This window comes from Scleropages formosus, chromosome 9, assembly GCF_900964775.1.
Source record: "Scleropages formosus chromosome 9, fSclFor1.1, whole genome shotgun sequence".
Taxonomy (NCBI): domain Eukaryota; kingdom Metazoa; phylum Chordata; class Actinopteri; order Osteoglossiformes; family Osteoglossidae; genus Scleropages; species Scleropages formosus.
The window spans coordinates 2,115,939-2,343,131 of NC_041814.1; the positions used below are offsets into that span (position 1 = coordinate 2,115,939).

General features: G+C 47.7%; 3 protein-coding genes across 11 annotated transcripts; all 3 read right to left on the bottom strand.

The window, feature by feature from the left end:
- Positions 1 to 6,678: 6,678 nt before the first annotated feature.
- Positions 6,679 to 173,496, bottom strand: celf5a (cugbp, Elav-like family member 5a). Of its 8 annotated transcripts, none has more exons than XM_029255135.1 (12): positions 172,969 to 173,496; positions 157,756 to 157,838; positions 80,755 to 80,806; positions 33,242 to 33,370; positions 31,165 to 31,244; positions 24,552 to 24,698; positions 16,875 to 17,040; positions 11,700 to 11,912; positions 11,078 to 11,164; positions 10,240 to 10,383; positions 7,564 to 7,736; positions 6,679 to 6,748 (listed from the first exon to the last, which is right to left on the bottom strand). In XM_029255135.1, exons 1-11 carry the CDS (start codon positions 173,411 to 173,413, stop codon positions 7,609 to 7,611), a joined length of 1,674 nt encoding a protein of 557 aa, XP_029110968.1. In that variant the 5' UTR covers positions 173,414 to 173,496; the 3' UTR covers positions 6,679 to 6,748; positions 7,564 to 7,608. The 8 variants fall into 8 exon arrangements, 7 of the variants coding, with proteins under 7 accessions (XP_029110968.1, XP_029110973.1, XP_029110970.1 ...); XR_003797927.1 differs by lacking the exon at positions 6,679 to 6,748 and adding an exon at positions 6,765 to 7,206 and having other exon boundaries at positions 7,302 to 7,736; XM_029255140.1 differs by lacking the exon at positions 6,679 to 6,748 and having other exon boundaries at positions 6,765 to 7,736; positions 16,896 to 17,040; positions 33,242 to 33,367; positions 80,758 to 80,806.
- A 24,600-nt stretch (positions 173,497 to 198,096) lies between these two features.
- On the bottom strand, positions 198,097 to 199,269 carry rxfp3.2b (relaxin family peptide receptor 3.2b). The gene has a single exon (XM_018728084.2). It carries the CDS (start codon positions 199,267 to 199,269, stop codon positions 198,097 to 198,099), a length of 1,173 nt encoding a protein of 390 aa, XP_018583600.1.
- Positions 199,270 to 204,610: 5,341 nt separating this feature from the next.
- creb3l3a (cAMP responsive element binding protein 3-like 3a) lies at positions 204,611 to 218,622 on the bottom strand. 2 transcript variants are annotated; one of them, XM_018728066.2, is made up of 11 exons: positions 218,506 to 218,622; positions 218,018 to 218,394; positions 217,181 to 217,294; positions 216,700 to 216,952; positions 216,416 to 216,549; positions 215,937 to 216,047; positions 214,982 to 215,088; positions 214,430 to 214,498; positions 214,204 to 214,288; positions 213,861 to 213,957; positions 204,611 to 204,902 (listed from the first exon to the last, which is right to left on the bottom strand). In XM_018728066.2, exons 2-11 carry the CDS (start codon positions 218,036 to 218,038, stop codon positions 204,619 to 204,621), a joined length of 1,275 nt encoding a protein of 424 aa, XP_018583582.2. In that variant the 5' UTR covers positions 218,039 to 218,394; positions 218,506 to 218,622; the 3' UTR covers positions 204,611 to 204,618. The 2 variants fall into 2 exon arrangements, with proteins under 2 accessions (XP_018583582.2, XP_018583583.2); XM_018728067.2 differs by lacking the exon at positions 218,018 to 218,394.
- Positions 218,623 to 227,193: the final 8,571 nt, after the last annotated feature.

Consider the following 227,193-nt stretch of genomic DNA (forward strand, 5'->3'; position numbering starts at 1 on the left):
TACGATCTGTGGGGATGAGCTGTGCGGAACACGGCCTCTTCGCCTAAACGGAGCTGGTTGGAGGAATGATCCACATGGCCGCCTGCTGGAGAACCCTTGAGAACAGTACTTTACCTGCATCCAGCAGTGTAAGTGGGGCTAAATTGTAAGTTCTTCTGAGCGAAACTGTTGGCTAAGCATGGAATTATACCGAAAGGTCATCATTACCTCAGATTATTTTATCTGAGCTGTTTGCAGAAGATTTTACCCAGAGTACCTGCTCCTGGAGCTCCGATTGGTCGGGAGCGCAGGACGGCCCACCGCGGTACCTCCCGCGCTCGTACCGTAGCGCAAGCACGGTGTGCCAGCGCCCGGCGCGCCCAGACGGCTCGGTATATTTCCGCTTTATGAGCGCGTGTCACCAAACTTTTAACAAACGACGCCTCAGCCCCCCGAAGCTGGGGAAAAATTCTGCTCGGAAATTAAGCATCTGCATCATAAATCTTGGAAAGTTACAATAATTTGCAATTCACTCCCTCATTAAAGGAAATATTACCCTAATTTATTATATCCCCGCACAGGGGGTGCACAGAGGCCGTGGAGATAAGAGTTTATCAGGAGGGGGATTGATTTTCATTAACTGATTGTAATAAAGATGAACTGCCGGGCCCGCTCTCCAACCAAGAGCCACACTTTATTGTAATTGGGCCAATTTATTTCATGAGCCAGTGGTTCTACTTTTTTTGGTCATTCTCTTTTCTCGGCTCTTCTAAGTGGTTTTTCTAACTTCTGCGCTCGGTTGCCGCGAAAGTTACGGCGGCGCTGTCTCATTACCGCCATCTCCGTCCGACGATCATTTGTCAGCGTAATGCGCAGCGCGCCATAAATTATGGCATTTTATAAATGTGTTTATTGACCATTAACCAGCGAGTGTGTTAAGCGTTTTGATGTCGAGGCAAGGATGCCGTTCGGGTTTTATCATAAAGGCTCCCTCCGACTGGATGCCTCCCCGCCGGCCACTGCGACATTTCTCCGGCTCGACCACGCACGCGTGCCTGCGAAAGCTCCAGAAAATAAAGTCCGCAGCCATGGGTGCGAGTTTCGGTCGGGGACGACGGCGATGACTGTAAAGGGCCCTTAGAATCACGACGCCGACCAGGTAATATCCGCAGACTCGCGCTGACACGGTTGTGCCACCTAACCCTAAATCTACACCGAGGTTTTCCGGATGCGACGCGAAGGCCTCGGCTCCTCTTTCCCTCGCTGAAATAATGAAGAAAGAGCATTATTCAAAAAAATGCACGGCTGTATAATTTTGCCTCCTTGGGTACACTCGACGATCCCGTCTCTCCTTCCAGCTCCACGAAGGTATCGGCCCCGACGACGTCGGGTTCTCCTAAATACCAGGCAGAAGGATTATTTTCACCGGGAATAGCATGTAATAACCCAGAGGTACAGAAACTTCTCAATGCTTTTTTTCTTTTTTTTTTTTCACCACGTTCCCGCTTCGTCACTCTCGGGATCAGCGGCTCGCATGTAAAAAAAAAAGCGCTGTATTTAACTACATAAACTGCAAGAGCACAAAGGCAAGTTAGAGCATCACAGCGCTTGCTGCAGGTGCGGCGGCGCGAACGGAGGACGTCTCTCCGGAGTGCAGTCATCGGCACCGCTGCCGTTGTTTGCGTTTCGTACAGACATGCCTGAGAAGCAAACCTTCAGTTTGAAATTTTATTGTAAAATTGAAAAAAAGGAGAGAAAGAGAAAAGCCCCGATAAGCATCTTTTTTTTTTTTTTCAATACATACTTTTTTTTTTATAATGGAAATAAAAATAAAACAATACACAGATAAATTGAAATATAAATAAATAGATACATAGTTAAATAAACAAATAAATAATAAATAAATAAAGCAAACCTTTTGAATAAATTAACCCAATATATAACTATAAAATCAAGAAACATCCCAATATCCATATGAAATCATCTAAGCAGCAAGTATTAGAGAAATTTAAACGGGAAAAATGTTTGGTTTCTCAGACTGTTGCTGAACACATCTTTCCTTTTTTTTTTTTTTTTTTTTTAAAAAAAAAAAAAAGAAAAGAAACAACCCCTTTCTGCTTGTCTGTCACGCTGTAATAAATCAGTCAATCTAGGCCAATCTATCGCATTAAAAAAAAAAATAAAAAAAAAAAAAAAACATCAGCATCAAGCCCTGGTGAAGGTTTTTATAATTTACTTAAATGTCACCCATACTTTTCCATAATATTTGACAGACACAGTCAATACTTTCGTTACATGTCATATGCCTTATGCTGAGAAACCATAAGATTAACATGATCTTAAAGATTTGACCCTCCCCGTGCCCACCCCTCCCCCACCCGCCCGTTCATAATTACCCAGAAAGCTCCTGTGCTGACAAGTTTTCGTAATATACAGATCTCATATTTATAGTAAGTTATTTCTTCTTAGCATTCAAACCATAGTTAAATAATCATATTATTATTATAACCGTTATAATAACCTTTTGCTTCGCCCGCCCGCCCCTCCCCTCCCCTCCCCTCCCCCCATCCCACTGAGCATGCTCAGAGATTGACTGACTAACATGGATCGAGAAGGTAACTGTAAGGATGAGCATGGCTTCGTTCAGGTAGTAAAAGAGTGGAAACGTAAGCAAACACGTTTGCCGGCTCCGGCGGGCAAGTAGTCTTTCAGTGCAATGAGAACCGCCGCCGCAAGTTGGAACTCAAATACGATTTTTACGTTCCTCGCCGCCCGGCCGCCGACATGCGGCCCATCGTAACTGGCTGTCGAGTCTCGCCACGCCCTGCGACACGCCGGTCCCACGATCCTCGCGACTTCGCAGCTCTCGGCCTCGTGTGAAAACACCTGCAGCATCAGCTGTCCTCAACCCGAATCGCCCGGGCTCTTACGTTAAGGCCAAATTTAATTTGATTTTAATAATTAAAAAAGTGACCTCGTGAAATAAAGACGGCTCTTGGAGGGCTTCGTGGGAAAAAAAAGCCGTCGGCAGCGTGAGGCGGCCGCTCGCGCCCTCGGGACGCGGGCCGGTCCGGTCCGGTCCGACCGCGGCTTTCCCAGCTGTCGCGATAAACGTAAAAATGGAAGGAGCGTCGCTCGCGAGAAACATTTGCTAACCTTTGGCAAATACCCCTGAAATTTCCCGTGACAAACTTCATCTCACACAATCTTGACTGATGCTGGATATGCACTGACGCTCGGTTTATGTACCGCTTCCAAAGGCATCGCACTCGGGTGACAAGGCCACCCACCCACACCCACACCCACACGCACGCACAAGAAATGCTCCAACGTCGGATTGCTTCGCCCATGTCGTGTGCTCTGTTTCGCAAGGCTGTCTTTAAAGACGCGTGTAAAATGATCTCATTCCTCTTTAGCGTCGGGACTAAAAGGTGGGGGAGGGGAAGGGCGCTGCCCGCCGCGTGCTGACGGCCCACGTTTCGAAGCGGAATCGTTTTTGCGTGTTGAGGTAGGAAAACAACTGTATTCGGATACGCGTGCAGGCTGAACGTGTGAACATGCACCTACGTTTTTGGCAAAGCGTGACGAGAAGGCGTTAACGAGCGTGTCCGATGAGCGCGTCCCGACGGCGTCTTTAAATTTAGCCTCATTTTCCGGTCGACGCGGAAGCGGCGGCCGTACACTTTTCTACGGGAGAGAAAGCACTTTTAGTGTGTGTGTTGCTGGTGGCGATGCTAGCTCTCCTGCGGACCCGCTCCCGGGAACGCCTGGCCGACCGCAGGCAGGGCCGGAGCGAGGCGGGCGTGAAACGCCACGGGGTTGCGCGAGGCGAGGGCGCACGGCCTCGTTCGGGGAAGAACGACGCGGCTCCGGCCCGTGCGCTTTTGGGGCCTCGCAGCCTGCCGTCGCCCCGCAAGCGTACGCGATGGCGCGTGGAATCCGAAGAGAGCTCGCTGAAAGATGCGTTAAAAGCTTCCTAGAGGAAAGCGAAGCCTTCTTCGGGAAAACGCGGCGACCTCGTAGCGCGAGAGCTAAACGCATCGATTAGCTTCCTTCTCGAGCTCAGCCCCGTTTCCGCCTGTTTCTCGCCGCTCTGATGGAACTCGGGGTACCTTTAAACAGACAGTTCAATTGACTCTTGGGCTCGCCACTAGCTCTAGGTAACGCTAGCTTTCCCTGGAGGCCTTTTTTTTTTTCTTTGCTCGTGTGGCTGATTTTGAATTTTTCTTTTTTTATTCCCCGCACAGCGGTTGCAGCATCTGCGCTCTGGCGCGTGCTTGACGTCAGGCCCCGATCCGGTGGATCCGCACCTCGCGGCGCACCGCATCGGCCCTCGGTCTACTCTTCCTCTCCCCGGTGAGCCGAACGAGCCCGGTAGAGAGAAGCGGACCTCCGGTAAAGGCGAACACCGGTCCTTTCTTGCCCTTGCGGGTGGTTTCCTCCCATTCGCAACGTTGTCAGTCTAGGGGAGTGTCACTCCACCATCTGTTACTCCATCAGGGTCCCGGAGCAATCCCACCCATCGCGTTGGAAATGGAATCTGTCACGAGTCAATTAATCGGAAACCGCGGCGCGTCACTGTATTCGACTGCCCTGGCGGTGCCGATCACCGATCGATACTCCAGTTATCCTAATTATGCTGCATTCCGGAGGCTGGTAAATCCCTTTGCCCGAAGCAGCAAGACAAGGGGCCGGAAGACAACAGGAGCCGCCAGGACCGGATGGCGCTCTTACATCCGCCATCGGGGTCGTTTGCGCATTTTGTCAACCGGCGGAAGCTCTCAGACTTTTGCACTGCCGCCCGTGGGAAAGGGCGGCGCTTTTACCACGGTGCTTTACGTTCGCATCGTGCGTGCCGCCAGTCGTTTAACTGCGGGATCTTTCCTCTCCTCGTGCGGGAACCCTTCCGCCGCAGCAGGGAAGCGCGCCGTGGAGCGCGTTCGTTTTTAGCGCGTTTCACAAAGAGAGGTGGGAGGGGGCAATAAAATGACTCCGGTTAAATTAGCGTTATTTCTGCACGAATTTAAAATACTTCCATACCTCCCCTCCAAAAAAAAACAAAAAACTTTGCTTTGCTGAAGAAGTTTCTAAAGTGGTACATATCCATGATGGCCAAATATCTGTCTCAGGCTCTGCCAGCTTGCCCCAGGATACATTAGTAATGTTCGGGGGAATGGGATTACTCTGTTTACTATGCTTTTTGGCACAGCGTGCGTGTGTGGGCAGAGGACCTCGGGGGCTTGTTCCAGTGCGCGCGCTAATCGCGTGAGCCTCGACAAAGGCGCGACGACGATTAGCGTAGCGATAGCGCAATATGCTGACATGCTCCGGAGCATTCTGACAGGAGAGGCGTTTTGTAAAGGGAACCACATGTGGCGCGAGGTTAATACACTGAGCGAAACGCGTTGTAGCGCGGCGGCGCCCTCCATGCAAGCGAAGGCCTCGCAAACGTGCCTTCCGCCAAGGACGGCTGGAGCGTGAGGGGACGGCGCGGACCCCGAATGCAGAAGCGCGATCGCGCTTTCGGAACGCGGAAGATTTCCCCCCAAAAGTCACCCGTTTCCCGCTCTCGCGAACCCGCCTCCGCGGGAGGCCGAGCGCGTCGAGGCCAGGACGCATCCAGCTAACGTTTAACGCGTCCCTTCTCATCGCATTTCCATAAAATTAAATCGTCGTCCGAACCGTTGGGATGGCAGTGGCCTACGTGTCCTACGTAAAGTGTCTGGACGTGAAACGTCGTTTCCTGGAACGAACAAAAGTTTGACTGCTAAATGCAGAAGTGAACATGCCCGCAACAAGCCCTACTCCACATACTCTACACCACTAAAACAGCTTTAAAATACTCTCCTATTATAGTTTTTAAAATACTTTTTTCTTTTTTTTTCCCCCACGTTGCTTATACATTCTGAAACCCCGTAGCTATAAAGGTAAAAGAAAAAGAAACCAACACTCCTTTCCTCATCTGCCCTGAAGCTAGTTTGTCGTTTTACTTGTAATAGTAGTAGTAGTAGCTTGTAGTATTAGTAGAATTAATATTCATATTTTACATTACAGTTGAGAACAATAAAAATGTTTGGTCCTTTGGTCCCTAAGGGGCGAGAGATTTTCAGTTGTTCTGTTGCTATGGAAACCTCAGTGACCTCAGAAAGTCATAGTTCTGCGCTTGCTGAGAGATACGGTGAGAAGGAGTAAGAGAAAGAGGGAAAGAGGACGAGAGAAACTGCGAGTCCGTCAGCGGGACAGAAGTTTCTTTTTCCCACTGTCGTTCCTTGATCTTCAAGTTTAACCCTCATTTGTCCAGTACAGTAAAACCACAAGCGCCTTTCTTGCTTCCTTTGTGTGTGTGTATATATATATATATATATAGATATATATATATATGTATTTATATATATATATATAAATGTATATGTGTTTATATAACATGTATATAGAAATCTATTTGTAGTTGCTGCTTTTATGTTTGTTTGTTGCTTAATTAACGGTTCAAGTCTCGTTGCGAAAAGCTCGGTTGTTCAGAGTTTCCCGTCGTGCCACTTTGCTTTGACATCTTTGTGTCCGTCCTCCTCTTCCTTCCGCGGCTGTTGGTGCCGTTTCTCAGTACGGTGCCAAGTCTCCCGCACCTCTCCTCGCTCGCGTTATGTCATCGTAAGTAAAAGATGATATGTCTTCAAAAATCCTTCATCGGGTTTGTTATTGTTTTTTTTTTTTCTTAATTTTATTTAAAGAAATAGCTCCTTCAAGGTATCCGTAACTTCTCTTCAAAAACCTGAAAGAAATCGAATATGTGAAACCATACAAGCCTCTGAAAGCATGCCGAGAAAATAAAAGCGATGATTAAACGTCGGGAGAGCGACGCACGGGCCGTATTGGTTTCTGTCACGATTTGATAAAAGGCAGTCCAAATCCGACTTGTCACATCCATAACCTACGGTGTCAAAACAGTTTAGACTTTTCGCCACTTGAGGAGGTCTACTCTGACTCAGCACAATTTGCCAACATTTGTCTTTGGGGGAGGTTAAACGCTCTTTTCTTTACAAACAAATGAAAAATTGTCTCTTGTGCCTTGACTATAATTGACTTAATGGGTGAGACGGGGACACCTGGTAGCGTAGTGGTCCGAGCCGCTGCTTTCGATTCCAAAGGTCGCGGGTTCGATCTCCGGCTGTAGTACCCTCGAGCGAGGCACTCGCTCGAAATTACTCCGCCGTACGAACAGGTGAATAACTGCTTTGGAGAAAATCGCCAGCTAAATGACAAAATCTAATGTAACGGCCTCATTATTTTCGTTATATGAAGGTATAACTGTTACCTGTACTCACCAAGTACATTTCAAGTGTTGCACGCTCCGTTGGCAGTTACAGAAATTCTGTATTTGGGAGGACTGCTAACACCGAAGATGCGGAATTACGGTCTTCGCCGAATCGCCACTTAACCTGCACATAAATCCTTCATTTCGATGTCAATTCACGAGAGTCTCGATGAGCGGGATTATTAGAGGTTTATGTTGAAAAGCATCGTGGTCGCGTCTCGGTGATGTTTGAGCGGATTAAATACGTGCTGCCCGCGTTGCCGCCTGCTCACCTGTGCTGTTGCAGTTGAACACTCAAGGGATGAGTCGGGGACCTGTCAGTATGGGCGGCTGGCATCTTTCGGTCTTTTCAACTGGACTTTCAACCTCTTCATCCCGATCTGGAACCCGTTCATGGCCTGTATGGCAGCTTGCGCGCTCGCCGGGTTGTCGAAGCTCACGAAACCTGCAGCGGGAGGGGAAACGGACAAACGCCCCAGGGTTGAGGATACGGTCGACCCCTGCGGTCCTCAGACAAAGAGGGGGTCTTGGATGACCACGAAGGAAGGAGAGCGACCCGCAGCTCAAGACTTTGTGAAACGATTGAAAAGCCCTCCCTCGAGTAACGGTGACGGTGAGAGTAGTTCAGCAGAAGATCCTGCAACCACACACCGGAGCGCAAGTTCTGAGAGGCTTCGTTGTGCATATCTGCCAGCCTTTCGGTCCCACGTTTACAATTTTTACCAGTATTTTCCATGTTCACACAATACCTTCAGCACATATTAAAGGACATCAAACATTATAAACAGTGCAACATTTATTCTAAGGCTTTTTCAGATCACCTTCGTTATATGTAATATGTGAGCTAATACATAATGCGTCTTCCTTTATGCATATTTTATTTCATTTCACTGTATTATTGGATTATATCAATTATATTTATCGTGGAACCGGTTCCGTGAAATCGCAACTAAAGTAAATTTCTGTTCAGCGGCGAAAAACACGCATGGTTTTGCCAGCGCTCCACAAGTTTCCGAATGCAGACCCTATTATTTGTTGTTTTACAGAGAATTACCTAAAGAAGCCCACTGTTAATACTAATGAGCATCATTTTCACAGACAGTGGTGTCGCCGAGCAGATGTGTACATTCTCAACTTAGGGTTTAATAGGGTTTCTCCAGCATACATTGGATTACAGAAATAATGAGGTCATTTACAAGAAGCTGTCATGAACAGTTATTAAGTATATTCATGCGCTTGCAATTTTTATTGGGTTTAATTTTCATTGCTTAATTTACTCTTACATACTCTCGGAATTAACTCCATCTAAATTACTATCTTTTCTTCATTAATACTGCCGTGTTCCTTTGCTGACACAAAATCCTACGGAGTGCTCCATAAAGCTGCAGGAATTAAAAATGGTACGAATAGCAACTGATACAAATTGGACGGTTTGGGAAGCGGGAGTTGAGACGCGCGCGCCGTCACAGGTGCGCACAGACGACCGCGTCGGCCCCGCGTGCTTGTGCGCCGTCCCATCGGGTGAAGGAAGGAAGCCTGGAGATGTGCCGACCTCCCGCTGCGTCTCCCCCATCGCCGGAGCATCATGAGGAGCAGCCAATGACCCGTGAGGAACAGCAGGAGCCTCATCAGGTCCCCAGGCAAAGTGGCAAGGGGCGGGTTGGGGGGGAGGCGGCGGAGGTGGTGCGAATGGCCTTTTGCAGAAGGGCCACTTGGCACAGGGGGGTAAAGACGGCAGAGGGGGAAGGAAGGGACAGCGGACGATGAGGGGGTACGTCGATAACGCTGGACCACGCGGACGTAAACCCGCTTGACCGGGGCGGGCGGGGGTTGGGGGGGGGGGGTTACCGTGTTTGGCCTCCATCAGTGTGGATTTATCCCTCCGCACGCTCTCTAGATTAATTATCCCAACGAGCGCCAATTCTCCCGGCCCGACGCTGCGTTGTAAATGCATAGAGTATCAGTCGATACCGCGAGCAGCCCGTCTTCCGTGAATTTATACGTTATTAACTCCCCTTGGGAGACCAAGCCGCAATCAATTTAGCACAGGGATACGCCGCTCCCCGAAGTGAAAACAAACGCTGATCTATAATTGTCTCCTGCCCCTGCCTGCCTGTTGTCACCAGCCCCCATCCCTGTCCCCTTCTGAGGGGGTGGGGGGGGGGGGGTTCCAGGAGGGGCTACAGCCGACCGGCAGCTCTGGGGTATAGATACAGGAGGGAATGCGGTTAAGGAGTGGCACTCGGTGCCCTGACGTGGCACCGTTCTCACGTGATTAGATCTCAAATTCAAGCCAAAACGGAAAAAAAGAAATTGGCAGGGATTTTTTGCAAATTCACCGAATTCCCCCGAAACAAGCTCTTTAGGGATGAGGCGGAAACCCAGTAAGCCGAGAGCAAATCCAGCACGGCGGAAATGGAGGGATGCGCACGAGGCGTGCCCCTCTCGTGAGCGCCAGGGAAAACGTGCTCCCTCCGTTTGCCTCCGGCGGCGTGTCGGTGCTGCACACGAACAGAAGCTCTTTGGTCGAGTTTGTACGTTTAATAAAATGTCACCAAAAAAAAAAATATATATATATATGTGTGTGTGTGTGTATTTGGCAATAAAGCCTTATTTCAGACACTTACCGAAGATGAATAAAGCTTTAATAAAAGCTGTGAAGGTAAGCCTGGGGGTGGGGTCACAATTTTATGTGTCAGCTGTAATGTATTTCCTTGTTTTTGTTTGTTTGTGGCTCCTGCTGAATATTCGTAGCGCAACAGCGACGCAGCGTACGTTTCCGGCGCTACCCAGCGCTGCGAGGCCGAGACATGCGGACGCCGAGAGTAATAAGGCTGCGTTTTCAATCGCCACGGCGACGGCTGTTGTGTGACGGGAAACGCCAGTGCCAAGACGGCCTGCCAGTCAGCACTTCACTGTCGTGCCCCCCCAACCCCTTCCCAACTTACCGAAGCATTTGCTCTGGTTGGTGGCTCGGTCCATGAAGACCTTGGAGGAGATGACAGTTCCAAAGGGTAGGAACATCTGCATGAGCTCATTATCCCCAAACTCCTGCGGCAGGTGGTAGATGAACAGGTTACAGCCCTCGGGTCCTGGAACACAGCGAAGTCGCCGTCAGGCTGCCGTCCCCTTAACCGTTTCAGGGATCCCTTTCGGCCCCGCCGTTCCTATCCGGTTAAAGTACAAATGCTCGTTCCCACGCAGATCTCCAAAAACGCGTTCTGGCGTGGCTGTTTTGCGTGCACGTCTTGCAAAGCCGCTTTCGCTGTAACGGCAACGACTGCTGATGGCCATGTTTTCTTAACCAACAAGCAACATTAATTTTATTTTGCTGCGTCGCTGATGCTTCTATCCAAAGCAACGTATCCGTTTACACAGCTGGGTGGTTTACTGGAGCAATTTAGGTTAAGTACCTTACTCAAGGGTTTTACTGCAGAGCATCTCGTGGGGCTCGATCCAGCAACCTACAGACCACCCTAACCGCTGCGGTACCTGCTGGACTCGTACAGTTGCGCTTCTCCGCACCTGTGCACGGTGCCGTCTGTTATTTTCGCTTTCGCCGGAGGAAGAACAAACGACGCAACGCCGTCCCGGGCGAAGAAAGAGCCCAGATTGATGCGGGCGTGCGGAGCGTTTTCAGATAAATCGTACGTTCCAGGTCACTGTGCTCATCAGGGTATTCTCACAGTGCGCTCTGCAGCGTACAGATATGAGCTGCTGGCACGCGCGTCTTCCTAAATCCCCCCTCACGGCCGAGATACAGAAAAGGAGTTTTCTCACCCTCACCTTCCCTCTGCTGCTGTTGCTGGATGACTTGGGGGGGTTGTGGCAGTGTCTGTCCAATAGGGGTCAGCGTGGTCGCCGGGTAGATCGCTGCGGGAGAACGGGGCACAGGTGAGCGCGGCGCGGAGCGGTGATTCAGCCCTTTCCGAAAGGAGCCCGCTGCGTTCGCCGCACCCGTAGCGGGACAAAAATAGCCGGAGCTCCGCAAAATCGTCGTTGAGGAGACAGACCGTCAGCGGATATTAACATCGACGGGCACACATGCACACACACACACGCATTTTCTGAACCGCTTGTCCCAGATGGGGTCGCGGGGAACCGGAGCGTACCCGGCAACGCAGGGCGTAAGGCCGGAAGGGGAGGGGACGCACCTGGGACGGGACGCCAGTCCATCGCAAGGCACCCCAAGCGGGACTCGAACCCCAGACCCACCGGAGAGCAGGACCCAGTCCAACCCACCGCGCCCCCCTCATCGACGGGCAGATATGCATCATTCAAAGCAGCCTATCGTAACATTACCCCCGCTTTATAACCGAAAGCGTCCCGTGACACAAACAAAGGCTGAACGCTCCGTGTGGACGGGGAGTCGGTGCCCCCTGTCTGCATCCGGGTGCGGGTATCGTACCTGTGTACTGCTGCACACCGGTGAAGGCTTGCTGGAGGGTGTCGGCAGCCGTGGGGCTCTGGGCGGAGTAGGGCGGCAGGCCGTTGGTGTAGACAGCCTCGACGGCGGGGTGCCCGTTGGGCTGGTGGGGGATGCCGGTGAAGCCGTTGACGATGGGCGTGACGATGCTGGGCACGGCGGATGTGGCGATGTTGGCGGGTGGCGAGCTGAGGCCTGCGGAGGGGGACAGGGGGACAGCGCGGGGTGTGACAGGAGGCCGGGGGGGAGGGGGCGGGGGGGAGGAGCGGCGCGCCAAAGCACCTGTGGGTTGTGAGCCTGCGTGCAGAGCCCTGGCGAGAGCCTGCGGCAGCTCGGCGCCAGGATGATGAAACCACCCTGCAATCGCAGCAGCACGACAGAAGCAGGGCGGCGAAATCCTGGTACATTCGCTGCTCCGAGACCTTGTCGCTCCCGCAGTGCGCCTGAGTCTTACATGTCTCATCGTGTGCTTATTTTTACATGTCTGCCTCGTGATGGAGCAGGACAGCAGGACGCGAGCAGTAGATACGCTGTAGTTCACCATTAACAATAGTAAGGATGATAATAATAATAATATTAATAATAGTAATAATAACAGTATGGCACAGAGTGCATCATCACCATAAATAGCAACCGCTCGCATACAGCGTGGTTATTATTATGAGTTCTTACTGTGACACTCTTTACACAGCGGAGGAGGGAAGGGTTGTGTTTCAGACCCCGGCTGGCACGCATCTCCCGGGCGATCGATCTTTACGCAAGACGGGTTTGGACGGAAGACGCGGTTGTCACGGAAACCCTCAGGCACGTCGCCCTTGCCCTGCGGTGTCCACGAGGCCCCGGATCTCCAAGCGCGGACGCGCGCGGCGTGGGCGCGCGCCCTCACGTGCCTACGGAGCAGAAGCGCGTGCGCTCTTGCGACGCGCAGGGGATCCGGCAGGACCGAATGTACCCAGGCAAGCTCGCGCTCGGGAGGCGAGGCGTTCGAGGCCCTGGCTGCGCGCACCGATCAAACGGCACGTCCGGGGAGAACGGTGCCCTTGCATGCCCCCTTGCGCTGTTTTCCTCTTCCAGAGCTCGCTGCGCAGCCGGCCTCCTACAGCCCTGTGATGGATTAGGCTTCGGGCTGGCCAGCCTCCACAGGGTATCAAGGACCACTCCCTGCTCCCCGGGGCTCAGACAGCGAGCGCAGCCGACCGCACGCGCTCTGCCGCGTGATAATGCGGCCCCTCCGTCATCTGGCTGGCAGAGAGAGAGGGAGGGAGGGAGGGAGGGAGAAAGGAAGGACGCAGCAGGGTTGAGATAAAACTGGAAATGGGAGATTAGGAAGGTTGCTGGTTGGGAGAGCGTGGCAGCTGGGGGTGGGGGGGCTGACTGACAGACCCCATAGCCAGAGGGCCGAGGTGCTGTGCCAGCCAGGAGCAACTCGCGGTGTGCCAGGAAGAGCTGCTCGTCACTCGACGTCCGTTTTAAATGTCGCCAAATATGACGATCGAATCATTCCGTAATACTTCGAAGACCAAACGTCGACCTTTCGCGTGTTTACACACTTTTATGCGATAAAGCACGAAACGTGTGCAAGGTGTGTAGTAGAGCTCTAATGTCAGCTCAGGTCATCGCTGAACAGCAGGCTGAGCAAACACGCACTACGGCTAATTGCCCGGTAAGACATTTGAACAATGCGGTTATTTAAAACCGCTCGCCAGCCCATGAGAGGTTGAAGAGCACTCCTTGCGTGACAAGGACTGTGCGTTAAGGCGCCAACACCTCTGTTCCATTCGAAATGACATTACTAGAAGGGACAATTGGAAAGTGAACTTTATTTCTGCGCATTCAGAGTAAAACCTGAACGGTGGCTCCCATGAAACATTTCCAAGTGGCTGCAAGAGTCACGATCCTGAACATCGATATTTATTCATCTAGCGGGTGCTTTTCTCCAACGCGACTTCCAGCGTTAAGCTACTTACAGTTATTTACCCACTTGTACAGCTGGGTAATTTTACTGGAGTCATTTAGGGTAAGTACCTTGCTCAAGGGTGCTACAGCCAGAGGTGGGGATTGAACGTGCAATCATTGGATCCAAACCAGTACGTTACCAGCTGCGCCCTGCCGAAGCGCCCGGAACGGCGTGATGTCCGGCAAAGCGCTACCGTGGCTTGGCATCCCGGGTCGGTCCGGGTCAGCGTGTTATCCCATCCACGAAAACAACATACGGAAGAGCACGTTCCGTCTATTCTTGCCTAAAAACTGCTACCAATCTTAATCGTAATATTTACTACCATTCACGACTATCTGAATGGTGCTGCTGACCGAAAATGAATAAAAACATCGTTTTATGAAATCGTAAATAAGATCATCATTCTTGCGTTAATTATCATTCTCTTGCAGACGTATAAATCCGTTGCCTCGTTCGGAAAGACAAGATGCCTTTCCGGGCGTTTCAACCGTTAATCCTATCGATAAGTGGCACTCTAACGTTTTGTACGGATGGCACCGCGGATTGCGAAGGGCATCTGGGCGGAGACTTGCGGCTCAACCGCCCGCCGGAGCCTTTCCTGGGTCTCGGCCTCACCGTCTCTGTTCCGGGCTGCGCCACGGCAAACCGCGCCAATCAAAGCGAACCCACAAACTTTTAAAGTGTTCCCGGAGCCGGCGGCGCCGTAATGGAGCGCGTCTTTGGCAGGTTCCGCTCATCTGGTTCGCCTTCTTTCCTCCCCACCTCGGGAGGTGCACCTGGCCAACGGTGCCTTCATAACGCATCATCATACATCACGTCCAGGGTGCGGGCGCTAATCGAGCGAGCCACCTGGCGCACCGCGTACGCGTCGTCAGGCTTAAGGCTCTTCCACCTGCTGATCGGACGCACGTTTCATTGTTGCCGCGAAATGACCTTTGGAAATCGGACCCTGCCTTCGTGCCGCTGGACGCAGAGTTGTCCGCGTTGGCGTTCAGTGGCTGATGCTGTAAAAGGAAGCGTGACCGCACGGTCCTGACTCTGTGATTGGTGCACTATGGGGAAAAACTTGATTTATTAAACCATTATACAGTCAAGTCTTGTAATGAGGATACGTGGCAGTACGTCATCTGTTTTATATTAATCTTCTTTTTTTTTTTTCTTTTTTTTACTATCGCATGCTTTTACAAGGAAGCGCTCCACAGCTGCATAAAAAAAAGTCACCGTTTTCGGAAAGACATAAACCGCTCGCAAGGCAGTAGAGGAGCATATTTATTTATTTGGCTCATACTTTTCTCCAAAGCAACTTACTATGTTGTAGTTACTTACCCCTTTATATACCTGGGTAATTTCGCTAGAATAATTGAGGGTAAGCACCCTGCTCATAGATATGGATTGAACCTGTAGCCTTTGGATCCAAAGGCAGCAGCTATAACCACTACGCTACCGGCTGCCCTCAGGAATACTTAGGAAATGTTTAGGAAATGTTTACAGTAATGTTAGGCATGAAAAAGGAACCGATTCAGACTCATTTACATTTTTCCAGGACCGAATCCATACAATCAGTTTACAGTTGTCGTTTGCAGAGTCGGAAGGGAAAGTCTTATTTGGCCACAGTCTGAAAACTAACCCCCCAGGAGCCACTGGGGCTTGATTAACTCCGTTGCTTTTCTTGCTGTTTTTTTTTTTTTAATATGAACATCTTATTTTAAGAGACAAGGTAATGATTACCTAGTACTTCAACACAAAACAGAGCCAAGGGACGGTGTTCTTTCGAAATGTAACGGTGATTCCAGCTCTGGACATTTGTTCCGGGCGGATGAATTATTAGTCTGAGGATTTTGTCAGTTTTTTCCTCTTCCAGGTATTACAGACATGTTAAACAGACAGTCTTGCCAAACTCCGTTGTGTGCTTCTTCAATGAAGTGAAGAACTTAAATAATTCAGCGCCGCGATGAAGAAAGGAGCTGAATAATAATAAAAGCAGACCGCCGGCAGAATACAAACGAACGACAAAGGGTTTCTTATTTATTGCGGACCTTGAGGATCCGAGGATGCTGCCCTCTCTTGCAGGGATTGATAATGCGACGGACTCGATAATACGAGGTAATCAGCCGAGAGCGGGTGGTGCGAACCGATGACCGGCTCTGCACCCAGCGGAGCGCGGCCAGTCCGGTAGAAGGACAGAATTCCCGAGCACGTGCCGGAGCGAGGCGAGGCCGCGTCACGAGGGCGTCGCACTCGATCGAATAAATCAAGCTCGCGTCGCCTCCGGAAGCGTCCACGGGAATGGCGGCGCATCGGTGATCAAACGGCAAAGAATGTCAGGGTTTACCTAAGCTGCGTGTGCGCGGGCAGGGGAAGCGCCCCGCACCGGTGGGTTACGCGTTTCCGAATGTCGCCTTTGATCGATGATATTTGCACGTAGATGCTTATTTCGGCCCCGGCGAGTCTCGGCAAATTATTTGACGAATGGCCGTCTCCGAGCGCGAGCCAACCCGTGGGCGCCGGCCCATCAGGTGCGCGCCGTCAGGCCTGATTAAAATTTCGGCCCGACGCGTTTTACCCAGAAACGCCGGCGAAGAGAAATTGATAATCAGGCGCGGAAAACAAGAGTGCATCATTTTTCCACCCTGTCAATTGGCTGATTCCTCAACATTTTACTCAGTGGAAGGCAGTTACCGAACCTGATTACAGCAATCGCTACGAACGCAGCGGGAAAAATAAAGGGCAGGATGCTGTTTCATACATTGTGCCCCGCGTGAGGATATTGATAATTTTCCATTTCCATGAATATGAAATATTGCAGCGCAAGCAAATGTAATACAGCAAATGTCAGAATCATTCACATTCCCTTTAATGTGTATGTAAAGGGTGATGAAATGTTTCTGTAATGTGAAACAGGAAGCGCTGCATGCAAATCCCGCGTAAAGCGCAAGGTCAGAAATTCAGGGGACGTGCCGCACCTTTACGTTTGAATAATACAAGCAGCGCCGTTGCCTAATTTTTTATCGAAACTGTTACGGCGGCGCCTACGCAAGATAAATAAATAAAAATTGAAATCCAATGAAAGCGATGACAGAACAATTTGTTTCGGGAGAATCGCGAATTAATCCGCCGGCGTCGCGTCCCCTCTTTTTGGCCTTGCGCCGCGTTTCTTAATTCCCCGCCCCGACCCGAAGGGATGGAAACATGGTGCTCACCCAGCGTCTGATGAAACTCACCCGACACCGGGGTCATGGGGGTGGGTGGCAGGCCGTTGATGTTGAGCGCCCCCATCTGGTGGATCTGCGCCGCGGGGAAGGCCACGCTGGGGGTCAAGTAGCCGCCGTGCGTGGCCGCCATGATGGCGGCCTGCTGCTGCATCAGCTGAGGCGGAGGCAGAGAAAAGGAACACGTCAGAGCTTTCCTTGAGGACGGAAGCTGTCTTCGGGGTCGAGCGGCTGCCTCCGCGGGCCGGGAAATCTCTCGGCGTCAGAGCTGAGAATAAGCGGACGGCACGGTATTACAAAGAGCGGATCGCGGTAGCTTTCGGGTCACCTACGGGTTGCCTCGGCAGAGGATTGCGTCCTTCTCAGGTGGAAACGCCTCCTCTGGAAAGGGCGTTCCGTAAAGCCTTTCGCCTGCTCCTCCGGGGCGGGAATCAACGAATGCTATCCCGGGCTGCTTCCGGCCTTTTCCTTCCATCCAAACTCTTCATTAATCATCTCGGATCGAGCTGCTGATTTAATCGGTCGCACGGCGCAAATCATAAAAAATGAACCTGTAATTCGAGGACCCGCCATAATTGCTCGATCAAAGCGAATGCGCGCAATACCTGCCCCTACCGTAGCGCCGAGAAGTGTTTCGAAAAAGTTTGATTTTTTTTCCACCCGTAAAAGAATAATGCGGCCCATTATTGCGATTAATCAAAGATTATTTAGTCGTTCTCAGCTCTTGAACAATTAACTAAGTACAGGATTGATCAATCTAAAGCGAGAGCAGCGGCAATTTGTTTTAATTTGTTTACGTACGAGAAAGGATCAAATAAAGGGGAACGTAAAGGGGGTTTATTTGGACGCGTGTGTCCGTAGCACTTTTGCAGCATTTCCTCCTTCGAGGGTGTTTCTTTGGCCAACTCCGTCGAGCGCGACCGAAAGGTCACGGCGAAGTTCGCGGCAGTTGGGAATGATCAGAACGGCGCGATTCGCTCCGTCGAGGCGAAGGAATGGCGCTAAAACCAGGAGGCCTTACTTCGTTCCTGGAGCGCAGTCGCCCACCCCCATCCTAGTGGAGCTCACAGCGCAACAGGTGAATTTTGCAGTCGCTCCTCACCTGCTCTAGTCATCGGACCTGTTCCTGCGCTTGGAATCCTGTGCTGTTCTGTGAGGACCCATCTGCGATGTAGGCCCTGACAATGAGTAGATGTGCATTCACTGTGGAAGAGAGCTCTCAAGGGGAGTCCGTGGAGGGTCCCTGTATTGAATTTTATTCCAAATGTCCAACTGATTAATCTGCTCTAGTTGATCCAGTCTGTCCATGTATATATATATATATATATATATATATATGGTGGTCCCCCCTTATCCGCAGTATCGCTTTCTGCGGTCATCCGCGATTCCAAAATATTAAACGAAAAATTCCAGAAATAAAAATATTCATGATTTTTAAATTGCGCGCTGCTTTGATTATCGTGATGAAATCTCACGCCGTCCTGTGGGACGTGAATCATCCCATTGTCCAACGTATCCACGCTGTATACGCTACTCACCCGTTAGTCACTTAGTAGCGTCTCGTGTTCCAAATCGACCGTCTCGGTATTGCGGCGGTTGTGTGTTTTTTTAAATGAAAAACTTTATTTAAAAATCAATACGTATGTGAATCTGGGCATTGGTCCTTAGTTTTCTTTCTTCTTCTTCTGTATAGGAAAAAACATTGTATATATAGGGTAGGGTACTACAGTGTTTGCGGTTTCAGGCATCCGCTGGGGGTCTTGGAACATATCCCCTCCGGATAAGGAGTGACTACTGTATACATATATATATATATAAGCAGTGTACTCCCTTATTTTTCTTGTAGCAAGAAAAGATTGGATATTCAGAGAAAGTCTTATTAGCATGTTCTAATTAAGTCCATTGTCAACAGCTGCCGGTCCCCACCGGGGTCATGGCAAGCCAGAGCCTACCAGACAACAGAGGGCGCAAGGCTGAAGGGGTAGGGGACAGACCCTAGATGGGACACCAAGCAGGGCTTGAACCCTAGACCCACCGCACAGCAGGTACGGGTTGAACCCAATGCACCACCGCACCACCACACCCCCTGTTTCTACTTGAGTGCTCAGATTACAGCAGGAGCCAACAACTTTGTCCTCTACAGAGTGATCCAGGGATCTCTTTTCGGAATCTTCGTGACTACCCTTTGACAGCCTGGAGACCGCCCTGTCCCAGCCGATTTGAGAACCCCGCAGAGAACACGCGCCCTCGTGCGGCACCGCTGCGCACGATGAGTGTGAGTTAGCGTGTCGGGCGCGCGCGCCGCGTCCAGGCTACTCGAGGAGGGCGTAAGCCTGGGAAATACCGCTCGGCACTTGTGTGTTCTGCTAGGTTTAACCAGGGAATCAGCTTCCTTTTTCAGGGCTTGACACTGAAGATCAAGAATGCAGTTATGCGTGGGGCGGGAGGGGAAGAAAAAAACGTGGATTAAACTGAACGGCTGAATTGTGATATATTTTCTCCCTTATTGTGTTATAGAATTTCCATACTGTGTGGCTTCGTAATACAATTGAAGGGATTGACTGTGCCAAAAGTGGCGCGGCTAAGCAAAAATGTAATGCCTCTCATCCCGACTCTAATGCTAATGACGATAGCGTGCGGCACGTGAGCCCCCCCCCCCCCCCACCGCCCCTTGCTGTATTTGCATGGAGTCCCTGGGTAGGAAAAGCCAATTATTTTCCCTCAATGCCCCTGTCAGGTAACCTGAAAGCGGCTGTCCCGCCACAAGAACGGGTGCCGCTGGCACCTCATCCATTAGCCACATGCCTTGCCACCGCTATCTATTAACTCCTTTTGTCATTTGCATAATTTTATCAACGTGACAAATGGGGATCATCCATTTTGCAGCGAATAAGACAAATTGAGCTTTTACAAAAGGGGCGAAGAAAGCAACACGGGAGAAACAAAAGGGTCCGACAAACGTAAACAAGCGAGACGAAAAGTGAGCGTGAGGAGCAAAGGGATTCCCTCGAAAGAGCACCTCTCGAAATGCTCATTAGGGTGAGGCCGAGGTTAGCGGGGCACCGAGGCCTGGCAAGCACCCCCACCACGCGTCACAGCGGTTGCTGGTTATTGCCCTCCCCTCCCTCACTGTGGGTAGATGTACTGCGGTGCAGGGCGGGGGCGGGGGAGGGGGCTTCTCTCCTCCGGTTTCCACACATCGTGCGGAAACCGAGGGGAGCGCAAATCCGACAGGAGACTTTCACACGCCGCTCACCGCAAGCGCACCACGCAGACGCCGCAGACCCCTGTAGATAGCAGCGGTGCCTTTAGCTGCACTTCCTCTCAACGTGTCATTCCGTGGCAGCACCACGGAGTTGGCAAAAAAAAAAAAAAAGCTTGGTCTCCTGTCTTCAACCGCCGTGGTCCTCCTCTCTGCTTTTATGACTCCAAACCGAAAAAGCTTTAATTTATTCATCCTTGAGTAGATTGCAAAGCTCCGAGACGGGCGGGAAATTGCCCACAGTTCAGGTTTCATCATAACCTTTTCTCTTTGCTGATAAAGGGAGGTGGGCGGAGGAGGGGTGTGGAAAGGTAGCCCGTGCTACAGCATCCATTTAGTGTCTGGCATCTGCTTTTTTATTGCAACCTGATGGCATTATTCCCCCCAGGTGCCAGCAGGCAATCACCTCTTTATCACATGGCAATTATCTGTGTAGCACTGCTCGGCGACACCGCCACTCCCAGAGCTGTGCTACCACAGGCGACCCTTTCTGCTGGTCCGGAGCTGGCACTCACACCGGCGGCGGAGCAGGGAGGACAGAAGGGAGGACGGTGCGAGAGAGAGAGAGAGAGAGAGAGAGAGAGAGAAGGGAGAGGGAGATGGGCCACGAGACAGCGAAGGACCCCAGTTATTGAGGTCCTGAACCCACTGATTGCCTGAAACCGCAGTCGTGGTGTGCATTCTACCAGGGACAAACCCAAAGAAAATTGACTTTGTTCACACTGTCCGAGCTTAAGGGCTTAATTTATCAAATTAATGCTGTGGTTGGTTTTCCTGTTTTATATTTTCTAACTTTTTTTTTTCTTTTTTTTTTCCTTTTTTTGCTGCTTCTGGTGGTGGCAGATGAGGGAGATGCTCCACATGTAATTATGATCCCGCTGCGGAACCGTCTTATTATAAAGCACGTTATCCATTCCTATTTAGAGAATAAGCGCAGGAGTATGGTTGTACATCATTACTGATATCCTCTCGCAGTGCATGCTTACTAATTCTATAGAGATTTTCAGTTTGCCTGAGGAATGAAAAACACCTACAGAACTAATTATATAATAATCAAACATTAACGATTAGATTAGAAACATTTAAATTAACCTCTCAAAAGCAAAACATAAATGCACAGCTGATGCAGACAATAATGAGGAGGTGATTTAGCAGGTGTTGATATTAAAACACGGTCATTATTCCATGTTTGGTTTCCTCTGAAAATTTTGTTTTAATATCCACAAGTGTGAGGTTTGCCTGCAGGGTGTGTTTTAAGCCCGTGTTCCGTGTTTGCTCAACAGAGGGCAATATCAGTTAGTGACTGCAACCTTCGGCTTCAGCGACGCCACCGATCCTCACCTGCGGCACTTCTTGCCATTCATTAGCGCCAAATTACAGACACACCGCCACACTGTCGGCGCACGTTTCCATTTTATTTTAGATTAAACCTTTTTTTCGGATGCGCTGTCCCTCCAGCATGAGATGTTGTCTACTGCTCCATCCACAGAAGAAGTGATAGGTACAACGCTGGTCGTTATCCTGCGAAACCACTACAGCTGTTTCACTAAACTTGTCACTTAGGAAGTCATGTATTTTTTGCAAAAATTATTTTCCGTACTATAACTGGTTCCGAACATCCTAACCAGAGGTTTCTAAGCACAGGGCAACGCAAAATAAAGTTAAATTAAAATTGTAAATACCATACCTGAAGCTAATGTAAGAGTATATCCCTTAACATACATACGTCAGAAATATCAGTAACAGTAGGAGTAATTGGACTAGCTATATAACATGCATTTATGCATTATGATTTAGCAGAAACAGAAAAAAATCAGAAATGTGTTGAATGGTAACCAGAAGCACAGTGATATGATTGATAGACAATGGCACAGCGAAACTGGTATGGATCAGCACTTGTCCCCAGCTCTTAATGAAATGTCACTGTAGCAGGTCTGCAGTTAAAGTATGTTTTCTTGAGGCAAAATCTCATTAGGTAACGCAATGTGCGGGGTAATATTTTATACTAATTGAATCATGTATTAGTAAAAGCAGCTGAACGGTGGTTTTGCGTCACCCTTACAGCGGTGTGTTGTGACTGTAGAGCCTCCGTTAGTTATTTTTTCATTTATTTCTACTGTATCAGTTTGTGGTGCGCACCATGCTTAAGAGTACTGAAGCATGAGGTGAGATTGAAACACATGGTACCTGCTGGACTGCGCTTTTCTTTAGGATCACCCGGCTGAATTCAGTTGAGCGACATGGGGAAGGAAGGTCAGGATTAGGGTTTGTGTTTGGGTTAGGGTTTGGGTTTGGGCTTGGGTTTGGGTTAGAGTTAGGGTTAGGGTTTGGGTTAGGGTTTGGGTTAGAGTTAGAATTAGAGGTAGGGTTAGGGTTAGGGTTTGGGCTTGGGTTTGGGTTAGAGTTAGGGTTAGGGTTAGGGTTTGGGTTAGAGTTAGGGTTAGGATTAGGGTTTGGGTTAGGGTTTGGGTTAGGGTTAGGGTTAGGGTTTGGGCTTGGGTTTGGGTTAGAGTTAGGGTTAGGGTTTGGGTTAGGGTTTGGGTTAGAGTTAAGGTTAGGATTAGGGTTTGGGTTAGAGTTAGAATTAGAGTTAGGGTTAGGGTTAGGGTTTGGGCTTGGGTTTGGGTTAGAGTTAGGGTTAGGGTTTGGGTTTGGGTTAGAGTTAGGGTTAGGATTAGGGTTTGGGTTAGGGTTTGGGTTTGGGTTAGAGTTAGGGTTAGAGTTAGGGTTAGGGTTAGGGAACCCTCTAAGCCTGACGTTGTTGTTCTTACACAATGTGGGTTACAAATCACTGTTTGCTTTCTTCCTATGTGCAAAACAGTCACCTCCTTTCTGTGATCACTAAACAAGGGATCACCATAGTGGAGGTGCCTGTCCATAAACACAGCAATACAGTCAGCCTTTGCTTTTTCATATTCTGTGGGGAGAAGTAGAACTGAAACCATAGGTTGCCTGAAACCAACTGTCTTTTTATGACTTCCTTTAAAAGCGCAGTTTTGACCATTAAATGCTTGCTCACATTTAAGTTTTAATACTACAGTATATACAGCAAGAACATAACCATGTGGCTTTCCCAAAATACCCAAAAACAACTCTAAATATGTATTTTAACAACACATAGAGCAGTGAAGGATTTAAAACAGATAATGTAAACAAACCACTGACATTTCTAGAGTACTTACTTGTATCACTTCTTACTATTGAAACTACATGTAAAGATGACTTGGAGTGAAGCTAATGCTGGTGTTTCATACCATGATCAGCGCACGCTTGAGCCACTCATATCCCTTTCTACGCCCTCTCCTTTTTCATTGGTAAATGCGAAACATTTTCTTTCCTTTTCAGGCAATATATTCAGTTCATTTCAGTTTATTTATATTCAATCTACTTTACAGTGGAAAAAAATATAAATATGTATATACAGTGCTGCCTGAACCCTATAGGGATAGTCATTACTCATACAAAATATTAAAATAAACTTATAAAACCTCAGTCTTAAATCTTAAAATAAACACATACAATTAATAAATGATTATGATGTACACATCTGATTCTACTTACCTACTTAGTTTAGCCAGTGCAACGTGGGGTTCACTTATTATTGCACCTGCCCTAAACCGTGTTTCTACTACACACGTGACATGGCAAGGGGTTCACATATTAACAAGCTGCATTTTGTGTGTGTGAGTGTGTGTGTGTATATACACACACACACACACACACACACACACACACACACACACACACATCTTCAGACTGATCCAGAATTTTCATTATTGGAAACTATTTGAACTGTAAAAGTATATAATGATCGTGGCCCTACGACCACATGAACACCTAGCATTCTGGAAGTAAACCTCCGGTCCTGGTGCCGTGAAACGTTGCACATTTGTATGAGCAATGATTAAATTGTGACAAAATGTTCCCCAAAAATAACAGCAGAAGGCTGACAGCACAAAGAAGCTAGCATACGTGGGGATGGATGAGCCTTCGAGATTCCAGCACTTTAAAAGGAAGAAATTTGCCTTTTTGTATCAATGTATGAATGATGTGTACTCGTGTGCGATCTATGTGTATGAAGTGTGTTGTGACAGGTGCTGGGGTCTGATGGAAACGCCCTCTGACATTGCTTTCGGCTCGGGTAACACAATATGCACTTTCTTCTCCAGGCCATCACAAAACACTCTGACGTGGACTCTGTGGTGGACGGTACGGAATAGGCTACGATCGACACTACAGTCCGTGGCACGGAACTCGTTGGCAAATTAATATCTGGAAATTTATGCTTCTTCTACAAAATTTTAACTTTTTTTAAAGATGAGAATGATTTTCACCCTTCCTCCTTAGGGACCACTTGCAGAGCCAAAGTCATGACAGCACCCATCCCTCCAACCCCGGGTACTCACCGCATGTGCGTAGGTGCTATAGGTGCTGAAGGGCAGGGCGATGGCGGGGTTGAAGATGCCGAACTGGCCCACCATCTGCTGCATGCGGCGGATGGTGCGCTCCTTGTCCGTGTCGGCAAACTTCACCACCAGGCTGGAGGAAGCACCCTGCAGGGGGCAGAGGGTGGGAGCCACTCTGAGACTCGAACCTTTCTCCTCCCCAGGCACCATGTGCCTGGTATCACCGTGCCAGTGCCACGCAACTGACGCCGACAACAAACGTTCGCCTTAATGCGGTTGGCAATTAATCTGCAGGAATATAATCATCGCTACCTACCTCGAAGTGAATATGTGTACAAATTACCAGTGAACTACAACAAACAAACACTTTTTCACCGTCCGCAAAAAGGTACTGGATTCTGTGGGGAGTGAGATTTCATTTTCATAATTCGTTGTTCAACTACAGTCATCGTTAAGATCAACCGTAAGCAGAATATGTGAGGCGCTTGCAGGTTTGGTTGTGCGGCGGCAATGTTGCATTTGTCTTGTTCGTGAAATTGAGTATGCCATGACCTTGAGGTTTCCATTAAATCAACCTACATCATGAATAGCCCACAGCCATGACAAGATGATATTTCCATCAGTGTCAGTTAGAATCTTTAGCTGCAGCCTGACACGAGCACAACACATCACTGTCAGCGAAACATTTCGAATGCTTTATAGCAAGAACACGGGGAAGTGTCTTCTTCATCACTGCCACAATTAAAGTCATAACAGCAGAAAAAAAAAAAAAAACACAGCCATATGCATCACATTAGATTTTTTTCTTTTTTTTGAGAATTTTTTTGATAACTTGGATTTATTACTCAAAGACTGGCCATCTTGCACAATAAATATTAAATTTCAATTATTTGTTTGAAATTCATTGGTCTGCCAACAAGTTGATGAATTGACTTCGATAAATTAAACTGCAAAAATTTGACCAGTGCTGTCGGTGAACGGAACGTCAAAGGTTATGTACAGCATCTCGTTTATATTTTAGATACGTATTGCTGCTTAGACAATACGGTGAATGGGAAGTGGTTTTCATTCTTTTTAAATTCCTATCAAAGCACTTTCGCAACACTTCTTTTCCGAATACCAGTTAAGGCTTCAAGAAGGCAAGGGAGCGCATGAACAGACTTTGAGGGCAGGTCTACTCAGCTTTGGCCATGGATATTTAGATCCGGCAAGTTCTCCAGGTCCCCTTACACTGCCGAGAGCTCGGAACAGGAGTTAAAGAGGTTTAATCTGGACAATGAGTCGAACCCAGTGGTTCTCTGAACGGCTGGAACGGAAACGTCTCGAACCAAGCCCTCCAAGACTACAGTTGAGCAGCCCCGATGTAGGGTGATTTCTAGGTTGCGTCAGCAAGGATTTTGACATCCACCGGCAGTAAGCGTGTCACGACCCAGATCAAGGCGCTCATCAGAAAGAAGAGGAATCCTCTCCAAACTGGTACACCCCCTTCTAACCGTTCTCATCTCACCTTCTCATCTCTCCTTCCCCAGCGCTATAATAAAACCCAGAGGTGCGTGTGCCACACATACCGTTCATTAAGAACCTTTAAATGATTTAGCGCAACGCTTGACCTTTCAGGTGGTTCGCCACGTCTCCCCTGCCCCCCAAAAGCCCCTGATCGATCCAGATAAAAGGCCGAAATATTGCTCTGATCTGACAGCAGGGAAAGGTTGTGCGTCAGAAGAGATAAGAGGCTCCTGAAATTGATGTGAGATTGTCAATAAACACAGCAAAAAAGCAGCCAAGACCGTGCACCGTGGCCAGTGTGGGAAGAGCCAGGGATTGTGGGTAACTAGAGTGGGCGTGGGCTTAGCATCTGGCTGGGGCAAGGAAGTCTTCTTTTTCTTGTTTTCTTTTTTATTATGCACATTTTAAACTGTGTCCCAGTAGGGGTTGCGAACCCGTCAATCGCATTTCGGTTCCATGGATGGAGGACCCAGCTCCCGAGCTCCGGGCCGCCTCAGCAGGCCGCGTTCGCAGGTTGCCGAACGCGTTAAAAGAGAGACACGGGAGTTGAAGAATAATGCAATTTTCCCGCTCTCTCTCCATTTTTTCCTGCTCCATCTCGTTCGGCGCGGCCGCCTCCTGACCAGGCATCGGAGTGCAGAGTCGCAGGGCGGCTTCGCCCCCCGGCCATGCTCCTGCTTGTTAACCGCACTATAAACAATACCGCACGCTAGCAGGAAGGGATGGGGGTGGGGTGGAGGAAGGGGGCACACCGAGACCTGCCAGCTTGCCTCCCGTTCACGTTTCCTTGAAGTCCACGCCAGCGAGTCAGGCAAGGTCATGTGGTCCTGCAGCAGGTCCATCTTTTATTACTGCCACTTTTAAAGTTACCGCCGGATGCAACTTTAAGGGAGCATGGGTTGGGAGTGCAGGGCTGGCAATATAGAAAACCATGCTGTATGCACAGTATGCATAAGTGAGGCATGCATAACATGCATAAGTAAACATAGCATGCATAAGTAAACGACCGGGCCCTGCAGGACTTAAAAGAAGCTATCAAAGATCTAGATGATTCGGTAATGAGCCTCCTCGTACGTCTTCCTGCTCCGGCACCCAGGGTCCTCGGTGAGTGTCAGAATGCATAATCCGAGCGTATTAAGCCGTCTGTGAACTCGAGGGCTCTGCAACCTACTTCCAGCCATGCAATCTGGAAGCTGCCCGTAGACGTAAATGCTATTAATCGCAGATGGCCGAGCGAGGTCGGTGCCAGAGCGGGCCACGCTGGTGTGTCTCGTGAGCCGGACCGCAGAGACGTCCCCCCAACCCGGAAATGCTCCAGCCTCCCGTTCTCGAGTAAAATTAATTTAAATCCACCATACGGGCGCCAATAGGAAAATATTCCCTCTTGCTTTCGCACTATACTTTCAGAATGAATAATGTCATAGAAATAAAGAATAAACAGTATTAACCTTTATTTAACCGACACTTTTGTCCAAGGCAACTTACAGCGGACGCTCATTTATTCGGAATCATTTGCAAAGTTATTGAACTGAACAATTTTTATCGGAGAAATTCGGGGTAAGGACCTTGCCCGAGGCTACAAAAGCAGTAGGGGGGATTCAAACCTGACTTTTTCAATTGCAAGACAAAAGCTCTACCCGCTGTACCACCTGCTGCCTCTTCAGCCACGGAAACTTTATTTAACTGCTTCATAACCTTCATTACTTTCAGCGTTTTTACTACTAATTCCTGCTAAATTTGTACGTGGGCCGCCAGTATCTTTCGACTCCATAGCGCAGACGTCTTGCTTTTGTCTATCGGATGGAGTCCGTTGCGACGGACAGGTCTGTAGAATCGACTTTTTTCAGTATCGCTATATCTTTTTTCAGGCTAATTTCAAAACGGGGACTCTTCCCCACAGCGGACTTGCGGTACGTTTCCACCTGAGCGCTCGCAAAATCGGAGAAAACGTAAAACCGCCGCTCTTGTTTTGGGGTTAGTTATCATCCCTCGCTCTGGGTGCCAACAATTTGTTTGCATCTGCTGCTGTTTATTCATTTATTTTTCGTATCAATTTATTTTAGTCAGTGAGCTGGATGAAACTGTTAAGTAAAACCCTTTCATAAAATGTTAAGCTGCCGGGTGTGTCGAGAAATCCCTCAGGCTTGGAGCTTCTAGAGCGGATTCAAGAAATGCGGGGGGGATGGGGTGGTGGGTGGGTGCGTGCGTGCGTGCGGGAATAAAATGCGCAGCTGTTCTACAAAGGAAAACGGAGGGAAAAAAAAGGACTGTGAATCAAAATAAAGACTCTCCTTACAAGAGAACTCCCATCGCAGGTTTCTCTGGTACGTCTCCAAATGGCAGGCCCTCGCGCGAAGGCCACTGATGAAGCCCAAAGCTAATCTGTGCGCTCACTATTACTTTAACTCTGCACATCTGTCTTCGCACATTACTTTAGAGTAAGGTAATAAGCCTGAATTATCCGGCGCTCCGTGTCGTCTTATATAAGAGCCAACTAGGAAAACGTGTAACGGATAAAAGCACTATCCTCCGTGGTGCTCCAGCCTCTTTAGTTAGATTACTTGGACAGCTCGGCGTCGCAAAACGGCTGCGCTGCATTTTTAAAGACTTATTTATTTATATTGCTTTGCATGACATTGTTAGTGCTTCGCCAAATAATGATTTACATTACCTTCAGGCCGAATTAGTTAACGGCTGAAAATATCTTAATAAGCGGCGATGGCTGCGCTTGCCGCGTGCAATAATAGATTTGTTTATTTGGGGAACCTTGTTTATAATGTAAATTGTTTGGGATCTGAAGCTCTGGGCCAGAAAGTTCTCAAAGAATAGCGGCGGCACGTGTAACAGAAGCAATAAGCGGAGCCTGGAATCAAATTTGAATTAGATCCTTGCTAGCGTGAGACGTTAAGATCGCACCACCCTCGCAGAAGCTTATTCTTCGTCTTATAAATGTTGCTGGATTAGATAAGAATGTATTATGGGAATAAAGAGTCGAGAGGCAACACGGTTACTGCTGTCACAGGGAGAGCGCGCAGTAACGTCAAACGGACTGCGGAGTTCATTATGACGCTGCTATTCAATAAGGATGAGCTGGAGAAAAGCCCCGGTGGCCCTGACCTACTCCCGCCCCTCTTGCGGCAGACTCCCTCGACTACCCACTCGCGGCACCATTCTAGATCCCGACCCCGTGCGTCAGAGCTCAAGTGGCCACGTTGTTAAATGCGACATGGCGCAACGTCCGGGCCGGAAGCATGTGGATCGATGGGGTTTCGTCAGGGTCCTGCGGCTGAGCTCCCCCCCACACCTCGTTCCACACAACCCCCAAGGTAACACGCCAGCACGCCGAAGCACTCCAAGGCGGAAAACACGATGCTCCGGCGAGCCGGTGACCTGTGCACGGTGGTCTCGGGGTTTGCGACGGGAAGTCCGGTCCAGGGGCACAAATCCATACGCTGCATGCAATGCTCGGAGGCATCGTGCTGAGGCCGAGCTGAACGCCCGGGAAAAGCGCTCCAACGACCGGAGCATCTTCTCGGCTCAGTGCGCTCCAGCGGCCCAGCTGTGCCCTCCGCTTACTATCCGTACCGGGGAGTTTTTTTCTTCGCGGTCCACATTGCCCATATTGACTCGTGCGTGTCCTGTGTGTATGCGCTATGGGCAATGTCATTTTGCACTTTTCATATATTCCATATATTCAGCAGAGCCGCTCAGATGCACAGCATGATGAAGAACAGCACCCAGATACTGTTGGAGGAAAAAGAATTTATCATCTGTCACCGAAAGGACTTCCACTACGATGGAACGCTATTCACAAGTCGTAATGTGAAGCAATCGGCCAATTTCATTGAAGTGCAGATTGCGGTCTGACCCTCGGATGATGCCAATGCCGAGCCGATACAGCCCCCGTAATCGATGCACGAGGCAAGTGCGAAATTCATCCTCCGTCGCTTTGTTTTCAATGTTTCGCTATCTCTTCCCTTCCCCTCTCTGCCTCCTCTCCCTTGCTCATACGCAAATGAATAATTCACCAGCCAACGTGGCGAAAGGTGAAGCAAACAAGTCCATTGCCTAATGTCCCGGGAGGCATGAAGCAAGAGAGTGGGAGAGAGAGAGAGAGAGAGAGAGAGAGAGAGAGAGAGAGAGAGAGAGAGAGAGAAGGCCAAGGTCCTGGCACCATAGCGTCGCCCACCAGCCGATCCCTAGGAGTGTGCGCACTCATTTGCACTTATATTGACCTCAGGCATGCGCCAAAACTAATGACACAGCCAGCCACTCTGCCGCTCTCTTTATGCATGCACCGCCGGCTAGAGATCATAAAATCACACGGTGCGGCCACGGCGCTGGGTGGAGAGCCCGGCCGTCTCCGCCGGCAGGACCTCTTCTTGCCCGGTTCGCAAGAGGAGAGCCATGTTTTGGCTCGGCCGTAATGAGATGTATTGGCTCTGAAGGTTCAGCTCAGGTGGGCTGAGTGCCGTTCATCTGCTAAGGGGTCTCACTGAAGGCTCCTCTCCCTGCTTCCGAATCCATTGTAACACAATATTCTGACAAGTCCTTTCTTCTCCCGCTTCCTTAAAGCTGGCCTCTATTCTTTGTACATTTAATTACTTGTCTTGGCCTGTGCAGACTGCGCCCACTCTGTCACGTGCCAACAAAGGTAGTTAAAGATGTATGAGCTGAAGTTCATAAAAGACAAGGAGAAAGGGCTCAGGATTGCTTATTCCATTATTGCCCATCAAAGAAAGACCACTCCCTTCTTTTCCTGCCCTTGTGTTCAGCACGTAGTATAATGGTTAAGGGCTCAGAAGTGCAACCTGAAGGATACTGGTTCCAGGAACATGAGATATCTGACTGCTGTACCTTTGATCAGGATGAGTAACAATTAGCTGCTGTAGTAGAAACTTCCAATATTATAATTGTTAATTTTGATGAATGCGTCGAGGAATCAAACCGTAATAAATTTGTTGCACAGTCTATTAGAGAGCTATATGAAGAGAATTGAGTCTTTGGCCTTGACCATTTTGTCCCTTTGAACTGGTGCACTGGTACATGCTTGCGGATGCGTGTGTTTGGAGGTGGTCTTGAGAACTTGGTGGGAGGCCATACTCACTGGCATAGTCTGGCTGCCGTGCAGGGCGCTGATCGCCGACTGGGCCTCAGTGTGCGTGGAGAATTTCACAAAGGCACAGCCTGGAAGACGTGGACACACACATACACACACACACACACACACACACAGCAGGATTATTAAACACTTTGAAGACACTCTCTCTAGAACATTCCAGAAGTGTAGGGAAGAGCCTGATGGTGCTGCTTGCCACCCCAATCCTGACTCGCCATGCTGCATGTACAAATCACAGTAACAAGCTAGGTGGTATAAAGAAGTCTAATCTATATCATTCTCACCAATTTGTCTTCACAAACAGGACCACTGAGTATGAATTTGTCAGCAATCTGTAGCCTGACGACAGCGTCGCTATTGGCTGCTGTTAATATTTTCCGTTTGCTATGCAAATTAAAGGAAATATGTTCAGTTTGCATTGTATTGGTGGAATGGCAACATCCATCTTATTTCTTAATACATTTGATTCAAAAATCTCTTTAGGAGGACAAATGAATTTGAAAGAGCTCAAAAAGAAATGCGGATTTATAGAAAAACAAAAACAAAAAAACAATGAGATACACAATCCATTTTGACTGCGCCGCTTCCCCCTCTTTGTTCATGGCTCTCGAATTGTTTTGACATCCATCGTTTCCTCTTGACCTGCATGTGACCACCTAGTCAGAATGCCATTATTTCCAGCTCCAAAATAATTGCTCAGTGATTTTCATAAGAGCTGTGCAAGGGACCACATCCTGTGAGACAGGGGAGGGCTTTGAACAGAATCATGTCAATCGGGACCGGATATGGGACTGTATCATGGGAGATGGTGGAGGACGTGGGCCTCGTTATGAGAGACACTTGTGGACATGAGATTGTATCACGTGTGATGGACCTGATGTCGAACATTTGGGTGGGGGTGCTGATCTCTTCCTGCTGCACTGCTGGTGCCAACTGCCTCGAGGGCAAACCCTGAAAAACTTCTTCATCTTGCTATGAAACTAAATAAACACTTTAAACAATTAAGGTTGCAGGCGGAAAACAGTTCTGAAAGTAGGTGCTCAAATGTAATCACAGACACACACACACAAATCAGACAGGCAGCAGAGCGGTTAGGGATGAGGATTTATAATCTGAACAGTTGCGTTTCTTTGGTTTAAAGTTCTGCTTGAAATAATGATAACATATTACGGGCAGTCCCCGGGTTATGAACGTCTGACTTACGAACAACCCGTAGTTACAAACCACCCACCAGTAAAGCCTATTATATTAAAAATTTGAGTTACATACAATGGTTCGTAGTAACAAACAGGCGCTACCTTGCGATGCACATCAAAACATCGCGCGTCTACAGCAGTTCGTCAGCTCGTGGGCGCGTGAGCCTGAGGAAGAACTAAGACTTCCTTCTCCTCAGTCTGACCACATTGCTGTTGTGTCTCATGTGTTACCGTATTTGGCTTTAATTTTTTGTTGTTTTTACCCTCCTAACCATGGCACCAAAGCGTAAATGTGATGCATCAAAAAAAGTAAAACAATCAGAATTGAAACTAAAGTGGAAATAATAAAGCCATCAGAAAAAGGCGAAACGCCAACGAACACTGGAAAAACTACTATTAAAGTTTCTTTAATGTTTTTTTATACCTACATACACACACACGCACACACACATTTCCTCTCTCTTGCTATTATAAATACTGTAATTACATTTATTATTATTATCATTACATTGTATTATTATTATCACTGTATTGTTATAATAAAGATGTTTTAGTGTATCCAGAAGTGTTTCTTTAACGTTTTCTATGCATAGAAAGGTACACGATATACTATATACTAAGACAAACATTTGACAAACTGATGTTCAATATCCACCATACCTAACAGTTCCGATTTACGTGAAAATCCATCTTACAGACAGACTTTACGGAACTCGTTCATAATCCGGGGACTGCCTGTACCACTTACTTGCTCGCCTGGAAAAAGCATTGCGTAAGCACCTAAGGAAGAATGCAAGATGCGTCGTAGGAAATGGTGGTGTTGATACGGGTGTCAGAGGAGGGGCTGCTGCAGATGACCTCCCACTAACCTTTGCTGTTGCCATCAGGCCCCCGTAGCACCGTGCACTCCTCGATGACTCCGTAGGGCTCGAAGAGGCGGTATACGTCCTCCTCGGTCTGTTGTTTGTTCAGCATTCCCACAAACAGCTTCCTGTCTTCTGGAACAAAAAGCAAAGAGAAAGGGTTAAATTGGACTTTTTGGCTACATCTCCACACACACCCTCGCCGACACACTCAAAGACTCACTCTTAATGCCCCCCCCATGGTCGTCTTAGTAGTTACTAGATAAGATGGTGCCAGTATCTGACTACCCCTTTTAGCTCTTGAAGTCACATGTCACAGGGGCTTGTTGCTCTGCCAAGGCAGCTGTTTGTAATTTCCGAGATAATTGAGTTTCTTTGAGTTGTGGGCAGGCTTGGGGTCCCGTAGACAAACCGCTGCGCTCAAACCCACGGGACGCAGCTGGAAGTAGGCCGAGGTCTCCGATCCAGCAGGGACGCTACCGGAGGTAGACTAAGGCCTCAGATACAGCAGAGACATAGCAAGGATCAGGCCAGGGCCTCAGATACAGGCAAAGACATGGCCTTGAGGTAGACACAGCACCTAGGACATAGCAGGACACATCTGGAGACAGGACAAGGCCTTGGATACTGCAGTGACAATGCTGGAATCAGGCCAAGGTCCCAGATACTGCGGGGACACGGCTTCGCCGTTAATGCTCTGTGACACTATTAGTAAATGTCATTATTTTTTCCAAAACTGTTCCTTACAGACTAGGTTTAATACTTTTAAATGTTAGCAAACAAATGTTTGGACTGCTCGGCGCAACAAAGACACGGTTCTGCAATCTCAAGCTTTTTGGCAACACTCACTGTCATTGGTTTGCAAAAGAAAGCTTATTGCATAAAAGAAATGTTTTCCACAAACATTAAGCACATGGACTTATCTTGTCCTTTGACTTTTTTGACGAAAGACATGCGTTCCTTTACGACAGGGACATGTTCTGAGAAATGCATCATTGGGCGATTTTTGTTGTTGTGCGAACATCATAGATTGTACTAATACACACCTAGATGGTATAGCCTCGATCATAAAGTGTCCTTATACAAACCTAGATGGTATAGCCTCGATCATTAGCATATCCTTAGACAAACCTACATGGTATAGCCTCGATCATAGTGTGTCCTTATACAAACCTACATGGTATAGCCTCGATTATAGAGTGTCCTTATGCAAACCTAGATGATATAGCCTCGATCATTAGAGTGTCCTTATACAGACCTAGATGGTATAGCCTCGATCATAGAGTGTCCTTATACAAACCTACATGGTATAGCCTCGATCATTAGAGTGTCCTTATACAAACCTACATGGTATAGCCTCAATCATAGAGTGTACTTATACAGACCTAGATGATATAGCCTCGATCATAGAGTGTCCTTATATAAACCAAGATGGTATAGTCTCGATCATTAGAGTGTCTTTATACAAACCTAGATGGTATAGCCTCGATTATAGTGTGTCCTTATACAAACCTACATGGTATAGCCTCAATCATAGAGTGTCCTTATACAAACCTAGATGGTATTGCCTCGATCGTAGAGTGTACTTATACAAACCTACATGGTATAGCCTCAATCATAGAGTGGACTTATACAGACCTAGATGGTATAGCCTCGATCATAAAGTGTCCTTATACAAACCTAGATGGTATAGCCTCAATCATAGAGTGTCCTTATACAAACCTACATGGTATAGCCTCGATCGTAGAGTGTACTTATACAAACCTACATGGTATAGCCTCAATCATAGAGTGTCCTTATACAAACCTAGATGGTATAGCCTCGATCGTAGAGTGTACTTATACAAACCTACATGGTATAGCCTCGATCATAGAGTGTCCTTATACAAACCTACATGGTATAGCCTCGATCATTAGAGTGTCCTTATACAAACCTACATGGTATAGCCTCAATCATAGAGTGTACTTATACAGACCTAGATGATATAGCCTCAATCATATTTATACAAACCTAGAAGGTATAGGCTCGATGCAGTGAAGAGAAACGGTACACACGAGATTTATGACGCTGCTGCCGGCAGCGCACAGCATACTGTTTTACAGTAAACGCTTTTTTATAAGTAGAAAGAGTACACTGTAAAATAACGGTAAAAAGTACAGTAAATACAAAAACCAGTAACATAGGTGTTTATCATCATTATCAAGTATTATGTACTGTATATAACTGTATGTGTTGTACTTTTATACAACTGGCAGTGCAGTAGGTTTGTTTACAGCAGCACCACCACGAACACGAGTAACACGTTGCGCTACGACATTCTGACGGCTACAACATCGCTAGCTGATAAGAATTTTTCACCCCCATTATAATCTTATGGGACCACTGCTGTCCATGCGGTCAGTCGTTAAGCGAAACGTCATTAAGCACCTCATGACTGTATTTCATCTTCCGGTTGCAGGTACACATTTCTAATGTCATTGTGTCTGTACATCCCCTGTCATAAAATTCATGTTTCTGATTTCAGGCCTCCTTGGTGATCTCAGCGTTAGTTAGAATCTTTCCCCAGCCTGTGGCCGCCATGTGTGGTGTTGAGCCATGCTGCGGCAGGTCACATCCTTATTACTGCCAGGAACCCCCCGAGTCAAGGGTTCGGGGCGGCCCCCGCGCCCCATGATGCACCGCATGAGGGTATTCTGTTGGGTGGCGGGGGGGTGGGGGTGGGAACTCATGAGCATGCTTTATTGTTAGTGGCAGGATCAGAGGGTATGTATCAAAATAGAGGCGATTCAATGTGACATCTGTCACGGTGCATTGGAGAGCATTTATCTGCAAACAGAGAGCACCGAACTGGAAAATAAAAGGGCCGAGATGGCCGCTCCATTTCCTTGGGGAGGATTTGGAATTTGAGGGTGGGGTGCGGGTGTCTTCCAGGAAGCCACCCAGTCCCATACCGACCCGCACACACACACACACGCACGCACGCACGCACATGTTGCTTTCCGCTCTCCTTTATGTTACACCTAAAGTGTGCTTTATAGCAGCCTCCAAGTCACAAAGATGAACGTTCGCAGTCGCTCCGTATAAAATTAATACGCGGTGGACAGTGATTCTAATACTGCGATATCATAAACCGTCTACAGCACGATGTTGAAACCGTCTTGCAAATGATTATTCCCTGAGAAATCACGCCGAGGTGAAGTGGATAACCCACTACTGATGCTCTAGCACACCGCAGATCAATTTTAATTGAACTAGATTTAAACTGTATTGCTTTTTGAGGCAAAAGTAGTTTACGGTGGAACACGTGGGTCTGGATGAACGGCGAGCCGTCCTCTGTCTCTACTGTTGTACTTGTGAACTTGGGCGACAACATATTTAATTAGCAGTCATTGGAAAGACAAAGCTAGCACCAAGCTCAGAATTTCAAATTGCGGACGTTATTTTAGGACAAATGGGGGTGCGTTGCGCACTCTTGTGCGTCTATGTCGTATGAGGGAGGACAGGCAGCCCCGGACTCCTGGAAGTGGGCGCAGTTCCCGGACTCGCAAGGATTCTCATGCACCATTTCAGTGAATACAGTGAATCATCGCATAAAGTCTCATGAACCAAATCCTTTGAGAAACAGTTCCTGTGAGAGAATCAAACCCTGGTGCTTTACTGCAGTATCCTCTACTTATAATTCACCCTTCTTTGCATTGCAGTTTTTTCGCTCCTGGATGGCCAACCTCCACTAACTATCTCCACCTCGGCACCCGCTCCAAGCCTTTGGCTGTGGTCAACTTATCCCTCACGCTGGAGCTTTGGCACTTTGGAATATCTGGTGATGTTCCACCAACCCCCAGGTTCAGGTTCAGAAACAGAAGAAGCAAAGCTGAATTAAAACATTGCACAAAAAAGTGATGTAAAGTCTCCGGGATTCCACATGGGACTTGGCTGGGCTCCTTCACTAAAGCAGGTCTTTGGGACACAAAGTACAATCCGGCTCAGAGACATCCTCTGTCCATAGACATCCCCCTTTGAGAGAGAACCAGAATTCATCGCTAACTTCCGCCTTACATTTAGACTTAGATTAATTTATTTAGCAGATGCTTTTCTCCAAAGCGACTTCCAATGAACTCTATGTAGTGTTACCAGCCCATATACCTTATTCACCAAGATGATTTACACTGCTAGATGCACTACTTACACTGGGTCACTCATCCATACATCAGTGGAACACACACACACTACGAGGGAACCTGAACAGCATGTCTTTGGACTGTGGGAGGAAACCAGAGCACCCCGCAGAAACCCATGAGACAGAACAAAACATACAAACTCTGCGCAGACTGAGCAGGGATCGAACCCGCGTCCTCTCGCACCACCCAGGTGTCGAAGAGAGTCCCCGATAAATACATGAACGGGAATACCTGAAGGGAAAGCCCCGCATGTGATGAGCTCTAACTAAAACCACATTAATTCATTTATTACGAGGGGGAGGGCAGGCCTTGCTATTTAAAACCATCGCAGTGCTAAGAAATGTATCCCGCTGCTCAACACTTGGCTTTTATTTATAAAATGTATTGACAGGCTTGGAAACATGTTGTTTGCGAATTTTACAACGGTCGCCCTGCGGGATGCCCTGAATACACAACTGTATGTTGCAACAAGCCTGAAAAAAAACCCCTTGTTGTTGCGGGGCAATAAATAAGACGTCCGTGTGATCGCGTTTGTTGCACTGATAGGGCTCGTATGCATTCCACCGAAAAGGCGAGCAGGGCTGCTTCTCCCTACTCTTCGAATACTGATTCTTCCACCGTTGTCTCCAAACACCTCGACTGGTACAGACCGAGAGTTACGGTGCTTAAATGTAAATCAGGACCATCGAGCGCTAAATCAAGACCCGTGACTGAACGGAGCGGGATACAGATGGCGAGAAAACAGCACAAACAGTTGCGGTGCAGGCGGCCTGGATCCATGCGTCATCCTCGAAACCATCATCCGACGGGCCGAGATTTGTTCACGGCGAGGACACGGTAAATAAATGAGATGCACTATTGGGAAGGCCACCGCGAGGTGAGATTCCCTGAAGGTTACGCAGAGTTACGGTGCGCATTCCGGTTTATTCAAATAAAGAGCAATTCTCGCTTGACTGACTATGCATCACGTCGCCCTTTTTCTAATCTATTTTGCACAACTGCACGTTTCATATTGATTACTTATCCAAGGCCGTTTTCCACTGAGTTATTGCATATGTGAGTAAGGGCACCGAATGACAAAATACGTAGGACTCTAGTTAACGATACCGCCTTTGATATTGACGTAACGTTACTCCAACGGTGATATCGTTTCATCATGGGATATATTTTCCTTTTTCGCGATTTCAAAGGCTGAGAATGAGCGGTCTGTTCTCGTTCACCGCAAATCATCTGTTTTCAATGAAATAAAGCATGTAGCAAAAGGTATTAATGTGTGTTCCTTTGTCAAACGACGGGGGGTTTACAAAGGGGATAAGGTTTTTCTCCAGCTACCTCTGAATAGCAATTGAGGATTCAGAGGCTGTCGGCTGCTGTGGAAATGTTTAAAGATAGAAATGCTAAAAAAACTTAGCCTGTGCCTTGGCTTACACAGGATCCTGCCCCCTTCGATAAGCCACGATGGATGAAAGCGGCGCGCCATTGTAGTCTGTAAATCATTGTCTCTCTCCTTGGCAACTGGGCGCGAGGGAGGGAGACGGTTAGGGAATGAGCGGAGGCCCGCGAAGCTCCTCGAAATTTTCGACTGCGTTTTGTGCGGGAGAGAGAGCGGGGGGGGGGGGGGGGCGAACGAAGCAGCGGCTCGCGTCTCAGGGACGGGTTGCTATGACTACTTATCCAGCAGGCTATCGGTTATGTTTCATTGGAGTTTCGAAAAGGCGTGTAGAGTGACGGGGGTGGAGTGGAGGTGGGGTTGTTTGGCAGCGGAGGGGGGGGTCATTCTCTCTGCTCGCTGAGTTACACCGTATATTCTGCTGTGAGCCACGGAGATAAGAACAAATTATTAACAATATTAGAGGTTCCGATAAAAGAATAATAAGGAACAAATAAATATATAAAATTAGCAAGGTATCGTGAGGCAAGGGGGCCACAATAAACCATGGTGTTCGTCTCACGGAGGAGAGATAAGCGACTGGAAGACCGAGGGCTGACCATTGTCCGTTTTTATCACCCACGTCCGTCAAGGCAAATTACATTTTTGTCCGTCATGCCAAACATCACTTTCCGCGTTTACTGTGCCTCCGAGAGAATAGGCGTTGCTCTCCGAGCTGTGGCTTGGCGAAAGCGAGGAGCGAACGAGCGGAGACCAAAACTGTAGGCAAGCAAAAAAATTCTCGCACGGCCAAATGACCGTAAATCCGCTTTGGACCGATTTTTACAACAATATTTGAAACGAGTAAGTCACCAGGCTCTTGCTTCAGCGCTTTCCCGTGGATTTGTCCCTGTGGTGCCGAGCGAGGAGCCCCCCGTGGGTTCGCGGGCAAGAGCCGGGCCGGGTGGCGGCGCCGGCCGGGAGAAGAAACGGCTGAATAATGACCCGTTCGCGTGTCCCGCGTTCACCGCTGAGTGAGCGATGGGCGTGCTTTAGCCTCCCTGTGCCAGAGCAGCACGCAACACCTCAGACCGCGACTTTGTGTGGCAGAGGAGAACTTGATAACAGGGCGGTGCTAAAATTTATGACTGCTGGCTGAATACATCAGCGTTTATGGCCACCAAAGTCTGAAAACACCTTCTTCTTCTTCCTACCCAAATACTCGGTATGCATACGCGGGCCGAGGTAGAGACTGTCATAATGTGACGCGCAGAAAAATATATAAAATATAATAGGATGTCCTTCGTGAGCTATATTGGCACGAACTGACAGAGAAATGTTGCTACGCGCAAAATGTTGCAACACGCCGTATGATGCTGCAATCCATCGAAAATAGATCCAGATTAATACCTGGTGCTGCCCTTGGTTGCAATATGAGCAAGTAATTTCGACGTCCTTCAGAATGGAGAGTGACAGTGACTGGGCCCACTCCAGGTGCGGCTCCATCATCTCGGTGTCAAGGCTATCCATGGTCCCCAGCGGCAGGAACCCCTTCAAGCTATCAGCACGCCGGCCACACGACGGTGTTTGCGGGGGCCATTGATGGTGGAGCGTCTGTGAAGCCCTCTCCAAATGCTCCCCGGGGGAACGTGTTAGGAATCTGCACTCCAACACTCTGGAATGAAATGCACCTCTCTGCGACCCCTTTAATGCCAGGCCATTTATACACCAACTCACACACACAAGCATGTAAAGGGCCAGCAGAAAGAGAGCTACGTTAACAATAGACTTGTGACCTGAACTTTGCTGGTACGATTCCCAGAATGGCCCAGCTGGAGGACCATTGACCATACCGGTCGTGGTGCAGCGGGGAGTGCTGGGGTCTAAAAGTGCCCGGGCTGCGTGATGCCTGTGGATTTGATCACCGCTCGGTTTGTGTGGACTTCGCATTTTTACCCCATGTTCACGTTGGTTTCAGCAAGACTGGTGGCACTAAATTTTGCACAATGTGAGTGTGTGTGTTTGTTGCATTGCTCTGCTGTATCAATGGATGAATGACTGCATGGAGTTCAGCATAGCACAGTCATGCGCCGCTTAACGACGTTTTGCTTAACGACTGACCACATGTAGGGTGGTGGCCCCATAAGATTATAACGGAGCTGAAAAATTCTTATCGACAAGTGACGTCGTAGCGCAACGTGTTTGTGGTGGTGCTGCTGTAAACAAACCTACTGCGCTGCCAGTTGTATAAAAGTTACAACACATACAGTTATATACAGTACATAATACTTGATAATGACAATAAAGACCCATGTTATTGCTTTATGTATTTACTATACTGTGCTTTTTATAGTTATTTTACAGTGTACTCTTTCTACTTTTAAAAAAGAGTTTATTGTAACACAGAATGCGGTGCTATGCCGGCAGCAGCATCATAAATCTTGTGTTTACCACGTCTCTTGACAGCATCGAGGCTATACCTTCTAGGTTTCTATAAGTACACTCTCCAATCAAGGCTATACCAGCTAGGTGTGCATAAGTCCACTTTACGATTGAGGCTATACCATCCAGGTGTGTATAAGTACACTCTCCGATCAAGGCTATACTATCTAGGGTTGCATAAGACCACTCTATGATTGAGGCTATACCATCTAGGTGTGCATAAGTACACTCTATGATTGTGGCTATACCATCTAGGTGTGCATCAGTACACTCTATGATTGAGGCTATACCATCTAGGTGTGTATAAGTACACTCTATGATCAAGGCTATACTATCTAGGGTTGCATAAGACCACTCTATGATTGAGGCTATACCATCTAGGTGTGTATAAGTACACTCTATGATCAAGGCTATACTATCTAGGATTGCATAAGACCACTCTATGATTGAGGCTATACCATCTAGGTGTGCATAAGTCCACTCTATGATTGTGGCTATACCATTTAGGTGTGCATAAGTACACTCTATGATCGAGGCTATACCATCTTGGTGTGTATAAGTACACTCTCTGATCGAGGCTATACCATCTAGGTGTGTATAAGTACACTCTATGATCAAGGCTATACTATCTAGGATTGCATAAGACCACTCTATGATTGAGGCTATACCATCTAGGTGTGCATAAGTCCACTTTATGATTGAGGCTATAGCATCTATGTTTGCATAAGACCACTCTATGACTGAGGCTATAGCATCTAAGTGTGTATAAGTCCACTCTATGATCGAGGCTATATCATCTAGGTTTGTATTAGTACACCGTATGATGTTTGCACAACAATGAAATTGCCTAACGACGCATTTCTCAGAACGTATCCCCGTCGTTAAGCGACCCATGTCTGTATACAGTACTTGCTATATGATATAGTTTATATGTAACAGTGTAAAATCCACATAGTAATCACTGCATGTCGCTTTGGAGAAAAGCTAAATAAATGTAAGTATACCTAACTCATGCCACTCCAGTGAAACGTCCTGTTGTATAAATGGATGGAACACTGTAAATAGCTTTGGATAAACATATTAGCGGTAAGCTGATAATAATAAAAATGCGAGGCAACTCGGATAAAAGCCGCGCAATAGTACCGGATACACATTTGCCGAGCGGGAAGGCCACACAAACGTTCAGATCACAAAGCAAAGACGCACAGCTATAGGAGAAAATATCCGGAAGAGCACCTAAATCACACAGTTGCTATGGGCCGGCTCAACCTTACCAAATATTGCAGGCGGATTACAAATATTGGAATCAGATATTCTTCCCTGGCCTCTTTGATGATAAGACCTGATATATAACACGGTCTCTTCAGCCAGTGTTATTTATGAACTGCAGGGCCCGGTTTTAATGCGCGGCTTATGGATCTCAGCACCAGAGACCCCGCTGGAAGCCATGAACACACAATTATTAGACAGAGACAGGTTATAAGTTGTGCGGACCGTCTCTGGGGCAGCGCCGTAGCGGGCCGGCTGGCAGCGCCCGCACTCGCTGAAAACTGCAGCAAGGGAGGGATAAAACCAGAAATAGCTTAAATATTTTATCGGCACCATATACGTCCCTGAAAAAATTTACGCTCAATATGATAACAAACGTGAAATATTACTCAGCGCCTTGTATTGGTTTCAACATATTACCCTGCTCCTCATAAATCCTAAAAGTGCTGCTCAACACCTACACAAACTGTATATAAACATTCACAGGGTTGCAGTGCTATTTATATTGTCTCCCTTCGCAATGTCATTTTCCCGGCTTTTCAGCATCAGTTATGATCGAGCCCCCCCCCCCCGCAGCGCACCGCTGCCGCCACGCACACCCATTTTGTTCACCCGTGTGACTATTACGTCCCGGCTGCACCCTCACCTGGCTCCGTATCTCGCGTCACCTACTGCCAGGGAGTCGACGCTGCCCTGGCCCGCTCCTTAATTATTTTCTCATCCGCCAAGTGACACTGATGCATGAGGGAGGCGGCGGTCCCTCCCTCCGCCCCGTACCCTTTTCCTTCGGAGCCTCCGTCTCCTCCCCTCGCTCCCCTCCTTTTACCTTGCCGTGATCTTGAAGGGCCTAATGAGTTACCTTCATGCAGCGGTTGCTCTCAAGTAATTAACTTTTTTTTTTTCTCTTCCTCATGTGAGGGACAAAATTGGCTACAGCGAGAAACAAACTTCATTAGACATCCAGCCCAAACAGGATGCATGCTTAATGCGCTTTCACCGCTCTCCTTAAAGGAAAAGCCGGGACGCCACTTCAACCTTTTGCTTTTAAAAGGCAGGCTTTCAGAGCGGAGGTTCGAGGGGGGGAAGGGATGGAGGGGGGGGGGGTCAAAATAGAGATGTTAAAGAAAAGATGCACAGAGAGGCACGAGAGATTGAGGGCGGGGAATGTGGAAGCTGCGGCGAGGGCGATGGGGGGGGTCGCCGAGTTGGAGAGGTTGGACCTGCGTGGCCCAGCCAGGCCCCGCGTGGCCATGAGATGGGCAGGGGGGTGTTCAGCGTTGCCGTGACCTTGCGCCCCCCCCCCCCGGGACAGGACCTGGGGGAAGGTCTCTGTGTTGCACCAGTTCTGCCCCTCCTAGCTCTTTAATGCATATTCATCCTGTAACCTCGGGGTGTGTTGGAATGCCGCACCTTTAACTCTCAAAAATTGCTGTGCTGAAATTTATTAGTATAAAAAAAATGCCATATAAGCTAAAGCTCCAAATACATTAAAAAAAAAAAAAAAAATACAGGAGCCTTAAGGTAGGTCCAGGATTGTTTTTTAATTTTATGCAAGCTCAAGTTGATTTTCTTTTTGTTATTAATGTTTAAATCATAAGCTTCAGCAACGTGGTAAGAGAGACGCAGAAATCCAAGAGGCTACAGCCGCCGCGTTTCAAAGCCCAAATGCTTATTAGTACATTTTTTTTCCCCCCTTTTTTTGAGCGCTCTTGCGTTGAGGGTATTGGCCGTCGTTGTCAGTCCCTGCTCTTGCGCCGTGGGTCTGTGGTCGTCACTCGGACTAGTCTTCCGCGGCACTTCCCCAAGAGAGCAACCGCTTTCGTCGCCGAGCAACATCCGCGCAACGTCCGCGCAACCGACTCAAAGTCGATGTTCTGGTACGGCTCATCGGAGATGCGGAACACACAGGCGCGGGCTGAGCGCGCTCGGCACAGTCCGGCGGGGGGCTCGGCTGTGTGCTTCCAGCTTGGCCGCGAAGCGACCGGCGCGGCCACCGTCAGGATCTCCGTGCCGCCGTTAGGTAGCCTTTGGCACAGCTGCGCACCCACTGTGCCCGGGTCTGCCCAAGGAGGGGCTCGACGGTACGACGGGGGCAGGGGGTCTAACTGTTGCCTTCATCCTGGGGATTTTAACAAGCCAGAGGGGAGTCCTTGGTGCCCCGTCGCTGCAGACCTGCCTTCACCCCGAAAGCTTATTAAAAATGGATTAGAGGGAGAAGGAGCAAGATGGCCAGCCCTCAAGCACCCCCCGCCCCCCTCCTTCTCCAGGGTGTGTTGACAGCCCCATTTGTTTTCATTTTCAGGATGTTTCGCTCGATATCTAATGAAATAACTATCTACGTATTGAGCAAAACATGAAGAGTGAGGGGCGGAATTGTTTGACTGTCACTTACAGATCTGCCACTCTGCCTCTATTTGGATTTGATTACAATTTTGTCATCATGGTATTTCGCATTCTGTCACGGGCTGTAATCATTTTGATCCCCGTGTTTTTTTTTTTTTGTTTTTCTTTTACAAATGCACCACTGTATTTTTCTCAGGAAGGTTCTAACGTGGTATGCAGTTCCTTTGCGGGCTTTACACCGTGGCGAATAACCAAAACATACGTTAAAGGAAATAAGCCAGTAACCTCTCTACTGCATGCGGAGCCAGCATTCAATTTTATCCTTAAAATGTAGGACCTAAAGAAGGCAAGAATAATTTAAAATGCTTCTATGTAAATGTGGATGGTAAACGGGCATGTAGAAGTACGTCCTTGTTTGTGACGTTAACTACTTGTGGCATGTCAGCCGACAGCCCGCTGCACCCCCCTCACCGATACTGCACCTGTCAGAGGCTCTTTAGGAACACACGGTCTGGCGATCTGAGGATACCGAGAGCACGAGAGCACCTCTGCACCAAGACAATAGGAGAGTAGCCCAAGGAACGGCATGTTTTTGGAGTGTGGGAGGAAACCAGAGCACCCAAAGATTTGCACTGCTAGATACACTACCTTACACTGGGTCACTCATCCATGCATCAGTGGAACACACCCTCTCTGTCACTCATACGTTATGAACAGCATGTCTTTGGAAACCAGAGCACCCAGAGGAAACATAGGAACTCCACACGGACTGAGCGGGGATCGAACCCACATCCTCTCGTACCACCTTGCTCGTGTTGTTTCTGGTGTGGTTGGGCCACCTCGGATTCACGTTCCCCAATTCCACCTCTCAATCCCTCAGCACCCAGAGGCGGCTTCGTAGCACAGTTCCGCAGGAGCTTCCGCCGTTTCCCAGCTCCGCTCGGTTTCGTAAACGCTTTCCGTAACTTTAAAGGCTCGATGGAGGGAAAGCAAAGACGGATGCGAGACTGCTGAGAAACACCCATCGAACGCCGCAAAGGAAGTCCAAACTCTTCAGCCATAATCTGTGGCCGCAAGCGCACCAAGCAACTTAACTCTTGACCTTTGACCTGCAAAGCGAAAGTCTTTAATAATATTTTATCCATAATTCTGCATCATGTAACCCTATGTGCGAAAAAATACGGCAGGTTGGGTTCGTGCTCTTGCGCATGCGGTGCCTACGATCGACCGCTCGATGGAATAAAATGTTAAAGTGAAAAGCAATCAGTTTTTATTGCTGTTTCACGTTGAAAGCACCATCAACCCAGCACACAAGTACCGTGTCGATTCGAACTCAACAGAACCTTTCGCTGGAACGGCATCGTCTCCACACTACCACCAGCATAGCACAGCCGCCGTGAATATACAAGCTCTCTTCCGTAACAGAAGTCAGAGCAGGACTTCTCCCCGCTACAGGTTGTTCTGTGTGCTCCAGGCATAGGCCCAGGGGTCACCCCAAGTCATCCAGACCCTGCAGAGGAAGGAGTACTTGGCATGCCTGAGATCCCTCGCGCACATGGAGTTCGCTGGAGTTGTGATGGGCTTTATGACCAGAGAGAAGGACCTTGTCAGCAATCACCCGAGGAACATTTTTCTAGCGGGAGTTGTGAGGAGTTGGGGCGACTGATGGGGCGAATAAGCCACGTGATGAAAAATATACGCAGGAAGAGGCAACCAGAGCCGTATATGCATCGCGCCTCTCCCGGAGACCCCCTGCAGACCACCACCTCTGCTGTATCTCACCTGCTGGCCAATGCATTTCTGGCTCTGTCCTTCTCCTTTAGGCACCTTCCCAACACACCGAAACACGTTAAAGCCCGCCGGGCATTTACTGGGCGAACGATTTTGCACGAGACAAACGTAGGAAGGAAAAGGATATTTAAATAAACGGCAAGTCGAGGAAAACGAAAATCAGATGGCGCTCAGGTGGTCCATTTGTTACTCAATCAGAAACCCTGCGTTCTTGTCCTTCATCTCGAAAAATGCTATAAGCACCTTAATTATACGACAATCATCCAATCAAGCCTCAGGGAACCAGTTGTGGCAACATCCTGCCATGTAATGATTAGGAAATGCTGGTAATTACACAGCGCTGTATCCTGCGAGCCCAGCACTCATTTTTTTGCCATTTCTATACAGATGTTCAAATGTCTGCTGCTCTAATGTGTGTCTTCCATTCGCTTTTCCCTGGTGGCCGCCTTCATCTTCAGCTCCCGGCCGCCCTCTTTGGGAGATTCTAAGCCGACGGATTTGGGTCCTCGCGCCGCTGGTTTCGAGCAAATGCGTCCCTCTCGAATTAGATGCCCGCCCCCCGCAATTTGGCAATACCCAAAAGGGAAACGGACAGGGAGCATTGGAAAGGTCTCCGGCAGTACACCCCTGAGTGAAAAAAGCTCTGACTTAAAGGTTACAAATCAAGAGTAAAACAAGGATTTGAAATTGTACAGTTCCTTTCCGTAATGCGAACTTTTTCCAATAAATCCGTCAGCGGCGGAGCTAAACTGCGCGCGTTATATTTTAATCTTCATACAGCTCTGTCAGCGGTTTATTAACAATGGCGCTTTTTTTTTTTTTTTTCTTTCCATAAGGTTTGGCCATACCGAAATGAGTGGCAGACTGCGGAACAAGGGGCGGCTGCATTTCAAATATCAATTGGCGGTGTCAGCGGCGCCCAGTAATGTGAAGGATTATCTGAAATTAGTTTAGTCAATTCATCATTTGAAAGGGCAGTCGGTCTGGTGCTGATTAGTTATTGTACACACTTGTCAATTAAGGCTCCTCGGGGAGCTGGCATTGTGAAGGTTTGGGCCTGCTATAAAATACAGGGTGAGCGGCGGGAGAGTGAGAAACAGGGTATAGGAGAGGCTCTGCTATGTTCCACATAGAGCGCCAACTAACTTACTTACACTTTCCTTTACTGCACCCTTTGTAGAGCAGAGTAAATTCACAGCATCAGTGGGTGGGCACCTTGCTTAAGGGTACTGCAGCAGGAGGTAAGACTTCAAGCGGGTTCCTCCTAGTCCAAAGGCAGCAGCTCTGACCGCCGTACTACCTGCTGCCCTTGCTGCGAGCGCAGCTCAGAGCGTGTCGGCGCGCGTCCAGTTTGCCTCCACATCTCCGGTTTCTCGGCGTGCTGTGAACCAAATAAACGTGCGGCATCGGGTCTCACGCTGTTGGTAGAGTAGTGGTTAGAGCTGCTACCTCTGGCTCTAAAGGTTGTAGGTTTACTCCCCACCTCTGGCTGTAGTGCCCTTGAGTAAGGTACTTACCCTAAAGTGCGGTAAAATGACCCAAGTGTCTAAGTGATGAAATTAATAATTGTAACCTTAACATTGTAAGTTGCTTTGGAGAAGAGTTCTGAATAAATGTAAATGATGCTCCTGTCCTTGGACGGTGACTATTGGGGGGACAACGTAAGTCATGAGATCTCCCGACTGTCGCGAAGAGGGTGTCAAACCATGTCTTTCCGTTGCAAGGAACTTGGCAGAAGCTGAAGAGCTAACAGGTGTGTGAGAACAGGAGGATACCCCATAGGGTGCCTGCAGAACGCGCGCCAATTTTATTTTGCTTTGCCGTGTTTTCTCGAACTCGGACCCGGGCCAAGCAGGACCGCGCAGGGGCTTTTCGGAGGTTGCCGGTTTAAAAAGCACCGGAAGCGCTCGCTTTGAGCTGCCCGAAAAGGGCACTTCATCCGCAGAGACACTAAAGTGCACGTGGCCAAGCCCTGGTCCTGCACACTGCCTGTCTCCAGCAAAAAGAACTCATTTACTTCCCATGTAGCTTGGAAGTCAAACACTAAAGTGAACTGTCAAGTTGAAATAAGCTGCACATTCTACCTAGAGGGCAGCTCGGTTTGGGAAGACACCAAGAGCGGCGAGACGAGAGCTCTTTCTGGTGCCCGGCGATGCACGGCCGAGGAAGCGCTGGGAGTGCTGGGAAGAGGAACGCGGCACGGAGGACCTTCTCGTGACAGGACAAGTTAATTTCCCTCCTGCCTCCGAGTACGAATGTCACTGTGTATTTAACTGGATCCCTTCCGTGGGGTCCTGTTGCGAGTGAGACACAGGTCCAGGTAAAATGTTTGCATTTTTCCTTTTGCTCCCATTTCTCAGTAGAAGGAAGATAAAGTGCTCTATCTCCTTTCTCTGCACAATACATCAGTTAAGTACTGTATAAAGGCAAACTGCAACTCATACCTATCAACTAGAGCATGTAGGCTTAACGGAACTATTTTTTATCTGTATTTTATCTATCAATCATGTGGTTTTTTTTTTTTTTCCGACTATGTAACTGGCTCGGCTGAAAGGCAGTATTTTAAAGCAGGATTTTTGGGCTAAAATATATGTTTAGCTGAAGTATAACTGAAGAAATGTCCGCATTTTCATCAAAAAGCCAAATACAGTGATTGGTAACTATAGACAGTCCCCGAGTTACGAACGTCCGACTTACGAACAACCCGTAGTTACGAACTACCGCTCGTAAAGACTATTATATTAAAAATTTGAATTACGTACAGTGGTTCGTAAGAACAAACGGGCGCTACTTGCAACGCGCATCGTGATATTATTATGTTGAAGATGTTTTAGTGTATCTGGAAGTGTTTAATGTTTTTATGCATAGGAAGGTACACTATATAGTATACACTGAGACAAACATTTGGCTAACTGACATTAGACACGAACTGTACCTAACTGTTCCGACTTACGTACAAATCCGATTGCAACACACCGAGGAACGGAACTCATTCGCAATCCAGGGACTGCCTGTGTTATATACAGTATTGGTAACACTACACTGACCCCCTGTAAGAATTCACCCATGTATACAACAGAGCAAAGTAATGCACACACATATACACACTTAGGGCGGTTTAAAGTCATCAATCCATGTGAAACACCTGTTTAGACTGTGTGAAGAAACTCACTGAAACACAAAGAGAACGAATTATCCATACCCAACGAACCAGATTCGAACCCGCATCCCAACCAGCGCACTGTCCGAAACCGCTTGTCCCGAGTACGATCGAGGGGAGCCAGAGCCACGCCTGGCAACACAGGGCACAAGGCTGGAGGGGGGAGGGGAAACACCCAAGACGGGACGCCAGTCCATCACAAGGCACCCCAAGTAGGACTCGAACCCCAGACCCGCCAAACAACAGGACCCAGCATCAGCACTACCCACTGGCTAAATCTTTCAGGACTAATTGTGGCAATGTAAAGTAGCATTCCTTCAATTATGTATAAATAATGTGCACCATCCCTTATAAGCGATGCCTGTAGGAAAGGAAGGAGCTTTTCATGATGTTCTCCGTGTATATTATTATTATTATTATTATTATTATTTACTTTTCTGATTAACAGCACTTTTTCATCAGCAAGTCTAAATATGCCGCAGTCTGAAATCCGCGACAGACGTGACAATAAAAGAGTTCCTTAACCGCTACAGAACTAGAGTGAGGCACATCAAAATTCTGCACTTCACCCAATGGCAGATTAAGGGCAAGACTCAGATTGATTGTTTGTGTACTGTACAACCATAAACATCCGCCCACGCCAACCATTTTGACGTGCACACCGCAAAACAGTCAGGTCACCCCCCCCCCCCAACCCCTCCCATCTAGCGTTACAATAAACACCTCATTGTGTTCACAAAAACATGACAAAATCTCCAGCGTTTCACACACCTCTCTCAGATTCGCCCGCCTCGCTCTCAAATTCTTGCAGCGAATAATATTACTCCCATGAGTGTCAGAAAAAAAGGGGCTTTCATAAATACATAATGATGCACTTTAAAACCACAGGGCTGAATGTAACCTTTCACACAGGAAGGCAAAGTTATTAAAACAGGCAAAGTCAGTGCAGTCATTTACGTGTGCGCTGACACTAACTGCTATTCCCATCAGCTGCTCTGCCTCGCTCTGTCTTTTTTTGGAGGGGGGAAAAAAAAAAAACCAAATGTCAGTAGAAGTAATACATTTCAGTTTTGGAGATTTCTGATTCAATTTTTCTGCACTGACCTATAGTTACCAGTGTAATCGATGTAAGCAGAGAGAAGATGCTGGGAATACCTGGATGGCAGCCCTCCCTTCAAGGAACTCCATCCATCACGTGCGGTGCCAACAAAATAACGTAACGTCTGATGCGGATACACAAGCCCCGTTCGGCACGAACGAAGCCTTTGATCCATGGCAACGATTGTGGTTGACACGCTACCGCGTTCACGGGCCACTCTTTCTTATGGTGCCAGGGACCCAGGTCACAAGCACACGTTGGCTGCAGCCAACACAGCGATCATGTCCTTTGCTCATTCAGCAAGGGAGCTCCTTCCTCTCCAACTTTGCCAGATCACCCCGTAACATCACAAACCTCAAGAAATTCCCAGGGTGATGCTGTAAGCTGCATGCATTTCCCTGGATATTAATACAGTATCTGGATTCCTTGTATATTGTGAAGAAAATAGCGTGTTTTTCCTGGGCTGAAGGAGAAGGTAGTTTACAAGCTCAATATACATCTACTCTCCTAATAACTGAGTCCATGAGACAGTGACAGCCCTCTTTATTGGAAAGCGCTGATATTTAGCTTGGGAAAATCTCCCTGAGGGATAATTTTGTGTTTTTATAAGGGGCAGCGGCAGGTTTCGCCGAACAATGGAACAATAGCACTGTGTCCCTATTTATGATTTAGGTTTAGTTCACTTCTGACAAATCGACTCAAGGGCTTGTTTGTCCCTCACCGCATTTTAATGAAGACTGGCATGATATTTCTTTGAAAGAGACTGGGGGGGTGTATCTGCCTTAGAGCACAGTTTCGCCAAACCAAATGGCCGCAGAAGACATGTGTGTATCTCACTCCGAGTAGAGCGTCTAAGATCAGACCTCTGATGGAAATCTCCATCGGTGAGGTGACATGTGTTTCCGAGCCCACCGCCTTTCCTACCTGCAACAGGGGTGATCGTGGCTACAAAAATCCTGCCTCTCTAAGCACATGGATAACAGATCACATATCTATTCTGGGACATGGTGGTGAGCAGTAGTAGGACAGGGGGAGATCATAGCTGGAGAAGGACGAATGCTTGTAGAGGAAACTAGTCTGCAGCACCTCATACCTTTGTTTACCTTTCACAAAAAAAAGTCTGTGCATCCAGTTGGCCGACAGTGAATTTGTGCAGGCATCAGGTCCACATTTTAAGACTGAGTGCAAATAATAACATGTTTATAGCCATTTATTTAATCACGTGTTCTGTCTTGCATGGATGAATGATCGGTTAGAACAAGGACGGCAAAACAACCTAATTTTGAATACAAAATCTTTTGACACTGAATTTGACCTCTAATCCTTTCGATTATTATGTGATGTTCTAATGTAACGCAAATTGTGTCTTTTGTCTTAACGTTTTTAGAAATTCACGAGTAAATTCGTTTGTTTCATTTCATAAAGCGTAACAACGGTAGCTTGCCACTGGCTCATCTCTCCCAAATGTCAAATAAAAAGAAATAACTTCTTAGCTAAAAAAAAAAAAAACCCACTTTTTCTCACTCGGTGTATGAACTGCTTTTAATTGTGACCTGTTATTTTTTTAATACAAGTAGGACATCTGTATCCGATTGTGTTGATTTATGTATACATTTAATTTTACAGTTATGACGTAGTTATGAATACACAATCCATTTTTAAATATGCATTTAATGTAAATCATTCCTAGTAGTATAAAAGCCACAGTATATGTAATTATAATCAAAAATATTACCTCTACTGTTGAGACTCTACAAAGAGATGACATGATTTCCTGGCGTTTACTTTATTCTATGTCTCGCAGAACAGAGAGACTTTAACGCAAGAACAATGTTCCAGTGCCCCGATATATTTTTTACTAATTTTTTTTCTGTACCAGAACAGATGAACATGTTACCAGGCTTACAGAGAGATAATTGATGGCTAGCGTCCCTATATATACACCTTCGGGCAACGTACCACAATCGAGACTCTGGTTTTTATGCTCTAGCAGTACCGCAAGCGCATGGAACGTGTCTATACACTATTAATTTTAACAATAATGATATTAAAATAAAGCAGTGGAGGCGTGACTCAAGAACGGATGTAGACGCAATGGTGTTGAGACCCGATTGCCTGGATTCGACACACCGCTGAATGATCATATATCTAAGTTGTGGGATCCCGGATTTGGTGAATGGCCTTGGTTATGGCGTCTTGGAACAGCAGAGCCCATTTCTGTAGTGAACTTATACATTCTAAGAATATAATACGTCCACGGGTGCTTTCATCCTCTGACTTGGCTTTGAACCATGTGCTTCTGCACTGTGGTCAAAGTCGAGAGACCTTGGCTTCCAAAGTGCGTGTGAGCCCAAAGCGGAGCTGGGCAAGACGGGTGGTCTCCGAAGTGTAAAGGCCAGAGAGAAATTCTGAAGCATGAAAGACTTAGGATTCTGTTTCCCTCTCTTTCAGAAAGCGGTTCAAGGTCTTAGGATTGAGGAAAGTGATTTCTATTTCCATTTTGAGCACTCCACAAAGCACTCTGAGACTTAAAAAAAGGCCATGGTTACACCAGTTTAGCATCCATCACGTTTGAAAAAGGGGAGGGGGGGTCTTTGTACTTTGCTGGTCTAAGCCCTCTGAGATCCTCAGAGCTCTGATTCTCCTTCCACCGTCATGGCCGGCACAACAGCAACACAACTTTTCGAGACACGGGCAGACCTCTCTCTAGGTGCCAGATGAGTCCAACCACACGGCATCTCGCCAACGTCAGCCCTCACAGGATCTTCACGCGATAACAACCGACGCTTCGTGAGTCTGCAGGTGTTCATCACAAATAATCCAGTGGAATCAAAAGCATCCATTTAGATCTTTTTAGGATAGATCAGTGTCCCTTCAGGAAATTACGATTTCCACAAATGAGACATTTTTCACAAATCTGCCCAGAAACTACTCATTTTACGGTCAACACTGAATGATTTTACAGCGGTGCCGCTATCAAAGCAAACAGCATTCAGCCCATTATTGTCGCTTCAGTTTCAGCGTCCAAAACTGTCCATAAATGACCGATTTTCTGCCGCGAGAGGAGCGGGGCGGCGTAATTTAATATGGCAGACTATCGATGGCAAACTGTCCTGCAGAACACAATCCGCGTGGCGCAAAACAAGACTATGAATGAATGAATAGGTGCTTCTTCAAAACTACTTGCTCAGTTGGCTTTACTTTGAAATGCTTTTCTGTCTTATCAGCCCAGTTAACTGGGATCAGTGCATTTCAGTCAAATTTACATTAACATTTATTGACTTAGCAGATGCTTTTCTCCAAAGCGACTTCCAATGAACTCTATGTAGTGTTATCAGCCCACACGCCTTATTCACCAAGGTGACTTGCACTGCTATATTGTGGTATCGTTCCTGCAGAGCAGGGCTTACAGCAGCCGACCTGGAGAGTTACATCGGCAAATATCAGCCTGCAGACTACTGTTGAACCCATGGGCAAGGTCCTTCATCTAAATGAGTGCACCATTTAACATTTTTATTGGGAGGGGGGAATGGTTGGAAATACTGGATATAGTAAAGCAAAAAAAAAATCCCAACGGAACAATATAATTCCGAGTCTTTATCAGGACTGTGAAGTGGAAACCAAACTGTGGGAAAACATCTGCAAGAAAGCGTTTCCCTGACAATATAGTATTAGAAAATCTTACGTGCCCAACTTTCTGACTTTGAGTTTAACCCCAACCATTAACACCTCCATAGGCCATACAAAACAATTTGCCCTTGTCCTTAAGGGGAGTGCAGCAATATTTCCACATTTAGATTTAGAGCAAACATCAAAGAAACCGGGATCTCATTTTTAAATACTTTTGCACCTTGAAGCGCAGCTCCTGAGTCTGTGCTGCCTGTAAATAGTCTGGGTTTATCTGCTCGCACTCCCTGTAAATGTCATTCCCTTTTGGCCCCTCAGTGGTCTGCTCGCTCTCTATCAGCAGCGCGCCACACAGGTGAAAAATTGCTGTGGGTTACGGGAAAAAGATGTCGATCGGCAGCGCTCGCGGCCTCCCCGGATGTCCGCGGTCTCCAAGTGGTGGCGGTGCTCACGTTTGTGCAATGTGGGTAGACAGGGCCCACCGCTTTGTCCTTGCTCGCCGGCGTGACTGCTGCCGAGTCGTGTCCATGAACACGCCGCACTTGTATCCGAATGAGGGTTGAACGCATTGGGCTTTAAATATGACAATGGGTCTTGGTGCATCGAGAAAGAGAACGTTGCACGCGGAGAGCGGCCATCACGTAAGCAGCTCCAAAAATACCCATAAGAAGGCTTCATAAAGCAATAAAGTTATAGCTGTAATCTTGGGGGGAAAGTCCCAGTTACATTGTAAAGTAAAATACCCTTCGTGCGTTTCGCTGGCAAATCCCAGATCTTCGAAAAGGTGTTGATAGCTGCAGCCTCGCCAAGTTTTCATTTACAATGCTGGATTAGTCTGGCTGTAAACCACGGAAGCCCCTCTGAAGATCCGCAAATAAAAGGGAGCGGGACTCGGAGTGGAGAAAAGCAGAACCAGATTGAGTGATCGGATTCCTTTAAACAGGGTAAGGCGGGAGACAGGAGGAATGTAGGTTGCGTTAAGCACCTCAAGTGCGGGAAAAGTTTCACGAAGGCAGGGCGCGGAGGCAAACCCGCTATCAGTTATACAATTAGGCGCACGGGAAGAGGCGACGTTTTATGTGGCCAAAAGTTCTCCAGCTGTGAACAGGGAATGAAGATTTACGCTAAGTTAATAGTAGGCAATGGGGTTGGACCGGAGGCGCAGCTCTAGCAAGCACACTGAGCTCCCCTGCCAGTAAAGACCAGCTCTGGGGAGGCGCGAGGGCTGCCTCTTTAATCCCCACGTGGCACTTGGGCACATTCTGCCCCATTGCCCCTCGACGGTGAAATCCTCGGGAGACGCCGACTTGCACTGCTCCACACGAGCAGAAACGCCAGACCACATATCATTATTTATAATAACAGTGCTTGTTATTATTACCCCTCTGCTTTTAACCATAAATAAAATTTCATTTAAAGCCTCTTTTAAAAAACCCATAAAACATTAATATTGACTTGGGACTGCCATGCAGGAGCTCACCTCTCATCCACTAAGTGTATGGTCCATTTAACTTTTGTGCCATTAAAGATAATACTAATAAAAAAAAATTGCTAACATGAAGGCCGCCTGCCCACCCCCCACCCACACACACACACACACACACACGCACACACACCCTGCCTACCACTCCGCTCAGCACCTCATCAATATACATGCGCATTTCCTTGAATGGAGATTTATTTCCGTTCTTCAATCCCCGTAGTGTATTCTAAAACAAATTTCAGGTAATTACAATGTAAACGGCACAAATACCTTACCTCTGGCTGCAAAAGCCATCGCACTGACACGGACCTCCACGTGTGCTGCTTTTTTTTTCTTTTCCTCACACGTAAAAAACACACGGGGACACAGGTTTACACACATATGCGACGCCCCGTTCTCCCCTCTGTCGAGACTGAATGCTATTACAAGGGATGGAACTTTAATAAAAGATTGTGGAAGGAAGCGTCAACGGTTGGTTGATCTAATGAGCTCCCTAACTGTTCTGCCATCTGCCAACAAGAAGCCATGACATTAGCTCAGCTAGACCTTGTATCATTCCGTTTTATATGTCCGTGGATTTATGTTTATTGCCCATGAACTATGTTGCTGAAGTGATATCTTGTCCAATTACAATCAATAAACGGAAGCTCTTGCTCTTGACGCACAATCTGAAATGGCGAGACAAAATGCAGATATTGCTCGCTTAAATTTTGCATCGTATAAGGCAGACTTACCGCGAATTCCGAATTAAACTGCAAAACAGTATATTTGCTAAGTCATTCCTAATATTGTTTTCACGCATTAACTGTGAGAGGAGGGGGAAATTTTGAAGAAAAAAAAATGTGGATAAGCCCTGAAGAATATGTAATTTTGGACATAATGCTTTAAAAGTGCTTAAAATCCATGTAATGGGGAGCCGTGGGAATGTCAAATGAGATTTCTTAAAGCTGAAAAATAACATCACAAGGTATTTGAGCAAATGAGCATCTAAGCAGAATTCTGCAAGGAAAGATTTTAATGCGTTTTAATGTTTAACAAAGAATCATAACATTGCAGAAGTCACAGCCTTTATTAGCATTATTTCATTTCAACTATTAAAAATACGATATGCTATTAACATTGCTAAAAAAATACAATTTCCATGGAAAAGTTCAAATGCCTTCTATTTCGTTCTGCAGCGCTAGAGCGTGACTTTCAGATGCGCCAGCTGACGCTATGGCTGTTTGAACTCGAACGTTAGAGATGGAACCAAACTCATTCAAATGAGGTTACTTTCTAGACGTCTCTCAAATCGCTGGGTTGAAATATGAGGTTACCGCACGTACATTTTGTCCTCTTTCTTTTTCAAACGGCACGCGGAAGAATGAATTGCGATCGTCTTTAATGGGGACATTACGGGCAACGTGCTACCCGTAACGTCAGCCCTAGACTGTTGGCAAGAAGAACACAGGACCCTGATTATTTTTTTTTTTTTTGCAAAATCTTTTGTTCGTGCTCTGACACCTTAAACATATGTGTCTGAGAGTTGTGCAAATTTTCATCGCGGTACGATTGAATTCAACTCTACGAAGCGCGTGCCGAAAGACCCAAGGGTACAGATAGCTGTGGCGTTCCGGCGTTCCCGATCGCCACCGACAGGTGAGTGACCTCCTGCCCCCCACGGCACAGCCCACCGTTAGGCCTTCCGACACGTTGACGTATGGCTGAGACCCGGCACGCGCTGCCTGCCTGTAGGTTTCTCCGCATCCGTTGTCACGCCGAGCGAAGAGACCTCGGCGAATAATTCGATGAAGAACGACGGACTGATTGACTACCCACTGCAGGAGAAGTCTGCTCCGCCATCCGCTGACAGGCCTCCAGAGGTGAAACGTCCTTCAGGAGGGTAAACACAGTCCGACCAGCGCCGCCGTCGTGACGGCCGCCGAGATCCAACCTCGGGGGGCATTCCGGAGCGTCTGCTAGCCTTAGGTTACTCCATGTTTAATGACATATCATTGCTGATGCTGCCCTATCGCAACTGAACTGAAGTCACGAAATGAAAAGACAGATAAGCTGCAAGAGCGAAAGGCAGTTATTAGAGCGTTCTCCGCACACAGCCCGGCATCTCAGATCTCCGGTCCCTGTTGGAAAGCAAATTGAAAATCGGAGTAACCATCGGAGACCGGCTTAGGCCGTTTTCCTGACATGCTTAAATTGCCGTAATCTCCAATGCAGATCACATCTGCGGCTAATTGATGGATTTGCTTGAGGATCTGAGAGTGGCTCGCTCCGCTGTGTACTTATGTTTATTTTCAGAAGCAGCTCCTTTAACCGTTCGTCGGCTGTGGCGCGGCAAAGGAAGGCCGCTAATAACCGCGCGCTGCCAGCAAGCCAGAACCATAGCTTCAAGGTCCAAGTGCTTCTCTAAACACTGCTCTCTAAATCAGTGTAATAAAAACATACTTATTCTTCTGTGTCTAGAGAGCTGGTTCTGGATGGATTATTTTATTGTGGTCAGCTACAGTATGCGGCGCGGTGAAGGAAAATGACAGCATAAAGGTTGAAGCCTACTAAAGGGGTGGCGCACAGCTGAGCAGAAACACACACACACACACACACACACACACACACACACACGCACTTATTCCGCCATCCGGGCAGCCGCGCTCTCTCTCGCAGAGCAGGTAACGTTGGCTCGCTCGAACACAAAGGTGCGCGAGATGCTTTCGAACACGGGCGCATACACTTGTGCACGCTCACACACCCCCGCGATGATGTGAGAAAAGAAGAGTGGGGGAAGGGTGCGGTCGAGAGGGGTGTTAAGAGTGCAGGGAGAGGCAAGCGATTATCTATTTTTTTCCCATTACCCCGCTGTATACATGTGCCTCATTTACATTCATGGTTATCCAGATAATGAAGCTTTCAATCCGGGGGATCCTGCGGTGAGAACAATGAACCCAATTACCTCCCGCCGCCTGCGAGATGGGATGGCAGACTCCGAGACAGATGGGAAAGGCTGCGGTCGGCCAGCTATCCAATCGCATTCATCTCGCTCCCCCGTTTCCCCGCTCTCGCGTGCATCGCTACTTATCAACAGGCTGGGACTGGAGCGCTGGGATCATTACATCAAACCCAGCCCCCACCCCGCACACATCCCTTCCCACCCATCCACCCCCTCCCCGTTCGCAACCCCCACCCTGGACTCCATCTTGCAGCTGCCTGTGAAGCTAGTGATCCCGGGAGCCCATCTTTCCCCCACCTCGCTCACGCTCGAGGCTCACCCTTGTTTCAAGCACGAGAAAGAGCGACCCGTTCTCGTTACGTGCTCCGAAGACGAGCCGGCGCCTGGATTTTTCCCAACTTCGCAAATGGATTGCGGATAAACTTCACGCGCACCCACTTGCGGGCCGATTCTCATCGGCTAAAATGTGCGTCTCGAACACATTTCCTACAGGTGGGAGCCGCCGGCACACGAGGTGAATCCGGCGCAACGCGAACGCCGAAATATCACAAGGCTGCTGGACGGCGGGACGCCGAAGGCCGACATCGGCGCCCATCTGAATGCAATGGATTAACCCTCCATCCTTTACAAAGATGACACGAGTCGATCCACTAATGATCAGGAAACAATTACTCTGCGGTGTTTAGGGTTGCCTCTTCGGCAGATGCAAGGGTTTTTCAGAGCTGCTGGGGAGAGCGCACATATGTGAAGCCCTTGTTTCTTGTCGTCCGAGATAACGGCGTGAAGTGGAGACCATCGCTTAACGCTCTACTCAAGTCTGATGCCCGCATGAAACGCGGCTTTCTGTCTGTTCTGCAGCGCGAGCAATTATCACTTGAGGATACATTTTCGGCAGCACCAGAGCGCTGCAATGTGAATAAAACCATACATTAATTAACGTGTGAATTGTGATTGAAATAGTTATATAAGCCCTTCCCATGAATATATAACGCTCGTTAAATGGGAGTCGCTGCCGAAATCGAGACGGATGAGTACAAACCTTTAATAATTAAAGCGTTTTCCTGTAATTAAAAACGAAGAACGGTCGCAATAACAAGCCGGGGCGGATTTATAAGAAGGTATCGGGAAGTTGTCCTTACAAGAGCGAAACGCGTTTATTTTAAGCAAAACAGGTACGTATCTGTGTCATGACTGGTTACATCAGCGATCGGCAGCGTGCGCGCTCTCTCGCTTTGCGGCCCAGAATAAATGAAACAGAAGCCAACGCAGGCGTGAGCGCCGCACTCATCAAATAGGAACAGGAACGCATCAGAGCAGCAGTGGGAGGCCGGGAACTCGTACCTCTGCCGGAGAACATCTTACGAGGCAAGTGGTGATTGCTTTTAGGCAAACATGGCACAAGCAGAGTAACAGAGTCTGCATCTGTCAGTCAGCCCGTACCGCTCTGATTCACTGCCTCTGCCTTCTGTTGTCCACTTTTGATTTTTTGACTTTTTACAAATTCCTTTGCGTGTGTGTGTGTGTGTGTGTGTGCGTGTGCGTGTGTTTTTCTCTCCACACCAGCTGAGCTATAAAGAACCAGTGTTATACCAAGTACTGCTAAGCAGTTTGCTTAGAAAGCCTATATTTACTCTTGACCTCAAATTCAATACAAAAGATTTATTCCAGGGAAAGATAATTAGAAAGGGATGGCCTGAGAATTAATTCTGCACTGAATAAATTCCCATATTTTATGCATGTGTCATGACAAATATATTCTATTCTTATGCTCCGTTCTAATCATCTTCCCTAATTTGTGTCTTCCAATCAATAGGAAAATTGACTTCTGGATCAATGCAGCTCCTCCGACGTCTAGCAACATCACTGCTCCAGATTTCATATGAGCACCAAATCATAATGTCATTTTCTCTTAGTCCAGAAAATAATTTTCTCTAGACAAATAGCAGAGATGGATATGAATGTTGTTCTGTCCCTAGCCTTCTCACAGATACAATGAGCCTGGCATAATGCATCATTGATGAGGTACCAAGAAGAGAGATTTCCATTTTCAGCTGACCTTTCCAAAGATTTCACCCGTTGTTATGTGCCTTTTACAAGACCCATTCTCCCCCTAGAATCGTGACTGTAACTTCCTCTTACTTCTGCTTGGTAGGAACAGGTGGACTCGTAATGCTGACAGTATATACGGGTATTTTAGGTACTCGAAACTCTCTTTTTTTTTAAACTTTTTTTTGTTTGTTTGTTTCCTGCAGTGCCAACAGTCTCTGTCATAAGCTGGTGAATCATAGTTCTATCAGCAACAACCACCATAATTGCTTATTGCTGCCAATGGGAAATAATATTCTTGGATACCGTGTCACACAGAGCAGTGTCGACAGAGTTTTTATGTTCTTTTTGTGTCTGTGCAGGAGTGCTATTGCTACGCGATGTGCCACATTTTACTCCCCAGGATGGGCTTTCCATTACCATTATTTCAATTTCCATTACTGAAAACATATGGATGGATGGATGGATGGATGGATGGATGGATGGATGGATGGATGGATACAGTACAGAAGTGTTATTCTTTTGTTGCGTTAACAAAAAGGGGGATTAGATATTTCCAGTTAAGCAAAGAACTCTTACATTGTATTTTGGTTTAATGTACGTTTCCCCTTTTTAAAAATGAATGCAGAACCAGGAGCACAATATCCTTTCTCCAGCAGCAAGTGTATGCTGGAAAACAAAATGAATCTTGTGCGGGAGGAAGGAAAGAAAGAAAGAAAGAAAGAAAGAAAGAAAGGGCCCAAACAGCAGTTTCCTGGCACAGCCGCTTGCCAGGTGAAGCTGTGCAAAGCCCATGCCAGCCAAAGGATTAATGATCCCAGGGGAGGCCAAGGTAAGCACACGGCTCCTGCTTGACATCTTTGTACTTGTAAGAGCACACAAATTAGCCAGGCGATGCAGTGAGTAACGGCTGGGGAGTCTCCATCAGTCCTATTTAACTATGCATGCAAAAAACATGGAGGGAGGCTGGGAAAAAAAAAAAGAAAAAAAAGCACGCAGCAACTGGGGAATCATTCGGGAAAGTGCAAGCAAATAGTGCAGCACCAACGACAAGTTCGTGTCCAGACCCCGTGCAGCATACTTACAATCTCGACATAGTAAGCGTTCGTAGAAAAAGCATCTTTTCTCCATTGTTCTGCGAGTGGATTTCGGAATAGAAGCTGATAGGGACCGACTTTCTGATTGCAGAACCGAGGGTTAATATCATATATAAGGTTTATTGTTTCATTATTTTATGAAGACTCATTTCATATTTTCTCCCCCCCGCTGATCTCGTTTCATGAAATACCACTATATGCATAATGCATATAACACGCAACCGTCTAAATAATATATTGTTGTCTAAAATTTGAAAGAGGAATACTAAGATGAAAATTTTATCATCTTCTCTGAGTTTTAATGTTTCCATCGAAGGGAAACCTTGAAGAGACCTTCTCCAGTAAATGTACGCTGCTGAGGTCAAACGAGGTCAACCATTACCGTTACAGAGTAAAGCAACGGCAACCTTAAGGCGACACAACAAATCTGTTTGCCCCTGTTTTACCAGGGTAAAGAGCAGCGCGGAACGGAACGAAGAGCGGCCGAGAAGTTGCCGCTGCGAGGCGCGAGCGGGCGGGCTCTCGGCACAAGCCCTCTCGCTAATGACCGGGAGATCCCAATTCCCCTGCTCCCGCACTCCCGGAGACAGCTGCGGCCGCGGGCAGCTCCTCGCAGGGCTTTTGAACGGATGCGGAGCTGGCCGTGGTCCTGCCCAGCAGAAGCGCCGACATGTTGTGCCAGCATGGTGGCTAAGCCCCACCGAAACCCCCATCCAGCCAATTTACTCATCCAGCATGCCAAGCTGCCCCTAATAGAGACACAGGGGACAGCCCGCTGCGAGGTCTTCTCAAAGACAGGGGGCGTTGTAAAGGGGGACGAGCCATCCAGCTCTCTAGGAGTCCTTTCTAGCGCTGAAGAAACCAACAGCCCGATTCTCTTCAAACCAATTTGGTCGAATGACAAAACTTCTCTGTTATTTCCCTTGTTCAAAGAGCCACACATAGCCTCTGGTAAGACTTACCCTTTATACTGAGATATGCAATCACAACAAGATGGGGGGGGGGGGGGGGGGGGGTCTGGAAATTGCCATGCAGTGCGATGAATAGGCATTGCGAGTTCCGCTAATCGCTCCGGCCACGGTCCTCATAGCTAGGGATCAGAGAGTGGCCGCTTGACCGCTCGTGTCCGCGCTCTGAAAAGGCTCAGGTGCCGGACACGGAGCGCCTTGACGCCGCACGAAGACGCAAAGCGCTCACGTCGGAGGCGCCACACAATGCATGCTACGCGCTGGGCATTTTATTCCACACTAGGTCACCCCTTTTACACCTTCAGCCATTCGCAAAGGGGGGTATTTATAGAAGCGTGTTTCTCCAACACAGGGGTATTTCACCGTGCCGGGAAAGTCGCAAGTGAAATGCGAGAGCATGTCAACAGAAGGTCTGTCCAGCCCCCGATGTCCTCGGCCCGGTGCCGGTATTGCTTTTTTCTTTGTCTACGGATAACTATCGCTCAACTCCAGCCTGTCCCAGCACTCAAAGCTGCTAGCAGCTCTTAACTGAGATCTAACATGAGCACGACTGCTGACAGATTCCTCTGTGCAGGTGCCAGGATACTCGTCACGATAAGAGCAGAATTCCACTCGAAATCCCCTCTATATATATTTTTGTAGACGTAATTTGAAAATGGCACATAATTTGATTAAGGAGTCATGGCGGCGCTAGAAGACAGAAGACACTCAGAATTCAGAGCAAAAGCAATTATATGGTAGTGAGTAATGGCAATGTTGAGTCATTTTTACTCCGTTGTAGAAAATAGCATGCATCGAAAGTGAAATAAGGCTTTTTTTTTTCTTTGTTTTCTTGTTTTTTAATCCAAAGAGCAATGTAGTCATTCAAAACACGGTGGGAAGGGTCTGCTCCTTCCACTCGCTCCTTCTTACCTATGGAAATGCAAGCAGAAGCCCACAAAAACGGGCAAATTCCTTAACACGACCATGTAGGTCCTTTACCGTTGTGTGCCGAACAAGCGCCTCTACGCACGTCCGTGGCAGAGCAAGGGAACACCTCTGCTCTATATTTTAATTAAGATTCTGCTCAAGTTCCCATGCCACCTTCTCCCTTTCTTCATGAAGACTTCAGTGATTACCAGCACCGCAATCTGCAGAAAGGCCCCACCCAGCCCTGATTCGGTTCAAACCACGGGCTTGGCACTACGATGCTGGCACACGCGTGGCCCTTGTGTCGACGCGGGGAGTGCCAGGCCCACAGTTGGAGAAGTTCATGCCATATAACTGGCAAGCCCTCAGCCTGGCCACCCCAGTCCAGCTGGTCACTCCAGGACCCGCTGGGCCCTCCTGCTTCAAAACACGTCAAAGGGCCACTAGAGTCGCCGCAGACCACGCGGCACATCTGCCCTCCGAGAGGCACCCCTGCGCCTGGCCTGGCGCTCGAGTCTGTGAGTCATGGTCTCCTTCCAGTTCCACGGGTTTTTCGGGCTTATCTTCTCCAGATAAACAAAATCAGTTTTACTGTTATGTAAGTTGTGGATTACATTGCAGTGCACAGCTCATAGCATGAGGACCTGACCAGTGGAATACTGCATTTCAGAACAAGACGGTGATATTATCATTATCGTTATTTATTTTCATTCTTCCTAGGCTGCTATCTTCATACGAAATCATCTTCACGTCCCATGGTGCGTTGTACCAAGCAGACGAAATGGAAACCAGGGACCTCCCTTATGTCGTTAGCTCACTGCAAAATGACAGCTCTAACCAATACACATATTAAATCTTTATCTATTATACAGTATAAGCTTTACATTGCCTGATACACTGTGCAAATTTATTTAATTGTTTGTTTGTTTGTTTGTGGGGGGCACGGTGGTGCAGCGGGTTGGACCAGGTCCTGCTCTCCGGTAGGTCTGGGGTTCGAGTCCCGCTTGGGGTGCCTTGTGACGGACTGGCGTCCCGTCCTGGGTGTGTCCCATCCCCCTCCGGCCTTACGCCCTGTGTTGCCGGGTTAGGCTCCGGCTCCCCGCGACCCCGTATGGGACAAGCGGTTCAGCCGATGTGTGCGCGTGATCGTTTGCTTAAATCTAAGCAAATATAAAGCAGCTTTAAATTTTACGTGCAAAACTGACCGTTTATAGAGGTGGTAAAAAAATAAAAGCACAGAGACGGGCTTGAACGAGCAACCTTCAAATTGCAAGTCTGTCGTGGAGCACTTGGCTACCTACTGCCCTTCAGCAGAACAGTTCACTTCACGTTGACTTTCGGAGTTGGGTTTACGGCATGATGTATGACATAATTTTAAAGGCACAACTAAATCCCTCGACGCACCAATATATTTCGGCTATTTTGAGCGAAGCAGCCTGATGTTGGACACTCGGTGCGCATCTGCCTAATGCAGGATGCGGTGTGCAACTTGAAAAGGTCACGAGGGGGTCTGGAGATGCAGGGATGAGTGAAAGGCAGGTCGGCCGGATGGCCCCGGCCTAACGGGGGCGGCGCATCACTCCCCCGCAGCCACATTTACCCTTTCGCCGCAGCACAGCACAGAGCAGTTCGCCGGAGAGTTAAATGTAGCACTGAATCTTAATGTCAGAGTGAAGCCGAAGCAAAATGTTTACTCTGCCATGGTTTGTAAGCACATCTGTTCTAAGGATAAAGCACTGCGATGACGGATTCTGCCCTCCCGTGTGTAATGAAGAGCAGGGCCCACGCAACCGAAGTTCTGCAGAGAGTACGGAGCGTCCTACCGTGGGGCCGTTAAAGCGATGCTGGCCGCAGTCCATTTCAAGATTTAAACATTGCAGGTGTGCTTGTAAAGGGAGAAAAAATCAGGTAAAACAAGGTAAAAAGGCAACGAATTTGACTCTTCTGCAGAGCAGCACTTCAATGCAAACCCACCAGCTGAAACCACTTGTCCCATACGGGGTCGCGGAAAGCCAGAGCCTAGCCCGGCAACAGAGGGAGAAAGGCTGAAGGGGGAGGGGACACACCCAGGACGGGACGCCAGTCCATTGCAAGGCGCCCCATGCAGGACTCAAACCCCAGACCGACGGGAGAGCCGGACCCGGTCCAATCCACTGCACCACCACACCCCAAGAATGTGAACCTTATTCCCTTTTTTTCTTACTGTGAGCAGAAGATTCTACTAACGAAGAAGGAAAAAAATAAGACTGAGCGACAAATAAGTAAGTAAGTAAATAAATAAATATTTAAATGTGCTCTCCAGCCCACTGGTTTGTTTACTCACTTTTAACAGAATCAGAAATAAACGCAAAATAAAATCCAGTTTGTAACGCTATCCCATTTCCTGGGATCAATAATTTAAACTATGCGCCGTGGAAGCCGGGAATGGTTTCGTCAAATAAGAGGCGGAGAGCGGGAGCCCCCAACGGCGCCCGGGACCCACCGCGGCACGGAGCGCCTTTGCACGGATCCAAGGTGAAGTCTCGATTCCTTAAGTCGCTCCGCAGCGGAGAAGATCCCGACGTGCCGTACCGTTCGGCGCAGCTCCTTCTGACGCGTACGGTCGGCGCCAACGATTCTCCTTTTTTGCACGTCTTCTGTTAATGAGCCGAGGCCGCGGATTAGACACGCCGCCAAGACCGCACCAACCTTAGCGATTCTCCAACAGACCGAAATTGCTCTACTGTGCAAGGGCCCTTTTTAAAATTCAGGATCAATCCCATCCCAGGTTCTAAGATATTAGTAGTACCAGAGGTGCACACCGCTCCTAAATTTAACTCTCCCTTAAGCATATTTTGCTTCTCCCTTATTCCCTCACAACATTAATAGGAGGCAGATGTCCGCAAACAGGTCCAAGTTTTATGTTCGCGTTACAGCTTCTGAGCAAGTCCCTTTTTCTCAGACTCTCAGATGATTTAAATAAAGCACAGCATTGATCACAATATGTCGACGGTACGCTTTACGGACAGGCGGCCGATGTTTTATTGCGGCGGCATGTCGGGTCATTTATTAGCCGACACGCTGAAGATGGCCAGGCGACCTTTTGCCCTATCGCTGCTTGTCAAAAATGGATCTCGGCCCAAAGAACACCACACCGAACACAAGGTGCGCATTTTCTAATAAAACTATTTACACAAATAGGCACGCAGGAAGGGGAGCGCTGAATAGTCAGCCTTTCGATAGTGCTGCACACTTTTTAGAACATTGTTGATGTAGATACCATAATTGTCCCATTGCCCCGTAAAGCTACGCCTTCTCACCCCGCGTACGTGGGGAAGTCGAGCCACGCACCTCCGACGGCTTTAGCTCCGGCATCAACTTTAATTGGAATATTTCTTACGGAGAACAGTTTACACAGAGAGATAAAAATTTTAAATGAAAAATAAACAGGCATTTCATGTTTGGTTTTAACTTCATCACAAAATTAAATACTGGATTTCCACCAAATAATTAATACCATATATTTTAAGATATAGACGCGCTTGCAGTCAGGTTAGCAACTCTACGGGGGGTAGCTGGTAGTGCGGTGGTGAGAGCTACTGCCTTTAGATCTAGAAGTTACAGGTTTGATCCCCACCTCTGGCTGTTGTACCCTTCAGCAAGGTACTTACTCTGAATTGCTCCAGTAAAATGACCCAGCTGTATAAATGGATAAATAATTGTAACCTTAATGCTCTAAGTTGCTTCGGAGGAAACACTTCAGCTAAACTAATAAATGCAAGCTCTGAAGGAGACCTCCTACAGCACTGCAAAGACCTGTCTGACAATGAGTTTTGGGAATGTGGTAAAAGGAAGACAACAAAACGCCTTCCTCTGATGTTTGGCCCCCTAACAAACAATAACAACAGCATTCTAGCACATGTGCCGCTTGGCCTCCTAATTAACTCCCGTTTGGCAACAGGACATGTTCCTGACAACCTTAATCCATCAGTGATTAAGCCCTTATTTAAAAAGCCTAACATAGAGCAAATGTCATTAATTACCCATCCTTTTTATCTACCTTTTCTTTTCCAAAAATTCTTGAAAAACCAGTTCCCCAACAACTGATGTAATTTTTCAGCTCAATTAACATTCATAAAATATTACGACTTGTTTTTTTCCTGCTCAGAGCAGTGAAGAAGACCTTGTTAAAGTAATAAATTACAGTCTGGTGGTCTGCTTTTCTCTTTTCTTTAACCCTTCTCTCATATTTGATCTTGACCAAATCGCTATTCGTTGTACCCCAAGGGTGAGATCTAGGTCCAGTAATGATCTGAAAGAACCGTCAACCATCACATCAATTCTTACGCAATGCTTGTGGCACATGGATGTGCAACATGTAGTGCAAAAATGCAATAAGATTTGCAAGTATCAAAAAAGTAAGAATTTTTTGCAGTAAAAGTGTAAGCAAAAGGAATTGCGTAAATGTAGACGTATCCTTCGTTGACACGACTGTATTCGTGAATCCCTTTGGTCGAGTAAAAGTTTATGAATTACATAAACCATGCTTAAATTTGCTAACCATTCACAAATTTGCTCCCGGAATCCACACCATTTATGAAAAACTAAAAATAATTATTAATAAATGATGAACTAGCTGAAACATGTTTCTGTCTTCTCTGAAGCACTGGAATGCATCATTATCACGCTGCCCAGATTCCGTTATAAACTCTCTCCAGCTTGCTAAGATCATAGCTACCAAAATCACTGCCAAAATGCATCTGTGGCCAAAATAAAATACAACCGTGTCCAACACATACCAGTATTCCTTCATTAGTTAGCAACAAAGATCTAAACTGTTCTCTCCAATGTATAGATCCATAACTGGCCTTACTAAAGAACAGTTTAAAAAAAATTAAAAATACCTATAACATTCAAAATAATTGCCAAATGACAACTAAAAATTAGGACATTTCACTAAACATATGTTACAAGTTTTAGAGATTCATTTGTAAGTCTTAGTGGCACAGTGCTGTCTCACAGTGCCTGGGTGGTGCAAGAGGATCTGGGTTCGATTCCCACTCAGTCTGTGTGGAGTTTGCATGTTTCCTCTGAGTACTCTGGTTTCCTCCCACAGTCCAAAGATATGCTGTTCAGGTTCACCCATAGTGTGTAAGTGACAGAGAGAGTGTGTTCCACTGATGTATGGATGAGTGACCCATTGTAAGTAGTGTAACTAGCAGTGTAAGTCACCACGGTGAATAAGGTGTGTGGGCTGATGACACTGCATAGCGCTCATTAAAAGTCACTTTGGAGAAAACCGTTTGCCTAATAAATGTAAGCCTTGCTAAAGATAATATTTACTGGTTTCACAAAGAAAGTATGTCTTTCCCAGCAAACCCCTTTAAATGACTTCAGCAACAAGAAAAAATAAGGGATTCATTCTGTATGTTTTCCAATCACTAACGGTTGTCTTGTGTAATTCTTTTTGGCCTTTACATAAATGACTAATGAAAACTATTTACTGAATGAGAGCTTTCATTATTACCATCAGTGAACTGGGTCAGACAGGTTCATCTGGGAGTTGGACAAACCACGGCAACTGCATATTACTACTGCTCTGCCTGTGGCCCTTCATACGTTCTCTTACAATTTGCTGTGGCATACATCCTTGTATAATGAGCAACATTTGGTGGGGAACATTGCTCTGCAAACAAAGTACCGCGCAGCATCACAATGTAAAGTGTTAATGGGAAAAGAGAAAAAAAGAGGTCATTTCAAAACACTCATTTTAGCTATAATTCAGCCTACACACATGAAAAAAATATCATTTTATCCTATAAGGTATGCATGTTTTAAGTACTAAAGTATTTTAGTTAGCATTTTATCCCTTAAAATGTACACACGCCGGCCGAAAACACTCGGCCCAGGCAGGGGCGCAACAAACCGGAGCCTAACCCGGCAACACAGGGCGCAAGGCTGGAGGGGGAGAGGAAACACCCAGGACGGGATGCCAGTCCATCACAAGGCACCCCAAGCAGGACTCGAACCCCAGATTCACGAGAGAGCAGGACCCAGCCAAACCCACTGCACCCCCCTAATTATGCTCTTATTCTGGAGTCAACTTTTCCTAAACTGCTTGGAAGCTGTTTAAACTGGTATCTAGGAATACTTGCATGATATTGCAAACATCTGTCACGCACAACTGTTTTGCCACTACAGTAAGGGATGACCCAGCATGGATGTTTTAGCAAGCAACAGGAGTGTGGCTCTTTCAGAGAGTGATGGAGAGAGAAAGCAAAAGAAGGAGCATTATTAAACCCCCGCCCCCATCTCAAGCTAGAAACCCTTCAAGGTCATTTCCCATCTCCTCAATTACGTAACACTTGCCAAAGGAGAAATCTTTTTTTTTTTTTTTTTTAAAAAAAAAAAAAAATCAGTCTTTCATAAAAACATAAACCTGACCTCACATAAAAGCAACAAAATACTTAGCAAATAAGCCAACAGTTCCAAAGACACTCTACCATCAATCGGTAGCAGTGAATTTTAAAAGTAACCATGGAGACGTATAAAATATGTATGCCTTTTAGCTCGCATGTGTTCGTGTATGGACATTTCTGTATGACTTTAGGTGCCGTGCGAGTGCATATCTATGCTCCTCAACGGGCTTGTGCGTCCGTGCGAGAGTTTGTTTTCGAGAGCCTATCTGCTTATATTCTTCTGCGTATGTCTGTAATTCTTAATAGACTCGGACATTCCTGGAAAACAGGACACTTTAATTCAATGAGGGATCCGGAGTGCAGAGGCTCACTAAAACTGGGGCATAAAATTCATTGTTGGGAAGGGGCCAGCAGCTGAATAAAGGACAAAAATCAAAGGGTGACACTCACGGTGTTTGAGGATGCTAAGATCCTTTCCGGGACCCATATTTTCACCATAATAAGCATCAAGAGTCCATGCACAGAGTGCCATAAAGCTTCATTAAGCTCCCTCATAGACCTGCTCACCTTGGGTTGCTGCCTAATACAATCTGACACACCTTTACCTCCGCAGAAAGTTTTTGAGAATCTCCAGAGAGCGTGTAACTCCCTGAGTTCGCAGATGGAACTAAATTCCGTGCGCTTTCCTATGTCCGTCCCAGGGCAGGCCAATCTCAGTCCCCAGAGTTAGTCCCCACACAGTACCTCTCAACCACCCGCAACCTCTTTTTGCAGGCCTGATCATGCTAAAAGAGGTGTTATTAGTGAAGAGGCAGGAGCGAGCACGTGACTGGTGATCTGGTGGCGCTTGCTTCAACCCCACGAGCCAGTTGGCTCGGCCCGCTCCAGTGCCCAGTGCAATCACAGGGCCCGTTGCCGCGGCGACAGCCCCCGGGATTACAGCCCGCACCCCCCAAACACGCACGCAATGCACGTCGTAGACAGTTCAAACGCTACCGACAAGCTGATTATACACGCTGATGATCGGAAACATTTACATACAAATGCAACGCGATGATGGTGTGTGGCCCTAATGGCCGCATAAAACCGCACATCTAGAGCGCCGCAGCATAATAACAACGTATGGTGGGTAGCGCCAACAGGGATTTATCCGCGTTAAATCACCACTCGTACATTTTAATCAGGCCGCACTAAATTTAAAGCCTAGTTTATATGTAATCCTGGTTTAGTCAGCGTTGCTCGAGCCGGCGATGGCGCTATTTTTAGAAGCTTTGCAGATTGCTCTCGTGAATAACATAGTTCAAGCTGTTTGTTCACAGTAGCGCAACAGTAACAAACATGTGACAATCGCTGCTAAATTCCTATCTGATTTGATAGCGATCGTTCTACCCTCGTTCAGCTTCTCAGTCTCTGTTTTTTTAGGAAATGAGGATGGCGCCAAAGGAAGGAGAATAGTGGGAAAGTGGGGCAGACTGGTAGTTTCACATTGTTGCATCAATGCCTGTAATGCTCTTCACCAAGGTCACCCTTTGACTCGAGTCCACACGCTATCGAACCGCATTAATCAGCTCACGCTACGTATCAGCAGTGGCCTAAACAAAATGCCTCGATTCCTTCTCTGAAGCAATTACCATTAATTGCTCTCGTTTGTGAAAGTAATCATGTGCTAAGGAAATGAAATGAGGAGCCGAGGACCAAAACACATAGAGAGACACGCACATACTGTTGATTTACAAAAACGTCTGTGTGCGCTCACTAAACACAAGAAATCTTCCATCAGTCCATCTGAGCACTATGTTCATCTGACCGCCTGCGGTCCTATCTTTAATGTCCAAATCCATTCAATATGGGCTCTAATCCTTTATTTGACATTAGAGTGAAAGAAAACTTTTGCCATGCAATGCTGATGCAACTTCGATGCAGTAAGCAGCTTTGCTGCAATTCCGGCAATATGGAGAGCTGGTGGGCAGTCCGACCCAGGGTAGGGGCGCCCAGGGACCTGACCCTGCCATAATTAAACTATGACAGCCAGCTGCTGACGCTCAAGGACCAGTTTCAGGGACTATAAAGGCGGTTTGCCTGAAGAGCGTAGGAGTGGCGTTTGGGCGATGGACTGAGTAGAAGGACGGTCCTGGAGAAGAAACGGTTTTCCCAGAACGGTCTGTTTCTGTTGGCTTACAACAAAACTTCCATTCGGTTGAAACGTCCTGCTGTCGATTGCCTTGTTCCTGTCCTGTGGCCACCCCTGCCGCACCAAAGGCCGCAATACCTTAGTTAATGTATGCAGATGGCAAGACTGGCATCAAACAAATGCAACTCCTGTACCGTCCCACTGGGTCCTTCTAAGAAACTGGGCAGCTGGTAGCAGAGTGGTCAGAAGTGCTGCGTTCGGATGCAAAAGTAGTAACTGCAGTACCCTAAAATTGCTTTAGTAAAATTACCAAACTGAATTAATGGGTAAATAATTGCAAGAAGCTTAATATGAAGTTGGGGGGGGATGTGGTGGAGCAGTGGAGCAGTGGGATGGCCTGGGTCCTGCTCTCCAGTAGGTCTGCGGTTCAAGCCCTGCTTGGGGTGCCTTGTGACAGGCTGGTGTCCTGTCCCAGGTATGTCCCCTCCCCCTCCAGCCTTTCACCCTGGGTTTGGCTCCCTGTGACCCTGTATGGGGCAAGTGGTTTCAGATGATGTGCGTGTTAACGCTAAGGTGCTTTGGCAAAAAGCATCAGCTAAATGTAAGAAGCAGTGTTTTACTTGGCAAAAACAACATAATGGATACACCACATGTAAAGTACTTAGTAATCGAAGTAATCGAATAATTAATGCAGCGACAGAAAAACAATCATATTGGTCTAAATGCCAATTGCCGTCATGTTTCGGTTTTGAAAGACATATGACATTTTAACGTGTAGGCTTCTGTAGCACCACGAGACAACTCATGCAATCTGAAAGGGGCTGGATGGCATGGAAACGGCAACATTTGTGCAACTGGCAAGGTAAATAGCGTCAGCAATCATGAGAGCGCATGCTGAAACCTATAGCATGAAAGGAATAACGGTGAAAAGTTAAATAACAGAAAGACGCCTAAAAAAGGGGAAAAACAAAACAATGTCCTTGAAAATTACCACAAGATTTTAACACCGCTTTGACCCAGTTTCAGCAAAAACTGTACAAGCAGGTATTAGTGGTAGGGCTGCGGTTGAAAACAGCTGCATGAAAGGCCCACGCACCATGGAACCCCTGTGCAGCGGAAAAATAAGTCTGATGATGCTTTTACTATTTTTACTAAATCCAAGCAGTTTGTGTTTATAGAAATCCAAAATATGCCTTTATTTATTGTCTTTTTCCAACAAAGTGTTTGGGTTATATGACTGCCCTGACTGAACGGATAACAGCAGGTAGGACAGCAGATTTGTAACCTGAAGGTTACAGGTTCAAGCTTCACTCTCCTCTACTCCTACTGTACCTCTAAATTTATCCAGAAAAAAACTCCCATCTAACACTATAAGTTGCTCTGGACCAAACACTTGACCATAGTGCCATTTAATAATACTAATGGCCAAGGAATTTGAAGCAACTTAAAAAATGACCAAGTCAACCTTGCGGTACAAACACTGTTTCTTCTGGTCAGTGCTCCTATACTGCAATATAATAACACACCTAAACATACCATATTCAAGAGTGATTTCATGGACATGTTGATGAAGTCAAACATCCTCTCTGGCATTTCCACTAGATCTAAACATCACTGAATCTATATTGGTGCTCTAAGCGTGCAGTAAATTTCCACCGTCTTCATCCCTCAAAGAGCTGGAGGCTTTCCTTCCTGAAGAACTGGCCAATATCCAATTTCACAGATCGGGACTTGCATGAGAGCGTTGCAAGAAGTACGAAAGCTGCTCTACGGTTGGCCCACTTGCTTGAAATTCATATATTGTTTGGTATTTCCATTATTCCCTATATAAGAGTCTTTGGAAACAAGCGGTGAACCATTCTTAATGCACGTGCCTCTTGCAGCTCTTCGAGAGCACAATACCACATATACTGTATCTCTCCGGTGTGGCCTTCCTGCTACTGCCATCAAACCTCTACAGCTGATACAGAACGCTGCTGCCCGAGTTGTGTTTGACTTGCCAAAGCGTTTGCATGCACTGTATCTCCCCTTCTTGTCTCTCTGCATTGGCATCCTATAGCTGGTTGGATCAAATTTAAGACCTTGGTTATGGCCTACAAAAGCATCAGTGGAACTGCTCCCTGATATGCACAAGACCTGATCATCGCTACACCCCAACCAGACTGCCACGCTCTTCTACATCTGCCCGCCTGGTGGTCCCATGCACGAAACCTAAAACACAAAGGTTCTCTGCTCTGGCTCCGTCGTGGTAGAACAACCTCCCCCTCTCATTCAGAACTGCTGAATCTCTGTCTACATTTAAAAAGGGTCTGAAAACTCACCTCTTCCAGACTCACCTCGCTTATGATCCCTTAAGTTCATGTAATGCCTTGTCTAAATGTTCATGCTCTATAAGTTTAAGATGATGCCTGGATAACCCTTTACACAGCTGCTCCTGTAATGTAATGTTAATGTTTATATATATTTTTAAAAAAAAAATAGACTAGGAAGGTGATTTGGAATTGTCGATATTCAGCTAACGTTTAATGCAGCTACCTGAGTGATGAACATTGATTCATATGGTGGAAAGAAAGAAACTAACTGTAGTTAAGAATCACACGTCTGCATCTAAGTGTCTCTTCCTGCTAATGAAATGAACAGATTGTATTTTCTAGAAGATGTATGCTGCTTTGGAGGAAAGTGTCTGATAAAAGAACACATGTACATGTAAATATCGTACTGCAGGAAGAAATACGAAAGGTTCTGCTTATAACTGCATGAATGTATACACATGGTGTCAGCTCTATGTGCATGTAGATATAGATACACTGTAGATATAGATATAGATATAGATGTAGATAAATATATATGTGAACAGAGAGAATGTTAGAAAGATAAATATTGTATGTTTGCGGCACTCTTGCCGTTACTGAGTAAAAAATTTGAACTCCTACAGAGTGTTTTTATAATTATTATTAATTCATTTCTGAGTTGTCACTCTCTCCCAAAACAACTTTGGAGTATCTGACCCATTTAGACACCTGGGTATTTGTACGTCTCACGGTAAGCACTTCACTCAAGGACACCATAACCGTAGGAGGCGGGCGGGTTAAACTGGCATGCTTAACCGCTACGTTATCTTCATAACATGTCAGGATGCATGAAGTAAGCTGCTGTCCGTCCTCCTGCGTGGGCGTATTCACGGTTAACATGCGCAGCGCGTACAGTGGAGAAATGTGAGCTAATGACCAAGCTGCGTAGATGCCAACGCGTACATGGGATGGGGACACTTACGCTCGGGAGGTTTCTCAAGCAAATGCACGCCTGCTTCTTGTCACAGGGGGCCTTCGGTGATCTGGGAGCAGTGGCCAAAACAAGTGGCAGAGGAGGACAGGGAACTCCGTGTCCCGGGGGGGGAGCTTATCCATGCAACCGGGCACATGGGTTTCGTCCACGTGAGGGTCTCGTCAACACACTGGCCTGCCAGACATAGCCCGCTCGCCCAGGATCACCTCACAGCCGGAGGGAATCTTGACATGATTTCTGACCTTTGCTTCTCGTGTTCAACAGGGGAACCGTTCCTGCTGCTGGTGGAAAATGACTTCCCAAGGATTTCGAGCTGCTGCTTGAACTGATACCGTCTTGAGCAAAAACATAAAAATCCAGATCTGTTCAGTGCATTATTGTTTTTACCCCATCAGCACCTTTTAGCGAAGCGGAATTCCACGGTTAGCAAAGTTTATTAAATAAAGTGAATTTATTTTGCGGCATTAACAAATGTCGTGATCTATGTCCATCCCCTGTCGCCGTAATTCTCTCAAGCTCTTTGCTTTCTCAGCATATTCTTGCCACTGGGCTGTAATACATCAAAGGGCTTTCTCAAACAGATATTTCATTACCTTTGCTTCGGTTTCGGGGAACAAAACGGGTGCACGGTGGCACGTTCGAGGGATTAGGGTGTCAGCGGGCCGGATGTTTCCGGCCCCGCGTCAGTCAGGGGACCTCGGCCGGGGCGCGAAGAATACCGCGGGACCAGTGCGTAAACCCTGTTTATAAGCACGCGGGAGGGGATTTTAGCATGCGTGGCCTCACACCAGCCCAACTGCCAGATTAGCGGCCTATTATCCCCAGAGTACGCTCTCCTTGTATTTCAGCTTCTCTCCATTTGTGCTCGGCCAAGCACACCGTGCCAGTAATCTACAGTTTTCTTCCCTCCAAAGGAGAAAAGATACACACTTTCCACTCCTGTTCTTTCACTTTAGTCTATAGAGTGTTGAACATGAGATCGGTGGAGCCAGAGAACATGACTCAGTGCGTCATTGCCGTGTGTTTCGCCACTTTGACAGCCCGCTTTTTATTCCCTCCCTCGATTCATTGGCCTGATTAATAAAATGTAAGTCTGTGCGAGCGGGCTTCCAGCTTTCACCTGATTAACATGCAGCCGCACGCCTCTACCCTCGATCCCACCTCGATCTTCCCGCCCCGCATACCGGAAGCTGCAAAAACACAATACGATGCGTGTGCCCGGCCTTGACTCCGAGCTCCATCGCTGAGAGGCATTTACAGGAAAATGGGCTGGTCGAGTTTTATGTGAGGCGCATGTGGGTATTTCATATTTTACAACGCCAGACCTTGAAAGTGGCCGCACGGGCAAAGGACGGTGAGCAAAACTTCCACTAGCGTGGAACCATCATAGGGTGTGGAGTAAACGGAAGACTGCGTAGATGCGATTTACCATGTTATAGGGGTCACAATTAGCTACGAGTAAAGTGACGTGCAGCAGCAGCACGGACCCGAGGGGGCAAAAATAAGAGTGAAAAATAACTACACAAGGCAGTGAATAGAAAGGGAGTGAACTGGGGACAGCGAAGCAGTTAGAGCTGATTTATCCGGAGTACGAGCATGTCAGCCACGGAGGAGCCTTTCAAAAAAAAAAAAAAAAAAAAAAAAAAGCGAAGGCCTTTATATCCAGTCAGTGCCAGTCATCAGCCCTGGATGTGAAATAAAATCAATCCATTTCATACTGGCACCACAGAGCCATAGACGAAGTGCAGTTTGCACATACAAATCGGGTTCCTGTGCCCTTAGGTCCAGTACGAGGCAAAGTACATCATGAAGTTTAACTCTGACTGTTAAGTGAAATGACTTCTACTCTAGATTGGGTCACGCATAGTGCAAGTTAGCTTGTCCTCAAAATAACTGTTGTAGACCTTGGAGGTAATAATTAACTAAGGGAAATACAGACACCCCACTACTTATGTAAATTCGACTTACGCAGATCTGGATTTAGGAAAAAAAATTCCCAGCATTATTTACAAATAACTCTTACGCAATGCATCTGAAATACGTTAAGCGGAAGTCGGCGCAACCAGACAAGGCAGGAAGCTGCATCTTCCCAGTTCTTGCGTGTTTTGAGTCGTGAAGGTATCTCCTCTTCTTCGTGTAGTACTTTTTACGCATATTTACTACCGTTTTCATTATTCACAATGCCTGGTGGTAAATGTACACTTGAAGGAAAACGAGAACCATCTCGCAAGCGTGGAGCAATCGATTTGGAGATGAAATTGAAAATAATAAGGAAGTATGAAGGTGGACAAAGACTGTGGTCTGTAGCACGGGAACCAGGTTTAGCCGTATCGACTATAAATACGACAGCGAAGGATGCTGAACGTATAAAGGAGCAGTGAAAGGAACAGCTGGCATGAAAACAACAACAATAACGAAGGAAGGTCAAGGTGCAATAACTGAGATGGAAAAATTATTAATGTTGTTATGTTCAATGGTGGGGGAGGAGGGAGAATCCGACAAACGTCCATTTCGACTTACGCAACGGGTTGAAGAACGTCTATTTGCGTAAGTCGAGGGGCGTCTGTAGATACTAGAACTCAGCTGCTATCCAGAGAATGGTATAAATAACAATACTCCCAAATATGTCCGATTAAAAATGTTGTTGTGGTCTCACTCCGTGTGAGTGGGCCTATTCCACGCGAATCGCTATCCTTGAAATAGGACTTTGAGATCCAGCCTGTTGAGTTGTAAGAGGTTTCCTTGTTATAGGAACAAAGTTTGCAGGCTTTTGGCTGACCCAACCAGAATAATTAATCACATGGAAATCACAGGCAATTGTTGAGCAACAGACAGAATGAAGAAAATTTTGCAGTACACCACACAAGCGGAGTGATAATGCTGTTTGAACTGAATGAAATAGTGGATTTAATTAAATAAAATGAAAATGGAAAATAATCAATACTGTGAATGATGTGCAATAATAATGGCATGTATATTTTTATTATCCTTTTATTAAGGCCGAACAAAAGTCTGCAAAAGTCTATTACTATACATTATAAGTTTAAAGATTTTTAGTGATGTGACACTACTATTTCGTGATGGATTTTATAAAATCATAATGTAACGCATGGATAATTCAGTCATTGTAGTTTTGTAAATATATCTGTTCACACAGGTTGTGCAATTTTTTTGCTTCTTTTCAAAATAACTTAAGTCAGATTAAAAAGTCAACAATATTTCAATGATTTTTCATTATTAAAATTGTAACCTGTTGTTTAATCATTTTAACACTAATATTCTGAAAAATGCCTTGCTAGTAGTTAAACGTCAGGGTGACGGAGTTGCTTCGGGGTTGTTTCGGGGTCATTTCGGGGGGGGGGGGACATATTTTTTCATAAACTAACAGCATTTCTTTGAGTAATATATTTTTAGAAATGGCTTTACAAATGAGAAGCTTTTTGCAAAGAACCTCCGGGGGCCTTTGTTAAATCAGGGCTGCTCGGAGTCATCAGGCAGCACAGCGTAAATGATCGCGAACAAAGTGGACGTGTATTACCGTAATGATTTTAATTAGAGCAGACACAGAGTCAGGTGTTCAATCGAGGTAATTTTTGTTCATGTTGTTCGGAAAAAAGGCGTAAATAAGGCTAAAAGAATTCTTTTGAGGTGCACGGTCATTTTCAGAGTCTTTAATGAGTCGGGATGTTTGGTCCTCGTGGACTCGGTCCTGCCGGTTTTGCAGGTACCATTTAATTGACTTCTTAAAAAGGTGCTGTGATCTTGTATCCCCATAATGAGATTAATTGGGTAATTAGGACCTGAGGAAGTAGAAAAACCCAAACCCGCCACAGTCTCAGAGGACAGGAGTCGTCCATCCCTGGTGTCGTCTTACCGGCACATGAAATATAATTAAGATCTCACCACCAGATCCTCAGGCACAGAGGGAGAGACCGGCTGACGAAGAGGTGTCAATAGAAAAAAGAGACGGATCCGGCAGGTTGTCGGCATCTGGGTCCATAGCTGTTAAATCAGACTTGGATGCCAAGGTGGATGAAACTTCCTCAAACCATTAAAGTCATATAGATGTTTGATTGCTCCTATGGCAACCATAAGGGCCATTCATTTAAGACAATGTGCAATTCAGGGGGCCTGGTCCGACACTCACTCCATCCCCATCAGGCCCCATGTGGACCCGGCTCTGAGCGGCCCTGTGACCCACAAGGGCAGCCAAGGGAGCCCCACAGCCAGGTGCTCGAGCGGCAGTAAAAAGACAGCCGAGTGTCATTTTTAATACGAACACACACCACCACAATGGTAAAATCAATGGTGCTTTATGGGGCATTAATCTTGACCACGCAACAGCAGCTCATCCACAGCTCAGACTGTGCGAGAGCTGTTCCGTATTGTATATGACCAGTAAACTCGATGGCCTTTGCTGCCCATCGAGAATGATGCCTCCTGCACAGTTCGCATGACGCGGCAGTGAGGAAACATAAAAGTGGCACAATATTCGATAAAGGGAATTAAAACAAAAGCAACCAAAACACCTTGAGCTGAAATTAAATCTCTGCCCCATTTGCTCAAAGACACTTCTGTGTCGAGTTACCACACTCGAGGTAATGTACAGCTGAACAAGCAAAGCAGACGGAAAAAAGGTACGGGTAGGAGTCCTGCAGATATATTGACTGCACGGTAAGTTTCATATTGTGTTCTGTCCCACCGGCCACGCTCTTGCATGGATGTGCGCCTACGTTTAGGAAATGGCGGCGGGCCGTTAGACGGGGGGATAATTACTTTTTGATTTACAGAGCACTGGAGCATTGTAGGGACAGGCGGCAGGGCTCACCCCCTCCAGACGCAACCACGTGGTCTCCTTAATTAAAAGGAATCCTCTAAGCATCCATCAGACAGGACCTCAAAGAGCAGAAGGGGAAATGTGGGAGACAAAGAGCTTTCGGGTAGAGAGTGTAGTGGAGGGGGGCATGGAGAAAAGAAGACAACTACCTCCACGGCTCTCACTGTCAGCTGGCTTCACCTGGATGGGACGAGTCATCTGGGGAGAACAAGAGAGAGAGCGAGGGGTTAGTCCTGGTGTGGAGAGTTGTCGCTGACGCAACACCGCTACAAGCTTCAAGTGTCAGATGCCTCTCCCCGTGCATGCTGCTGCCACCGCCAGACACCGAGAGCAATGACTATGCAAGGAGGCACCTTGAGCAATGCGTTTATGGTTGTTTCCCAAAACATTCAGAAACAAGCAAATAAATAACAACGTGATACAGTTCAGAATAAGACAACTGACGCTGCTGCTTTTGCACGGGATGCACAGCCATGTACAGATCCTGGCTGTTTCAAGGACCGTGGAGGAAAATCAACGATAAGAGAAGTGAATCCAGACACAGGAGAAAAGGGATCGATGCAAACCCATTGATCCCTGGCCTTCTGGCTGCGCAAAGGGACTGGCTGTGAGGGATTCCTTGGTTAGGCGGCTCATGGTAATCCACTAGGACCTGATAAGAATGGACTTTGTTGGATTAGATGTTTCTGTCATTGCCAGCTTGTGCCCTCTTTCAGAGTTTTTTTTTAATCTTACTTTTTTACCTTTTTACTTTTTGCTTGTTTATTCTTTTGAACAGAACTCCCAAGTGTTATTTTTTCCGGACCTTTGATTTGAAACCTTTTTTTTCCAGTTTCACATTTCATGAATTAAGAATTGTCTTTGTAGTTTAGAAATGAAATAAAATATAAATAATAAAAAAAAATATGTGCATGTAGGGTTTCAACTTTAACCGTCTGAGTTTTTTTGTGAGCATTATCAGTGCTCTTTGTGGTAATGTCTCTTTCTATTCTCAGAAACGAGGCAAAGACTTCAGCTGAACTTAATATTATGAAACGTGTAACACGGTCAACCTGAAATGCCGGTAAGTAAAATGTTACACGCATTCTACAGTTTTTTTTTTTTTTTAATCCCTTCTCTCTGGACTTTAATAATGAAGTTTTTCCTTTTTCTAAGATTGAAACACTTCCCGCAAACACACAAACTGAGCAATATATCAAATTGTTTTGAAAAAAGTTTCATTTTTTTTTATTATTGTACTCCTACATGCAGTTTTGGGACAAGCTGGTTCCAGCCAACTGGCATCAACCCAGTGATTCGGAAACACCGAAAAGTTTCAGTTGAGTTTTCCAGGATTCTGCATGGTTTAATTATGTTTTTAAAGAAGAGAGAGAGAGAGAGAGAGAGAGAGAAAAAGAAGATTAAGGAACGCCTAATATGAATATTTTCCCTTTTTTCCGCCCCCCATGTTTAAATCTGAAGGGAAACTTATGCCTATTCAAAACAAATTGCTTTAATAATAACACAGCAGGCAGATTCCTAATGAAAAAAGACCAGGATCCGTGCCGATTTGTGACAAGATTACCAAAATATGCAAAGCAATTTCATATTCTTCAAGGCCCCTTTAGCCATCTGTAACCAGGAATTAAGCACATTTTTATAGCTGCACAACACTGATCCCTCTCGAGTTCGAAGGCGATTGCTAAAAAATGTGCAAAAAATCCAAGACTAACATTTTTTTTTCCACTCACAATTTTTGCTCTACGTGTTTTTTTAGTGTTCAATTCCAGAGGAGAACTAAAAAGGTCAGATTTAAAGACAGGGCAGTCCCATAAAAGCATGACTTGTTCAAGGAGAAACACCATAATGGGATTTTAAAATGTCTTAATAACATGCTGATATATGGGGGAGAGGGCCAGGCCAGATTCATTAAGTGCTAAACGTATCCATTTTCACCTTGAGGAACTAAATAACCTTCCTCTCTGGAATTATTCCATAAATTTGCTCATCGTAAATAATAACTAGCCAGGGTTAGGTATTTGTGAGGAAGAGGGGAGATGTTATGAAGGTTCAGACCTCTGCATCTCTCCTTGGTTGGTGTGGTTGGAGTAATGCCCTTCCCCATGGAGTCCAAATGGAGTGACTTTGTCTTCAAAGTGCTGGCCTGTGAGAGGACACGGGATATTTGACATTGCCGGTCGAGCCTCTGCAGTGCCAGAGGAGCAGATGAGCCGGGACACGGAGAGGCCCAAAGTGTTTTATGGAAAATGGCTCCAGCTGGAATTTGAATTTCACTAACCGAGATCTTTTCCAGCAAGTCGAACAAAAAAAATCTGCCTCCTCATCTGAAAAATATTTAAATTCCTCTACTGGGAAGAGATGCTTCTGAAGAGTAATCCAATGATCTTTCTAGATGGTCTGAAGGATGTTGTAGATGGGAAGGTTTCATTTAGTTCACATTTAAAAATTATAATTCCCATGCAATACCCTGCAGAAGGAGGTCTTATCTGGGTTGTGCTGTTCCCTGTTCTGAGGTGTGTGTGTGTGTGTGTGTGTGTGTGTGTGTGTGTGTGTTCAGAATGTTTATTTGAATCTAGTGGAATGGATGTTTAATGTTCTGTTTCTATGCCTAAAAGCAATGCGGTTTTTCCTGCTTGTACCGTCCTGATGGCTCTCAATTTAGACTCCTCTCTCCTCTCGAGCAAAATACTTGCACACATATACAGTGCTTGCGTGGTTGTACCGAGACACACGCTCGCGCACGCACACACACACACTCACGGCGGAGACAAAGGATGCCATCATCAAGCCCGAGCCGCTGTCCAGGAGAGCATTCTGTTTGCGTCCCCACGATAAGGAGCCGCTTGATTCCGCGCTCCCTTTTTTTTTTCGGCTTCCTTTCTTCTGAGTTCATGCTCCAAGGCTCTTTGCGGAGCCGATAAGGAAGGAACCCCAAGAGAAAAGGGTTAACAACATGCAAAGGGTGCGGGATCTAATTGGCACGTTTCCTGTTTCTCCTGGAACGGGGCAAAAAAGGCAGAAAGATACGGAGAGCTGCCTGCAACCTGCAGATAAGATTTTGGTGCAGTTAAGTGGTATTTCCAAAAAGGCCTGGCTCCTCCCCCCCCCCGCCCCACATCCGTACACATACCCCCACCGCACCCGCAGACATATTCACACACACGCTGATGGTCAAAGACAGGCAGAAGTGCTTCCACGCAGCTGACGAGGACAGAGTGGCCATCGCCATATGTGCATTGATATGACACCCTGCCGATTAACTCGGCAAAGCATTATGATATTCACTGGAAAATATTACATATGATGCGCAGCCCGCTGCGGAAGCTGTTATGCTGATGACAGACCTTCGGGCGTTACGCTGATACCTTTTTGTTTGTTGCCTCTCTTTCAAACATCTGCGTTACTGTCAAGAAGTTGTACGAGTCCAATAAAAAGGTTAGACTTTTCGCTTTCATTGTGGACCATACAGGTGTTTTAAGGGATGCTGTTTTAAAAGATTAGTTTTCCAGGAATGGTGGCTATCAGCGATTGTCGAACGCTCTGCCTGCACGTATTACCTTCGTCTTCAGTTGCTACAGGGGAGCTAGCAGCGCTGTGTCGCGCCCAGGGTAGTGCTTTCTTGAAACCCTACGTTAGGGCTTCTAAACGTTGGACCCTGACAGTGGCTCATTTCCGGACGTGTCATGGAAGGAAGCTGCGTCTCCAGGGGTACGCACCAGAATGTCATTTTACGGCGGGTTTACAGCCCGCCTGGGCGCGACCGCTACTGGACATACACTGCAAGGCGGTGGCAACATGCTCCTCTGCTGGTCTGTTTCATCAGCTTCGAGATGAAACCGCGGATGGTCCATAGATGATAAAAGCATCGCGAGGCCATCGCGGCTCACTCTCCTCTGTTATTCCTAATCAGAAAATAAACATCATTTGACTGAAGCATCCCAGCTGCGATAATTAATATTCCCAATTATTGATTTTGAAAGTGTGCTGGGTGGTCAGGGCTGGGTGGTGAGAGCCTAGGGGCTTAGCTCAGCTAATAAATCTACTGCTGCTCGTGGGGGTTGGGAGTGAGAGGAAGAGGGAAACGTGCTGGACAGAGAGCTGAAAGCTGAGAAAAGCGAACGAAAATTTAAAAAAATAAAAAAGGGACTTTAGAGGTGCAAAAATGTATGAGAACATGCATTATTATAAGTTAGTTGGTGCTTTTATTCAAAGCAACCGGCAATTTGCCTGTTTCGCCTGCTGCGTGATGGTATGCAAAACATTGCTCTCCGAGACCACTACAACCACGGTACTAAGAGCTGTCCATTAAACGCAATCATTAAACCGCTGATTGCAAGCAAGATCTCGATCGCAAGCAAGTCAACGGGACCGAGACCGTAGAGAAGCAAAGGAAGAAAGCTCCTAGTCTGAGAGCGTTCTTCTCCTCTTCAGGGTAAAAAACCATAGCGATGATTGAATGTTACCGTGTAAGGATCGTGCGATTCAGCGACGGGTGCTCTGGTCCCTTCCATCTGGGCGGTTTGCCGTGAGTGCCGTGCAGCATCGCAGAGCCCAGAGGCAATGACACCCCCACCCCCACTAGCACATCGATGCCCCCCCCCCAGCTTTTCATCATCCCCCTCCTAAGCGCCTCTCTTGGACGCACCGCGACTCCGCCAGGTGTCAGCTTCAGCACATGCCGTGGACAGACCTGATTAAACATGACATTCGGAGCGGTGCAGCCGAAACAATCTCCTCCGAATGGCTCCCCGTGCAAGTGGTGCACTTACAAGGGTTCTACTCCGGTATGCATGAGTCTGCGCTTTATCTGTTGTCTTGTACCGAGTCACTATGGATAACGAATGCCTGTCAATCGCTAAAGAGACCTCTTTGTACGAGAAAGCCCAACTCGCGCGAATGCTGAATATCGGAAAAAACCGAACTGCCCCGATGCTGTGACTCTCTCAAACTCGCTGTGGAAATAAAGAGCGTGAGGACCGGTTCTCCGGGGTGTCCCGTTAAAGACGGGCGCTGAAGGCGTAGCGGATATTTTGCGCAAATGAGGTTTAACATAGGAAGCGGCAACCGCAATACCAAGCTGGGAAGCATCGTTTGGTTACAGCTGCCATAGCCAACAAGGTGTGTGCACGAGCAAGCTGTTCCTTTTGCATAAAAGCCATGAAGCAGAAGTGGATTTCTCTCGTTCGTCCTCAAGGGTGGCACCATTAAGCTCAAAGGGCACCAGGATTTACAGTAATGAATGAGTGTCAAGAGGCTCAGCCTGAACTACTGACTACAAGTCCAATGATCATCACTTTTTTGTGTTTTCTAAAATTTCCTCATTTATGTTCGGGATTTTATCTTCGGAGCACACATCGGGGCACGAGGCAGGCCACATCCTCAATGGGACGTTAGTCCATCACGGAGATGATGCGGAAGTCAAGCGTTCGTCGTAAACGTCACGCGTGAATTTCATATTCAGGTGCCCTAGGGGAAGTCTGCATAATACGGACATACATTTAGGAAAAATGCTCTTGGCAGGAAAGCACAACTGTTTCTGAGGCCAGTAAAGACAGCCATAAGTCCAGTGGCACCATAGAATGCATTAGTATCATACAGTTACGCTGCATTTCATTGCACCGATAGCAATGGTCGAAAGTGATGAAAAACGATACAGATGTTTACTCCCTGTTTACCCGCACTTTTTCTTTTTGCAAGCGTCACGAGAAGGCACCCAGGCTCAGCTGCGCGTGCTCACACGCACACTCACATGCACGCAGGTCCTGCGTGTTCTTTGGCCCAGTTGTGTGATGAGTTGTTGCCGGTCTCACTGCTGTCTCCGCATGTGCTGGATTGTGACAGATTACAGGGCAGTGCTCCGGCCAATCAACGGCCAGCAATACTTCCTGGCTCCTGACCCATAATTCCCGGTGTACCTATGCAGAGTTGACGTTTCTTTAATGGTTTACAGAGCTCCAGTGAGCCTGCCCCTCTAGAGCCCTATGATAGCCTATTAGCAATTCACCGCAGTTGCACTTTTTTTTTTTTTTTTTTACCCCAGCAGCACCCCCATCCCCCACCAAGCATGCCCTCAACCAGCTATTAGTACTATGATCCCCTTAATGTTCTTGGGTGGATGCACGGGGTGCCGTGTGACAACAAGAGCGCAGGAATAGGGCGTAAAAAAAAAAAAGAAGAAACGACAGAATGAAAGAGATAGGCGGCGCCGAGCGTGTCGTCTTGGCAGGAAGCGAGATCTGAACACGTTTCGGTTTGAGAATGCGAGGGAGAGATGGAGAGAGAAAGTGAGAGAAACTCGGGGCTCAGATCAGCACAGAGCCAGAACTGCCTGTCCATCTGCGCAAAAGGCGGCGTCCCAGAATAATAAGGTCCTGACCGACCCATCGCTGCAGCGTCCTCCCGTTCCACGTGAGGTGAGCGCACGGTGGGGGTGTGCGACGGTACGACCCCAGCTCCGCGTCTCGCTCCGTACCCTTCTCCCACAGTGCCCCTGTGGGCTTACGAGCATCCCGGGACCATTTGGAGAAGCGGCGCTGTCGAGGCCCGCTGACACGTCTCTTCCCATTCACTGCAGGTAGCAGCTTAAATGGTCTATAGCGAGACAGTAATGATAGTGTCACGGGGCTAATTGATCCTGTGTGGAGCAAATGTGGATGGAGCGGCAGTATCGCGTGATGAAAGACCTCCTCCTTCACCCGTGACGGGGCGGAGGAGCTCCGAGGGCGGGGGGAGCGGTTGAGACCGCAGCCAGGGTGTTGGAGGCCCGGTCCGTCCATCTGCCGACAGCTCCGTTCCCAGAACGCACCGGCGCACTTCGTCGCAACACTCCGGCACCCGCCGCCGTCGCTTCTGCGCGCCCGGCGCGCCACTAAACTGCTCTCAAACCCCACACCTCGTGCCCTTGAGTTGCGCTGCGCCCTCCCAAAGTCCCGCCACCTGGCCCGTTCCCCCAGAAGCCTTTGGATTTGTTTGCGCCGCGCTGAAACGAGAGGGAGCCGCACGCATGCGCGGCGTTAAGTGTGTCTGAACCTCGAACTCGGGCAATCCCGCACCGAGTACCCGTCCCCTAGCTCCGACTAGATGGCTTCCTCAAGCAGAAAATACCCTCCGAAAGAGAACGTCCTCTTTATTGTTTTTTCTCTCCGATGGTTTTTGCTGATTTGTGCAGGAAAGGCTCCGGCGGGTCAGCTCGGCGGCTGTTTGCACAGCCGCGGCTCGAGATTGTTCCGGAAAGCTCGCGAGGCGCCTCAGCACACGCTGGCCTGAAAAAGAACAGGGGTGGCATGCAGGGTGTGACAGAGCCACGTCTTTCTCCCCGGTGCCCTCCCCCCCTCCCCCGTCCGGAGGAGGCTTGAGCCTCAGCCGCTGCGCCATCCGCATTCCCGTCGAGGCTCTTTCCGCGCGGCACAGTGCCGCCACGGCGCTCCACACCCGAGCGTTGCTGACAAGCGCCCGACCCCACCTGCTCCAAACACCTCGCAGCACGGGGTGGGGGGGGGTGGGGGACATTAGCCTGCATGCATATATGCATAAGTAGCTATCAAATTCCGAGGTGTGTTTACAGTCCGTATTGACATATGAGGGCAGGGTGGGTGTGCGGGGGGTGTCTTTTCTTGCACTCTGTTTGAACCTCCCCCTTCAGACTGTCATTACATAATTCATCCATTTTAACGACGCTCGGAGTCTGCAGCCCATTTCCGTGGCCGCGGTTTTTCGCTGCAAAACAGAGTGCAATATCACGCTCGGGCCGGCTGCAGCGCTTGATGTTTCGGAGCAATAACTCCACGTTCGTGCCCTAATTTCCAATATGTCTTAATTGGTTTCTATAACCCTGCTTACTGATTTCTTTTAATGTCTTACGGTTGCTCTGGGAGCACTTAGGATTTGTCAGTGCAGATTGCATTGTGTTTCCACGTTATTTGCAGCAGCCATAAATACAGAGTAACTGACAGCTTAATCGGCCCAAATTCCATGCAAAACGTGCACGTCCTCCAGCTCCTCCGTTGCCGGTCCGTCGGCTTCGCAAATGCTTTGCATCGAGGTGCTAATTTTTTTTTTTTTTTTTTTTTTTTTTTTAGGCGGGGGGGTCTGATATTTATGTTCCGGCGAAGGGGACGGACAAAGGGAGGGGGGGAGAAAGGGCACGAAAAGTGATTTCGCCTCATAGTTCATCTTCATCTGTGCCCTGTCTCCAAATCCCGTTCATGAAATAAGTCCTGCTGAAAATCAATGCAGGCCCAAGGCTGGTAAAGGTCACCCATTCAGCGTAGGTGGCCTTTGTGGATTACTAAACCCCACACTTGTACCGCCAAGCGCCGCTAAGTACAATTAATGGGGGAATCGATTATTCTGCGCACAACTTAAATTGAACTAAGCAGGGAATCATTTCAAAGCAGGAACTGTACCACAACAAGAAATCAAGTCAAAGGACCCAAATTCGCAAGCTAAAGATGGATTTAAAGCAAATTTTTACGCAGACCGCTGCCGCGTACCTCAGTTGAGGTACGAAAAAAAAAAAACAGTGTTCTGTCCAAGGTCCTGATTTTATTGTCCAAGAACAAATTCTCCGGGGAGAAACAGAGATTTAATGGTTAAAAACATTCAAACAGGCTCTCATTTTCTCCCTCTCCCCAGTTTTTTCCATTTTCATTATTCCCCCAGGCCTTTCATTTCTAAAGCATTTTTCCTTGTTTAAAATAAAATCAATAAAAGAGGGAGACAAATCAACATGTGCAGTGACTGCAGGCGAAGGAGGCCCAATACGCCCCCCCGCGGTCCAGGTCACGTGATCTCCGACACGCCGCCGACATGGAGCACGGACAAAACATGGGGCAGCGGGGCCAGCGGGACATCCGCGGAATGAAATTATGCGCAAATGACAGGCGCGCCGATTCCGAGGCCTCATTTATTATGCATATCGTGGGCCCGTGTGAGATTTAAATACTTATAAAATACAGCACGTGGAAGTGTCCCCGTAACAGAATGAGGAATTGCCTGTGGGGGAAATTTCCATATTCTGTACTGTTTGTACTTTCACACTGTTAATTCACACACACCCGATGTTCCTAAGAGCAGACCCCTGCCGTGCAAATCAGAGAGGAATATATATTTTGGCTCTGCTAGGTAAACATAGTTTACATTAATCGAGTGACATTTCGCTGATGTGTATCAGTTCAGCTCTTTGACCTGACGCAAGGGAATGAACACTTGCAAAGTCAAGTGTTTTTATGGATTGAAATGATTTAGAGAATTATATAGGAGTTAGCCTGTGCCGAACCGCACTCGATGTATGCGCCGAAGTGGTCCGCAGCAGTTAACTTCAAACCAGATAGAACATAGGAAATAAAACAGTTTTCAGAAGTATACCTACTTAATGCTCTAGTTACAGACTTTGGTTATGGGCTATAAAACAGCCAAAGGCTCTATACCCACAGGACCCGAACACTCCCTCTAGCTACATTTACGTTTATTTATTTAGCAGACGCTTTTCTCCAAAGTGACTTCCAATGACCTCTATGTAGTGTTATCAGCCCACACACCTTATTCACCGCAGTGACTTACACTGCTAGATACTACTACTTACACTGGGTCACTCACCCATACATCAGTGGAACACACACACACTCTCTCTCTGTCACTTACACACTATGGGGGAACCTGAACAGCATGTCTTTGGACTGTGGGAGGAAACCAGAGCACCCAGAGGAAACCCACACAGACATAGCGAGAACATGCAAACTCTACACAGACTGAGCGGGGATCGAACTCACGTCCTCTCGCACCACCCAGGTGCTGTGAGTGAGCAACGCTACTCGCTGTGCTACCTCAAAAATAGTGGTGTGCTCATCTACCCTTGGCTGCCTAATGGTCCTACTCATAAGTGGTCCACAGTCAAAAGTCCTTAGGTTCTCGGTTTTATCACCACTATGGTGGAATGAGGTCCCTCTCTGCCTCAGAGCTGCTGAAACTGTTCGAAAATTCAAAAATAGTCTGAAAACCTCTCTCTTTCAGACCAACTGCTCTCCTGATCTACTGACAGCTACATACATTTGCATCGGACCATCTGTCATGATCAGCTTTGCATTTCCTATCAAAACACATTCCATAGGCAGCTACCCATGTAATGTGCGCGATCAGAAACGGGGTACCAGACAAACCGGCTGCACCCCGATGATCGCGTCTGCCTAAACATCTCTTGTGCCCTGAAACGAACTTTTGTGTGCCCCGAATCGTTAGTTGCTTTGAACAAAAGCCTCCGCTAAAGAAATAAATGTAAACGTAACGGCCAACTTGATGCGATAGATGGACAGAAATGTCTGCAGGGGTACTGTCACAACAGTGAATCCCAGAGCACATACAATCAACGTATCGAGTTGATTTGCAGAGATATATGGTAACAGCGGTTAACATCAATCCAGACACACATCTAAGCCATCCTGCATTCAAATCAGTAGGCAGCAGCACACGTCACATTCAGAACACCAAATATACCCAAGTGACAAGCTGGCAGTTAACCTCAGAGCTTCTGACAACCAAGTAACACACCTCAGCAGCTTGGGGGCGCTCATCTGGAATAACTCAGTTCGAACACAAATGGGCACGTTTGTGGAAATGTGGAGTTACTCCTCATTTCACACAAGGGAACCGCCTTCCTTTGCCCTTCTGCCGCCACTCATCAATGGCCAAGGTGAGCGTCCCGAAGAAAAAAAAATGCCCCGTATTGATTCCCCTCATTGGGATTCAATAACAAATAACCACGACATTCAGGTAATTATGGCAATTATTTGCTGTTACTGCCTTGCCGCTTTGGGCTCTCTTTTGAGTTTGACCTTCCAGTCCCCTCCTGTGCTACCTGGGCCTAGGTTAAATTCAAAAGCAATGCCTGCCGGGAGGTTCAAATGGAAAGGCAGAAGTAGATCGGTGACATCTCCTGTGAATAATCAATGAGCGCTCCATCAATCAGCATGCTCTTCGGCCACTTGCTGTCATACCAAGCTCATCGTTAACGCGACGGTTAACACGACTTCCCGGACGTATGCGATCCAGACGAGGAAAGGCATACAAACATTTATCACCGGCTTGATGGTATGTTGGCACTGATGCAGAACCATGAAAAGGACTATTCTCTTACCTTGCTCGATTCTGCAAGGACAGCACCTAGCTTAACGGTTAAAGATGCTACTTCACTCTAGACTGGAGGTTGCTGGCTCAACTCCCAAGAAGCACCCGGCTTGAGCAAAACGCTTAACCTAGACTGCTCCAGCAAAGTGTCCAGCTCTGCACGTGGTTAAAATTGTCACCGAGGAAGCGGCGTCGCCTACACGACAAAAACAACAGCAGCGCGAGGAACCACCTGCTCTAACGGAGCTGCGAGGTCTTTTGCTCTGTGCCGAAGAAAAAAATGAGTGTAGCACAAACGCTCGACATCTCCAGCACTTTCACAAACCATAAATGCCTTACGGATTGTTGCAAAGACTAAATGTTTTAAAGACTGCTCTACAGCATCCCGCTCTGGAGATTCCTCTTCATTTGCGGTGAGAAGCAGCGGCGGCGGCGGCGGCGGCAATTGCGGCTCTTCATTAGGTTTCAAACTCTGACAGAAAATTTCTGAGGCGATGATTCATAAGAGAGATTATTTTGAGCGCCGCGCCGCGCAAGGCTGCTCTTAAGCAGAAAACTGAGGAGCGAGGTGCACTGAAATCCCAGCCACTCCGAAGGCGTAGACGTTAAACAGATTAAAAACGGCTTCAAACAAGATTTAGGTAGCACATGTTTAGTCATTCTCCTGCACCTTCGTTTCATACATTGCGAGAGCGTGTAAAAAATAGTCAAGGACAGTGGCACTCTCTGAAATCCAACAAAGCTCATTACGATACCTCCTTTTACTTTCCGCACGGCTCCGACACTCTCGACGAGGCGCATTAGCATCATCTCCCCTCGCGTATTCCAAGCTGTAGGTGACAAAACTCTGCACATACTCCGTCTCCTCTTTGTCACTTTCCTGCTCCCTCTGACCCGACACGTATCATTAGCGCAGCCAGGCTGTCATCGGGGGATCCTGAGTCCGAAACAGAGGAGGATGTCGACTAACTATGCAAAACAGAAACTGTTAGCGTCGTTTGTTAGCGTCAAGCCGGATTAGCCGGATTATCGCAAGTAAGGCCTTAAACGCAATTTGACCACATCGGAGTCCTTCTAACTGGCATGATATGTTAACGATAATGAAAAATACCAGCGTGGACAGGTACGCTAAGGTACCCACACGTCATGCGCAGGTATTGCCGCCAAAACCACAGCTGCGTCTCCATTTATTAGGATGCAACTCGGACAACGCGTCCCACCTTCAGCTAGGAACCCTCGGCTGGGTTCCTTCGGCGAAGAACCGCGTGCGTTTTGGAACCGCGAGCCATTTCGGTGGTTGTTTCCAGAGGTTAAAGACGCATGCGATGCACCCGCAGGAGGCCACGTGTCCTCCAGCAGAGCCGCGTATCCGACACCCTCCCGCGGCGGGACGTTTTTTCCGTCAGACTCAGCACCATTTTACAGTAAGTAAACAAACAGGGTACTCCGTCTTCGGCCCACAATTGAATTAATGATCAGAGGGGTCATTTCCTGATCCCTGTGGTTTTCGTTAAACAAATAAAAGACGCTAATTACCGAAAAGGCCCGCCGGACAAATAAATCATCCGCGTCTTGGCGGATGCTTCGACTTTTTATTCTCACCTGCAAAGCCAAGCCGCTCTATTCTGACACCTTAATCGGTGGCATTGTCTGACTGACCAAGTTTGCCCGCTAAATGGTGACCTGGATCTTTAGGACGCTCCCTGAGTCTGATGAATGGCTCTGTCCTGCACAGATTCCTCCAAAGGATGCGCCTTCTTTGGGGGCATGCATGTTACGAGCGGGGATGTAAAGGACAACTCTATTCTCGTTATTATCGTTATTATTGTTCTCGTGCTCGAGCAGATCACGTTAATTACTTTTCTCAAGGGCACTAGAGCAGGGCTCTACCTGAGCGAACCACCAACCTTCTAGCTGCAAGTCTCCGTGTTTTCAACCACTACGACACCCCCCGCCACAAGATATGGGATTCGCAGTCTATTTTTGTCCTGGGCAGATGAATGCAGCAGCGGGGGATTCACACATACACACAACACATGCATATGCTGATATTTGTGCTGGTGGAACGTGGGAGGTGGTGGTGGGGGGACGTGGGCACCTGAGTAATTCGGCCATTCGCCACCTTGTCGGCTGCTAGCACGTGGAGCGACGACAGCATCGGCTCATTGCGCCGCGCCTCCCCGTACGCACAAATGTGCTCTTGGTGTACGTTTTTAATCCACTCAGCTGGCGCTTCGGCAGTGACGAGCGCGGGCAATGACAGGCCCTTTAAATTCACCACTGCCAATTAGAGTTGCTCCTGGCAGGCAGGAACGCACCACCGATGAGCATGGAGGCTGACAGGCCCGGCGTGGAGATGGAAATGCGGTAATTTGGAGTAATTCGGCAACTCGCCGGCGCCTGCCTCACCCGCCTGTCTGTCCGCTGAAATAAATGGGGTCAGCGCCGTGTGATCGGCAACTTTCATTTATATGTAAATGACCCGACCGCCGCCACCGCCACCGCGGCTGCGCCGGTGTGGGCTGCGCTAGGCCTGAAAGGCAGCCAATCAGCCACCCAGCCCCCGTCTCCCCCATGGGCCCACATAATAGCATCACTGTGCTGGTCCACTGGCTCAGAACCACGGTTAAAGCTTGGGCTATGACGTGTTCAGTAGCTCAGTACTGCACTTACAGCCTGGGTTATGAGGTGTTCATTAGCTCAGCGCTACCGTTTCGGCCTGGGCCGTGACGTGTTCGGTACCTTCGTACCGCGGTTGCGCCCTGGGCTATGGCGTTACTCCGTCGCTCAGTCCAACATCTCGAACCTGTGACACGTTTGCCGTTTCCTGTGATTCTGATACCTGTGCAAAGTAGAACGCCGGGTTGCAAGTGAAAAGCTCTGCAATGTCTGCTGGATTACTTCCTGGCGCACGGTGACTGGGAATTGATGAGGTGTTTTGAAAAAGAGGGATTATTACAGCACAGTAAAGAATGCATTGCAGTGCCCTCCACTTAATAGGGGCTGTCTAATGAGATTAATTTTCAGTGAAAAGTTACGAAATTCTGCCGGTGCTGCAGAGTTGAATTTCTCTTTATTATTTTTAAGCACAGAAAACGCGCCGTATTAAGGAATTGTTCAAGTATTAGAGAGCTTTACGCGTACGGTCGGCTGAAGTATCCTGTTTATTTCCAATAACTTATTTATGAACACTGGCCTTTGATGATGTATTGATTTCAATATTAAATCTTTAAACTATTTTCACCCTCGCTTCATATCCGTACTATATGTTTATTTATGTCCAGTATTTTGCTAAATATACATAAGAACACATAATTCTGCAGCATGCGCCCTGTGTACATTTGATTTAGGGCCAGTAAATAATTCATGCAGGAAAATAAATCCATCTGCTATACATCTGGGCCATGGCAGGAGAAAGGAGGGAAAATGTTTTTCACGCCTAAAAAGTCCCTGTTGTGAATGTTAAATATACTGTTTAATAAGGTGAGCATACTTTTTCTTTCCATCTTAATAAGTCACATTGGTAGCTCCTACGGAGATGATTGCTTGATTATTTTACATAATTGCTCCAAACCAGGGGAGGTATGAAAAATCACTTTGTGAAGAGACGTGCTGTCGCTGTCACTGTCGGTAGAGGTGAAACACTTCCTTGAGGGTCTCTTGAAGGACTCTGTGCTCCCCCCCCCCAGCATCCACCCCCCACCAGTGGTTCTGGGTCCTCTGAGGCAGAGCACTGGCCGTAGGGAGACACACACACCAGGCACACGCCAACACACACATTAAAACTTTATGCCAAATCTCCCCTTCGCACCCCGCACTGCAGAAGCAGCAAAGACTGATAAAATACTGAGGAGTTAATCAACCTCTTTTGTTTTTGATTTTGGAAAAAAAAAATATACATATTCTCTGGTTGCTGAGGACTGGTCAGCGCACCATCCTGTGCCCCAGTCAGCCTCATTACCTCTGTTCCTCCCCATCATCTGTGTGATTACCTCTGATGTGTAGCTTTGCAAGAGCGAGGGACGCTACCGGTTCACCTTCCAGAGGGACCTCGAGTCGGTTGTGACCCCCGAAGAAGTTGGCACAGCACGAGGACCCCCGGTGCCCCTCCCTGCACCCCACCACCCCACCACCCCACCGCTCCATAAATCCCCACAAATAGAAGCTCGCACAGAATAATCAATGGACTGACTCAGGCAGAAAACTACTTGTCTTGGTTTTTTTCCCCCTCTCCTGACATCTGCCTCAACATAAAAGATTTAGGGAAGGGAAAAATAAAAACAACAATAACGACGGCGACACGCCGCTGTAAAAGCCATCTTAAAAAGGCAATTCCTTGCATGGCTGGTGAAGCCGGATGAGCCGCCGCAATCTCGGAGGTGCCGTGTGCCTTCGATTCATCTCCCAGGCACCCTTGAATGTTTGCAAAATGTAAAAAGGAAACACAAAATGGATTCCTCGCCGATTCCGGGCTACGTCGCTGGGTCGTGCGAATATCCACAAATCAGACATGTCCCTAAGCACGAAGTGACAGCACCAAATGATCGGTCCATTTCTGAGGGAGCCCTCCAGTGTTCCCAGCGCACCTTTGCCACCCCCAGCTCGACCCAGGGGGCCCCGTTGGCGGCAGACATCTCGAATGCTGGCTCCGCCGACAGCAGATATTTCGTTTACATTTATTCACCGGTGGAATGCTTCAGGTAAGACTTCACAGGGAGGAGGGCGGCATGAGACCCGCCGTTAGCTGTCTGAGAAACCACAGACAGACGACTACGGCGGACCACGGCCGCGCGCACGTCCCCGGGGCTGTCAGGAGCGCCGCATCTTCATTTGCACCGCCGGATGGTGACCTTCGGCCCCCCTCCCACCCCCCGAGCGCATGTCACAACTCCATAATGAAGACTTCAGAGCCAGCCAAACAAATTCTAATAAATTGCTGCGGTGCCGGTGGAAAGCGAAAATGGTAATCCGCCGCATATTCGGGGAGCCGCATTAATTCTCATCAGCGGGGGAGCGGCGAGTGGATGTGACTGTGTGTCCTGCGACGCCGGCCACCACGGCGGACCTGCGCTCGCGCGACACGCTCTTTTAATAAAAACGTCAACACCGATATCAGAAGCGGAGCTGGTACGGAAAACATCCCCCAATCCTTCGGAAGGAGAGGGAAAGACTGAGGGAGACTGCGAGACAGAAAGGGAGATAAAGAGAGACGATACCCGAGAAACAGACAAGGGGGGGGAGGGGGGGATAATTGTCGCCATGGCAACACCTGACCTTTAAAGGTGAACCAAAGTTGGGCAAAGTTGTCTTTCTTCTTCATTTAAAGGGGAGTGACATTTAATAGTCCCCACAGGTCAAAGAAGGGTAACAAACACCAAATAAAAGCTGCCAGCTGCTTAAAAAAAAAGACCTCTGTATTATCAACATCCCAGAGCCGTGGTTGGGATGAGCCACCTCAGCTTAACCCCCTCGCACCCGGGGCAGGGTGGGCTGCAGCTCTCCGCCTGGCGTCTGGAGTCCATCTTCAGCTGTGATTTGTAACATTGCGAGCAGTTCAGCCTGCAGTGAAGTTATGCCGGCAAATTCATATTCATTCGAAGGAGCAGTGCTAAACCGAGCGGCAGCCCCGCAGTGGGTTATTTACAACGGCGACGGGAAATCAAACACTGCGGCTACACAGTAATAGTCCAATCACACACTTCCTGGTGTGGGGGGTAGGGGTTTTCAGGTCAAGGCTCATCTACAGCGGAGGAGCAGGAATATTGCAGGTTGACGGATACACCCTGGGAAGACTTATTCCCTCCGTGGATATTGTACTCTTCAGCCTTTGGGGTTCATGCTGAAAAAAGGGGACGTTGGGTGATGCGATGTCACCGGTCCAGAATTTAACAGTCCGTGATATCCAGCACACCCAGCTCCCCCATCCCCACCTCCTCTTCCAGCTTCCCATCTGTCAATGAAGGAATGCAGTGGCCCAAGGCGATCTGTGCTGTCCAACAACTGTGTCCTTCCGTAGATCTACCGCGGTAGCGCAACCTCCTCTTTGGAGTCTCCGGTGACTGAAAAAAAAAGTCAGGTAGCTCCTTGTACTCTTGCAGTGTGGCGCTGCTAGGACAACGTGGATACTGGAATGACTTTGTGCCCCCAGCACTGTCCCAGACCCCAACAGTCCCCAGCTCCCTGCATGCCAAACCCCCGTATGCACAGTTTGTTACTCACTTCCTTTGTGTTTACCCTCCTCTCGGTGTTCTGGACAGGCCTTCCGCCAGAGGGCCATAACCCACTGCCACACGGGACCGGCTAGCTGTTATGTAACCGCTGTCACAGGCTGAGCTCTTCGAGAAAGGCCCTCCCACGTTTCAGCGGCACATCAGCTACTTAATGTGCCACATTTATTCAAACAGGCGGACGAAAGCATGGGACCCACGGTAAATCGGTTCGATGCAATTGCGCCGAGGAGCACCGCGAGCGCCTGGGAGCGTGGTCGATACAGTCGAGGTTTCGGGTCGCAGCCCGGAGCAGCAGTAAGAGTCCGCCAAGCGTCGCAGGAAATGAACACATTTATTTAAGTCTAATTGCTTCTGTGTTTTCGTTACCTGATATCAATAAAACTTGAGCAAAAGCAAAGCTTCTCGACTTGACATCCAGCATGGAGGGATCGGAGGTATGGGGCCAGGATAATGGCACCACGAGTACAGTAAGCGTGTTAAGTGCCAGCCGCGTGTGGGTGCAGGGATGCACAGAAAGCTTGGGTGACGACGGCAGCAAGGACGGATGGTCCCGGGGGAATGCCCCTCCGTTCTCCACCTTATTAGAAGCACTCAGCAGGGGTCCCTCTCCCATCACCTGCCTGTACGTACACCTTCTATAGCTGGCATAATCTCTTAGTAGGTGTTCCTTACATCCCGCGAAGAGTGTTTTTCTTTTTTGAAATCTGGGCGGGGGGGGCGGGTGAGAGTAGGCCAGCGAAGGAGGAGGAGGAAGTGTGGAAAATGGGGGGGAGAAAGAGCGAGAGAAAGAGAGGAACGGCTGAGAGGAGTGGGGGAGAAAGAAAAGCGGGAATGCATGAAGGGGGCAAAGAAGAGGAGAAGGAAAGATAGGAAAGGATGTAAGGAGAGAGAAGGAGACAGAGAGAAGGTGACAAAGAGGGGGATGGATGAGAGCGTGGGGGAGCTACAGAGTTGTTATCGTCCTGAGCATTTAAACCCTTTCACCAAAGTGAAATTCCTTGTCAGGCTCCTGTCTGCTCTCCATGCCCCTCCCCAGAGAGCGAGGGCCACAGCGCTGTGCCCACGCGTAAGTCAACAGGTTATGAGCCCTCTCCCCGGGCTCCGCTCCGCGAGGGCACCATCGGAGCGCGGCCCCATCCGACCGGGCGGGCCGTGACTGTGGCCCTTCGGTGAACCAGTGGAGAGAGCAACGTCTGCACCGGGCGAGTAACACAGCACTCGGTTACCACCCGAGCCAGGGAAACGATGACGGCGCTCTGGTGCCACGGTGCCACGGTGCCACGGCGACACCTCGTTCCACCGAAGGTGAAAGAGCCCAAGTCATGAAGGCCTTCGTACAAGAACGATGAGGACATGGAGACGTAAATCCAAAGGAACATGTTTCGGGTGGATTAGTGACTATAATTGCCTTCAGCATCTACATTTATCCGACACTTTTCTATAAAGCAACTTATACTGTTAAGGTTACAATTATTACAGTTACAAGCTTACAATTATTTACCCATTTACACAACTGGGTAATTTTTGCTGGAGCAATTAAGGGTAATTACCTTGCTCAAGGGTATCTATCTATCTATCTATCTATCTATCTATCTATCTATCCATCTATGACTGTGTGTGTCTGTGTGTTACATTACCCTGCTGCATAGATAGGGGAACGATTGCAGGGAATTTACCGTAGTGTGTGTAGCACTGCAAGCCACCTTGATAAAGGGTGTCCCCTAAATACTAGTTAATAACCACGGTATGTCACTTTGGAGAAAATGATCTGCTGAATGAATAAATTTAAATGTAAATTAAAACGTCCAAACACGGGCAGAAACGCTTTTTTTTGTCCCTATTCCGATATTACTCTCAAGGAAATTTAAGACAGGGGAAGGCGACAGAGGAGCAGATGTATAAACAGAAGAGGGTCAGTCGCGTGAAATATTTCCGGCTATTGACCCCGCGGCGAGGGACACGCATAGATTTTTGTATCTGGACGATAAGTGGCTTTGATAAAGTGGGTTAGCATTGATTAATCCATGAGAACGTGGGGACGGTGAAGTGGAAGAAAAGGAGAAACGCAGTCCCTCATGCTGCCTGTTCATTTCATTTACGGAGAAGGACCCGGCAACAGTCCCGCGGTGAGTTATTTAGGACGTGGACGGCCAATCAGGCGCCTCTGCGGCCACACGAGCGCCCAATCATGGCACGCGCTGGGGTTGCAGCGCGATGGCCCGAGTGGATGCTTTGCGGAATGGGGGTCAGGATTCGAGGTCGAGACTCATCTGCTCAGAAGATGTATTACGGACTTATAAGTGTCAGTATGAAAGACAACATAAGACAGTCAGTGATCTGCATGCAGAACAACAGCGAGCATCGCAGCCTCACGCTGCCGGACATAAACACTCGGCCGTTTCGGGCAAAGCAGAGGCTGCGCGGCACTCAGCACAGGGCTTGTTGCAAGATTAAACAGTGTTCGGGGATGAGGAGCCAGCCTAAGTGCTTATAAAGAACCATCTATTTATTGAGTAATGATGGCAATAAGAGGGTATCGGATTCCCTCTGGTGCCGTGGGCACAGCATGTTTGCATTGCATATAAAACCTGAGCCCAGATCAGTGCCTGCAGCCCCGAGTGTCTCTGTGTGTGTGTGTGTGTGTGTGTGTGTGTGTGTGTGTGTGTGTGTGTGTGTGTGTGTGTGTGTGGGAAACACAGGACAGGCACCAGCGTCGCAAGCGCTGGGTGGTCACACTGACGGGCAGAAGAAGGCTGAGGATCTCATACGGTGAAGCTCATAAACCCCACCCCCCTCCCCCACCCAGGCGCCGGTTTCTTCCCGCCACGGGGGGGCGTAACGAGTGCGAACAACACTTGGCTGGAGCCTCCTCGCTTTAAGCATTTTATAATCTGCATTTGTTACATAAAGAGGTGCGCACCGACCCGAAGCCTCCACATGCAAAAAAGAGAAAACAAGTGGTGGGGAGGGAGAGGGGGATGGGAGGATGGGGGGACTGAACCTGAGCTCATTCTGGGAGGAAGCACGAGAACGCTCCCGTTTCCGAGCAGCGGCGATGCCCCAGTGTGCACGCGGTGGGGTGGGAGGGGGAGATCTCTGTAGCTAATTTTCTAATTCCCCATTCTGTGTTTTTGACACTGTAAATCGTGCCTGTAGTGCCCACCCCCACCCACCCCCACACACACACACACACACACACGTGCTCTCATCCCCTTTGTTCTGATGGCGCTTTTCGAGAGGGGGGGGGGGTGCAGGTTATTCCAGGAAAACACAGCGCCACAGGCCCCCTGACAGGCTGTGTAAATCACAGTGTAACAGCACCGCACAGCTAGTCCTCAAAGAGCCCAGGGCAGTTCTGAAGACACGCGCACACACATACGCGCGCCGGCACGCACGCGCACGCACTCGCTCCCTGCCGGCCTGCGCACTCCACCAAGCATCCCATGCGCCGTGCACAACCTCCGCGCTACGGCGCGTGGCCCCGGCCGGGAGGGTCTCACTTCTCTCCCCATTAAAGCGGCACTTTGCTCCAGCGCAGAGCGCACGGGCGCACGCTCCTGGGAGCAGGGCCCATAAAGGCAAACTCATTTCCTTAAACACGGAATAAGTCAAGCTGAATATGCGCGAGGTCCTGCCCATTACCCCGCGCAGCACCATCTTGGCAGTTTATTTAATCTGTTCTATCACACATTTCGCTCGGGCACGGACCTCATAATGATGCGGAACAACGCCACCGTTCTTGGATTTGCCTTCCACGTGCCGGCGAGGATAAGGTGACGCGACTCGGCTGTGCGTCCGACCGGCACGTCTGCGCTCCACTGAAACCCGGGAGGCGGAGCTGCTGGAGAACGATGCTCCCGGTGATGCTGAGAGGGGCGGCAGGGGACCCGAAGCAGGGACTGCGTTCCTGGGCAAAGCCTCTAAGCGCTCGTTGCCTCTTAACGGCACCGCGGCCCGTATTACAATTAGGCGAAACAGGCAGTCGCCGAGGGGTTCCAAAATTTGAAGGCATCAAATTTTCTTACTGAAATTGAAAAATCGATTGTAATCTTGGAAAAAGTAATTCAAAACAACGTGCTTAATAATAACGATTTTTGTCAGGAAATTGAAGAAGATCTGTCTCCTTATACATCATGTAAACACCGCTTGACATGTTGCCACGTCCCGTCTTTGGAACGTTGCAACGTTTTCGGGAACATTCTCCACGATACAAACTACATAGTAATTAGTGTTTATATTTATTCTTTAGCTGACTCTTTTCTCCAAATCGACTTACAATGTTAAGGTTGTCACGTCCACGCCCACAACACAAGCGACAACACCTGACTCCGCACCAGCTCATGAGTAATCGCTCACCCTATAAAGACCCTCTTCAGCTCCCGTACCGTTGCGGAATCTCGTTTGGGACAACCGCCCTTCCTCGCGTTACTACACTCTTTCTCTTTCCACGATCTCCGGTTTTCTTGACTCCTTGCTTCGTTCTCCGACCACGTCCACGGATCCTCGTTCCCGTCCTGTTCGCCGATCGACCGACCCTTCACCTGTCCCTGGTTTTGAGACCTTGCCTCGTCCCCCAACGTCCAACGAACAACGCCGCACTTGGGTTCAGCCGTCTCGGCTCTCTGTGTTCCGCGTGACAAAGGTTACAATTATTTTACTAACTCGCACAGCTGGGTAACTTTAGGGTAGGTACCTTGCTCAAGGGTACTACAGCTGGAGGTGGGATTCAAACCTGCAACCACTGGATCTAAAGGCAGCAGCTGTAACCTTAACCCTACCAGCGATCAAGTTCGATATCAAATTTGAACCTATAAAATTTGAGTCTTCAAAATAAGTTCCGTTTTCATTCTGTTTTCAGTAGTTAAAATATAAATTTGTGTTCTGCGCATATATAATATTCACATCTATGTTACCATAAACACACACACATCATCAGAACCGCTTGTCCCATACGGGGTCGCGGGAAACCGGAGCCTAACCCGGCAACACAGGGCGTAAGGCCGGAGGGGGAGGGGGCACACCCAGGACGGGACGCCAGTCCGTCGCAAGGCACCCCAAGCGGGACTCGAACCCCAGACCCGCCGGAGAGCAGGACCCGGTCCAACCCACTGTGCCACTGCGCCCCCCTTTGTTATCATAAACAATTAAATGAATAGCAATTTTTTTCTATAAATTCAAAATTTCCTTTCCCTTTTTCATGACGTGATTGAAAAAACTTTTGTTTTTGTTATGTATATGTATGTGTACCTTTATGAATTTAGACACAGAAGTCTAAAGGCGGTTGGATGGATCTTGTCAGGAAGTGCCAACCACCGTATCCCAGGCCTGGCTCCAACGCACAGCATCATGGTTGAATCCCCTGATGGTGGCGCTGCAGCTCACCTGGGGGTGTGGCTGAATGAGGACAAGGATGCGCGCCGGCCGTGACTGCTTCACAGAGGCATGCGTATGCAGAAGCTTTATGCAGAACAAGTGAATCACTGCCCTGTGGGATACAGCTGACTCACGCTGCATGGGCACTGGGTGTGTGTGTGTGTGTGTGTGTGTGTGTGTGTGCTTGGTTGTGCAAGGCTGTGTGCCTGCATACGCTTTTATATATGAGTAAGAGCATTTGTGCACCTACATGTGCAGTTGAAGAGCCTTGGCTTCTGCATGTTTTACGCGCACGTGTGTGTGTGTGTGTGTGTGTGTGGCGAGTGTATGCGAGTGGCTGTATTTGACGCTTTTTAGAGCGTACTCGAAGTCACGTGCGGAAGCTCATGTGAGTCTGTGTGTGCGCGAGGTGTGTGTGCGTGCATGAGCCTGCGAGCGTGAATGTGTGCATGAGCCTGCGTGTGTGTGTGTGTGTGTGTGTGTGTGTGTGTGTGTGTGTGTGTGTGTGTGTGTGAGACTGCCTCCAGCAGCTGTGACAGGGAAGGTCAAAGCTGTCAGAGAAGCACCCAGAGAGGCCTGCCCCCAAATCCCAGGATGCCGTGGGCCAGGGATGCATCAACGGCCACTATGTGCTGCCCCTTTCCCTACACACTGCTCTCTTAACGCACCACAGAGAAATGGCCCCACCTCTAAGAACACACCGCAGTACGGCCCGCAAGCTTTGAGAGTCATGTAGAAAGGGCCACCATGTGCCGCATCAAAGCCGTGACTTTAACTTTGCAATTTTTTTTAAATTGCACATCGAGATTAACGGCGGCACGGCGGTGCAGCGGGTGACACGGGCAATCAGGCTTTCTTGGATGGAGTTTGCACGTCCCCCATATGTTTCGAGTGAACCGGTGCCTCGAAGCTGCCCTCGGTGCGTGTATGTGTGAGCGAATCAGCGTGTGTGTGAGTGCCCTACGATCCGGGGCGTATCCTCCTTACGGGTAAGTGGTTCTTGATGGCGATTTGGAGACATATCAACATTAATAATGCATTTCGCATGCTGCGCGTTAAGAAAAAATACTCACGATGGCACACTGCAGCAAAGTTCTCCTTGATATCATTACACACACACACATTAGCTGAAGCCGCTTGTCCCGAGCAGCGAACCGGAGCCTAACCCGGCAACACAGGGTGCAGGGCTGAGGGGGGAGGGCACACGCCCAGGACGGGACGCCAGTCCATCGCAAGGCACCCTCAGCAGGACTCGAACCCCGGACACGCCAGAGAGTGGGACTCGGCCAAGCCCGCTGCGTATTGTTATATTTATATGTTGTTGCCTTACCCTTTTCCCTCCGAATTTATTTGCTGACACTCCGTTCTTGTGTTTTTCCATCAGGAGCACACCTCTGTTGGGAATGCCGTGAGTCACCCGCCCGTCAGTCTTCAGGCTTCACTGGGCAACGAAACACGCTCGGAGGCGAGCGCCGTCCTCCCTATTCGGCCCGAGGACCAGCGGGCACGCGGCCTCACCAGCAGCGCCGCGTACGGGGACGAGGGAGAGAGGACGCAGCCGTCTCACCCGCCCAAAGGAACACGGGCCAATTTGCGCTCCCTGAGCCTCCGTGCAACAGATGGCTCGTGTGGCACCGCAGAGAATCGAACCCGGGTCCCTGCAGTTGCACACCACTACAATTTTTTAAAAAATTTAACACTGATAAATACGTATATTTCCCCGGTAAACCTATACCGCGCTGTGCGTACAGGAATTTAATTAATCAATACCTCATTTCAGAGTCTCATCTGAAAAATGACTTACAGTATCGCCTATTGGCACACAAAGAACAATTATATTAACAGCCTGTCTTATTGGAAGGTCGCCATCACTGACCAGACTGAGCCTTGCTCCGCTCTAGTGAAATGGTGAATAACCTGATTATAACTGGCCATATTAGATGACTAAATAATATTTTCCTTCCAAAATAACATTACTATTGCTACTGAAAAAAAAAAAAAAAAAAAAAAAAAAAAAAAATCGAGGACATTTGGAGCACAAATTGTGCACCACACGGCGTCTTGGCAAACGGGAGATTTGGCCGGAGAAGGTTTAATTACGGTTGGGGAAAAAAAATCTGGAAAAAATTGACACGGCCTTCAATTAAAGCGTTATTGTTATTCCGCTGGTATTTTTCCAATATGTTCTGTAAGTCGTAATGACGCTGCTCGAAAGGTCGTCGATAACGTTTCATTTGAAAATGAACCAATCCCTCGCCGTGCGCCGCGTTAACCCTGCGACCACGTCGTCTGTCCTAAAAAGCAGCCTGATCCTGCTAATTTCAGCGCAGTCAGACGGTTACAAAAAAAAGACATTGCTGCCACCGTAGCGCCGTGCAGAAACGTTAGCGCCGAATAGCACGTCGCAATCTCGAAAACGAAAATCTGCGAATGATCCTAAACGTGTCTGCGCCCTCCCCGACTCAGTGTTCGTCTCAATGTTTAACATACGTTCAAAGTCTCTCTCCGATTATCGATAAGCACTTATCCTAAGGCAGTGTCACGGTAGTCCAGAGCCTATCCCACAAGCACACACACACAGTCAATCGCTCACCTGAGATCGGGTGCCAGCGTATCGCAGGGCTGCCGCACAAGTCACGCGCAAAGTAATAACTGTAAATATATAATGCCGTGAAGCCGCAAGGTGCGATGGTCAGAGGATCAAGGGTGCGGCAAAGAGTCGGCTGCCGGCTGAGCGCCAGGCCGGCGAGAGGGAGAGATCAGCACCCCGGACAGCGACCTGCTAATGGAGGCACGCGCGTCCCGGAAAGGATGAGAACCCGCTCGGCGGCTCCACGTCTTTGTGCCGAAGCCTCGGCTTTAACTGCGGCTCCTGTCATTTCCCCCGAATGACCGCAAGACCTCCGTAGTGGACCTGCGCTCAGTTATGGCCAAGACTTCTCCCTGCTGCCACTATGGATGGATCTGGGCATACTTGAACATTCTTTTATACTCTGTATTCATCTTCTCTATTAGCGGTATTCGTGTTCTCTGGCATAGAAAAATATGTGCCTTTCACCCAGCCTACTTCCCGTCGGCTGCCCGTAAACACCCACACGCCTCCCGGTGCTGTGACGGGTCCCGGAGAAATGGGAAAGGGAAAAGAGTGGCTCTGTTTTATTAAGGACACCGTTCTATGCGATAGATGGCCTCACCTCGGCAGCCTCCCCTGCGGAAGGCTGTCATTATAGTCACGGAATGAGCGAAAGGCGAAGAAACAAATTGCTGTTAAACTCAAGATCGACGGGAGGCTCTGTCCCACTGAGGAGCACAAACAAACATATCGGTATAATTTCCGCACGTGCGATGCAGAGACGGTCTTTGTCACATCTGGCACATCCCTCTACGACCACTCCGAAACAACCCCACCACCGTCATCGTCACCAGGTCCGGCGCAAGAAGGCGGAGGGGGGCGCTGCCTGGTGCTTGACACCACTCTGCACCTACTTCTCATGCCTGAAATACAATCTATTTTCAGGAGGAGAACCAGTCTTTATTAATGACTATTGAAGTAGCAATTAATGCTGAATAATACATGAACTACAGCTGTGCAAATCTGAATAAAGCCAGTAATTAGGTGCTAAAGAGGTTGAAATAATAGCGCTATCGCATATTAATGCTTTCATTAAACAGCAGTATCCGCCTCAATGGGACCTGGTAAACCTTGAGTCTGCGGACGGGCGTCCGTGTACCACGCTACTACTGAATTCATGTGTCGGTGCAAAAGGGATCATTACTTCGTTTTAAGGACTCATTTTCCCTTCTCCAACACGTGGAACCGGACGGCACGATTAGCCTATTTTTACATCTAATCGATATATAATCACTGTCCCACCACGTGGAAAGCTGCCAGTATTCCCCCTTCGCAGCGGAACGACTCGCAACATAGGGCCACCGACCTCCCCCCGGTGAGTGTTATGCCCGGGCACTGCAATCCAAATGGTTGGAGAGCAAAAAAAAAAAAAAGGTGAAATGAGGTGCTGATCAAGGCGGTACCAGGACGCATGGACACGCAGTCACGTGAAAAAGAAAATTCATCCTCTTTCATTTCAACGATTTTACAAATCAGGGCATAAATAACAATCGCCCGGTCCTCGGCAACTTCTGCAAGTGGGCAAATCTAGCGTCGGATAATATATGAGACATAACAGGGTTCAGCACGCTATCATTTAATCCACGAAACAAAAGACAAGACGCAAGTGTGAAAAAGTAAGTACACCCTTACTTCTTCCATAGGAATTAAGAAGGTAATTAGCAGCCAGATGCTGCTAATCAAATACAGTTGACTAGCGGATCATCAGGAAGTGTGACCATGTCGATAAAAACAGAACTGCCGGCAGTTTGGCGGTGTGAACCATTCAGGTGTGTGTTACCAACGGGCCAAGGAGAAAAGACATCAGCAATGAAGTGAGAGAAGCAATCGTTGCTGCTCATGAGTCTGCGAAGGGTTATAAGGCCATTTCCAAGCAATTTGAAATCCATCATTCTGCAGTGAGAGGGATTATTTACAAAGAAATGACACATTTTTTACAAAGAAATGACAAATTATTTACGAATGGAGGACATTTAAAACGGGTGCCGGTCTTCCCAGGAGTGGGTGCCCCGGCAAACTGACCCCAAGGTCTGGCCGTATAGTGCTCCGAAAACTCGCAGAGAACCCAAGAGCTACATCTCGGGATCTACAGGCCTCGGTGAACATGTTAAATGTTAAAGTTCATGACAGTATGATTCGAGAAAGACTGAATAAATATGGCTTTCGTGAAAGCGAAGCCTGAAGAGAGCCCCTTCTCTCCAGAAAAAGCAGGGCAGCATGGCTTAGGTTTGCAAAGTTACAACAGAACAAACCGCAAGGTTTCTGGAACCATATCCTTTGAACAGAATGGACCAAAGCGGAGATGTTTGGTCAAGAAGCACAACGCCATGTTCGGTGACGAAGAAAACACAGAGTATGACCTCAAAAACCTCATATCGACGATCAAGCGCGGTGGCCAAAGGGTGATGATTTGGACTTGTTTTGCCGCCATGGGTCTTGGGCTCCTTGCACTCATCAAACTGACCATAAACACCTCTTTACAGTGAAGTACTCTAGAAGAAAATGCGTGGCCATCTCTCCAACAGCTAATTCTTGGGCAAAACGTGCTCATGCAACAGGACAATGACCCATGATCATTTTCATTGCATGAAAAAGAAAAGACTCAAGACGTTGGAAAGTTGGAAAGTTAAATCAAAGTCCAGATCTCAACCCCATCGAGATGCTGCGGCAGGACTTTAAGAGACCTGTGCACAAACAAATGCCCTCAAACATTAATGAACTCCAGTAGAGTTGTAAACAAGACTGGGCGAAAATTCCTCCAAAACAATGCGGGAAACTGATAAACTCTTACAGAAAACAATTACTTTATGTTATGGCGGATAAAGGTGGTTCTATGGGGTATCTCGGCTTATTGTTTCTTCAATTAAAAAAATTATATAGCGGAATCTGTTACTTGTCACCTAAGGTGAGATTTATCTAATTTAGGACCATTTTTTTTGTTGTTCACCTGGACTGCAAGTCGTCGGACTGCGGGAGGGAACTGGAGTAGCCAGAAGAAACCCACGCAAACACAAGGAGAACAGCATTACCTGCTGTGCCACCATGCCCCAGATCCTGACATATATATATAAAACTTGAATTGGAAAAGGGCGTACTTTTTTTTCCCACATGACTGTAAGAGTCCGTAATGCTTTGATTCACGGGAGAGTGTGATTGCAACCCAAACGCCGCTGCCGCAGGCTCCCCGTCGGGCCCTTAGGACCCCAGTAGCAGCGGCTGGGGCTGAACCTGCAAGCAAAGTGGCGCTTCTTTTTTCCTCTAGGCACAATTACCTCCCAGCTGCAGCTTTAGCGGGCTGTTTTTTTCTTTTTTTTCCAACCCCGGCTCTTAATTGCTTTATTGAGGCGATTATTCGGGCGATCGGTCATCTGGCGTTTCGGGTGCGAGTCGTCGGTCAGGTGCTAACAGGGGGTTGCAGCCCTCTGGGAGCAGAGAAAGCAGCCATCCTTAAACTTTCAGTGTCTTTTCAATGGCCTCTGGATACACACCCATCACCCTCCCTCTACGAAGCACCCATCTCCTGCTCATCCTCACGATGCTCTTATTGCAGTCGCCATGCGCTGTTTTCAATAAAATATCTCTGCTGAAAAAGAACCAGCTTGTCTGACAGCAAGTGCATTGTTCTGTGTGCATGTGTGTGTGTGTGTGTGTGTGTTGTTTTGAACCGAGATGGGTCCTCGTGTTCCGCGTGATCCGTTCACCATGTGCGGCACTGGCTTTTCTATTACCGTCCAAATGGTGAGCGCGGGGAGCGTGTGACGGATGACGAGGCTCCGCGCTTACGCACCAACCACACGTCTCTAATATTGATTCCCACAGGTTTTCTTGCAGGTGCACAATTTTATCTGTTTAATACGATTGCCGCAATAACTAATAGGAGCATCATGCAGGCAAATCGCTGTGGTGAATGTGTTTAGCGTTTGCCACGACACAACTCAGGGGGCTTTGGCTGTGGTGCGACGGTTTCTCGGAGGCTAAGGTGGTAAAGGCGGTTAAAGCATAACGCCGGCATTCTATAGCGGTGGGCAGGGAGAGGAGGGTGTTTGATTTGGCAAGAGCATCTCGGCCGGCTGCCACATCAACCCCTCCCAGAGGCTCCTCCGTCTCCTGCGGGGACTCGTACGCAGGAAGGATGCAGAGCTCCTGAAATCGCCGCAGACTCTCGTTAACATGTGCCCCGCGGTGTGTGAAGCGGTCATCGGCTGGCAGGGACCCGGGGAGGTCGGAGAACCGTGCCTTCGGTGTTTCCGGCAGGAGATGGATCTTCGGGTCCGACGGATCAAAAATATCCGAGCAAACAAACGGAAGCGCCGAGCCGAGAAGGAGCGCGAGAGGTGAAAACAAACAAGAAATGAAGGATGATTTGAAATTCCCTTAGCCGAGGTTTGCGTTACCGCAGTCGACCGTGACGTGAGAATGACCGCTGAACACTGATCACTTTGAGCGGCAGCGCATTAAACAAACTGTCAGGTCCTGCACTAATTGCACAGATGAAAATTAACTTGACCCTAGTGCAAGGTCCCAGGGTCCCAGAGTCCCAGGGTCCCAGGGCACCAGGGCTCATGGCTCCAGGGGTCTGTTCTGAATTATGTTCTTCTCCGGACACGGGGAATGAGAGATCCTGTAAATCATTCTAATGAAGTGAGTCATTTGGCCGTCCAGGACGAGGACAAGGCGGAGGTGGAGGAGGAGTCTCGGCGTGCACCAGGGAGCGCCGCTCTGACTTAGCCCTTGCCCTGTCCTTCCTTCCTGGCCCTTTCACATCCCAGAACTCCTTGCTTCTGGCTGATCGGACGGAAAACGAGCCGAAGGAAAAGCCCCTCGGTTCGAATGCGGGGAGGGTCCCGGAGGGTCCCTGCCCCAGTAACCATTTCCGCTGGATACAAAGAGCTCGACTGCAAACTCCCATCTAGCGTTCAAACGGAGCACTCGAAAAACAGCCTATCTGCTATATAAACATTACATTTATTTAGCAGATGTTTTTCTCCAAAGCGACTTCCAATGAACTCCATGTAGTGTCATCAGCCCACACACTTTATTCACCATGGTGACTTACACTGCTAGATACACTACTTACACTGGGCCACTCATCCATACATCAATGGAACACACTCTCACTGTGACTCAAACACTCTGGGGGAAAGAGAACAGCATCTCTTTGGACTGTGGGAGGAAACCAGAGCACCTGAAGACTTACACTGCTAGATACACCACTTACACTGGGTCACTCATCTATACATCAGTGGAACACACATACTCTCTGTTACTCACACTATGGGTGAACCTGAACAGCATGTCTTTGGGAGGAAACCCCCATGGACACAGGGAGAACATGCAAACTCCACACAGACTAAGGAGGGATCGAACCCACACCCTCTCGCACCACACAGGCGCTGTGAGACAGCAGCGCTGCTCGCTGTGCCACCGTGCTGTCGAACACGCCGGCAGCAGGCGGGACTTTGGTTTAAGACGATCGGTTGCGGACCCCGGTTTTGTTGGTACGAGTCCCATGGGAGGCCCTGCCGTAGCACCCTTGAGTAAAGGTACACGGCCTGCACTGCTCTGGTACCACATAGCCTTATATGTGAGTGAGTTCACTTTGGCTAATAGCACCTGCTACGAAGCGGAAACACGACGATCGATACGGGGGTCTGTGCCAGTCGTCCAAGAATCAGAACGATAATAATCAGTTTCGGGGTCTATGCCGGTCGTACACCCGTGTGACTGACATTGAATGCGCTCCACCGGGGTGCGTGTGGGATCTCTGCCATGAGATAAGAATCAAATCGCTACCCCTAACCCGTGTGCCGGGGCGGGGTCGGCGCGGGGTCAGCGCGGGCGGCCATCGGACAGGGCCCATAAACCAAAGTGACACCGCTCATTTGGCTTTACCTTGGCCCAGTAACCTTGATCAGGTGGAGAATCAGTCACTGTTTAATCCAGATATGTCAGAGCGCAGTCCCCCGAGGGGCTGCCGCGTCGCCTCGCCTTACCCCGCCGCTAGTCCCTGGTCGCTTCACGTGTCGGCTTCGCTTAATTAGCTTAACAAATGCCGCTTCGCTCCGGATCGGCGCGACGTTTTAAAGATACAGGCCCTCAAACGAAGCGCGCGTCACGCTGAGGCGGCCCGGTTCAACGGCGCCATCGGTGCCGACCCAGGCTTCCGTCGCGTCGGAGAGAACGCCGCCCGACACGTGCGTGCGATCCGCAGCCCGTCTTTCGGACCCGTTCGGCCGCCCGCGGCGACCGCGGCGCCCGTTACGAAGGCGGCGCAACCTAATCTTGCTCTAACGTGCTACTTGACTCTACAATGCGGAGCAATCTTATGGATGAATGTTTTTCGATCTGTATACCAATTCTTCTGTATCTAAAGACTTATGTGCCACCGGGGTGACAACTGATACGGCGCTGTGCTGGTGGCCCCTGTAAGCCTGAGTAATATTTCCCAGCTCCCCCGGGTGATTGGAACACGCAATAGGATTAATGTAAAACCATCCAAGCATATAGATCAGAGCGAACAATGGCGGGTTGGCTAATATTCATGTTGGCTGGCTTTCATTTCCATGCTTTATGTCATTTGCGTAACCATAAGCCCCGCATGCTAAACAACGGAGCATCCGCAATTTAGAACCGGCTTCCGCTAGCTACATATCTGGAGCGTGAATCCCGCTTAAAAGAAGAAACTAGGCTATAAGCAATCATGCTGGAGCCATTGAAGGATTATCATTATTAGCTATGCCTGGCTTTTCCACGGACGCGTTACAAACCGCGATAATAAAGAGAGACCGATGCGAACGGTGGCTCGTTTAATTAATTATGAGCGGCATAATGGCCACTCTTAGTGTTGAGATCATAACTCGGGGTGGACGCTGACTCTTTGCAGTGTTGTACATCTACTTATTTAGCAGACGCTTTTCTCCAAAGCGACTTCCCGTGAACTCTGTGTAGTGTCATCCGCCCACACACCTTATTCACCGTGGTGACTTACGCTGCTAGATACACTACTTACACCGGGTCACTCATCTATACATCCGTGGAACACACTCTCTCCGTGAGAACCTGAACAGCATGTCTTTGGAGTGTGGGAGGAAACCAGAGCACCCGATACTTACACTACTAGATGTACTACTTACACTGGGTCACTCATCCATACGTCAGTGGAACACACACACTCTCTCTCTGTCACTCACAGGCTACGGGGGAACCGGAACAGCACGTCTTTGGACCATGGGAGGAAACCAGAGCACCCAGAGAACACGCAAACTCCACACACGCTAAGCAAGGATCGACCCTACGTCCACACGCACCACCCAGGTGAAGTGAAACAGCAGCTGTGCCACTATGCTGTTGTACACGCCAAAGGTATTTCATAACTGTTTAAATTTTCATAGGAGCCGGCGAGATTTGAAGCTCCCACGTTCATGTTCAAACGCAGCCGTCATCCTGCGCCTGGACCGGTTCCATCTCTCGTTCTACCCATTTTTGGAATACCAGGAGGCCCCACGGCCTCAACCGTAAAGCGCTATCACGAGTTCTACATCTAGGTGGCCGAGCGCAAAAATAGTGGTTTGTCTTTGTGATTTATAATTAATCCCAGCTCTTCGCTTCCAAATGCTGCACAAGCACATTGTTTGAGCGCAGGAATCCGTTCCCCCAGCCGAGCAGAGCGAAATCATTACGGAGGCGACTTATAATTGTTCCGCAAAAGCAGCTGTACGAACTCCTGAAGGAGATCCCCGCGATGAACTGAAATGATGAGTAACACTTCGAGTTCCAAAAGAAATGGGACCGTCCCCAGCACATCTGTTGGCGTCCTCAGTTAGGGAGCGAGCCGCCGCTGCTGCGCTCTCCGCTGCACGAAAATAAAAAATGCAAGCCGACAAGACAGATAATATTTGCAGAGCGCAGTCTTCCCCTCAGCACCCAAAGAACGCACCGAACGCACAAACCTTAGACGCGGTGTTAAGGGGGAGTAAAAAAACCGCCTAAACCCAAGGATGCTTTCAACGCTTTCTGGGGAAAAAAAAAATAAAAATTTTACTGGGAACCTTTGGAAAGCTTTGGGCTTTCAGGGTTTGAGATCCTACAGGCAAGTGGGTGGCACAGTGGCGCAGCAAGTAGTGCTGCTGTCTCACAGCGCCTTGGTGGTGCGAGAGGATATGGGTTCGATCCCTGAGCCAGCCTGTATGGAGTTTCCGTGGTCTCCCTGTGTCTGCATGGGTTTCCTCCAGGTGCTCTGGTTTCCTCCCACACTCCAAAGACATGCTGTTCCGGTTCCCCCACAGTGTGTGAGTGACAGAGAGAGAATGTGTGTGTTCCATTGATGTATGGATGAGTGACCCAGTGTAAGTAGTATATCTAGCAGTGTAAGTCTTCGGGTGCTCTGGTTTCCTCCCACCCTCCAAAGATATGCTGTTCAGGTTCTCACAGAGAGAGTGTGTTCCACTGATGAATGGATGAGTGACCCAGTGTAAGGAGTGTATCTAGCAGTGTAAGTCACCTTGGTGAAGAAGGTGTGTGGGCTCATAACACTACACAGAGTTTGTTGGAAGTTGCTTTGGAGAAAAGTTTCTGCTAAATAAATACATGCAAGCAAAAGTTCTTCATGGTGCAAGTATCCAGTGTCATGGGATGGTAGAGGATGTGCTGTGACAGGAGAGACATGGGCTCTGTTTCTCTGACACACAGCAAAAACAGGCATCAGGTCCCAGGAGGGGAGACTCCCATCTTCAGAAGGGCCTCCAGGACAAAACCTGGTGCAAATTTTACAATCGGGCCCAGAATTAAAACTTGTTCCTAAGATCACAAAGGATCTACCGGCGGACAAAGGGAGCCAGTCCGTGCCACTCGTGCCCCTCCGTCCATCGCCATCCTTCCCGCTTTTGAGCTTCAAGCCTCCCTTCTCTGTATCCCAGTGCATGCGAGAAGCAGGATGGGAAAAATCGAAAAGCAGAAACACTCTTAAAAGGCGACATGAAAAGAAAAGGTGGGGGGGGGGGGGGTTTAGGCTTCAAACACGGGAACATAATAAAGGGCTAAAATGGTGCGTTTTTAATTAATATTGCCCGTGTCAGCTGACACTCCTTTTAAAATTGTCTGGGCGAGCTTCAGAGGGAGCCGCCGTGGTTTTCACCGCCCCCCCATTCTGCCGAACCAGTGCTCTCCCAGTACAGCCGGCTTGCTAATTCCCAGTCCTTCTATCTCTCTTCTTTTTTTTTGGCGGCTGCTTTCAGGGACACATGGTGTGCAACCCCCCCAACCCCCCCAAACCCCACTTTTCTAATTTGATCCCAGATCCTTTCTTTTCCGCATTCCTCTTCTTTTCATGGCTCCCTCTTCTTTATATTTCTCTTCTACGCTCCGTGCTTTTTTAACTCCTTTTATCTTCACTTCATACGGAATAACAGTGCGCCGGGGTGAGAATAATGAGCCCGTTCATCCAGAACTTCCCAACCCTCCCCGCGCCGAATCGACTGGCTTCTAAAACAAACCTAATCCAGGAACAAACATTTTCGCATTTAGATGCGGAGGATGACAACAGAGGCGAGATCCCGTCCTCCGCTTTTCGATTTACGGGCCGTGGTCGAAAATGTCAACGTCGGGAGGAGAAGCGTAGGGTACATAAAAAGTCCTCCTAACGATGCTTTCGGACCGAAGGCGACCGCCTCCGAGACCGTTTGCGAAAGGCGTTTCGGCAAAACGAAAGCTCGCCATCGCCTGCGGGGTTCGGCCGAGAATCGCGGCGACGTGCGGAGAACGGAGATGCGCCAGCTGTACGGTGCAACCAGATTCCTGCGGTAATTACAGTACTATAGCGGGCCTTAATGCAATTATTTAGATTTATCATGACAATTACTCCCGCGCTTTAAGGGCGAGAACTGGGATTTAGGTCATTCAGAAGTAACTGCTCAGATGGTTGTTTTAGGTAATAAAAAGAGAAAGCCCTGGGGAGTACTTTTCCTTGTCATCATTATAATCATTTTTCTTGTTTTTCTATCGATCGTGCGCCGCCGCTCTTACTTCCTGCCTCTGCAGGGGTGGGTTTTGTGAATAAGCAGAAAGCGGCAGCGGGGCTGCGTATTGGGGGCATTGAGGAGATGAGCCCAGAGACGCCCGGAGCAGTAATGAGGCAGCAGTAAAAATGAGACGCCATTGTGTTGTACTTTAGGGCAGTTCATCTTTAAAATGAATGGTCCCTCAAGGGCCAGGTGGTTAATGCCATTTATTAATAGAAAGACATGGGCTGCAGTTCGGGCCGAGGTCCTCGGAGAGAGCTTTATTAAGGGGCCCGGACAGAGAGGGTGGAGGCGGGGGCGCTACGGAAGCCTAACTATCGATTGTTGGCCAGGCGGTGGCGGAAGAGGAGGTCCCTCGGCGTCGATAAAAAACGTTTTGATTGGCCAGAGGTGGTGATTAAGGTGGAATTAAGGATGTTATGTGGGGTAGTAACCGCAGGCTTTGTTTCCTTTCCCTCGGGGTGGGGTGGACGGGAACGACGGGTGGCATAGCCCGATGGTTAAGGGTCTCTGGGATCGGGGGCGTCCGCAAACTTCCGGGCGCTGCGGAAGCGGAGCCCCGATGCCCCGACGCACAGAGTCCGGGGTTCCGTAATCTCCCGGCGCGTCACGAGCCGCTTGCCGGAGGGACGCCGTCCATCTGCGCGAGACCCTATTCCGCAGACAATCCCAGAATCGACACAGCTCCGCGAATGGGTTCGAACCTCGACGACAGCGCAATTTCTTACCTGCGTCGGAGGGACCACGCGGCAATGGCAGAAAGAAATACTTTTATTAGCTACAAGCGCATAAACGAAACACATAAAGACATTTACAGCTCAGTAAACCAAACGTTTCTGACATTTAAATGCTGAGCATCTACCCATCTACGCAGAGCCTGATTAGAAATGTTTACTGTTATTATATCATTATCCTCGGTGTTCACGGCACAGCGGCTCTTTCCACCGGTCACATGCAAAAGGGATATTAATGATGGTTATTACACGAAACGGAGGCTTGTTACATTACCGACTCGGGCTTGAAGTTTAATCGTTTTTACGAAAACGCAGCCCAACACTTCGCCGGTGAGCGTGCGAAACCGTTTCGCCGCGTCTCGCTCTCGTCCCCGGAGACTGACTCGCCGCCGAGTCCGGGGTTCGACGCGCAGCATGCGAGGATACCTCTGGGGTGGCTTCCGAGTATCTTTTTGGAGCGCCGCACTAGCAGGGGGCACAAGAAGCCCTGACTGCAAATGCGCTCCTGGCATGAATATTCATGAGGATCCGGCCCACGCGGGAACCCTCCTATAGCAATGCCGCCATCTGCCTCCCCAGGAGCGGAGCGATGCGGCTCAGCCCCCCCCCCACGCAAAAGCCTGGGGCGGCCCGCTCGCCGCCAGGGACGACGCGGCACCGAAGGCCCCGTCCTGCCGACACGAGGGCTCCTCCACCCCGCAGGAAAAAACACCGCAGGGCCGCGGAATACGGCGCCTCCCGAGTTAACATTCCACCCAACAAACGGGAACTTTCGCAGACACGGCGAGGTCGAAAACACTGGAAATTTCCCGCGACGCGTCAGCTCGCGCGCCAGTCCCACGGCTCGACTACCCGAGGTCTTTCTTAGTCGTCAAATGAGGATTGCGAAAGCTCGACACGTGGAGCGGTGCACGGAAGAGCGAGTCCTCTTCTCCTCCCGAAATGCGCCGTCCGTCGGAACTCGCGCCCGTGCCTTTCTCCCCGCCCTTCTCTTCCGACCGCTGCGTAAAAGACAGAGCGGTCCGAGAAGCAGCCCGAGCCGCCGCGAACACCCATTCGTAACGTCGGCGGTTACGGACAACCGCTCGCCCGGCGTTTTCGGAGCCGTTGGCCAATTTGGCGGCCGAAATGTTTTTGCCGCCATAAACTCGTACGCTGTTAGGTGAAATCACAGTCCTCCCAGAATAAAACAAGCATGCAAAAAAAGAAGACACGTATGCGCTCGGCCGGGTGTATTCGCAACGCGGACACGTGCCCGTTTTTTTAACGAGCACGCCACTTATTTCCCGCGCAATTAGCGGACGCGTTCACAATGGAAAATCGAGGCCGCACGTTCACTTTCGATATCTTGAGATTTTTTTTTTTTTTTTTGAAGAGCTGTATTTCCGATGATTACAGCTGAATCGGGGTTCTAGCTGCGAAAACTGGTAAGGAGCTTTCAGTAAGCGCTGCCTCACAGGGAAAGGGTTAACCGCAGGCGCCTGCGCTTCCAAATCGCCTCTTCTCAGGGTATTTTCTGTGTAATTATTCAAAGGTCTTGCATTACAGTGTAGAGAGAGGAGGAACGGCGAGGTGGGGAGGGCGCTCCCATTCCCGCTGCGAGAGAATCCTTTAATGTGGGCCCAATCCAGGGACCTGTGAAAATGGGGTATTTTATGTGGAACGCTCTGCGTGTTACCTGCCCGAGCGGCCGGCCAGCACCCCCCGCGGACACGCGCTAACGGGGGGGGGGGAGTGGAACCCTCGCTGCCGCCACGACACCGACACGGACCGCCGTGTCGGTCACAGAACAGCTGGATTGGGGTGAATGCAAAAAGAGGATCTTTAACAGAAAGAATAGTGCCAGTAGTTTCTGACTCGGGGAGTCACATCCTACAGCCTTTCCTCTTTTTTTTACATTTACTTATTCAGCAGACACTTTTCTCCAAAGAAACTGAACAGCATGTCTTTGGAGTGTGGGAGGAAACCAGAGCACCCGAAGACTTACACTGCTAGATACACCACTTACACTGGGTCACTCATCCATACGTCAGTGGAACACACACATTCTGTGACTCACACACTATGGGGGAACCTGAACAGCATGTCTTTGGACTGTGGGAGGAAACCAGAGCACCCAGAGGAAACCCACACAGACATGGGGAGAACACGCAAACTCCACGCAGACTGAGCGGGGATCGAACCCACGTCCTCTCGCACCACCCAGGCGGTGTGAGACAGCAGCGCTGCTTGCTGTGGCACCGTGTTGTCCATCTTTTTTCTCCGAAAGGTGACAGGAGTGACACGAGCGCACAGCTTCAGGTTGCAGGTTCGAACCTTAATTGCTGTCAATGTGAATGCGTGCTTTACAGTGCTGTGCTTTAGCACGGCTGGCTAGTGATCGCTGAGAACCCCTTGCGCATAACGATTAACGGACATGGGTGGATGGATTGATGGATGTAAAGTACCGGTAGAGTGAGAGGAGATTGTAGCGCAGACACGGATGGTGGGTCTGGAAGGAGGGGAACGCAGATTCGTGAGACACTCTAAGCGCTAAGGGAAGGGGGACTGGATCCCCAGGAAGGGGAGCTCATCCTACACCTTCCTACCTCCTGCCTCATTTCTGTCTTCCTTCCTCCCAACGTTAGTCTAGGAGTTTATAAGAGCACAGGAACGCACTGTGTTCATAGGCAGGAGTCCAATAGCCTAAATAAAGCCTTTCCTCTCTGAATCACTCGCTATCAATAACCGCTTGTCCATGGCAGGGTCACCGTGGTCTGGAGTCTATCCTCTGCGCTGCAAAAATAGGCTGCTGGTGCTGAGAATATGGGCCGTCCGATGGAAACAAGTCTTTCGTCATCCTTTGTCTTTTTTTTACCCTTCCCTTGCATAACATCACCTAGACGTGGGGGTGAACCCTTACAGATCAGACAAAGGGCAAACAAAACCTTTGCGCACATCAAGCGCGCACAAAGACCTGTGGTTTAGAGGTGTCTCGTCCTGCTTTCGTTCGGGGAGGGGGGCAGCATTCGTCGCCGTCCTCTCTGACACTTCAATCAGCGAACGCGTTCGCACAAAGCGCAATCACGCCGGTGATAATGTGACCTCTCCTTCAATCAGCTCCCGTCTAATTGCATCAGTCACAACCCCCGTCTCATTTGTTGCATCCTGGACCAGACAGCCCACAGCAGAGTCCCGCGACCTTAGGACATGACATTTGTGCGGAATAAGTAAAAACTGGAATCGCTCCAAGTGAGGAGAGCACGATTCCCGGACATTTCAATGGATGCATCGTGTCGCTGGAACGCTTCGAATACACACACACACACACACACACACACACACCATCTGAAACCACTTGTCCCATACGGGGTTGCAGGGAGCCGGAGCCTAACCCGGCAACACAGGGCATAAGGGACACACCCAGGACAGGACACCAGTCCATCACAAGGCACCCCAAGCGGGACTCAAATCCCAGATCCACTGGAGAGCAGGACTGCGGTCCAACCCACTGCGCCACCGCACCCCCTGATTTTAAATATTTATTCGCAAATACTGGTAATGAGCTCCTTCCAAAGTATGCAGATGTTGCGTGTCAATTAAAAACTTTAGCAAAATGTATTCTCGTTTCTTACTGACACTCTCAACAGCGGGGGGCATCACATTGGAACACAAAGGTTGTTGATTCGATTCCCACTCCTGCTGCAGCACCCTTAACCAAGGTGCTTACCCTGAACTTCTGCGGTAAGAATACCACGCCGTGTAAATCGCTAAATTTATACCTCCGTTGCGGTGCAACGACCTCCCTCTCTCACTCAGAACTGCTGAATCTCTGTCCACTTTTAAAAAGGGCCTTAAAACTCATCTCTTCCAGACTCACTTGGCCCATCATCTCTTAAGTTCACGTAAGGTGTGAACGTCCATGCACCATAACTTGGAGATCATGTCTGAATAACCCTTTATGCAGCTGCTCCTGTACTTTAACATAAGTGTTTATATATATGAAGGGGGTGCGGTGGCGCAGTGGGTTGGACCGCAGTCCTGCTCTCCGGTGGGTCTGGGGTTCAAGTCCCGCTTGGGGTGCCTTGCGGCGGACTGGCGTCCCGTCCTGGGTGTGTTCCCTTCCCCCTCCGGCCTTATGCCCTGTGTTGCTGGGTAGGCTCCGGTTCCCCGTGACCCCGTAAGGGACAAGCGGTTCTGAAAATGTGTGTGTGTGTTTATATATATTACAAAAAAAAAAAAAAATTAGAAGGGAGGTGATTTGTATTCTGGATATTTGGATAAAGTTTTATGCAGCTACTGGATCATGTGTGGAAAGAAAGAAACTAACTGAACTTAAGAATCACACGTCTGCATCTAAGTGTCTCTCCCCGTTAATGTAACGAACACATTGTACTTTCTACGAGATGCACGTCGCTTCGGAGAAGAGCGTCCGATAAATGAACGCGTGTGCAGGTAAATCGTCGTTAAGCTGATTACCTAACATTGAAAGTCACCTCTAAAAGTAACAGAAAAGCATCAGCGAAGTGAAGGTTAATAATAACTCCACCAAGTGTTATGTAAGCCCTGCGTTATAGTTTTGTGTTAAGACAATGAATTATGCAGAAAGTATTCATAGTATGCAGATGGCATTCATCATATTCAGCAGCACGTATTCAGGACTACAGAAGTTTGCTTAAACAAATAAACCTTGGTGCAAAATGCACTTTCCAACTTCCTGCTGGGGCACCGCTGCTCTCGGTGTAACGCGCCTGCCTCTCCGGATAGGTGCATTACTCCGGATAAGAACATTGGCTAAATGAACGAAATGTGAAGCGGAAACACGATTCCTTAACCGCAGCACAAGTCATTTAGCGGTGAGAAAAACGGATTGTATAAACGCCGCTATTAGTCAGAATAACCTGCTAAAATCAGTTTTTAGCACTATTAATACCCCGTTAGCACACTCGGGGAGCGATGGGCAGGGAGACTCCCGTAATTTATGTTTTCTCCAGAATCCCGGCTTTGCGTGCCAGATAATTAGAGGTATAGATGTTTTGCATGTGCCGTAATGTATGTGTCATGTAAGTGGAATTAGGCTCTCAATGATTCATGGGCAGTTAAAATTTTCATAGGAACACAGGCTTGGAGTGAGAGGCATTTATTATATATTGGAGATGAGGAGGACAGGGCAGCGGAAATGGGAGAGGGGCCGGGGCGAAGGGTGTCCCACTTCGCTCAAAAACGAGAAGATGGATAAAGGGATGAAAAGAAATATAAATGAGCGCGGAGAAGGAAAACACAAGGAGGCACGGAAAGGAGAAGTAGCGCCGGCTCAAGGAGGCGAAGCGAGTCTCGTCTTCCGCCGAGCGTCACGCCAGCAAAGGGGCCCCGGGTCCGCCGCGACCCGAAGACGCGAAGGCGATGGGCCGAGACGGCTCGCGCGCTCTCGCGGTGCCTCCCCGCAGCCTCGCGCCCGAGCTCACGTACGCACGTCCTCGGCCCGCGCGGGTCTGAGGGATCTGCGAGGTGCCCTCCAGATAAAAGCAGACAGAAGGATCAATTTAGATGATCTATGAAATATATTAATAATGACATTTATGAATATTTTATGGAACGTAGAAAATGCCATCATAAATTTTTATACGGCGAAATGACGCCGGGATATAAAACAAACAGTATTAAACTTGAACGCGGCACCGATGCGAAGCAAGAGTTTCCCACGAATGAATGTGGGGGGGGGGGTGAGAAAGAAAGGGAAAACAGAGATGTTCAAAAAAGTGAGAGGAGGCACCTATGTGCTCTCGCTGCTGTTCTTCGTGCCCGAGTCCTGCTCTCTCCCAGAGGCTCATGGGAGTGAAACGTGTCCCGTTTCCCGAGGCGCTGTCACACGTCACCATGGTGTAGATACACAGCACAGACCTTGCTATTCAAGCCCTTGATGCTGAGCCCTAAGCACAGGTACACACATATACCACATTATTATTATTATTACCCTACCTACAATTACTTACCCCTTTATACAGGTGGGTAACATTACTGGAGTAATTTCAGGGTAAGTACTTTGCTCAGGAGTACGACAGCCAGAGGTGGGGATCAAACCTGCGACCTCTGGGTCCAAAGGCAACAGCTCTAACAGCTGTCTCTGTACTACAGTTATTATTATTATTATTATTATTATTATTATTATTATTATTATTATGGGGCATGGTTATCCAAAGCAACGCAATTTCACCCGTTTAATGACCTTACGGCAGCAGTTTGGTTTAAGGAGATTGCTCACAGATCATGCAGGAGGGTCCCATCCGGGATGTGAACTTTGTGACCCGAAGTGACATCATAAACCATTGCGTTACCTTTAGAAGTACTCGCTCGTACCGTATGTTCCCCCGAATGCATATACCGCGTTTCATTTACTCGCTCATCCACCCTTTTTCAGCCCTCGTTACTCCAGCAAGGGTCACAGCGATTCGAGCGCACGAGATTCCATAGGAAAAATACATATGGCACTTGAAGAAATATATTGGATTAGTGGTCGCAGCTGATCCAAAAAACACGCGAGCGAGAAGTTTAATTTCCTCTTAATAAAAACTTGCGGGAAAGCCGGCGCTCGATTTATATTTCTATTTCTGTAGCGGCCGCTGAACCTCTCTACTCTCAAGTGCATTCAAGTCAAGGTGGATAAGAGGGGGCCGTAAAAAGGCGGCAGAACCCTGCACAGATGGCGCTGTGAAAATAGCCATAAAGTGAGACGCTCCGCTTCACGCAAGGGCGCCGGTTGGACTTGTACGGGCCATTACGTGTGAGATGGTACATGCTGAAGCACACTTCAAACATTTATAGTTGGTGAAGCTCTCCGGCCGCCATTGTCCCGGTAATCGGCGGCGGACCGTATTTTTCACTTCCGCTTCTGCCGGCGTGCTCATCCGACGCCGTCGTCGATGGAGCCTTACAGGGAGATACTGTCACCTGAGCGATTCTGCTTTTCCGCCCCTCCCCCCGGAGCTGAACCGGCAACCTTCCGGTTAAAAGCTTGCGTCCTTAACACGATACGTGACGCAGGATCTCGGGATCTTGCGCGCGGCTTTATGGAATTCCACATGAGCGGCCCGGATCGGCGTATCGTCCTACGCGGCGGAGCTCGGGGACACCGGGCCTCCGTCTCATTCCGAGGGTTTTGCTCCGGCGGCGTCCTGTACGTTTCCCGACAACCGGGACTCGGCGAGCCGTAACTTTTCACGCGCCTCGCACGTTTCGGCGCCATAGCGCGGCCTCGCGAGGCTCCGTCCGTCGGCGGGAACGCGCGCGGCTAACTTTCGGCACGAAATGACGGCGAATACGAGAAGCGGCACCCCGGGGGAAACGTTTCCGACCCGCGACCGAAAAGTGGCCATCGCGGGGGCCGGGGGAGCGGTTGGGCACTCAACGGGGAGGGGGCACATTTGAACGACACCTGTTGCCAACATGCGCCTCCAACTCGGGAGTAATTACAGTGATTCTCGCTAATTACAGTGTCTTGTGAAAGCGGGAGAAGACAAGGTCTACAATCTCGCCTCTCGGAGCTCGCCGCACCGATTCCGGGCCGAGCTGCCGCCGCATCAAAGGTGGCGCTGGCGTGTGCCATAATTAACTCGCCGTTGCCACGGTGACGCCTAACCATGCAATCGAGTGTCTGACAGAGGCATGCTGTCTGATTTGTCTTCTTATTAGCTTGGGAAGGAATATCAGAAGGACATGGAATGACAATAAGGGGCCCTGATGAGTTTGACGCGAGACCATCGGCGTAAATAGCCCTAGCAGGATGCGAAGTGTATAGATCGGCTTTAATAAAAGGACCGGCGAACGGTGCGCTCCCCCCGCTTAGCCCCTCCGTTTAGCCGTCACTTTGCCCGTTACAAATGATGTTATTTAGGAAGGGACGAAACGGACACCCTGGGGACGGGCAGCCTGACGCGGGGAATGCATAATGGTACATAAGGCGGGAGAACTGGGTCGAGAATTGACAGTCGGCGTCGGGCTTTTCATTAAACGAAATGACTAATTGCGTGTCATTAGGAGCCGCCACATCCCACAATCATCCTCGCCCCTGCGCCATCAATCAGGCGTTTAAAGCGGGCGCCTCCTCGGCGCATAGCGGGAGCTTGGCGTTCGAGTCCGGATTCGGGCAGGCGGCAGGCGGCAGGCGGCGGGGGAGGGACGATGGCACCGAGGGCCAGCGGAACGGAGGCAAAAGTGTCCACGCGCGGCACCACGGTCCCGGAGGAGCGTTGTTTCGTTTCACGGTTGAAACGGCAATAAAGCCTCTCTTGACTCTTGACTCAACTCTTGAAAAGGCAGAGTATCAGTCAGAGCTGCTGTCTTGCGCGCCAAGGACCCAAGTTGAAACCCTGACTCTTGCTCTGGTACTCTTACCCCACCACGGCACTTACCCTCCCTTGCTCCGGCAAAAACCACCCAGCTACTTAAATCTGTAAATGACTATAGAAGAGCCCGTGACATCCCGGTGGTACTTTTACTGTAGATTTTCTAGCAAAGTACAAGCCGTCTATCGCGCACAGGTGTTGGCACTGTTGCTCCGGTTGCGGGCTCGGCTCCGCCGTTTCTCCGGCGTCCCTCTCGGTATCGGTCGTGAGCGTCCGCCTAGATGATGCCGGCACGCACGGCTCATATCGTCGTCTCCGTGCTACCCGGACAGCTCCGAGGAGAGAGCGGCAAACTTTCAGCACAAGGCCACACTTGTCTACATCTGTCGCTGGCAGGGGGCTCTGGGGATTAATCGCTCCAGTCAAGCAAAGGATTTGTTGAGTTAAGTAAATGGGAGCTGGAGTGGAACTGCACTCGGAGCACCTTTCCTCGGCCACGAGGCCCTCGCGCTGCCCCGCGCGCCGCTATCTCCGGCCTGGCCCCGCAGATACCGTGACACGCCGATATTTCCTCGCCGACTTCCAGCAGGAGCCGAGAAAGAGATTAGCACGGTGCAATCGCTGTAGCCGCGCACACAAACAGTGGGAGTGCTGGGGGGGGGGGAAGAAAACAACACGAGAAAGCGAAGATAACGGTTAGAGTTACCTTAAAAAAAAAAAAATTGTGAGAACAGGGCAGCACACAGAACGGTGCTTGTTAGTTCGCCGATGGGCGTTCGACGACGGATCGGTTCGTCGGCGGGCAGCCGCGTGAAACCGCGTGCGGGGATTTTTCGAAAAATGTGATATCCGGGGAGGAGGGCCGCGCCGGTGACGGCGTGGGGAAGGGCGAAGAGCCGAGGGCCGGCGCGGCCTCGGCCGGAGTAAACAACGTGGCGAGAGCGGTACGGCGACGAGGGGCCGAAAAGGGGGGGATCAATAGCTTAATGGAATTAGCCCCGGCTTTGAAAGGCGCCTGCCAATCATCTTTACTGACGGCTCTTTGCCACGGAGCCCTGCTCAATATTTAAAGCCCGGCTGCAAAATCGCATCGGTGCCTTAACGCAGCACCGGCTCTCCGAGGTCATCTATTGCTGAAGGAACATGAGAAACAAACCTTGGAAAACGTGTGTGCCTCACTGAGCGTGCGTGTGTGCGCGTGTGTGTGCGTGTGTGTGTCAGATGGGTATGTGAGGGCGGGAGGTTTCTCTTCCTTTTCCTCTTGCCTTTCGGCGCTCCGGGTTTTTAGGGTATTTTACATGGCTGTGCCGTAAAAAATAAGCGATTCGCCTTAAAGCGAGCAAGAGCGAGCGATATTTTATTGTTATTTAATTAACAGATATAGAGCCGCGTACACACGGCCAGCTTTGCATGAGCCAACATTCGCTAATGGGAGGAGGAAAGAGACGGAAGCGGAAGAAGAATCTTTCAAGAAAGACTCTCCGCCGCTTGCGCTCCAAGGGCCGCCGGTGCCGGAGGGGGTCCGGGGCCCCCGGGTCATCCTGCGTGGCCCCACCTCCATCAAGGACCCCGGAACAAGGGTCCCAGTCCCAGCTGAGCCCTGGATTTGGGGCGACCCCTCGAAACTCGTTTACATCCAAAGACAGGGAAGCGAACGGAATAAGCCGAATGCCGACGTTCACCCTGCGGGTTCGAGGCCCTGTGCCGAGCTCTTCGGGCGCTGCCCCCCGGGGCGTGTCGGAGCCGGGGGAGGCGGGCTGCGGGCGGCGAGCCAACTCGTCCTGGGGAAATCGCGGGGAGCGCGCGATTAAGGACACGGAACAGATGCCCACCTGCTCCCCCCTCCCTGCCCCCGAACTGGGCTGCGCAAGGGTACGGAGGGTCACCCTGGGACGCCTTAATGCGCCGCGCCCATCTGTTGCCGGGACGACGGAGGAAAAACAGACCCCGGTGCCGAGGCGGTGAAGAAATTCCCTTTCGGCGATGCGCACGGGGACGAAAGCGAGGGGCAAAGTGGGGAGATGACGGTTTCTCCTTCACGGTGCGGCAGCGCCGGTACGCGCCCGCAATTTCAGCTGACAAACGGCAGTTTATTAGCGGAACGGAGCGACGGGATGAAAGGAAGACCGAGCGGCCCCTCCGCCTGCCCCTGGCGGCGCCGTTTCCGTTTTCCCGAGACGTGTTTCCAAAACTGGTCTCCGAACGAGCGCGGGATGCACCGGAGTCCTAAACGGCTGCAAGTAACGCCACCGGAAAATGTCACCGATTTTATGTGCAATTTTAAAAAATGTGTCTAAATCTCTATCAATCAAATACCACTCAGTTTCCCCCCCCCCTTCCTGTTGTAAATGACTATTATCGGGACAAAGGCTCTCTTTATTCTAATTGCCTTGTAAATAAACTTGCTTGTCATTACTTTTCAAGGCAATTACACGGTGCCTAATGGCAGCGGTTAATTAGCAGTCACTCCTGTGGAAAAAAAGAGACAGTGGAAAGAAAAAATAAAAGAAAAGAATAGAAAGAAAGAAAGAAAATGTTTACGGGGGGGGGGGGGGTATTAGAGTCGCTCACTAATTATACAGCCATCAGTTTTTGGAGGAACACAATACGACGTCGTCACAGTCACCCCACACTGCACACTCCCCTTTCCTGCCCCCACTCTCACCCCATGCCCTAACCGCGGGCCCAATTCCACGATCGGAACCCCCACCCCACGGCAAAAAAATGGCAGCGCACCACCTGGATCTTGCTGCCGGTGCAGCTGGAAAAGGGATTTGCGTCCGTTTTCCGAACCCCTGGCCAGCTGCTGCCGTGGCGTTTATGTCGTCTTCCGTTCGCCTGCAGGCACCTGAGCCCAGGTGAAGGCAGCAGCGTCGCCGTTGCCTGATTCCCGGCTGCACCCCAACCGTGCGGTGTTACGTTCCCGGCGGAAGGCAAGCAGGCCGCTCCGTCGAACCCGGACGCCACCCTCCTTCGGTAAATCCTCCCTACCCCGCGCTGGCCAGGGCGTTCGCCAGAGCTGGGTGTCGGAGGGCAAACGGCAGCAAACTATTCCCACTGTTACTTAGTCACGTATTATTAACCTTTCACATTAGCGGATAATTCAGCATGTTTAGCTTTTTCTTCTGACGGTCGCTAAATTAGTTGCCGTCGTAAAAATGTGTCGCTGTTTAACTCGATCGCTGTTACTGACTCGCCCTTGCGGAGACGGCTGATGAAACCGAGCTTTAGGCTAATTATGGGATACTTAAGAAATAATCCATTGTCCTAGCTGAATAAACAAAACAGAATAAATAACTGGACCCCCCCCAGTCAAAATGCTTGAAGCGGAATGGCAGTTATTTCTTTCCAAATTGAACGAGGGGCACTAATTAGGGCTGGCATATTGCACTCCGAAGGTTATTGGTTCAAATCCCATTCCTGCTGTAATGCCATTGATGGAGGCACTTACCCTCAGCTGATACAGCAAGAAAACCTGCCTAAAACCGACCTAAAGTCTCCAATCTAACGCCGTAAGACACCTTGGCCGAAGGCTTCGGACGAATCGGTGTAAAAATGTCCGTAAACCAGTGAGTCCGCAGTAAAGGATGACTAATAAGGATGACCCTATATAACGCTAGACTCTTGTCATCCTCTAGCAACACTAAGGAAAGTTTTACAAGTAATAATTTGAGCAACCTCTAGATATAACTGAAGAAAATGGGATATTGTAAGTACGCTATTAGTGATGTGCAATATGTCAGGTGCTCGCAGTCACCGCCATCTGTGGTCCAGGATGAGGGAAGGCACAGAGGCAAGAGATGCAACAAAGACCCAACTTTCCCCAAACCACCGATTCCATCCAACCATCACGCTCCGTTACGAGGCGGAGGAAGCGTCACCCCGCCGGGTATCGAGTGAAGCCCGTCTGACGTGGGGTTTGCGATTACAGCCGCGTTAAGGGCTGATCCGTACACTGCAAGATTAGAGTGTGGTCATTTAAGGCGGGTGGGGAGAACGAGGGAGGGGCGAGGGCACACGGGGCGACAGGTTTAATATAAGAAACCTGCCAGCATAATCACGCTTTCTTATCCCCGCCTGCATCAGCCTCATTTTGAGACAGCTCCCGTCTTATCTGCTGTCACTCTCCCGCTATCCGGCCCAATCGGATTCGCTCCGGCTCGGGGATCGGCCGTGCGGGTGGAGGTATGGAACCGATAAGGCGCAACTTGTAGTTTTATTTTATGTTGTTTTTCTTTTTTCTCGTTCGAAATTACTGGCCAGCTTGGCATCCTTATCTCCTCGGCATTAGCGGCCCGTCACGCCGCACGCTTCCTAAAGCTCGGCTCCGGTGGCAGCTGGATGGGGCTGGAGGCCGAGGGCTGCTAACTCGCCCCTCGATGGCGACGGTACAATGTATACGCCCTGCAGGGATTTCGTGCAACAGTTCTGGCGCGACAGCAAAACCAGTAACGCCGAAGCCACCGGTCGCGGGACTGGAACCGGAAGCTCCTTGAGACGAGCGCCCCGTGCAGCGTGCGGATAACCTGCAGGGACACGTAATTACTTCTGCTATCATTAGAGGTAGTGGAAATTACACGCAAGGTTACGAATGCAGAGTCGTTTCTTTGACTATTTCCTCCGTTTCTCGCTTGAAACGCACGTGGAATATTGATCCGGCAGTTAGTTTGGCCACGTCCGTCAAAATCACATTCCCTCACGCCTATGGAAGTCGCACCCTCCTCCCGCAGCGCTGTGCGGTAGCTCCCATATGGGAAAGGAGAGTGTAAATGGAGATGCGCTATCATGCTCAAGAGGATGAAAATGCACCCACTCTCTCACACACACACACTCACACACACACACACACACACACACACTCACTGTGACACCGAACCGCCTGCACTTGCATCGCGTTTACGGCGCGCACGCTCACTTTCTCTTCTACACTCGAGTTGTACTGCCTGGGCAAATATTTCCTCTGCTAATGCAAAAGCCTTTGAGCGGCGAAATGAAAGAAAGCACAAAGTGTTAAATTGTCAAGTTATGCTAATGAATCGCGGCCCGGCAACGGGGAAATGTTGCATTTCGAAAAATATTGTTTCGAGAAGTAAAAGGGGGGGGAAAAAAAAAAAAAAAAAAAGACCTTTTAAAATAAAGCTCCCCAAATGTTTCTTCTTATGCATGCTCAGTAGTATATGAGCATTAAATTTATATAAATATTTAGTAGGTTTTAATACATTCTAAGGAAAAGTCAGCTTAAGTTTGGGAACAAAGTTGGGGCACTTTCAATATATCCATTCTATTTACCCTATTATGCTCGCGGAGGCTGGACAGCTCCTCACCGGAGGCGTGACGCCTCTTTAAATACACAGACTGTCAACACATTGCCGCACTCTGATGGGAAGATAACCTCATCTTTCCGCTCCTCACAGCAGCAGGTTAACACCACAATCCCTTTGAAGACAATATAATTGGGTCATACAGACATCACAAGAGTGTAGTATTTGCTCACGCAAAGAGACATTCGACATCTCACCCTGAAGGACCCTAAGAGCATGTTTAAATCAATTACATCCAGCATCATCCCAAGGTAAAGAAAAAAATTCAAACCCCCGGAGAAGAAAACACCAAGAGCCCCACAAGCTGTTAGAATTCATACGCAGTATCAGCTACAGAGGCTCCAAAGACGGTTCTTTCATAATCACTTCTTTAATATAGACTGAATGTCGCGATACCTGATGTTCCATAACTCAACTGCGGTCTTCATGAATCTAATATAATCAGTAATATTAATACCTCCCCCGCCCGTCGAAAACGATCCTGGGGCGCTGGCAAGAACAGCACGCTACTCCCTCAATGTTTTTAATGAGCCTGAATCTGATAAATGATATGCTTAGATTCGAACTGAGAAAACTAAATACATACTGTAAATAAATAATGTCTGTAGGTACCACAGATTCCTAAGAAAAGCTGAATTCACCGGTCACGAAAGCTGTTTTATTTCATAAACTACTTAATGAACTACTTTTAAAAGGAAAAATGCCAAGTCAGTTCTTTTCATTTGTTTGTTTTCATTTATTTTTTTTTTTTTTTTTTCTTTCAATGGGAGATTTTAATAGGAAAAACACATATTGTGGCATGACGCTTGAAAGCAAGCCATCAATCATCTTTTATTTTGAGAGCTCAATCTTCAAATTCATTTCTTGTGTTCCCACCTCCCAACGCATGCTATTTCTTTTGAATAAATTAGGCAGCGGCAAGCAGGTTCCTGGAATTGAACACGTATCGTAGAGCGGACTTCTCGCGAGCAGCTGTAGACGTACGTCACGTTTCCTGAGGTCTGAGCCGTTTGTCACGGATGGGTTACGGGGGAAGCACATAAACCACTTATAATTTAAAATGTTAATCTTCCAAGATTTTTACCAGTGCGTTTTATGTGTACACACACACAGTATGGACACACTGATGCTGTAATACATGCTGTAGATACATACACCATATATATGTATATATATATATATATATACACACACATTGTTCGAAACCGCTCTTCCCAAGTGGGGTCACGGCGAATTGGAGCCTAACTCAGCAATAGAGGGCGTAAGGCTGGAGGGGGAGGGGACACACCCAGGACGGGACGCCAGTCCATCGCAAGGCACCCCAAGCGGGAGTCGAACCCGAGACCCACCAGAGAGCAGACCTGGCCAAACCCGCTACGCCACCGCACCCCCCCATATATACAGTACTGTGCAAAAAGTTTTACGCACTTGGTTGGGGAGAAAAAGCTATAAAGTGAGAATGCTTCAAAAAATAATTCTCTTAATTAATAATATTCCTACAAAGCTTAGTATCCATCCATCGTCAACAACTGCTTGTCCCGAGTGGGGTCGCGGTGGGTTCGGCCCGGTCCTGCTCTCTGGTGGGTCTGGGGATCGAGTCCTGCTTGGGGTACCTTGCAATGGACTGGCGTCCCGTCCTGGGTGTCCCCCCTCCCCCTCCAGCATTATGCCCTGTGTTGCTGGATTAGGCTCCGGTTCACTGCGACCCACCTCAGGACAAGCAGTCTCAGACAGTGTGTGTGTGTGTGTGTGTGTGTGTGTGTGTGTGTACTTTCTTTCTTTAACGACATACAAAACCCTCACTGTAATACTGTAACTTTTTGCAAAAGGAATGCTTGGAAATCTAAAATGTGCTCTTTCCGATTGACACTAATGCAGAAGACATTAAATAAGCATCTGAAACAAATATTTTTTTGTGAAACATCCAAGTGCTTAAGACTTCTGCACGGTACTGTATATATATATGTATATATATAGTTTTCTACACATGAGAAAATGACAAAAAACACACAACGCACGATTTGTATGTTTTTTTCATAAGAGGAAAAAAGAATAAGAGACTCGGAACTAGGCGAGAAACAGAGAAAGTTGCCATGGCAACAGGTCCTTTTATAACTCCATTGTTATACTGTTATGCGTTGGTTGTAAGAGTCTATTCACTTGCCTTTCTGCACAGCCCTTTCTGCACAGGCAGCTTTCATTTGATCAATTTTCATTTGTTTCATTCAATCATACGTGCACGTATTGAAGTGGTAGCTTTTTTCCCCTCCAAATTAGCGGCGCACCAAGACTTCAGACGGAGCCATCGCTCCCTAGCAGAGGGAGCCAAATCGTAGAGGCGCAGGGATTAGGTGAACAATGTTCAATCAATGAAAATGGCAAACTATCCAGCTGATTTTGATTTTTAGCAAAATCTCCTTATGTAATTACCCTGTTTCAACGGGGTACGGTTAGCGGACAAGAAAAAAAACTCGCAGGGAGGGACACGAACGTAGTGCTCACGAAAGTACACCGTGGCCTTGCAACAGGCGAGCTCAGGCGCAACACGAACAGCGGTCAGACTAAAGTTTCTCGGCGATCGGCGAGCGAATTCGCTTCTCGACACACTTCACCCGCTGGATCTCCGGCTCCTGTCAAGGGCTCCTTCGCTCCGAAGGACGCCGCGCGGAGCCGACGCTCTCTCGCCATTCCACATCGGCACAAATGCATATTTCAGCTCGGAAGGGGCTGCCGTCTTTCCCAAGAGCAGATGGCATCGTTATGCCGCCGAGGCTGAGTGATTATGTCATGCAAATGGGCGGAAACAATGGCTGACATCTCTGTGGGCTTCCTTCTACGGGCAGCCTTCTCTACTTGGCCTACCCTCTTGTATGGGACGGCGATTAACAGGCAGGAGCATAAAGGAGAAGGTCTGCTGCTTTCAAACCGCAGCAGATTACGACGAGAGCCACCGCGGGCCGCTGGGGGGGGGCGGGTCGCTGGGTGTCACCAGCCTATTGTTGGCGCACAACGCTTTCAACGCAGCCCTGTAATAAAAGTGTGATGTGGGGTAATCCTGGGTCAGAGGTCAGGAAACTTTCGAATTCTAAGGGAGAGCGGCATGACACCCCTTTCACACCTGAAAGGGAGCGAGAGATAGAGAGAGACGGAGAGGAAAAACGTTTAGAGGACAGAAAGGAGACAAGATAAAAGGTATGAGCAGCAGAAATTACAGATGAAAGATGAGACATGAAAAGAAGAATCGGAGAAAAGAGGAGCTCAACCAGAAATGAGAAAAACAGACGAGGGGAAGAGAAATGAGTGGGGGGGCGGGGGCGGGAGCGGGGGGGGGGGCGTCCTCGTCATCGTCGTCGTCCTCCAAGCAACGTGAGCGTTCAGCTTATGGCGCGCGATCCCTCCTCTCCTGGGTATTTCATGGTGTCACTGTAACAAACCCCTTTCTCCTGTCATGTATAATATGTCGCAATTTGTTCTTCAGGGATCAAGCGCACACACACACGCGCGCACACACACACACACAGAGGCATGGGCACATATTGCCCAGAAGGACTCTGATCAGGCATTACAAGTGTATTCATTATTTACATTCACAGAAATGTTGTACTGGGTTTATTTCTGTTTGTGAAGAATGACAGATTACAGAACTCACACATCCTACTGGTGAAGTGCAAGAAAAACCTGATGCACACACACACACGTGCAAACACACACTCGTGCATGCATGTGCGCACAGATTGGCGCATCCAGTGCCCAAAAGCAAATGAATAGTGAACATGCGTGCCGGAACACACACACACACACACACACACAAAAACACACACGTGGGCAACGCTCTCTCTCATCGCCTTTAAATAGTGCGCATTTGCTGAACAAATATTGAGACTTCACACTATTTATATACGAACCCCGTTAAACCCTATTTGATCTGAGCGGAAGGGGGGGGGCGAAGTGTGTACCGTCGAAAGCGCATTTTAATTTCATTACGATTTCCGAACGCCAGAACCTTCCACTAGAACAAACAGCGGCGACATAATGGCGCCGACTGTTAGCGCTTGACGTTCGAGGCGCCACGGCGAACGTGACACACGTGCGGCGATGACAGTACAGCAGTGGTCCCGTCCATCCGTTCTCCCATCCTTCGTTTCCAAAATGCGCCCCCACCACCGCCCCACTTCCCTCACACCTTGTTTTGAGTTTCATGAATGTTCCTCCGGTTTGACCTCTCGTTCAGATGTCCTCATACTGTCTCTTCCATCGCATTCACATGAGCACCCTTCACGTCCCCCGGTCCAGCTCCAGAACGACAACCCCCCCGCTGCCCTCTCACCTCCACAATCGCCCTCCCAGCCCCTCTCCCGGCTGCTTCAGCCTCTACATTTTCTCGCAATCGTGAATCTATGCCGGCTTTGATCCCCCCCCCAACCCCCACCCCCCCAGCCCGCCGCTCACTCTCACTCCCTCTCGCTCTCTTTCGCTCTCCCACGCAGGATTACACCCCTCCCCCCACCCGGGCCCCCAGGCTGTTTCCCTCCTTCACTCCAGTGACAGAGAACCTTACTCATCTCCAGCCCGGGCCCAAAGCGCAGGAGCAGCATCTGCTTATATAACTCTGTTAGCTTGAAGTATGTATGCCTAAACTGTCAGCCCGAGCTCTCGCTCCCCTTCCCTCCCTCTTTCCCGCTCTCTCTCTCTCTTTGGCTGCCTTCCTTCTGTCGGTTTTCAGCAGCATCAGAGGAGAAGGGGACAGGAGAGAAGAGATGAGCTCAAAAATATCAAGCGTGAAAAATAGTGAGGCCTCGGGAGGCGAGGGGGGGGGGGGGGTGTTGAGACCGCCTGGCGAAGCGGATTCACCGCAAAGAACTCGGCTCATCGAGACGAGGCCCAATCCGAGGCGAGTGCCCTTTGCGCTGCAGGCTGTCCGTCGAGCGCTTGGTTAAGGAGGTCAGGGCGGACGCCGCGCGCAGGTCGGCCGGAGAGGACTTGCCGCTCGGGCCTCGCGCGTGTTTGCGGCTCCGATTCGGCAACCGTGTGGCCCGGTGCTGCGAAGCTCTCCCTACGACAACAGCGCCGATCAAAGCAGCCTCCCGCAGCTCTCCCACGACGCTCCCTGCCGCGAAGGGCACGGCGCCTGGCAAAGTGCCTGGGTGCCCAGCGAAGCGCTTGGCCTTGTCCCTGGTACGAGAGCCCAGCCAGCACCTCGCTGCATGCCCCACTCCCCCCCACACCCCACCTATGTGCTCACAGGGCTTCGTACACGGTACAGATAAGACTCCCTCCCCGGCCCCCCGGCTGCCGGACCTCCGGAGCCCAGCCGGCGGCTGCGAGGCTCTGGCCCGCACTTCGCTGCATCCTTGGCCGAGTGATGCCTCTATTACAGCAGCTGCCCCACAGCTACCCAAGCCAGCGCCAGCTGCACCGCATTATAATTAGAGGAGCCGTGAAGTGCCCCAGACACCGGCAATTGATCTACCTCTGACAGTTCAATATTTCCACCAGGGAAATAAAACCCGGACCGGGGGTAGCAGGGGGGTGGAGGGGCTTGGCGACTGGGGGTACTTTCTCCTTTGCGTTTTCTGCTCACCTCGCCGTCGCCGTCACAGTCACGCCGTGCAAAGCGTCGAATCGGGAGGAGAAGCGCGGCCCGTGGACGGCAGTTGTATCCCCTCAGAGGGGCTTTTTAACGGATGTCTTGTGCTTTTCACGCGAGCATCGTTCCTCGCGTCCCGTGCGCTTTTCTTTATGCCGCACAGCGAGCCCACTGCTCCCGGAACCGTGCTCCTGCGAAAGGTTGCAGGTTCCAACGTTTCCGGAAAGCTCCTCCGCTTCACCGCGTAACCGCGTGCGAAGAACGTAGCTGTAACCGTAAGCCTCTCCGTGGGGAAAAGGGTGTAAAACAACAGAATGACTCAAGTAACACGCAGTCAAGATCATGTAAATATCTCATTTTCAAATGAGCAATTTACTCAAAATGTTTTTGCTGCGTAATTTCGAGCGCGGCCGTCCAAAAATGAGTCACGGCCCATTAACAGACCGCCGGCGATGTCAAAACACGTGTCCGGGAGTCCAAATTTTTTTTCGCTTTCCTGCGATTCGAGAAAGAGATAGATAGATGGGACCCAGAATATTCTCCCCAGAAGGAGAGCTCTAGACCTTGTCATGTTTCAGCCGCCGTGCAACAGAGCAGGGCTGTCAATCACGAGAGGCTGCTGACAGCAGCTGAGATTATGAGTCACATGTCTGCGGAAATGCTGGATGCTGGACGGCGTGAGATCGCAGATACCGACACCGAGCGACCAGTAAAATATAAAGCGACAGCGGGCTCACGCGCAGCCGCGGTCACAGCCGCACAAACTCGTCGGACGGTTCGGATCGGGGGGCGACCTTCCGGGCAAAGAAAAAAAAAACAACGCGGCCGCACCATACGCACGTGCACGTTGAAGTTAATAACGATCCCGCTCTCATAACAATAAAGCAACGCAACTATAAGTGATAATCCGAGAGCGTTTTATGGGTTTGTATACGAGAAGGTTCATGCACTAAAGTAATTTCTTGCTTTTTAGTGCCTTGTGGGAAACAGCCCATGTATGGGAGTCACAGTTCCGAGCAACCGAAGAGCGTTTGTGGGTCCAAACCCATTGATGTGCAGTCAACAAAAGCTTCCAATGGAGTTATAACTCTTTAATGTCACACTTGTTTATATGTGTGGAGGACCTCATTTAACACATCTCAGTAACACCGTAAACATTCATTAAAATGGTAATTCCGCTCATGTCATGTTTAAATTACACCGCGAACAGCTCAGATAAGTTAAATGAGAATTTCCCCTTCACGCCATCACGGGTCACCATTAAAAGAATAAAAATTCTACGCGGGAAACACAGCCTCACGTATGTAATAAGAGCGCGAAAACGTAGGGCACGGAGCTTTCTGTGCTCGTGAGCAGGGCTGCGAGTCGCTGAAGGGATTTCCGCACCAACGTAAATAAAAGCACAGAAGAGCATCAAAAACAAAATGAACTGCAGCTTAGTTAAACGCTTCCCAGAACTCCTCTCTCATTTTTTTCTTCAGTTGTTCCATAAATTACAAGGCAATCACACACTAAATACCCACCAATTAAATGTGAATCCATCTAACCTATACAGCATCAATGCATTATTAAATAATATTAATTTTGCATTACAACATTACAGATGAATAAAACATTATGGGTGAGGGAGAAGGCCTGGATGGTTCAGCTGCCCTATTAATTCTGATTAAGCTGTCAGTCATCCTGCGCTGGGTGAGTGAGATGAAAAAGAAAATTATAATAATAAATGAGAAGAGATTTCCAGAAGCTGAAAGCAATGAGAGATAGAGGCTCTACTGATAGCAAAGCAAGTTAACGGGCGAGACTTTTCATATCTAATACCTTCTGGACCTTCTCGACACAGCCAATCAAATACCGTTTTCCCGACCCTTCCAAACTTTGGCATTAGAAACATACTAATCTGATGCATCGTACATAAATATGGCATCGGCATAGTGGCACAGCTGTCTCACAGCGCCTGGGTGGTGCAAGAGGACATGGGTTCCATCCCTGCTCGGTCTCTGAGGAGTTTGCAATGTTCTCCCCGTGTCTGCGTGGGACACTTTTCTCCAAAGCGATTTCCAATGAACTCTATGTAGTGTTACCAGCCCCCACACCTTATTCACCGTGGTGACTTACACTGCTAGATACACTACTTGCACTGGGTCACTCATCCATACACCAATGGAACACACACACACTCTCTCTGTCACTCACACACTGTGGGGGAACCAGAACAGCATGTCTTTGGACTGTGGGAGGAAACCAGAGCACCTGGAGGAAACATGCAAACTCCACACAGACTGAGCGGGGATCGAACCCGCGTCCTCTCGCACCACCCAGGCACCGTGAGACAGCAGCGCTGTCTATATATAGGCTTTAAGGCTTTCCGTTAACAAAGTGAAAGAAGAGAATCTTGCTTATCCAGGTGCTTCTTCAAACTGTTATTGTCAGTGTCTTTATATCAAGCTGGACAGAGCCTGGTGCGATTTAAATAATGTATCGAATTTAGAGGAGACTTGAATTCATTTTTAAATAAAAATTGCCTAAGAAGACAGGCATTGATCCTTGACTCGTGGTCATATCTGAATGTTAGGGCTCTTGATTTTGGCTCTAAATGGGAGGATAGTCACTCTTACAGTTTGCCCGGTAGAGTATAAAATTACGGTTTCATAATTGGTTTCGAGGTCAATAATGTCATAGGGAAAGAGGAGGGAAATAAAAGCAGAAGCAGCGGTTTAGCGGCAGCACTTGTGACTAAAAGCTTGCGGGTTCCTATCCCAGGAGGTGAGCTGTTGTTGTGTCTGACTGTGGTAGCCTACTTAACAAGACTTGCTTCAGTAAATACCGCGCTTAACAAAATGAATAAATATGCAACATCAAAGCTGTCTTGGAAAAGGATCTCTACTGAGGGCCAAAACAGTAATAGAATATGCACATACTCTACCTACAGCACTCAAGTCAAACGTTTGCGTGCACGTGCTGGAGACCGGTTCCATTCTCAAGGCGCTGGGTGAACGGGTTCGATCGGGAAACTGGCCAACGTGTCTTCCCAGCTCTTCTGCAGCAATTCCCGCCAGTGGAGGGCACGTGCGCGTCGCTGTGATTTCACTCTTATGTCCACTTTGTACCATAAACGTGCAACCCAGGTGCACTCAAACTTTTCACTTCTGCAGTATATGTGAAACTGCGGTCTTCTTACATTCCGTCAATAGAAATGGTATACAGGCGGTCCCCGAGTTACGAACGTCCGACTTACATACAACCCGTAGTTACGAACTAACCCCAGAAAAGCCTATGATATTAAAAACTGGAGTTACATACAATGGTTCCTTTCGTGAATCTCTCCTACTCCTCCCCCCACTCTGGGAGTGGTGATTATAATAAATAATAAATTATAAAATAATATAACTGTAGGTAGTTTAGCATTATAAGCTGCTTTGGAGAAAAGCATTAGTTAGAGATATAGGCAGTCCCCAAGTTACGAACGTCCGACTTACATACAACCCGTAGTTACGAACTAACCCCAGAAAAGCCTATGGTATTAAAAACTGGAGTTACATACAATGGTTCCTAATAACAAACGAGCGCTACTTTGTGACGAGCATCAAAACATTGCGCATCTACAGTGGTTTGTCGGTTCGTGGGTGCGTGGGTCCGAGGCAGGACTAAGAATTCCTTCTTTTCAGTTGGACCACATTGCTGTTAAGTGTCTCGTGTGTTACTGTACTTGGCTTTAATTTTTTGTTGTTTTTACCCTTGTAACCATGGCACCAAAGCATAAATGTGATGCAAGTGATGGTGATGCATCAAAGAAAAGGAAAACAATCAAAACTGAAACAAAAGTGGAAATAAAGCGATCAGAAAAAGGTGAAACGCCGATAATCATTGGAGAAGTGTTAGGCTACAGCCGGTCAACGATCCAGACAATTTTAAAAGACAAAGCAAAAATAATGGAGCATGTAAAAGGTTCTGTCCCAATGTGTCACTCTATTATAAATACTGTAGTAACATTTATTATTATCTCCTTCTATGTCTCTCTCTATTATAAATACTGTACATAGTTACATTTATTATTACCATTGTTATTATTATGTTATTACTATCATTACATTGTATTATTGTTATTACTGTATTGTTATATTAAAGATGTTTTAGTGTATCTGGAAGTGTTTCTTTAATGTTTTTTTTTATGCATAGAAAGGTAGATGATATACTATATACTAAAACTTATTACTGTTACTAACCCTAACTGACGTTAGACAAGAACCGTACTGAACTGTTCCGACTTACTTACAAATCCGACTTAAGGATAGACTGAGGAACGGAACTCGTTCGTAACCTGACGACTGCCTGTATTGAGGAATCTACTCCTAAGACACAAATGTATTATATAATAAATACTTTACAATTAATGGAATGTATAATAATAATAATAATAATAATAATAATAATAATAATAATATCTCTTATACTTATTAAAAATATCTCGACAGTCTGGTCTTTCTGTGTCTTAACAACACAAAACATGCAGGAATATGGAGACTTCCCTTTGTATGTACAGGCCAAATTATGTGGTGATTAGACTTGTCTCCCTGGAAGGTGCATGAGAGGAATTTCAAGAAGAGGCATTCAGATGGAAAACTGCCTAAGCTAATTGTCATCTACAGGCATAACTAGAAACGAACCATTTCCAACATAAAATAAGAGGTGTGACTGTATATTTTGCATTTTTCAATTGAAGTTGCTTGCAATTGTGAGGAACGTTTCCAAAACAAAAGGCAAAAGAAAACCTTTTATCTTTGAAAAATAATAAATAATGATGTAGTTCACGGAAAATTTTGAGTGGTTTTGGTTGCGGGGCCTGGAAGATATCCGCAAAAATAACATTCAGGTAGAAAGGTTCAAGGGCTACAAGATACTGATTTTTTTTTCCATTGCTGGAAACATGTTAATAATACCGCGGTGAACCTCCTGCTCAGAATGCATTCGCACCAGACTCAAGCATGGAAAATAAAAAGGATGCAGTTGCAGGCGCTTTATAGACAGTACATTATCGTACAAACCAAATCATTATATTCGACTCTAAACAGGCAGGGAATGAAGATCTCTTTTTGTGTATGTCTCCCTCAAAACAAGCTTTTAGACGCTTTCAGTTATTACGGTATTTGACCCATTTATAGATCAAGATATCTTTACAGTTCCAGTTTAGAGTGAGAACGCTGCTCAAGGGTACTCCTGCAATGGCGCGAGAAGAATAGAAACCCAGTAATCTTCAGTAAGTCAAAAGATTTACTGTTACATTACTTACCTCATTGGTCCTTGAGTATCTTATTCCAGTAATGAAATTATAACCGTGTACATATAATAAAAACAAAAACATCCGTCCATTTTCATTAACTGCTTGTACTGGTCAGGGTTGCGGGCGTCCGGAACCTATCACGGAATCACTGGGCACAAAGCTGAGGTCGGTGCAGTCCATCCTATGGTAGCCACACGCACACACGGTGTGGGCAATTGAGCACCAGCAATCCACATGAACTGCATGTCTTTGGACTGTGGGAGGAAACCAGAGCACCCAGAGGAAACCCAGACCGACGCAAGGAGAAGACGCAAACTCCGCAGAGACAGGGCCAAATTTGAAGCTAGATGCAAAAAGCTCAGGGTCTGTGAGGTGGCAACCCCATTCACTGTGCCACCACAGGAAAATAAACAAAAATTATTATTATTATTATTATTATTATTAGCATTATTATAAGTTGTTGTTTGCTTGTGTAGCTAGTTACTTTAACCACAGTGGCTTACAGCGTTAGACTACGAACTTTTCTCGTTTATATACGTACATTCACATATACACGTATTCATTTATCAGACTCTTTTCTCCAAAGCGACGTACATCTCATAGAAAATACAATGTGTTCATTACATTAGCAAGTACAAATATTTGACTTATAATATTACTGCTTCATACTGCATGAATTCAGAGAAAGTATCTTATTCAATGCTACTTTGGCATGAGTGGGATTCCAAGTAGGAACTTTTTACACTGCAAAGCTAAAGCCCTAACTACTACACCCCCTACTGGCCTCTAATATACTAATGCTTAACTTGGATTACAATTGTGGAATTGGAACAGGGGTGTTAGGTAATGCTACAGCAGGTTTTATATAAGCGTCAAGCAGCTTTTGTTGTCAGCAGCGTGTGTGTGTGTGGTGAACACTTTGTCTTTTCCCGGTGACGGCAGACCACGCATATTGGGCACATGATCTATATTTAAGGGGTGACAATGTAAAGAAGAGCTCGTGGGCCGCGGGGAAGCCTGCGGCTGCTCAGTGTTTGCGCTCCCGGGAGAAACGGCGGCGAGTCGAGCGGAGAGGGGCTTTGATGGGGACAGCGGAGAAAGACAGAGGAGCTCACACACACACACACACACACACACACACACACACACGGATGGAAAAGCGAAGAAGTTTGGATGACAGGAAAATGCTTTGAAAGTGTATTATTTCTGCAAGCTTTATACAGTTATCTGTTTCTCTTTCAGCACAACTGTACAGGGCACTTGCACATCATTCATCTCACAGATAATACAACCTTCATGATCGTTTTTGGAAATTATTACGGCATAATTGTATTTGCTTCAACACTGTGTCCCCAGTGTTATTACAGCCCTGTAATGTATGTTATGCCTTTTAAAAGAAACACCCTGTGCGTAAAACCACTTACCTTCTCCTCAAGTTCTCCCCACAAAAATCACGTTTTCTACGCAACATTCACGCAGTTTAATATACTGGATCTGTTGCTTCCGTCCGTTTGCCTCGCTTTATTAAATGTCTTGGTGTTTCCAAGTTCATACTCTTTTTGGAACTTGACTCGTGGTTTCAAATTTGATACGTGTCCGAAGAAATAAGGAATGCAAGGGAAAGATTCTCTCTGCCGAGAGGAGGTGTGACAGCGGTACCGGTGCAGAGAAGAAACTGCAACCTACTGCTTTTATGTGCTTTGGCAGAGCTTATGAAATAAATAGTGTGTATAGTGTGTATTAATATAGGGAGTGCATATTTCTCCCATCATGAGCTATACTTATGCACTTTGGCTTTTGCTTCTACCCCGGGGAAGGTGTCGGCGCGAATTGCCCACGTGGCATCGGACCACTCCAGCACCACGGACAGCGACGCTGGGCGCACCATCGCACACTACACGCTGCAATTACACACCATCCCACACAATCACACGCTGTCACTCAATATAACACACTACTACACTCGACTGCACACTATTACGCAGTGTTTAACACACTCCCCAGTACTGCACACTGTTACTCACTACAGCGCAGTATTGCACCCTATTACACCCCATTACATAGCAGTACACTGCATTTCAAACTGCTGCTCATCATGGTACATTACTGTACACTGTTAAACAGTACTACGCGGTGTTCCACAATATTACGGAGTACACTTGGCACTGAAAAGCCACTTTGATTCGTGCGCCTTTGTCACGTTTCACATTTCCTCCAAACTCCAAAGCGAAAGTGTGAATGTATGAATTTTGCGCGCGACTCAGTATATTTGTTGCCTAGTTGTACCTTGTTTTCACAACACCGACCGATGTCTAGTACTAGTATGGCGGAATTCGGAAAAATATTGGACTCGAGAGAAGGGAAACGTCGTGGTCAACAAGGCGTCCTCGTGCAGAGTAAACAAACAGAGAGGCGGCCGCGATCGCGCGTCACTCGGATGGAGAGCGCGCGCTCTGGACACGAAGCACCGCGTCCGTCCACAGCACGCACACCTGGACACACACTTGAAGTGCAGAGGCGTAATAAGAGCGGAAGAAGGTAAAACACGAGGAGATTTTGTTATAGAGATGTCTTCTTCTCGCGTCGGACGGAAATAGCACGACATTAAGAAACGAGCGCGTGTTCGCGCGGCGCGCGGCCCCGATCTGAGGCAGGAGCGCTTGTGTTGCGCGCGGAAACATCCATCTGCTTTTAAACACGAAATCCCCGAGGTGGCTCTCGAGACTGTGCACGCCCACGCGAGAGCGCGCTACCGGAGGAGAACAAAGGCGCGGGCTGTCAGAGCGCCCTCTCCCCCCCCAGCTCCCTCGCGCGGGCGCGCGCGCGCGCAACGCTCTCGCTGCGACGCGCGGAAGATACAAAAGAGCCTCTGTGGCGAAGCAGGCAGCCTTGACACGGGCGCGCGTGGGATGCAGAAAGCCGGAGCTTGCACTTTTTCCATTCCGTGTCATGCTGATTCCCCCAACCCCCCCCGCACACCGCACCGCAACGCACCGCACCGCACCGCACGCGCCCCCGTCTCTAGGTTACCCGTGTAAACAAAGGAGCACCCCGGGTACCAGCCGCGGCCTCCGTCCAGCGGCTCCCCGCACAGGGAAGGGATGAGCAGTGACTACTGTGAAATAACATTGTTTCACGAGGGTATATTCATATTGCACTATTTATACCATTATTATACATTACTTTTAGTAATATTTTGAATTACAAGTAATGCAAAGTATGCGCTTTAGGGAGCAGGAGCTGTAGCTGTGTTTTAATGAGGAAAAACTGTAACTCATTACTGTTCATATATTTAAAGAAGAAATATGCGGGGGGTGGGATCAGCATGGCGTGGAATCATAAGTGTGGAAACAGAGGAGGGGGGAAAATGCCCCCCCCCCCACACCACCACCAATATGCGTGTACCACTCCACCGCGCGCTACAGATAATATTTTTCGGTCCCCAACAGCTGGCGATCTGTCACAGCCCCGTACGGCATTTTGCGAATATTTGTGAAGCAGTGTTTGACAGCGCTGTCTTTCTGGAATATGGCATGGCCCACTTCTGTCCCACAGGTAGCAACTGTTTACACACTTTAACTACACATGTAATATACTCCGCCCCTCCCCTCCCCTCCCCTCCCCTCCCCGAGCCCGTCCCCGTCTTCCAGCCCTGGCTCCGCACCCCTCCCCCGCCCTGCCTCGTCGAGACCCGTACATCAACCTCTATTCTCGGGCCAAACCTGAGCCATTTAAATCTGTTCTGTGATCTTAATCTGATACACCTGAGCTTAATTAAACGCGTCCTGCCAGCGAACCGGGGGCTCAGGCGTTGCTAATTAGAGGCCTGCGGACAGATCGCACGCGCGCTTACCCAGCCCAACCCCCACCTCCCCCGTGGCACCGATACAGAAATACCTCTCACCTTCCTCACGCCTCCACGCTGTCGCAGGGGGGACGGCGTGCGCCGTCGCCAAGCGCGCACCTGCCACGCGGCGCACGCTCCCTCAAATCAGCGGAGATCGGTTAATGCTGAGAAATTACATTCCTTCAAGTGTGAGCAAAATATTTCTAGACGAACGGGGCTGTGATGTCTGAGGGTGCTGCGTAGCAGAGATTGTACATAATCTGTTTTGCAATGGTGGAATGGCTTCAGATAGCAGCCTGTCCGTGATGTTTGCACTTCCAAGAGAATGTTACCGCGTCCCGGTGCACCACGGGAGATGGGGGCATAGTTTTTTTTTTCTTCTTATTATTTTTTTATGCCCAAATCACTGCTTAACATCTTCTCGGGCATTACGCGTCTCTGCCGGTGATCCTTGCAGTTACGATCTTCCTCGCGCCGCGCACGGGATTTGCATCTCGTCCGATTTAGATTTAGCGCTAACGTGATTAATATTTAAGTTTTAAAAATTTTTTTTACGCTTCATTATGGGGTTTTTTTCAAAATGCCTTCTTCTCTAGCGCAGATAAATAGCCTCCTACTGGCCTCAGAGCCATGCGAGGCGGAGAGGCCCTTTGCCGTTCACTCTAATGTGAGATAATGTGGCTGCTGTGACATCAAACGAAGGCACATCTTAGGTGCTATTATTTGTAGATATCGCGAACAGAAACACAGCCGGACTCGATCTCCGAATGTCCCCCCTCCCCGCCACCTTTTTATTGAGAGGGCAACCCAGATACTGCATCATCAAAGACATCCCCGCCGGCCCTGCCAGTATCTACGGAGCTTTCATGCAACCCTGGAGGGTCCTATTAGAAGGAATTTCTAATTTAATTTTTTAGAAAAGCAGCAACGTCATGCGTGAAAATGTCACCTCGTCACGGGACCCCTGCTGGAGTGTGTTGGTGGCCTTGATGCCATGTGCGTGTGTGTGCGTGTTAGTGTCCCTTTCCCTGGGCAGGACAGTCAAACCATCTCCATCTCCAGTGTGGCGCACCATCAATACCGGTGCTGACGGGTGGGTGGAATCACGGCACCTGAGCACAGAGTAAAGATAGAGTGAAAACACTAAAAGCATCGCATCTACGTCTTCTCCTTTGCTTGGTCCATTTATTCATGAACGGCAACAAAATCGGTGCGGTCGTCTCAAAAGAGTCTTTCAAACAAAAGGCCTTAATGCCCTTGCTGACATAACAGCAGTCCGCAGTAAAGTTGTAACGTAGAACAAGAGGTAGGTTCAGTCTTAAAAGTCAAAGCTTTTATACGCCATGCTTAGGTGCAGCCTGAAATAAAGCCAAAGAAAAACTGAACTCCAGGGCTTTAACTCTGGATCTCCTATAATAAATCTGATATTGTCTGATGCTGGCCATTCATTTGGTGCAGGCAAAGTGCTTTCAAATGTGTCTGAGGACGTGAAGGACCTTTATTGCCTTGTTGATGGCTTCTCATTTGTCCTGGTGTAAAGTTAGTTAAATCTGTCAGCTACGGAGCAACAGGGAAGGCAGGGAGGACACTGCTAGGGCTCATTGGCTTGGCCACCTCTGCTTGTTAGCTGCACTGAGATCAGGGGAGGGATCTAGGCACCGGGCGCGAAGGCGGCAAAGGCTCATCGGCCTCCAGCCTCCACCGAGGCAGCACTGAGCCTCTACCATCCCAGGGGGAAACACTAAGCCTCTACCATCCCAGAAGGCAACAGTGAGCCTCCACTCTGCCAGAGGGCAGTACTGAGCATCTACTATCTCAGTGGGCAATGCTGAGCCTCCTCTGTGCCTTATTGCAACACCGAGCCTCCAGTATCCCAGAATGCAATGCCGAGCCTCCAATATCCCAGAGGGCAATGTTCAGCCACCACTCTCCCAGGGGGCACCACTGAGCCACCAAGCTGCCAGAGGGCATTGCTGAGCCTCTGATATCCCAGAGGTTAACGCTGATTATCCAGTGTCCCAGAATGCAGCAATGAGCCTCCGCGCCCCCAAAGTGTAATCGTGAGCCTCCAGTATCCCAGAGTGCAATGCTGAGCTGCTGCTGTCCCAGAGGGTAAAACTGAGCCTCCAATATATGAGAATGCAACACTGAGCCTCCCATACCCCAGAGGGCAACGCTGAGCCTCTACCATCCCAGAGGGAATTACTGAGCCGCCAGTGTCCCAGAGGGTAACGCTGAGCCTCCAATATCCCAGAATGCAATGCTGAGCCTCCACCATCCCAGAGGCTGACGTTGAGCTGCCAACGTTGAACAGTGCAAAACTGAGGCTGCACCATGCTAGAGTGAAACACTGAGATTTCAATATCCCAGAATGTAACAGCAAGTCTCCACCGGGTCTGAATGCGACACCGAGGCCCCTCTATCCCAGAATGCAACGCTGGCCTGGAACCGCTCACTACCACTCACTTGTCCAAGTCAGCCTGCAAAACTGTGGAGGGATTTTGGGACTCCACACAGCCTTCCCAGGCTCACTGTACGGAAGGAATTTACGACAAGTACATGTCACGCAAAATAATCTGGAGAATGCAAAGTAATGAAATAAATACCGGGAAACAGCTGTGCAGCTTCAATTCTGGGACTGCTCTCGTGCAGGTAGTTTAGGTTCTCACAATTGCACACAACGTTTGATGTAGGAGAAGGACCGGTAGAGTAAACCAGTCTCAGCATTTAGTCTAGGTGGATATCGGCAGAGAACAAAAGATCTGCGTACATATTCTCTAGTTTTCTTGGTGTTTCCTGAAGACATGCCTTTTCTTTAGGGGAACAAAGGAAAAACATATGCTGGAGGCGATCAAGAGTCAGTGCTCGCTGCCAGCATCTAGCAGATGTGTAATATTGCCAAAAACAGCATAAAATACAGGTTAAAACAACAGTACATAACATTAAATATATATATATATGTATTATTCTCTTCCTAACTCCCACTTCCTTTCGCCTAATGGACTATGCCTCATTGTGTCCCATCGTTTGCTTATGTTGCCATGGCAACAGTTCTGCAGGTCCATTAGCGGAGAGGTGTGACAAGAGACGACTCAATCCAGCTCGTGCCGCCTCACTCAGCCACACAAAGACAGAGGAGCGGCAAACCTGCGAGTTTGACACAAAACCCCATTTTCAGAGGCACAGCGTACCGTGCCGCATGACTGGTAACGCCACCCCAGTGTTGTTTCATCATTGATCACAGGTGGTGGTTTCCTGCTTCGCTTTTCCCTTGTGAGTCAAAAATATTGGCATTTTTGAAAAGGTAGCAGCCTCTGCTGCAGGAGCAGGAGCAGGAGCAGCGTGGACCGCGCATGCACACAACCTGAAGGGATCGTGCAGGTTTGATTATGACTCCTTGTCTCAAGGAGCGGCGCAATATGCTCCCACAACCCTGAAGGCTGCGCGCAACGCCACGTAGACAGCTTTATGGCACAAGAGGTGCCGCGATGCTCATCCCTGTGTTCCGGAATGGACCGGCTGCTCCACAGTACTCCGCGCAGTTTGACACCCTGCAGCCAGCCATCAGCAATAGCGCCGCGGCTCCGGGCGATTAAAACCACCATGCCGCGTGACTTTAAAAACAGGGCCCTCGCCGTGCATCGACCAAGTGCCCATAAGGAGCAGCGCAGCTGCGTTCACCTCCCGTGGAGACAAGGGTTGGCCGGTGGGCGAGGGCAGGGAGAGGCAGCCGCAGCGCCTGGGTGTACTCACCCCTGCGCTCCGCCGCTCCCCTTCCCACCATGCACAGCAGACAGATGTCCTACATTTGTTCCCTTTGTACATTGTCCAGCACAGCTCCACAATCATTTGACAAGGAGCCCGTTGCATTTCCCTTAAATATACACCGGCACACCTCCAGAAAACTCTTTGACACTGAATTATTAAAATACAACTCTTGCTGCAGATCAATTTAATTGTTCCGAGCCCAGGAATGGCAACCGCTGGTTGTTAGCTCTGCCCTGGAACATTGTACTTCTTTTATACTTATTGATATATACAGTGTACTCTAGATAGATAGATAGATAGATAGATAGATACGGTGTAATATATCTATATATCTATATATCTATATAGATATATCTATTCCTATATATATCTATATATGTATATAGATATATAGGAATAGATAGTTGTATCATATATGTGTATAGATATGGTGTACTCAATAGATAGATAGATAGATAGATAGATAGATAGATAGAGTGTAATCTATTCATATAGCTATATATGTATATAGATATATAGAAAATAGATAGTTGTATCATATATGTGTATAGATATGGTGTACTCAATAGATAGATAGATAGATAGATAGATAGATAGATAGAGTGTAATCTATTCATATAGCTATATATGTATATAGATATATAGAGAATAGATAGTTGTATCATATTCATATATGTATACAGATATGGTGTACTCAATAGATAGATATATAGATAGACAGAGTGTAATCTATTTATATATCGATATATATGTATATAGATATATAGAGAATAGATAGTTGTATCACATATGTATATAGATATGGTGTACTCAATAGATAGATAGATAGATAGATAGATGTATCGTATCTATACACATATATGGATTTTTCCCGTCCCAGGTTTCTCACTGCATTTCATGACATCTGTTGTTTCGGTGAAATCTCATTTGCCATGTAAAATAATCTATAAATATACTCCTTGAAACAGAATGACAAGCAGAGCCGCAATGTATATTTATATCCGAGGAGGGTCTTTTCGTCGTTCATTTCTTTTTCTCACCCCATTCCATTTTCTCCCTCTATAGCTCATAGCTACAGTACAACACAGAGCTGCACCTGTCTCAGAGGAGCACCTCGTGAGAGTGCGTGAGTGTCATACGGCCGTACCCCGGCGCCGTGGGGCTGAGCGAAGTTTCGGGGAAGGAAGCTCCTGCTCTACAGACGCATAAGAGCCACCCGAGATGGGCCGTGCCGAAGGCGCTTGGCGCTGACCTACAATGCAAACACACACACCCGCACATCAAAAGGAATAGCAAACGCACCCAACGCTTGCATTCTAGGTCACCGCTGCACACCCACACGTGCTTCCACAGCACACCGGGATGTGCCACCGGTCTAATTGGGCCGGGTGGGCTACGAGGTCAAGCCCGGTCCCCGGCCCGACCGCCTGTCAATCAAGCTGAACTTCTCATCCCCCCAGCAGGCGGTGTATTGAATCAGCCCTTATTTCTGCTGACAAATGTTCCACATTGCCCCGACGTCTGTGGACAGGCCGGATCTGCTTCACAAATGAGCCAGAGCGAGAGAGAGCGGGGGGGTGGCTGTTGTAGCACCACGGTTTGCTGCTTCCAGCCTCTCGGAAGCTGTCGGCACGGCCCTGCTCTCGCTCGCTCCTCTCTCCCACCTTCTCTCTTTAAGCGAAATAAAATGCAGATGAAGACCGGGCTGAACCGCATGCCTCCGACGCCACGTTGTGCTTCGACAAACAAAGTGACACGGGGCCAGATTTTCTTTCTCGCTCTTCCAAAACCGAGAGGTCGTTTCAAAGCGGCATTTCTGTTGCGGCATGCGGCCGCATGCCTTCAAGCGCTTCCCGGAAAGCGTGCGTTTTTTGGAGCTGCGCTCCCAGCATCTCTTCCCGGACCGCTCTCCCCACTTTCATCCGGTGCCACTACATCAATCCGTGTTTATTTGACGTGCCTAGCGCCTGGCTTGCACCCGCCGTCCGCCGCGCACCTGCACTGGCGTCCGAAGGAACGCGGCAGGGTGGGCCGACAGCTGCACCCGACAGGGGTCCCGATGGGTCCCGCTTTCCGGGCTAGGGGAGACGAGACAGGCGACGCCCGGTGAAGCCGCGCGGGCCGGAACGGAACGGAACCGAGCCCAGCCAGCCCGACATCCAACGAAAAAAAAGCAGATAGTTCGCATCCGTAACCCAGATCCCGGTCATCACATGACTCAATTCCACAGACACTAGGCCAATCTCCAGCCATAATCAGAAATAGGTTAAAGAGACTAAAAATACAAAGCATTAATAATTCATTTTTTCAACCTGTACCCCAGAAAAAAATAGCACACACCGTGTCAAAAAGGGGGCTAAACTGGCAGGTTCGACAGATTGCTTCCTTTCGATTCCCGGCTCTCGTCCTGCGGCGAGTCGCGATCCGCGGCGGCTGGATTCACCGGCTCCCGGACCGGCGCCGCTCCTCGGCTCACGTTCTCCCCCCACGCCGCTCACACGTCGACCGGTGTATGCGGAAGGGCATTTGGCTGGAACAACGCCGCTCAAAGCGCAACATCGGGACCCCCCAGACTGGTGAAACGAGGCGGCCCATCGGTGTTCCCAGTCAACGGTAAAAACGGGAAAGCGCTTATGTGGCGAAGGAGCCACCCGGAGTTTCTCCCCTGGGAACGCACCGTGTTTCTTCCAGGGTCTGGCGAGTCGCCTGGATCGCAAAATGTTCATGTAAAAGCAAAAATAACTTAATTTGCCACCACCCCCTTCTCCACAGGCTGCCCCCCCCCCACACACACACACACACACACAAACACACCTTTTCCATCCCGTGAGGTAAACCTAACAGATTTAGCAACGATCCTGTTTTTTGTTCTGCTGCCATTGCTGCTCGCCTTTCAGAAACAGGTGCAAAGTGCAGACCCAGCTCTTTACTAAAGGCTCCAAAGCCCAGGAGATGGCAGATGTGTCTAAATGTGGCTAAGCCAGTAGAAACAACAACAACAACAACGTTTAAAAAAAAAAAAAGAAAGAAAAAAACAGAGGAGTAACAATTTAGCTTATTTATTTTTGCCTATTTCTGGCAGCGGCTCCTGCGGTGCGGGGGTTTAGCTCCCCGAGGAGCGCTCCTGTGTAGCGGCTCTTTACTGTGTACATTACACCGCGGTGCCATTATGGACGACCCGGGTCTCCACCCCGCCCCCGCTGCTCTCGGGGTCCAGCTGCCGCCGCCGCCGCCACCGCAGCCATTTTTCCGTCTTTCCATTGCGGTGCAGGAGAGCTTCGACACGTCTAGCGCCGTACGGGTGTAACAGTAGGGCGTTGGGTCCGTGACCCCCGTAGCCTTCCTCTGCCGCGCTCCCTCTGCCCCCCTCCTTTTGATTCCCATGACAGCGGGACAACGGGTCTTTCCATCGATCACCCCACCCCAGCAGCGAGATGGTGCAGAACGCGGGTACAAGACTTCGGGGGCAGCGCAGCCTACCTTGAGACCACCACGAAAAAAGTCATTGCCCCGCTACATAATGGGTCACAGCAAACTCCTGAGAGAGGAGAAAAAATATTCCTCAAACATAAAACTAAAGGCGTTTTTTTTCCCCCCCTTTTTTTTCTTTTTACAAAAGTGCTATCTCATTTCAATTTGACAGGCAAAATGATGGCAGCAACCACATTTCCCCCATTCTTCAAGGAAATTGCATTTGGCATGCTTGTTATGTGTGCTGTAACAGCAGTTTAGCATCTTCTCCCTTAACCAGTAGTGCGATGTTGCGACTTGAAGAATCAACCGAACGGGGGCCTGCCTGCGAGCAGCCTAGTGATTTCGTTATTCGTATTACTTTTCCATCTCAGCAGAGCCTCCAGCCGCCCCGCAGCCCTTCTCCTCTACCTTTCAACCTCTACCCTTCCCCCCACCCTCCGCTGCTCCCGTTACCTCCAGGGCAAAATTCTAACAAGCTTCCCCTGGCAACAAGGCCTTCCTTCTTGCGAGGACCAATTTCTTTCCCGCTGCCCTGGGTGCAGCCCCGCCGACCCACCCTCCCCGACTGGGCCCCGTACCCCACCTCGCCAATAAGCGTTGAATTATTCAAGTTTTTTTTTTTTTTTTTTGCGGCAGGTCGGCCCCTGGCGATCAGGTGGATTTGAAATTCCAGGCACCCGATGTCTTGCAGAGAGCGTGGCTCCGTGGCAGGCCTACCGCGTGTCCGGAAGGGAAATCCGAGGTATGTCTACTCACCGTAGCTTCGCGTGTGCCTCCCTCCTCTCCCCCATTCCTCCGTAAGTGGCGCACCGCCCCTCCTGACCCGTACTTCTCATCACAGTTCCTCACATGGCCCTCCGCTCTCCAAAACAGCACCAAACACACGTCCCTTGTCCCACCACCACTCTCATCACGGGCTGCCCTTCTCCACCCCGACACTTGCTCAACGCATCATACATAAGAGGGACCGTGATAAAGCCAAGAGCCAACTAATGTGTCCCTGTGCACTACGTTCTGCTAAGTGTTGAAGATTGACCATGAGAATAATAAATCCTGATGCAGGAAGCACATCGAGTGTATTACTCCGGTATTTCAGAAAACAAATTGTTTTTTTTTTTTTTTTTAAGTTTGTCTCCAGCTTTCGTACGGTTCCGAGGTTTGCTGAGGGGCAAGTAGGAACCATGCAGTTGTACAAAGTAAGATCCCTTTCCATTCCCCAAGACGAGGAGGTGGACCAGGGGTCCTGGGACTTCCTTCAAAGTGCCCCCAGGGCCATAGAGCTGGGGGGGTGTGACACCCCTTGGTACTCGGTCACTCCCGTAGACACATCGTCCCCACCTTCGGAGCACAAAATGTGTGAAAACCATCACCTGAGCAGCTCGGCAGGAGGCGCCCTTCTCCGGGAGACTCACGGCACACGCATCCACACGCACCCACTTATCTGTGCGTGAGCCGGACGTAAATTCTTCACTTTGTCACGTGAGCGAACCCGTAAGAGCAGCAGAACATCTTCATGTCTGCTACGGGTGTCTTTTGTGTGAAGTTTGCACAATTCAGCTCCGTAAATCAGCCACTTTTTGCTTTATTTCTGTCTAGGTACCTTGCGTGGTTACTCGCTCACAGTGTTGTTCACACATCGCTCACGCCGACGTGACAAACGGCCCGGAGTTTTCCGCGTGTCGGACGTGGGGAGTAAGGTGAGCGTGCGCATCTGTCAGTGGGACACAGCGTGTGCCTGCGCGTAGCTCTGCGTTTCACTCTATGAGTGTGCGTATTGGACAGCATATTATTTCCAGCCTTTTCCCGGCTTAATGCGGACATCGCTTGGGCGAGCCGTTCTTCTGTTCGCGCGAATCGCTTCTCTCCTCCGACAGACGCTACCCTTTAAGAGCAGGTCTAGCGACGCTAATGTCACGAGAAAATGTGCGCCGGGTTCATAAATCAAAGCGAGACAAAAAACAATCGCTGATTTATTTTCCGGTTTAATTTCTGCGTGCTATAAAGAGGAAAGATGTTGTTGTTTATACAGCTAAGTGCTTATGAATTTTTCAAGAGGAATTTATTTAATTCCTGAGGAGGATGAGGAATGCGTTGGATTAGCAGCGGTGTTGTGCTCAGTTGTGAAAATCTCCCATGGACCCCGTGGGGCTGTTGGTATGGATGAAGCCTGAGGGTCTGAGAAGGGAGGGAGGGATGGAGGGAGGGGGTGGCAGCTAAGTGCACTAAAGGCGTTTATCTCTTATAACTCCTCATTTTTCCAAATCGCTGCCACTAAGAAAGCGCAGTCATTACCGATGCGGCCTCCTGCTATAATTGCAAGAATCCGCGTTATTTGGTGCAAGTCGGCATCGCCGATGCCCCTTTACCGGAAAGTCGCTCGAAGCAGCAGAATCGAAGGGGAGGACGGCAGGGAATTAACATGCCGCGCGACGTCGCGGGCTGCCATCGGTCCTCCGCGGTTTCCGGAACCGCTTCCTTCAAGCCCTCGGCCCCGGCCGCTCTCATTTTCGCGGATCGGCGGAGCCACCGGCCTCTCGTTGCGCTCCTCTGCGAGGCGAGCGCATCCTCCCAGCGCCACGTGCCCACGCCGGAACCCCTCGGACCACGCGGGGGCAGGGATAGCTGTCGCGCCCCTTCACGTTACATCGCAAAACCCCTGCCGCCGCACCGCCCCTCACCCCAGCACCGCGTCCGCCCCGCGGCCCAGTTCCCCGCAGCCGCATTTCCCCACTCGAGTGCCTTTTTTATCACGACACATTTGTCAGAACGCATTGTGGTAACGCGGTGCATTATGCAGCAGCAGCTGATAACCTTGTCTCGTGGCTGGACTAAACTTAGACGCGCGGGCTGTGGGCGTGCATTCGCGTGTGGGCGAGAACGCGAGGGACTTGCTGGGACCGTCGCATGTGTTCTAGAACATACCGCCGCTGTCCTCTGCTCTTTGCATCAGCTGCACGCGGAACAAAGGCGGTCGTACGCGTAACGCCGAGGACGCTCGACTGGGGTGGGGGGGACAGCAGGGAAGGAGTTAATGACAAAACACAGCCGTTAATAACTCATAACTCCTCCCTTGGGGAATCCTATTTTACATTAATTACACCGTAGCCGCTGGCAAACTGCATATCAAGCAGTATTTTGCAAACAAACAACTGGCATATCTACTTACCGTCAGCACGCAGCAACGGGGGTCGTTTGTGTGAGATTTAGGGTAGGCGGGCTGGCGGGAGGCCTCTGCACTGTCGAGAGTCTCATCTGAACCTGGAGCACACTGAGAACTGCTGGCTGCTGAACACCCCCACCACGCGCACGCACACACACACACGCATAGATGCACGCGCACAGACAAAGGAAGACGCCGACACCCGCTCATTTAAACGCTCAAACCCCGACCCGTGCGACGACACACGCGCGCAGACCCTCCCACGTCCGCGTGCGCGCTCGCATTCACGCATCTGGCGGGCACTTTCCTCCGAAGCGACGCGCAGCTCCGAGTAACAGTAACACAAACGCGGAGAACCACACGCTTGCATGATGACACACTTCGAAATTCGCGGTGTGAACGCCTGACGCGGGACCGCGCCGCCTCACACCGAGTCCGTGCGCAATACCGTAATAATGAGGGTACCAGACCTCTCTGGTAGAGGCGCCTCCATATAGGCCAGCGCGTGTGTGAATTTTTACTGCACGAAGCTCGGAACAGTACGTCTGATTCATCACACAAACAAATGCATGCGCTCAAATCTACAGACAGACTGATCATTAGAGCGCATTAAAAATATATGATTCGGAGGCAGGCCACGGGGTGCCTATCAGCCCCTTTGATCGGGATGTTTGCGAAACCCTCAGTAGTTTGCAATGTCCCACAGTGACAAGGCTCCTCGAGAAGATGAGTAAAATTTGGGTTTTGTCGGTGGAATCTGCCAGCGTTTACTGTTCTCCCGCTGCAGCGCTCAGCGACAACAACAGGAGTGAAACAATGGGTGGTGACAGGTCTGAGCACTCCTCCGGAGCGGGGCATTTTGACACCGGGAGGCTTAGCGAGCGACGTTAACCATTTCGCACCGGCACGTTCCAGCGGCTGTCATTGAGAAACATAAGTAGTTCTTTGCATTACGAAACGCTCGTGTGTGTCGCAGCAGCGTTGGCAGCCTCTCTAAGAAGCCTACCGTCGATGCGGTTGAGATCAACGCCGCTAGCGTGGGAGGCCGCGGTTTAATTCCCGACGTGGCTTTCCCCGGCGGAGATGAGGGAGCAAATTCGAACTTCTCTTGCTCATCGCTTATCGCTGCTTCCATCGTTTTTTTCAGCGAGCATTTTCTGAGCGTGCGTAGGCGTGCGCGCACGTGTGCCTTGTTTTGCATATCTTGCAGATACGTGCAGATCTGCGCAGATGAACCATAGTAAATAATGCTTCCCAACATGAGCACAAAAAAGTCCTGTGTTCCCTTTGGTTATTCGGGAGCTGCGCCGCTGGGCAAGTCTGCTCTCCTTCGGAACGACCCCAAACAGGGTGTAAACCCCTCCGCCCGTCTTCCGTACTCATCGGGACAATGTGGCCAATGGCTCGGTTCCACGGTCGGCCCGAGAGCAGTCAGTTCCCGGGCGGCTTCTTCTTCCTAACACACCGCTAAACACGGTTAGGGCTCACCGCGAACACGTCTCTTGGCATCCTTTCAAAGAACAACTTTTTTTTCCTCTCCTCGTTTTTTTTTTTCCAAATTCAAATGCTCTTTAAGGAAGAAAAAGAGCCCCGAAGCTTCGAGCACGAAAACAACTTTGTTTTCAAGAAAGCAGCAGGAAGGTTTGCCGGTTGCCGACGTCATGTTTGCACGTTTAAAGGGAGTCGTGGGCCTGTTGCTCTCAGCTCCTCCCTCCACGACTCCCCGAGAGCTGTTGGTTGTTGGTTTGCACCTTCCGGTTCGCTGGCCCTTGGAGCGGTTACCCTCCACGAATACGACGTCCTCATGGGCCCTCCACAAATTTGCATTGTAGAGTTACCCATTTAGCAGACACTTTTCTCCAACAACTCGGAAAACAAGCGCAACGCATTCATCGGGGCGGCCCAGCGCGCGTATTGCTCAGCAGAAGCCCGCGATCTCCCCGTTCCCCCAGCGGCTCTACATGAAGCCGCTCCTCAATGAACAACATCGACTCGCCCCTTCAAAAGAAAGCCAATTTTAAAAAATGCAAAGAGTAATTGGAATGACATTTGATGTTGTCATCTCGTGAGCTCGCGCAGTGCATCTAATCAATGCTTCATTGCATGCAATATTCTCTGGAGAGATGGGTACAGTTCAGGCTCCGACGTGAAAAGGCTAGATCATCGATCGGATCACTTTCCAAATGTTTTATCACCAGGATTAAAATATGCATGCTATCTTTTTCAGGCCAAGGGCCAGGAAGGAGGAGGTCGGGGCTGCGGGGGCCCGGGTGGGAACTTACCCCTGGCAGTGTCTTCTGTTCGTGGAGGGCGTTCTGGGCTTTGATGGCCGATTCGCGTGCGCAGTAGGTGAGGAACGCACAGCCTACGAAAGAGAACGGAGACATGGACCTGATGACTGCTGGACATTAGTTCCCGAGCCGGTTACCGAAGCCTCGACGGCGCGGAGCAAAGTTGGTGGGTTGCTGGGTTGGTGTTCGGTCTTGGCTGTCTTGTGAATGGCCAAAAGGACTACTCTAAACAGATGGAGACAGTCCCGAGAACACACTCTTCTTGTCCCCGCTGCGTACCCCGCTGCCGCACTGCCCGACTCCGAGCGTTTCCCAACACATCCCGGCAAGGTTCGGAGAGGGCGCGCGGCAAGTGTACGGTGAAACAGGTTGAGGGACCGGGGAGGGGTTCAAACTCCCGTGACCCCAGGCACCCCCCCCCCCAAGCAGAGCAGGACCTCTGCTGACCGGCACACGCAACTTTCTCAACCCAAAAGCCGAAACGCTCCGATGCCAGATCCCTAGAGACAGGGCTTGAGAGAGAGAGACACGGCGAGCCCAGCGGAGTGTTACCGCAGTAATTCCCACTGACTGCTTTTCAGCGATGATGAGCTTTATAGCATCACACTGTAAAATCTCAGAGAGAGCTAAATCAACTCCAGGGGAGTTCATTTCCACACACGGGGCTCGAATAAACTCTCTCGGAGTTAATTTCACTCCGGCGACCGTACGGCGCGCGGCCGTCAGCTTCGTGTAGTTCGCCACGGTTAACCATGTCGGCGTCCTTACAAAAGCCGCTTATCGCACCGTGATTTAGGACGTTTTACAGATCTGAGCGAGTGCAGCGGTATAGCGAGGACGCAGCCCGAACGCACACTCCTTGTAAAGTCACCGAAAGAGCAAAGGGAGGTTTGCATTTATTAAGCGAGTTGTTTTCTCCCATTTATCTGTCCATCCGTTCATCGCATAACTTCACCCGCAGGCATGTTACGGGTTTAATTAGAGCGAACATTTGATTTCGTTTTCTAAACGGCAGCAGGCAGTCTTTCTCCACACTGATCAATTTCCCTGCAACATCTGAACCCTCTAATAAAGCCTGGCTACACTAAATCTCCACATGGCCCCATGCTTCGCGGGACAGAGAAAGAAAAGGGTTCGGCCGCATTGATCTATTGATCGCCCTGTATGTCACGTCTGCCGGGCTCCGTCCTTTCAGGGGCTTCTCTCTTGCTGAGGGTCCTGCCCTCCAGTCGTGCCAGGAGATGGAGACTGCCTGAGGTCGTGACCTCCCGAAAGCCTGGTCGCACTGTCGGTGTCGTGATTTAACCTTATTCGCACCGGCCTTATTCCCAGAAGGCCAAACAGAAGCGCTGAGGATCGTGTGTGCGCACATGCAGCTGCACACACACACACACACACACACACACACACACACACACACAAAAACTCGCGTTCAGTAATGTGCACCACAGAACAGCATTACCGCAATTCCCTTTCAGCTTCATGCCCACACAAACATGCACAAATACGCTACATTCGATGCCAAATCAATAAAAGATATTCATGCAATATTAAATTTTCCATGTTCTTCAGATGAGTTAATGAGGGCGGCGTCTACAACGCATAAACAAAAAACTTTAGCCAATAAATCCAAATGGAGAAACTGGATTAGAAAGCGTTGAAAAGAAAGGTCGGAGCCAAAATCGCTGTGTGAAAACAGCCATAGGGACGGAATTAGGAGCAGTTTGCAAATCAGAGTCGAGACCGTCCAGCAAGAGTCGACGTTCTCTGCGTTTGTATTGTTGCTGGAGAGATTTCTGCAGCGGCTACATGTTTAATGAGTCATGGATCATGACTACTTGGAATATGTGGTCCAGGCTCTGGCTAGCTGTTGCACGTGCTCACGGCTGCTTTCTGGGAGGCGGATATTTCGAGATCGACACCATGACCCGGCACATTGCTGTCTGCCCTGCTCACCGCGTCCAAAAAGATGAACTTTATTTCCAGACACTGAATAATTTTCGTATTAAGGAACAAGAAATTAAACAGCCGTTTGTGGCGATCACACCTCGAAGCACGAGATCTAGTCCTGCATGTTACTGCAATACTGTAATATAGAGAAGCATTTTTTTTCGCAGCAATCTTTAGTTAAATCTATTCAGTTCCACGCAGAACTGAAGCAGGGAGCTCGGAACACGTGTCACTGGCGAACGCGGGGACGCAGCATCCCCGAACAGCATTTAGCGAGCCCTTCTCCTTGCTCGAGCTCCAGGCTCGGCGTTCGAGGCTGGAAACAGAGAGCCTCGGACTCACAGGAGCGTTACTAAGGCAGAGCTGGGAACTGCGGGTTTGCAGTTACGTAAGCGGTGGTGAGATCTCTAGTGAGATCTGTTCTAATAACGGCACTTTTTGTAAAAAGAAAAACGAATCTGTGCACGTACAGCACAATATTTTGGTGCATTGGAATTGCATCCCAGACCACTGGACTAGGCTCCAGACCACCACGACCCTGCTGCAGGAGAAGTGGCAATCAGTTGCGAGTGACTGGGTGTTTACCAGCACCATACTTGACATATCAGCTTATTTCATGGGGATTTGTTTCTCTACTTCTCCTTAATCCTTCTCCATGAAAGCAATGTTAAATAATGTTAAAATGCCAGAGAATGTAGTAAAAGAATGTTAAATCCTCCTCCCTCAGCATACCATCCAGCGTCTCATACGCTACACCAGTTTGCGTATAAATTATGGACACTGATGCATTTTAAATTTAAAAAAAAGGGGAAAAACTGAAATTGCGGATGATGAAATCATTTGAAATACAGCAAGAAAGGGGCTCAGGCTGCTGCTGACAGTGCAATAAATTACATCCAATCTGCATAATTAACATAATTTTTCAATTGACGGAAAACCCCTGCCCAAATGAAAAAAAAAAGAAAGCGCTCTCTTCAGCGGCTGCTTCCTGGTGTCTTCGCACTGGTCTTGCTCCGCCAGGTAGCCACGCGGAGCGGGCCGAGAAGAGCCCTTCGCGCTGCCTTGTGTGAGTGGGGGCGGCGCACGTCCACGTGGCCAGTAATTAAAGAGCCCGCTCTCCGGCTGCTGCTTTCGTCTGACAACTTCCATTTGCTTGGGTTAATTACTCCAGACAAGAATCTATGTCCCCGGGTGCCGCGGGAGGCTGAGCCGTCTGGTTCAGCACTTTTGGCCCGAATCTAGAAAGTGTGGGTAAATCCTGCTGAGCACAGGGGTCCTGCTGTCAAACCGTGACCGTGCCCCCTCGCTCTCCTCGCCTCAGCAGTAATGCAAAGGACCTCTCTCTCTCTCTCTCTCTCTCACCCCCAAACTCCGGGACCCCCCGCGTAATGAAAACGTCTGAACTCCCGGCCACCGCCACCCCTCCCCGCCCCGTGGCATTTGCGCCTCCTGAAACTGTGAGGGCAGCAGAATGCGTGCAGGACCCCGGCGCCGGCCTCCCACGTCCCCTTGCACTTCATTTGCACTCCACGGTAAAATGTCAACGCGGACGGGAGATTACTGGCGTACTTCATTTACAGCTGGGTGGTGCTGGGATGGGGGGGATGGTGCTCTCACTTTCCAAGGGTTTGGGAGACAGGCATCATCGATGCTGATACAGCGTGATTATTACCTGAAGCCATGTCGGAGTCGCTGGGATTTGGGGCTTAGTATTGATCGGTTTATATTGGGCTATCAAACTCTCCTCGCCGTTTCTGTTCCGGGTCCCCACCCCCTCCCCCCATGTGACCCCCCACCTCTCCGAACTGCATAAGCGTAGCAGCGATGCATGGCTGGGAAAAATGTTCTGTCTTCCACATCCTCTCACTCATTATTTTAATAACGCTATTTTTTTAATGTTATTCTGCTCCTGTCTAATTAGCTCATAATGACTCCCATAATATAAACTGTACTCTAGCGTAACCTGTAAACCTTAATTAAGTCAAGCTCTTTAAAACGAGCTCAAACTTAATGCGCCACACAAAAATGAAAGGGTCATAGGGCACAGGGCACCTCGTGTAGGACCAGTAGTGCTCACAGAGGACCTCTTGTTTCCACTGACGAACACTTGATGCTTTTGGGTGGGAAACTGTAATTAATTTGTCTGTGTTGCACTCACTCTTATCCTTAGACAATGGGAAAAAAAATAAATGCGTAACTCAATCAATCGCTGGAAAAATCCTGGGCGTGCGAAACCTGAAATATTTGCAGAGACACATCCGCTACCGTCGGACCGGGTTGCAGCCGTAGAGCTGCTGGACTGCGTTCGAGAGACCCGGGTTCGAATCCCACCTGGGGGATTCAAAACATGGGCGAGCTGATCTGGAAAAAGACATCAGCTAAATAAACACAAAAAGTAAATCTACGATTGTCACGCCCTCCTCGGCACAACAAGGAGCACCTGCGGCAGATTGGGGAACGACCGCCTAAAAGGGTGCTCCGGAGCGCACTTGAGCTCGGAACCTTGCTCGGCATTTGACCGTCATCCTCATATGCTCCTTGACTCCTTACCTTTCCTGTTCCATCTGTCCTCAACCCTGTTCTCCCTTCTCTCTTTGGATCCCTTGGTTTCCTCCATCTCCTGCTTGTCTCGCGGATTACGGCTTTCGGATTTCCCCTCTGGTAACGCTTGTGCGTCGGCTACCCTCGGATCGTCTTGTGACCACGGCTTTTGGATTCCCCTTCCGAACCCCGACGCTCCGCACTCGGGTCTGACGGCTTCCTTCCGTTGTGACACCATGACAGAGATGATGGGCATGACCGGACTGGACAGAACTGATGAAAAAGCGCATAAACTGATCAAAAAGAGCACCTTTTTTCTGATAAGTAGCACAGGTCCGGCTCCTGGATATTCCGTCCGTGGAAACACGGGCGTTTGCCTGCCCACTACACGTCGCGCACTTTGTACTACGGTTAGTACATGAGCACGCACGTGTGCACTCGAGCAGTGAGGAACGTCGATCCTGTGCACGGAAACAGGTGAACAACACTGTTCCTTCACTTACGCTGCATCGAGGAAAACCCCACAGGTCCACCAGCAACTTTTGCGAGCGCGCTGAATTCATCTAATGAGCTGCATCCCTATCGAAGGTGCCGATCGACTATGCTTAAGATGCAGTTTCACAGTAGAGTAAATATACATTCTCACCGTCTCCAGAGGAGAGGGTCTGTGGCTAACATGGTTTCGGTATATCCCCCTTTGACGGCCAGGCAAATATACCTGTCATTCGGCACTCTTCAGGCTTCAGAAATTTAGAGTTTAATCAATGCTGACTTTACTCGGAGCTCCCCACGGAATTACAGTCAACATCAATAGTCTGGATCTTATCTCTTCCTTACCAGATACTATCATCTCAAAAAACGTGAACTCGCACTCATGGTCTACTAAATACTGTACAGCAACTCCACTGAAGACACGTGGCGGGATGGCATCCATGCTGCGGGCAGTGGCCCCGAACACGTCGCTAATTTACACCCTGATTTGAACATTGTCTTGGAGAAAAGTGTAGTAAATGAAATGTGGTAGACCAAGTCCACCAAGCCAGGCCTTGATCCCATGATCCACGATCCACGTTCACTCGAACGCTTCACCCATTTCTTGTACACAAAAATAATGTTTTGTGCACCTAGCCTCACCACTCACATCATCGAAGTTATTAGACTTCCCGTATTTTATTACTATCGCTGCAGGGACCAGCACTGGATTTTTACATTGTAAATGTTCAGCAACGGAGGCCTATTCACAAAAATAGTGTGAATATAGTGTGCGAGTGACAGAGAGAGCGTGTGTTCCACTGATGTATGGATGAGTGAATCAGTGTAAGTACTGTACCTAGCAGTGTAAGTCTTCGGGTGCTCTGGTTTCCTCCCACACTCCAAAGACATGCTGTTCAGGTTCACCCGTAGAGTGTGTGTGTGTGTGTGTGTGTGTGTGTGTGTGTGTGTGTGTGTTCCACTGATGTATGGATGAGTGGCCCAGTGTAAGTAGTGTAACTACCAGTGTAAGTCACCGCGGTGAATAAGGTGTGTGGCCTGATAACACTGCATAGTGTTCATTGGAAGTCGCTTTGGAGAAAAACATCTGCTAAAAAAATTAATGTATAAAAAAAAAAAACACACAGTGCACTTGAACCTCACTCCAACATGTCACTGCGGTTACACTTAGCTCTAAAGCAACTTTCAATGTTGAAGATACAAACTTACAGTTATTTACCCAATTATGCAGCTGGGTAATTTTTATTGGAGCAATTTTTTTTAGGGTAAGTACTTTGCTCAAGGGTACTAGAGCCAGAGGTGGGATAAAACCTGCAACCTTTGGATTCAAAGGGAGCAGCTGTAACCATTACGCACTAGGCTATGGACAGCTCACACCAGCAAGCTAACTAGCAAGCTTCAGACTTTGTGTCCCACATGTACGAAACAAGAGAATGACAAAGATTATTAAACCTCTACTACCGTCTCAAAGACAAATTCCAACAATAAAGTCTCCTAGATTTTTGCTGAACGCTTTCATGTAGATCACTGACAGCAGCGGAGACGTTCTGTTCTTCACGCTCCGCGCTGTACATCTTGGGCTGTGTAGGAGGAAGTCTCAAGTCCTCAGCAAAATGAAATCACTGAAGGAAAAAAAAAAAATTAAAATAAATATATGCCCCTGTAAGAAATCCAAACCGTTCCATTCCATTGACAATCAGCTTAGTCCTGCATTAGTCTTGCGTTATCAGCGCATTGACAATTTATTAAATAATCAAAGATTTACTACGTAAATCCCGCGCTAACTGGAACAAACTGCAGACACATGCAGTGGCACAAATGTAATTAGAGTAAGGACCTGCTGTGACCAAAAGAGAGCAAAACGAAGCGCCAACGTTTAGCATCCAGCTGCGTCTTTTACCGAAACAATAACGGTCCATCTGCACAGGAACATCATGGAACCGAAAAGTGAGTAAGGGAAGTTTGTGGTGAAAAGCAAGTGTCTCGACCCCCTGATCTGTTCAACAAGTGCAATTGAGCGGGAGCGGTTAGAGCACAGAAGCAACACAACCTGTTAAACTGCAGCAAATGCATGGAATACAAGTACATTAATATATTTGGGGGGGGATTTGTGCATCCTTTTTATTAGGGGAATAAGTAAAAATGTCTGATTGCTGAAAAACTTGACACAAACACACACAGGGATATGCGGTCCTCTCTATGTGGCTTGTACTTTGTCTCTTCCCCCTCCATCTCTTCTGGAAGAGAGTGGTCTTCAGGGGGAGGCTGGCATGCGGGCAGTGATGTCATCGTGGCAGCAGCTCAGCGATGACAGCTTAACCTATTTTCGGAAATACCACCGATTCTATTTATAGCGCTGCTGAGCAGGGCGCAAATGATGGACCCATAATGGATCTTATATGCTTCTCAGCGTATTTGTTTTTCCGGCACTGGCAGGTCTAAATAAATTTGGCGGCCAAAAAATTATGCTGTGTAAGTCGTTACCAGACTGGCATAGGAAGAGTTAATGTTAATAGTGCCATTACTTTGTCAGCATAGTAATTATTGTCATCATTGTTGCGGTTCTTGCTGATGTTAACACTATATACCATCAGCGAAAGGCTCACCGTATGGTGGCGACTGAAGGGAAAGTGATTATATAACAGCTAGGTCTGCTGCCCCCCCTCCCGACACACACACACACACACACACACACGCATGCACAGTTAAAAGGAACCTTTTCTTTCTGTAGGTTTTACCACGACTCGGTATCTTTCGCTCTTTCCATCTACTGTGCCACTCAACCTATATCCACAACAATTTCTCCATCTGAGACACACATGGGCACAGCAACAAAAGAGTCGATAGCGTAACATGTTGACTATCACATGATACCCCAGCAGACGCGCAATGTTTCATGTACTACATGTTATTCACAGATGACACCTTACATTTAATGTGATTTTTTTTCGGTCGTAAAGTCTGACGGAAAAAAAGTACCCAGGGCTGCCAGAAAAAGTATTTTCATGAAACAAAACAAGAAACTGTAAAAAAAAAAAAAAAGAAAAAAAAAGAAAAAAAATCAAATTTCAGAAGCTGCAGTAAAGCCCTCTGCTGATTTATGTAAGGTTTGCATCAAAGGTCATTTTACATTAAAATATCTGGTTTAAATCATACTTCACATCATGCAAAGTGTCAGTCTGGTTCATATTATAATAGGGGAAGGGTAACCATTAAAAGAAAATAAGAAAACCTTAGAATTTTTCAAAATTTTACGAAGGAGTCTTAGTGAGTCGAGTTCTACTAAACCCTTTCAAGAGGAATTCTATTTAAAAATGCATTGAAAAGCTCTTTAATGTTGTTCTTGTTTTATTTTCTCTCCCTTAAAACATTTCTATCCAGTCAAGCTTGATTCAAATAGCAAAAACAATACATCAGTTATACCCCCGGCACCCCCAAACTCTACCTTACCCATGATTCTAACAACAAACTTATATTTCACTTATATTTTGGTGTTTCTTTAAGCTGGTTTTCCCCAGGAAATGGGTTTCTCACCTCCAAATCCTCATTGAATAAATGCAATACACTGGCTGGATAAATGGATAAAGCAAGTGCTAAAAATGGCAATTTCTTGCCATTACAGCAAACAAAATTTGATATGTTCACATGTTTTGAAAAATATATTAAAGCTCCCCTGTATTATTTCATCCAGCTAAAAAAAAAAGTCAGTGTTTCAATTCGGCTTTTTAAGTAATGAAACATTAAACAGTTGTTACTACTGCCTTGTTACCTCTAGGTACGTTTGCATTGTTTCAGAACGGCTTCTAGTTCGGTGGCTCAAAATGAATCACAGCCACACAAATATTCCACAAATCGTGTTCTGTCGTCACATTTCTTCAGGTAGTCAAACCTGCATGGGCACTTCGTCGCTGAAGCAGGAAAAATCTGACCCCGCGTCAGCTTTCTGGGTGCAAAATGGTAACATCGGAAAGGGAAAAAAAAAACAATACAACTTATTCCGCTTCTTTGGCCTCCCGTGGCCTGCGCATTTCTGTGTTTATGAGCCGAAGGCGCTTGTCGCCGTGGTAACACGAGAACACCCAACATGAAAAAAGCGAGCTATGTGAGCGCACACACTTTAAGCGTACGAGCCGCGGATCCCTCAGACACGTCGTGCGGGAATGAGGAAGCGCGATCACAGCATTACCTCAAATCAATCGGTCCTTGTTTTCCTTAAGAGCTCTCTTTCCAGCACGTCCTTCCACGAGCATCCATTTAACTACATGTCACTCAATAAGGCTCCACCTGTAGAGACGGCAAGAATATACCGTGGTGTGACACGGCAGTAAGTGCTCACTGAGCGCTGTAAATTCGCCGGCGTAAAGGACTGGAAAAAGGGCGAATGTGCCGTACTGTACGTGGGGAGCGGGGCTAGAGAACGCTTGCCCCCGGGTCGGCATCCTCAAAGTCAGCGTGAGCTCATCTTGGAGTCAAGGCTCTGGATGCTGTCAGATCCAAGCTGAGGTGCTGAATCTTTTATGAGGAAGCCCTGTTGCTTTTTACAATATTTACAGACATTTCCATGTTCTGTGAACGGAGGCTTATTATTGCATTAATGGGGCAGAGTTGCTGTGTTTTTTTTTTTTTTTTTTTTTTCACCGCCAGGACTCGAGCCAACATCATTTTTCATAATAAATCATAGATAAATATGACAAAGTGATTCAGGGGTGGGGGGAGAGAAAGGAGGGGATGCCCGTTTCTCGCAAAAAAGCGGTTCTGCTCAAAGGAAGGTGGGGAGGGAGGGTGAAAGGTTCTTAGCACAAGTTTAATCAAATCAAATGAACAATCTGCTTCTAGCCAGTGAACGGTGATTTATGGACGCGCCGCTAGAGAAGGGGGCTGCGTACACAAGCATGCAGCCGAGTGAGCGTGTGTGTGTGTGCTGAAAGTCCGTGTCATCTCGGCCGCTCCGGTGCGGTCCTGTGGCCACATTCCGCTACTGCCGCGTGCCAACCTTCACGGAGGTTTCCGCTCGAGGGTCTCGTGAAGGTTCACGATTTTCCCCAGCGCCTTAAGATGTGTGACATATTGCGCGACATGCCTTTGACGAATAATTCCGAGCATGTGCCATTCTGTTATAAAAGTTTAGCTTTTTAAAATAAAAACGAATTTATCAAGAATTTATTGGCTGCATCTCATTAAACATTTGTTTACTTCAAGTAACGCTTAGTGCATTTCTGATCCCATAGAGGTTGGCCTAAGGTGCTATGCAGCAGCCTCTGCCTGGCTGAAAGAAATCTTATCCTTGAGCTCTGCTTTTCAACCACTTGACAGGCATGAACATGCAATACCGTATTAAAATTGACATTATTAATTGCTCAGCTGACACCATTATCATTATTATTATTAGTTATTAACCTTTACCTAGCTGACAACTTTGTTCAAGGCAACCTAAACTGCCACATAGTAAACACTGCAAAATTTTCACCATTTAAACAGCAAGGTATTATACTGTATCCCATTTGGAGTGATTTAAGGTACTACAGCAAGAGCGGGGTTCAAACTGGGAACCTTCACATATAAGGAAACTGCTCTTAATAGCACACTAGACACTGCCTTCCGCCCACTGCAATTTACGCAACCCATGTTAAACTTTTACCCATACAGGCGGATATTCCAGTCGAACGATTAAGGTTGAGTGCATCGACTATGTCAGGGGTTCGTAACCTTTTCTAGGCCACAAAGTTCCTTCAGGAACCTCATGAAAGCTAGAAACACTTTCCAAGAAAAATGCTGATGAACAAATTGAAAGGAAAAATTGCAATCAGTTCATTGCACTAAAAACTGATTCACTCGCTAGAATTATGTCACAGATTGTAATAACAGAGCAATTATTTTACTTTTATTCCCTTAGACGGTGCTGTTTCAAAACAAGCCTGCGCTTCACCAAGCCCCCGACGCTCATCGACGGAACCCAGGTTAAGAACCTCTGGTGCGTCGGTGGTACAATAGAAGGGCCCTCCTGGAACTTCACGTGGCCTCGGATGATCTGACAATAAAGCAACAGATTGTATATGTATGTGTGTCAGAAATACGTGAACACTTTTTGGCAAAGTCAGTGATAAATGAGTAAAAGGAGTGAGAAGGGTATTCGCTCTCCCTGAGGTTCCGTACGTGGAATCCTGGTGGACAAAGTCCCACAGTCCTTACGTCCACATTATCACCATGGGTCAGTGTGTGTGTGTGTGTGTGTGTGTGTGTGTGTGTGTGTATGTGTGTGTCTCTGTCTGTCTCTATGTGTGTGTGTTGCCCCTTTCTTTCCTACACCAGGTCAAGGTGGCACTGTAAGAGCATGAATTTTAATAAGGAGCTCTTCCCATCCATTTATGAACGCACTTCTAGAACATTGCACATTTTTTTTTTATCTCTTTCTCACACCCCGAGCGAAAGATGTTTATCTCGGGCTGAACCCGTGTCCACAGCGCGCGCACACACACACACACACCGCGTACACTAGCAGTTGTGTGTGCGCTAGCCGTTTGCTAGCAGCGCGCGCCGTCCGCCCGCCCCCTCCCCCTCCGTACACATTATCCGTCCCATCTCCGGCACCTGCTTTACTTTCAACGTGTAAATTCAAACTGGCCCTCCCAGTGCTGTGGAGGGACACGCGTGATGTGTTCCACATGAGCGGAGCACAGTGCGCGCGGGGCAACATGTCGGTGCCCCGGCGCGCGCCGCGTCCCCGCGCCAGCGCGCGCCCATTGTTCGCTAATCCGCGGCAGCCCGGCCATCGCGTCCCAGCGTATTATGGCGCTTGGCAGACCGCTGCCGCGTTCTCTCCGGGGGATTACCGCACACCCTGACCGTGTCACGACCACAAGGGGCTCGTGCGCGACACACGGCCGAGCAACGGCCGCGTGACCAGCGGCGCGAGCGGCCACCATGTCGGCGCTGAGCCGCGTCTCCCGCGCGCGGCTAGTCAGCGCGGCGGCGTCTCCCGCCCTCACTCGCGCGTTCATATCATATTCATATATCGTGCGCTTCTTCGTCGCGCACAAAGTGACAAAACAATTGCGGCTCGACAGGTTCCCCTCGCCTCGCTGCGCTGCGTGGCTTTACAGAGGGAGCCGCGTCTGATAAATATGGATTATATAACGCGTGAACACGCGCGCGAGCTCCGCCATACAGCGACGCGCTCCTCTCGCAAACACCCATGTGCTCCGCTGTGGGGGAAAACACACGGGATGGGACTGCGCGCGCGCGTGTGTGTGTGTATATATGTGCGCGCGCGAACACGTACTTACTATGATACACCCTGCGTTGCGCTGCTGGAACAGTGCCAACAAGAGAGGGAAACTGATGTGTTAATTCATAATATCATATCTGGAGAACTTGGCCCGCATTATAATTATGTGCACGCGACGTCAACTGTAGAAATATTCCTGCAGCGCATTGTTGTCAGAGGTACTTTTTTGAAACCACATACTGATACTTGTGGAGGTAAATGATTTAGCAGTTTATTCATTCAGTGCATAAAAGGATCCAGGAATCTTTGGCTTCTCATCTGGAATCACAAGTGAACACTGGAAATTGCAGTGCCTGCTGTTTTTTTTTGTTTTTTTTTTTTTTTTTTTTTTACTACGGTTATATTTCAGTTACAATTACTGTGAAGAATTATTTTCAAAGCGTTGAATATTAGTATAGGGTTTCAGTTACTTTTGTCTGCTGCAAAATTTTGTAACTTTTTACTCAGGAGAGTACTGAGGTAACCTGTCTGGGTAACAAGCCTAAAATAAATCATTTTATTTTGAGAGAGAAAGCATGCCACACTTTCCCTGTTTTTAATACTCAGTGTTATGGCTATATCCAGAGAAGATATAAAGTGCAAATGAAAAGTCAAAATATATAACAACTGTGCCATGAGCTTACAGTTTTCAGTTGTACATGTATGAAAAATAATAAATACTGCCATTGTTTTGTACAAACTTTTGCTTCCTATAAAGACCAAAGTACTAATACAAGAAGACTTCAAAATGTTCTTCAACTTACATCCATATTCACTGTTATCATTTTTTAAAATTTTCTTTAGATTGTGGTAGACTGGGAAAAGGAGAAGGAAACCGAATCACTGTAGAGAATAACATTATTTCACCAAAGAATTTTTTTTCTGTTGTTTTAGTTTTACTAGTGAGACCAGCTTCTGGATTTCTGAAAGCTGTCAGTGAATAGGGTTGTTTTAAATCCAGCTAATCATATTCATTCTGCAGCTGAACAAATATTAATACTCTACGGATATAATTAGCCTACTCTTATTTCTAAAATCAGAGGATCAGTCAATAATATGACATGAGCTGGGCCTACATGTCTGAACAGCATCGCTGCTGTGAAAAATATCTATTTCCATGGGGCACCTGCTCTTCATTTAGGAAATTACACTCACAGCCATATTAATATTTGTGTTTTAATGCAAAGCAACGTGCACAACGCACAAATACATTTTTTAAAACAAGAGATTACGGAGCTGTTTTAGAAGAGTGTCAGCACACACTCAACTTGTGTGTCAAAGTGCCACTCACTGTGTCCCCTGCTCAGGGTCATGCAGTCTGTAAGGTGAGCCTCTAACACGGGACAAAGGAACCAGATCTGCCAAGCAAATATGAAAACACGCACCTCTGTTTCCAAAACCTCAGTGTTTCCCACACAACCTCTCAGATATGAGACCTTCTTGTGAAACAACCCTGAATAGGAGCCTCGTCTCTAAATTATTCTGCTTGTGCAAATAGCGTATCCCCATACTGGGGGTGATTTTCACTAAAACCATTGCTTAAAATATTCTTTGCATTATTAACTGTTGTTATTGTTCAGCAGCGACGAGTAGCCCGTGGTTGTCGCGTGCGTCAAGAAGATACATTTTAAAATAGGAATTTATCTGCTTTCAAGTTGCACGTACGGTACGTGCTGCATTTCGCAAGAATATTGAAAGGTTACGGTCGCATTTGTCAACGACACGGCAGCCTAAATGTGGCAATATCTTAAACTGTTTGTTTCATCGTAGAATTAAAAAGGCACAAATGGAACAATTTCCCACAGTCGGTGCAAATAATCGTGCCTTTTTGTCGTCTTCAGCCTGGCTTCAGAATTCATTAAAGACAAGAAAAAAAAAAACATTTCCCTTGCCTGACAGATATGTAAATTGTGAAATTCATAACAATGTGGTGGGCGACAACGGTGACACAGATGGCGTGATCGTTCCTCGCGCGCATTAATGGAGGCAATTTGTAAAAAAAAAAAAATAATAAAAAAATAAAATATACAAGTAAATTAGTCTGAGAAATGTCTCGTTCGAATGTCTCATGTAACCACCGTCCGACCTTTCTGAACAAATCTCCGTTCACTGACACCCCCCCCCCCCCCCCGGTTCGCTCCCCGGGGGAGCCATCGATCGGGACCGGAAAGATGTCACTCATGTTTATTTGTATGTGAGAACTCGAACCCATAACCTTCCCCTGGCAAACAGGGACTCGCCACCGCCGTTTTCCGTCGGCCGTCGCGTCGAGCGCGCGGAGGAAACGCGAAGGATAAAGACACGGGGCTCCCGCCGATACAAAGAAAGAGCTCGGGGGAAGGAGCGGGGACGGGGGCTTCTCCGAATGCATGTGACGTGCCCCACTTCGCCGGGGAGCGGAGCGGAGGAGAGCGGGGCGGCAGCGGGGCGGCAGCGGGCGCATCTCCCGACAGCAGCGCGAGCCCGCCGCTCAACACCCGCTTCGAGGAGACCGCCACGGTCTGCCCGACGCGCGCGTCAAACCCGAAAACATGCGCTCTTTTTCTTATTATGCAACGCGCGCTTTCTCTGCGAGCCCAGGGCAGGGAGGTCCAGCTCGGCACGGGAAGAAAAAAAAAAAAAACGCGCGAGAACCTGTTTACATCCTTTTGTTCGAAACACGGTGCCATTCGGCGGGAGGGCTTCTCCCCGCCACGCGCACAACACACAAGTTTGCGGCGGCGCGACACACGCACCGACTCCACACACTCGCGAGCCGCCGCGCTGTCCGGCGGGCAGATGAACACCTGTGATGCGCGCATCGCCGGCGAGCGCGTCCGCCGTCCGCTGTCGGGCAAGCCAAGGTGCGTCTCGCGAACAATCCACGCCACGCAGGTGATCGCGCAGGCCGGGCCGGCGCGCGCTGTTGCGTGCGGTGCGTGGGGGGGCTGGAAGGGGGGGGTGTGGGGTCCGTTTACCTTTGTGCATGCCGGTGTATCGGTCCTTCAGAACTGTGAGCTCGTGGATTTTCCCAAACTGCTCGAAGAGCGGCTTCAGGTCCTTCTCCTCCAGGTTGCGCGGGATCTGCCCGATGAACAGCTTGATGGCATCTTGGTCTTTCATGTTGGAGCCGTCCGGGTGAATGGAAATGGATTCGGAGCCGTTCATGGGTTTCGCGGGTGTGCCGTGCGGGTACTGGTGCTGGTGCGGGGTCGCCTGTGGCGGCTGATGGGTCGCTGCGGCCCCCGGTGCGCTGAGAACCAGGTGGGTGTGAGCGGGATGGGGCTGTTGTGGTGGAGGAGGAGGAGGAGGAGGAGGAGGAGGAGGAGGAGGATGCTGCTGCTGCTGCTGCTGCTGCTGCTGATGCTGCTGCTGCTGCTGATGCTGATGCCTTCTTGTTTCAGTCTGAGTGAATCTGGCCATTCTGAGCCGGGGAGCAGACTGGATAATAATGACAACACGCGCGCGCGCGCGCGCACACACACAGACACACAACGCGCGCGCGCGAACACACACAACGCGCGCGCGTGCACACGCGCAAACACGCGCGCGCACACACATGCACACGCGCGCGCGCGCGCGCACCACACGCACAGTGAGTGAGTGAGAGGAAGCACTCAGCTGGAAAGCCGGGCTCACTTTCTATCACACACAACACACAGTACACACAGTACTAGAAAAGTGTGGGGTGGGGTGGGATGGGGTGGGGTGGGGGGGCGCCGAGGGGGGAAACTTCCCGGGAAAAACTCCACGCCGCTCGTGTGCGCCACCAAGCGGTACAAATGTGAAACTGCAGTAACGAACCCTACTTTTGGGGGTGTGGGGGTTCATCGATTTCTTGAACCGCTTTCAACAAACATTCGATCTTATGCACCTTACTGTCGTGGCTGAATAACTATATTACCAGGTTAGGTTAACCTTACGCAATGTTTCATCGTATCGTCATCAATCATAGGAGAAATAATATAACATTATTATCAACTTTCATTTTTTTTCTCACTCCTTTGTCCAAGGCAGCTTCCAGTGTTTGATGATCAGCTCTACAGTAACTGTAATGTACCCATTTATACATGGTAAGTATCTTGACTGAGGGTTCTACAACAGGAAGTGGATTGAACCCAGGACGTTCAGACTGCAAGACAATAGCAATAATATATGACCCGCTGCCCCAAATTCCTAGATGATGTTACTTAAAGTGGTATATATTTCCATTACTTGACAGGCGACATGGGGGGTGTGGTGGCGCAGTGGGTTGGACCACAGTCCTGCTCTCCGGTGGGTCTGGGGTTCGAGTCCCGCTTGGGGTGCCTTGCGACGGATTGGCGTCCCGTCCTGGGTGTGTCCCCTTCCCCCTCTGGCCTTACGCCCTGTGTTGCCGGGTAGGCTCCGGTTCCCCGTGACCCCGTATTGGGACAAGCGGTTCTGAAAATGTGTGTGTGTGTACTTGACAGGCTAAATATGTATAACATGATAATGGTAGGCGTAGAAACGTTCAATCACACCAAATATGCCCCCATCTAATATTTGTGTATATCTCCACCCCCTGCCCCCACAACTGCTGTGTGTGTGACTTTGTTGCTTCCTCCAATACCTGAGCATAGCTTGTATTTTTAAAACCTCCCAGAGTCTGACAATATGCTGTGCTCCCGTGTTACATCGTGTACGATCTTTCAAGATGGTTTAATTGAGTAGTAAAGCGTAACGAAGTTTTCTGCGTGGAGCAGTGTGCGTGTGATGAGCTGCAGTGTTTGTCTCAACACGTAAGGCTGCAGTTATAACCCACCCTTACTTTCCCAGCTCCACGGCACTGCCTTATTATCGAGTGTGAAAGCAACGTGTGCCATTGCGTTGGTGCGACAGACAGGTGTATTTGGAACCGCTGATCCATTTCACTCAGCGATTCGCTTAAAAAGAAATATGTAGTGGTTTTGGTTCCTTTGGTTATGATCTGTGCGAACTCTTGAAAAGCTTTTATCTTCAGACTTTGAAGAAAAACTGCAAGCGCCGTAATTTCACAGTTACTTTTTTGAACGTTATTATCTGCAGCATAATAAACTGCACATTTGTGTGGAACACGTTAAAATAAGGGCCCATATATAAATGCAAATGGTAGAGTACAGCCATAGTTGACAAATCCTTTATGAACCTGTACAGTGAGAGGTCCACAAGCCTGGAGTACGTGTATCCAAATGTGATGCTGTGAGCCTCGAACAAGTGCCATGATGTGGTATAATTTCACACTTTATGCAATACCGTAGTACTTCTACGCGGTACCGCTAATGTCGTAGTGTTATATAAACCTGTGGCCAAATTGCTGCGGTGCTATCTTACGCTTTATAGTAAGACCATAGTCCTTTTTTAAGCTTCTATAGGCATGAAGCTTGCCCAATCGAAATCTGCAAATTCTCCCATGTTTTCAAACACCCCCTGGCTACAGAATCTACTGGCTGAATGTGGAACAAATCAATGGGGAAATATGGCTCTGATAATGGATGTCACTGCTGGAGAGACCAGACAGCGAGAAACACGACAGATAACAAATGCAGTGTGTAACTGCAAGAGAGTCGGAACCATCTCTGATTTGATCGATTTTACAGGAATGATTGCACATGCAGCAAAGTACCTGCGGCGTGTTCAGGTACCCACTGGACAGGCTCCTTACCCCCAAAGATTTCGCAGACATTATTTTAATCACATTCTGGAGCTCTGTTTACACTTCATTTTCCATGGCCACGGCCAGAAGGGACTCGCCCCTCGTGGATGGAATGCTGCTGAAATGCTGAACGCCGGCTCCAGAAAACACAACTTTCGGAAAATGATCATTAAATAAATAAAGAAAGCGCGACGTTGCCGTAGATCACCCCGGAGCACGTTCGTGGAAACGGACTCCGCGGCCAGGCTAGCGGTAGCAGCACGTCCTGGAGCCGCTGCTTTCCGTGCAATTAACACCTGATACCAGGGCACAGCTTAAGAAGTTAGCCGTCTAGGCCTGGGTCCCCTAATCCCGGTCCTGGAAAGCCGGAGTACAGCATCGACACCTTTTTCTACACCTGTCACAGCAGCGATGGGTAATTCCAGCCCTCGAGAGCTACAGGATGCGCGACTATCTGCTCATCATCGGCTCTTAATTGCTATTTCCAAGTAATTATTGCCCATAGTGAGTCACCTCACCAGGTGTTTCAGGTGTAAATCAGGCACTAATTAAAATGTAATATAAACCCTGCAGGACTTGGCCTGTGCTGGTCAGGCCTGGGTGCCCCTGGGGTACGGTCAGCAATGTGCTAGCTTTGTGCACCCTCTTCTGGTAGCTACTGGGGAGTAGCCTCAGGATCTGCTGAACTTCTGTACGCAGATCTTTACCCTCGAAACCTCTGCTGAGCCTCTCTGGACAAATAAAGTCCTTAAAACCTGCAGTGCGGACAGGCTTTTTGTCTACCTTTCATTTAGCAACTCGCTGTTAGCCTAGCACCGAGCGACGTTACTTCCTGTCTAAATGGTTCGTTAAAAGAAAGAAAGGGGCGAATTAAAACGCAATGACTCGGAGAGGGCGTTAAAGCACAAGTGAACAAACCTTTGACTCTTCTCCATTCACTGTAATAAACTAGTGTTTTTGGAGGTGATGTAAAATAAAACCTGGTAACCCTTGAAAATGAGATTGTCCTTTCTGCAAAGCATGACATGTATTAAAGGAAGAAAAGGCATCAAGGAAGATTGCTCATATTTTCTTTGTCCAAATGTCCTGCAGCTTTTTTTTAAATTTATTCATATCTTTTCTTTACTGTTTGTCCAGGCAGGTGTCTCTACAGAGCAGAAGTGGTGAAGAACCTACAGCAGTGACTTCTCCCCCCACAACCTTCATGTTACAAGCCACTGTCCTTAACCACTATGCCACCTGCTGGCAACTATAATTCTCCAACTAAACAAACAGAAAGAAAGACTGAAATTGCAAAGAAGATTAGAAAAGGGCAATATGATAAGAGAATTGGTATGAAAGAATGAAATATGAATTTTATCAAATGTTGTCAGTTTACTTTGTTCAAAGGGCACTTATCATCACTTAAGACCTTTAAGCCGGTATTAACTTCCCTGTTTATACAAATACTTGTGATTTTATTTTACAGAATAGCTTTTTTTCCAAAACAAATGCAACACAAGATATATGATGGTGCTGAAAAAACAGTGGCGCAGAACACCTGTCCTGCCCAGAGAGGTTTTGACAGTTCCCTCAGCCACATGGTCCATGCAGTCCTGCTCCACTATGATAAGCATGACACCAATGGCACCAGTCTGCAATGCCTTTATAGTTTTCCAGACGTGAACCTAGCTGAGGATTTATGAGATATCATGGAGTGACACCGGAGACCATGTTTTATTGACTTTATCGTGAAAGAGCGCTGCTGCATTGCTCCGGCTGAGTTCCACATGATGGCAGACTACGCTATGCATACGCTCCACGTATCCTGCATTAGGTGGCTTTACATCAGCATTCCTGTTTTTTATCCATTACCTCCACACCACAGGCTCTTACAGCAGAACTCTCAGCAGAATCTGTGGAAAACTGCAGAGGTTTTCCGTGTTACTTGTTTGAACACATTTCTCAGACCCACATTACATAACAGCTGTGCTTGCCACTGTGGAGAGGGATTTGGCCTCCGCTGTGGAAGGAACGTGACCATCCATACAAAGGCGGAGATGGAGATCAAAACCTAGTCTGGTGAGATCCAGACTCCTAACGCCAGGTGCAGACCAGGCTCAGCTTGATTAGACTCAGACCCATTTATCAGTACGACACACATGGAGTCACGACCATTTCCACATTCAGCACATAACAGAGTGTGGTCATTGATCGCTGGTCCAGCACCTCAGCGACCCACCCAAAAGTAAAAGTAGCATCCTTATTTCAAAATACCCCGTGGAAACTGATGAGGGTATTCCAGCTCTACTAAATGTCCACCTTCTCTTCCTGTCATAATCTTCAGAAGGTCCAACCAGTTACTCCAGCAGATTGTCAGGCAAAGACAAGTACAGAGCACAAACAAAGAGGTCCTGTTTCACAGGCACAGTGTAAAAACTGTCTGTGAGCACGAACAGAAACACACAGTCACGTCTCTGGAGACTGAACTGGCCGAGTCGTCCAGACAGATATTAGTTTATGTGGAGAAAGTGATCGATTAGTGATTTATTGAGGAAAAGCTAAGATGATAGTGCTTTAAATCGTACAGCTGAAACTCTCCTCCCGAGGTCCTCAAGTCAATTTCATCAGACCATATTGCACTTACACTTATTCATTTAGCTGACACTTTTCTTCAGAGTGACCTACAATGTTAAGCTACTCCCTACTATTTACCCATTTATACAGCTGGGTAATTTTACTGGAGCAATATAGGGTAAGTACCTTGTTCAAGGGTACTACAGCTGGAGGTGGGACTTCTTCCACGATATGCTTCACTGCAATGCTGATCAGGAGAAGCAGTTATTGAAACTGGATGGATGGATGGATGGATGGATGGATGGATGGAATTTTTAATGCCTGTGAAGAAATGACTTACCATAGGAGAGCGCTTTGAAAGTAGTTAACTACAGTTCTTATTCACTTCATGCTTGTAAGCAAGATAATGAGTTGAGCAGCAATGACGTAAATATCCCTTTGCGGCTTACGGTTCTCATTGGTAAACTGGGTAGGAATGTATCAATTTATTATTTATAATTTATTCATCTGAATCTTATTTGTGAGTCCAGATATGTCAAAATAAAACAGGCTTTGCACAAAAATAAAAAGTAAGTCAACCCATGCCTGCTGTAAATAGAATTAACAAAGTTGTTCCCACTTCTTAATTTCCGATATAAGTTCATTTTATAGAATCAGTGCAAGTTTTAAAGTGTTATTTCTGTCACTTCTTGTTGAACTATTGCACGTTTCCTTTTAACATCAATTTATTAGTCACTTAGTTGTGGTCCCTGAATATGGAAGTACAAGATTTTGTAAATTTTTCACAATCCCTTTTCAACTCTGATTCCAAAAACATTAATTTGCCCTCATGTCTGTTTTTGAATTATATTATGTGTGAACTGCTTTCGCTGTGTAGTGTGGCACTTGGCCAATTCGTGTGACACTTGAACCTGTCCAAAGCACATTTCAATTCTGCTGTGCACTTGTGTATAATGAAATGACAATAAACATAAACAAACATGCTCATCCTTACACATCCCTTTCAAATACCATTACCCAGTGCTCACAAATTAATTTTGAAGTGTAAAAAGGAATTTTAAATGGAAAATGGAAAACATCTTGAATGTGCAAGGATGTGTTATTCTGTAGAGAACTGAAATGTGACCTTGGTGGACATATTAATAAGACCTTGACTAAACAGTTATAATAAAAGAAAAAGAAAAGAGAATTAAGGAAAACAGAAGGCTGCCCTGTTGCCACACTCTGTGAAATACTCTAGAGCCACCAGCAGAGAGAGCTTGTGCTTTATTACTTCTCTACTCTCATCTAGAGCTGGTTGAGAAGGAGAAGCTTCCCTTGCAACCTCTGCTGACACTATCAAGAAGATCAATAAAGTATGAGTGACAGGCATAATGGCGGGGGGGGGGCATGTCCCTCCACTCCCCATTGTTTAGGCAATCTTCATAATTGTGTGTCCCTCCCAAGAAGTGTGTATAACTCCCCTGAGCATTACGCTCGATTCTCAACTTACAAAAGCAATTTGGACCAGAAGACTGTTCATAACTCATAATTTGTTTGTAAATCCAAACTCGCTTTTACCACTACGTTACAATTAACAAAAGCTTAATAATACAAACATCTCTTGATTTATTCATGGGTTAGGTTCCATTAAGGTCTCAGATAAAACTCTAATTAACAGTAAGACGTTCGTTAATTTATTCCGCTTTTATCGTTCTTGCTCGGTGCCGGCTTGTAGTGTTGCAGAGCCGCAAGCAGTGTGCACTCTGGATAGCAGGCCAGCACACTGAAGGGCTTCTATTTTATCTCTTTGTTGCTTAAAATGACATTAAAATTGCCTTTAAAATTGCTAAAGACAAAAACAAATCATTTCCACAACCTCTTATTCAGTACCTACTGTTGATTCATCCTATAAACATGTTCAGCCCCCGACACATTTAACTTCGTTATCTATAGTAAATATAAACCTAATAACAGAGACATGCTTTGAGTTATTTCTTTGATTTGTTCTGTTAAAGCATTGAAATAGCTATAATAAATCAAAAAACAGGCTGTAGGACATTTAACACTTTTGACTTTAAGCTACATTAAAATGAAAACCAACTTCTGTTCAGTTCTTATTATTGGCTAATTATCCCTTAAACATGCGCAATATTCCTAATATTGTTATTGATCGCTAACCTCACAAACACCAGACACAAGCTGTAAACACTGTGGAAATGAGTTGCAACGAGGCGGTCTCACACTCTTGTTCTTTTCGAGAACGTTTTACTGCCGCAAACATGCAGGCCACGCTCATTCCGCGACAAAATTAAAATTTTAAATGTAGATAACTGAGAAAATAATAATAATAATAATAATTAAAATGAAAAATTTTTTTATTCTGCGCAGTCCATGACTCGAGTGTTTGTAACAGCAGGACTCAGCGTATTGGTAAAATACCCCAAAATACCTGATGGGTATTCAGACATCCAATAGCTACACAGGTTGACAGACTGATTGATACATTAGCATGTGGACAAACACTGCAAACAGCTTATCAATACTAAGGCTTTTTTGGTTTCCCTTCCAACAGCTGCTTTTCTCTGAATCGCGTCGGAAAGAACAATGACGAATAAATTCATTCAGACATATTAGGAGCTGAGTGGCAGCAAAGAGATGGAGGGATGCTCTCCAGGCCATTGCTGTGCTTTTTCCCTGTCCAGCTAAATTAGGGACAATGACGCCACCTATTAAACGATGTGACAAAAGTTTGGATACGTTTTTTGGCACGACAGTGCGCAGTACATCAGCCAATCTTAGTCATGCTTGACAAAGCTGGTTGATGAGAGACTGTTTCTTTGTATTCTTCTCTGCTTTTCTCACATATTCTTACGAATGATGCAAGTGGAGGTAATGCAAAGCGCTATGGAAACTCGGATTATCGTAAGTTGTATCAAGAAGGTGTTCATTAGTGCAGTGATGCATTTGCACAGAATTAATTGTATGCTGCACAAATAATGGCACCCATTTATAAATTTCTCCTTATTGAATGGGTTCAGTGTTCGATTGCAGGGTTCTGCTGGCCCCTTGGACTGCTTCGGATAAACATTTCTTGCTTTTCCCCACCAAAAGATGGAGGCTTTGACTAGCTCATAACTAGTGGAGACAGAGTTCCTACACACAACTTATAAGTGAGCACACACAGTCTCTCTTTCTCTTATCATCTCTTAATTACATTCATTTACAATGAAAAAATCTGACATGCTCAACATTATCATCACATGCAGGGGTTTATTGTAACAGGTCATGATGAAGTTCCATTGTGGAATACAGCCACTCATGTATTTAGCCATGCATGTGTAAATGAAAGAGGTAAAACCACTGAAAAAATCTATTATCTTAATGCAGTCAATATGAAGAATAGCTAAGTCATATGTTAACATATGAAAAATACATCATAAAGTGTTTTTCCTGCTTCTTTATATTACTATTGTGATAATACCAAGTACAAAATACGCACACAGGCTGAAACCATTTCTCCCAATGAGCTGGAGCCTAACCCTGCAACAAAGGGTGCAAGGCTAGAAGGAAAACACCCCGGACGGGACGCCAGTCCATCGCAAGACACCCCAAGCAGGACTTGAACCCCAGACCTGCCAGAGAGTGGGACTTGGCCAAACCTGCTGTACCACCACACCCCCTAGGTATAACACAGTACCAGAATAATGAGCATACAAGAGGATGCTTCTTGTTGTTGAAGCCTTAAACTTAACCTATACTGCCTGAGTAAAAATTCTTCAGATTCTTCAAAAACATTGAAAGGTTTTACACTATGCAGGTAATTTTAACTCACTCACACTCACTCGCTCCAGGATCACGAGTCAGGGTCACGGTGGTCCAGAGCCTATCCCAAAAGCACAGGGTGCTAGGCTGGTGAGGGTACATGCTGGAGTGGAGTGGATGGCAACCTGTGTAGGAAAGGACAACCTGGCCCTGAAGCCAAAGTTAGTGGGTTGAGAGACAAGCATTGTGTGATATTCCTTTGGAATAAAAATGTGGTTTTCATGAAGACAAGCGGAGCTTCCTCTGAGACAGAATGTCAGCATTATTTATCTCCCCTGAGCAGTGATTGCCCCATGAGACTTCACCCTGGCTGCTGCTAGTTCTACCTTCAGCACCTTTTTCCACTGTTCCCCACCTGTAGCCCAGGAAATCTCTCTGCCAACACAACCAGCTGACTGACAAGGACAGCTGGCAACGGGCTCCCTCGCCGATAATTGAATTTATATTTAAACGACCCGCCCTGATGTTTGCAAAGCATGTCTGCTGAGGAGCGGCAGCGTGGCGCTTGTTGCTGAGCTGTGGGTGGAGTGGGGTGATGCGGTGAAATGAAGATTTCAGGGATCCTGTGAGCGACGGAGAAGATCAGCAAATCTGCTCACTTTGATCCCTTATTTATGGAAAGATGTTTCGGTCAAACCCTGATCCATGCTGGGGTAAAGATGCCCCATACGCCGGAGCAATTACAAGGGGGGCAGTCTGCTTTTAGAACGGCTTTCGAAACTCTACCTCTGCGGTGATCAGACACTGTATCCCAGAATCCTCCCTTCAGCCCCACTGCCAGTCAAAAATGTTTTATTTAATTTCAGTTTCGTGTTAAAAAAAATCAATTTTCATACTTATTACTGTTAGCGCCTCCAGCCCCTTAATTAAATCTGGTCAATTTTCATTGCACTATACAATTAAAAAGTGGTAAATGCATTGATCTATGACTGCTTTAAAGAGAGCTACAGATATTACCTTGCACAAAAAAAAATCCTGTTAAAGGTCTCTGCTGTAAAATGCCATTTGATTAATCAGCATTAATCTTTAAAGCTAATCTGTGTTAGAGCTAAAATGTGATGAACATGATATGGCAAGTAAAAACGTCACATTTAATTAGGTTTAATCTGTTGATACAGGTTCGAGATGTCCACAGTCCAAAGGCTGCTTTTTATAAATAGAGGTGCTCCATTTGCCAGATGAGGAATTAAATGGGATTTGGTCATCTTTAATCTTACCAGTTAAAAGGGATGCGTACAAAAAACCACAAGCGTTTAATTCGAGTTGTTTCTTTGTGAAATTAGCTTTTGAGAATTGTGTCTAATTAATTAATCCCTCATTTGCATAAGTATTCTTGGGACTCGTGCGCCACGTCAGTCAACAGAACTGTATTCATTTCCCGTGTTTACCCGCAGAGGGATGCTCCCGAATGTATAAGCATTACGGCGAATCCGTTTGGACAGGGCGGACAATAGATTTAATATCAGTCCCTCTTCTATTCTTTATCAATGCAGCTGTGACGCAAGCAGAAGCAGAGACGTCTGGAGTGAAATTCTAATTCTAGGTTTCGTCCAGTGTCATAATGGCGCTGCCATGTATTAAACCCGAACCATTCTGGTTAAGTACCCTTTGCAAGTGTACAAGAGCAGGATTCCTGCTTGTCGCGTGAGGCTCGCTTGCTTGCTTTTTTGCAAGTTTCGCTCTCTTTTGCTCTATCTCTGGGCCGTATGACGTTCACTGTGTCATGAGTCACACAGAGGAGTGTGTGTTTTGACAGAATGGGACCTTCCCGGCTGCGTAAGTACTTATGTGGGCGTACGCATGCCAATTATGCATGCCTCTAGAATGCCATAGCACCATTGTGCCTTTGCTAAAATGTGATGTGACAGGTTGCTTCGGAAAACTCGTGACTTGTAGAAGGAAGGTGCAGTCCTCAAAGTATGTCCGGGAGGAGAGGACAGAAGTAATGGGCCTCAGATGGACGGGAGTGCGAAACCCGATTCAAACACATCATCGGAATTATTATCGTTATTACTCTTGTTATCTTTCGCACCCACAAAGTGTTGCGCAATTAAATCCTTTACAGACATTTTGAATTTGAACATCGTGCCATCAAGATGTTTTGTTTCATTTAGCAGCAGCGGCTCTGAAATTCAATGACTGTATTGTTGAGTTCATCTTTTCTCTCTGTGAAAAAGGAAATAATTGCTACACAATTAAAACTTTAATATGCCTTTCCAGCAGATTGCCACTTTGACTGGCTGGTAAGACAAGTAAACAAAACTAAATCAATTAATGTTATATAAATCTCAAAAAAAAATTTATTACTAGGAAGGTGATTGGGAATCGTGGATGTTCTGATAATGTTTTATGCAGCTGCGATGAACATTGGTTCATATGGTGGAAACAAAGAAACAAACTCTAGTTAAGAGTCACACATCTGCATCTAAGTGTCTCTTCCTGCTAATGCAATGAACACATTGTATTTTCTATGAGATGTACGTCGCTTTGGAGAAAAGTTTCTGCAAAATGAATAAATGTAAATGGAAACTATTAGACATTTGTTCACAATGTCCCTGTTCCAGCAGAAATCAGAGGGGAGGGGAAAAGCACGGGAATGAGCTATGTGACAGATGCAGAAGAGGCAGAGTGGTACACTGGCATCCGCACTAGAGCTGCGTGAACATGTAGATTCCTCTATACTCACCGTATCTCCTCCGAAATGGTCATCATTAGTATGTCTGTTCCAGGGGCAATCTGTGTATCGGACCATTTTAAAATTCAAATTCATCAGCTTCTGAAAGGAGGTCCTGGTTAACAGCAAGGGCTGTTCAAACAAGTGCTTCACAATAAATGACTTAATTTGCTGGTGCTTGCAACTTTCCAGTCTCCACTGCTCAGTGGGGTGCCATCAGAAGGGATTCTGCAGACGATTCCCGGAGATCTCACATGTCCGACGGAGGAGTCTGGAGATGGCAGGGCCATTGGGGTTTCTCAATTGGTCAGAGCGCCCAGGGATTAGCGCTGATTACACAGACCTGGTCGCACAATTACAATCAATGCTACTCAAATAATCAAGGACTCTGTGGTGTAAAATTCCCATTTAGCTGCACTATCAGTCCACGCATGCAACAATTAGCCCCCTTTTTCACTGGAGCAAGTGTTTGGACTTACGACTTCATGTTCAGATTCCACCTTCACTGGAGGCCGCTCAGCAGATTCTTGAGTTCAACCAGGCTGCGTCAACTCTGGGGTCCGTTCTCAGTGGCTGTAGTTGGGGCTGCACTCATCTTCAACTACACCGTGCAGTTAGTAAATATGCAATAGGTTCCGCTCTCATCAGAGACACAATTTGTTTTTTTTTTTTGCATTTTACTTTAATCCCATATCTACAGCACTAGGTTTCAATGGAAGCAACCTGGGTTGATTTGGAGGTGGATGGGAGGGAAGCGGAGGATGCAAGCAGGATCTCTGGAAGGAAGAGAAGTATAACTTGGAAAACCATGCCATGCAAGATAGGAAATCTAGTTCTTTCAACATCTCACACACCCCAGAAAAACATGAGTTCATTTGCTGGAACTCAGAATTCTTTGTACATATCACATCATCCCTGTATCATTTTTCTTTCCTTTTTATGCAACAATTTCCTTGCAAACATGTTCTTGTTGTGTGAAGATGGAGCAGCAGTGGGCAGAATATAAACTATGTACGCACTGCTTTGAATTCACTGATCACAAATAAAACTGTCCTTGACAAAAGAGAGAAACCCTCTGTTTTTAACCTTAGCCTGAATAAGCCCTTGAAAAGGCAGAGAAAGTAGTACAAGAAAAAATGAGTAGAAACATAAAAGATGCTGGAGGAAAATGTGTAAAAGGAACAAGAGATAAAGTAAAAAAAAAAAAAAAAAGGTCATGTTTTAACAAAGAAAAATGTGAAATAGACACATTCTTCCCTTACTCAGCCAGAAAAAAAGTTCTAATGATATACCACTTTTTTGTTATATTTGTCGATATATGCGTGTGTTTCTTAAAGGCACTAAACCAGTCCACTTGTAATGAGTCATCCTCTCTTTAACTGCAAAGCCCTGTTCAAACATTTTTCCTCTTTACTCCGTTGTCAAGTGCACAAATGCAATCAGATTTTACAATTTGAAAGAAACAATATTCCTCTTTACCAGATCAGCAGTGTACGTATTGTATCCATGGCTACATACATGAGTTCATGGACCGCCTGATAAAACTGCTGCGGTTGGATATTCCCAAGCGGGCAGGTCCAGTGCCACTGCAGAATCCATAGAAACCACTGATCCGATGTTACTTCCGCAGGAAATAATCCCCCAGTTCCTAAAGACACGTAAAATTTATTATGACAAAGTTGCCCAGTGGATGGGGGAGTGGGCTGGGTGAAGTACTCCAGTAGTCCACATTCACAGCGCCTCTTGTATCAGCAAGGTAACCACAGGGTCAGTACTTGGACTGCCTGTACTTCAGTACCAGTGCTCTACATTGACATTACATTATAGTCACATTTATTTATTCAGCGGACGCTTTTCATCACAGAACGTGGTACAAAAGCACAAGCGTGCAGAAATGATAATGCCAGTCTACATTTATTCCTTTAGCCGATGTCTTTATTTATTTGTACAGTGGTTTCACTAGGGTTGTGTCACGCAGAACCGAGGATGCGGGGGCGGCTGGACCCAAGTGCAGAATCGTTCGCCGAGAACCAAGGGGTCAGACGAGTTCTCGTTGTCCGGGACGGGCGAAGAGTTGGTCGATCAGCGGTCAGAGCGAGAGCGAGGATCCACGGACGTGGTCAGAGGATGATGCGAAGGCTCAAAAGCCAGAGAACGGAGACAGGAAGCAAGTGACAAGGAAGAGCAGGACATAGCGCAGACGGGACGGTTGTCTCAGCGAGATTCCGCAAGAGAACGGGAGTGGAGGAAGGTCTTTTAAGGGTGCGTGTACTGATTGGTGTCTGGTGCTTGAACTGTTTCAGGTGCTGTCGACTGTGATGCGGCCATGGACATAACAGGTTGGTGTCACCACCCCCCCCCCCCCCCCGTAGACCTCCTCCCATACCAGACCACAGAATCCTTACTGATGTTTTTTCTACTAATGTTACTTGTAAATTGTAATTAATTCCCCTATATTACTGAATTTAATGGAAATAGTAGTGACATAACACACACAAGCACACATCATCTGAAACCACTTGTTCCATACGGGTTCACAGAGAGCCGGAGTCTAACCCAGCAACACAGGGCAAAGGACTGGAGGGGGAGTGGACACACCCATAACGGGACATCAGTCCATCGCAAGGCACCCCAAGCGGGACTCAAACCTCAGACCCGCTGCGGAGCAGAACCCGGTCCAACCCACTGCACCACCACGCCCTGCCATAAACAACTAGCAAAATTAAAATTCTACATTTAAATTACAATATCATACGCACAAATTTATGTAAAGTCGTTATGTTAAAATTACGTCGTTAATTTCTGTAAATACATTTAGTAAATGTATTTGCATAGTTTCATGTGCTTAAGTGAAAATTCGGTAATGGAATTCGAAGTAAAAACATTTAAGATTCAAAATTACGTTTATTTTAACGTTATCGATCCAGGTTCACAAATACTAATTACTACCACAATACTGTAGCTAAAAAACACCAGAAAACGTGACAAAGGAGCGCGGGCTCGTAGCGCGTGGAGACGAAACCACGTGATTCGAAGCGTCACTGTAATTGGGTAATAATGAGCGCTCTGAGCGGAGCGCATTAGACGGTTCGAAAAGTAGATGAGCGCGGAGTTTTATCCTTGTTGGTATATTGATACATGTAAGTTGGGCTTTATTACGAAGAATGTTTTTGCTTTTATAACTACAGGGATATTTTTATACAAAATAATACATTTCTGCTGAAACACTGCATAAATATTTTATAGACGGTCATTTTGGTGTCATCACCAAATGATAGTGCCACCCGGTGGGCTCCGCACCCCCCGCACCCCCCAGTGACCTTACTGTATTTGTATTTGTTATTTGTATTTAGCTGACACCTTTGTCCAAGATGAAATATAGCGCTAGATAAACCACACTGAGCTCCTTGGAGTCACCCACCCATTTACAGAGCAGGCCAAAGTGACATGCTCTCAGTCATGTGACACAAAGTGGTCTCATACCTTAGTCATAATATAACATAATTTCCATTACTTTCCCGACACACTGATTGCGTGACTTTTTCTCTATGCTTTCAACAACAAAACAGTCTACGTTAAATCCATACTATAACACATAGACAACATACATGAGATACAAGATGCATGTCCTCAGAAGCTCCAGGTCCAGTCTCTGGTCAAGATCTCAGTGGTGAATAAAAGCCTAATTGATGGAGGTGTGTGTCTCTGAAACTCTTTGTAAATAAATCAAATTACAATCTGCTTTTTGTTTCTTTAACTGTATAAAAGTGTAAAACACTGCTGTCATCCCTTAATTTAAACTTGTTTAAAATTCCTGCTGCCTGCTGGCAGAGAGTGTTGTATTTTTCCTCTGACGTTCTATTCCTCCTCAGCTGACGAGAAGTGATGCACAAATAAAGCTTGGATTAATTAAAAACAAAGGCTGATGCTTCTGTTTTAACACAAACACTACACTGACATACATTTATTTATTCAGCAGAAAATTTTCTCCAAAGCGACTTCCAATGAGCTCTCGTGTTATCAGCCCACATACCTTATTCACTGCAGTCACTTACACTGCTAGATACACTGCTTACACTGGGTCACTCATCCATGCATCAGTGGAACACACACACCCTTTGTCACTCACACACTATGGGGAAACCTGAACGGCATGTCTTTGGACTGTGCGAGGAAACCAGAGCACCTGAAGCAGACCCACGCAGAACATGCAAACTCCACACAGACTGAGTGGGGATCGAACCCATGTCCTCTTCCACCACCCAGGCGCTTTGCCACCGCGCCGCCCGTGTACCATGCCTTTAGTTCAGTGTACCGTATTATACGGTTCTGCTGAACTTCAAAGATGATATGGAAAAAACTAGGCGTTTGTCATGAAAACAGTAATGTCTCTAATGGGATTCTTATTTCCTAGATTACACTTGTGCACCCGGTTACAGGGGAACGGTCAAAAAGAGTGCAGTGCGAGGATGAAAGGGACAGCAGAGGCCCGGCAGCTGGGAGGCAACAGTTAATTGTCTTGCAGGAGCGAGCGACTGGACCGTCCCTCAGCAGGTAGCCTTCAAAGCCACGTTGAGAAAGTGAGAGAAAGCGCGAGAGTGTGTAGAGCACTGCTGGGGTGAGTCGCTCCTTTAATGCCTCCAACAGATCCAATTTGCGCTCAGGTAACCTGCTCCGCCGTAGTCCTCCTTCCTGCCCCCGGGGATCTCGATAGCTGGGTTTCAAGTGCACTGCCAAGGACACGGTGGTAGTTGCGTAAGATGAAAAAATGAGTCGTGCGCTCAGCTCCCGTGGACGTGCAACTGAATGAGACAACGGCTTGTCTTCAGCCCATCGTCGCAGTGGGCATCAAACACAACACGGCCCGCTGAATACGGAAACAGACACCCCTCTACTTACGTAAATTCGACTTACGTAAATCCAGATTTACGGGAAAAATTCCCAGCATGCACAGTATTCACGGATAGCGATTTTATTTCACGCAAAACACCTGAAATATGTTACGCGCAATTCGGTGTAACCAGACAAGGCAGGATCCTGCATCTTCCCAGTTCTTGCGTGTTTTGAGTCGTGAACACATTTCCTCTCCTTTGTGTAGTACTTTTTACACATATTTACTAGCGTTTTCGTTATTCACGATGCCTGGTGGTAAACGCACACTTGAAAGAAAACGAGAACCGTCTCACAAGCGTAGAGCAACCGATTTGGAGATGAAATTGAAAATAATAAGGAAGCATGAAGGTGGACAAAGATTACGGTCTATAGCACGGGAACCAGGTTCAGCCGTATCGAATATGACAGTGAAGGATGCTGAACGTATAAAGGAGCAGTGAAAGGAACAGCTGGCATGAAAACAACAAGAATAATGAAGGAAGGTCAAGGTGCAATAACTGAGATGGAAAAATTTTTAATGTTGTTATGTTGAATGGTGGGGAGGAGGGGGAATCCGAAAAACGTCCCTTTCGACTTACGCAACGGGTTGAAGAACGTCTATTTGTGTAAGTCGAGGGGTGTCTGTACGTCGGTCTTTTTAACGGAGATGGGTAAGAGGGCTGCTGAGCCGTCTACTCGTGTGAACAGCATCGAATGCCCTACTGTAAAGTGCAATACGTGCTTCGGTTCATTTTGATCCCAGCGAGCCTCTGATCACCAAGCCACCACGACAGCTACAAATTACAGTTTGAAAAGTGTGGAAAAGCTAGGAAAAGCAGCCTGTAAAAGCCTCCTTTCCGGAGATCCCAGCCAAAATTCAAGTCCGTTCCAACAAAACTTTATGACAAACATTTACTCGTTTAGCTGATATATTTTTCCCAAGCAAATGACGATGCTAACCTGCCAAAATTCCTACCCATTTATACAGCTGGGTAATTTCTAGGTTAAGTGCCTTGCTAGCACACTACCGCAGGGGGTGGGATTGAAACCTGCAACCTTGAGTCAAAATGCAGCAGTTATGCCACATGCTGCTCCTCCAAGGCAAGTTGCTTTGGGGATCTCAAGAAAGCTACAGAATCAACGGGGCAGCAGTAGGTGGATTTTGTATCATAACACATAAAAAACACTTCTTTTTCCAACTCTTCACTTCTTTTTCATCAGCATACAATGACCTGTGGACCACTGGTTCTTTTCTTTCTTTTTCACATGCTGTCTCACAGTGCCTGGGTGATGTGAGAGGACGTGGGTTCGATCCCCGCTCAGTCTGTGTGGAGTTTGCATGTTTCCTCTGGGTGCTCTGGTTTCCTCCCACAGTCCAAAGACATGCCTTTCAGGTTCCCCCATAGTGTGTGAGTGACAGAGAGTGTGTGTGTTCCACTGATGTATGAATGAGTGACCCAGTGTAAGTACTGTATCTAGCAGTGTAAGTCACTACGGTGAGAAAGGTGTGTGGGCTGATAACACTACAAAGAGTTCTTTGGAAGTCGCTTTGAAGAAAAATGTCTGCTAAATAAATGTGATGTATTTCAGCATCTGCTGGACTCCATCTAATTTGACTGAAATTGTGCCGTACTATCAAGCTTTGACTCAATTTTTCCTTTATATTTTTCATCTAAATAGCAGGTTGTTTGACCCACAGCAAGAAATTTGCTGAAGATGGAGGGGGGGTCATTGGAATACTTCTCCTGGGTGCATTTCAGCATGTAAAATATACTGTCCTGTGTGAGGAGAGTGCAGATGCAGATGTTTGGAACACGAAAACATGGTATATGTGAGGCAGAACACAAGCAACTACAAGAGGCTGTGATCTGACAGAATGAGTTTCCAAAGCGCACTGGCGTTGGGTGCATGTGGAAGTGTCCCAAGGGTAGCGATTTATTTCAGGCTTAGCTAATCTCCTGCCTACATTTTGGGCAGAACATGGCTGGGAGGCATGGTGGCTTCCTCCGTGGTGTAAGTGACATATTTACCGGAAATGATCCTGTCTTATCATGGGCTGGTAAACCAGCATCTGTTCTCCAATTCAGTGTTTCCCAGTCGTCATCCTTGGAGACTCACACGTACACTGATCTCCCTTTGAGTCCGACTCCAGTTTCGGGCCTCTTTTTAGTTGGTGTCAGTATGGTCATTTTATGGTTAATTTGGTACCATAATAGATTATAGATTTAATTTACATTCAGTTTTTCCAGCATTGACTAGCATGTTTTGAGAAAGTTTTTGTACACAAACTGTGCAAAACAAGGAAGAAGCAGGTTTGTGAGTTCAATCAACGGTTGACCAGTCATGCCACACCTACTGTCTGATCATTGCTGTGTCCGAGATATTTTGAATAGTTCTGTTTGGGCTCTTTAAGCTTTTTGCAAACTGTTTTTTACTTTAGATTTTCATCAAGGTTCTCTCTTGTCATGGTAACTCGCATAAAGACATGGAAATAACACACAGAACGTCGACAACCACTTATCCCAAGTGGGGGTCGTGGTGAGCCGGAGTCTAACCTGCCAGCACAGGGCGCAAGGCTGGAGGGGGAGGGGACACACCCAGGACGGGACGCCACTCCATCACAAGGCACCCTAAGCGGGACTCAAACCCCAGACCCACCGGAGAGCAGGACCCAGCCAAACCCGCTGCGGCACCACACCCCCTCCAACATGGGAATAACTTAAACACTAAACTGCGGAGGAAAATTCAAGCTCATTCACGCTGGAATTTCATGTCTTCAATATGAAAAAACAAATAAAAGCAAAGAACTCCGTGTTTAATGGCAATGTGCCACTGTCCAGGAAACAGATGCTGCCAAAATTCAGGCATATATACAATAATTATCCACACACCTGATGATCTTGGCAGAGCAGAGAGGCAGAAACCAAAGTGTTCTGAATCTGATGCACTGAACAGAACAGTGATTAAATAATTTCCTGAGAGAAATGAAAATGCTTTCAGCCAAATATGAAGAATTCACAAAAAAAGCGTAATTCCATTTCAGCAAAATATTGCTATATCCTCTATAATATCATAGATGTTGTTGTCAGCTGTCAAAATACGACCTTAAATGCTCAAACCTCATTAAACCGCTTCATGGAGGACCTTACAGTCTTGCTATACTTGTTAAAACCACGATCAGCATAAAAGCAACATGAAACGTATTTGTTTTAAAAAACATAACTGACATAAAAATTTCCAATATATCATAAATTATTACTATTTTCAACTGAGCTGTTATTCTCAATGATCATTTAATTGAGCGACATTTTTTAAAAAAATTTAAGCTTAATGGGACTGCGCTTTAGACAGATATAAAAATAATGAAGTTAGTAGTGATGTTAATATTGCTTAAAGGATTTTAAAAACAAACCTTTGTCATGGTGCAGTAGTTCTGCTGCAGAAGCGACTTACTTATTAATAAGACTTTTTGTAAACAGCGGTACGACACATATAAATGTTTTTCATTCACAGGAAGGCTATGGCAAAAAATAGCAGGATTAATATGATTAGATGTGCTAAGAACTCTGACGATGGCTGTTTATTCATGTAAAGCGGCTTCTATTAATTAATTCGGATAGATATTAGAGAACAGAAGGCAAGCTGATATGAACGTAAGCTGCATGTCTTCACTTCCCCGTGAGGATCAGAAACATTATAACAGTGGACAGTGGTTTGATTTGTATGCTGCTTTCGTAAGAATATGTAACTCATCTACCTTGAAAGGATGTGACACTCGCAATACCGACATCATGTAAAAAATGTGGAAGCATTGCTCCAACAATCCTTTTAATTGAAAAGCACTATTATGCCTGATGAGTATAATAATCACATAAATAACATCAGCCATTTCGGTATAGCGCAGCTGTAGCAGCTTGTCATTGTCCTATGGAAACGCTGTGACAGGATGAACACCGTCTGCTGGGTGCGAGTAGACCGCAGTGGCACGAAATAAAACGCACATTTCAGCCCAGTGAGTAATAATGGAGGTGTTTTTCTGGGACTAAAAGGCCATGACCAGCTAGAGACGGGTTGAGCCCATCCGATCACCTCCTGCAGATGATGGCTTTTGCACAGCAGCTTTCAGCGCTTCAGGCAGGGCGATAACGTTCCCGAAGAACGTGGTATTTCAGCACCTCCGTTATCTGTGGGCTGGACACACTTGTTATCGAGGCTTAGCCGGCGAACGTCAAACGAGGATTTCTGATAAATCAGAGCAAACGGTGTAATATGTAACATCATATTTATGTTCATAGAAATGCAATTTGTACTCCGATGACACAGTCTGATACGAGGCTTGCTTGGGCGAAGTAAGTAAGTTAACAAATAATTCCAATTTTTATTGCCGCAACTCTTCCGCCTTCACTTCTGGCACATCCAAGCTTTTTTCTTTGTGTGGGTGTTTGCATCTAATTATATTCCCTCTTTTTTTTTGATAACTCTTCACGTTTCATTTTCATTACGGGTTGGATCAAAGTCTGAATTTTTAAAAATGCAAGAAAGATGATATTGGGGTCAAGCAAAGGGTCTCGAAGGTGTCAAACGACAATTTAGCAGGGATCAGTGTCTCCTGTGGGTTTCGTTTGGATAGGAATTTAATATATGCTGCAGAAAATGGGCCGAAGGTAAAATTGAATTAAACCAAATTTTTTGTGGGCTTCGGGAAAACATGTGAATTACCCGAATGATCAGCTGAGACTGCAGGATTTAAAGAGTGTTCTCCGAATATTCAACCTCTCCACCTGAGGAGCTAAACACGGCTTTGAAAACACTGTGACTGAAATGAGTTTCTCCGCCGTCTCAGACATCACCGTGCAGGAAAGCTAAAGGCTGCCAGTTGTGGGATGTTTTGAAATCCGCGCATGTACATTTCAGACAAGTGTGGAGATATCGCTTCTTATATGTACAAGTGGCTTAAATCACAGCAGTCAATCAAAAATCAATCAGCTGCCTCAGGATAAGATGTGAATGACATGCCTAGTGTGATTTTGATCCAAACTGTCAAGATACATCACATATTATTCACTCCACGAAGCAATTTGAAGAATTAAAGCTGTAACACTGGTTTGTTCATTGGTTTTGACTCGTTGTTACAGCAGCAAGGCTTCTTGCCCTGTCAAGGGGAGGATCTCAGTGTTACGTCTGCCAGGTAATTTGTGACATTGAAAGGATCCTCTTGTCCCGGTAAAGTCGTCTAGCGTTAAGTAGTCGCAATGCAGAAAAAAGCTTGGAATGGATCACTTGGTTTATTTTTCTTTTCAGCAACCTGCAGCAGGGCTCTAAACTACGCATGCAACTACAACGTGTCTCCATTCACTGCCTTTAATAAACCAAAATAATATTAACTTAAAACCTCTGGGGGTCGTGGAGGCGCAGTGGGTTTGGCCTGTGTCTGCTCACTATGGGTGAAGCTGAATAGCATGTCTTTGGACTGTGGGAGGAAACCCGCACACAGGGAGAACATAGAAACTCCACACAGACTGAGTAGGGATCGAACCCATGTCCTCTCGCACCACCCACGCACTGTGAGACAGGAGGGCTACTAACTGTGCCACCATGCCACTTAAATAATGTGATGTAGTAGTTAAAGTTTCCATGATTAAACAGTTTAATTCATTAACATCCACCTAGTCTTGTTAATAACCACTCATTTAGTCAACCAACCAATTGCAATAATTGCTTCTCCCAAGCAGGGTCACAGTGAGCTGGAGCCTACCCTGGAGACAGTGGGCCCAAGGCCTGAAGGGGTGAGGGCATCACACCAGTCCATTGCAGGGCCACAACTGTTTTAGCCTGGCGAAGGTACCGGAGCAATTGCAGGACAAGCATTTTGCTCAAGGGAACTGTAGGCAGAGGCGGGGATCAAACTGGCAACCTTCGGAAGCCAAGGCAGCCGCACCAACCACAACGCCACCAGCCACCCTCATTCAGTTGAATTTCCAGTAATCCAGAATGAGCAATAAGCCAGTCCAAGAGGCAATTCTAGAGCCAGTACCAGAAACAGAGCCAATACCAGACCCAGTACTCGAACCAGTACCAGCTTGGGCGGCAAAACCGAAAGATGCCAGTCAATTCCAGCGTACTCACATATATTTCGGTGCAAGTTCCTTTTTTGTTTAAAAACAGATTTTCACACATTTACATAAATCTCAAAACCATCTTATTAGTAGCATACAGACTTAGAGAGTATGTCATTATGCTAAATGTATAATGCATGCTATATCATAATTCCCAAAGTGCATTTGATTCCAAGGTTTACATCCCTAGTAGGCATCCTATGCTCTTATTGTGGATACATTTTTTATCAAACTGACTTAATAAATGCTTAAGAATGGAAGGGAAATGTAACCAACCCGTGGGATGCTTCACTTTGCTATTCATACAAGAAGGCCTCTCAGGTCTTTCTGATGCGTGTATGTGTGTGTGTGTGTGGGGGGATATGCACATCGGAGCCTCTGTGACTCTTTACATCTGTCTCATTCTAATACATCTACCGCTCCCTTTAAGCCCTCGCTGTCAAGAGTGATGCATTACATCTTTTAGCTTTTAGTGTGGCTCATCTTCAAATCTAGCAGTGGAAATGCTTGGTATAAAACAAAAAAGAATTTAATGTGTAAATATATGACTCTGCACAAATATAGCTGTTGATGTATTTCACCGATTGGAACTAATTCTGCTGATGTTTGTTTGCATATCAGAGTTTATTGTTGGTCATCACAACACAGATATCACAGCGCAACATGAAGTGAACAGCTGCAATTTCGATTCCCTGTTTTCAGTCCCTTTTCCATTAAAGTGCCTTCGATAAATAGGTATTTATTAAAAAATTATGAAACATCTCCTCCTCACAGCTGATATAAAACATACCTACACCTAAGAGCTTCCATTGGAAAACGTTCTAGAGTAAACACGCAGTGCCTGTACACAACTGCCCACACCTTGGTATGGCTCCCTTATTTTTATCACAAGAATAATAATTAGAACGTTAACGCCACATATCAGCCTTCAACTCGCGCTCAAATCATGTGTAATAATAACAATATATTGACTGTATCAATGACAAGGTACATAAAAGGTACTGTAGTAGCTACATCTACTACTGTTGCCTTTATTTTTACATACATAGACATAGTATCGTCACCAGTGAAACTTATCCTCGGAAAAGAACGTGATACTTTATTCAGATTAATTGGCGCACAGCCTGATACTCCGGTGGAAGATCCAAATAAATTCGATTTATGATTTTTTTTCCTTATTTTTTAACCCAGTTTTACACGAATCCAGGGCATCACGACAGCTTTTTAAGTTATTTCCAAACTTTCCAGAGGGACGACGGAACAAAAAACAATAATTCACAACTTTCTTGAGAGGATGCTATTAGTTTTTAAAATTTTAATAAAACATCATCCCGCTCTATGCAGGTTATGGAGATGCTGGGACTCGAAGATCAAATAAAAATGAAACAATGTTTCTGCTCTTGCTTCGGACAAGTACTAATTGACTGACAAGAGCAGTTCCTCTCATTGCATAAAGCAGACTGGGGTTCTTAGGTTTTGAGAGCGAGGGGAAAATAACATAACCAACACGTGCCAATCGCAGTCAAAGACAAAAATAACATTTAACGTAAAATTATGAAACGCAGAGTACCAATCATCAGAAAAGCAAGTAAGAGACAAGGAAGGACATACAGTACGAGTTCAAAGGAATCAATAACGCATCATTTTTGCTCAAAACTCGAAATCCGAAGAGCTGCTTTGGTCGTGTTAAACCCGTGCGCAATTACGCAATTAGCCTTTCCCCCGCGCAATTTCTTTCGGAATCAATAAAGTTATTTGTCTATGTATCTCCTGGCGACAAGGAATTAATCACATGCAGACATGTCCCTCGATTCACCGCTAATGATCTCCAGGGGAAAAGAAACATCATTGCTTGCTCGGCTCATTTTTCGTGGAGCGCATGATGATAACTGAGCTCATAACGTGAGCTTGCAGCAGTCGTGTGGTTCTGTCAAAGAATCCAAACCATTCTGATCATATCGAACGATCCACTGCGCATCAGTAGGTTGCTTTACCCTCTCATTGCGAAGCCATTCCCAGTGTCTGGCCTTTTGCATATCTCAAAGCGTCCAAAAGCAGCGGATAACAGAATTCCCATCCGCCACTCATGGCAGTTTCATCCAAAATCAAATCAAAGGGTGTAGGTGACAGTCAAGAGCAAAGGGAACACACATCTGTCATCAGACACGGTGATGAATGTTAATCAGTTCTGGATGCATAACAAATTAGAACAGTGCATAAAACAAGTGTACCAATGGATGGAAAAAAAAGGAAAAAAAAGGAATGGAAAATGCAATTTGTGAGGAGAAAGCAGGCAGAGAAACTGGAGCAGGTCTCAGAGGGCATTACTTATGACTGTATAGTTCTGTCAGTCAAAACAAGAATCCTGGAAAGTTGACTTCTAATAAGCCGCATCCTTTGTCTTCCCATCAGGAAGGAAAGATCCAGCCGGCTAGGCTCCACCATCCGGCTTCACCGGCACCACTAGAGGAGGTGCCTCGGCCACCTTCGTCTTCCGGGGCATAAACCTGGCGAGACTCAGGAAGGATGGCGTGGCGCGAAGAAGAAGCTCCTTGAGGCCTGCGCGGAACTCACGGCGAATGAGACAGTAGAGCAGGGGGTTTAGGCAGCTGTTGGTGTGGGCCAGGCACACGGTGAGAGGGAACGCGTACGCCTGCGCGTTGTAGAAAGCTTTCGTAAAGGGCACCAGGTCAAACTTGATGAGGACACCCCACAGGGTGAGGGCCTGGTTGGGCAACCAGCAGAGGAAGAAGGACAGCACCAGGATGACTACGGACTTGGTGACTTTAGAGCAGCGGCGGTGGCCGGCAGCGCCACGCACACGACGACTCAGCACAAAGCGGAGCAGGAGCAGGTAGCACACCGTGATCACCACCATGGGAATGACAAAGCCCAGTAGCACCTTCTGCATCTGGTAGAGGCCAAGCAAGAGCTGAGGATCCCAGCTGCCAGACTCAGGGAAGCGCACCAGACACAGTTCCTCGTCGGAGACCTGCGCGCTCGTCGAGTAGATGGCGTGCGGCAGCGTGGCCACCAGCGACACGACCCAGATAGCCAGGCTTGCGCTCTTGGCGCCGGCCGCTGCCGTGCGTTGGCTCTGCATCTTCAAGGAGGAGGCGACCGAGCAGTAGCGGGCCGCACTCATGGCGGTCAGGAAGAAAACGCTGGCGTACATGTTCATGGTGGTGACGGAGCTGACGATCTTGCACATCACCTTGCCGAAGGGCCACCGGAAGTCCATCGCCGTGTCCGCCGCCCAGAAGGGGAGCGTGAGCACAAACTGCAGGTCGGTGAGGGCTAGGCCCATGACGAAGCTATTTATGGAGGACTGCTTCTGGCGGTGCCGCGAGCGGAGCAGGTAGAGCGCCAGGAGATTTCCCACGAGCCCCAGCGCGCACACCACCGAGTACACGAGGGCGATGGCCACGCGCACTGCCACGTTGGAGCCGTCGCCCTGAAGTTCTGAGCTCGATTCCCGCGTTAAGAAGTGCAGCCAGCAATGCAGCGAGAGGTTCCCCAGGGAGCCGGTCAGGCCAGTGGTGTCCTCCAGTGCCAGTCCACACACACCAGGTCCAAAAAGCTGCGTGCTGCCGTTCTTCTGCATGGCAAACACACTCACGCGCGTCTAAAACCGCAGCACGAGCAGCTGGACAGACTTGAATGAGAGTGGAGCACTGCTTCACCGCTTATTCCAAGCTGTCAGAGAGCGCCTTGGCTCTTTTGAGGTTCACTTCGAGCTTGCCGTACTTCGTCCTTCGCGCGTCTTTGCTGAAACTTCCCGGGCGCTCGGCGAAATCCTTGCGGAGCGACGCTCGCGCCCGCTCGCGCCCGCTCGCGCCTTCTCCGCTCTCCGTCTCGCGCTGCTGTGCGCGCGGCGGCGCTCCCCGCCTTCTTTTATACTTGTGCGCCGTGGCGCGCGGCGCTCGCTCGTCAGACTGCCGTTGAAAGGCAGAGAGGCGTCTGCGCTCTTCTGTTTTCAGCCGTTTGTTTTCGCTCTTCTCGCATCTTTCACGTTAAGAACAGGTGAAGCCAAGGCCGTGCTTCATTTACAGTAAAGACGACTTGTTGGCAAAATGAAAAAAACACAGAAAATGGATTCAAAGGGTCGAATTGTAGTTGTGACAAGACTGACTTGGACAGGGAGGTGTATACATTTCTCACTTTACTCACACACATCGTGTCCCCACAGCACACATTCACAAGTGTGTGCTCCCGAAAAGAGCCTTTTCCCCATTTTTCTTTAACACAAATATATGACAAATATGAATTTGACTGACGAATGAAGATTAGTAAATAAATGCGTCTTTTCCACCACATGGGTCAATATTCCGGAAGAGAACTTCTAGTTTCAAGAAACCAGGCCTCACAAAATCCCGAAAGTCCACATTCACTGTATCTTTGATCAGCGTTTTTATTTCTGTACCTCAGTAGCCTTTAAATTTTGTCTCGCTGAGGTACAACAATAATTGTAGGTTAGGATGCTTCCAAACTTCTCGTGTGAAGACGAGTTTGACAAAGACGAAGGAGCTCGTGACCGCTTTCTATCACGCCACGACTGCTGTACTTACTGGCAATATTTTGTGAAATTTGTGCAATGCTGGGCTATCATTCGCCCAATTTCTGCAGGAATACGTTCAGCGAATTGCTTATAATGCCTGCAGGTCGTCGTCTCAAAATGTCCACAGCAAAGAAACGTTGCTTTAAAAGATTACATATTCCTGCAAAAGCTCATCTTGGCAGCAGTAAGAGCCTACGAACTGAGTCCAGGACTGGGATGCACTCCTAACATTATTTTTCACCGCTTTTTAAACTCTTAACAGTGTCTCTTTTCGTTTTTCGCGTCACGCTGAAGACATCATGTCTTGTTTGAGTGGAATCCTGAGGTAAATTTCCATTAAAATGTACAAAAAGCCCTTTACATCTGAACTGGAATGTACCCCAAAGCTACTCGTTGGCGGTTAACACACCTTTGCCACAGAATGAATGTAAGAATTAAAAAATAAAAGCGAATGAAGAAACTGTCAGTAACTCGTTTAAACCCCGTAAATACAGTAACACATCAAAAAAAACTCATAATATTTAAGAATATAAGTAATTTTTTTCTATATTTACTTACTTTCCTTGAGCCTGACGGGTTTCAGCAAAACCCAGGTTGGAGGCCCGATGTTCGTAACGTTTGAGTAAATTCGTTTGGAAAGAGTAAATACTGGGGATTACAGAGGAACGACGCGAGTAACAGTAATTCATCACAAACATCAATTAAAAAGTTGCTCGCAATGACACAGAACAAGTGAAATATCCTACTTTTGCAGCAATGACACAGAACAAGTGAAATATCCTACTTTTGCAGCAGTGACAAACCAAGCCAATGGAAAAATGCCATCGTTCAATTTTGTATGAAAATGTGCACAAATATGCCTTCGACATAAATGTTTACTGTGGTCAATTATGGCTATCCGCAGATTCATTTACGCTGTTGGTTGAAATGAATTCCCATTCCTGTGGATCACAACTAAATCCAAGAAGTTACACACTGGAGATGGAGCAAAGAGCCTGAAGTGAGAGGTTACTGCAGTCCCTCCCCCCCCCAAACATACACACACACATCATTATTTCCAAAGTCATGTTTAAGCAATACATTTCATTTGCCCATTGCTTTACCTGTATTTTGTCTGCAATGTGTTAATAAGGTGGCTTTCATGGTTTCTGCATGTCTGTAAACCTGTAACTGGAGTGGGAACTGCTCCTGTAAATAAAGGTTAATAGTCCCTTGTCCCAGATGCCCCTGCATTTATATCTAGAAAGAAAATACCAAATGATGCATAAGAGGCAATAAAAATGATCATTTGTTAACCCAGGTAGTTTGTCTGAAGAATCTTTTTTGCATTTCAAGTCCATAATAGTTATTATGCTATTATTTCCAGCAGAAAAAGGAAGGAAAAAAGTGATTATAGTGGGATAAAGACATTAAATACATTGCAGTAGAAAGTAGAAGAAATAAAGGGCACTATCAGTAAACAGTAAAGGGACACTGTTTTCATGCTCAGGACTTGGAGATGTACTGTATGATTTTGTGACGGCATAAAACAATGAAAGGTTCAGTAATTCCTCAAGAGGAAAGGAAAGGAAAGACCTTTTCATAACAAGATCCAAGAAAAACATGTAATATAAATTGTCAAATACAAATGGAAAAAAGGCATGATGACTAGAAGATAACTGGTTGCTCCCTTCCACTGAGGGATGCTGATCACACCTTGTTAATTATTCAGTGTGTTGGTTCAGAAGTTGAATTTTCTAAATGCAAGGACACCTTAAACTGCTTGTGTTCTGGTGTGTGCTTCGTGACAGATGCATGCATTGTATGGGAATTTTGCAATGGAGCATGTATGTACACTGTGTATTTGCATCTATATGCATGGAGTGTAAGTATTCAGGTCATTGCCAGTCCTCCTTTGCACAATCATAATTTTCAGTCAAATGAACAGCGATGCAAAAGAAGTAAGAATGAGAACAGAATTAATCATTAAGCATAACTTCAATTTTCAATACTGAAGTTGTCACATTTTTTTCTGAACTGCAAACTCAGAGAGACAGTCTCTGAAATCTGCATTTTCACACCCATGGCCTCAGTAATAGGGCAGCCTGTTTGGCGGTAAAGAGTCAATGTGAAAATCAGTCCACCAAGGACTCAAATTGTTATACTCTTATGAAGCCCTCCTTTCTGCCTTGTCTTCAGAGTTTTTGTCTCCTTTCCTTTCTGTTGTTTGTCGAGCTCTATTACTGCATTGTACCATGCTGAATATTTCGCTGAAGAACATGCCAGAGAACAATAATAATGAAAAATAACTGGCAACAATAACAATAACTGCTGGCTTGAGTTCAATAATTACAGGATAATTATGAAGCCTCATCCTTACTTCAGACCAATGCACAGTATAAGAAGACTGTGAAGAATAAACAGTGGGCACATTCCCTACTACTTTTACAACAATCTGCGTACTTGTGAGTCTTGTCTGTATAGACTCAGCATCTCTGATGAGAACACAGCCTAGTCAGGGTATTAATGAGTTCTCCAACTGAGACATTTCACCTTGTCCGGCTCCACCATCTGTAAGGGTGTAGTGGGATTTTAATCTTGTATCTTTAATCAAGTAATAAGGAAAATGCAAGTGACTATTTGAAAGAAAGGGTCTGCTCAAATTTCATGTTTTATGAGCAATATGAGTATTAATGAACTGATCAAGGGGGTGCGGTGGTGCAGTGGGTTGGACCACAGTCCTGCTCTCCGGTGGGTCTGGGGTTCGAGTCCCGCTGGGGGTGCCTTGCGACGGACTGGCGTCCCGTCCTGGGTGCGTCCCCTCCCCCTCTGGCCTTATGCCCTGTGTTACCGGGTTGGCTCCGTGACCCCGTATAGGACAAGTGGTTCTGAAAGTGTGTGTGAACTGATCAATGACCTAATCCTAACCCTAAGGCCTTATCAATATTATGTGAGGAATCAGGACTTGTGCTCATCAGAAACTTGACAAGATACATTTGAAGGAACAAAACTTATGATTTTTATTTTCATTAATTTATTTCAGCCTACCGATACAAAACATTTAGAGACTTTTATTTGCAAATTTGCCCACAAAAAGTTGAGAGAAATAAAAAAAAAAAAAGTATTTTAAGCAATCTTTCAAGAAAAGTAAATCTGATGTGTTCATCACGGTCACATTTGCACAGCGAAAGTAGAAAGCACAATTAGCAGATCAAACTGGCAAAAAGCGGAATGCCCCCAAGACCGCGCCCTTCATCCTCACTCTCGGGGAGAGGCAGGCATCAAGCGGATGGGCTGTGTGTGTTCCTGAGGGAGATGGAGACGGAGAGCGGAAGGGATGGAAGTTGGTTCTGATTGATGATGCCGGTCATGGAGAAGCTCTCTCCTTGATTAAAGTGCTGAAGCAACAGAGCCAGAGAGGCTCATGCACACAAGCAGCTCTACAGGCCACGGCATGACTCTCCCGCTCTGATCACTGGATCTGTTCATTCTGTCTGTCAGTTTCATCTGTGTGTCTGCTTTTCGCCGCTGCACTGCGCCTTCCTTTTAAACACAAATGTATTTACAGCGTTCAAGTATGTCACGGGGGTGCAACAAAAAGCAGAATTCAATGCATTTCTCTTGCCTTAGGCCAAAAATGTACATATATTTACAAAAGGGGTCAGAAACAATGTTCAACTAACTACCATTATTTTGATGGGCTCACAACTTACCCCTAGCTATTGTAAAGGGTAAGTTTAAAATATGAAATTTCCACGTAAAATTAAAACACTTTGCTACCACCCAAACGAAAAAGCAAAGTTAGCTGGAATAAAGGTTTAAACAGTGTAAAATTACTATGTTAATGGTGAAGATGGTACAGTTGTCGAAGGAACATTGCTTAATTAGCATTGCCTCTGATTGCTGAGAATAAAATAAAACCAAGATAAATATATATCTTCCAGCCTAAAGCTTGAACAATTGTGATTTAAGAGCATGATTTTATGTGCAGTTGAAAAATCTACAGATTTTGTTTTAATGCATGACACAACGAAACCACGTAGTTCTCAACATGTCACATTTTGTACCTAGATTCAGGGTAAACTTGGGTGGGCATAACGTGAGTAATTTGGTAGAAAAAAACACATTACACCTTCCAAAGAAGTGATTAAAACCCTAGCAATGTACAGACGACACAACGGGTATTACTGAGTCATAAATCACTGTATTTTTTCAAGAGACAAATGCAATCGTTAAAAGATCTATGAAAAGTCATGCAAAACCTGTTGCTTAAAACAGAATGAAAATGTATCTAGATGCCCCTGCTGATGTGAGAGCCTTTAACGCGCTGATGATCAGCTTTACGGAACTGTTATGTCACCAGTAAGAAAGTGAAAAAAAACTGCTCGTCACACACAGCCCCTCTGCCTCTTGCAGTCACATGTCATCAGCATGGGGCTGCAGGGGCTTGCTGCGGCGTGCCGTCCAGGTCATGGTGGTCACATGACCTGTGATGGGGTCTCCATCGTAGTGGCCTTGCTGCTCCACACTGCTGTTGTGAGAGATGGTGTCCGAATCAGATGACATCTGCACCGCATGAGGCCTACTCAGCAGGGATCTGATCTTCTCGAGCCCTTTGGGCTCCTCTGGCACAGAATAGGGCTGGTTGAGGATGTGGACGACCCGCGAAGACTGCACGTGGTGCAGGGACCTCGACTGGACTGCACAGAGAGAAGACGAGGATCATGGGTGATACCCACTGAATATTATTTGATGGCGGCTTTGAAAAGCTGAAGCCTGATAGAAGGAAACCACACATTTTAGCCAAAACTTCTTGACACAACAGTGTTGAAAAGCAGTCAGCTACAGCATTCAGAGATGATTTACAACAGACAAATTTACCTTTCAGTCTCTAACTGACTTATTTTTCCCTTATAACGCTTTCATTACCCATCTGCCCATCTACCCTTTTTCATGAAGTGCTGATCAAGTTAAGGAGGAGGTGATGCTGGGGAACAAAGAACTACTACACCTGTTTTTATGATATTCCTAATCAGTTAAAATTTTTAAGTAGCACTTGAAAATCTCTGGCCTCCGTTTTTTAAAGAGCTATCCAACAGCTTGTTTCATTCAACAAAGCAAATAAAAAAAGGATTTTTAAAGAGAGATTTTAAAATTCTTCATTAAAATTATAATATATATTGGGGGCACGGTGGCACAGCAGGGTTGGCCAGGGCCTGCTGTCTGGTGGGTCTGGGGTTCGAGTCCTGCTTGGGGTATCTTGCAATGGACTGGCGTCCCATCCTGGATGTGTCCTCTTGCGCCATGTGTTGCTGGGTTAGGTTCCAGTTCACTGCACCCTGCACCGGATATGGGGTTTCAGACAGTGTGTGTGTGTGTGTGTGTGTGTGTGTGTGTGTGTGTGTGTAATATATATTGAGACATAAGTCATCCATAAGTTACTGAAAACATGGACTAATACAACCTGTTAAACCCTAATTTCTTTGCTTCTACAATGCAGTGAAATGTAATTAATGTTATAACAGCTGCAAATACAGGTTACAATATGGACCTTGAGACATTCAAATGAAGTGTAGGAAGATGAAATAATAGATAAGTCAAAATGTATTTTGGAATAGAAGAACTGGGCAGAGGGGAGGTACACCCTGGACAGGTTGTCCGTCCATTGCAGGGCAGCCACGCACACACACAATTCGGGTAATATAAGATTACCAATTCATCTGAACTGCACTTCATTGACACGAGGGGAACATCCAAACTCGTCACAGACAGAGCCAGATTGAAACCTACAACCAAAAATCTCAGGCCCTATGAAGTGCCATCGTGCTGCCTTAAGCAAAACCAGCATCTTACATTTATCTGACGCTTTTCTCCAAAGCAGCTTAACAATGTTAAGGTTACAATTATTACAGGCTTACAGTTATTTACAAATTTATCAGCTGGGTAATTTTTACTGGAGCAATTTAGGGTAAGTACCTCACTCAAGGGTACAACAACAAGAGGTGGGGATCAACCTTGAGACCTCTGAATCCAAAGGCAGTGGCTCTAACCCCTACACTACCAGCTGTCCCCAATTTAAAAAAATTAAGAACAATCGGTATAGGTGGCATGGTGGGTTCAGCTGGTGCCTGCTGTGTGGTGGGTCTGAGGTTCAAGCCCTGCTTGGAGTGCCTTGTGACGGACTGGCGTCCCGTCCTGGGTGTGTCCCCTCCCCCTCCAGCCTTGCGCCCTGAGTTGCCGGGTTAGGCTCCCGTGACCCTGTATGGGACAAGCAGTTCAGAAAGTGTGTGTGTGTGTTAGGTGGCATGGTGGGTTCAGCTGGTGCCTGCTGTGTGGTGGATCTGAGGAACCTTGTTCAGCCTTGCTGCTCGCTTGCACTACTCCTGCTTGCCTTTGTTCTCCTGACCTCCCAGTTTCCCAGGACCTGCTCCTTGTTTATGACTTCCTGGTTTTCCACGACTTCTCGCCTGTTTCCTGGACAACGACTCTCGGATTTGCCCTTCGGATTCTGTTCACAGATCGGTGACCATTTTGCCTGTTTCCCTGACCATGTCTGCTGGATTGCCCCTTGACTTCACTTCCTGTGCTCCACACTTGGGTTCGACCCATCCGCGCCGGGGGGACACCATGACACCTTACATACATACCATCCATCCATCCATCTTCCTCCGCTTATCCGGGGCCGGGTCACGGGGGCAGCAGTCCGAGCAGAGTACTCCAGACTTCCCTCTCCCTGCACACCTCCTCCAGTTCCTCTGGGGGAACCCCAAGGCGTTCCCAGGCCAGCCGGGAGACATAGTCTCTCCAACGTGTCCTGGGTCTGCCCCGAGGCCTCCTCCCAGTGGGACAAGCCCGGAACAGCTCCCCAGGGAGGCATCCAGGAGGCATCCGGAACAGATGCCTGAGCCACCTCAACTGGCTCCTCTCGATGCGGAGGAGCAGCGGCTCTACTCCGAGCTCCTCCCGGGTGACTGAGCTCCTCACCCTATCCCTAAGGGTGCGCCCAGCCACTCTGCGGAGGAAACTCATTTCTGCCGCTTGTATCCGCGATCTCATTCTTTCGGTCATGATCCAGAGTTCATGACCATAGGTGAGGGTAGGAACGTAGATCGACCGGTAAATTGAGAGCTTCGCCTTACGACTCAGCTCCCTCTTCACCACAACAGACCGGTACAATGACCGCATTACTGCGGACGCCGCACCGATCCGTCCGTCAACCTGCCGCTCCATTTTTCCCTCACTCGTGAACAAGACCCCGAGATACTTAAACTCCTCCACTTGAGGGAGCAACTCCCCCCTAACCCGGAGGGGGCAATCCACCTTTTTCCGACTGAGAACCATGGCCTCGGATTTGGAGGTGCTGATTCTCATCCCCGCCGCTTCGCACTCGGCTGCAAACCTCCCCAGTGCACGCTGCAAGTCTTGACTTGATGAAGCCAACAGGACCACATCGTCCGCAAAAAGCAGAGACGAGATCTCGCGGCCACCAAAACAGACACCCTCCGTTCCCTGACTGCGCCTAGAAATTCTGTCCATAAAAATAATGAACAGAATCGGTGACAAAGGGCAGCCCTGGCGGAGTCCAACATGCACCGGGAACAGGTCTGACTTACTGCCGGCAATGCGAACCAAGCTCCTGCTCCGGTCATACAGGGAACGAACAGCCCGTAGCAACGAGCCCCGAACCCCATAATCCCGAAGCACCCCCCACAGGATGCCATGAGGGACACGGTCGAATGCCTTCTCCAGGTCCACAAAACACATATGGACTGGTTGGGCAAACTCCCACGAACCCTCCAACACCCTAGTGAGGGTATAGAGCTGGTCCAGTGTTCCACGGCCAGGGCGAAAACCGCATTGCTCCTCCTGAATCCGAGGTTCGACTATCGGTCGGATTCTCCTTTCCAGTACCCTGACATAGACTTTCCCAGGGAGGCTAAGGAGTGTGATCCCCCTGTAGTTGGAACACAATCTTCGGTCCCCCTTCTTAAAAAGAGGGACCACCACCCCGGTCTGCCAGTCCAGAGGCACCGTTCCCGAACTCCACGCGATGCTGCAGAGGCGTGTCAGCCAAGACAGCCCCACAACATCCAGAGACTTGAGAAACTCGGGGCGGATCTCATCCACCCCCGGAGCCTTGCCACCGAGGAGTTTTTTGACTACCTCAGCAACTTCAGCCAGGGTAATGGATGAGTCCCCCTCCAAGTCCCCAGCCTCAGCTTCCTCTACGGAAGGCGTGTCGGAGGGATTGAGGAGATCCTCAAAGTACTCCTTCCACCGCCCGAGGACATCCTCAGCTGAGGTCAGCAGCGCACCACTTCCACTGTAAACAGTGTTCGTGGAACACCGCTTCCCCCCCTCTGAGTCGCCGGACGGTTTGCCAGAATCTCTTTGAGGCCGACCGAAAGTCTTCCTCCATGGCCTCACCGAACTCCTCCCAAGCCCAAGTTTTTGCCATGGCGACTGCCAGAGCCGCGCTCCGTTTGGCCCGTCGGTACCTGTCAGCTGCTTCAGGAGTCCCATGAGCCAGCCAGGCCTGATAGAACTCCTTCTTCAGCTTGACGGCATCCCTTACTTCCGGTGTCCACCACCATGTTCGGGGATTGCCACCACGACAGGCGTCGGAGACCTTATGGCCGCAGCTCCGAACCGCCGCCCCGACAATGGAGGCGCGGAACATAGTCCATTCAGACTCGATGTCCCCCACCTCCCTCGGGACCTGGTTGAAGCTCTGTCGGAGGTGGGAGTTGAAGACCTCTCTGACAGGGGCCTCTGCCAAACGTTCCCAACAGACCCTCACTATGCGTTTGGGCCTGCCAGGTCTGTCCAGCTTTTTCCCCTGCCATCGAATCCAACTCACCACCAGGTGGTGATCAGTTGACAGCTCAGCCCCTCTCTTCACCCGAGTGTCCAAGACATATGGCCGAAGGTCAGAAGAAACGACTACAAAGTCGATCATCGACCTCCGACCTAGGGTGTCCTGGTGCCAAGTGCACTGATGGACACCTTTATGCATGAACATGGTGTTCGTTATGGATAAACCGCGACTAGCACAGAAATCCAATAACAACTCACCGCTCGGGTTTAGATCAGGGAGGCCGTTCCTCCCAATCACGCCCCTCCAGGTATCACTGTCGCTGCCCACGTGGGCGTTAAAGTCCCCCAGTAGAACGACAGAGTCCCCAGTGGGAGCGCTTTCCAGCACGCCCCCCAGGGACTCCCAAAAGGCCGGGTACTCTACACTACCGCTAGGCGCATAAGCACAAATGACAGTGAGAGACCGTTCCCTGACCCGAAGGCGTAGGGAGACGACCCTCTCATTCACCGGGGTAGACTCCAACACATGGCGGCTGAACTGGGGGGCTATTATTAAGCCCACGCCCGCCCGCCGCCTCTCACCTTGGGCAACGCCAGAATAGTGGAGAGTCCACCCTTGATCGAGAAGAGTGGTTCCAGAACCCAAGCTGTGAGTGGAAGTGAGCCCGACTATATCTAGACGGTATCTCTCAACTTCCCGCACCAGCTCAGGCTCCTTCCTCACCAGTGAGGTGACATTCCAAGTCCCAAAAACCAGAGTTGGCGCCCAAGGTTTGGGTCGGCCGGGCACTCGGCCCCGACCACCGCCCAAATCACAATGCACCGGCCCCTTACGATTTCTCCGGCAGGTGGTGAGCCCACCGAAGAGCGGCTCCACGTCATGGCTTCAGGCTGAGCCCAGCCAAGCCCCGTGGGCATAGACCTGGCCACCAGGCGCTCGCATGCGAGCCCCCCCCCCAGGCCTGGCTCCAGGGTGGGGCCCCGGTGACCCCATACCGGGCGGGGTAAACGAAAGCCTTGATTTTTTCTTCATAAGGGGTTTTTGAACCGCGCTTTGTCTCGTCTTTCATCCAGGACCTGTCTGCCATGGGAGACCCTACCAGGGGCATATAGCCCCAGACAACATAGCTCCTGGACTCATTCAGGCACTCAAACCCCTCCACCACGGTAAGGTGGCGGTTCACGGAGGGGTTTGAGTGCCTGAATGAGTCCAGGAGCTATGTTACATACATACAACATGTATTTCCTAAGGATGCTGCTTATTAAAGAAGCTGAGAGATACAGTTGTCCCCTTGAAGAAGATCACACACACACACACACACACACACACACACACACACACACACACACACACACACACACACACACACACACACACACTGTCAGAACCGCTTGTCCCATACGGGGTCACGGGGAACCGGAGCCTACCCGGCAACACAGGGCGTAAGGCCGGAGGGGGAGGGGACATACCCAGGACGGGACGCCAGTCCATCACAAGGCACCCCAAGCGGGACTCAAACCCCAGACCCACCGGAGAGCAGGACTGCGGTCCAACCCACTGCGCCACCGCACCCCCCATTGAAGAAGATCACACATAAGGTAAATTATACTACCTGGAAAACTGTGAAGTTACTTAGAATATAGTTAGTGGCAAAGCAAACAGGGATCAGCTGACAGTGCAGCCATTTGAGCTGCTGCCTTCAGACCAGAAGGTTGCTGGTTCAAATCTCTCTTACTGCTGTGGAACCCTTCAGCAAGGAGCTTACATTTGTACAGTTAAAATTACCCAGCTGTATGAATGGTTAAATATTTGTAGGTACCTTAAGAGTGTAAGTCGCTTTTTAACGAATCCCAAGAGTCCATGGAAATGTGAGCCAGGCTGTGACAAATACAGTAAATTTTGTCAGACACTTTACATTTGGAAAACCGAAAGGAAACGAGAATAACAATCTTCCCAACGTTTCTCATTTTCAGCACAAAAAGTAAATATGGATGATGCAATATTTTCCCAACATGGAAACGGGAAAACAAAAAGGAGGCAACATGATAAAAAAAAAGCAGTGAATGATATAAGGGTACTGGGTCAAGGGTGAAGTGTTTCCCAACAACACTGAGATAACGGTGGCTGTCCATTGACAGGTCTAAATAAAGACAAGTGCAACTTCTCTTGTTTACTCAATACACAGATAGTATGTAAAAAAAAAAAATCCAAAATTGCATCGATTTAACCAACCAGTTTCAACAACCGCTTGTCCCAAGTGGGGTTGCGGTGAGCTAGAGCCTATCCTGGAGACACTGGGCGCAAGGCTGAAGGGTTGAGGGGGCACACCCTGGACGGGACGCCAGTCCATTGCAGGGGCACAACGATTTTACCCGGGCACACAGCTGGGAAAAGGTACTGGAGCAATTGCAGGACAAGCACTTTGATCAAGGGCACTGCAGCCAGAGATGGGGATCGAACCAGCAACCTTTGGAGGCAAAAGCAGCCACACCAACCACAATGCCACCAGACACCCTTTGCGTAAGTTTAGTGAGTTTAAATGTTGGAAAAGGCGATTAAACCGAAAAAAAACATGTAACAAACACAGTACATTTTAAATGCACAATATGCAGTCTGAAATTTGTGAGAATTTTCCAAATTGATGAGAATCTCCTGAAAGAGTTTTGAAGTCCGTGAAATGCTCCAAGAAAGAATAATAAATGTTTTGAGAAAAAATTTAATATGATAAACGATATTATTATTAAATATAAAATAAAAAGAATAAAATTTAGCAATAACAAAGCAGTGGTTAATGGATCTCTAACAATTTAAATGTGCCGATACAGTACTTAAATAAAGGGGTGAGCTATAAGCAAAATGAAAGTTGGACGCATGTCTGTGTACCGCATCTTTCTGCGAAGGTCGTCGACAATAAGGTGACAATCTGTGCAGCAAAATCAACGTATAAATAAAGACAATTTTCAACACCTTTTATGGTTTTTACACCAATCACAAGGGAAAGTCTGAAGACAGACAGTAAAGGGATCGGAAAGGAACAAGATAAAAAAAAAAAAAAGAAGGGATTAGGTCCCTAGGTCTCCAATTAAACTGCGCAGCACAGAAGTGCAGAAAGCGGTTCTGACACCAGACAAAAACACATTCTGTCTCTCCTGAATGGCATGAAATGACGCCGGAACAGCGGAAGAGTGCAGAGCAAGGTGTGTGCTGCTGACTGCCAACTGTGCCCTTGAATATAACCTATGTCTTTCACCATGTGGAAAAGCACACCTGAAAGAAACATTGCAGTGGTGGCCTGACCTTTTGTTGGAAGAACCTCCCAGTTTCTGGGCAGCAGTTCTCTTCAGCCGAGAATCTGGGCCCTAGGAGACTGTAGGGCTCTGCCGCGTCGCCTCTACACGTTTCCCACAAGGCTGATATCTAGCTGACTTCCAGCCTCCCAACATATCTGCTGCTGTACTGCGGTATTTGTTTTTTTAGCAGTCAACTGGTCCTCTAGCTCTAGAAAGGGCTAAAACAGTAAACTCATTGCTCATGTTATACATGAAATTGTGCTAATAGGCAAAGAAAGAAAAATTGTGATTAAAACAGATATATTTCCTCTTTCCCTTATCATTTCAAATGTGGTTTTTTTTTTGTGCCTCTAGACCATTGCAACTTTGACCGCTCCGCTTGTTAGTGTTATGTCATCTGATAGCTCCTTCCATCAGGCCTGTTTACACATAGTGATTTGTGTTCACATCCAGGCTGCTCTGAATTACAAAATAAAAATGCGTAGACGCAAAACAGAAAAGTCATGTTGCAAAGTACACAAACAGACCGACGGAGCCCATTTTTTTCTTTTTTCTTCTTTTTTTTTTCAGTATATAAAGTAGTTCTGCTCTTAGAATCACCTGCTCACTTGGATGTGAAGTCACTTCATTCATCCTGAGTTCTTTTCCTACATACCGTTGATCAATATTCTTCTAACAGTTCTAAGCTTAAGTATGTATATGCGTGCGTGCGTGCGTGCGTGCGTGCGTGCGTACCACGTTTTGCTAATCTGGTCTTCACAAACGTTCCCGCAAGGACCTCAAAAACAGTCGTCACGACGACATCTCGACAAAACAACGCGCCTTTTTCAAAAGCTTCTTCAGTGAAGAACATTAAAAGCGGAAAAACTTCTTGTTTGTTTAATTCTTTCGTCTATTTTCAAGTCGCTGCGGGGAGCAGAGGGGAATCATTCCTTTTAAGAAACTGATTCGGTGCTCGCATGTGCGTGTTCCGCTTATTGATCTTGGCCAACGTCAGTCAAACTGACCACAAGCTTATGCTTAAGCGGAAAAGTGGAATGGTAGAAGCTGAATGCATTCAAATTCGTGCATTGCATTTTTACCCAGTTCTGGCATTGTCACTCATCAAGTGTTCCTTGTGCTGCGTGCACGGGTGCTGTGTACAATAGATCCAGCAGAAACCCATTACCGCAAGACAAGTGACAGCTGACTGAAGGAAATCGTTCTATTTCCACGCTGCGCAAAGCTCCCCTGACAGTCTAAAGGCTCGGCTTTTTGTTCTTCCATAATACCACGGATGCCTTGCTTCGCAAGATCTCGTGGCGGATTTACTTACTTAGCTTTACCGCTCTCATTTTGCTCATCTGCTGTTCATGTGTTCTTATTTTATTTCGTTTCATTATTATCTTATAAATGCATTATATTATTTTATTATGCTGCGTATTATTTCGTACCGAGCTGAGCTGTGTAATGAGTGCAGCAGAGCACAGCTTTCCTGTCCTGGTGTTTTCTAAAGCCAGGATGTTTACAGCACCGATGGGCGATTTACGACGTTGGGAACGCGGTCTTACCTCTCACCGGGCTAAAGTCTCCCTCCCGGCTGACCCGGCTGTCGGAGAAGGGCTGCAGGCTCGGGACGAGGATGAGAGAAAAGGAGAGAAGCAGCACCTTGATGGAGCAGGACACGACACGGGGTCAGAAAGGGATGCGAGGTCATCGATACCCACATGGCCATCGGAGGCAATGACAGCGCATCTCTCAGTGCCATCCGACGTCTACATAGCACGACCGTGCTTGACGTACTAGCATGGTAGTCTTTTCACAATTAGAGCTCTGACTCTAGGTATCAGTGCTCCGTGTGTGATCGGTGTGAAGTGTTAGGTGTTAGTGTGACTCCCAGGTTGTCGGCCTCACCAGGATGCAAGTCCCCGTCTGGACCGCCTTATTGGAGCTGTTCATCACCAAGGCCTGCAGCCTGCGCAGCTGCTCCATCAAAGACCTGGAAGAACAGAAGAGGGATGGGGGAGACGATGGATTAGATTCCCTAAAAAAAAAAAAAAAAAATCAGTCTTCTGAGAACCGTAACTGCGCTGCCACAGAATGACTGATAAAAAAAAAAAAAAAGAAAAAAATCCCTCACATGTTGTGCTTTTCCAGCTGGAAGACTTTCCTCTGCAGCTCCTGGTTCTGTGCACTGCAGGCTGCCATCCTGGAGGTGAGAAATCCCATTAGCATCCTGCTGCTCACTCCCCCAAAAAGCCCTGTGTTCACGTTTTACTTCCCACTGCGACTCGACTGCGCCGTACTCTCCCGCGAAAGTATGCACAATCACTCTAGATTAGAAAGGCTTGCTAAATGGATTTACAAAGAGTGTGTGCAGGTTCTATTTTCAGCTCTCGGCTGTGGGTCTTATTAAACACAAAAGACAAATTGCTCAGGTGTGCCTGTAAACCAAAACTACGAAGCGTGTTTTCTCCAAATTCGGTTACCGTTATTACTTTTTCGGCAGCTGAGCACTTTTCCCGCGCCTCTAGCCGACATTCCTCGACTATGCCAACGGGCGCTCTTTTGTTGAACGAGCTCGACTGTTGAGTTGGTCGGTCATCGGTCACCCGTCAGGCCGGCTGGACACCGTTCATCATGTCGATGTGGGACTCAACAGCTCAGTGTGTTCGTCACTGTCACCTCATACCTGCTCTCCAGGCCATCAATATATTCCTTCTTCTTCTTCCTGCTCTCCTGTGCCGACTGCTTGTTTCGGATCTTTCTGCGGATCTTTTTCAGGACCCGCTCCTCAAACTGGGAGGAAATCAAATGCTATTATTGCATGTTTTATTACATAGCAAAGCAATAATTGATGCTTAGAACTAAGAATTGGCTGCACACCAGCGTACATGTCTGAGTTTCATGGACCAGATTAGAGCAGTGCAACGGCTCACTTTTCCAGAAAAATCTTTTATTTCGTTTTTTCATGTCCTTCAAAACTTCAGTGCCACAGAAAACCACTAATATCATTATGAAAAATTTACTCATATGTTCAGTGAAAATTAAAGCTGAAAGAACACAGATGCCTGCACCTGGATTCCATAAACAAGAATACAGTTTTTGATTGTACTCTGTATTACCTTACAGTTAATGCATTAACCCCTTCTTAATTAATATTTAACTGTCCGTGTTTTTTTTTTTTTTTAAAATCAAATTTCACTCTCAGACATAAGAAAGTTTCATTTTACATGGCCTTAAAGTATGAGGCAAACTTTAGTCTTATGGGTAGCTTAGAGACTCGTTTTCAAACCACTGCACAGCTTCCCAGCTCTCTATCACATGAAAGAGTCTAGAGTTTCTACCGACGAAGCTGCAATGTAATATTAATACATGGCATTGTCCTTTAAATGAATTTTTTATTCAAAAGCGCCTGCTGTAATTCTGCGAGATGAACGTTCTGTCAGTTACCAGATGGCCTGAATGCACAGCTTGGGTTAAAAGCACATTGAACCCAGTTGCGCTCTCGTGGAGCGTGGGGGTGGAAGAAGTTCTTCGGGGTACATCTGGTGACCATCTCAGCACTTAAGCAGTCAACTGTTTTGGGAATGAGATTGGGTCCAGTGCGATTAGTTGGGTTTGTGGAGCACTTCAGTGTTGGGTACCTTGGTGAGGGGCAGCTGGCTGGGCAAAGTCACACCCTCCTTGGCCAGCAGTTTCTTCTCATCCTCACTGAGGATCAGTTCCTGGACACCTTGCTGGGATGGCTGCTGCAGCTAAGAGTCAACACGGAGAACCAGTGTCCTTAAAAGCGGGAAAACTTTTCCAACTGGCCACTTGTAGAAACCTATTTATCTCCAGAGTCTTACACAGCATTCTTAAATCACACATACTCTGCATAACTTCTCACCTGACCTTGCTCTGCCCTTCTTATAACCACATACCTACGCCCTGAACAACACATCGCTGACCCCAGCGCCTCGTCTAACACATTCGCTCTCATTTTTTTTCCTTGTTCTTGCAAGTCTTTCTTGGTCCCTCAGCCAAGCAGCTGTGGTGTGCATACCAGCTTGTCCCAGTCAAAAGCTGTTCTCTCCATGGCACTGTGTCACTCCCCACCCGAGACTCCGGTCCTCAGACTTACCGGTTCCATGGTGCCGGAAAGCAGCAGATCCTTCACCGTGAGGGCAAGTCCCAAAGACTGCTGGGTCTTGTGAACATCTGGGGTATGCTGCATGCCCCCAGAGGTCCCTGGGAAAAAGCCAGACTGCCAGGCATCTGCAGCAAAAGACAATTTTTTAATAACATTTCTGAAGAGGTACCTTTCCGTTGATTAACCTGGATTTATGTTTTAGGTTAATTCACATTTGCATTTTACGTGTCATTAGTTAAGCATTCTTTCAGGTTGTCTTTGACGTTGTGCCTCACCCAGACCACGGGCAACGCTGGGCCCCACCATTCCCAAAGCAGCCTTGATAGGTGTTTGCATACAGCCATAAAAATGTGAATCCAGTGGTGGGCTGTCAGGGGGTGGGGGGCTGTCCATGTTATCTGACTGGGGGTCCTCGCTGATGCCACTGTCACTAGGAGAGGGAGACCACTGGGCAGAATCCGACACAGAGTCACAGCCGCTTAGCAGGACGTTGATGAAGTCGTCGCTGCCATCAGCGATGCTCGGCATCTGCGCTCACAACAAGCTTGTTTCAGTTGACAGCTTCCATTATGAGGTCAAAGAGGAGCCAAAGAAAACATTCACACAATGACACAGGCCCCAGTCAGAGAAAACCAGCATCGAGGCAAAATAGGAGGCAGGCTAGACAGATCAAGTACCTGAGATGATATAGCATGATATAAACTGAGATCCCGAACATCGACACGTTCGAAGACACGGAGTAGGGATGTTGCTTACGCAGTGCTCTGTGATTGGCCACGGTTCGTTGTCATGGCATCCCAGTTCCTCGTGACGTAGGATCCCATCAGTCTGATCAAACAGCAGATCTAACAGCTCTACCCCATGAGAGTCCTTGAAAAAAGTAAATGAAAGAACAAGACTGTTAGGATGTAACTGGTATAATAATAATAATAATAAGAAGAAGAAGAAGAATACACACACACACACACACACACACACACACACACACACACACACACATACATATATCATCTGAACCACTTGTCCCATACGGGGTCATGGAGAGCCAGAGCCTAACCCGGCAACTCAGGGCGTAAGGCCGGAGGGGGAGGGGACACACCCAGGACGGGACGCCAGTCCGTCGCAAGGCACCCCAAGCGGGACTTGAACCCCAGGCCCACCAGAGAGCAGGACCCGGTCCAGAGCACTGTGCCACCGCGCCCCCCGCATAATAATAATAATACTAATAATAATAATAATAACAATAATAATAGTAATAAGAAGAAGAAGAAGCTGAAATTTCTTGAGCATGTTTCTCAGGTATTAGTAATAAACCTGTTACATTTTCCACCTATTCAAAGTTTGTGTTATTTCATGTATATACATATTTCCTCCCCGTCAGCCATAAAGCCAAGTTACATTTTCCACAGTATAACTGTGCTGCGAAGTTAAGAGCTCAAAAAACACACAAGGCAAGTAAATCCGTGCTATAAAATAACTTGAACTTTACACTTTAGACCATTCGAGAGTCCTGCGCTGCGCCGATAAATTTCTCGGATGAAACCGAAGACTTTCGTGGAAATAGAAGCGTCACCCCGACTTAAAAACACTTACCTTGCCTGAGTAGTGTGTCATTCTTCCACTTGTTCTACAGTACAAGCAGCAGTATTTTGTTTATTTAGCGAATTGCCAGTTGTTACTATCGCAAAGTGCTGCATGTGAGACCCAGCACAACTGCTCTGCGGGACAAAGTTTAAATTCCAACGCAGCACACTTTGCATAAGCCCGACACCCTCATATGATAGGTCCTCGCCTGGTGATGACCTTTGATAGACTGGACTACAGGAGTGGCTGCTCTCATTACACTCAAAGACAGGGATTTTTACAACAGTATTCCACTCCCTTAAAAAGTGGTTCGGCTACGTAGGGATTACCTCATACTTGTACTTCCTTCACACTTGTCACGCCCTCCTCGGCGCAGCGAGGATCACCTGCGGCGGATCGGGGGACGACCGCATGAAAGGGCAGTCCGGAGCACACTCGGACGAGGAACCTTGTTCAACCTTGATCATCGCTCCAGTGTGTGCTTCCTGAAGCCTTACCTTTCCTGTTCCTCCCGTCCTCAACCCTGTCCTCCCGTCTCCTTTCCCTTTATTCTCTGGACCTCACGGTTTCCACGATCTCCTGCTTGTCTCACGGTTTACGGTTTTCGGATTGTCCCTCTGGTTACGTTTGTACATCGGCGACCCTTGGACTATCTCGTGACCACGGTTTTTGGATTCGCCTTTTGAACCCGTACGCTCCGCACTTGGGTCCGACGGCTTCCTTTTGTTGCGACACCATGACAATACCGATTTTGACATGTAGGCCATATGAGCTCTCGATTCCCTTTATATCACCATATTATATACAGTAGCACCTTATGTCATGCAATGCCATTTTTCTGGAGACAGATTAAAATCTCGATCCTGAAATATAAAGGACTTTCCGTGAAGAATCTCTTCTAACGGCATGATTTAGACCAAGTTTCTGGAAACGCAAGTCATGGCGGTAAGCACCACGCTCAAAGGTTCAGTGAACGGCTGGCTACTGCTTGGACTCACTGATGGCCAGGATGACACCAGAATTATTTCAGTTTAGAATTACAAAAATTTTGACAGCTGGAAAAACACATCCGCGGTCCCACGTGCGCACAGCGACGAAGACCGCGGAGGATAAACAGACACCCAGATAAAGCCTTTAATTACATTATTCATTTATTATGCGCAGTCCTCTATCTAACGCAAAAAAATAAATGCACGTGACTACAACAACTAGAACCGACAACTTTTTTATTATCAGTTGCATCCTTTCGCACTTTTCCTGTTATGCAATTCAATAAGTTACCTGCAGTCCGCAGCCCCTTTATAAAGAGAGTAATTGCGGTAATGTACTTTGTTTATGGCAGTTATGCGGACGTTTTACATAACAAGAAAGCCTCAAAGTGGAGAACTGATGCAGGCTCAACTCACAGGGTAATATCACGCGGTGATGTGCTTCTTGCCGCTTTCTCCTATTTCCCAGACGCCTAAACTGAAAGTAAACAGAATGCAAAAACAGTCTGCCTCCCATGGGGTGCTGCCATGTACACAGGGTCATATTAGAATTTTTATAGCAATTTTAAAAACACAGTAAATTATTCATGCTATCCTCTTAAATTTTTTTTTTCCATTATACCAGTTTCAGATTAATAAATGGGCAAAAAACAATTATTCCAACCTTTTTTATTTATATTTGCTTGTATTTATTGAAAAAGTGCCACTCGGATGTGAATTTGGTGTTTTATTGTTTCTGACACAGGCTTGCAGCAAAGGCTTTAAGGTATTTCCAAATGCTTCACCGGGGTATTTATCAACAGCGAGCCTTAAGGAATTTGAACCTGCACACTTTTCTAGGCTATCTTCCAAGTTTTTTTTTTTACTAGCTACCCACAACCAATATTAATTCAAAGAAAACATGTCTAAAATTATTCTGGCGTTGACATTGTTGATGCACTGCTCCCTGAGCCAAGCAGTTGCAATCGTGTGTCTCCAATGGTGTGATATATGTAAAATTCTGATAACATACTGGGATTAAAGAAAGAAAAGAAAAATTATGAGCTTTTCTTTATCTGCCATCTTATCTTCTTATCTATTTACAAGACCTTTTGTCTTGTAAAAACAAGTCTTACAGATTTGTGTCCTTTCATTTTTATTACTTTGCTTTTGATTATTTTCTCAGACAACATCTTGTTTCTTTTTACATTTATTTACTTAGCAGACACTTTTCTCTAAAGCAGCTTCCAATGAACTCTGTGTAGTGTTATCAGCCCACGTACCTTATTCACCGCGGTAACTTACACTGCTGGATACACTACTTACACTGGGTCGCTCATCCATATATCAGTGGAACACACACACACTCTCTCCCTGTCACTCACACACTATGGGGAACCTAAACAGCATGTCTTTGGAGTGTGGGAGGAAACCATGTAAACGCCACACAGACTGAAAAGGGATCAAACCCACGTCCTCTTGCACCACCCAGGCACTGTAAGACAGCAGCACTACTCGCTGTGCTACCATGCTGCCCGTTTTTTTATACCTTATAAAAGATATTAAAAAAATGGGTGGCACAGTAGCATAGCAAGTAGTGCTGCTGTCGTACAGCACCTCTGTGTGTGTGTGTGTGTGTGTGTGTGGCGCAGAGGGTTTGGCCAGGGGCTGCTCTGTGGTTCGAGTCCTGCTTGGGGTGCCTTGCGCTGGACTGGTGTCCTGTCCTGGGTGTGTCCCCTCCCCCTCTAGCACTGTGCCCTGTGTTGCCTGGTTTGGCTTCTGCTTGCCTCAGGAAAGCAGTTGTAGAGTGTGCGTGCGCGCGTGCACCTTCCTGCTTTGCCTCTGCCACACTGTCTGCTCTTCCTTCTCCTGCACAGTTCTCGGATCTATCAACAGACGATGTCACTAACACCTTCCTCTCTGCCCTAACTTCCTCCCTTGACTGTCTCTGTCCACTGTCTTCCAGACCAGCGCTCCCCAGTGCCACCCCATGGCTGATTGATACGTTACGTGCTAACGGGACCAAACTCCAGGCTGCGGAGCGACGACGGCCAAAATCCAAGACTCGCTCGGACCTGGATGTCTACCAGTTACTCTCAGCTAATTTTCACTCTGCTGTCTCTTCAGCTAAAACCTCCTTCTACCACAACAAAATACAGTCTGCATCCAAAAAAAACCACACAAACTTTTTGCCACCTTCTCATCCCTTCTATGTCCTCCACCGCCTCCTCCTCCTTCTTCTCTCGTTGCTGGTGACTTTGCTTTGTTTTTCAGAGACAAAGTAAATGCAATCACGGACAAGTTCTCAGCATCACCCTGCCCGGTTTGCGTTGGACCTCCCGTAGCTGTGCTCTCCAAATTCAAGCCGCTCTCCGAATCTGAAATCTCCAACCTCCTGATATCACGCAGAGCCACCGCCTGCTCTCGAGTCGATCCCATCGTCGCTCCTACAGACCATCTCCCCGCAACTCTCCACCTTCATCACTAAGATCAACTCCTTGCTCTCCTCTGGTTGTTTCCCAGCTGCCTTCAAAACTGCTCTCATTTCACCTCTGTTAAAGAAACCCTCCCTGGATCCCAACTCTGTTCAAAACTACAGACCAGTCTCCCTCATCTCCTTCCTGTCTAAAACTCTAGAATGAGTGGCCTGTGATCACCTATCTGAATTCCTCACCCGGAACCATCTCCTCGATGGATATCAGTCTGGTTTCAAAGTTGGTCACTCCACTTAGACCGCCCTTCTGGCGGGATCTGACGCTCTCCAAGCTGCTAGAGCTGCCTCCCTCTCCTCGGTCCTCATCCTCCTCAATCTGTCTGCAGCATTTGACACTGTCAACCACTGAATTCTACTCTCCTCTCTTAATCAGCTTGGGATCAAAGGAGCAGCACTAAGATGGTTTGAGGCCTGTCAAGTGGTCTGGCGGAGCTCCTGTTCTTCTCCTCTGCCTCCTCTGCCTCTCTCAACCGGTGTCCCGCAGGGATCCGTACTGGGTCCTCTTCTCTTCTTGATCTACACCTCCTCCCTCGGTCTGGTCATAGCCTCCCATGGATTCAATTACCACTGCTATGCTGATGATACCCAGATCTTCCTCTCCTTTTCACCTGGAGCATGAGACATTTCTGCACGCATTGCCGCTTGCCTGTCGGACATCTCTGCAAGGATGTCTGATCATTACCTCCAACTCAATCTCTCCAAAACAGAGATTCTTCACCTCCCAGCTGGCCTGTCCTCCTGTCACGGTCTATCGATCAAACTGGGCAACTCACTCATTTTGCCTACTTCCTCGGCTAAGAGTCTAGGAGTGACGATTGACTCAAGTCTGTCTGTCTCTCAGCACATCGAAGCCACAACCTGGACCTGCAGGTACATCCTGCATAATATCCACAGGATCGGTCCTTACCTCACAACTGACTCTACCCAAATAGTTGTCCAGGCCATGGTGACCCGACTGGAGTACTGCAACTCTCTCCTATCTGGCCTTCCTGCTACTATCATCAAACCTCTACAGCTGGTACAGAATGCTGCTGCACGAGTTGTGCTTGACTTGCTAAAGCGCTCCCATGTATCTCCTCTACTCATTTCTCTGCACTGGCTTCCTATAGCTGCTCGGATCAAATTCAAGCCCCTGGTTATAGCCTAGAAATGCATCAACAGAACTGCTCCTACTGTAGCTATTTAGAAGTCTTGATCAACCGCTACACCCCAACGAGACCCCTTCACTCGTCTGCTTCTGCTCGTTTGGTGGTCCCGCGCACGAAAGGTAAAGTGCAGAGGCTCTCGGTTCTGGCTCCGTTGTGGTGGAATGACCTCCTTCTCTCACTCAGAACTGCAGAAACTCTGTCTATATTCAAGAAGGGCCTGAAAACTCATCTTTTCCGAACTCACTTCGCCCATGATCTCTCAAGCTCGTGCATGGTGGAAATGTTCATGCACCGTAACTTTATGATCATGCCCAGATAAGCCTTTGCACAGTTGCTACTCCTGTATTGTATGTAAATGTTTGTGTACCTTTTATTAAACAAATTGTAGGAAGGTGATCAGGATTAGTCTATCCTGAATTTTGTGCACCTACTCATGTGATGAACATCAGTGCATAAAGTGGAAAGAAACAAATTAGGTTTCCTTAAGAATCACATGTCTGCAACTATGTCTCTCTTTCTCCTGATGTAATGCACAAATTGTATTTTCTCTTAGATGTACGTTGCTTTGGAGAAAAGCATCTCTTAAATTAATAAATGTAAATATATATATATATATATATATATATCTTTACATTATTTCTGCTATTGTGTGGTCTTTGTCATGTAGACACATTAAGCCAACTTTCTTACTCAGAGCAGCATGGATATACAGTAATTTTTACATTGTGTGGAAAATAACAGCAGAGGGGAAATAATTATATTTATCTAACTGTGGCTGTTTTAGAGCCACTGGCTGGCAGCAAGGTCCTAAATGCGGTCAGACCCACTTACTTCCGAACCGCTTGTCCCATACGGGGTCACAGGGAACCGGAGCCTACCCGGCAACACAGGGCGTAAGGCCGGAGGGGGAGGGAACACACCCAGGACGGGACGCCAGTCTGTCACAGGGCACCCCAAGCGAGACTCGAACCCCAGACCCACCGAAGAGCAAGACTGGGTCAAACCTGCCACGCCACCACACTCCCCTGTATAAAAAAAAAAATGTAAAGAAAATAAAAATAGCAGGTACAACCTCTAACTGTTTACATATAACAGTGTCAGCAGAGAAGACATTAAATCAGTTGCCATGAAAAAAATCCAACATGTTTTCCTCGCTTCACTTTTTTCACTGCCTTGCCAACCAAAATATGATAACACATTGAGCCTCTACCTTCATTCATTGCCACTAACCTTACAGTGCAGGTTGTGGTATTCAGGAGAAATTATTTTCAAGCAGTGCAATTTCCTTGTCTTTATGTCCTTTTTACATCCAAGTAAACAATGAAGCCCTGTCCCCAGCTTTTGAAAGTAATGCTCTGATTGCAGCCTGACTTCTTCCAGTTGCTATGTCTGCAGGTTCTAATGGTCACCCAGTGCCCGTCTGTCTGTTCATCCTCATATAGATGTTAATTTTATGTCTTTCTCTGTAGACATGTAGCGCACAGAAAGAGAATAGCTTTTTTGTAGAGCTCAGCAACAATCTAATATATGCACTTTGTGAGTGTGAATGTGTGTACCAAACCCCGTAATAAATTAAATTTCAATTTCCACTATAATTTTTTACATGGTTAGTCTCTATACGGGGAAGCATGGCGGGTCTGGGGTTTGAGCCCTGCTTGGGGTGCCTTGCAATGGACTGGCGTCCCATCCTGGGTGTGTCCCCTCCCCCTTTGGCCTTGCACCCTGTGTTGCCGGGTATGACTCTGGCTTGCAGTGACCCTGCTTTGTGTTAAATCTTCTCCATGTGGAGTGTCTATGAAGCACCTTATGTGGCCACATCTAGGTCTGCATAGTATGTCATGAAATGCTGTGTCTGTAACATAAAAAAGCTCATTTGGAAATGATATCTAATTGCAATGGCATGTTCCATAAATAGGAAAATAATATAATTTCACACACACACACACAGACACACACACATTTTCTGAACCACTTGTCCCATTTGGGGTCACAGGGAGCCAGAGCCTAACCTGGCAACACAGGGCGTAAGGTTGGAGGGGGAGGGGACACACCCAGGACAGGACGCCAGTCTGTCGCAAGGCACCCCAATCAGGACTTGAACCCCAGACCCACCGGAGAGCAGGACCTGGTCCAACCCACTGCACCAGCACACCACCCTAATGTAATTTCACCATTTAAAATGTTAAAATCCTTTGTGTTGTTCTCATTTCACTAAATACCAGCATGACGTAAAATCTACAGACAAAGCTGTTATGTCATGGAGTTTGGTTGCATATCCTTAACTTGAAAAGTGTGTCCTGGACCATGTCTGGATCTCCTCCACTTGGACATCTCAGTGTTTGGATCAGGAGTGCTCAACTCAAGAATCCCATGTCTGCAATCTGCAGTCTGCAAAGTCCCTCCTTCTGTTAGCGTTACGGACTATTTGTATTGTTCTTGGAGAGGAATGTCGCTTTGGAGAAAAGCATCTGCTAAATGAATAAATGTAAATGTAAACGAGTAACTGAAGAGAGGAGAACAAAAGACACATTTCAGATTTTTCCCCTCACAATGTGGCTGAGAATCTGTGCACCAAAATCAGTGACAAAACCCTTTTAATCCACTTTGCAGATAAGTAGGACTCTTCAACACCTCTCGCTCCCTTCCAGTACTTCCTCAAATAGCGGAGAAAGCCCATTGAGCTCCAAGCTCATTCACAGGTACAGTACTACCGTGGGCCGTGTCACTAAACGCAGAGGAACTCAGTCCCTGGGAGATGCTGCTGTTTAATCACCTGCTTTGCAGCAAACTACCAAACAAAACGATAATAAATAGCTGAGTCCCTGAAGATACCAAACTGAAATACATTTTTTTAAAAGTTAAAATAGTGGTATAACACTAAAGTGGTATCACTAAGGTGCTTTGGAACTGTCGATATTTGGATAAAGTTTTATGCAGCTACTCGTGTGATAAACGTTGGATCATACAGTGGAAAGAAACAAACTAACTGTAGTTAAGAATCACACATCTGCATCTGAGTGTCTCTTCCTGCTAATGTAATGAACACATCATATTTTCTATGACATGTTCGTCGCTTTGGAGAACAGTGTCTGTTAAATGAATACATGTAAATGTAAAGAATACCAATAATTTAGAATACAGTTAATGCAAATCTGTCTGCAGTACTCTGGAAATGATTTTGTATTAACACTCGAATACTGTGCTAATGCATTAATCATTTAATCCTTAATTTCAGATTTATGAGCCAGACAAAGTATCCCTGGATATCAGAATTCTAAGCACTCAATCTGTGTACTAATGATAATCAGCACACAAGAAACTTTCTCAAATATTATTTAGGCACAAAATGGGAAAATTGGCTCCTCTGCTTCTAGTTATGTATTTATTGACCATTGATTCACTTTACTTATTGATTATTGACTAGTTATGCATTTATTGACTTATTTTACAATAGTTTATGTCAGTTTCAAATACATCAATAGAAAACTGTGGCATGTTCTACCGCATTATATACACTCACACACACACACACACACATTGGCTGTAGCCACTCGTCCCTATTAGGGTCGCGGCGAGCCGGAGCCTAACCCGGCAACACAGAGCACAGGGCTGGAGGGGGAGGGGACACACCCAGGATAGGACCGCCAATCCGCCGCAAGGCACCCCAAGCAGGACTCGAACCGCAGACCCACCAGGGAGTAGGACTCGGCCAAAGCTGCTGCGCCACCCCCCGCAATTACTACATTATACACACACACACACACACACACACATTTTCAGAACCGCTTGTCCCATACGGGGTCACGGGGAACCGGAGCCTACCCGGTAACACAGGGCGTAAGGCCGGAGGGGGAGGGGACACACCCAGGACGGGACGCCAGTCCGTCGCAAGGCACCCCAAGCGGGACTCGAACCCCAGACCCACCGAAGAGGAGGACTGCGGTCCAACCCACTGCGCCACCGCACCCCCGCACTACTACATTATAGTAAAGCTAAATTCCCTATATTCCTGTAGTTTTTTAATTCTCTATGAAGCGTATTATTGACTGATCCTGAGAATACTGCAGTATGTGCTAGAAGAAACACTACAAACACAGACAGATCCACCAAGACACTGCAAGGCCAAAAAATTACTTATTTACATGTACACGTATTTATTCAGCAGACACTTTCTCCAAAGAGCCGAACATCTAATAGAAAATGCAATGTGTTCATTACATTAGCAAAAAGAAACACTTACATGCAGACGAGTGAATCTAAAGCGCAGTTAGTTACTTTCTTTCCACCATGTGAATCAATGGTCATCACACGAGTAGCTGCATAAAATTTTATCTGAATATCCACAATTCCAAATCACCTTCCTAGTCATTTTTTTTAAATATATAACATTAAGAGTATGATTTTAAAGTGATAGTGCATGAACATTTACACCTTACATGAACTTAAGAGACCATGGGCGAAGTTAGTCTGGAAGAGGAGATTTTTAAGACTCCTTTTCAATGTGGACAGAGATTCAGCAGTTCTGAGTGGGGGGGGTCGTTCCACCACAACGGAGCCGGAACCAAGAACCTTTGT

Excerpts from the sequence above, each read along its gene's own strand:
- celf5a (XM_029255135.1), bottom strand. The coding sequence starts at position 173,413 with ATGGCCAGATTCACTCAGACTGAAACAAGAAGGCATCAGCATCAGCAG. Across the intron at positions 80,807-157,755 it reads AACAGAAGACACTGCCAGGG|ATGACTCGTCCCATCCAGGT; the intron begins GTAAGTTCCCAC and ends TGTTCTCCCCAG. Across the intron at positions 7,737-10,239 it reads CAACCAGAGCAAATGCTTCG|GTTTCGTGAGCTTCGACAAC; the intron begins GTAAGTTGGGAA and ends CTCCCGCTGCAG.
- rxfp3.2b (XM_018728084.2), bottom strand. The coding sequence starts at position 199,269 with ATGCAGAAGAACGGCAGCACGCAGCTTTTTGGACCTGGTGTGTGTGGA.
- creb3l3a (XM_018728066.2), bottom strand. The coding sequence starts at position 218,038 with ATGACACACTACTCAGGCAAG. Across the intron at positions 216,953-217,180 it reads GGCCAATCACAGAGCACTGC|ATGCCGAGCATCGCTGATGG; the intron begins GTAAGCAACATC and ends TTGTGAGCGCAG. Across the intron at positions 214,499-214,981 it reads ATTGATGGCCTGGAGAGCAG|GATGGCAGCCTGCAGTGCAC; the intron begins GTATGAGGTGAC and ends TCTCACCTCCAG.